Source organism: Muntiacus reevesi, chromosome 18 (assembly GCF_963930625.1).
Source record: "Muntiacus reevesi chromosome 18, mMunRee1.1, whole genome shotgun sequence".
Classification (NCBI taxonomy): Eukaryota; Metazoa; Chordata; class Mammalia; order Artiodactyla; family Cervidae; genus Muntiacus; species Muntiacus reevesi.
Window position 1 is genome coordinate 15508472 of NC_089266.1, and position 229668 is coordinate 15738139.

General features: G+C 44.0%; 3 protein-coding genes and 2 pseudogenes across 8 annotated transcripts; 2 read left to right on the top strand and 3 right to left on the bottom strand.

The window, feature by feature from the left end:
- Nucleotides 1-3283: 3283 nt before the first annotated feature.
- MRC2 (mannose receptor C-type 2) lies at nucleotides 3284-62318 on the bottom strand. 2 transcript variants are annotated; one of them, XM_065909703.1, is made up of 30 exons: nucleotides 61622-62318; nucleotides 29002-29403; nucleotides 28157-28330; nucleotides 27840-28004; nucleotides 27544-27657; nucleotides 26879-27025; nucleotides 22546-22734; nucleotides 22268-22422; nucleotides 20754-20861; nucleotides 17964-18079; nucleotides 17240-17388; nucleotides 16216-16433; nucleotides 14746-14888; nucleotides 13308-13410; nucleotides 12893-13031; nucleotides 12746-12781; nucleotides 12348-12508; nucleotides 12194-12261; nucleotides 11164-11264; nucleotides 10749-10885; nucleotides 8130-8244; nucleotides 7846-8009; nucleotides 7558-7666; nucleotides 6839-7077; nucleotides 6533-6701; nucleotides 6284-6433; nucleotides 5859-5978; nucleotides 5441-5620; nucleotides 4725-4751; nucleotides 3284-4623 (listed from the first exon to the last, which is right to left on the bottom strand). In XM_065909703.1, the coding sequence occupies exons 1-30, from the start codon at nucleotides 61731-61733 to the stop codon at nucleotides 4403-4405; spliced, it is 4431 nt and encodes a 1476-aa protein (XP_065765775.1). In that variant the 5' UTR covers nucleotides 61734-62318; the 3' UTR covers nucleotides 3284-4402. The 2 variants fall into 2 exon arrangements, with proteins under 2 accessions (XP_065765775.1, XP_065765774.1); XM_065909702.1 differs by having other exon boundaries at nucleotides 3284-4626; nucleotides 61622-62317.
- LOC136149391 (D-aminoacyl-tRNA deacylase 1 pseudogene) lies at nucleotides 25309-26460 on the bottom strand (annotated as a pseudogene).
- Nucleotides 62319-71825: 9507 nt separating the features above from the next.
- Nucleotides 71826-199205, bottom strand: TLK2 (tousled like kinase 2). Of its 5 annotated transcripts, none has more exons than XM_065909577.1 (22): nucleotides 199065-199205; nucleotides 197162-197247; nucleotides 157168-157239; nucleotides 156155-156224; nucleotides 155101-155144; nucleotides 154281-154376; nucleotides 143443-143610; nucleotides 131504-131599; nucleotides 130081-130173; nucleotides 124079-124189; nucleotides 122669-122805; nucleotides 101459-101611; nucleotides 97973-98039; nucleotides 96853-96950; nucleotides 95181-95262; nucleotides 90827-90918; nucleotides 86124-86213; nucleotides 82385-82554; nucleotides 80840-80978; nucleotides 77185-77296; nucleotides 75339-75446; nucleotides 71826-72924 (listed from the first exon to the last, which is right to left on the bottom strand). In XM_065909577.1, exons 2-22 carry the CDS (start codon nucleotides 197240-197242, stop codon nucleotides 72751-72753), a joined length of 2253 nt encoding a protein of 750 aa, XP_065765649.1. In that variant the 5' UTR covers nucleotides 197243-197247; nucleotides 199065-199205; the 3' UTR covers nucleotides 71826-72750. The 5 variants fall into 5 exon arrangements, with proteins under 5 accessions (XP_065765649.1, XP_065765650.1, XP_065765651.1 ...); XM_065909578.1 differs by having other exon boundaries at nucleotides 197162-197244; nucleotides 199065-199198; XM_065909579.1 differs by lacking the exon at nucleotides 154281-154376.
- LOC136150341 (U4 spliceosomal RNA) lies at nucleotides 94180-94261 on the top strand (annotated as a pseudogene).
- Nucleotides 199206-203449: 4244 nt separating the features above from the next.
- On the top strand, nucleotides 203450-204054 carry LOC136149363 (large ribosomal subunit protein uL5-like). Its single transcript, XM_065909576.1, has one exon. It carries the CDS (start codon nucleotides 203450-203452, stop codon nucleotides 203984-203986), a length of 537 nt encoding a protein of 178 aa, XP_065765648.1. The 3' UTR covers nucleotides 203987-204054.
- The last annotated feature ends 25614 nt before the right edge of the window (nucleotides 204055-229668 follow it).

The window sequence follows — 229668 nt, forward strand, 5'->3', positions numbered from 1 at the left end:
TTGAGAGGATAAAATGAGTTTATTCATGGTAAGCAGTTAGAACAGGGCCATACCTAGTAAATAATCAATAAATATCTTGATTATTACCATCATCATGGAGGGATGGCCTGTCTGAGGCAATATCCTTGAGTTCCCTGCAGCCCCAGAGTAGGAAAAGACACCATCCAGAAGTTTCTCAGGCCCCAGAGAGAGATACAGACGGGCCTTCCTGCGTAAACCAGCAGGGCTGTGCAATGACCAAGGAGGGCCAGATCCCCGGACACGCCACAGGACCTCAGAACTTAAGAGATGCCCGGCAGGAAAGAAAAAAACAAAGCCGACTAGAAAACCTGAACCGACCAGGGTTTCCCTGCAATGGCTACAGTCCTGCCATCAGCCACTATCAGAAGCTAGTCCATTTTCTGCACTGACTGCAAGCAACAAATCCATTTCAAGGGGAAACGCCTGCATGCTGCCTTGTCCCTTTCCCCTCTCCAGGGCTGGCCTCCCTGGCTGCTTTGCTGGACAAGGATTGCCATCTGCAGATCCAACGGGGCCGATTCTGCGGGAAGTCCAGACTGAAGTCAGCCTTCACTGGGCCTCCTGGCTGCCCTGACCCCTGAGATAGAGGCCTGACTATCCGAGCACTTTCATCTCACGCCAGTCTCGCTCAGGGCCCCTCCATGTTCCCTCCAGCTCCTTTCCCTTTTCCCCCCCTTCCTGCCCGCCTTTCTCGGGACTGCCTCTCCCTCCAGATGCAGCTCTTGACCTTGTCCCTGCCACAGACGCCCGCCCTCGTGCTCCAGGCAGCTTGGCAGGGCCCGGCCAGCTCTGTTCCAGGAGAACCATGTGGTGCGGCTGGCCGGCTCCTCACCCCTGCGGCCTCTCAGGGCTGCCTGCTGGGCCAGGCCAGCTCCGCCAGGACACCTGGGAGCGAGCCATCTCTGATTTGACAAGAGGAGGTTGTGAAACGGCCTGACACCACTCTCTGGAGAGCGGCCCGTTCGCCCGTTCATTCATGGATTCAGTGAGCCGTCCTGGAGGCCAGGTGGCCAGAGCTGAGCCGGTTTTCGCCCCACCAGTGCCGGCTGGGGTTGGAGCCTGGATTCAGTGCCCTTTGTCCAGGCACCAGGGGCTGGGTCTCAGGGCATCATAGATGGAATGTAGAGAGGCTGAAGGCCTATTGCATGGAAATGAGCAGAAAGAAAGGAGTTTCTGCCATGCACCCTACCAGAACCAGCACTGGCCGGGAGCCAGAGGCAGATGACCCCAGTCCCAAGCCTTCCTCCTGCTCGCAGAGAGCCATCCGGAGCCCCCTGGCCAGGCAAGAGCCCCCAAGCAGAACAAGGTCTATGGGGAGCCCCCAGGTGCACGTGAAGCTATCTGAAATGCTTCTGGGTGGGGATTCAGGGCTCTGGCAAGGACTAAAGCCCCCTGAGGAAAGGAGAGAAGAGTGGGGAACAAGTATTTCTGGAGTGATTTAAACCAGGGGTCCCCAACCTCCCAGCCATGGACTGGCATCTACTGTCAGATCAGCGACAGCATTAGATTAGAAATAAAGTGCACAATAAATGTAAGGCGCTCGAATTATCCAAAAACCATCCCTCCCCTCCCGGTCCTTGAAAAAACTGTCTTCCTCGAAATCTGTCCCTGGTGTCAAAAAGGTTGGGGACTGCTGACTTAAACCTCTGGACACACAGCCACTGGCCCCAGGTAGCCCTGGGGCATTTGAGTCCTCACTCCTTCAGCTACTCCTCCCACCCCCAAACCTCACCCGGGAGCCTGTGACCCCGCCTTCGCCCCTAGGCTCTGCCTATCTATCAGGGCAAGGGTCAGCAGCCAACTCCCCAAGGGGCTTGGGCTCAGCCTGGTCTAGCCATCTGTGAGTTGTGGCTAATGGCCGGGCACTCAACTCACAAAGGGAGCTGTTCCCCGCTGTGGAGGGCTAATCACTTCAGACTGAAGTGGATTAATCATTAAGGACCACCCCCCCCCCCACCTACCCACCCACAGGATTGGGGCTCCCTCCCTGAAGTGACCCGGCCCCTCTGTGTTTCCTGCTGCTGCTGCAGAGAGAGGAGAGTAAAAAGAGGGCCTTGGGTTTCCAAGGCTCCGAAGAGGAGCTCCCAGACTCAGATACGGCACCTCGTCTACCCCACTGTGCAGGCCCGATGCTTTGGACTTCTGAGGTATCTTTTCCTATCATGTGGGCTTAGGCTTTGAACCACGTGACAGGATTACTGATTTAGAAAACAAGAAACTTGCGTTGAAAAATCACTAAGGCCAAACATGCATGCGCACACCACCTCACCAGGTGCTGCACACACAACAATCCAAAGCACCGGCTGAAAAGGTCAGACTAGCCGTCCCCACTGACTTCCTGCTGGACCTGACATCCACATTCAGGCTTTCTAGGCCTGCCTTCAAGGCCTTGGGGAACCAGGCCCTGCCACGCTGCAGCCAGCCTGGTCTCCCCACTGGTCATCTGAAGCACCAGGGACCCCGCGGCAGGACCCACCCCCTCCCCTTGGCGTTCCCCAGCCCAGGACCTGGCCCGGATGCGTGCACCACCTCCCACCCACCTCCTTCAGGTTGCAGCCTCCCAGCCTCTGGAGAGACCCGCCCCAACCACCCGGCCCAAACCAGCTCCCCGCCCCTCGGCCTGCTTCAGGCCTTCACTGCACCCAGGGCGACCTGGCAGTTGACCATCTTTGGCTGACAAGGCTTCTCTGTTTGTGGCTCTAATTCCAGTTCAAACATCCTGAATGGAGGTGATGGTGGCGGGGGAGGTCCTGTGATCCACTCCCCTACCTCAGGGCGGTTTCAGAGCCCACAGTTCCCAGGGAGAAATGTGTACTCACTTTCTTGCAGCTCAAATGCAGATCTGTCTTGGAAGCATGGTGGTGTGGGGCCCCTATCCCGGTCTGAGAGGGGCACCTCACACGCTGGCCTGGGAGCCACAGCCCAGAGACAAGCAGTACCAGCTGATGTTTATGGGCAATTACAGCTCCAGCGCCAAGGCCCTGTGCAGATTGTTTTGCCCAGGTGATCTCACTTAATCCTCAACCTCCTTAAAGGAGCCCAGGAGGTGCGTCCTGTTCTCCCGTTTTACACTTTGAAAGGGGAGCCAAGTTGCCCAAGCTCATGCCACTGTCCTTTGGCTCCTGAATGCTTACTCTCACATGTATCCCCAGGAGCAGAAAGAAGGCTGGGGCTCCGAGGCAGAAGCAAAACAGATGCAAGCTCCCCAAAATAACATGTATCTTTGAAGCGGTATGAAGGACAAGACTCCCAACAAGGACCCTTCTCTCTCAAGCCTCTTAAAGGTGTTTTATTTGTTTGCTTTTCTTTCATCTTTTTCTTTTAAGACAATAATGGCACATTAAAAAAAGTTAAGAACTACAAAAAAGGACCATGTCTTGGAGTCTGTTCACACTGCCCTGGGCCGTGGCACCAGGAGCGGTGATTCTAACTGGGGTTCCGGCCTCTTGGAAAGGTTCTGGGTGGGTCGTCTCCCCCACACAGGGGCCACTCCAGGGGGTTCAGGCGCCGCTCCTCTGGGCGCCCCTTAAAGGGTGCACCCCAGCTCCAGACTCTGGCCAACCACCTTCTCTCTCTCCAAACCACAGCCAGGACCTGGAAACCTTAGGGAATTGACTTTGGTCCCCACAGGGGACTTTATAGGGACAGAGCCCTCCCCTGACCAGCAGGAGAAGACACCCCAGCCCAGCCCGGTTTTCCCCGGGAGGTCAGGGTGTCTCTCCCCGGTCCTGTCTCCAGCCCAGCTGATACCACAGTGATGCTCCGGTCCTCAGTCCCGGCCCAGAACCCTCCCGCCATGCCCTACGGCCACCCCAGCAGGCACACGAGTGACAAATGCTCAACCCCCCTGTGACCCCCACCAACAGCAAGAGAGGGCTCCCCAGACCCCAGGGCCCTGGCTCAGAAGGAAGGGCTGGGAGAGCAGGCGGGATGCAGGGCGGGGGGACGGGGACGGGGGGCAGGGAGGATGTGGGGTGAGGAGCTGAGCTGCTAGGGTAGGGGAGAAGCGACAGAGGCCGGCAGAGGGCTCCGGGAAGCTCCTCAGACTCTGCAGCGAGAAGTGGGTGGGGGGGGGGTCCCAGGGTTGCGGCACAGGCCTGGGGGGCGGGGGCAGGGAGAAAGAGGCAGAAAGAGGCTCCCGTCCTGCCTCCAGTGACCATGGGGGTACAGGCCTGGGTGACAAGACCTTAGGGCCCCCCAAAAGGAAACGCCATGCTGCACTCAGCCAGGCCTCAGCCCAGCCCTCATGGGAGGGAGGGACCCCACCAGCCCAGGCCCTGCCAGCCCCAGCGGCTTCCCAGGGCGCCACCCACCCCCATAGGCCAACTGGACCACAGCTGGTGGGGGGCCCAGCCCCCCGGCCCCACCCACGCCCTCCGCTCTACTCCTGTTGCTCGTTCATTTCCATGTCGGACACCAGGATGTTCTTCTCAGTGGCCTCGCTGGGGCCGGAGGAGCTGCGGCTGTAGCGGGCGCCCTCAAAGGCCCCGCGCTCGACGCTCTGTCGCCGCCGGTACAGAATCAGGGCGGCGGTCAGCAGGGCCAGGAGCAGGAGCACCGCCATCAGCACCACCACCAGGGCCGCGGGGTTCTCCGGGAGGGCTGCTGCGGCCGGAAGGACCCTTGGTCAGAAGCCCCGCCACGCCCGCCCGCTGCCCGGAATGACCGGGCCGGGGAGAGGGCTAGTCCTGCCTGCCACTCACCTGATGGGGAGAAGTTGCTCGCTTCAGCTGTAGGGGAGGAGGGACCAGTTAACAACAGTGGTAGTAATAATATAGTAATAACAAGCAAACATGTAAGAACATATTCTGCAGTGCCAGACACTTCACTGGCTCATTTACTTCTCTCATAGGTACTCTTATTATTTTTGTTGTTGTTTAGACGCAGAGTCGTGTCTGACTCTTCTGCAACCCCTTGGACTGTAGCCTGCCAGGCTCCTCCGGCCATGGGATTTCCCAGGCAAGAATACTGGAGGGCGTTGCCATTTCCTCCTGCAGGGGATCTTCCCAACCCAGGGACTGAACCCCCATCTCCTGCGTTGGCAGGCAGATTCTTTACCACTGAGCCGCCTTCGAAAGCCCATAGGTAATTTTATTACCCCCATTTTACATATGAGTAGACTAAGGTCAGAGAGCTTGAGCAATTTACCCAAGGTCACAGAGTTGGCAAAGGGTTTGGCCTGGGCTCGAACCCCATATCCCTGCCTTTAACCACGACAAAATGACAGGTTTGCTGTCCACTGTGGCAATTTGCAGGAAGGGCCAGTCCTTGGTACAGACCAATTGATCCCAAAGGAGGGTCCTGGCAGCCCCAGACCTACTGACTCCCTCCCATTCACTCTGTGGCTGCAGAATGAGCAGCGGCCCGGGGACCCCCCCCCCGGGGACCCCCCCCCTCCAGCACTAGATGTCTCCCGCACCTCGAGGGAGTTTGCAGACGACGCCCATGGTGATATTGGTGCAGGCGCCTGGGCGCCACAGCCCGCTGCTGCTCTGGATCCAGTAGCAACTGTTGTGGCTCAGCATGCTGGGGCCCAGGCCCGGGGGCCCCCAGTTGGAGTAATTCACAGCTGTGTTGTCCTGCCAGACCAGGGTGCCCCCTGTGGGAAAGGCAGCATTGGGGGGGCGTTGCTGGGGATGGGGGGGCAGCGACAAGGAGAAGCCGATGGGAGAGAAGTGGCCTGTTCTAGAACCCACCCCCCTCCCACAGATCCTCACCCCCCTCCCACAGGTCCTCAACCCCCTCCTCCACCCTTCACCACCGGCCAAGCCCCAGTGGAGGGCCTCCCCCTGCAGCCTGAGGCCTGCCCCTCCTAACCTTATACCCAGGGGACCCACCTTTGGGGTTGAAATTCATGCCCAGCCAGGCGCCCCGACTCTGGCCCTCAGAGCTCTGCAGATGCTCCCAGACAAACACGTTCTCCATCTCATCCAGGATGGACAGGACCGCGCCGCCCGCTGGACACAAAGGAGGCCGACGTCAGGGCAGGCGAGTCTCCCGGGGGGTAGCAGAGCCCCCGCCCTCTTCTCTGGCAGCCTGAGTAGAGGCTGGCGTGGAGGCGTGCGTGTAACGGGGGCGCTACATTTACATCCATGTCCCTTCCCAGGTGGTCTGTGTGGACTGGACTGTGAGGGGCACTGAGAGGTGGGTGCAGCCGACAAGCAGAGTGGAGCACGGGGACCACATTCGGGGGTCTCTGAGCGCCCTCGAGAGGGGTCGCCACCTGGAACGCCCATGTGGGGGCGCTCGCCCCCCAGCCCACCTCTCTGGCAGCGCTGCAGCGCCTCCTTGTGGCCCAGCAGCAGCTCCATGTGGAAGGAATAGCAGTGCTCTCGGAAGGGAATCCATGCCGAGTCCGCCAGCCCCTGGGGACAGCTCCCGTGGTAGCTTATTCGTCGCGGAGGAGGAGGCCCTGTCGAGGGGAAATGCAGGATTGAAGAAGTGACCCAGGGTCCTCCCGGGGTCGGCTTTCCCCCGGCCCAGCCCTCGGCCCCGGTGGGCGGGCACTCACCCCCGTGAACGCCACACACAGCCCCCTGCAACTTGGTGTTACAGCTGGTGGTGCGCCAGGCGCCATCCGTGTCCACGTAGGCGCAGCCCCCCGGGAGCTGGGGCTCCCCGTCCTGCCAGCTCACGTAGCTCAGCGGCTCCTCCGAGACCCAAGAGTACCGCCGGGAGCCCTGGGCACAGGGGGCCATCAGGGCGGGAGCAAGGGGACCAGCCAGGACGGGGTCGGGGTGGGGGGGCCACGGAAGGCAGGGCGCCAGGAGGAGACAGGGAGGGAGCGGGGGGAAGGCGGGCCCAGCCCGGTGCCCACCTCCTCACTGGCCAGCCCAATCCAGAGCGGCGTGCGCAGCCCTCGGGCGGCCTGAGTGAGGAAGGCCTGCGTGTAGGGGTCGAGCACGTGGGCCAGGCTGGCATTTCGGCTCTCACATAGCAGCAGGGCGTCGTGCCAGCGCAGCGGCTTCTGCAGCAGCCGGAAGGTGCCGTTGAGGTAGGAGAGCTCAGCGCCCGGGGCAGGGGGCGACGCTGCTGGGGATGGGCTCAGGGAGGGGTCTACAGGGAAGGGGGCAGGACTCAGGCCGGGCTCTGCTCCCCTCACCCCATCCCCAGGCATGAGGCCGAGGGGGAACAGCAGGCAGAGACCAACTCTCCTCTGGGCACAGTAACCGTCAGTCACTGTTCTTATTAATATGCTCTTACTAGTAAAGGGATGAGCAACCTTGAGCCTGACCAGGAGCCCAGAGCCGAGGGACCCCTGCTCAGAGCTGCAGGAGCCTCAGATGCAGAACCACGGGGTCCCTGCCACGACGCATGCCCAGTGTCTTAGTTCTCCCTGGTCAGCCCTCCAAACCTTCCTCCTGCAACCCCTGGGTGCTCACTGCCTGTCCCTCTGATTGGTGCCTGGCCTTTCTGCCCATCTGCTTCCCAAGCAGAGTGGTCCCCTGAGGTCAGGGACCACGCCTCATTCCTCCTGGCTCAGCCCACAGCGTCCAGCCCTGCGCTGAGGTTTCCAGGCTCCTGGGTGATACCTACCCGTGGCCTTCTGGCAGATGAAGCCATGGGTCTCCTCTGCACAGCTCCGGTCATCCCAGCGGCCGGTGAAGTGGGTTGAGGGGCTACGCAGGACCACCGCACAGCTGGTCTGGGGGGAAGGAGCCGCTCAGGGGAGCCCCAGGAGCTGCCTGCCTTGTGCCACCACCCCCGAAAGTCTGTACTATGAGCTAAGAGGTTGCAAGGGGGTCCCCAGGTGTGAAGACAAGAGCTGCGGGCCAGGGCGGGTCAGCGGGTGCAGAGGAAAGCATGGGGCAGGGGCTTCCTCACCGGTATGTTGCCGCTGGGAGCAGGGCTAGGGCCAGAGGGCTCCCCGGGGGCCCAGTTGGTGTACTGCAGAGGCTCCTGCTCCACCCACTGGAAGTCCCTCTGTGAGGCATGGAGGCCAATCCAAAGGTCAAAGGTCACATCGGGCAGGCTGGCTGTGATGAACGCTGGTCCCCCAGAAGAGAGCGTGATGAGCCACAGGGCGGCAGCCCCGTCCTCACTCTGTTCTAGCCTTCTAGGGGGATGGTGTCAGAGGACTCTGGGGCCTCCCCCTGGGCTGGCCCTACCTTGCTCTAAGGGGTTTGCAATGGTGACCAGTTGGGCCTCTTGCTGTTCACAGGAGAACTGTGCCTCTGACCACTTCACCCGGTCCTGGGGGTCCTGGCCTTGGATTCGGAAACACTGTGGGGCGGAGGGGGAGGCATGACATCCAGCTCCCCCTCCTTGGCCCCCACACCCAGAAGCTCCAACCCCTCAGCGCCAGGCCCTGGGGAGGCTGTGGGGGCTGGGAGAGAGAAACAGGAGAACCAGGACATCTGGGTCTCCTTGACCAAGGCTCCAATACCCTCCCGACCTGGCATAGCAGATTCACATACAATGGCCCACACCTGGGGAGTTTTAAAGTGGGAAGATTTCTCTGGGCCACCAAATGCTCCACCACCTATGACGGCAATCCCTGGGCCAGGCCTGGGGACAAGGTCTGTTTGGTTCTTGGCTTCATATACTTCAAAGGCTTTCAAAAGAATTATTGGTATCATTACAAAGATGCTGACAAATTAAGAAAGGGACCGGTTACATATATGAAATATAATGTTTTAGATTAGGTAGAAGAAGCCATAAGAATAAGTTTTTGGAACAATTCAATGACATGGAGAAAGACTCAAAATACAATACTGAGGGAAAAAAAGTTGGCTACAAAATTGTGCTATTTAGTATGATCTCAGTTACATGGAAAAAGTCAAGAAGTGGAATAACAAATATTGATAGTGGTTATCTCTGGAGAGTATAGATGAGTTTTAGTTTGTTTTTTTTTTTCAAAATATGAATAATACATCTTACTCTTTTTTTTTTAAGGCAGAAAAGGTGTATTATTTGCTTGAATAACCTGAAGACAGTGAGAGCTCCATGACACTATGAGCTGGCTGCACTCCAGTGCATGACAAAGATTTATGGATTGTGTTATCTAGTGTTAACTAATCTAATCCTCACAATTCGGTTAAGCAGTCTTTCAGTGTCCAGCAAAGAAGGCATGATTCAGAGCTCATACTAAGGATGCCAGGGAAAACCACAAGGAAATAGCACACTTTCCTTCCTGGGATAAGCTCTTTCAGCCACTAGATAAAAACAATGAAGGTCTAATCAGGTTGGATGAATCAGCCCATGGGTCATTAACCATTCTTGGAAAGAAACTCACACTCTAGAAGGAACATTTTGAAAACATGTTTAGATGCACATCCATCCTGATTCTTTTGATTGCCTCAAACTCTCCTAGCTGTACACTCAAAATAGTTGGAAAGAGAATCTTCTAAATGTTGTTTTTAAAAAAATCTTCCAGAGACTTTTTTTAAACCCTCTCAATCAGTTCTTCTGAGTAGTTTATAAGGCAGATTCATTTAAATGCAAAAATTGATGAGCCAGTTTTTAAACAAAAATCGGCAGAAGGACTGAAAAATTTAATTGGCATTTAACTGGCAGAAGGACTGAAAAATGGAAAGAAGGACTTAGAAAGCCCAGCCAATGATGGATGAACTTCCTTCATCTTCATCTATTTGTCTTCGTAAAGCAGTCTTTTCATCTACAACCATTCAGTCCATGTTCTAAAATAATTTGAACTCCAAACAAGACCTGTGAGGTCTGAATCAGTGTCAGACCTAGATTTTTTAAAATAATAAAGTATAGGGACTTTCCTGGTGGTCAAGTGGTTAAGAATCTGCCTGCCAAAGCAGGGGACACAGGTTCTATCCCTGGTCGGGGAAAATCCCACATGCCACAGAGCAACTAAGCCCACGTACCACAGCGAAGAATAGCCCCGACTTGCCACAAATAGAGAAAGCCTGCAAAGGTCCTGCAAAGGAGGACCCAGGGCAGCCAAAAATAAATAAAGAAATTAAAAATTAATAAATAAAAATAATGAAGTATATGTTATCACTTTGCTCTTATCAAAATTATTTAAAATAGTAATAATTATTATAATTGATAAATTGAAGAGTGAGCACAAAATGTTTTTCATACCACTAAAAGGAAAAATTTTGAAAACTTGAAAATCCTGTTTTAAAATCTTTAGCTCAGGCTTTAGATTGTTTTGTTCTTGTGCATATTTTATTATATATGACAGCAATCACATTAATATGGAAAGTGAAAGTGAAGTCACTCAGTTGTGTCTGACTCTTTCTGACCCCATGGACTCTAGCCTGCCAGGCTTCTCTGTCCATGGGATTTTCCAGGCAAGAATACTGGAGTGGGTTGCCATTTCCTCCTCCAGGAGATCTTCCCATCCCAGGGACTGAACCCCAGTCTCCCGCATTGTAGGCAGACGCTTTAACCGTCTGAGCCACCAGGGAAGTCCCAATATGGAAGTAAACACATATATTTACTTTTCCACACATATATAAGGCACACATATATATTTTGTATGTTCAACATTTTGTTTTAATAGTTCATTATCAAGATGTTTGGTGACCAAGGATCTAGAAAACTCACCAAACTATATGGGCAACCTTGTTACTTGATGAACTGGAAGGTGTTACTACACTGAGTTAGTGTCCAAGGGGTCTAGCCCTGGTCCTGGGGCTGACAAGGGGAGAGAGTGGTGGGTTCAGGCCAGAGGCCATGACTCTGATGCTGCCAGAGGGCCAGGACTCCTGAGGCTCAGCCTTCCCCTCAGGCGCCCCCTCCCTGCCCCCTACCTTGTTGAGGAACTGGCTCCAACCAGAGGGGCAGCCCCCTGTGGGTGGCGGGTCTGGGGGCTGCTGCTCTCTGGTGCTGTTGCGGCGCTTGCAGATGTAAGGCAAGGCTGTCATGCACCTCTGGTCCCCCCAGTCCTCTGTGAAAAGTGAACAGCAGTCACTCCGAGTGCGGGGCCAGGCTGCCAGCACCTGGCCTCACGCCCTGAGGGGAGGCGGGGCTGGGGCTCAGGTCCTATGTCCAGCTCTGAACTCAAACAGGCACCGGCCCTCCTCTCTCTGGACCCAGTCCTTCTTGAGTTGGGCGAACAGAGAGGATGAGGAGAGGCCGAGGGCCCCTGCCCAGGCTCACCTCGCTGCCCTGAACACCAACCCTCCCCTCGGCTTCTGCACCCTCTCCGCCCTACCCTGCCCTCACCTCGGCTGGCCATCATGTACACGCACTTCTTGTCCTTGCCGATGGGCCGAGGTTTGCCGGGGGCCCAGGAGATGAAGTTTATAACAGAACCATCTGTCCACCTGCAATGGCACAAGCAGGAGTGATCCAGTAGGGGGCACCAGGTTAGACCTCCCCTGAATGCAGAAGCGAGGGGGCAGAGACCAGGGCCCAAATCCAGGGGCTCAGGGCCACAGACTGAGGAGCGAGGCTACTGAGCTCAATGCAGCAGGAACCCAAGGACCCAGTGCCTTCAGGGAAGGCCCAGCCCTCCTGGGCATCCATTTCTCTAACTATTAAAGAAAGTCTAAGGGTCCCAGAGCAGGAGTCCAGTGGCAACACTCTGCTCAGACACGCATGTGCTCTCCTGGTCTTTCTGTGCCTCATGCCTGGTAGGTGAGCCCTGAACATGAAGAGGCCCCTCTGGACCATCACGTGTTCTTGCCCACGTCTTCAGTGGACCTTTTTCATGAGTGACCCAGCATAATATGACCTGCTGTTATCTAGTGCCTAATAATGTGCTTCCCAGGTGGCTCTGTGGTCAAGAGTCCATCTGCCAATGCAGGAGACACGGCTTCAATCCCTGGGTTGGGAAGATCCCCTGCAGAGTGGCAACCCACTCTGGTATTCTTGCCTGGGAAATCGCATGGACAGAGGAGCCTGGCGGGCTACGGTCCACCGGGTCCCAAAGAGTCAGACACGACTGAGTGAGTAAACAACAATGTGCTGGATGCAGCACGAAGGATTCAGACACCTTATTTTTAGTCCTAAGGACAAACCCTACCAGGCAGGCCTCATTGTTTCATTTTCTGGTGAGAAAACCGAGATGGGCCCAGAGAGGTTAAGTCATTTGCTCAAGGCCACACAGCCCGCAAGGGGCAGAACTGGATTCAAAACCAAATCTGTCTCTTGTGTGCGATGCTGCCTCTTATTTCCAGTCTGGGTCCCTGCTAGCCATCCACGCATGCGCCCTGCTGCCCAGCCACACCCACCGCCCGGCCAGGGCTCCCACCTGAAACGCCCGTCGCTCTCTGAGGTGTGCAGGCCGATCCACCAGTGCTGCTCCTGGCCCCGAGAGAACTGGGGAAGCCGGGCAGGCAGGTGAGGATTGGCAGGGCCTTTTCCCTGGCTCCCGGGCTGCCCTCCCAGCTTGCTGGCATGCCCACCTTCTGCAGGTTGTGCCCCAGGAAGTCCAGCTCCGCCTGGCTATGCACTGAGACCAGTTCGGCCTGGAACCACGTGCAGATGCGCTGCGCCTGCGCCCACGTGGAGTGGTGCTCGAAGAACTTATACTCAGCCTCCTGGAAACGCAGCCATTCCCGCCGGCCTGCGGGGGCAGCGTGGGGGTGGAGTCCAGGCTGCGGCTGCCCGCCCGCCTCGCTCACGGAGGACAAGGCGGGCTCAGGGCAGCCAGGGCAGGCGGGCCTGCGAGCCCATCTGACCTGGGTAATGTGCCCCGATCCCCTTTTCCCTCGGCTCAAACCCCTAACCCCCTTCCTTCTGTCCTGGTTAAGCCCTGCCCCAGCCGGCCTCCACAGGGAGCAGGATGGACAGGAAGTCTCACCTTGCGGGCTGACGTCAGGCTCCCGCACATCCGTGCCTATGGGGACAACAGGGACAGACACGCTGCAGCGAAGGGAGACCCTTCCTTGGACCCCGGGCCCTGCCGCCCGTCATCCCTTGCCGGGTCCCGCAGCGCCGCCCCACCAACCTCGAGGGATCTTGCAGATCCAGTCCAGCTGCGTCTCGCACTGCATGGCCACCCACTGCAGGGAGGCCAGGTCGAGCACCGTGCAGCCGCGGATGTTGTCATCGTCGTGCCGGCTCCGGTCGAAATTGTGGTAAGAGAACTGGTGACGTCAGAAGGGGAGAGGGGCCTCAGGCACCAGGCACAGGCTGCCCCCACCCCCAGAACAGACCAACGAGAGGCCTGGCATAAGCTGGGACCCCCCCACCCCCAAACCTCGGCTAGGCACCCTTCACAAGCCGTCCCTTGCCATAGGCCCTGCCCCTACTGAACCTTGCACACCTTCGAAAGGCCACGCCCACTCCGAAAGGCCACGCCCACTCCGAAAGGCCACGCCCACACCCGGTCCACCCGCCCCGCCTCCTCCAGGCCCCCTCACCCCAAGTCCATCACTCCAGCGCCAGCTCTGCCCGGCTCCCGGGTCTCGACGGTTCAGGCCGATCCAGAACCAGTGCTGCTCGTGGATCTCGGGCTCTGATTCACTTCAGCACAACCCGGGGGTGGAGACAGAAGGCATGGGGAGGGTGAGAGTTGTAGGGGAATCCTTGCAGCTGTGACTCGGGCAGTCCTGAGGGCCTTGAGGTTCTCTGGGGTTCACACTGAAAACACTGTTGAGGCCACCCTAAAATGTCTTCGAGAGAACTGGGCCAGCTGGGCCGGGCACCCTGCTCACTGACTGAGGGCAGGGGGCCTGGCCCCTTCCACTGCTGCCCTTTGGGGAGGTTGTGCCCCACCAGCAAGCCTGCAGACTTTCACTTTAGGAAGTAGACAGGGGCAGTGTACAGACCTGGGGCCGTGGACTCAAATACACCTTGATTCCAGTCCTAGGTCATCCCTGGACCAGCTAGCTCTGTGACCTTGGGCACATAAGCCAACCTCTTGATCAGCCCACAAGGGATAATGTCTACTTCGTAGGATCGAGCAGAGCATTGAATGTGGGTTCAATGTTTAGCGCAGTCTCTGGCACACAGCGAGAAGCGATCAACATGGGCTATAATAATCACTAGTCAAATAATATCATTGTGCTATTTGCTGGGAGGAGACGTCCCTGGAATTAAGATCTCAGGAAGCCTGGGTCCATTTGGATGTTTCCCAAGGCTAAAGGATGATGGGGTTGTGTGTCATAGGAACCCACGGGACAGAGACTGGGTTCTGGGGGAACCCCCATGGGTAAATGCTCACTTTTGCAGCCTTTCTCGTCCTGTCTCTCAGGAGAAGCTGTTTGAGAAGTATGGTTTATTATGGGATGGTGTAGGGTTACAGGAGGGGGGCACTCACTTGGATAAGCTTCTAGGAGATTTTGCCATGGAGAAGGAAAGATGGTAAGGATTAGGGTTGTATGTGTGCTCAGTCACGTCTGATTCTCTGTGACCCCATGGACTACAGTCCACCAGGCTCCTCTGTCCTCGGGATTTCCCAGGCAAGAATACTGGAGTGAGTTGCCGTTCCCTTCTCCAGTAGAATCTTCCCCATCCAGGGATTGAACCTGCATTTCCTGTGTCTACTGCACTGCACAGGGATTCTTTACTGCTGAGCCACCAGAGAAGCCCCTAAGGGTTAGGGTTAGGTTTGTGTGATCTGTGAGTCCGAGAGGGTGCTGTTGGCTCAAATGAGCAACACAGGGTGTCTGACTCCAGTGAGACTAGGGTTACTTAAGTGGGGACAGGACAGGCCTGGCACTAGCAGTGGACACACAGGTCATTCCAAGCCCTGGACAGACCTCTCTGGGGTCACCTTCACCCTGCCCACTGCCCCGTGTCCAGCAAAACCAAGAGCCCCACACACATGCACGTGGGTCACCGCCTTAAGCTCAGTACCCGAAGATCTTGTTGAGCATATTGGCCACAAAGTGCTCCTCTTCATAGCTGGCCAGGCTCAGCAGCTGGGCCCCCAGCTCCTGGCAGGCCCCCTGGGCCTGGACCCAGGTCTTCTTGTCCTGCAGCCGCTCCGAGCTGAACACCTGCAGGGGTGGAGTCCAAGCTGTCCCTCTGGCCCGCCTCCCCACCGGACGCCTGCCCTCCCAGGACCTGAGTGGGGAGGGGGCTGGGGCTGCACTGGGCAGGGAGTCGAGGCTAGTCAAGACAGCCCTGCTCATCAGAGAGGGGGCCCTGGTGGAGGAAGACTGGCGCAGGCGCCTCCCAGAGACGGTCCCGATGACCAGTGGGGCAATCAGGGCTCTTAACCCAGCAAAGCCACAGTTGCTGTGGGCAAGGCCCTCTGCTCCCTGGACCTCAGCATCCTTCTGTAATAAAAGACCCTGGACTACCTCAGTGGCTCCCAAACCCAGCCAGGTTTAAAAACACAGATTACCAGGTCCCACCACAGCCCACTGAATCCCCATCTCTATAGTGACAGCCTGGAAGATTTTTCAATTTTTTTAAACTGAAGTACTCCTATACTTTGGTTTAAAACATTGATTTACAATGTTATGTTAATTACTGCTGTATAGCAATGTGATTCAGTTATAAATATATATATGTGTGTGCGTGCTAAGTCACTGCAGTCATGTCCTATTCTTTACAACCCTATGGACTGTAGCCCACCAGGCTCCTCCGTCCATGGGATTCTCCAGGCAACAGTACTGGAGTGGGTTGCTATGCCCTCCTCCAGGGGATCTTCCTGACCCAGGGATTGAACTCGAGTCACACTATGCTTCCTGCAGTGGCAGGCAGGTTCTTTACCACTAGTGTTACCTGGGAAACCCATAAATATATATAGATTCTTCTTTAATATCCTTTTCCATTATGATTTATCATAGAACATTGAATATAGTTCTCTGTGCTATACAGTAGGATCTTGTTATTTACCTAATAACAACATCTTATATCTGCTAACCCCAACCTCCTCCTCCATTTCTCCCCAACCCCCTTCCCTTGGCAAACACCAGTCTCTTCTCTACGTCTGTGATTTTGTTTCTGTGTCATAGATGGGTTCATCTGTGTCACATTTTAGATTCCACATATAAGGGATCATATAAATCAGGCTCCCTGGGCAATTCTAAAGAGCTGCCAGCCTGGCCCCAACATTTGAGCGTCTCTACAACTGATGGTCTCTGGGGGTTTTTCAATTCCTCAATTGTTTATTGAGCACCTGCTATGCACCAGGCCTCAGAGGACACTGACAAGAGTTTCAACAGAAAGGACCTAAGGGGAGAAGTTTCTCGAGGGCCCACCTGCTTGGATCATGGCTGGGTCCCACCAGGACCACGCCCCTCCGCCCCCCACCCAGGGATGCTGTCTCTGTGCTCTCGTTTCTCTTCCCCACCCCGAGGCCCACAGGCTGCCTACCTTATAGCAGTGCCGGAGTTTGGGATCTGAGCCCCAGCCCTGGGGACAGGCGCCGGTGAGGCTGGGCGTGGGGTCTGGCCCGGGCAGCTCAGGCGTCACGGGCGTGCCCAGGCTCTGGCGGCAGATGTAGCGAGCCCGGAACGATGTGCAGTTCTTCACCTCCCACAGCCCCATGGCACTGCCCGTGGCCAGGGCCACACAGCCCCCACGGCTATACCCTGCAGGAGGGAGGGGGAACCCACACACTGAGCCCTCCTTCACGTCCCCGAGGGGCACCTCCATGGCCCCCACACGGGGAGCCAGCTGGGCCATCTCTGCAGGGACACGCGCTGCGGGGTTGGGGGCGGCGGGGCTGGAGAGCAGGAAGGAAATGAAGGCAGAAGCCTCACTCTGTGTTGACTTCTATGAGATCTTAGGCAAGCTGCTTAACCTCTCTGAGCCTGTTTCATCATCTACTCCAACTTTGAAAGGGCTTAAAAAAGATAACAGTGGACTCGCGGTTAAGAATCTGCCTTCCAAGGGATGTGGGTTCCATCCCTGGTTGGGGACTAAGATCCCACATGCCGTCGGGCAACTAGAGAAGCCACTGCAACCACTGAGCCCGTGATGAAGACCCAGCACAGCCAAAACAATAAATTAAAAAAATAAAAGGTTTATAAAAAATGCTTTAAGATAATAAATGTGAAATGGAATAATAGCAAGCACTTGTCTTATGCCCACTATTCCAAGGGCTTTACATATATTAACCCATTCAAGCCTCACATCAACCCTGTGAGAAAAGTACCATTATCCCCATTGGACAGATGAGAAAACTGAGGCTCAAAGATGGGCAACTAATAAACTGCAGTCAGGACTTGAGCCAGGCATTTCAGCTCTGGAGCCCATCCTTCTAACCATATCACCACACTCTATGAATGCTGTCTCCTATGAAGCCCTGGGTCTCGGTCATGGCAGGGGTGGTCCACCACGGCCCTCCCAGCTTCACCAAGGCACCGCCAAGAAGGGGGCTGAGTGAGGGGCTCACCGGGCTGGTCCCGGTTCCAGTGGGTGTACATGACCTCGTCCCCGCTGAGCCAGCGGAAGGAGCCGGTGAAGTTGAGGTCCTGCAGGGCCGTCCAGAAGTACTCGCCATCCCAGTTGTAGATGAGGCTGCTGACAAAGGCCTGCTCGAACCTGTGGGAGAGAGGCTGGTCAAGGCAGGCAGCTCAACCCCCACCGCTCCCAGGGCTCCAGGCCAGACGTCCTGCTCCGGGAGCCTGGGTGCTGCACCCCATCAGAAACTTGCTCAGGGAAGTGGGGACCCCTGGGGAAGCTGCATCTGACACAGCTGACCCCTGCTGCTGTCTGCATCTCCACACCTTGCTAAGAGAAAAATCTGACACAGCCAACTCTTACCTGGAGAATTCCAAGGACAGAGGAGTCTGGTGAGCTACAGTCCATGGGATCGCAAAGAATCGGACAAGACTGTGCAACTCACTTTTCAAGGCCTCTTTGGGGCATCCAGCCCACACGTAGGCCTGTTCCTGCCCCCCACCCCCACCCCCTGCCCAGGAACTGCCCCATGCTGGGGTCGCTTAATAAACAAGAGTCATTCTTATGATAATGTTAGAAAAAGGCCCTGGAGACAGCTGACGCTCAAAGGGACTCAAAGCTCAAGTCCCTCTGCACTTGGAGCAGGATGCTGGCCTTTCTGGTGGAGGGACCGCATTCGACCAGGACATCGGGGCGGGTTGGTCCCCCTCTCATACCTGTTGGTAATGGTGACCAGCTGAGAGCCGTGGTCGGTGCAGAGGCGCCGGGCCTCGCTGTAGGTCACCGGGTCCTCTCCCAGCCAGTAGCAGGAGGGGCTGTGCCACGTCCAACCCTGGCTCAAGAGAGTGGGCAGAAAAGGGGGTGTCTGGGAGAGGGCTGCTTCTCTCTCACCCCTAAATCCCGGGGTGGGGATGCCAACAGCGGCACCGCTGAGCTTTCTGCAGGCTTGGGCACAGGACCGAGGGGGCTGGTTTGGCACTAGAGCCGACTCTTCCTATGCTGTGTCTGCACTGTGCCACGCCACACTGCCCTGCCCACCATCACCCAGAGCTGCCAGGTTCGGAGTGGATGCGTGGCCCAAGGGAGGCAGCCAGTCACCCGGCCTATGGCCTGGCCAAGAAAGAGGAGTGGCCCACTGGACTCCTCTCTTGGGTATTTGAACCAGGAGACGTATTGGGAAAATTGCCAGCTGGCTGGGAAATGAGAGCTGAAAAGCTGGGAGAGCGGCCAGCAAGTGGAGGGGGTTGGTTGATCCTCAGGGGCCTGGAGAAGCTGGAGTAATGGAATGGAGGCGGCGCCCGCCTGAGGGCGGTGGGGGCGGAGAACAAACCCGCAGTGAGGGGCAGCAAAGTTGCAGCAGATCGCCCTTCCTTCATGGCCGGCTTGCAACCCGCCCCTCCACCTGCCCCAGAAGACCAGGGAGGCTTTACCCCACCAACCATGGCCTCTTGGGTCGCCCTGAGGGCCTCAGCCCCTGCCTTGCAGACGAGGACCTGAGGCTCTGAGACATGGCTTGATTTTGTACAGACAGTACAGGTGGAGCCCAGGCCTGAACCCACGCCACAGACACTGTGTCCCTCCCTGCCACAGCCCTGCTCCTCCTAAAATGACCCCGGGTGCCTACCAGGGTCTTAGCCTCCAGCAGGCCTTCAGGTGGGATACCTGGGGGTGGGGGCTGGAGCCCGGGAGAGAGGCGAGCAGCCCCCCTGGGCAGGAGCCAGTTCAGAACAAGCTGGTGTGTGTATATGTGTGTTTATGTATGTGTAGATGTATGTGTTTAGTCATATTTATGTGTGTGTGTATGTGTATGTGTGTTTATGTCTGTAGGTGTCCATGATGTTTAGTCTCTGAGTCATGTCCAACTTTTTGCGACTCCATGGACTGTAGCCCGCCAGGCTCCCCTCTCCATGGGATTTTCCAGGCAAGAATACTGGAGAAGGTTGCTATTTCCTAGTCCAGGGGATCTTCCCAACCCAGGGATCGAACCCACATCTCTTGCATTGGCAGGTGGATTCTTTACCATGGAAGCCCGTGTGTGTGTGTGTATGTGTGTGTTTATGTGTGTGTATGTGCCTACTGTGTATGTGTGTATGGATATGTGTCTATGTGTGGATATGTGTGTTTATGTGTGTATGTATATGTGCATATTTGGGGGGCTTCCCTGGTGGATCAGACAATAAAGAATCTGTCTGCAATGCAGGAGACCTGGGATCAATTCCTAGGTTGGGAAGATCCCCTAGAGAAGGGAATGGCAACCCACTAGCATTCTTGCCTGGAGAAATCCATGGACAGAGGAGCCTGGCAGGCTATAGTCCATGGGTCACAAAGAGTTGGGCACGACTGAGCGACTAACACTTTCTCTTCATTTTCGTATGTGTGTTTACACGTGTATGTATATGTGTGTATGGGGGGGCGGGGCACAGATCCCCATATTCCAGCAGGACTGTGCTAAGACCCCTGGCTCTCCTGGGGTGTTAACCATGGCGGCTCAACAACCCCCCACCCATTCCAGGCTGGCCCTGGTGCGGGGCAGTTAGTAATAGCCCCTCTGCCTCACCCAGCCTGGTCAGAGCCCCCCGCCAGCCCCTGACCACGCTGGCCCCCACACTCTTCAGCCCGGCCCCATGTGCTCTCCCTTCCTCCCCACTGGAGCTCATGCCTGCAGGCATTTCCTGCTCTCCCCCTGGGGGAGAGTTTGGGGTGCAGGTGGGTGGGTGTGATAAGGGGCTTAATCCAAAGGAAAACAGAGTGAGGAACCAGACTGGCAGTGAGGGGCTGGCAGAAGGAACGTGGCTTCGGCAGAGGGAGCTGCCAGGGGCCCAAGCACCACAAAGTGGCCTTTATGAGCAGCCTGCCCACATAGTCCTCACTGCTCACGTCCCTGCTTGTCGGGGCGGCAGTGGTTGGAGGCGGAGGGGAGGGGGCGGGAGGCACAGGGCTGAAGGAGGGAAACAGGTCAATCACTCGCCCTCACCCTCACTCACACCCTCTCTCCCCGACTCATTCATTCCCACATTCAGTCCTAATCCCTCCTCTCCTTAGGGCTGGAGCACAGGGAGGGAGACCCAGGATGGCCTGGTCCCCGCCCCCCGCCCAGGAGAAAGACAGACACACGCTGTGTCCACAGCTGGTGTGCGTGCCAGCAGATGGGTGGGAAAGCAGGGGGTGGGGTGGAGGGAGGATACACAGAGGAGACCTAGGTGGTCCCCAGCAGCCTCCACGCAGGTGATGACTGGACCAGTCTTGAGGGTGGGGGGCCCGCCCACCCCCACCTCCAAATTCTGTAGCTTTCCATGGAGAGGGGGCTCAGGGTTGGGGTGGGGTGAGGAGCTCTGCTTCCTCCCTTTAGCCTTCCACCCCCACCCACCTCATCCTGTATCACTCCTGGATGGAGCAGTTTGGAGGGCGGGAGAAAGGGAGGGTGCCAGAGGAGGCTGAGGATCCCTCCTGCCCCCGGGAGTCCCTCTGGCTGGCCCCACCCGGGGCAGCTCCAGAAGCACCCTCACCTTCCGGCAGCCGTGGTCCTCCTCGGCGGCCCCCTGGCTCAGCTGGCCCGCCTTCTTGCAAATGGATGGCAGGGATTGGTTACAGGGACTATCGTTCCAGCGACCTTCCTAGGGACACAGGGTGAGAGGCAGTGTCAGTCTACCTGCCCCAAGTCTCCCAAACCTGGCCCTGCCTCTGACTTGCTATGTGTTTCTGAGCAAGAAGCTTGACCTGTCTGTGCTCCATAGTGGAAACAGGGGATGTGCAGGATTAGTGCTATAAGCCTCACTAGGCTGATGCGAGCACACACAGGAGCTGTGCCAATGCCTCCAAACTTTGACAAGCACTGTCAAAATGGAAAAGGTGCTCTTTTAAATTAGCTCACTTCATAAAGACCAAGGACACCACGCTGGCTAAGACCACTGGCAAGACAGATGAGATTCCCAGTTTGGCAAGATGTCCAGTCAGTACTTGCAGATCCAGGGTAAGCAGAGGCTGTGTGCCCAGACCCTCCCCTCGCTGATGGAGCCGAAGAGGAACTCAGTCCTCATCTCCTCCTCAAGGCCTTAGCGCTTCTGTGTTCAGTGCCCCCAGCCAACAGTTTCTGTCTGCCTTGAGCACCATCCAGAGGGCAGAGGTGCCCGCAGGAAAATGCACAGTATTTAGCAGATGCTCAATAAAAGCAGGCATTTTCAGTCGTGTCCGACTCTGCAACCGCACCGACCATAGCCCACCAGGCTCCTCTGTCCGTGGAATTTCCCAGGCAAGGATACTGGAGTGGGTAGCCATTTCCTAACTGTTCATAAACTTTTAAAGAGCGTCCTCTAAGCCAGATGCCTCTAGAGTCCCCGGCACTGCTGGCTGTATCTCAAGGTAGAATGTCCTCTCTGTCTCTGAGGAAGGCAGTCTGTCCTACAGTTTTGTCTTTTAAGGAACAGACTTAACTCTGTTTGAAACCCTGTATCAATTCCCTCATCCCCCCCCACTGTCTGAGCCACAGCCATGGCCAACAGTCACAAGGCCACCATTTCTTGGGAGGACAGGACCCCGGGCTGGGGCAGGGCTGGCAGGGAGCAGGCCTGCCTGGGGAGCTTGGCACATAATGTGGGTTCTGACGCCACCTGCTGGCGGGGAAGTGCAGCCCGCAAGGGACCAAGATCACTGCCAGGCGATAAATGTCCAAAGGCTTCATTTAACTCCTTTAATCCTCATGAAGACCCTCTGAGGTTGGCACCTTTAGAGTTCCACTGACAGCTAGGAAACCTGAGGGTAAGGAAACTCAGCTAAGGAAACCGAGGCACAGAGAGGTTAAGTAGCTTGCCCAAGATGACCCAGCTAGTTGGAGGTGGAGAGGAGATTCAAACCCTGGCAATCTCTCCTAGCGGAAGGGAAGGAGACACGATGGAGAGAGGGGACTTCCAAGAGGCAAGGGGGTGGTGTCACAAGCAGGAGCCAATAACGGGACATCCTTCAGCTGCGGTGGCACGGGGAGGCTGGGCTTGGGGGCCCTGTGATAAGGAGAGAGGGTTCTTACCGGCCCCCAGATGGTGACACAGTCCTCCAGGCTGTCCCGGAAGTTGTTGGGCTCAAAGGGGTGCCAGTGGGTGAAGCTCACGAGGCTCCCGTCGGACCACTCAAAATTCATCTGAAGTTTCAGGTCGTTGAGACCAATCCACAGCTCCTCCACCTCTGGGGGGGGGGGGGGGCGCGGCAAGGGAGAGGGGACGTCAGGAGGTCGGCCTTCTCCACCGGCAGGGGAGGCAAGGACAGTGCCTGAGCCCCCGGGACGGGCTTGGGGAGGCAGCTCCTCACCCTGTTTGATCTGCTTGGTGATGAACTCCAGCTCCGCCATGCTGTGGATGCTGAGCAAGTCGCCCCCGCCCCGCAGACACATCTTCTTGGACTCCTGCCAGCTGCGCTTCTCAGCCTGCAGGCGGTAGCAGTGGCCCTGGAAGGCCTGCCAGCTGGGCTCACACTCCACCTTCACGTTGGCCCACACATCTGCGGAGACCAGAGAGGCCGCTGCTCGGGGGCCGAGACGCCCAGCATGGGCTCGGACCCCCTGGGTGTTAACACAGACAGGGCCCTGAAGTCCACCTCCTCCCCAAACGTGTCTTAGATCCAACTCTTCCCACCAAGACAGGTCTGAGTACCGAAGGATGTTGAAAAGACAAAACCCTCAGGGCAGCTAGAGTCCCGGGAGGTGGTGGCAGATTCCACTCAAGACAAGATGACCCCTCCCGCCGGGGCTCTCAGAGGAAAAGATGGATGGGGACTCAGGACAGAACTGCCCCAGGAGCCTCAGTTTCCTCCTCTGTAAAATGGGGCTTCCTGCTGTAAGATTCCAGCTTAGCTCATGTCCACCTCACTTAATAAATGACACCGCCGACATGGTCTTAAAGGACATCTATGGGGACTTCCCTAGTGGTCTGGTGGCTGAGACTCCAAGCTCCCAATGCAGGGGGGCCTGGGTTCATTCCCAGGTCAGGGAACTAGATCCCACATGCTGCAGCTAAGAGTCTGCATGCCACAACTAAAGATCCTGTGTGCTGCAACTAAAAAAAAAAAAAAAAAAAACCCACATGCCACAACAAAGATTGAAGGTCCCACCTGTCACAACTAAGATCCGGTGCAGCCAAATAAATAAATATTAAAAAGAAAGAAAGAAAGAAAAGAGCACTATGGAACAGGGACCCATCAGTCCAGGATGAAGCAGGTGGGGAAACACACCCCCCTCCCAAGTCAGCAGCTCATGAAGTCACTGTCGCGCGGCAGGCATCTGCTGGTTGAAATTTGTGCTCTCATTCCCTCCCCCACCCCTTTTCCTCTCCCTGAACCCCAGGGCTGAGAAACCGACCGGTCTTAGGCCCCTCCTCACCCCCATCTCCGTGCATTTCAAGTTCACCCTCTAGGGATTGGGGTCCCAGGGCAACTGATGCAAACAAGCTCTCACTTGGGCCTTGGCAAGAGAAAACAGGACTTCATCAAACCACCCACAACATCGGGCTCGGGCAGGATTCTGCCTGGCTGGGCAAGAAAGCATGTACCCACTTGAAGCAGCGCCCCACTGGGATCCACTCCATCCTGGGAGATGCTCCAAGGACCGGCCATACTGTCTCTGGCAGACCCGGCAAAATGGGGAGGGCTGAGCGCCTGAGCGGGCTCCCTCAGTGGCTCAAGACCTGTCAATCATCTCTTGTCAGCAGCTGAGCTAAGACCTGAGGCTGCCACCTGAACAGAAGAGTTTAGTGGGAGGGAGGAAGCTCAGGAAACGTGGACGCTGCAGGGGCCCGATGGCGCCTGCCTCTGAAATGACATGCTTCGAGTGATGAGTGCTGGAAGGCCCACCCAAGAAACTGCTTAGAAAATAACACCTTGGGACTCCCCTGACGGTCCAGGGGTTAAGATCCTGTGCCTCCACTGCAGGGGGCGCGGGTTCCATCCCAGACTGGAAAACTAAGATCCCACATGCCATGCAGTGCAGTCAAAAGGCAAAAAGAAAATACGCCTCACGCAGACAGATGTGGGATGAAAGAGGAAATCCAAGGTTACAGACATATTTGCAGATCCGTGAGGCCCCAGGGGAGGGCTCCCCACAGCAGCCACGCTGGGCAGATCCAGGGTACAGAGGACTTCGTGAGGAGCCAGGCCTGAAGGGGGCCACAGGGGCAAGGCCTGCCCACACCGGTCCCGTGACCCTCCTTTCTTCGCCTGCCCCAGGCTCCCCCGTGTCCACCCCCAGGGGGAGGTGAGGTGCCCTCGATGTGGGCACCAATGTTTTAAACCTTTGCTCCTGATCCCCTAGGGGATGAGGGGAGAGAACAGTGGCCAATGGCCCTGAATCCACCTTTGGCAAGACTTGAATGGTCAGAAGCAAACGTCCGCTCTGTAAGCTCGACACTTTCTGTGTTTCGTGAATTTCTGTTTTGTCCTGCTGTATGTTCTTTACACAAGTCCCCTGCTCACCCCATGGTGACCGGACTCCTGCAGGAGCCCGCCCCTCCAGCCCATGGAGATGCTCCTCTGAGCCAGGCCGGGTCTCCAGCCTTTCAACAACCCTGCAGGGGATATGAGTTTACCCTCAATCAGCACCTCTGAGATTAAGCCGCCGGACGAAGGCCACACCCCAACGCGGCACCCTGCCCCTAGAGCTGCCTCGGTGAATCACAAATGTGAGCAAGACACTCCCTGCCTTAAAAGCCTGCAAAGACGCCCACAGCCTACCTGGCCCCACCTGAATTTCACCCGGAAGCCAAAATCCTTTAGGGGCTGGCTGCAACCTGCCTTTCTGAACTGTTCATGTCCTTGTGCCCGCTAAGCCAGTACTTCTCAAACTCCACACCAATCACCTAAGATCTTGTGAAATGCAGGTTCTGGTTCAACTAATTGGGGGGGCGGAGGGGAGAGGCACCCGAGAGTCTGCATTTCTAATAAGCACTTATAACATCACTTGGGAAGGTGCTGTTGGTCCAGGGACCACACTCTTTTTTAAGTTCTCACATAATGTATTATTACGGGCGACTGTTCTGGAAAAACATGGACAGCCTGAATGCATCTGGGACCCTTCACAGACACTTAGACATACACCATAGTGTGAAAGGAGGATTCGATGACATGTGATGTTGGGCCAGCCTGTTCCAAAAGCAAGCTGAGAAACAGGAGAACCAACATGGCTCCCTGAGGGGACCCTTGGGTGTGTTCCTTGCTGCCCTGTGGGTGGGGTGCCTCGTCCACGCTGGCAGCACCCATCTCCTCTGTTAAACCACAGCGGCAGCAGAAAATGGAAGCACTCCTTTGGCGGTTTTTTGTTCTGTTTTTGTTGGTTCCCAGTTTTTTAATTTCCATCTTCCTTTTCAGAATTCAGTTCCAAATTCTTAAAGTAGTGTAGGCGTCTAACATCTTTCATGAATTTTTCAGGAGCCAGTTCTGCTCAATAATGCCCTGAGCCCAGCCTACCTACGGGCTCCTGCTCGGAGGACATGTCCCCCTCAGCCCTGCTGCTGGCTTTGTGGTCTTCCTTGCGGGCACACTTCTCTTCTTGCTTGATTCGGAAGGCCCTTTGGCTCTGGCTTTTTCTGTCCTCTATTGTTGCTTTTCAAGCTTCGACAGGTGTTCTGGATCAGAGGCAACAGCACCAGGGGCCGGAGATCCCGGTTCTCTGGTCACAGGCCCGTCGTTCTGAATGTGGACTTGCAGGGAGGCAGTGAACTTGCCATCTTTGATGAGCTCTGGCCTCTCCACCCTGCACAGTGGCTCCAGGAAGCCCCTGTAAAAGGCCTCAGCCTCCCCTGTGGGCATGGCCAGGTGGAAGTCGGGCTCGTTGCCCTTGAGGACGCGCTGCAGGGAGGACTCACTGACAGCACATCATACTGCTTGTCCATCACGCTCTTCGGCCAGTGTTTCCCACTTTCAGCCTCAAACACAAGCAGGTTTAAGATCTTCCGGGCCACGTGCTCCAGTTCTTTCTGTGTATCTTCCAGGGAAATGCCCAGCAACACGCCGATGACCCATCTGATGGCGCCTACCTGCTCTCCTCCAACTGCGATGCCGGCCTGGGTGACGCGCGGCACCACGGCCTTCGTGGTGGCAGCTGGGACAGGGACCACGCTTTTAAGTAGCGTCCATCTGTACTCTAATCCTCAGGGGGCAATCCTCACCGACCTTAGAGCTGCTGTGACCCTCCAGGTCTCCGAGCCTCTGCACCTGCCCTTTCCCTCTGCCAGTCATGCCCTCCGCCCACACTGTTTTATGCCATTTTTAAACTTGCACTTCACTTGAAAGGCCCAAATCCAATGTCACTTCCTAGAAACCCTCCGTAGCTCTCAGGAGCTTAATCAATTTCCTCTCGAAGCCCTCTAATATATATTCTATTTTTTATAATAACTCTGGATATTCCGTTTGTGTGTTGACATGTCCATCACCTGCAGCAGACTGTGACCACCGGGAGGACACGATGGGTTGTGAAGCACTTACCACAGTTCCCAACAAACATCCCCGAATGAATTAATAGCACGTCTCAATTTGTTCAGACGTCAGCAGAACCATTTAAGAAGAGGGAGGATCAGAGCCCCCTGTGCTGTGAGGGTGGGTGGGCAGTGGCGGCGGCCTGAGGAGCCCCCCCACCACCCATGCCCACCCCACTCACCGGGAGGCGGGGGCTCGGCGGCCGTGGCGTTGGGCTTCTTCTTGCAGACATAGGGCAGCGCGATGCTGCAGTCGCGGTTCTGCCAGCCGCCCGACGACTCCGTGCGGATCACCCCGCAGTTCTCCTCGCTCGGGTTGTCCGGCTGATCTGTGGGGAGCGCAGGGCGCCAGCGCCCCAGGGGAGGGGAACTCACCCCCTGGCCTGGGAGCCCTCCCCTAAGCCTCACGCTTCCCTGGAGGGCGCCAGCGCCCCAGGGGAGAGGAACTCACCCCCTGGCCCGGGAGCCCTCCCCCAAGCCTCACGCTTCCCTGGAAGCCTGAGCCTGCTCAGATGCCCAGCACTGCGCTTTGGCTCTCCTGCCTCCTCGCCGGGGCTCACGTGGTCCTCGACCCTCTGCCCTGGCCAGGCTGCTGGCGTGCTGAGGGCCCCATGCCCGTGGCTGAAGGGGTGCGTGGGGATGAAATCCAGTCCACCTCCCAGGCCCAATGCCCCCAGGAAAGGGCATCATTTGTAATTCAGACAACGCGCTGCCGGACCATTGGCACCCAATCCGAAGTGGGTGCAACTCTGCTGGTCTGGAGTAGGGTATCAGGGAAGGAGTCCCTAGGAGACCAAGTGCTTGTGGGATCCCCAGGCCGCCCTGCACCCCAAACCCGGCGCCTCACCACTCTCCCAGTTGAGGTACTTGAGAGGCGAGTTGTCTGACCACTGCCACCCTCCACTGGTGTCCAGGTCGTTAAGGCCGATCCACAGCGTGGAGCTGTAGCCAGTGAGGAGCCCTGACCACAAGAGGGCGACAGTGAGAAGTGGGGGGGGGGGGTTCGCCCCGGCCCCAGCCCTCCACTCGCTGCCCCACCAGCTGCATCCCGCCCTCCAGCAGCAGGAGAAAGGGCTCAGGGCCCGCTCCAAAGGTGGGGGCTGGTCTCGGGGTCCTGCCCGCTGCCCCCTCCCCCTGCCTCACCATTGATGTAGGTCTGCTCGTGGATCTCCGTGATGCTCAGCAGGTCCGCCCCCTGCTGCTCGCAGCTGGCCCAGGCCTCCCTCCAGGACAGCGTGGACTGGAAGTTGAACTGATAGCAGCTGTCCGTCAGCTGGTCCTTGTCCCAGAAGGTCTCACAGTCATTACCTGCCACCACGACAAGCAGGTGTGGGTCCCGCCCCGGCCCACTCTGCGGGGCCCAAGGGGAGGTCCCTCAAGGAACATGCAGAGACCCTGCGGAGGTGGGGGGTGCCACCCACACCCGCTGCACTCCCCACCCCAGGGCCGACCTCCCTCACCCTTGATGGGGCAGAAGCCCCAGCGCTCGTCCTTGCCGTAGTCCTGGGTGGTGGCACACCAGAGGTGCCCATCCTCGCGGCCCGTGCTGGTGCAGCCGTGGAACCACTGGTTGTCATACTTGAAGGGGATGGTGCACGGCTTCCCGTGGGAGTTGCCCTGGATGGTGTAGACCTCTGCAGGAGAGGGGAGCCGGGGCCCTTGGCATCTGGGCCCCAGAGGCTGCCCAGCCCGCTCATCCCTCAGGGAAAATCCCCTACAGCCCCGGGAGCTGGGGTGGGCAGGGGTCAGCAGAGAGAGGGAGGGGGCAGCGATGCCAGACAGTGGCCGGAAGGCTGCCTCTGCCCCTGGGTCAGCCCAGGAGCCTGCAAGAGGTCCCGCTGCTCATCCCATTGGGCTGGGAAGGGGGGTCCCCTAGGGCCCCTAACACCTGTCCAAAATTCAGCTGCCTCACATGCCAAGTTCCATCTTGGCACTCTAGGAGGTATCCCGGGAAAGGGCCCCCAGGATGGAGCGGCCCACCAGGAAAGGCCTCTCGCTGGGTGACTCCGGTGCCCATTCACCCCTGCAGAAGGGGGATGGAGACACCTGTGGACGGTGACCCTGGGGTCTCCCTTGAAGAGTGGGCCTGGGAGAGAACTGACCAAGATCTTTAGAAGAGTGTATCAGGTTTTGTTGCTTTTTTAAGGCAAATTAAATGCTCTGAAGTTCATTTTCTCCATGATCCCCAAATGGTTCCCATGACGATGAAAGAGCTGGCTGCCAGAGGCCTGTGGAGGCCAAGGTTTTGCCTCCCCCGCGTCTGTCCCTCGTGGCTCCAGGCCCGACACCAGGGGTAGCCTCTCACCATAGTAGGGCCGCGCGCACAGGTCCTCGTCGCTGCCATAGAGGCGCCACTGGCCGCTGCGGGTCTGGTCACCGCGCTCGGGGGTGCCAGCCTTGGACGTGTTGCCAGAACGGCCCCCCAGGAGCAGGGACAGCTGGTCGCCCAGGGTGCGACAGTTCCAGCGAAGGTTCAGAGCCTCGCGGTCACACTCGTACATGCCCAGGGAGGCGGTGGTGTTGGTGCCCGGCCAGCCTGTGCCCAGGCACTGCATGGCGCCCAGGCTGAAGAGCCGGTTTCGGGAGACCCACTTCCAGCGCTGGGCAGGAAGGCTGGCGTTGCAGGCTGGGGAGACCCGGACCTGCCCTCCCTGGGCCTCCAGGCAGCCCTGCAGTCCATGGCTGAAGATGACAAAGACGTTGGGCTCTGGAAGGGAAAGCAGGACACAAGGCCATCACGGGGGTCTCCTGGCTGCTGCTGACGGCCAGGCTGCCTGCAGACACTGACCCTGGTACTGGGTTGTGAGCCTTCTCTCCTGTGATAAATCACTCCATCCTCACGACCAGCCCTTTGTGTGGGGTGGTGAGAGGCACGGCTGACCCCCTGTGCCCAGTCAAGGCAGAGCCCACATGGCCAGCCTCTGCCCTGGCCCCACAGCACCTGGAGGAGGACTCAGCCTTCCATCCTGCCTCCCCCAAAGTAAACCCAATTCTACATGGCAAGTTGGGGACTGTTTATGAAGGTCTTAGGAGGAGGGGGAAGGTGTTTACATCACACACCACACTGCAGCCTTTATCCCAACCTCTGTCACATGGCGTTGTTTTTCCAGCAAAGTTCTCCAGCTTGAAACTGCTTTGTCTCACTCTTCCCCCCTGCTCCTCACATTCACTGGCTCCATCTTTCCCTCTCGTTTAGAATCTTCCCAAACCACTCGCCATGCCCGCCCCCAGCATTCACTTCCAACCATTCACTTCCCATAACCATCTCACTCCTGAGATTTTAGACAGCACTTGGCTCTCTTGGCTTCTCCAGTCTCGCATCGTCTCACCCATCATCTCGCTGAGCAGACACTCTATGAAAGACAGTGAAGTCCAACCTGCCCTCTGCCAAACACTGATGAAGAAATCAAGATTTAAATTTATAGGAGGTAGATCAGTGGTTTCCTGGGGCTGGGTTGGGTAATGGGAATGGGGAGTGGCTAAGAAAAAGCACAGGGTTTCTTTAGGGGGTAATGAAAATGTTCTAAAATCAAATTGCCACAGGACTTCCCTGGTGGTCCAGTGGCTAAGACTCTGCGCTCCCAGTGCAGAGGGCCCAGGTTCGATCCCTGGTCAAGGGAACTAGATCCTACATGCTGCAACTAAGAGTTCGCATGCCACAGCAAAGACTGAAGATCCCTCTTGCTCAACTAAGACCCAGAGCAGACAAAGAAATAAATAAACCCAATCGTTTAAAAAATAAAATTAGATTGTCATGATAGTTGCACAATTCTGTGAACATACTAAAACCCAATTAAAGGCATATTTTATTTTTTATTTTTTTTAAAGGCATATTTTAAATGGGTGAGTTTTACGAGATGTGAATTGTATCTCAAGGCTTTTATTATATCTTTAAGGTTTTGAGAGAGAGAAAGGGAGAGAAAGGAAGAAACTGACATGCGTTTGAGCCACAAAGTGACACAGTCATGGTATCACACAGCCAGGAAGCAAACCCAGGTCTCTGTGACATCACGTTTTGTGCCCTAGCTGCCACTGAGTACAACAACACACACACACACAGCACATCCCAGGCTCCAAAGCACTTCTGCATCCACTGGCCATTGGCTCTTCAGGATAATTTTCATGCCTGAAAAGCATGAGTCTGACTGGCAGGGTTCAGACCCCAGCTATGCCATTTAATGTGTGAGTTGGGTGCATTGTTTAGCTCCCTCATCATGAAACTATTGTAAAGGTTAAATGAGATAATACATGTAAAGTGTTTGGAACAGGGTCCAGTACATAATAAGAGCACCATAAACGTTATTGATGATGATGATTCCATACAACAGGCAAAGAATTTGACTATGGGTAGTATAAGAGTTGGACCAGAGTCTTGAGGCTGAAATCTGGCCTCCCATCATCTGAGTCCAAACCCCAAGACCTTTCTGTTCCATCATGCTGGCCTTGTCCTCCCTCTGCAAGCCATCATCATAGAAAGCAGCATGATCTTTTAAAGATAAAAAATTTTTTTTAAAAATAATATTGGAGTGTTCTGTGCTTCCAATGCAGGGGGCCCAGGTTCAATCTCTGGTCAGGGAACTAGATCCCACATGGTGAAACTATGCCCTGGAGCAGTCAAATAAATATTTTAAAAAATAATAATAATACCGGCGCGTTGAAAGTCGTAAAGAAAACAGTGGTAAGTTCAGTAACATAATTTTTTCATGGCACGAAAAATGCTATAAAAACAATTAGAATTCAAGTGACAAAAATACATGTAACTTACTAGAGGCAAATAGTTTATTCCCTAAAATGAAAACAGCTTCTACAAAAAACTATAATAAATTAGGAGTAAAATGACACCAATATAGTAGAAAATGAGTAAAAGACATGTATACACAGCTAAAACAAATGAAATGTAATTGGCTGTTAAATATTTGAAATGACAGCTTCTCTCAAAGCAAAAGAAAAAGCACTATGTCATGTTAGTCTCTCTCCTGCCTTCAAAGGCAATTCATCATTCTATAAATGAAATTCAAACTCCTTGCTATGAGCCATCATACCCCACATGTTCTGGTCCTGCTAACCAGTCTAATCTCAGATCACACTACTCCCCCTTGCTTAAGTTGCACGGACCTCCTTGCCCTTCCTTGAACAGGCCTGACTCTTTCCTGCCTCAGGGCCTTTGCACTGCTTCCTCTGTCTGTCATTTCACATTTCAGAAAAAAAAGTCACATCTTGGGGACTTGCCCGGTGGTCCACTGGTTAAGACTCTGCATTCCCAATGCAGGGGGCATGGGTTCAATCCCTGGTCGGGGAACTAGGATCCCACATGCTCCTGCATGCCACACAGTGCAGTAAAAAATAAGCAACGCAGGTGCCCAGGTACCACGCCAGAGACTGACTTAACCGGCCTGAGATTGGTATTAAAAATGTCACATCTTTAGAGAGGCCTTCTCCGACTTCCATATCTAGAGTAGTCACAGTTACTCTCTAGCAAATTCTCTCCCCAGCATTTATGGTTATCTGACATTTTTCCAACATCTGGGCTATCTGTGAGTCTGGGTCTGCTGATTATTTTTTCTGTTTATTATTCCTGCTGTTTGCATGTATAGTAAATTTTATTACATACTGGACATAGTGGATAATGCTACCAGGAGCCTGTTTCTTTTGTATTATTATTATTGCACATTGGACTTGTGGATGACATGTTACAGGGACTCTGGCGCATTATCTTCCTTAAAAGAATGTGGAGGTTTGTTGTGGCAGGCAGTTAAACTGCTGGTAGATCATCCTGATTCTGCAGGGGCTTGGTTTTGCTAGGGTGGGGCTGTTCGGGTTTTTAGTTCAGTCTTAAGGTGTGGCCCTTAACCTTGGGTTTAATCATAAGGTGAGGCCCTTCTAGCATTTCAAAAGAAAACCTTAGGCAATTGCCAAGCTCCTCTAACTCAGTGGAACTTGAATTCCAAACTCTTGTCTTCTCAGCAGCAACTGAAATCTCTTCTTCCCCACTGCTGTTTCTTGCTGGGTTCCCTAAAGCGTCCCTCTGCCCATGCACAGTTTCCAAATATTTTAGGAGAATTTGTACAAGGACATCTCTTGCCTTTCTAGGATTTTCCCTCTCGATTTTTAGCTTTTCTGGTAGCCCCACACTCTGACCAGTAAAGCTGCCCCGTTCTTTTGGAGCTCCTCAAATTGGGCAGTGTTCTCAGGAGGAAAGTGAAAAGCTGAAAAGAGTTAGTCACTTAGTCATATCCAACTCCTTGCGACTCCATAAACTGTAGAGCGCCAGGCTCCTCTGTCCATGGAATTCTCCAGGCAGGAATACTGGAGCGGACAGCCATTCTCCCCTCCAGGGGATCTTACCCACCCAGGGACTAAACACTGGTCTCCTGCATTGCAGGCAGATTCCCTACCGTCTGAGCCATCAGGGAAGCCAGAAAGCTGCTTAAATGAACCACTCACCTCATCTTCATCTTTTCTTTCAAGGGCTGTTTCCTCCTTGGCCTCTGCCAGGTTTTGACTGCTTCTGAACCACTGTATTTTATGTTTTATCATTAACTGATAAGGGCTTTTGGCCACAGAACCAGACTAATACAAGCTAACCTTCTATTTCCAGAACCAGAGCTCATGAACTAACATGGTTTTGTTTATTTTCTGTCTCCCGTCTTGTTCAGAAGTTTCCAAGACTTCATCTTCACACTGTATCCTCAGTACCTGTAACTCCACCTGACAGACGGTACTGCTTAATAAAATAACAAATGAACAAATGAAGAATGAATGAATGAATTCCATGCCTGGATAACAATCACAACCAACCTAACTTTCTGCTCCTTGTCCCAGCTGCCAAATCAATTTCACTACAACAGAGCACCCACAGCTCCTGTCACTGCATGTTGAAACTCCACAGTGGGCAGCTTTGGAGGTCCAGTGGCTAAAACTCCACGTTCCCATTGCAAGGGGCCCAGGTTTGATCCCTGGTCAGGGAACTAGACCCCACATGCCATAACTAAGAGTTCTCACGCTGTAACGAAGATCAAAGATCCTGTGAGATGCAACTAAGACCTGTGCAGCCAAATAAATAAATAATAAAACTTTTTTAAAAAAAAGATATGTTAGAATTTAAAAAAGAAATAAATAAACTCCAGAGTGGGAAGGCTGGTGGGGAGCGACACTGGTCACTCTATTCTTTGATGACACCAGGACGGGGGTCCTCTTTGGGCAAGACACAGGTGACTTTCTGAAGGACCAACAAACGTGACCACCACAGCAAAGCCGTCCCCGTCGCCCCCTAACCTGCTCCTTCCCTTCCAGCTCCTCTCCAGGAACCGCAGACTGGCCCAGGACTCCATCCAGGCCTGCCCGAGCGTTTGACTGAATTGGGCATTTGTTTCTCAGAAACTCCACTCCAGCGAGGACAGTCGGCAACAGAAAGTAACCCTTGGCAGGGGGAGGGACAGGGTCCGGGACTGGGAAAGGGAGAAAGCAGTACTTGCTTTTATAGGTGATCTTAGAGACGGGACTGGACTCGCAGCCCAAAACATCACAGGAGCCGAAAGCAGCCCAGGGGCCAGTGTCTTCCCCTCCTCCCCAGCCAGAAAACCCAGGCAGGGTACTTCCACTTCAGCAGGCATGCAGTTGTAACCAGGGGCAAGTGAAGGGTCCAAAAGAGGCCACGTGGTCGGGAGACGCCACCTTCCCACCACTGGACAGATGAGGAAACCGAGGCCCAGAGGGGAAGAGAGCAGGACGCCCAGCACAGCACCGTCAAGGCCTCAGCTTCCTCCTTTGTCACCCGGGTCACCGCTGCAAGCCCCTCCTCCCTCTGCCGTCCGAGGGCCTGGGTTCAATGACCCATCTCCCCCTGCATACGTCCCAGGCAACGCCAGGAACCCGAGGAGACACACAGCTTCGTCCCAGGTAGAGACTGTGGGTCTGGACACAGCAGGAGACAAGGGCAGACAAGCCCTTCAAGCCCAGGTGTCTGGGGGCAGCGGAGGGAGCTGGGCCTTCGGACTCTAAAGTCACTGAGGATCTGGAGGAGGCAGAAGGTGAGGGATGCGGGTCACAGAACTGCCTTGGCAGCAAATGAGAAAAGGAAAAGGAATTCGGGAGCAGCGGGGAGGTGGGGGGGAATTCTTAGCAGTGGAACCCTGGGGCTTTGCCAAGGAGGGGGCTGGGGGCCTCTGGGGAAGAGTATTTTCCACCCAGAGTTGAGGGGTGGGTCTGGGTCCTCCCAGAAAGAAAGCTGTTTCTCCAGGGGCCAATGGAAGCAGAGATGAGGCCCAGGCTTGGCCGAGCTAAAGATGCTCAACGGATGGGAAGGAAACCAGGCATTTTGGGAACTGACTCTGTACTGTTATCCGAGCTCTGCTCTCCGCAGGCACACGGGAGGTGGCAGGAGGAACTCAAAATGAAGACCTGATGCGCCCCCGTCACGGGAAGGCTCCCCCATCCCAAGAAGGCCCCCTCCACCCTTACCCAGCCCTCTCGCCTGAGAGCCTCGGTGGCTGTGGAGAGAGTGGAAGCAGCCCTCACTGGACCTTGTAGGGTCCTCAGAGAGGACAAGGACGGCCCCCCGTATCTGGATGGTCACCCCAACACCACCACACCAGGCACCCAGGTGTGGGTCACAGTGCACTTGTTCAGGCAGTGAACAAAGGAATGAAACCAGGCAGGTAACCATGCATGGAGCGCCAACTGCACATCATGCATTTATTTGTTCAACAAATATTCCCTGAGAACCTCACGGGTGCCGGGCAGGGTGCCAGGCCTGAGGGTGCAGGGCTGAGCCACACAGATACAACCCAGCCTGTCACCATACGGGCTGGCAGGGGCCGGGCTCTGCGTGGAAGATGCGGAGAGGGTATCAGAATCCCTGACCTCGTGGAGCCGCCCACAGTCTCTGATCTTTGTTTTGTCTGCCCAGCAAACTTCCCGTCCTCTTCCCCTTCTTATTTATCAAGAATTTTCCTGTGTCTCTGGCTGAGTGGGCACCAGGCTCATTGTGCTGTGCTGTGCTAAGTCGCTTCAGTCGTGTCCGACTCTTTGCGACCCCTGTCCATGGGGGTTTTCCAAGGCAAGAATACTGGAGTGGGTTGCCATGACCTCCTCCAGGGGATCTTCCTGACCCAGGGATTAAACCCAAGTCTCTTGCATAGCAGGAGGATTCTTTTTTTTTTTTAAACATTTATTTGGCTCTGCCAGGTCTTAACTGCGGCATGTGGGAACTAGTTCCCTGACCAGGGATCAAACCCAGGACTCCTGAACTGAGAGCATGGAGTCTTTGCCACTGGGCCACCAGGGAAATCCCAGCAGGAGGATTCTTTACTGTCTGAACCACCAGGAAAGCCCAAGAATACTGGAGTGGGCAGCCTATCCCTTCTCCAGGGGATCTTCCTGACCCAGGAGTCAAACCGGGGTCTCCTGCATTGCATGCAGATTCTTTACCAGCTGAGTTACTAGGGAAGCCGGCGAGGCTTATTACTGGCCAATAATCATGCTCACTCCCAGGCCACAGTGACTCGTACTTAAACAGGGTTGACCAGAGCACCTCCTGGAACACTGAGGTCCCCTCTCTAATCTGGGGCTGCCAATAGCCACGTTTCCTACCAAGAGGAAAAGACCTTTCTGCTGTAGGCAAGGAAGGGATATTATGGGAAGAGACACGGAGCTGAGAGATGGAAGGAAGGGGAGTGAGTGCCCAGGGTGCAGAATGTCCAGCCCGTCCCTGAATTCTTGCAGCTCTTCCTCTGCTCCATGCATCATTCAGGATCGTTAGCAGCCACATTTCGCTCTCTCTTTTCTTTTTTTGTGCTGAGTTGGTTTGCATCGGGATTTTGTCCTTGTAACCAAAGAATCCTGATAAACACACAGCCCTAGGTCCTGGAGTCAGAGCCTTTCTCCCAGTCCGGAACACTGGTCCATGCTCTTGACTCCCCTGGAGGCATGGTGCCCGGATGCACTCTGACCGTCAGACCAGTGATGGGCTGCTTGAGCTGGTGGCTGCATCTGGGCCACGTCACAGGAGGTGCTTGGAGGCTGGACTCACCCCATCCTCCTGACCACTTTTCTGGCTTTTCCCCCAGGGGTTTTCTCATTCGTGACAATAAGTTTTTGTGAAGCACTGAACGAGGTACTACAAGGATATCAAGGATATGGTTTCTGCCCTCAAGATGTTTTACACGAACCTGGAAAGGCAGAACTCACAAACCAAGTCATGAAAAAGTTACAGGCAATATAACAACGCGTGCAAAACCATCAGGTCTAATTCATACTGCGTGGTTTGGGTTGTTCTTGTTGTTCGGTTGCCAAGTTGTGTTTGACTCTCTGCAACCCCATAAACTACAGCAGGCCAGTCTTCCCCGTCCTTCACCATCTCCTGGAGTTTGTTCAAACTCTTGTCCATCGAGTTGGTGATGGCCATCCAACCATCTCATCCTCTGTCATCCCCTTCTCTTCCTGCCTTCAATCTTTCCCAGTATCAGGGTCTTTTCCAGTGAGTCAGCATCAGATGGCCAAAGTATTGGAGCTTCAGGATCAGTCCGTCCAATGAATATTCACGATTGATTTCCTTTAGGATTGACTGGTTTGATCTCCATGCTGTCCAAGGGACACTCAAGAGTCTTCTCCAGCACCACAGTTCAAAAGCATCAATTAAAGTGGATAGGAATGATTTTCCAGGTAACTGATGGAATCTTTCTGGTGTGGAGTCTCTGCTTCTCAGACATCCAGGGCATCACCCTGGAAGTTTACTTCTGTGCTCAGAGGCAACTGAGTTTCAAAGCTACTTGCCCTACATTGAGTAACTCCATCTCCTCCCTCCTGGCTGAGGGTCACCGTGGCCTCCTTTCCTTTCCGTCTGCTGCAAAGTATACACAATGGGCTGGTCCTGAGGCCAAGCGCAGAGGCTCACACTGTCTCTCTCTCAGGAGCAAGCCTCCCAGCTGTCCCGACAGCCTCCGGGACTCAGCCCAGCAGTGGAGGCAGCCAGAGGTCTGACCTCGGATAAGACGGCTGCTCCCCATTGCAAGCTGAAGACATCATGCTAAAGGAAGCGGAGGGGAAGTTCATTCTAGCACAAGGCCTGGCACGCAGCAGGCTCTCCAGAAACATCTACTGAATGAGAGGCATGTCAAACAAAACCCTGAAAGGCACAAGCAGAGTCAAGGACACGGAGAAGGTTCTAAATTGGGGCATGGAGGAGCAAAGAAAGACTGGGGACCCAGCGACCAGTCTGGCTCAGCTCCTAGAGAGCTGGGGACCAGGGACCAGGTAGCGGGCCGGGGGAAGATGACCAGATTTGGTCCCAGAGGGCATGGCAGGGGGTGCTTCCGGCCACTGGGCCTCACCCCTCTCCCCCCCATCGGCACCCCTCTCTCCTCCATCGGTACCCCTCCCCAGGCCACGCAAAGGCCAGGGGTCATCCCAGGGAGAGCCAGGGGCCGCCCGCCCGTGGGGCCGCCCGCCAAAAGGAGCAGCTGTTTTCAATGAGCCGCTGGGCCCTGAGGCCAGGCTTGGAAATGTCTGAGTCAGCACAAGCTGCCTGCCCCGCCCTGCTGAGGGGCCAGCCCTGGGGACCCGGGCACCCCACCCTGCGTCACTCTCTACTAGAGGCTGTGTCCACGTCCCAGCTCGCACACTGGACCTGAGGGTGGCGGGAGGCAGCGCATTCCTTCCATGGAGGGCAGGAGAGTCCCACCAAAATCCTGGGATTAGTGTGGACTTCTCCCGACGGACCGTCCACCCTCCAGGCTTTTCACACTCTCCATCCTCCCGCCCAGCTCCTCCACTCCAGCCAGGCCAGAGGGCTGGCCTTCCACTGCTTACAGAGCCTGTGACAAAACTAAACACATTCAGCAGCACTCCCACCCCACCCCAGGCTCTGCTGACATGCGCCCGTGTGTGTGTGTGTGCTGACACGCGCCCGTGTGTGTGTGTGTGTGTGTGTGCATGGGCGCAGTGTCATGCAACATCTCTCTCTCAGCTCCTCCACCCAAGGGGAGCCTCCTCCATCATTCATTTCCAGACACGCTCTTCTCTTCCCTTAAAATGTCTGTGTTCCACAACCTGATACACTGCTTTGCATGTGCGCTCGGTCGCTTCAGTCGTGTCCAACTCTATGCGACCCCATGGACTGCAGCCCACCAAGCTCCTCTGCCCATGGGATTCTCCAGGCGAGAATACTGCAGTGGGTTGCCATTCCCTCCTCCGGGGAATCCTCCCCACCCAGGGACTGAACCCGCAGCACGCACGGTTCCTGCACTGCAGGCAGATTCTTTACCGATGAGCCACACGGTGTTCTACTGGGATGTTAAAGCAGACTCTAGCAGACGATGGGTTAATAGATGGGTTTGTCACCTAATAAATTCACAAAAACAGTGCACAGTGAAGAGGGGAAGGGAATTCAGGTAAATTTTGTAATTTGCCACGGCTCTGCCTGGGTGCCCCCCACCCCCGCCCGCGGAGCCAGCTGAGTGGGGCTGCCCCCAGGGTTCTCTGGGAGGCAAATCCTCATCCGCCCCAACCTCCCCACCACCACCCCACCCCACCCCACCTCCACCCTCGGGCGATTTAGAGATGTTTGATCTCATCCCCTGCTGGCTTGTGTCTTCTCCGAGTGAAGGTAAGGATCTCTTTGGCTTATCCTTTCCCAGGCCGAGTCCTGTAGGAAGGCTAGGAGGGGCGGGGGTTGCCGAGCCTAATTGCGCCCATAACCTCTGGGGAGGCCCGGGCAACCTCTGCTCATGGGCACCTCCCGGGGCCTGGCTCCCTTGCCCGGTCCCCACGTCCCTTCCTCACCAGAGCATCCCCGGGGTGGGCCACCTGGACCCCGTCTTCCCTCACACTCGCCGCCAGGACCTGAGATGCTGGGACCTGCCCGTCCTCGGAGTTCCGGATCTCCGGCCGCTGTACCCCTCCTTCCTAAACCCGGGCTCTTCGAGGCGCCCTCCCGCCTCCGCAGTGCCCCCCCCACCTAGGCCGTGCGCCTTCCCTCCGTGATGCGCCCCCCACCCACGCCCGCGCCCCCATCCCCGCCGCGCGTCCCGGGCATTTGGGCGCTTACCTCCCCCACACGCACCCTCACCCCGCCCCGCCACGGCCCCGAGGTCCGCCCGGCTCCCCAGCCCAGCTCTGCGAACCCCGGGTCCGCGGCCCCCGGCGGCGCCGTCTGCTTGACTGCAGCCAAAATAAACAGCCCAAAGCCACTTCCTCCCCCGGGGGGCAACTTTCACAACAACGACCGGCTCCGGTCGCGGCAGGAAGTGGCTTTCTGGGCCAGCACAATCCAGCCCCACAGACCGGCCAGCGAAGGGCAGGAGTCAGGACCCCGGGTTGGAGCCGGGCCCAGCTGCGCATCTGCGCCTGGACGGAGGGCGCGCGGGCGAGGGCGTCTCCAGCCGAGGCCCAGCAATCTCCGGCCCCTCTCCGCGATCACAGCCCAGACAGCAGTGCCCACCTACTCGTGGACGCAGGCCCGATGGCCCCTGAGGGGCCACACTTGTCTTATTTATCTGTGGGAGTCATCAGCAGATTATTTTACAAAACCACGGACAGGAGCGTGAGCCCCAGCCAGGACCAGATCAGAGGCTTCCTACCTGGTTGGCTGAGGAGGAATAAGCTAGTAAGGAGAGGAGTTATGAACAGACATCCTGACAGATTGAGAGAGAGCAACTTTTTAAAAACTTAGTTTTGGGAATTCCCTGGCAGTCCAGTGGTCAGGACTCCGTGCTAATATAGCTGGGGTAGGTCAGGTGTTAGGGTAGAATCAATCCCTGGTCTGCAAACTAAGATCCCTCAAGTCACAGCTGGCCAGAAAAAAAAAAAGAAAAATTGTTTTAATTTTCGACAAAGTGGCTGCAGAAGTGTGGGGGTGCAGACAGTAACTTAAGGGTAAAATATTAGAACCGCCCCACCCTCCACAGGGCAGTGCAGTGGTAAAGAATCCACCTGCCCCCTGCCAATGAATGCAGAAGATACAGGCACATACCGGGGGAGGGGGGTAGGGGGCCGGAGAAGAGTCCCTGGAGAAGGAAGGGGCAGCCCACTCCAGTCTTCTTGTCTGGAAAGTTCCATGAACAGAGGAGCCTGCTGGGCTAGTCCATGGGGTCCCAAAGAGTTGGACAGGACTGCCCATGCAGACACAGTAACTGCTTACTGCAGAGTCCACAAAAAGAAAGAATCTCTTTTAGCCTTTCTGCATTTTCCATAGTGAAATTTTTTTCAAACAACAATAAAAGAAACGTGTGGAGAAGTAAACTGAAATGTAATTATTTGTTTGCAAGAAACTGAGATTTCAAATATAAACTTTGGATTCACAAGAAATATTTTATGAACAATTTCTAGCTAAGTTTTTCAAAGATAGAAAAAAGGGGTAGGATCCCCACCCCCATTCACAGAACACAATAACTTTGTCATTGGCTAAGTGCCCCTTGGGGGCCCAGCTTGTATCCCGGCCTCTCCATGTCCTGGGCATTTGCCTGGCATAGTCTGGCCTCATGGTAAATGTCTGCCAAATGACAGAATGAATATGAACCAGAAAGTCTTAGTAGTCATCATGTCAATCCCTTAGAATGTGGAAACAGAAACACAGAAAGGTTAAGTGATTTGTCCAAGAACATTCAAACAATTGGAACCATGACATTTCCATTGAGACGAAACCTTATGCAAGCCTTGAACAGGATCAGCCAGTATTTGCTTATATAAGTTGACCATATAGTTTACTGTCTCATATTGAGAATGAAAAGGGGAGGCGGTAATCATTACAGCACAACAACAAGCTTGAGTCACGGCTGTCCCAGGCAAATGACAACACATGGTCACCCAGCACGTATGGAAAGTGAAAGTGAAGTCGCTCAGTCGTGTCCGTCTCTTTGCGACCCCATGGGCTGTAGCCTACCACGCCCCTTCGTCCATGGGATTTGCCAGGCAAGAGTACTGGAGTGGGGTGCCATTTATGGAAAGAGACCACAAATGATGATACAAGTGACTGTGTACCATGTACTTGCTAGGTACCAGACACTGGCTTCCCAGGCTTTCTCCTTAATCCTCACAGCACTGCTCAGAAGTAGGTAAAATTCTTATCTCCATCTGACAGATAAGAAAACTGGGGTATTAAATACCTCAGAGATCAATCTTCTTGATAACACAGCTAGTAGGGGGCAGACCAGAGATGGGAGATCAGGGAGACTGGTCAGTTCCAGAGCTGAGCGCCAAACGACTGCCCCAGGTACTTTAAACTGATAACCCGCAGGCAAATCACACACAGCCTTCCCCGTACGTGAAAGCCAAGTGAGCCAACATTGAAAATGGGAGACTTCACATAAAAATCTGAATCTTCAGCATCTCCCAGAAGCACTGGGAGGCCCGTCCATGTTGAGCCAGTTGCCTGCGGGGAGCCAGCTGCAGTTCCTGGGGTTCCTGCCCATCGGAGAGGGGGCTCACTGGTTTCCCACAGCCCTCCCCCTTGTGCGCCCCCACCCCAACACTGAAGTGGAATGGGAATGGCCATATGTCATCACTTTTGAACTACTGTTTTAAGGAGAGTGGATAAACATTCTTCAATATTCTGGTCTCTATTAAAAATGACCAGAGGGCTGTGCCTATTTCAAAACTGGAAAAAAAAAGAAAAAAAAGAAATGTGTTGGGAGGGGTTCCCTCTAAATTAGGCCCCACTGCCCCACAAACACAATGTCCCTATGCCAGGCAGCGGTCCTTTAGCGAGATGTGTCTGAAACACACCACGATGATTCTGAGAAATCGTGACACGTTTCACGACAAGCTTCTGCTCTACTCACTGGCAGTCCAGTGACTTTCTGACATGGCAGTATTCAAGGGCTTGTTTGGTTCTCAAAGCAAGCTATGGCAGTCTGTTTTTAAAAAGCTGTGATGAGGAAAAACAACCCTTTTGAGAAACTGCCTTTTACAGTGTGACAAGCCTGCTCACACCCAGAGTCTGGACATTTAGATAAGGACCTGTGTTTGGGATTTCCACCGTAAGTCCCTGCTTTGCTTTTGAGGGGCACCTTTTATTTTTTATTTTTTTATCTTGTGGCTGTGCCACACCATGAAGCACGTGGGATCTAGTTCCCTGACCAGGGATCGAACCTGTTCCCCTTGCATTGGCAGTGTGAAGTCTTAACCACTGGAACACCAGGGAAGTTCCAGGGGGCGCTTTTTAAAATAACCACTTAAAGTTGAGCCTTTGAAAAAACAGCGACCTCCGCCCAAACCACCTTGTAAGTATCAGGTGCCTCCTACCTGCTGTCTTGCCCCCTGTGTCTGAGGGCTGCCCTTCCCTTGGCCCCCTGGACCACCAACCCCCTCCTCCTCACCCTGTTTCTGGAATCAAAAAGCAACAAGTTGTTGATTTTTTCTTCCTCTGTGTTGGTTTACTGAAATTGTCCCTTCCACCCAGCAGCCCCAGGCTTTTCACTTCCCCACAGCAGGAGTTCAGTGGATAAATACCTACCAACCGACCCCAATCCACGTGGGTGGCCTGTGCCTCCTCCAAATTGCATATCCTTAACAAACACACCAGCTCCAGCTTCTCAACACAGAAGTTACATGAACTCAGAATCCTTTTTGCTAGGGAACCTTCAGGATCTCCCTAAAACTGTATGCCAAAGAGTAAACACTCGCTGACTTCTGCAGTGACAGACCCATGGAAACTTCCTTACCCACACCGCCTCCAGAAGCCTGGAGAAGGGCTTAGAAAGGTGACTCTGGAATCTGGACCCACCCAGGTCCCAATCTCTTCTACAAGTCCCAATCTTTCTCAGCTGCAAGCCTCACTGTGGGGAAGACACCAACATCACCCATCACATGAGTTTCTGGGAAGATTAAGCAAGAGGATGCATAAAAATGTTCGGTACCTTTAGCCCTTGGTAATGGAAAGCCATTACTGTTTTTTGACATTGAGTAGCCTCTGCCCCGGTGGGGGCTATGAGTTCCAAAATCTGTTTCACAGCAGAGAGCCTGGGAACCAGGCCTCAACAGACACTGCAATCTGGATAAGAGGAAATGATAAGAATAAATAAAGCCAAGGACTCGAGTGCTTAAGCTGCTCTTCAGAAGAATTAAAAGAAAAATAAATCCACTGTCCAGATGCGACGTCCTCCCCAAGTTCCCATGGGTGGGTCCCTGGCAGCTATTGTTTGTTTCTGACCTCTGAGTTTTGGGGACCCTCCTCAGGTGTGCCTGCAAGGGAGATGCCAGGAGAAGAGACTGTGAACAATGTGATGGGGGAAGAGGGGGGATTTCTGGGGAGGTCGGGGCAGCATGGGGCGGGCTGCTCTCCCCACTAATTCTGGTGCTGCAGAAACCAAATCCAAGTGCAGCCGTAAAGGGAAAATGAGGTCAGAGCATGCAGCTGGAAGGGAGTGTGGAAGGAGGAGGCGCAGGGCCCCCACTACTTGGCGTGGCAGCGGACAGAGTCTGCATGGGACCCTTGCTGGGACTCAGGCTGTCCCAAGGTGGCGGGGTTCTAAGGATGGAGGAAGAGGGACCTCCCTGGTGGTCCAGTGGCTAAGACTGAGCTCCCAATGCAGGGGGCCCAGGTTCCATCCCTGGTCAGGGAACTAGATCCCACATGCCTCAACTGAAGATCAACTAAAGATCTCCCATGCGGTAACTAAGACCCCGCACAGCCAAATGAATGAATAAATAAATAAATATTTTAAAAAGAATGAGAGGAAAGGGTTGGGGCAGCACAGGCTGAGAATCTAAGAGTTCTGGCTCTGATTCTGCTATTACAATGTAAATGACCTGAGGGGACTTGGTTTTCTTACCTGTGGACTGAATTCAAAAACACCTTCCCTGCCTCTCCATAGGCTCCTGGGGAGACCTCCAGGGAGACAGATATGCAGATATTGACATGATTCTTTCAGGGTCTCTATTCCCCATTAAATGGCTCCTGCAGAGCAGGAGCTGTGTCTTATCCATCCATCCCCTTGGTTTGGGGCATACAACAGGTGCTCAGTACATGTGTGATGAATGAGCTGGACTAGGGGAAGTGGAAAGGCAAGCTGCACTGTGTCCCACAGGCAAAGTTTTAACATCCTCTGAATTTACATCCTCCTTTAAAAGAAGATCTTGGACTTCCTTAGTGGTCCAGTGGTTAAGAATCTGCCTGCCAATGCGGGGGACACGGGTTTGATCCCTGGTCCGGGAAGATCCCACACGCTGCAGGGCAACTAAGCCCTTGTGCCACAGCTACTGATGCCCACGTGCCCTAGAGCCTGTGCATGAGAAGCCACTGCCGTGAGAAGCCCGTGCACCGCAACTAGGGAGTAGCCCCCTCTCACCGCAACGAGAGACCCAGGGCAGCCAAAAACAAGTAAATAAAATAATTTTAAAAGATCACGTGTGGACAATGAATAGAAGACAATACAGGAAACATGAAATTATCTGTTGTGTGACAGCACCGTTTCACCTCCTCAAGGTAACATGTATGGCAGTCAACACTCACAGAACACGTTCCCCTGACCTCTCTTCTCATGGAACGGTACAATGTGTCCTGGGAATGTCTTTATACAGCCCTAAAAGTGCAAGGAAACATGTTATTGTGAACCTTGGAATTGGGGCCTGATGGCAAAAGTATTTTTCTACATTGCCAGGAGGTTGGAATTATGCATAACTTTCTATTACATTATTATAATGTTTCTAAAGTAAATAAAACAGGGAAGAGAGACGCAGTGGACATCTTAAGATCTCTGAAGGAACCAAACCTCTCTGCATTTCCCACAGAACCCGCCTCGGTGCTCAGTGTTTGGGGAGTTTGACTTGCTTTGCCCTGGAAGCTACAAAGGGTCACATACATACACAAGACCACCATATACACACACGTGACTGCCACCGTGATACTGCCCTGACCTCCAATGACACAACAGACTTGACCGACAGCAATGTCTGTGAGGGCCCTCCAAATCCATCTCCCTCCCCACCCTTCCACTCCCTGTTTCTGATTCTGTCAGTATATTTTTAGGACCATATTTTTAAGAGTACTCCTCCCACAACCATCACATTTCCTCCCTCGCTGACATTAATTAAAACTCAACAGCATGGTGAAGAGAGCTCAGCCTCTGGGGTCATCACTGGGCTTGGATTCCTGCTCCTGAACCAGTCATCCGACCTCTTCGTCCTTCAGTGTCCAGACTCCTGTTTACTGCACAGAACAAGTACTGAGCACCCGGAATGTGCCAGGAGCTACGCTGCTGCTGCCCACTGGGCAGCTGGCAGGACTCGCTGAGACGAGGGACAGAAGGACTGATGCACCACGCTGTCCACACAAGTGAGCTCACGGTGGCAGCAGCCCTGGAGGCAAACACTTCTGTCTTCAAAAATACAGACACTTGACCCAGAGTTCACTTCTCAGGAATTTAACTTAAAGAAATAATTAAGACTCTATGCAAATATGGATGGCTAATAAACACATGAAAAACTGTTCAACAGCATTTGTTATTAGAAAAATGCAAATCAAAACTACAATGAGGTATCACCCCATATTAGTCAGAATTATTGTTGTTCAGTCACTCAGTCATGTCCGACTCTGCAACTTCATGGACTGCAGCATGCCAGGCATCCCTGCCCTTCACCATCTTGCAGATTTTGCTCAAACTCATGTCCATTGAGTCAGTGATGCCATCCAACCATCTCATCCTGTTGGCCCCTTCTCCTCCTGCTCTCAATCTTTCCCGGCATCAGAGGGTTTTTTTTCCAATGAGTCAGCTCTTCGAATCAAGTGGCCAACGTATTCGAGCTTCAGATTCAGCATCAGTCCTTCCAATGGATATTCAGAATTGATTTCCTTTAGGACTGACTGGTTTAATCTCCTTGCAGTCCAAGGGATTCTCAAGAGTCTTCTCAAACACCACAGTTTGAAAGCATCAGTTCTTCAGTGCTCAGCCTTCTTTATGGTCCAACACTCACATCCATACATGACCACTGGAAAAACCATAGCTTTGACTAAAACAGACCTTTGCTGGCAAAGTAATGTCTCTGCTTTTCAATATGCTGTCTAGGTTTACCATAGCTTTTCTTCCAAGGAGCAAGCGTCTTTTAATTTCATGGCTGCAGTCACCATCTGCAGTGATTCTGGAGCCCAAGAAAATAAAGTCTGTCACTGTTTCCATTGTTTCCCCATCTATTTGCCATGAAGTGATGGAACTGGATGCCACGATCTTAACTTTTTGAATGCTGAGTTTTAAGCCAGCTTTTCACTTTCATCAAGAAGCTTTTTAGTTCCTCTTTGTTTTCTGCCATAAGGGTGGTGTCATCTGCACCTGTGAGAATGGCCATCATCAAGAAATCTACAAACTATAAATGCTGGGGGGGCTGTGAAGAAAAGTGAACCCTCAGGCGCTATTGGTGGGAATGTAAACTGATACAACCACATGGAGAACAGTATGGAAATTTCTTTAAAAACTAGGAAAAGAAAAAAAAGAAAAGAAAAAAAGGAAGAAAAAAGAAAAGGAAAAAAAAAAAAACTAGGAAAAAAAACTACCATATAACCCAACAGTGCCACTACTGGGTATATATCCCAAGAAAATCACAATTCTAAAAGACAACACATACCCCCATGTTCACAGAAGCACTATTTACAACAGCGAGGACATGAAAGTCACCTAGATGTCCATCAACAGACGAATGGATAAAGAAATTGTGGTGCATATACACAGTGGAATATTACTCAGCCGTAAAAAGTGAATTTGAGTCAGTTCTAGTGAGGTGGATGAAACTAGAGCCTATTACACAAAGTGAAATAAGTCAGAAAGAGGAAAACAAATAGTGTATACCAATGCATATATATGTAATCTAGAAAACTGTACTGATGAATCTATCTGCAGGACAGGAGTCAAGATGCAGGCACAGAACAGACTGTGGACACAGCAGGGGCAGAAGAGGGTGGGATGAACTGAGGGGTAGTAGCACTGAAACATATACATTAGCATTTGTAAATTAGATGGTCAGTGGGAATCTGCTGTATGATGCAGGGGCTCAACCCAGTGCTCCGTGAGAACCCACAGGGCGGGATGGGGCGGGAACACAGAGGGAGGGGACATATATATACCTACAGCTGATTCATGGCGATGTATGGCAGAAACCAACACAAGCCTGGAAAGTCATTATCCTCCAATTAAAAATAAATAAATTTAAAAAAAAGAATCTATGCAAAGATTTTGCTACACAGCATTACTGATAACAATGACTGGGTGAAAATTAATGTCCAACAATACGGCATTGACAGAGTCAAATGAAATACATTCATGCGATGGGAAACGATGCAGACAACACTAATCAACTTGTAGGAATATTCTGACGTGAATAGACGCTCACAGTGGAACTGATTTTTAAAAACTGGATATACAATATGACCTTGTTTCTATTTACTTTCAAATCAAGTGAAGTCTGAAAAGACCTTTGTGCCTGCTTTTTATGAAACTTGGGAGTCCAAATCTCCAGGCGTGCTTGTTTACAGAGCAAGCGCCCAGCACTACACCGTGCTAGAGTAAGTCACTTCACTCCTGACTCTGCGATCCTATGGACTGTAGACCGCCGGGCTCCTCTGCTCATTGGATTCTCCAGGCGAGAATACTGAAGCGGATTGGTGTGCCGTCCTCCTGGACCCAGGGATTGAACCCAAGTCTCTTCTGCTTTGGCAGGCAGGTTCTTTACCACTAGCGCCACCTGGAAAGCCCCAGCCCTACAGCCGACCTACTGAATTAGCTCAGAAAGAAGGAATATCTATAATGTAAATAAGACTCCCAGGTGATTCTGAGGCTCACCAGAATCTCAGAACCACTGTACATGCCTAAGTGTTAACAGTGGTTATTGCTGACATGTGGGATAGCTGGTGATTTTTATTTTCTTCTCTTTGTATTTTCTACAACTTACATGTTTGGAAATTAAAAGAGATATGACCTGAATGTCTAACATGGCTAGTTATGGTACATCTGTACAATGGAATCTTACACAGTCAATGGAAGTACTGGGTGGAAATACACTGATGACATATTGGCATATGAAAGATGTTACAAGTCAACACTAAAACCTTTATGTCAAGTTTTATAGAGAGGGAGGGAAGGAGAGGAGAGGAGAGTTTGGCTGCATAGTTTCTAAACTGTTAATAGTGGCTGTTTCTTATCTGTGAAATTTTAGGTAACCTGTGTTTTTTTGTAACTTTTTCAACTTTTGAATTGTGTACTATTTGTTTACAATCACCAAAATGTATTCTGATCATGAAAAAATATATATGTAACCCTGTCCTTCTGCAGCCTTATTCAAGTTTGCTAACTGAGGCTGCCCACAAGTTCAGATGAGCTGCTGAGGGTGTTGAGGGAGTGAGAGTTTGGGCAACAGAAAGGTGTGGGTGCATAAGAGGATGAAGCCTTCCAGTGAAGAAGAGAATCCAGTCTGACCCCCAAGGGTTTTGTAAACTTTACTAGGAAAAAAAAAACACAAGTGTGTGTGTGGGGGGGGAGGTTTAAAAAAGATACACACACACACACACACACACACACACACTTACTGTATGTACTACATGGCTTGTGGGACTCTTTACCGGATCAGGGATTGAACTCAGGCCCTCGGCAGTGAAAGCCTGGAGCCCTAACCACTGGACCACCAGAGAATTCCCCCCAAAATAAAAATTTTAAATGAACAACCAAGAGGGGAAAGATATTTCTAACAAACACGGCAAGGAGTTCATATAAGCCAATGAGAAAAATATAGAGATCCAGTAATTTTAGGCCCCTAAGACCTGAAGAGATGAGATGATGAATATGTCTGAACAGGCAGTTCATGAAGAAGAAATATACACATCTAATGAAGTTACAGAAAAATGTGTAAAAGCATTTGAAAGCACTGGTAATACTGGTAATGTTATTATTTGCTGGATCCAATCCTTGGCTACATGGGTGTGTTCAGTCTGTGAAAATTCATTGAGCTGAACGTTTATGGTGTTCACTTTCCTGTATCTATACAGTACAGCAAGAATGAAAAACTTTAAGAGCAAAAAATGAAAAACACAAGATAAGAAATGGGGTGGGAGGAACAGCGTGAGAGAGAGAAGTACATGGGTAAACGTTAAGTATTGCAAAGTTCTCTCTCTGTCTTGCCTAATGTCCATTGTATTATAACGCATACTTGACAAAAATAAAACAAGACCATGCAGGAAGCCAAACAGACATAGACTGCGTCCCCTGCTCTGCCACTCACGAGATGCGTGATCCTGGCTCACAGCCTTGCTGGCTCAATTCCCTTATCCATGAAATGGAGGAATGTGAGGATTAAAAATATGGTGCATGTGCAATTGCCTAATACTGACCCTGGCAGATTAGACGTGCTCAGTAAGTATTAACCTGGTTTCCATTTCTCTCATTTGTTACACAGTGTTGTATAGAAACATCATAAAGATTTCAAAAAGGAGGAAGCCTTCCAAAAGCCTGTCCCCTGGCCGGCACTTATCTGATATGCACCCCAATCTCGTCCGTAAGGACCACCACTTAGAACATGTATTACTGAGTTTGCTTTCTCTCTGGTTGTCCCTTGCGTAAACACTCGGTTGATGAGCGCCAAGAACAAGGGGTTTGAGTTTGAGGGTCTGTTAATGGCAACAGCTCGAGGCCGGTGCCAAACCTATCATCCAGCTCTTCCTCCTGAGCGTCCTGAGCGCCCCTTCAGGAACCCAGCTCAGAGGGTGACCCGCCTACACCGGCCTTCTTGCCGGCCAGTAGGTGAAGCCCAGATCAAACTCATCATTTAGAAAAAAAAAACAAAACAAACAAAACCAAGAGGGGCAGGCGGGGAGTGGCTTGGGAAAACTAACCGAGGTCCCAGCCAGCTGGGTCTCAGTCCCGGGGGCCACCCACCCCGCACCAAGTGTCCGCTCTTCCCTTCTGCAGCCAGGTGGTCCCCTCTGTGCTGGACCCACCCGACAAGGTTCCCTTCAGTTCAGTTGCTCAATCGCCTCCGACTCTTTGCGACCCCATGGACTGCAGCACGCCAGGCCTCCCTGTCCATCACCAACTCCTGGAGCTTGCTCAAACTCATGTCCATTCAGTCAGTGATGCCATCCAACCATCTCATCCTCTGTCGTCCCCTTCTCCTTCTGCCCTCAATCTTTCCTAGCATCAGGGTCTTTTCAAATGAGTCAGTTCTTCGAATCAGGTGGCCTTAAAGTACTGGAGCGTCAGCTTCAACATCAGTCCTTCCAATGAATATTCAGGACTGATTTCCTTTAGGATGGACTGGTTGGATCTCCTTGCAGTCCAAAGGACTCTCAAGGCTTCCTTAGCACTGGGAGATCGCCCCCTCCAAGGAGACTCTGATTGGCCCCATGGAGTCACATGCTATGGGTGTGGCCCTGTTAGGAGTTGGGAATGAGCATGGGTGAGATGGGAATCTCCCAGTAGGACAGGGAGAAAGCTGTCCTTTGCCACCCCATTGCTGCCAATTATAGACATGCTAAAAAAAAAAATAAATAAAATCACCTCTGTCAAATAATCACTACACAAGAGAGGACTTCCCAAGTGGATAATTATCTGCCCATCAACACAGGGGACACAAGTTTGATCCCTGGTTTGGGAGGATTCCACCTGCCCCAGAGCAACTAAGCCTATGCAGCACAACGACTGAGCCCCAGCTCCAGGGTCCACAAGCCACAACTACTGAGGCCAGCATTTCTAGAGCCTGTGCTCTGCAACAAGAGAAGCCACCACAATGAAAAGTCCAGGAACTACAACTAGAGAAAGCCAGTGCACAGAAATCAAGAGCCAGTGCAACCAAAAATAAATAAATAAATTACAAATATAAAAACCTAATAGAGCAGAATGTGACAAATATAACTTCTGCTGAATTTTGGTGTGATCTTTACCAATTTTATCTTGCCTACTTACTTCAAATACAAGTTATGTTCATTTATTGATATATACTGCACACACACTCCCAAACAAATGCTTCTGAGTCTTGTTTTGCACTGAACATTTTAGAAAAAGGACTGTAATATGTCTTTTAATTTTGTAAAAACCATTTTAACGGCTGTATGCTATTCCACGACAGCATACATTTCACTTGCTCATTCTCTAGCTATTACTGGTCTTCAATTTGTAAGCAGATTCTCCTCAATTATAAATATTATATTGAACATATTGTGTTACATCACTCTTTCTTGGTACTCTGATGGTACTCTGAGAAGGGTATCTTTTTTTTTTTAATGCTAGTGACATTTTCCAAAGCATCCTGGACATCAGTATTTCTTCTTTGTGAACTCTGTTCCCAGCCTTTACTGGCTCAACTTAAATGCCTTAAAACTAGTGGAGGAACTTCCCTGGTGGTCCAGTAGCTAAGAATCCACTTGCCAATGCAGGGGACATGGGTTTAATCCCTGGTCCAGGAACGAAAATCCCACATACTAAGGGGCAACTAAGCCCTTGCATCACTCTAGAGCCCATGCTCCACCATGAAGACCCAGTAGAGCCAAAATAAATAAATTCAATAATAATGAGAAAAAAAACTAGTGGAGGTTCCTCTGTTTTTCTCATTGGCTTATATGAGCTTCTTGCCATAAATTTTCCAGATACCTTCCGTTTTTCTTCTAAATGCTATCTGGGACACCCTCTGGTTACAACTTCTTCCACTAGGGGTAACCGCCGTCTGACTGCAGCATAGGTCAGTGCTACTCTCTTTTCTGTACTGCACATAAATGGGATCACACGGTACGAATGCCTTGCATTTGGTTCAACAGTTTTGTGAGCTTCATCCACACCGTCACATGTGCTGGAGGTTGTTCCTTCTCATTGCTGAATACCACTGAACTGTGTGGAGCCGCCGCAACCTAACCATCCCATTGTTGACGGGCATTTGGGTAGTTTTCAGTTTGGGGCTATTACGAATAGTGCTATTAGGAGCTACTTTGTCTTTGAAAGAATATCATTTAGTTTCTTAAATTACCTACCAAATAAAAGGAGAAAAGGTACCTTTTTAGTGAAGAAATCTGGTAGACATCACCTGAACCAAGTGATCAAAGTCAGCATCACCCATAAGAGAACAAACTAACTGAACGTGACACAATGCAAAGAACACATCTGTGTCCCACACCTGTGGTTTTCCTCCCAAAAATGTTTAACATGAATTTAATGATTAAACAATCAGATAAAATGACTGCTAACATTCTGTCACACGACTGGCCTAAAGTCATCCAAAGTGGAATCTCATAGGGACTTCCCTAGTGGTCCAGTGGCTAAGACTCCAAGCTCCCAATGAAGGGGGCCTTGATTTGATCCCTGGTCAAGGGACTAGATCCCACATGCCACAATGAAGATCGAAGGTCCCACGTGCCACAAAATAGGCCTGGCACAGCCAAATAAATAAATATGCAATGCCATAAAATAAAAAAAGACCAACTATTTTAGATTAAGAGAGACTGAGAGACACAACATCAAAATTGAGTTCTGGACTTAAATAACAGCTGGTATCATGGGGACAACCGGAGAAATTCAAACATAAACTGCATATTAGAAAAAAAAGAACTGTTGCATCTGTTATCTTTCTTGAATGTGATTATGGTTTTATAGAATGTCTTTGTTTTCAGTTGATACATGGTGAAATACTGATGTGAAATGTCATGTCTACAACTAATACAAAGCTTCAGCACACACACGCACACACACCCAGTGAGGGGAAGCAAATGTGGCCAAACTTCCGGGTGGAGAGTAAACGTAGGCTAACTGCATTTTCCCCCCAACTCTTCTAGTCGTTTGAGACCGAGTGTAATACCAATGCGGTCCTCTGAGTATTTTTTTTCCCACTCAACATTTTGTCTCTAAGAGTCACTCACATTGATGCATGTATTGAGATCTAACAATTCACTACTGCATTATATTTCATTGTTTGTTTATACTCTATAATTATCCATATTTCTTTCAAGGTGCGTTTTTGTTTTGGCTACTGTAAAACAGTGTTTCTAAACCACTCTTATCTCCTCAGATCCTCAGAAATGAGGTTAAGCATCTGTGAAGTTAGGAAATCCTTTCCTTGGGGACCAAGACTGACTGCAGGGCCATTTCCTGTTGAATTCCTACTTGACCAGGCTGGTCTGACTCAGGGCTATTCTCTTTGTGGTCAGACAGGTTCCTGACCCTGTGTCTGATATTTCTGAGCAGTCTATTGCTTCCATCTTTCTTCTAACAAACTTAAAATTGCACCTAAAATGAAATCTGTGCACATTTGCTTCTGGAGCGTTGCCCTACACTGGGGGTGGGGTGTTGCTCTTAAAATGTAAGCTTCAGGAAGGCAGGAGGAGCCTTGCCTGGTTTGTTCACCATGGTGTCCTCAGCATCATATTCTACACGTAGCAGTGTCAGTGCTCAGGAAAACAAAAACAGAACAGTTAGTTAACCGAATGAATGAGAAATTGCTTGTCAGGGATCAGGCATGTATCTTCACTTAATTACTACCAGTGTAATTACAAATTATTTTGTAACCTTGTTTTGTGGTCACGAGGTTTCCTTCTTAGATATATTTCCACATACTGGCATTAGTTCTGTATTTGTTGTTTAGAACTACATAAGTTGTCCATTGTGTTAAGATATCTTGGTTTGATTAGCTATGTTCTTGCTGTTGGGCCTCTAGATGGTTTCCAATTTGTTTTGCTACTACAAATAGTACTTCTATGAACATTTTTTTTCCTCTTTGAGGTTAATGACTTACAAATTCCCCAAGTGGAATTATGAGGTCAAAGGATATGAACTCTTACTTATCTAGTTCCTTACATCTTGTCTGAAAGACTGAATCCAGAAAAACTGAACTAATTTACATGCCCCAGTCAAACAGATGAGTTTCCTCACAGATCTGCCATGATTAGGTTTTCTGTTTTCACTAGCTTAATTACATATTTTTGAAAGTTACTGTCTAGTGATCTTTGCACTTTCTACATGACAAACTTGCCAGCTGAATTTTCTGTTGCAATCAGCTAGAAATTGAAACTAAAATTTTAGAATTATAATCCAGTTGTCCCATACCATTTGCAAGTACAGATTCCTTTTCATATCAGCGTGCTGTTTCAGGCATGTCTCACGTTAAGTTCTTATAACAGTCTAGGTCTATGTTTGAAATTTACTCCAGTCCACTGGACTTTTTTTTCTGTTTAATTCAATGCCATATGTTTCTCACGATTGTGACATCACTTAAAACTCTGGAAGGGCAAGTCTCTTCACTGCCTTTCTCCTACTACAAACAAAATTCTCATCACAGGAATAAATTTATAATCGTGTGAGGTGATGGGCAGTATGATAACTAAACTTAGGTGGAGATAATTTTCCAACATGTGTGCACTTCGTTGCTCAGTGTGTCCGACTCTGCAATCCCAGGGACTGGAGCCCAGCCAGGCTCCTCCGTCCACGGAATTTTCCAGGCAAGAATACCGGAGGTGGTTGCCATCTCCTACTCCAGGAGATCTTCTCCACCCAGGAGTGGAACCCACACCTCTGAGTCTCTTGTATAAGCAGGCGGATTCTTTATCACTGCCCTGGGAAGCCCCATTTTGCAATATACAAAACATCAAATCATGTGTACACCTTAAATTTAATACAAGGCTATATGTAAATTACACTCAATAAAACATGTGCGGGGAGCTCTTTGGAACACCTGTCTGCTTTGTTTGATTCAATTAACATTTACTAAAGGATACCGTGTCCAAGGTTGGAAGCTGTGCCGAGTTGACAAAGCCCTGCCCCGGAGGCGCTTCCAGTCGGCGAAGAGGGGGGTAAGAGTCCACCTGGCGGGCGGCAGCGATGAACTGCGAAAGCAGACTGGGGAGAAACGCCCCTTCCAGAAGGCTAAAGCTGCGGTGAGAGCGGGGACTCGGAGCCACACCTGCGGGCCACGCCCTCCTGGGGGCGGAGAGAGAAGCAGGGGCTTCGCACGCAGGACTCGGGGCATCCGAACGCGACTTGCTCAAGGGTTTGAAGAGAAAGGCTAGAACCTGACCGTGGAAGGCCTCGAATTCTCCGTTCAGAAAGTTGAGACTGGCGATTAAAGCGGCCCTTTTGAATCATAAGTCTGGCAACGATGTGGACTCTGGACTGAGGTTGGAAGCCAGGAGGCGGAGACCGCGGGTGCAAACCGCATCGCAGAGGCCAGAGGGAGAGAGAACTTCCAAACAGTGCCCATCAACAGGGAAGCAGCAAAAAAACCCCCCAAAAGACCTACATCCTTCCAATGGACTACTGAGCAGCGTTAAGAATGACACAGCTCTGAAGCCTGTCATGGAAACGCCAGGAACATTACAAAATAAAATTTATTGTACAGCATAAAACGTAGTCCCGTTTGTGTAAAAGGAGTGTTTGTACGTGTGTATATGCATGAAAAGCGGAAGATCACCGCAACTTCTGACAGTGTAAGGCTGCGGGTGAAGCGAAGTGAGGACCTCAAATCTTTTAAGCTTTACCCCTGTATGGCTGACCATTTCCCACACGGCATGTATTATAAAACACGGTATCAGCAGCAGGCATGCTACAAGATGAGGCCAGCGCAGGGGCACGGGATTTAGTAATTAGGAAGCCTAATTATCAGAGCCCCCGGGAGGCAACTTCTTAGAGGAAGGCTAGATGAGGTGGAATGACTGTTGGCTGAAAGGGCAGAGTCCCAGGAATTCGGCTCCAAGGGAAGTTTAGCTGAAGAAGCTTCATTATAAAGAGAAGCAGGAGGGGAGTAAATTGAGGGGCTTAAGGGGTAAAGACAACTGAGGATGGGTTTTTTGCTTTTTTTAGTACTTAAACTTACTTTCAGAAAAAGCATGGTTACTTTTAGGCACTTAACGGTAGCTAGCAAAGTGTCACCAAGGAGTAATGGATAATCAAAGACCTACTTTGATTAAATAAAAAAAAAGTGGCTACAGTTATTTAGAACTTTGTTGAAGACTGTGTTTTTTCATGTTTTCTCTCCTCATAATAAAAAATAGCACTAATTTAATATTAGTTGCTAAGAAGTGACTGTCCAGCATTGTTCCATGTATTTCATACATCTATTATGTCATTTCTTTTTTTTAATGTCATTTCTTACGACACCCCTACGAGGGACTATTACTTTATTTTTACAGGTGAAGAAACGGGAGCCTCCGCCCGAGTTCACACACCTCTGCTGCTTTATGGCTGATAAGCCAAAGCGGGGGCGGGGCCCCAGCCGCGCCCCTCGGCCTCAGTGTACCTGGGGGCGCGCTGTGTCCGCCCCTCATTCCACACTTTGAGGATGTCGGGAGAGACTGGGCAACGGGCTTCCTGGTTTTCCCTGTAGGAGCTTCAAGCCCACCACAGCAGCTTCTCACCGTGTCCTTCTGGAGGTGACCCCCAAGAAAAAGAGAAAAAAGCGCCCCCCCCCCATGCTGGCGGTCATCCCTGTGTTCGCCCTCTGAGCTTCTCTCCTTAGCCCAGGGGAGCCCAAGACGCAGTGACCAGGACCCGTCGGGGTCCTTCTGAGAATCCTGGGTCTTGAAGGAAGGGCGGTGGCAGTCAGGCCAGAAGAGGGGAGGGCGTGCCAGGCAGACGGAAGGGTGTGCGCAAAGGCCTGAAGGTGGCAGGGGGTGAGGCGGGCGCGAAGGTTCCGGGAGGAAGGAGGGGAGCAGGCGGAATGTGTGGGGGGCTGAGAAGAACCTGAGGGTTCCTAGCCATCATCTAGCAACACAACCAGGGCTTTTTTCGGGGTGGGGACCAGGATGCCCAGTCAAAGGAACTCAAGTTGCGGGAGGGCAGAGCCGAGGAGAGGCAGACAGCACGGGCCCAGCCAGGCAGGATGGGAGGGGCATACATGGTCAGGGGGCTCAGAAGGGACAGAGGACCCGAAGAGGGGGGAGGGCGGGAAGGAACCTCATAACCACTGGAGCTCCACGCGCAGCCGCGGGTGGGGCCCAGCCCAGCCTGTCCTCTGAGGAGCGGGAGCTGGCTGGTGCCACTGCGCAGCCTTCATCCCGCCTGCCTGTTGACGACACAGCTCCCGCCGAGGAGTGACTGGGACCTGCAGGGCCCAGGGCGAGGCCCAAGAGCTGCGTCACCGCTCCATGGCCCACCCCACCCAGGTTTATATGATCCAGTTATGGGAAACTGGCCGCCCCCCACCCCCATCTCATAACGGGCTAAACAGGAAGGACACTTCCTGTCGCAATGCCCCGGCCCTCCAAGCCCAGGGACCCCCACTGGGGGTGCAGGGGAGGTGGGCTCACAAGGACAGGCGGAGGTCATTCCTGCTTGCAGCACCACCCAGGCTCAGTAAACATCCTCTGGCAGACTGGCTGAATGACCATGAACCCCTGACCTCGGGGTAGTGGGGCTCTTGCTCCATCAGACCCCTTCAGTCCCTCGGGAGCAGGCACCTCAGACCCCCCTGAGGACACCAAGGGGGCTTGGTCCTGCATCTGGGGTCCCCGGGACGGGGGTGGGGGGAGAGACCAGCGCCCAGGCAGCTGGGGGGTAACAGAGGATGCCCACCACCCCTTCCCGGGACTCCCCTCTGGAGGACATGTGGAGAGGACGTTCTAGAGGACTTGGAGCCCTGGAGGGTGCCCTCTACGACAGAATTTTCCAGCCTTTCCTAACATACTTGTTTCAGACTCTCAGCGAGGTCCGGTACTGAAATGCTCTGGCTCAGTAGCCACACCTGGGTTCGAATCTCACTTTCACCATGTTCTAGCGGCATGGAGGTAGGATCTTACGCAAACCACCTAACATCTTTCAGCTGCTGACAGCCAACGTGTGAGAGTTGATGAGACCTGGAGAAACTCTTGCCTGAACACCACGCATGCAGCACAGCGCCCAACGCTTGAAGAATGCAGTCACTGCGATACCACTTCACCCTGCTGAAGGGCGCAATGGGGCTCCTAGTCAATGCTGAAATTAGTAGTGAATCCAAGTGGATGCCCTTCTGAGAACTTCATGGGGCTTCTGAAATCCTCTCATCGGCCCAAATCAACCGCACCCTGCAGGCTTCAGAAAGCTGAGATTTCTCTACTGTGCGCAATGGGGACCAAGACCCTGGCCGCCACCTCCCCCTCTGCCTACGCCCTCACCTTGTTCACATCACCCCAGGGGAGGGCCAGATCTCAGCGCTAACCACAGCTCAGCCAGGCACTGCCTCAGCCCTGGCAGCTCACAAAAGGCAAGTGGTCGGGGGAGCAAGGAAGACCGACTTTTGTGGGTGGATGGGGGCAGTTAAGAACTGCCCCCTCTGAACTGCATGACTCACCAGGACCTGGGCCGGAAGTGCAGGCGATCTGTCTGTCTGGCAGTAGCAGCAAGTACCTGATGCCTTTCCAAAGGAGTGCCTCCCTCCCTGTCCTCTAGACAGCAGAGTCTGTCCCCCTAGAAAGATTTCCCAATCTTTCACTTCTGCACATGGACACCTGATCCCAGGGCTCCCAGCAGCCCTCTTTCTAATCCGCACCTCATTCCTCTGCTCAGAAACTCCCAGGGGTTCTCCAGGGCTCCCCACCGCCAGCCAGCAAGTCACTCCCCCACTCTGGCCTCTTGGAAACCTGGCCAGTTTCCTCTTCAGTCGAGCTTCTCCCCCACCCTACTCAGGATCTCTCCACCCCAGCCCGGCCAGCTTCCACAGCCTCTCCAGCACAGCCCAGCCGGCCTTCCCGGTCTCCCTGCTCTGCTCCCCTCCCTGCCTCCCTCCTGGGGGCCTTGGTGACCCCTTGCCTCACACAGTTTTTTCTGCCACCCACATTTTCTTTCTCTGAGGATGCAACTTTAACTCCTCTGTACCTTCCTTCCTCCCCAAGTATTTGGCTCAGCGCTGCGCAGTAAAAGCTACAAAAATGCATCAGTACTGCAATTAAGAGAGTCTTCCAACCACAAGCTGTGTGGGTGCTCCTCTGGGTACTCCACAGGGGATGGTGGAGAAAAGATGGATTCTCCCATCCCACACCAAGGGGCTCTGCGGTCTCCCATCCTCTCCCCTCCTGGTGGTCAGGAAGCACCCCGCCCCCAGGGTAAGTTTCACCCCAGCAGCGCTGGCCTGCCAAGCCAAATCCTATCTCCCACAAGCATTTCCTGGGGCCATTCGGATCCTGGTGCTGGTAAGTTCTTCCCAGGGACCACCTAATTTGTCAGGTAGAGGGGGATGAAGAAGGAATTTGCTGGAAGAGGAGTATTCTGGGCAGAGGGAACACACCAGGGAAGGGCCTGCAACATCTTGCTCAACTGCTGCTCTGGGGACCAGGCTATACCCACCCAGGGTCCCCTCCATGCACCCCTGCTCGCACCTAAGCTTCTTCGAGAGTAACCAATGCAGTGCCGCTGGGACAGGCCCCTCCAAGGCTATGGGGGCTACAAACCCAGGGACACAGCCCGAGGATGGGCAAAGGGGGGCCAGGAGAAGACCCAGAGGCAGAGGGCCACTCCAGGCGGTCCCCCTGACCCAGCCTCTCCCCAGGCATTTCCAGCTCACTCTGTCAAAGGCGCCACAGGGGAAAAGGCTGAGTCAGCACTCTGGCCACAACCCTCCCTGGGCCTGCCTGGCTTTACAACTGAGCTCTGGGGCTCTGGAAATGGCTCCTCCACCCCTCCCACTGGGCCTGCCTTCACAGGGGGCGAAATTGCAGGCAGGAGAGCAGCAAGGCAGGGGGCAGGCTGGGTGCCTTGACCTGCAGTGGATGGGGAGTTACTGCCTGGATTCTGTTTGTCTGACATTCAGTTCCAGGTGGGTCGGGAATTCAGCAGGCGAGGTCTGCTTGGCATGAATATGCGTCACCCGGGTCCCCGCCTCACACAGTGGCTGGGCACAATCTGGGCAGATACGTGTCTCGGTCCTCTATGGGCAGGCAGGCAAACTCAGCAAGCACTGGCCACAGCTAGAGGTCCCAGATCCTCCAGGGGACTGTCTGGGCTTCGCACAAAACTACACACGCTGCACTGTCCCCTTTCACTCAGCCTCATCCCCAAATTAAACATGAAACAAGACCAAGTCTTTTTCATAGGCCCAGCACCTGGGCTGTAATAACTACACTCGCTGGCAGTTCCAGCTCTGACTCCTGCGTACCCCCCCACCCACCCAAGCAGAGCTTCCCCTTTCCCCCTCGGATTACCGCTGAGCGGTCTGTCTGTCCCCACACTTCAGTGTCACCCTTTGAAGGAGCAGCAGGAAGAGAAGACCCAGCTCTGGGTTTCTGTTTTTGCTGCTCGGGTCCGTGCATCGTTAGCAGCTCTCTGGCCGTCCAAGATCTGTCCACTCTGGAGGGCTGCCAGCTGGGTCAGAGCCGCCCACACAACACTCTCTTCACTACACACACACACACACAAACACACACACCCTTGCCGAAGCCTGCTACATCCTTCTGATGACAAAACTGCACCACAGAGCTCCGTTCAATTGATGCGGATGCCGCCTGCCACGGGCTGTCCTTTGAAGACCAAGTGTGGAAAAGAAAATACCAACACCCCCGAGGTGCCGGGAAGGGCAACCAAGCCCTCACGAATAATTCAAAAACAACAATAACGCTTTGGTCCCGAAGTAAAGCACGAAGTCCGGCCTGGAGTCTCCGCTGGTTTTTCCCGGACGCGCCCTGCAAGTCCCCGGGCCCAGCGCAGGGCAGGCGCCGGGTGGTCTTAGAAGGCGGGCGCGGGGGTCCTCCCGGGGCCCGCCCTCTTCCTCCGAGGCGGCTTGAGACCCCCGGGCTCCCCTCCCCCGCCGCCCGCCACATCTGGTTCCACTCAGGTCCTCCCCCACCTCCAGGCGCGCTCCTCCTCCCTCACCCCTGTCCGCCCCCCCGCCCGCCCCGCTTTCAGAAAAGCGGAGACGATTTTTTAAAACCCAGTCACACACATACACACACACGCACACACGTCCTGCAAAGGGGGGGGGGGGGGGGAAAGGAGGGAAAAGTCGAGAGAGGCCCGCTTCTCGATGCTCCCCCCGCCCGGCCCCCGAAGTTGACCAAGTTGGAAGCGCCTTACCCGAGAGGGAGTTGGCGGCGGCGGGGCGGCCGAGGTGCAGACCTCCGAAGAGCAGGGCGCAGCGCAGCAGGTGATGAGGCCAGGGCGCGAGGGCCGGCCGGCCGGGCCCCATGCCCGCGGCGTGGCGCTCGGGGGATGCGGGGACCGAGGGAGCGCGGGCGCGGCGCGCGATGGCTGCAGGGGCGCTGGGCTGTGATGACCACCCGCGAGGGGCTCGCGTCTTCCTCCGGGTCGGGACGAAGTGATGCCTCCCGGGGAGAGGAGGGGAGGAGGAGGAGGGAAGGAGGCAGGCCGGGCGGAGGGAGGGCGGAGGGAGGAGCGCAGACCCGGGGAGGAGGGTTGGAGGGGCAGCGGGGAAGGGAAGCGGGCAGCGTGGGAGGGGAAGGGGGGGAAGAGCGGGCGGGCGCGGGGCCCGAGAGGGAGAAGGGGAAGCGGGAGAGGAGGATCCGCGGGGTCGAGGAGGACCCCGGCGTGCACTCTTTTTCTCTCGCTATCCGCTTCTCTCTCTCCCCGCCTCGCCTTCCCTCTCCTCTAGGTCCGGGCTTGGAGCCCCAGACGCTGCGTCACAACTCCCCGGCTGGCTGTGCAAAACTTTCCGCAAACTTCACCGCGTGGCGGGGCGGGGGCGCACGGCTGACCCAGGCGGCCAGACCCGGGCCACTGGCGCCCCCTGCGTCCCGCCTCTTTCTGCCAACGTCTCCAGCGGCCGCTACCTCCACGCGGAGCAGGACCCCTCCCCCGGCCGGGTGGGGAAGGGGCGGAGCCCAGGGCTCAGCCACCCGGGCAAAGATGGGGGAGGGGGAGGCAGGGCCCCTGTGCCTGGTGCGGAGAGCCAACGTTTGCAAGTCTTGTTTTAGCATTTGCGTGAACCCCGTGTCAGCGTCCCTGTCGCAGAGGGGTGTCGTGATTTTGCTAGATGGGGGCTGTATCCAGAAAGCCAGGGAAAATCTGTCCCTGGACGTTCCAGAAGACAGCATCGCTCTCACTAGCAACCGAACTGTTGGCGGATCTGAGAGGATCAAATGGAAATTTCATAAAAGAGAAGACAAGCCACAGTTATTCCGTATTATGCAACAGGTCACTGCAGCGCAGAGCCCTGGACTGAGGGGGTGTCAGAGAGTCCAGGCCCACGTTCCTCTCTCCTTTCCTGAGCGACCTTAGAAAAGTCACTTGGGACGTCTGGGCTCAGAGCTGGACGGAGATATTTAGACCCTAATGCAAAGAAGATTCACGTTCTGCCACCACGAGTAATCAAATAAAAACACTATGAAACGGTAATATAAATTTTATTGTTTCCTGTGCTGTCCACCTCAGTGCTGTTTTTGGAAATAACAAATTCAATGTTGTTTTCTCCTTTTTTACTACCCTTGCCTTGAGTAAATCTTTCCCCATCGCTGCAAGGAGGGTATGGGGCCACAGATGCTCACTTGGCGCTTTCTGTCTTGCTGGGCTGAGATTCTTACCAGGTATCAATCCAGAAGCTGCAGGACCCCAAAGTGAGCCCCCATAAAATCCCCTAGAATGAGTCCCACTATCCACCCTTTGGCCCTAAAAAATGGTTAGCAGTCAGGCCAGCAAAGTCCCCGGCACCCCACAGCTAGCTGCTTGACAGAGCTAAGTCCCTGCTGGTGACTTCCTTCACTGGGATCCCAGAGTTCTGACCACACTGAGCTGCCTCAGAGATCATTTGCTTGGCCTCCCCTTTCTCACATCATTTTCAAGGAGGTTCAGGATCCGCCAGCTTCGGCCAAGCTGCCCTCTCTCTGTTCCTATCTGAGCAGCCAAAACACAGGATGCTTCTTCTCAAAGTCCTCTCACAGGCTTCTATCTGCTTGCCTATCCCTGGATGTGCCAACCACAGTTCTCACCAAGGAGCCCCTTGGCCTCTGGAAGGGAACTCAGGCAGGGCTCCCAAGGTGCCCTCCAGGTTCTGAAACAGGGTTGGATATCCCTTCCCCACCAGCCCAAGTGGTTTGGGCATTCCTCCCATAAGCAGGGCAGAGACTGACAAGCTGACAGTGAATCATGTGAGTCCAGAAAGCCCACCACTCGCCAGCACAGTGCCCTGGGCACCCAGTCCATAGGAGATGTTCTCCTTTCTTCGTTCAGGCTTTCAAAAGCCCTGGTGGCTAGTGCTGGGCTAACTTCTGGGGGAACAAAGAGGAGCAGAGTCAGGATCCTAGAGGAGGTTTTGTTCAGTGGGGAAGATGACACAATTTTTGCCACATTCCAGGCAGAGAAGCTGCCACGAAAGAGCTAAGGAGCACGGAAGTGAGTTCCGCTAGCAGGGACAGCTGTTTGTTTCAGTGTCTAAAGCCCTGTTCTAGTCTCTGCCAAGGGTGAGGCCTCCCGCTCTATCCAGTGGGCCGGGGGTTATGTGTTGCATTCTGCGGAATGTCCAGGTCACATCCACAGCCACCATCTGTCTTAGATCTTGAGCTCGCAGGGCAGGGAGCCGGTGACATCTGGGCGATTCTCCCTGTGGAGAGTCCAGCCCAGTCCCCTGCTGCTTAAAGACCCTGTGCAGGGTCAGTTGTCTGCGGAAAGTGGTCACAGTCTGCAGGAGTGCTGCGTGTTGCGAGGAGGTTGGGGCTTTCCTGAGGAGCCCCTCATCAGAACCTCATCTACTTCCAAAGAAGAGTCAGTGTCCTCTGTGCCTACTGCCTCCTCCATTCCTTTTAAAGCTCAAACAGCCATTTATTGAGGGCCTACTATGTGTCAGACATCAGGCTATGTGCTGGGGACTTAGCCAGTCCAGGGGATTTTTGCCAAGATATTCACTGCAATGGAGTCTATACTGAGAAGTGGCTCTCCTTCTGACATTGTGAGCCAGCAAAGGTGCTGTGGGTCTGCTGATTTCATCAGAACCAGTTTAGAGGAAGATGTGCAGACTCCAGAGAGACCAGAGTTAGAATCTCAAATTCCCACTCACTTGTTTGTGACATGCAGTGAGTTACTGAAGCTCTCACTGAGGTTACAATTCCTACTGGTAAACAGGGCAACAATTTCTATCTTGTCGCGAGAATGCAATATTGTGTGCAAATGGAGGCATGGCCCCTGGATAAAGATGTTCAGGGAACCCTCCCTGCTTCCCATCATCCTTTGTTGTGTGAACATCAGGTGTCTCCCACACGTCCTACCCTGCGCTCTGCCGGCCTCTCCACCCCACCCTACCGACCGTAAGATCTGCACAGGTCAGTTTTATGAGGACTGCAGCACCGGGTGTTTTCCTTTGCCTGAGCGAACAATACAGCCTCCCCTCCTGCTCTCAACATCTCCATGTTTAGCTGTACACAAAAATGGTGTTCTGAAGTGTAAAGTAAGCCAGGTAGAAGCAGCCCTCTGCTTGCTTCTGCTGGCTAATGAACGCATGTCCATAAGTAGTGAAAGATGGGATGGGGACAGAGTTGAACTGGAATTCCAGCTCAGCCATCCACTATCCATGTGCCCTCCAGCAGGTCACTTCCCTTCTGCGTATTGGGGTCTCCTTGATGTACAAGTTTCCGTATCATTACTCACCGTGCTTAGGGCTCCTCTCGCATCAGTCTCCTCCTCCCTGGCTCTGGAACTCAGGAGCCTCTCCAGCCAGAGGGTGCCCAGGGGGGCAGAGCCCGTGAACACTCTGGCAGCCGGGTCTACATCAAAAGCTTAGGGAAGAGGAACACAAGGCGGGGAAGAGTGCAACTGGATGGCCAGGTGGGACAGGAGAACGTAAGTAAGGGAAAGACGAGGTCAGTCCTTACCTGTGGCGACTAGACAAGAGGCTAGGAATCCCAAGGGGCACCCGCACATTTCTCAGCCAGGGGAAAAGTCTGGCCAAGCATGGGGCTGGTCTGGGTGGATCCCATCCCCTCCGCCCTCTCTGGACTCCTACCCTTGACTCTCCACTCAGGCAGTCTGCCCTTGCAGTCCCCCACTTGTCTGTAGCACTGAGGACCTAAGACGGAAAAAAGAGGCAGGCTTGGGGTTCAGACGGACCCAAGTTTCAAGGGTTGGCTCCACCTCTTCCAGGCTGTGTGATCTTGCGACAGTTAACCTGAGATGACTATTTCTCCCACATCCGCATTACTGGGGAATTTGATGGCTGGCTGTCTTCTCCAGACTGGTCTACCCATCATGGCCAAAAATATAACCCAAAACAAGTCTGCCCACCTTCCCCAGGTTCTCTCCCTTACTCTCTGCTTGTTGGAGGACACCCAGCAGGGCTCTCCATTCCCAGAAGGACCCCTGGGTTTGTATCCACTCACTTTCAGCCCGAGGAGGGGATAAGAAGACTTCCTTTGAAGGGAACCTTTGTCGTCCCCAGGGAACAGGAGATGGTTACTTCAGGATTCTTCCTTCCAGGAAGTAGGACGCACAGACCTTCTCCCTGTGTGTCCAGCGTGTGTCCAGAGTTTGGAGGTGGCCTCCTAGTTGGAGGAGTCAGCAGAGCAATGCCCATGGCTATCAGCAAGGCCCCAGAGCAAGCTCAGAACAGGGGGATCTTCACTGGTTCCTATTTCTACTTGGGCTTTAGCAGGTCAGAAACAAGCTAGCCAGTGGTGGTTGAGAGAGGGCCAGAGGCTGACCCGAGGCAAAGAGGGCAACAGAGCTGAGGGGCAGAACCAGCTGCAACTGGGTGGGATGCAGTTCCCAGAACCTTCCTTCTCCTGCTCCACCCAGCTGGGGCCATGGCAGGCAGGGAGTGATGTCACCTCACCCTGTCTGCTCTACAGGGTCCTCTTAGCCTGTCCTTGCACTGAGGGCTGGGCAAGCCAGGAATCACGGCCTGCTCTGGTACATAGCTCTGGCTGGGCTGGCAGCTTCTGCATCCCTCTGTTCAAGAGGTCACTTGAAGTTTCAAGTGGGAGGTCCTGACTCCCAATTCCTAACTCACGAAGGACAGGCAGCATTAGGTTTTCTCTAGTCCCAGAACTTGACCCTCTGAGTGCAGGGCTGGGCCCAGTTCCTGCCCACAGTCGTGTGTGACCTTCAAGGACCCTGTCCAGAGACAGAGCCTCCCCTGGTGGAATCAAGAGCCGGATGCAGGCGGCTGCATCCAGCTGGCTCACTGTCTGCATTCCAGCTTCAAGAGGCTCACCAGACCTTCCACAGCCCCCAGTGATGCAGCAAGAAGCGGACAGGGGCACCAGTGGCCGATGACCAACACTTTTTTTTTAACTGCACCATGGGGGGATGTGGGATTTTAGTTCCCCAGCTAGGGATTGAACCCATGCCCCCGGCATTGGAAGCATGGAGTCTTGACCACTGGACCACCAGGGAAGTCCCAGTGACCAACATTTGTTGTTTTTTTTTCCCCCAACATTTTTAAGATGAAGTAAAAGAGTAAATATCAGTGCACAGCACATGAGCTAAAAATTCTAGTCTCTGAAACGTGCATTGGGTTGAGATGCTGCCATGAAAAAATTTTGGAAAACACTGCTGTTGAAGACCTGGAACCAGCTACAGAGGCTCTCTGGCTGTCCCTGCCCAGTCCTGCTCACTCCCTGACAAAAGACCTGCATCTCTCTCTCTCTCTCTCTCTCTCACACACACACACACACACGTGCACACAAGCAAGCAAAGAAGTAAGGGAGAGGTGGCGTGAGACAGGAGTTTTCACTCCTTCATCTATAAAGAGAGATGACATGATGAGAGCCTTTGGGAACCTGAGGCAGGAATCTTCTGTGAAACCATGGCCCCATCTTCCCACCTAACTTCAGTTCTAGCTCAAGGCAGCAGAGGGCAGGGCTGCTGCCCAGGCCAGCTGAGTCTCCATTCTAAGTGGGGGGCCCTGAGGGAGCAGGAGGACCCAGTAAAGGAGGCAGCGGGCGGGGTGGGGGAGCCCCAAATTAGAGCAACATATGCCTCTGGCTGGGAGCCCGGGTGCAGCCTTCACCTCTGGTGCACTCTGCCCAAGGATGGCACTCAGAGAAACCGCCTTTTAAAATTTTCAAGCCGGCAGTCCCTCCCCTTCAATCCTCTACTTACTGCTCAGTGCTCAATCGTGCCCAGCTCTTTGCGATGCCATGCACTGTAGCTCGCCAGGTGTGCCCTCCTCTAGGGGATCTTCCTGACTCAGGGATCAAACCCATGTCTCCTGCATCTCTAGCACTGGCAGGCCGGTTCTTCACCACTGAGCGACCTGGGAGGCCCCCTCTACTTCCTAGCAGTCACCAAATCTATCTGGGCTTTGGTTTCCTCGTACATAGAATTAGCAAGATGCTTCTACCTTGCCCACCCTAGGCTGGGAAGCCACACAGCTGAGGAACTTCTCTGCCAAGCAGAAGCAAGAGAGCCCTTCCCTCTGTGGATCCTGCCCTCAGTACCCCCACCCCAAGCTGCCTTCAGGGTGAAGAGGCTGGGACAGCACTGGATGCCACTGCAGCTGCAGGCTGTGTCTGGAGGCCGAGGAGGTGAGGTCCCCACAGCTTTCTGCTGGGCACTCCCACCACACCCAGGAGGTCTGCTTGGTGGCCAGGGATGGGTGAGGCTGAGCCAGCCAGCCTGTAGCTCTTTGACCCCTTCACACCATGGGGTCTCCTGCCCAATACCACACACACACCCTCTGCTGACTCCAGCCTGCCTCTGGCCCTGAGAGCTTCCCCAGCACAATAGGTCTCTTTATTCCTTGCCCCCACCACATCCCAGACCTGCTCCCAGGCCTGCCGGCTTTGCCAGCCTCTGGCAGGTTCCCCCAAACCACCCAGAGCCCCCTCCTCTCCCCATGACCTCTCTGCAGCTCACCCCTTCCCAAGCCCCTTCCAAGGAGCTGGAGCTCAGCCCTGCTCGCCTCGGCCCAGACCCCGACTGCCAGGCTAGACTCACAAGCAGATCCAGACCTCAATCCTCCAGCAGCCCTGGGACCTCAGGTAAAGAGAAAAATGTGACAAACTAATTCACAAGAAGGATGAGTACACACACACACACACTTTTTTAAAGAGAAGACCACACACACACACACTCTCTCTCTCTCTCTCTCTCTCTCTCTCTCTTTTTTAAAGAGAAGACCAAAGGTAAGAAGCTTTGCCAGAATGAATGAATAACTCTTGAGAATGCTGTTAGGTAGCAAGGCACCTGTAAAAGGTTATAGAAGTATGATTAGCAGTATGATGTTTGGTCCTGGGAGAGCCTGGAGCTTAAAGCAGATTTTTATCCCCAACACAAAAAGTAAAACAAAGCTATCTCTGTCTTCCAGCTGGGTGAGTTTAGACAAGCCATGAAAGCCACCCTCCAACTGCCCCCTGGCTGGGGTGGATTAAAAGGTCAGCAGGGCTTGTGACCTTCAGTGCTCATGCCATCTGGGAGACAGATAAAGGGAGAATGTATATTCCTAACAGGTTCCCAGGTGATACTGCTGCTGCTGGCCTAGGGGCCACACTGGCCTGTAAGATGCCTCCTCCCAGAGCAGTCTTGAATGCAGGGTAAGAGAAGACTGCTGACCTTGCAGGACAGAGGTTGACAGTGAATCTCAAGACTGAGAGGAAGGCTCCCCAAGGTCTGCATCCTAACCCCAGGCAAAACCTCCTGACAACCTGGAGAGTAGAAAGGCTCTGAGCCTCAACCAGCAGTCTTGGTCTCACTAAATCTTGTGATCTTTTTAAAATCACACTTTTTGATTCCCTCCTTGTGTTCCAGGTACTTGAAATACCTCACTTCTACTCCTTATTCTAACCATGCAAGGAGAAATTTTTGAAGCCAGTGGAGGCGGGCCTTGAACCAGACCTAATTCTAAAACCCAGGCTCTTAATCTCTAGGTGAAGCTCTTAACTTCTGCCTTCAGAAACTAAAACAGAATAGCTAGTTTATGCATCCTGTCTCTCCCCCACTTACCCCAGGTGGATTTTAATTACAGGCAAAGAGGGCTCGAGTGACGAGAATGATGTGTGCTAGAGAGAAGGAAAGATTCTCAGAAAGCAAAAGACGGCCAAAGGTGAGTCAAGTTAGTTGCAAACTTCACCTTCTTAGGGGCAAGGAGCTAGGCCAAAGCTTGCTTCTAGCTCTAGGATTCTAGGAGATAACTATGTTTAAAGGGAGTTATTTTCTAAATTAAGAAACTCAAGAGCTCCTTGACTGCTAGTCTTCGCAGCTGGAGGAAAACCTGTCCTTCCTGGACTAGAAGGCAAGAAAAAAACAAGCCCTCTAAAAAAAGACAGCAGACCCATCCAGGACAGCCACACAAGTGGGGCTCGTACGTGTCTGACTGGTGAGACTCCATGTAAAGCTGCTGTGCCGTGATGGAAGAGGGAGAGCCCAGGTCCTTCTCTTTGACCTCTGTATTTCATGTCTTCCTCAAGCCAGTGCCTCCCAGTCCTGAATTATGAGTTCACGGTCACGGCCGGGCCTTGCCCGTTCTGTTCACTGTAGCTATTCCCAGTCACAACTCTAGCTGTTGGCACATAAGGGTGACAGATGCCACATGAACCCACACATTCCCATCATGACTGTGACATCCACTGGGACTCTGCCAGCTGCCAGGAGTCCTCGAGCTATACCCTAGGTGGTGAGGGCCCTGATTGAAGCTGGAGAACTACAGTAAAATCAAGAGGCTAGGAAAGTCACTTCTTAAAACTTATTTTAATATCCTCCCCACCCCCCCAAATTGGGAAAGGCCAAAACAGTCTGACTGGGTTTAATTACAAATTAATACACATTTTTTTTTGGGGGGGGTCATTGTTTAAAGGAAATCAACATTGTGGCAATAAGGGATTATCCTTGGAAAAAGTGAAACCCATATTAACAAAATATGTCATGGAAGAACTCCACTTAGTGATTTCACTGGCTACTTACAAGTCTAGAAAAGGTCACCATTCTGCCTGTTCCCTGGGGCTTATCCATGCAGTGGAAAGAGGCTGTGCCCAGACTCAACCAAGCCCAGACAGTTCCAGCCAAGCCCTAGGCCCAGGAAGAGCAGGAAGAGAGGGCATCCCTTCTTCAGGAGAAGGGCAGAAAAGATAAATCACCAAATACCATCCTACACCTGGGCTCGTAAGAACCTGGGGGAAAGAAGGCAGGAAATTAGAGGGAAGGATTAAAGATGCAGCATTCCTTCAACATGAAGAAAGTTAGAAATTAAACAAAACACAATTCTTCAAGATCACTGAATGGGAGAGAAGAAAAGAGGAACAGAACTTCATTGCCTTGAGTAAGTTTAAACATGGTCTCAACTTCATCCATCTCTTCACCAATGTAGGCACCATCCTTACAGTGTTGTACTCAACCTTTGAGACCCCATGGGTACTCTGCTTAGCAGCTTGAAAGTAATGGTTAAAGAAGAAAAAGATACTATACACACATGTGTGTAAATATACATATTGTAGTAAGATTGCTGTGGAAAGCTGGGGGGAGCAAGCACTCAGGGGCTGACTTCCTTCCCTTCTGAGTTCTACAGGACACCACCTGCCCACGAGCCTCTCTAATCTGGAACACTCCATCCTCCCTTAAGATCGCCTGACACTGGGAATGGGGCAGATCCATAAAGGTCCTGGAGAATGTGTCACTACTGGCATGTCTCACATGTAAAAGAAATACTAGTTGTGAGTCATGAGTGCTCTCTACCCTTCCTGACTGCTGCCACCCCGCCCCCCCAGCCTGCCCCTTGCCCAGGCAACTCACATGCCTGAGTACTGCATCTTTAAATATTTCTGGCTGAGCCCTCTTGCCACATATGTCAGTAACATTCCAAGCTGGCTACCACATGTTCAGACTCTGGCCTCCTTCCCCCCTCTACTGTCGAGTGTTCTGCTGTTTCAAGGGCATGGGGGGGACACGCAGCTCCCATTTCAACTCCATCTTCAGCTGATCATCCATCTCAGAAACAACCACATTAAAAAACAAAAAGTTCCAAAAGAATGTTCATATTTGAAATACCTATTTCCTTTGAGATTATTTTTTAACTTCACTCAATGAATCTATTAAAGTCAGTTAGACAAAGTGTGTGTGTGTCTGTGTGTGCAAGTGTGCACACAGAGACACACACACCAGCACACACCCACAAAATTCAGGTGGGTGGAGGTTGTTTCCTGTCAAAAGATCTAACAGAGGAAAGCTTATGCGCTGATCAAGTTTTAATGTCATCGCTAACAAGAAATGTACACCATTCAGCAAGTGCATGGGGTCTGTGGGTGGGAACTCCTGCCCCTTGGAGCACTGGCTCCCCAGCCTGTGTTCTGTCTACCCTTGGAATAGTTTCAACGGTTACTACATTCAGAGAATCCAAGAGGACTGCATGGACAGATGAACCTTTATTTAAAAAAATAGCACTTCAAATAAATTAAAAGGGACAACCGTCAAGTGTTCAAATTGTGAAGAAATAGTTGAAAACCTAGAGAGACTCCAAGCTGCAGAGTTCTAACCTCATTCTTTGTCCAATGGCAAAACCCCACACATCTCAGTACTCCCACTCAATTTTTTCCCTACTGAGATGAGGGAAGCAATTGCAAACAGGAGACCAGACGGAGGAGAAAGCTGCATCTGATTGGAATGAACATTGCCACGTACTTGTTAATACGGGTTTCACTTTATGACCAAATGTATTCTTTCAAAAATAAAAAAGGGGGGAGGGAAGCTGCATGTTTTTAAAAATTGAAATTATTTAGGGATAAAACACTAACTCTAGTGCCTTTAACGGGCAATAGCAACTTTTTTCCTCCGAAGTCAAACACCATCCCCAGCCGAGCCTTTGTGCTACAAGCTTTTCAGGAGATGTTACCTAAACTTTATTAAAAGAAAAGAACAAGTTTAAATATAGACACTGGACTAGCCCAGTCTGTATTTTCAAGTCCACATTCTTCATCTGAAGCACTGCATCAGGGACCCCCCCTGAGTCTGCATGTTTTCAAGTTCACAGTACATGGAACCAGTTTTTCTTTTTAATTTTTTCCTCACTCAGAGCAGCCACACGCAGTGGCCGTTGACGCCGGAACCTTGGGCGGGGCCTTTTCCTACGAGGCCTGGCCAGAGCTGCCCGAGGTTTCTCCTCAATGAGAATCGATGCTGTCATGCTCTATGGATGGGAAAAAAGCAAGAAAATAAAAGCACCTGGTACAGGTTTCATGAGATCCATTTGGATTCGCTATGTTCCAAACCCGCTGCTGAACGGCATTTGTCCACTCTGTGTGTGTCGAACAGTCTGTGGCTGGGAGTGGGTCTCAATTCGAAGAACTGTTATTGGACGCCCCCGAGGTTGATGCGATAGCAGCTCCAGCAGGGCTACTCGTGGAGACCGACTTTCGGATGTGAGGAAGCAAGTAGGGGTCACAGGCCAGCTGCTGGACGTCGATGCGGTCCTCCTTTCGGTAAGCCAAGCATCGTCGAATAAACGCCTGAAAGGAAAGTTTCTTGAAGAAGCCTGAAGCAGGTAATCTTGGCACCCTAAGAGGGAACCCAGGAGGTTCTGTAGCAGCTGGCAGGGCCCAGAGCAAAAGTCTCCTAAAGAGAAGGGGCTTAGGGCCTTGCCCGGAAACCACCAGGCAGACCCAGAAGAGACGTGCCAGATGCAGCGCTGCTCTGTGGCCACTGACTCCTTCTCCAGCACAGATGCCTGAGTCATTCCCGAGGGGGAGCGGGGCATGACCTCTACAGATCTCTGTCCCCAGAGCACAAAGAGCAGAAGAAAAACCTCTCTCTGCCTTGGTTGGCATGCATGGGCACAGCCTCACTTCACAGCTCTGCACCTGGTCTCACGTGAACTTCCTGAGGAAGTGAACACTGCAGGGACAAACGATCACTGCAGGAAAGGTGAGACGACACTAACCCTGCCACGCGCCATGCGCTGCCAAGTGCTTTCTCGGTGTATCTTATTCTCCCTTGAAAAGTCGTTAAGCAAATGAGCAGGCACACATCTAAGTAAAGGAAAATCTGACCAGGACTTGTCTCCCCCAAGAGCTCTGCAAACATACAAGCTTACTGTGAGTGGGGTTTGGCTTGGATTCCTAATTTACTACCAACATGGACGTTTCCTTTCTGCTGGGTATGAAGAGCTACAAAGCCTCAGTTTCTACAATTACTTTTTATTTTATTTGTTTATTTATGGTTATACTTGGTCTTCACTGCTGTGCAAGGGCTTTCCTTAGTTGCGGCGAGCAGGGATCACTCTCCAGTTGCGGTGCACAGGCTTCTTCGCGGCAGAGGCTTCTCTCGTTGCGGAGCACAGGCTCTAGGTGCGTGAGCTCAGTGGCTCTGACACACAGGCTCAGCTGCCCCACAGCAGGTAGGATCTTCCTGGACCAGGGACTGAACCTGTGTCCCATGCATTGGCAGAGGCCCTTACATACATTATCTGTCTTTTCCTATTTTTTAACCTGACAGCTCTATTTAATAAAACCTTAAATAAAATTATTTAAACAGCTGAATCCATTTTTTTTATTTCTCAAATAGTATCATCCAAAGTCTATACTTTGCATTAGGGTGACAATGATGCCTGGATGTAGGTCCATTGATTGTAACGGATATACCATTCTGGGGCAGGTTGCTGACATTCTGGTGGAGGCGGCTGTGCACTGGGGGAGTGTCAGGGCAAGGGGAGGGGGGCTGCAGCAGCAAGGAGTATATGGAAATGTTTACTTTCCACTCAGTTTTGCTGTGAGTCTAAAACTGCTCTAAAAAGTAAAGTCTACTTTAATATATCTAAAAACATAAAATGAACTACTGATTTTCTAATTTTCCGTGTTTAATTGATAAAATTCCTGGTTTTTCAAAAGCAAAGACATCTATAGGCAGTTGCTTTATTAAAACATCTAGAAGATAACAAATTCATAGAAATGAACATAGTGGTCCTTGACCTTTAAAAATGAAGATTCCTTAGTGAGATATCTGGAGCTGGAAGGTTTTCTTGGCTTGGATACCAACTCAAATATACTCCTTTTGCCTTGAATCTTCCCTCTACACAGCTGCCAGGGTAGGCTTTTGAAAGAGCAATCAGATTACACGGCTGACCAGATGAAAACCTTCAACTGCCTCCCATAAGCTTAAGTCCATCCTGCTGCCTCTCTCTGCTCTCCTCTGCTCTGCCTGCTCTGGGGACTAGCTAAGCTCACACTCATATCTGAGCTTCATTCTCTTCTCTCTGTTCAGAATATTCTCCCAAATCTACACATGGCTCCCACCTTCACATCAGTCAAGATTGTTGAAAAAAGTCACTTCATCATGGAGACCTTGTCTCTACCAGGACATTAGAAAAGGAGGTTCCCACCTCTCCCTTCCCATTAGTCTGAGTTCTTTTCTTTATAATATTTATCGCCACCTGAAAGGTATTCATTTTTAGCTACTGTTTATCTCACCTAGTAAAACACACACTTTATAAGCGCAGAGACCTTGTCTACAGAGTTCACTGCTGCACAGTCACAGCCCTCTTCACTACCCAGGACGGTGTCTAGTACTTCCGCTTGTGGTTAATCGCTCAGTCATGTCCAACTCTTCGTGACCCCGGGGACTGTGGCCTGCCAGGCTCCTCTGTCCATGGAATTTTCCAGGCAAGAATACTGGAATGGGTTACCATTTCCTACTCCAGGGAATCTTCCCCACTCAGGGACTGAACCCACATCTCCCTCTTCTCCTGCACTGGCAGGCAGATTCTTTACCACTGTGCCACCTGGGAAGTTGTCTAATACTAGGTACCTAATAAATATTTGCTGTGGGAAGAGACAGGGGGAAGAAGATAGAGGTTGGAGAAATTACCCAGAGAAATAATAGAGAAAGCAAAGCAGACATTTCTGCTGGCCAATGGATCAAAACTTACCTTTGCTTCAGGTGTTACTACTGGCTTTGGCGGGAACTGCACTTCAGTAGCTTTGAGGATAGTATTTTCTTGTAGAATGTCTTGCTGGGACTGATTATGGCCAAAAGGCTATCATATAAAAAAAAAAAAAACAAAGGTAGGCCTCTGGTTAAAATTAAAGAGAACACAATTCAAAAGCAAAGAGAAGGGAAAGGTAAACATATATTTCCACAAGAATTGCTGGAAGGAACTTTAGAGATGATCTCCTCTAATTCTCTCATTTTATAGATAAAGGATGGAAAGGCGTGGATTTGAAGTAACTTGCTTTTGAAGTAATTTGCTCAAGTTCCAACATCTAGGTTAATGCAGAGCTGGGACCAGAAGTAGCATTTGCTATAGCACAGTGCCTCTGCTAAGCTTTGCTTACAGCAAAGGTAAGGAAGATTCAGAACGGGAACCAGCAACCTCTTTGGCCCGAAGTGATAATATATATGTGTGCCAAGACGCAGATAAAAAGATGGGAAGGAAGTGAAAGAGGAGAGGGGTCAGGACATAGAAGAGCTGGGGCTACTCACTGAGTATTTTCTAATAAACTCCTAAGAAAGAAGTTCACACCTAGTGTCATCTCTGTAGTGTTTCTACTGAGATCACAATTCTTGCTAGATAACCTCTGCCACCATTATCAGCAGCACTTCCACAATATCAGAGTATAAATAATAATTAACCCCATTAGCTCTGAATAGTTTCTGAACGTTCGATAGGTACGAGAAAGAAACAAAGACCAAAGCAAAGTTAAAGACTAAGCTGAGGTCTGAATTAAGAGTTTGGTCTGAGGATTGTAATCAAAGTATTAGGAATCTGAGTTGCCGAACTCCCAAATGGTTTATACCCACAGCCCAATGGGGAATGTTGAAACATACAAATGCACTGGTAGCAGAAACAGGAATATAAATATACAAATGGATCCCAGTATATACAAGATATTATGCTCACAAGGAAAACATAAATGTGGAAATTCATTATGTGTAGTTTACTACCTAGCTTTTCACTTATTCAAATAATATATTACCTTTATTAGAAGTAACAGAAAATAAGTACTTTCTGGCACCAGTTCCCCAGTATAGAAATCCAATCATACTTTATGCTAATGGTGTGGCTGGGAATAAGGAGCCTTGCAGGTATTTCAAGTTTCAGTTCTTGCGACCCTTAAGAATGGCTCTCGGGAACAGCATCGAAACATGTATATTATCTAGGGTGAAACAGATCACCAGCCCAGGCTGGATGCATGAGACAAGTGCTCGGGCCTGGTGCACTGGGAAGACCCAGAGGAATCGGGTGGAGAGGGAAGTGGGAGCGGGGATCGGGATGGGGAATACATGTAAATCCATGGCTGATTCATGTCAATGTATGACAAAAACCACTACAATATTGTAAAGTCATTAGCCTCCAACTAATAAAAATAAATGAAAAAAAAAAAAAAAAAAGAATGGCTCTCGGGAAGATTGTGTGTATGTGTGTGTATGTATATATACATATAAAATACTTATTTATTTGGCTGCATTGGGATTCTCAACTTGCGGCACATGGGCTCTCTTGTTGTAGGGCATGGGCTCTTTAGATCTAATTGAGAACGACAAAAAAGGATGTCTTCAATAGCCCAGCAGAATTCATTACATGCCCTGGAACTGAAAATTTCTGCTTATATGCATAAAGCTTCTATAATTAAGTCTGTATTTTCTTCAAACCACAACTTTCAGGATTCCATTCTATATAACCCAGTGATTAATTCCAAGGGAATAATCTACACAGTGCCACTGTGTACAGCATCACCAAGACAGCAGCCGCCACGTCCAGCCGTCTTCATTACCTTCCTTCCATAAAGACACTGGTAGAAGATCACACCCACTGACCAGACGTCAACTTTATTTGAGATCTTTGGTGGTTCCTTCCCAACCACAAAACACTCTGGTGGTAAATACCTGGACAAAAGGGAAATAAAAATTCTTAGAAAAACAACTGTATAAATCTAAGACATGTACAAAAAGTCAAACTAAAGACTTTGATGAAAATAAAAATATCTGAATCTTAACATCTGAAAGCCAACTTACACCCAGTTGATAAAGACACTCTAAGTTAAGCAGGTGGTCATGTCCCATTTCTTATTTACTGAGAGAGGTAAAGATTCTCCCTAGTTCCTACTTTACCCACCCCAGCATCCTTTTCCAGGGCTGTGCCTAGTGTAAATGTCATTCAGTAAATGTTTAAAAGGAGGGGGGGGAACACAGAAGTGCATTTCCTTTTATGATAGCTGTAGCAACAAACATTAAAATACAAGTGGTGTGATTTCCTTTCATGTTGACAGAAGAACAGTCTCTAAAATAAATAACTGTTAAAAATCCAAATGAATTCAGGATCCAGTATAAATCTCTGAGGGGAGTGGCTATTAAGTGTCTTCTTAAGGTAGCCTCTTCTGGAAATGTAGACTGACTACAATGAAAATCAATGGTGACATTAAAGTTCAAATTATGAAGGGACATTTTATATTTCCTACTTTAAGGATGATCAGGGGCTTATGGAAGACTTAACAAATAGTGCCTAAAAGCCAAATAAACTTCTAGCTGTTGGCCCAACTCAATCCTCATCTTAATTCCTTCCCTCCCCACCCACTCCTGACCTTTAAAAAGACTAGCTGGACAGCCAACCACACCAAATTGTATGGTGTGGAAGGTAAGTGCCTCTTAGCATTTAGGAAACCAAATAACATGCCTCTCTTCACTGCCTGGAGTCTTAGCCATGGCACAGCTGGAAGGCAGAATTCTGAAGATAACAGATCGACCTCTGCAGATTTCATGCTGGCAAAATCAATTTTGTGAAAAACTATTTTAAACCCTGCTGTGCTTCTGGTGTAAAAACCTAAATGTATAGCTGAAAGGAGATCAGAAAAGTTGAGAGGCAGAAAATGTTCAGATGATGGGTTTTTTTTTTTTTCCCAAGAAGTTTAGTTTTACGTTATTTCTTTTATTTTTAATAGTTATTTTAAAATTAAGACCACTGACCTAGACTATTATTTCACAATGAAAGCGTCTAGCCAAAACACACAGTGAAAAATGAAAATATAGACAGAAAACTCACAAGGGGAGTATGGGGAGAGAAAGGTAAAGAAATAAAAATATAGATGAAAGAATCTATAAAAAGAACAGCTCATCCAAATGCCACTAAAACCTCCTTGAATCCCAGGTTTTCATGGCTCTTGATTCTTTAATATACATAATTTAAATATGAGCTTGGATAAGTAACAAGATCTTGATTCTAAAATGATCTTTTAATGTACTTATAACTTTTTTGTGGAAGTGGTGGGGAAGAAGTAAGTTCTTGTTTGTGGTGAGGAAAAATGGAGGTTGTTGGACTTATCCAAATGCAAAGTAATAATTTGGTCAAACAATGAGAATACAGAAGACACTGTCCCTTAATAGTGTAAGTTTAGCATATCACTTTCTAGGTCTCAGTTTCCCCATCTGTAAATGAAGAAACAGACTAGTTCTTCACCCACATAATAAGCATTCTAAGTCCCTATTAAGGACTTTGGGAGGGAGAATAGAAAAGAGTTCTAAGATATTGCACTAAATTGTGTTTAAAAAACAAACATAATTGCATATGCCATCATGATAAAATCCTCGTGGAGAAAAATGATCCTCAAGGCCTAGTCTAACGGGTTACTTGTTTAAAAGCAGTATTCCATGTAGAAGAATTCTGAAGCAAACGAATGCTGCAAACGATCACTTAAAATTTGTTATGTCCTCACATTCTATCTGTATCTTTCTGGGACATAATATGAGGATGACACTGAGGATGGTGATTATAAACACCAATATGGAGAATTACTTTTTAAACACAGAAACTCAAACAATTTAATTTTCTCAGTAGCTTCCTTTTCACCTTATTCTTACCATTAAAAAAAAAGTCTTCAAATATAAAGTAGAAAAACACCATAAAATGAACCCCCAAGTAAACATCATCCAGCTTCAGTAACTGTCAACATGGCAAATCTTTGTTCATGTACAGCCCTCTTAATCTCCCCCAAACAGATTCCTTTGAAGCAAGTCCCAAACATTACATACTTTTATGTAAATGCCAAACTACTGAATTTTATAGCTTAGCAAATACAGTAACATGCAATGAAATAACTAATTTAAATGTGAAAAGTCTTCACCTTTAAAAAAGAACAAGCTATCAAATGAAAAGCTCAAATCCAAGTTCTGGTGAATTTATAAAGCAGAGATATAGACCTGCTTCCAGAATTTCCAACAGCAGATATTTTTGTATCATTTACTGACAGGAACCCACAAAAACCACCAAGTGAATAAACACTGTAAGTGTAGCTTCTATTTTAAACCTAGAATCTCAAAGTTTTAATTTAGGGACTGATTTTCACTATAGGTACCATCTCCACAAACAATAAGGAACAAGGGAAAGTTGAAATTGTATGTACATGGTGCTTTTAGCAGGATATGATCAATTCTTCAATGTGGTGGGGGTGATGAGAACAGGGCTGATGTCCCCCTCTTCTCTGTCTGCTTCCCATCAACACCCTCATTCCCAGACAGTCACTAACTGGCTAAGGGCTAGGGTCCTCCAGTCTCAAACATCAGTGATCTGGCCAACTGACCTTGGGATTTTAACTGCATGCAATTCCCCTCCCTTAATGCTACAAGAGGCTTCTCCACATTCAAAATCAAACACTCCAATGTGTGGCTTTGTGTTACGACCTCAGAAGTGAAAAGCAAGCTCTGTTAACACCTTCACAATCACAAAGTCAAATGCCTGAGCTGCAGGTCTCTTGTATGGTGCTCACCGTCAGAAGGAGTACGAGACCGAGTCAGACAGGGCACAGAACAAGCAGGCAGAGCCAGCTGGGTAGAGTGGCTGGGGGTGGACGAGTGGCGACAGATGGGGAGAAACGTGGCTCATAACCTTTTGGAACATGGCTGCCAGAAATGGATACAATTCTTGGCAAACCATGCTCACTTTTTCCTGTTTAGATTTCAAGGGATGCTGTGCTTATTTTACATCCTAATCTTCATAACTCCTGGGTTCTTCAGTCCACCATCTTCAGGCAACTATAGAAAAAACTTCCTCATCCCATCAACTCAGGAAGAGAGAGGCCTGCATTTGAAATTCTGAAAGGAAGTGAGGGCCATTCTTTACACACACATGAGTAACCTCATTCTCTATGTACTCGGTAGGGCCTACCTACAGAGCAAACACACAACTCAAAACGCCTGGTCATGCATAATCCCTCTCTCAATGGTTTTTAAGAATAAAAAGAAAAATTAAGACAAATTCATGTAAATACAAAGAGTCAAACCGCTGACAAGACAGCAAATATTTGGAGAGGAAAGTCTACTATGGTATACAGCATTTCTGCCTAAGCAGACAGAATGTAGTCTAATGAACAATCACCAACACTTCAGCATAATACAGTCACATCTCCAGCCAACTGCACAGATCTCTCAGATACCTACCAGTAAGTACCAGCACCTTGTGATGTTAGCTCCATGCCATCCACTGAATTGTAGCTATCATCATCCATTATCTTGGAAAGACCAAAATCTGTGATTTTTATCTCTCCACATGCTGTACCATTTACTAAAAGAATATTACCTAAAAAGATAAAAATCTTCATGAATAAAAAAGAGACTTACTAGGAAAAGCCAAGGTAATAATAACAGACAAGAAGAGGACAACTGGACTCCAACTCTTACGCATAATAGCAAACATTTAAATCTCTGGAATAAAACAATCTGGGCTCTGGATGCTAGAGGAGAGTCATAAGTGTCTGGCTGCAAATTTCTCTTTTCCAAGAATCACCTGCTTAATGTGCCAAAACCAGCACTATGAGCAGTGGAAAAAAATAATTAACTAGCCAAAGTAAAATATCATTTGTATGGTTGGTCAAAAATAGTGGGAAACTTTCATCTGAACTTTCAGTAAGGATCTCTAAACCACCCTGTTTGGAATAGTAGTTTGGGGAGGGTGGTGTGGAATCAAAGAAAACATACAGGGGAATCTAAATTAGTACCACAGTGCCACCTACAGCTCCTGGGGCAGGAAAATGTAATAGATTCAGTAATAGAAAACCCAATCACACAGTAGCTATCTTTTAAAAAATCACTTCCTTGTAATGAATTTTTAGTCATTTATTTAGTCATTAAAGGGGCTTCCCTTGTGACCTAGCTGGTAAAGAATCTACCAGCAATAAGAGAGACCTGCGTTCGATTCCTGAGTTGGGAAGATCCCCTAGAGAAGGGAAAGGCTACCCGCTCCAGTATTCTGGCCTGAAGAATTCCATGGACTGTATAGTCCATGGGGTCGCAAAAGAGTCAGACACGACTGACTTTCACTTTCACTTTCGTCATTAAAGAATAGTGAGATTTAATATGTAGCTATCAGAAGAGGATGGCAAAGTTAACTGTCCCCACCAGGAGGTAAAGGGGACTCTTCCCAACACCTAAGCTCAGCAGGATAGAGCTGTCTAAAGAGCACACAGGCAGACTTCTCAGCAACAGCTGAGGATGACAACAGACAGAAGTCAAACCGTTCTCTCCCCTGCCAACAACGATCAAAGCTAGATAATAACCATACAAAAAGATGGAAAACTCTGCTCAGAATTTAATGAAATGGGGGGCATACGTGGAAAATAATTTGCTAATGTGAGGGCACTTATCAAAGAGACTTGGGGTAGAAGGATTACTGTCTAGTGTGAGTAATGGGAAAAACAAAACCAAGCTTGCCAGAGCAGTTCTTTCTCAACTGGACTGACATCATGAACTGCCCTGGCTCTAAAGACAAGGGCATTGTTTCTCCAGAGCACTGAATACAACCCAACCTCCTAAATCCCGTGCTGTGTGGCCAGGACTCTCTTATTCCCACACCTACCCAGGCAATTTAGAGTCAGATTTTATTAGGCCTTTTTGGCCCCCGCCAAATCCCCTAACTTTATAAAATTGAAAGTTACTTATAAGACCAAAGAAATACCACCAATACTGTCTCCTAAAAATTAGACATACCTGGTTTGAGGTCATAGTGTATGATAGGAGGTTTTATTTCATTTAAGTACTTTAAAGCATTCACAATCTGCATGATAATGGATCGGGCTTCTTTCTCCGACATTAATTTGTGCTGTTTCAGGTAGAAGTCCAGATCATTTCCCTCACAGTATTCTAGTACTGTACAAAACCTAAAGACAAATAAACCAACACTTGATCGTGGGATAAAAGCAAGCAGATTAGGTCTAACTAAACAAGCCCCAGTGAAACCATCAGGTAATTCAGGGGTCCCCAACCTCTGGGATCTAATGCCGATGATCTGAGGTAGAGCTGCTGTGATAAAAATAGAAATAAAGTGCATAATAAATGTAATGTGCTTGAATCATCCCAAAGTCATTTGAGATGTAATGACTGCCCCCATCCCCTGCCCTGTCTGTGGAAAAATTGTCTTCCACATACACGATCGGTCCCTGGATCCAAAAAGGTTGTGGACCACTGAGGTAGATAGCTTCTCACTTCCTCCTTCTTTGCTCTTTAAAATACTCTTCTATTCTTTATTCCGGACAAGGCAATGGCAACCCACTCCAGTACTCTTGCCTGGAAAATCCCATGGACGGAGGAGCCTGGTAGGCTGCAGCCCATGGGGTCACAGAAGAGTCGGACACAACTGAGCGACTTCACTTTCACTTTCCACTTTCATGCATTGGAGAAGGAAATGGCAACCCACTCCAGTATTCTTGCCTGGAGAATCCCAGGGACGGCAGAGCCTGGTGGGCTGCCGTCTATGCGGTCACACAGAGTTGGACACAAGTGAAGCGACTTAGCAGCAGCAGCATTCTTTATTCAGTATTAGCAGTTTACAGGAAGTAAACTGCCAACTCTCTTAGTGAAGAATGTCTGCACCCTTCACGTTGGAACCTGCTCTGCTAAAGTTCACCCAGGGCACACCGCTTCTTGAATCAGACTTTAGGAATATTGACAGGAACTGTCATATATTTAAACTAGACACTTACTCTACAATCCACAGGATGCTCCATTTCTAAACAAGTACGTTATGATCAAATACACAATCCTCACTGCATTTTATATCACCCTGGGTGCTGACAGTAAAGAAGAATTGAGGGTTTGCCCAGGTCCCCAAGGCTGACTGAATACTACTGCTCCTAGCAGACTGCACATACTATGATTTTTGTTTGCTAAATACACAAGGTGTAAAAGAGTTTTTTAAAGGACAGTATCTGTAGTTCTAACAAATGTATCATTATATAGTATGAGTTTTTTCTTTCACTTATGCCAGTATGTCACACAGATCCAAATCTAAAACTACATAGCATTCATGGTATGAACGGTCATGTGTCTGTCTTCCAAGGCAGTCATAAACTGAAGTAAGGCTTCCTGAGAGAGGAATACCTTTTAAACTATTCTAAGCTGTGACAATGTGGCTAAATCACTCAGGGTCTTGCTGGGAAATGAAAATTACTGGAGTATTTAAAACGGAGAGGCTTTAATTCAGAGAACTGATCACACAGATGACAGAAGAGTTGAGAAGACAAAGTGGCCAGTGAGCACCCTAGAAATCATCTAGAGCAGAAAGTCATTAGCACCCTAAGGCCAGAGGGTGGAGATGGTGCAATCAGAACCAGGGTCACCAAGGGAACCTGGGACCATCAGGGGAGGAGTCTCCACCCACCACCACTTCTGTCTCTCCACTGAATGAATCCCACTGAACAACTGACAAAGGAGGCCAGTGAACACAGCCTACAAGGGCCAACTCATCTACAATCAAACAGACGCAGGACTCACACTCATGGCCTGTGGGCCACTGAAGACCTTCAGGCAGCAAAGCAATAAAATGTGGACACATACACAGTCCCAAGGGACCCCCAAACTGACCAACAGCTCATGCTTCTTACAAAACATAGCATGTCTCAACATGCTAGCATCCTATTTGAGAAAACAGGCCTAAAATGTATAGATTTCTCTGATCTGATATGCTGAAATCTGAGGCATAGATTCTCAGGCTTAGTGAATTTATTTTGGACCCAATGCAAGCTGAAAATAAAATCTCACTTTAAATACTCAACTCTCGGAAAACTTTGTAAAACAATGATTTGACTTATTTTGGGGGAAAATTCACCATACACACAACAGGAAGGACAAAGTAAACAGCGAGAGTAGCGCAAAGTCAACTCAGCATCTCAGGTCAGTTAAGTGTACACAGCTCAGAACAGCAGGGAATCCAAGTCACTGCGTTTACTTTTGAAATGGCTTTTGTGCTTATATTTGGGGGGTATGCGTGCCCTTCCTAGTATTCAAGGAACTTGTTGAAAGCAAAACAATAAAGCCACCCTGTGGAAACCTGCTTTTTAACTCACTGTTTTTCTGAATCCCACTCAACAGCACACACAGCACTGTGCTGACTGCACTTGACTGGAAAGGGGAAATCCCTGAGTGGATGCTTCCAAAGGGGATTATGGTCTCCCTCTGGGGCCATTTCTAAATGTGGATGGGCTCTCGCACAGCAAGCTCTGAGACAGCTGCCATTTGGAAGAGGCCGAACACTCTGGGAGGTGGAAGGAAACCCCTGCGGGCCAGGCCTAAGCATGCTTTCCTGATTCAGTTCAGACTCCAACAGAGATGTTTCCAAATGCTTAACTATTTCTAAACTCCTGGATAAACCAAGAGATCGAGAGCTTACCTATACCAAGTAATGAAATACAATAATGCCTACGATTATTAAAGATCTCAGACAAGTCATGTAACTTCTCTGGTCCTCAACTCGCCACCTACAAAGTGAGAAGGCTGGACTGAAATCCCTATAAGCCTCTGAACCAGCCTATATTTTCAGATGTAGCATTAGGCTCTGCCACATTTCATTCTAATTCTATGATGAAGTCATACTGCTAGAGCTTCGGAAGGCCCGTCAGTGTTCATCAGGCTCACTCGACTGCCGCTTGTCTGTGGTATGCCAGCACCAATTTGTACCAGTTTCTGACAGCTGAGAGTTAAATTCTCAGAAATTTTGTGAGCTAGTTTTTAAGCCCCTGGTAGGATAAATGGATAAACAAAAGGTAGTATTTCCAGACAGTAGAATATATTTAGTCATAAAACAGAAAGAAGTACTGATAAATGACACAAGAAGAACCTTAAAAGAACACCATGCTAAGTGAAAGAAGCCAGCCACAAAAGTTTACACACTACATGATCCGTCCTATGAAAGTCCCAGAATAGCTGATCTATAGACACAAAAAGCAGATAGGCGGTTGCTTACAGCAGGAGTGGAGTGGAGGAAAAGGGGGATGAAAGAATAAGGTACAGGATTTCTTTCTGAGGCGGAGAAAATGTTCAAAAACTGACTAGTCATGGCCGCAACATACCTATGAATACTGTGTACTTTTAAATGAGTGAACCGTATGGTATATAAACTCATCTCAATAAAGTTGCCCCCGCCTTTAAAAAAATTGGACATGTTCAGAGTATTGTTCCACAGAAACTGGCAAACAGTACACATCACCCCTATGCCTCTCTCCTCCAGGCTGGTTGTTAAACACTGACCAGCACAAAACTGCACCCATCCTGGGGCCAAGAAATGTATGTCCTGCTGGCCCCAATCTGAATTCAAATACAATCATTTGCCCAAAAATACATTTGGCCCTTTCAGACAGTATTTTCTGGACCCAGATTTAAATTCCATTCCATGAGTCATCACGCTGCAAGAAAATAATATTCTCTGCTAAGCTAGAAACAGTATAGTACTTACGAGTCAGTGTCCAGTGAAAAGTAATCATACAGCTTAACTATTCTGGGATGATCCAGTTCTTTGTGAATCCGGTATTCCCTACATGCATGCCTGTGAACAAGAAGGAAATTAACATTTTGTATTTTGGCCTGTCTTTCAGAACTTTTCCAGGATCCTCCTAATTTACTCTCACACTTCTCCACTGTTCCTGCACATTCACTCCATTCAAGTCCATTTAGTCCTCTAGTCTTTCTTCACCCTGTTTTCTCCACAGGTCTCTGCCAAGCTGTTGGAAAAACAGCAGGCACTAACTTTTATCCTTTGCAAGTTCATTCTGTGATAACCTTACCTCTTTTATATTGATACCCAAACAGCAGAGGTTTAAAAATGATAAAGACAGCACTTTTTTTCTTTTCTCTGAAGCTGATACTTTCTGTCTACAAATGTTTATACCCTGGGGTTCCATCACAGGGATCAATTTTGGCATGTAAACTCACTGAGTAAAAGGACTGCTGGTAAAATAAGGCAATTACAAATGCACTGGATTTGTTTTTCAATCCTCTTTACAAAAAAGAATTTAAAGGACTATTAGCATTACTTTCTAAGAAAATGCTAATTTGATAAAAAGTTTGAAACTATGGGAACCTTAGTTTTCTTAGAATAAGAGATTTTTTTCATACATATGTTTTTTTTCTTTAGTAAGATAGGAAGAAAAATGTACTATATAATCTGATGTATTCATATACTGAATTTTAAAGAATAAAATGTGGTTCTTAATAAGAGTAATAGGATATTTTTATATATATATATATATATATATATATATAGTTTAGGATATTATATTTTAAGTAATCTAGCACCATTTAGTTTGGGGCATTTTGTTCTAAGAGTCAAAAAACGAAAACATTCCATAGTATGATAAAATAAAACCCCCAAAAAGTAATGTTTTCTGAAATGTATTCTAGCATGTCAAAAATATATAGAAAGTACTCAATCAAAGAAAAACTGAGGAACAACTAGGGGAAGAGGGAGGGGAAGAATAGGAATCTAAAAGTGATTAAATGTTTTTCCCCAAAGAAAATGTTGTTTGATTAGGTTTATTTTTCAAGTGGCCATTTTGGGCAGTTTTGCTTCTTCTGATGCTTTATTTCATCAGCATTTTTTTTTTTAAATTTTTAAAGAATTTTTGGCTGCACTGAGTCTTTGTTGCTGTGCACAGGCTCTCTCTAGCTGTGGTGAGTGGGGGCTACTCTCTAGTTGCGGTGGCTTCTCTTGTTGCAGAACATGGACTCTAGAACGTGGGTTTAGTAGTTTTGATGCACAGGCTTATTAGCTGCCCTGCGGCATGTGGAATCTTCCAGGACCAGGGATCAAACCCATGTCCCCTGCATTGGCAGGCAGATTCTTAACCACTGGACCACCAGGGAAGTCCTCATCAGTATCTTTATGTCTTTCTGGAAAAAAAAACACAAACTTGTCAGCACTGAGTTGAAGCACCACGCTTCCAATGCAGGGTAAGCAGGTTTGATCCCTGGTGGGGAACTAAGATCCCACATGCCTCACAGCATGTACCAAAAACAAAAACAAAAACAAATCATGTAATACTTCATTTCATTTGGTAAAATAAAGGTGGTACTGTTTCTAAAAAAACAAGTTCAGAAACCTATGATCTAAACAGATTACTGTTAAGTCATTTCTTATTCTCACACACTAGAAATCTATCGTTCTCTGCCCTCTTAACTTTATGATTTTGTGCATTTCAGAGTAGAGACCAATTTCTCCATGGAGGTTATAAAAAACTGAGGAAACTAAAGGAAGGAAAAATTATAAATTAAAGCGTGTCACAAGTCCTGGCCAACTAAGGAAACTTTCTGTGTGTCACGAAAAGACCCCCCTCAATATCACGTCGGGCTCTAAGGCCATTTGCTACAGTTCACCAGGCAAGGCAGAGGTTCTCCTTACATTCTTACATCCTTCATATGTTCAAATTTCAACTAAAGATCCAAGGGACTAATGCCCTATAAATAAGGAAACAAGTAAGAAACTGATCCACTTAGTCTTCTACTGTCTTATAAGTAGTTATATATTTAGACTTTCAGTAATTATATCCTAGAAAATTAGAAAACAGTATCATACAAGAGTACAGATACAGTTATTTCTGTGGATAGCTTTATATGAAATTTTTCCTACCATAAATTTCTTAATATCTATTTTGAGAGGTTAAAGAAATAAAGTAATGCCTATTAATGCTTAATAATGCAAAAGTAAAACAATCAGCTTACTTCTATCACTTTGCAGAGAAAGGAGAGGAAAGGGGGTGCAAAATAGAACTCAAAAATAAACAATACAACAGCCTTTTATTTTCTTTGAATTTTTCTTTCTTTTTCACCCAAATACATGTTCTGATTCCAGATGGGGCTGGGAAGTCATCCCCATGAAGGAAAAAGCAAGCAGAAGATCTTACTATATGCAGGTAACAGTAGTATTTTCATATTTTATAATGTGACCACAACACTGAAATGTACTCCTTTTCAGTTTCACACTGAATTTTTGAAGCACTCTCTAAAATCTGTTCAGTGCCTGATATGTCTCCTTAATTTCAGTTCAAGGGGGTTAGTGCCATATTGCTAATTCACTATTATTTATAGCCTACAATTCCTCTGTATGATTTATTATCACTTAGCAAGCAAAATCTTTCCAAGAAAGGTGGAAGTGCTGTTAAGAGTTTTCCCACAAGGATGAATGGAGGTCACAAAATATTTGCACCACCCGCCCCTCCACCAGCGTGTCTATCAACTGAGAAATGGCTCCTGCCCAGATGGCTCCACAGAAGGTGCTCAGGAGTCGTGACTCCTGCCGTGGTGAGGAAGCAAAGAATGGGAAGGCAGCACTGTGAGCTGGAGCTGAACCTCTAAGAACTCAGACACGAGACTACCCCCTTCACTTGCTCTGTGACTCCATCTGGCAGACAAATGGGAAAGGAGACCCCATCCACACCCACCAGGACTCAAACAGCTTGCCAAGTGTGTCAAGGAGGTCCTGGTGTCTATCCCTCACTGCTTCAAAAGGCTACGGTGAGCACAACCCCCATGGGCAGTCACCACAGTCTTCGGCCCCTGAGTCCTCTTTAAACTCAGCCTGAAAGCTGGAGACGGAGACGAGGCAAAGTCTGTATAAATCTCTGCAGAGGAACTATCTCCTCAAGGTTCACCAAGGCCCATCCCTTGTAGAGTCAGCTGGTTTAGAGTCGGCAGCGCACACAGCTGCAGAACAGGCCCCGAGGATAGCCGAGGGACACTGTGGAAGGGATGCAGGTACTGTTCCTATACCCTCAGGTCCTCCTGGAGTTTCAATATGATGCGGACATTTCTCACCGTTTTCCTAACTGGTCAGAACATGCGGCTGTCTTCTTTTAAGTGCTCCTGGCAATTGCAGCCGCAGGTCATCTGTCCCTGCCTGTCGAGTGCCTAGAATGTATTTGTAATAATGTAACTGCTCCTCAGAAGCATCTGGACTGCAGCCGCCTGACACACACGGACAGAGGCAGAGTGCCACGCACAGAGCACACGGCCTCCTTTTTCCCACCTCTGCTAAGCGCTCTCGCTCCTTACGCCACAGGACCTCCTCTCCTCCAGCGCTGAGCACCACTGCCAGCCTGTACAGAGCAGCGAGAGTTCCTGGGTCCCTAATGAACAGTAGCCATAAGGCAGGAGTCGCCTTGCTCTAAGCCTCAAGAATGGGTTAATGATGTAGAAATGTTTTATTTTTCCACTGATATTTAGAAGTCACCTAAAAGGCTCTTCGAAGTCCACTGCCTTTTTTCCTCCAGAGTACTATTTATAAGAGAAAACAAAAGTGCTTTTATAGAAGGGAGGTAGACTGCTTTATGTCAAAAGGGGCTGTCTCTCCTTTTAGGGGTAAGCTATGTCTAACACAGTACTTGTTCCTACAAAAAGGAAACAATATTATGGCCAGGGGAGATCCTAACAGCAAAGTCTGAGTGGCATCCAAAGCAAGTGAACTGTAACTTCAATGTTCTGAAGTTCAGGGCAGAAACAGGCAAGGCCTGACGTTAGTGAAAGAAAGACATTCACACCTGCACAGGTAAAAACTGTTCATTCTAAAGAGTCACCCTCCCATCCTGCACCCCAAGTACAGATGAGGGCTGCCACAAGGGCATCTAGAAGGGGGCGAGCACAGCAAGTGGGAAACTGAAGACAAGAACTCTGAGACGGGAAGCTTGTGATGGGGGAGGAGGGTCCAGCCCTGAGGACCAAATACTGAGGGGCAGCAGGTGCCGTATGGTCTCCTCCGTGATGAGATGACTATAAAGCAGAAAAAAGCCCCACCTCATGCTCCCTAGGATCTCTAGACCACTACAGAACACTCTCACATTTTCTACAGACAAGCAACAGTAATTTATGAGGCTTGACTTGTTTATTATAGCTACTTTTAGACACACAATGGAAGGGGAGGGTTAAACACATGGGCCTGGATTAAGGGAAGTCTGGATTTAAATACAGGCTCAGCCATTTCTTAGCTGTTACTCAATTCTGTAAGTATCAATTTCCTTATCAGTAAGATGGAAGATTTATTTACCCTCCAAGGGCAGTTATGAGGATTAAATGAAACAACAGCAATGCATGTAAAGCTCTTAACACAGTGCTCAAACTACAGCTATTATTACTAAATTTTGAAAAATCAGATACTCTAGTATCACTTACTTGTGGTAATTCTCCTTTTTCTCATCTCTCCAGTTTTTATTTAACTGGTGAATTTTCACAGCTACGTATCTTTGTTCTGTTAGATCAAATGCCTATAAAGAAAAGGAATAAATTATATTGTGGATAATGCTAACAAGAATTACAGGTAACTGACCAGAAACTTCTGCTTAACAGACCAACATACTCAAAAGTCCAAAATGCATTATTAAATAACAAGAGCAGTGGACAGCACACTTCCTTCAGAGTTGTAACCATCTTTCTTGAAACTTGTTATGAGACAATCAAGAAGTCTCCAGACACAGTGGCACCGAGGGGTTTAGAAAATAAAACCCAGCACACGCCACAAACAGAAAGACAGTCCCCGCCTCAACAGTCACTTCTAAACAACTCTCTCTCTGGATGTCATCTACCGTATTTGGGACCTTTCTCCCCTCTTGGCTCTTGTCCCTCAGCTGGTTCTGGGACTTGACATTCTTCAACAGTAAGTCCTGCCACTTTTTTTTTCCTTTTTGTAAATATTTTTTAATAGGTTTTATTTTTAGAGCAGTTTTAGGTTCAGAGGTCCTGCCACTTTTGAAACGCTAGGGACATAGACTATCTGCTTCCTTAAGAAACAGGGCACACCTCTTTGCTAAGTTTGTTTAGTCCCACCTCTACATACTGGATAACTAAGTAATTTTGGATCTCAACAATGTCGGAAGTCAGTCACTTATCCAGCACCGTCTAAAAAAAGGGACATGCTTTCCCCAAAGGCTACCACTGCTGGCCCAAGTTCCAGATCAGCTCAGTGGTGCTAGATTGTGGGGTAAAAAAAGGTAACAGATTCTCAAGGTTGCCTGGTGTACATCACAATTTGAAAAAGTAAGTAGCATTTTACAACAGATTTCCCCAATACAATTCTTTGAGGAGCTTTTTTAGAATGAATTTGGCTTTAAAGTCCACATTAAAAACTTACTGTTTCAGTTCCAGTGTTATTACCACCTATCTGCCAGTTTCCACAAACGTATGAACAGATGAAGACAATAGGCAGAGGTTATACAGGCCATGAAGAGTGGTGATTACTGTTCTACAGATCTTTTAAAAGACAAGCTACCTCTAGGAAAGCACAGGATATAAGAGAGCCCTGCTTATAAAAGAAACTTCTAATATATACCAAATTTAAACCAGTATTTTCAAAATACAAAAACCATTCAATTCAAACAGATTATCTTATTTCACAGAAATGCAAACTTTTCAACTCTATTTTTCTTACAGAATCTAAAGTCCACCTGTATGCATGTATCCATCATGGCTTTATAGGAGAGAACCATTATCAAGCCATTAAAAGCCAGAGTAAATATCATCCAATTTGTAAGAGCACTAATGAACTACAAGTGTCATTTTTTTCCTATTATCAAAACCTATTTCTGAGTTGAAAACACTGTGATTCACCAATGATCTAAGAAGGGCTATATGGAAAACAGCAAAAGAATACATTAATGTACATATTGTTGTAAGAAGCATTTAGATTTCAGAAGTGTTAAAATGTTTGAAGAATAGGAAAAAATATGAAGAAATCACTAACAAGTGAAGCACCAAGAACCAATTTTGATGATTTTAAAAAAGAAATAGTCCCACTTCTGGGTATACAGCCAGAAGAACTGAAAGCAAGATCGCAAAGAGATATCTGCACATGTGCACTCAAAGCAGCGCTATTCACAACAGATAAGAGAAGGAGCAATGCCAATGTCGACTGACATGAATGGGTAAAGAAAATGAAGTATATATACACAATCTCGGGATTATCCAAGTTTAAAAAGAAGAAAATCTTGTCACATGCTTCAACATGGATAAACTTTGAGAACATTATGGTAAATGAAATAAACCAGTCACAAAAAAACAAACACTGTGATTCCTCACATGAGTTATGGAAAAATAATCAAATTAATAAAAATATAAAGTAGAATTGTGGTTACAGGCAGCTGGAGAGAGAAGGAAAAGGACAGCTGCTGATTAGTGCATACAGCTCCTGTTCTGCAAGATGAAAAAGTTCTGAAGATCTGTTTCAGAACAACATGAATATATCTAACACTATTGAACTGAGAAGACTCTTGAGGGCCCCATGGACAGCAAGGAATCAAAACTAGTCAATCCTAAAGGAAATCAACCCTGAATATTCACTGTAAGGACTGATACTGAAGCTCCAATACTTTGGCCACCTGATGCAAAGAGCTGACTCATTGGAAAAGACCCTGATGCGGGAAAAGACTGACGGCGGAAGAGGACAACGAAAGATGAGATGGTTGGATGGCATCATCAACTCAATGGATATGAGTTTGAGCAAACTCCTACAGATAGTGAAGGAAAAGGAAGCCTGGCGTGCTGTAATCCATGGGGTCACAAAGAGTTGGACATGACTGAGTGACTGAACAGCAACAACTGAACACTTAAAAAAGGTTAAATTAGTAATATTTATGCTATGTGTTTTTTATCACAATTTTTAAATTATCCCAATAATAAACTAAGTATATGACTCAAGAATGAAAACTAAACAGAAGGAAGATTTGAAAGCAAAAGTCAATGAAAACAAAACAAATCAAATAGTAGATCTGATTAACAAAAATAAAAAGCTAATCTCCAGAGGGGAAAAAAAAGAAAACACTAACCTACCTCTGGCCTATTAATCACGAGGTACAAAAATAAACATTTTAAAAGAGAAATAACTTATAAAGTATGGAAATCAAGATGAAATAGGATGATTCTCCAGGAAAAATGAATTATCAAAACTGACTTAAGAATGGAAAGAAAGCTCGCTTCGGCAGCACATATATTAAAAAAAAAAAAGAATGGGAAGAAAGTCTGAATAGGTCAATATTTGTAGAAGAAACTGAAAAGGCTATTTTCCTCTAAAATGACAACTACACAGCTGATTTTATGATTTAGCACTAACAACTTCCACATAGCCAACATGTAATGCAAAGCATTTCAGAACATGGGAAAAAAGAAATTTCACAACTCCTTCTGGAATAACTATGACATCAAAGCTAGACAATGCTGCCTGCACATAAAAAACAGCTGTAAGCCAATACCACTTATGATCACAGATTAAAAATATGAGCAAAATACTAAAAAATTAAACCCAGCAGTACACTAGAAATATTATCATAATTCTGGAAATGGGAAGTGATGATACTTTCACAACACTGTATACGTAATGCCACTGAATTGTATACTTAAAAATGGTTAAAATGGTAGGTGTCATGTATACATCACCACAATAAAAAATTAACATTAAAAAAGAGAAAAAAAGAAAAACTAATGTTTTTATCTGAAATAAGAAGTATTTTACTCAAAAGATTTTCTATATAAAAATTCATATGGAGCAGTGGCGTATCATAGCCAATGAGGTTTATCTGAGGCGCGATTATTGCTAATTGAAAACTTTGCCCTAAAAATTCATATGGGCATAACATAAATCATTAACAGTATAGGCTACAACTTAGAAAAGACAGAATTACTGGGTCATGCAGTAAAGACCAATTAATAAACTAGTTGGGCATTTAAATGCCAGGTGCCAGAAATAGAGAAATTTAAGGAGGCTGTGGCTGGTGAGCGTATTATATATCTACAGCTGTATTTAAAACAGGTAGAATTTCTCATTCACGGAAAACCAATTGGGGGGCACAGTAGCCTGGACTTCACTGGGCCAACTGAAGCACTCTAAGCCAGGACAATCCTTCAGCAAAACCAGTGTTACTAAACATTCTGACGTGGAAGATGCCAACACTTTAAAAGCAAAAACCAAGTTTTCAAAGAATTAACTTTTTAGTACATCTATTTTAAAACATTTATATATATATATATATATATATATAAATCTTATTAGAATAAAAATAGCACTCATCTCTAACAAATACAGATGAGGCAGAAAGCACAAAACTAGAATAAAAATCACCACTATTCCATTATCCAGAAATGATGCTGTTTTCTCTATTTGTTTTTTTTTAATCTGTAATTACTCTTCAAACTTGATAAACAGGGTAAAATATTGACTCCTGTTTAGTCACAAGTTTACTAGAAGCAGTTCTCCCAAAGATTGTTGTTGTTTAGACTCTAAGTTGTGTCTGACTCTTTTGTGACCGCGTGGACCATAGCCCACCAGGCTCCTCTGTCCTTGGGATTTCCCAGGCAAGATTATTGGAGTGGGTTGCCATCTCCTTCTCCAAGGGATCATTTCGATACACAGGTTCTTAACAGTTTGGAATTTTGGTCAGTAAAGATCAGTCACAATTCTATCACTATTTTAAATGTTTTCTAAGTTTGTAATAACCAATAACTTAACTCTCAGCCTCTATACCCAGTTCCTCATACTTACCTTGTAAACTTCACTGAAACCTCCTCTACCCAAAAGATGTAACAACAAATATCTGTCATTTAGCGTTGGATGATCTTTAAATCTGTGGAAACACAATATAAAACAACATCATCCTGAGGTCAAGGACTACACAATTTTCCATGTTTGTGAAATTTCCAGAATGTCTGACGTGTTATACATACAATTACAGATGCTGCCAACAGTTTGGCAATCATCATAATGTAGCTAATTCTGAGCATAGGAAAAACTCTGGTTCAAAGAGACGGCGTAGCTATGATGAACATTAGCTGTGGAGTCATGAGAGCCAGGTCCAGCTGCAGCACAGTCACAATTAGACTAGTGACCCTTGTTGACTTCCCTCTCTTTCTGCCCTGCCATAAAGCAAAGGGTGCAGGGCTGTACACTGGACCAGGGATTTCCAAACTGTGCTACCGGGGGCCTACAAACCACTCAAGAACCACACATCCCCTCCATTCAGAAACATACAACAAAATCCCAAGATAGTTTACGTGGCTTTAAAAACAGATCTCATTATAAAGTGAGTCAAATGTTCTACTTGCATTCATTTTCTCTCTTTACGTCTTCATGATATAACTGTTTTCCCCATATAGGATTCCATCTTGTATCATTTTCTAGCAATAAGATGAAGAAATGAGAGATTCTGGCAAAAATAACTTTTAGGTGTTTCTACCTAGTTCCTCATCAGCCCTACTAATAATCCTGAAAGTACTTTGATTTTGAGACAGTGGCACGCCTGTGGAGAGAGGTGACATCACTGCATGGGGTCTCACTGTGGAGTCAGAGCCACATCTCAACTCTTTGTTTGGTCACACTAGTCCCTAGACAAGTTAACTTAACTTCTCTAAGCCACTTTCCAGATCTATGTATGGAAGATGACCTACTGCAATGGGCTACTGTGACAATTAACTGACAGACACAGGGGCACTCAGAACTCTGCCTAACACAGAAAGTGCAGAGTAATGGTGGTAGCTACTGTTGCTGCCACTTACAGAAAGCCAAGTCCATGGCTCACTCTGGCCAGACAAAAATATACTAGCTGTAGCTACGCCAAAACCTCCATGTTTCAGAATTAGAAGAATGTGGGGGGGAATAAAAGGATTATGGTTAGAAGCCACTTGCCACTTACAATCTACTTTTCACAGTTTTAATTCCTTAAATGGCTTACAAAGATGAGCATTTATCTACAATTAATGTATTGAACTTGAGTCTTTCTTAAAAATCTCAACACTTTAATGACCTATAAAGGTCATTCAGAAACTGAGTGTCATTTTCAACCCAACAGACTTTCCACACCACCTCACTGTCACCCTAATGCTTCCCTCTTCAGTAAGGCTAGGAGGGTAAATCTGAGTACACAATGTACCTAAACCATTTGCGACTGCAAAGTTACATTGCTTTAATGACCTCTCTGTGCATAAGACTGCTGTATGTATAAATATATACTTAATATATAAACCTAATATGTTTATATGTATTTAAACCAGTGCAAATCATAATTTTGTTCATAAAATGTATTATTACACCTACAACAGACTTAAATACACCATGGAATGGTTTACCAAATTTACAATAAGCAAAAATATCATTCTGGACAATTCATGTCAGAAAGTATTCAGCAATCTCCAACCCAACATACCCCCAAGTTGCTTACTGTGAATTATCTTCATTATGTATCCTTTTTAGTTCCCTGATATGTAGATTTCTAACCCTTTCTAGCCTTTCCAGCTCTGCCTGGATCTCTGCTTCCTCCTAAAGTGAAAAGGAAAGAAATAGTTTAGAACACAGGAAACTCTACCTTTTTAGACTCTCATTTCAAAAACAAAAGCAGACATCCTTCTTATGAAAAGCTGAGATGTTTTGCATTGAAGAAGATTTTTCTAAGAACTGGAATTTTAATCATAAAAATGATCCTACAGCAAAATAATAAATAAAACTCAAACCATACAGAGAAGAACAGCAGGAAAAGTGAAAAGCTTCCGCCCTCTCCATGGCCACTCCCCAGATACAATCACTGTTAAGTTCCTTGTGTAAGTTTTCCAGAAACGTTTTGTATGTATACATACAGGCATGCAATCTTTTTTTCTTTTTTTAAAAAACACAAATCAGGTTCTCTAACTGGTTCTGTTCTATAACTGCAATTCTACTTAGTGCTTTTAAATTCCACTGATTTAACAAGATCTGAGAAGGGCAGGGAGAGATGACAAGCACATCTTAAGAGGAATCTATTAAATACTTATTGATCATCTTCCTGATAAGCAGCACCCACCAAAAAGCACATGCTGCTGAATTTAAAAGATGAGTGATCTACATCAAAGATAACTCTGTGAACCCTGTCAACAACAAATTCTATGTGGGTGCCTTTGTGTTACAATATGGTTGGTGCACCACCTTCTTTTCTTAGCCAGTTAGGTAAGAGATAAGAGCTGCTATGTGATTTACAACATCACAATAACTTCAATTTCAGAACCATCTGCTCTTACTTTATATTATTTTTTACTAAAAAGATAATCACTTGTGGGGCCCTATGAGGTATACAGAATGAAGTATCGGTATATCATTGGTGGAAAAGGCACTCTTATTGGGGGCATGCAGCTGACTTGCAAGTTGAAAAGACATGACCTCCACCACTAGAACACAGGTGCGCCACAAAGTAACTACTGATGATTTCCACAGGTATGTGAAGCTATCATCTGCCCAAATGCCCAAACAACTTCAACACCAAATGTAAACTAAAACTTGCATTTCTTCACACATTTTCTCATTATACTTACCTTTTTAAGATGACCTAATCTGAGTTTGAAGATTTCTTCTTGTTCATGGTATTCTGCTAATGTTAACCTGGAAAATAATGACAGAAATTTCAGTTAATTATTTGAAATCATAATGTGCCTATTTAAAGAGAAATGCCAAAGAATACTATACAGTATATTCATTTTAACTTAGTTAAAATGACCAAAAGGTAGATTATCTCGCAGTTCTTTGACAAGAGAAAACGTCTGTGATTTATCAGATGTGATGTGAACAAAGGACTTCAAAGCTGGAAGTCTACTTTATCAAAAAAAAAAAAAGAGAGAGAAAAATAAATGACCTCTATTTTTACATTACTCATGAAATTAGTTTGGTCATATACCTTATTCAGATAAAATCCATTGGAAGAGGTAGCCAAATTATATGTCTACAAGTTTCTTAAGGGGGATATTAATAAAGCAACATATTTGGTTATTTTTGATAATTCTTAGACTTTGATACAAGGAGAAGATCCTAGAGGACAGAGTCCAGGATCTGGAGTCTGAGGACTAGGGTTCACAATTCTGACCATGTGACCTTGGGCAAGCAACTTTAACCTCAATTTCCTAAAAACACAGCAAGCAATGACACCCATCTAAAAAAGCTGTTGTTACTGTTACAATGAGAATATGAAAGGAATCTATACTTTGTGAAATACTACTCAACACAGTTCTCAAAGGGCTGACTTCATGAGCAATCATTTCATGTTCTACCTACCCTGATCGCATCCTCATATCTCAAGAATGAGCATGTAAGAAGTGATAGCTTACTCCTCCATCTTCACCCTCTTCACATTCTAGAAGCACACACATATACTTCAAAGTTTTAGATGTCACTGTTTAGATATATTCTAAATAGCAGGAGAAAGAAGAAACAGCTATCCTATCAACCAGGAAGAGCTACAAAATAAAGTTGCTGAGGTCTGACTAAAAGAAGATAAAAATAGCAAGAAATACTCCCATTAGGGTTCACACACCTCTCTTTTCATAGTTGCAGAAATACATCTATTATCCCATATCATACCAGTAAAAAAGGGAGAAATGAAAAAAATCATAGCTTACAATTCTTTCTACCTGAAACACATTAAGTACCAGGAAAGGATAATAAAATCCATTCCAACACAAGAGGAATATTTTTGGCTTCTGGCCAAGGGAATGAGCCACGGATGCTTTAATTATTAAAGACTAGACCAAAGGCCTTCCAGCTTGGATTTTACTCAGGACTCCAGATGGCAACTGCTTACTTAACACTCTACCAGCTTAGACCGAATTCTAATTATTATTCTATGGCAAAAAAAAAAAAAACCTGTGCCCACTTTACTACTTCTAAGCCAATGGTTTTATTCATCGGCATGAAATAATTTTCAAGTAATACTGGAAAGAGAGTTCCTTCACTAAATAAATGTAGGAATTATGAAAGAAGACAATAATCAGAGTAATGTGTACAACTTTTGCCTAAAGAATTCTTCAAAACTGGGTCCCTACTTGGACTTCTTTTTTTTTTTTTGGCTGCTCCAGGTCTTAGTTGCAGCATTTGGGATCTTTAGTTCTTGCATGAGAAGTCTTAGTTGTAGCATGTAGGATCTAGTTCCCTGATCAGGGATCAAACCTGGGTCCCCTGCATTGGGAGCATGGAGTCTTAGTCACTGGTTCAGCAGGAAAGTCTCCCACTTGGACTTTTTGAAAGGGGTATTGCTTAGAATCTAGTTTTAAAATATGTGAAGTGAAGACGTTTTCCAAACTTAATCACTGTGCATACCTTTATCACGACACTTAAAGTAACTATTAGTTTATTCATCTGTCCATTTTCCCTAAATAAACTGTGAGTCCTAAGGCTGGGCTGTCTCCTTCAGCTCTGCACCCTGGTGTCCAGAACAGGGCCGAACCTATAATAAGCATTTAACACAGACTTACTAAATGAATGTCAAGGAAAAGCCTCCCCAAGGTATCAGGTATGTATCGGGTGAGGGCTGGTGTTAAACCAGCTTTCTCACTGGAATGAAGAAAGATACATTTCTGGGATGTCATGCACTTTTAACTATGGTACCAAGTATTTTTACACTTGAAGTGGATTATGGGTTAATATGTTTTTGTGAACTAACAAGAAAACACTAAAGGCAAAAGACATATTAGTCAATAAATTACATGCTATCATTAGCTCTCATTTGTAGCTACCATTAACTCCACAATGACAGCTTTAAAAAATTTCTCTTTCCCTTGAAAAACCAATGTTGCCACTAGGGAAATACTGATTATAATACCAATGAATGTTTCTACGAAAAATATGTTTTATATTTCAAATATTCAAACATCTAATTCAGAAACTGACTTTATGGCTACCATCAATTCTGTAGAGATTTTCTACACATTTATAGATCTCTTCTTCCCTTTTAATTGGAAAGTCTCTTCAAGACAGTGGTGATGAGCATGAATAAGAAATTTTTTAAATAGGTAAGTAATTTGCTGGTTTTATTTCCCATGCCAATTCTAACTGTTCAGCAGTCCTGCCTACTTGGCAAACTACAACCTATGAGCCAGTCAGCTCGTAATCTGTTGTGGAGATAGCCACACCCATTCACTTACGTGCTGCCTATGAATGCTTTCAAGCTATAACAGTAGAGTTGAGGAGTGGCAACAGAGACTCTCTAGTGTGCAAAGCCTGAAGTGTTTATTATCTGGCCCAATGGAGAAAAAGTGTGCTGCTGCCTGTCCTAGCGGAAGATTCTCTTAGTGGTCAAGAATTCAAAAGTCAACTAGGGAAATTTGATATGGGGCGAGAGTGAAGAAAGAAGGCATCTGTACTCTGAATATTCTACTGCTCCTATTCATGGTAACTATGGAATACTTGTTGACTAGCAGTGAAAAAGATGACTACACTGCAACTGAAGACACTGGTGTTTTCCTTAGGTTCCCAGAACAGAAAAAATAAATAAATAAATAAACAACAACTGGGAAAGTCAAGCTTTGGCTTACTGGAAAAATGTTCTTTTCCTAAAATAATACCCATTTTTTCTTAGGTTACATCTAAATTTGTGAGTGGTAACTAGTGTTCTTCAGACTACTAAAGAGCATTCTTCACTTGTGCCTTCTTCAGTCTGAAATAGAGCCAGATAATTCCCTTAAGGTGATACCAACATACCACAACCTGGAAGCGCACATAAGCAATTATATCATTTGAATACCTAATGACATCACATTTGTTTTAAAAGTGGCCAAAAATCATGACATCAAGTTAAATGACATTTTTTTCTCCCTCTCATTTGAAACTTCTCATATAAAATTAGGACTAAGAAAATGAGTTAATTGTGTACAACTTTTATACGAGTTGAGCAATTCTATTAATGTAACTAAAAAGAAAGATTAAGCTCTAGAAATCTCCACAATTTATCACTTCTTCCAGTGCCACTCAACAGGAGGTTTGTATCTCAGGGGAGAATACGGTATCTCAGTTTGCATTAATAAAGAACATACGTTTCATTCTCAGCTCCGTTGGTCTTGCTTTTCCGCTGTTTCTGCTCATTGGTTGCTGGAGGGGCCTGTCCCATGGCAGGAGGTTTCCGCTTTGCTAACATTTTTCGTTGTCTTTCTATCTCTTCCCTCTGTGAATTTATCCTTTCCTGTTGCCTAGAGATACAAAAGGTGTTGCACAGAAGGTCAAAACTGTTTGAACGTGGCTAAGAAATAAACATAAATATTCTTGTCACCTGCATATTCAACAGACTTCAGAAAAATAAACCTAAGTAGAGATTTGATTTTAACTTCAGGTTTGAAAAACCAAGTGTCTGATGATAGAGCTGTTTTTGGTAATGAATCTGTACTTTTAATATACTAGTTACAATAATTCTCAGAGCAGAAAAGTGGGCAGGAAGAAACTATCAAATTTCTATTGTGACCTAATTTTCCAACTCAAAAGGAAAAACTTATTGCTTTTTTTCTTGACTGCTTTTTTTTTCTTATTCCTTTTTAACAGTTAAGAAAACAAATCCTGGTAATGAACCCACTAAATAATTATTTATGTCAAAAAAAAAAAAAAGGATTCCAAGTGCCTTTTTTTTTTAAATTGGATTATAGTTTCTTCAAAATCTATCTAAAAAGATACCAAATTTGAGGAATGTTAAACAAAGTAAGAAATGTTTTCCTACTGAATCTATCCTTTATTCTAATCAAGAGAGCCATTACCACTCCCAAGTCATTCCCAAACACTAATATGGTAGAAACCCAGACTAAGTTTTTTAAGAACAAGGATGAACATTTAGAGAAAGCAAAAAGTAGCCTTTCAACAAGTAAAAACTCCTCAGGAAAAGTACACAAAATCAATTAATAAAAGACATACAAAAGACTCAGGATATTTAACACCATTTCCTAAAAATGTCTAATTTTTAAAATAAACTAGCTTATAAACTTGGAGAAGGAAATGGCAGCTCACTCCAGTGTTCTTGCCTGGAGAATCCCAGGGACGGGGGAGCCTGGTGGGCTGCCGTCTATGGGGTCGCACAGAGTCGGACACAACTGAAGTGACTTAGCAGCTCATAAACTAAAAGTCAATACAAATATCAATGTAAGTACTCCACTTTCTCTCATGAATCCTGCTGCCTGACAGATACTAAGGTTTACAGACCAGATATAAAAAAGCATACCAAGATTTGAGATTAACCACTTAACAGACTAAAATCTTTAAATCACTCATCATAGTTGACAGTCAGATGCTGGCTCCTGTCCTCTTCTCTTGCTGCCACGCTTTTATCGCCCCATTTCCTTTTCTTGATTCAAATTTCACTTTTGCAGAACGACAGAATCTAATTTCTTAAACCTGTATTCTCTGATGAAGTCTACTTGACCCTCTTCTCTCAACGCTATCTGTCAGTTTCTACACTATTTCCAGATTCAGGATACCTTTCTTAAAAGAATGGCAACCAGAAAAACAAGACTATACCCCAGAGCAGACCCCCATAATACAACTTGTGCTGCCACATCTAAAAGGGCAACACTGTAAGTAAGCAAGGTTAATTTAATCAGAGTACTGCAAAGAAATATCCATTCTTCTGATAATACCATTTTCTTGGCTTCAAGATAAGCTGACTTAAAGATTAGATGTCAATTTATTTATTTATTTTAAAATTTATGTATTTTTGTTGGAGGCTAATTACTTTACAATATTGTAGTGAGTGGTCTTTGCCATACATTGATATGAATCAGCCATGGGTTCACATGTGTTTCCCATCCTGAACCCTCCTCTCACCTCCCTCCCCAACCCATCCCTCTGGGTCATCCCAGTGCTCCAGCCCTGAGCACTTGTCTCAAGCATCCAATGTGGACTGGTGATCTGTTTCACACTTGATAATATACATGTTTCAAGGCTATTCTCTCAGATCATCCCACCTTCGCCTTCTCCCACAGAGTCCAAAAGACTGTTCTATACATCTGTGTCTCTTTTGCTTTCTTGCATATAGGGTTATCGTTAACATCTTTCTAAATTCCATATATGTGTGTTAGTATACTGTATTGGTGTTTTTCTTTCTGGCTTACTTCACTCTGTATGATAGGCTCCAGTTTCATCCACCTCATTAGAACTGATTCAAATGCATTCTTTTTAATGGCTGAGTAATACTCCATTACCAGTCCATCCTAAAGGAGATCAGTCCTGGGTGTTCATTGAAAGGACTGATGCTGAAGCTGAAACTCTGATACTTTGGCCACCTCATACGAAGAGTTGACTCATTGGAAAAGACCCTGATGCTGGGAGGGATTGGGGACAGGAGGAAAAGGGGATGACAGAGGATGAGATGGCTGGATGGCATCACCGACTCGATGGGCATGAGTTTGAGTAAACTCCGGGAGGTGGTGATGGACAGGGAGGCCTGGCGTGCTGCGATTCATGGGGTTGCAGAGTCACTGAGTGACTGAACTGAACTGAACTGAACCGAATATTCCATTGTGTATACATACCACAGCTTTCTTATCCATTCATCTGCTGATGGACATCTAATGGGACAGTAGAAATTTTAATTCAAGCATTGTCTGCTTGTGTAAAAAAATCTTTTAACTATTAGAGATATGACTTTCCCTCCAAAAATATATGTTTATGAATAATTCATGGTTTGAAAGAATTCTGAATTAGACACAGAATCCTTAGGTAAAATCACAATCTTCCTTCTCACTCAATGAATGTCCTTGAGGAAAACATGTATCTTCTCTGAATATGAGTTTCCCAGTCAAAAAAATTGGTAAAATATCTTTAAGCTCATTTCCAACCCTACAGGGGCCATGAGTTCAAGGCACTCTGAACTCTCTGAAGGTAACCATACAATATAGAGTTTAATTATAATCCATAGTGTACCAGAGGAGTACCACAACATTTTCTCTACTGCAGACTAACTGCTTTGGAAAGTTATTTTAACAATTACCCTTATTAAATATAAGTAAAACTTATTTCCTATTGTTTTCGGGGAGAATGTACACATTTGATTTCCAAATTCACAAAGAAAGGAGCCTCACAGCCACTATATACAAATCATAAACAAAGGGTACTCTGGTGCCAAAACACCATGGGACCATCTTCAACTGTACATTCTGAGAATAAGAGAGCTTGATTGGACATGAAAATTGATATACCAAAGATCAACTGTTGTATGTAATATGGATTGCTACATTAATTCTTGATGTTGTTGAAACTGTTTAGTCATTTATACTTATAAAAAGTCATCTAAAGTAGTCTATTAGTGACATTTCACTTAGATTTATTTTGAGAATATAAAGTCTGATTATGTCAAACTGTAACTTCTCTTAGAGCAAGAACTGTGTCTTATTAACCCTTATATCTCCAACACATATGACAGTTATTTTTTTTTTATTGAAGGATAATTGCTTCACAGAATTTTGTTGTTTTCTATCTAACCTCAACATAAAATCAGCCATAAGTACATACATTTTGAACTTCTTGCCCATCTCCTGCCCCATCCCACCACTCTGGATTGATACAGAGCCCCTGTTTGAGTTTCCTGAGCCATACAGCAAATTCCCATTGGCTATCTATTTTACACATGGCCATGTAAGTTTCCACATTACTCTCTCCATTCATCTCACCCTCTCCTCCCCTCTCCCCATGTCTATAAGTCTATTCTCTGCTTCTCCACTGCTGCTCTGTACATAAACTCTTCAGTACCATTTTTCTACATTCCGTATATATGTGTTAGCATATGGTATTTCTCTTTCTCTTTCTGACTTCCTTCACTCTGTATAATAGGTTCGAGGTTCATCCACCTCATCAGAACTGACTCAAAGGTATTCCTTTTTATGGCTGAGCAATATTCTATTGTGAATATGTACCACAACTTCTTTACCCATTCATCTATTGATGGACATCTAGGTTGCTTCCGTATTCTAGCTATTGTAAACAGTGCTGCAATGAACAATGGGATACATGTGTCTTTTTCAATTTCGGTTTCCTCAGGGTATATGCCTAGGAGTGGGATTGCTGGATCATGTGGTGGTTTTATTCCTAGTTTATTAAGGAATCTTCATACCGTCTTCCATAGTGGCTGTATCAATTTATATTCCCACTAACAGTGCAAGAATGTTCCCTTTTCTCCATACCCTCTCCAGCATTTATTGTTTGTAGATTTTTGGATTATTTTTTGTTTGTAGCCTTTCTGACTGGTGTGAGGTGATATCTCATTGTAGTTTTGATTTGCATTTCTCAAATGAGTGATGTTGAGAATCTTTTCATGTGTTTGTTAGCCATCTGTATGTATTCTTTGGAGAAAAGTCTGTTTAGGTGTCTCTTCTGCTTTTTGATTGGGTTGTTTGTTTTTCTGGCTTTGAGTGGTATGAGCTATTTGTATATTTTGGAAATTAATCCTTTGTCAGTTGTTTCATTTGCTAAATTATTTTCTCCCATTCTGAGGGTTGTCTTTTTACCCGGCTTATAGTTTTCTTTGCTGTGCAAAAGCTTTTAAGTTTAATGAGGTCCCACTTGTTTACTTTTGTTTTTATTTCCATTACTCTAGGAGGTGGGTCATAGAGGATCTTGCTTTGATTTATGTTATCGTGTGTTCTGCCTGTTTTCCTTTAAGAGTTTTATAGTTTCTGGTCTTACATTTAGGTTTTTGATCCGTTTTGAGTTTATCTTTGGGCATGGTTTTAGGAAGTGTGTTCTAATTTCATTCTTTTACATGTAGCTGTCGAGTTTTCCCAGCACCATTTATTGAAGACACTGTCTTTATCCCATTGTATATTCTTGCCTCCTTTGTCAAAAATAAGGTACCCATAAGTGCATGGGTTTATTTCTGGGCTATCTTGCTCCATTGGTCTATATTTCTGTTTTTGTGCCAGTACCATACTGTCTTGATGACTGTAACTTTGTAGTATACTCTGAAGTCAGGAAGGTTGATTCCTACAGCTCCATGCTTCTTTCTCAAGACTGCGTTGGCTATTTGGGGTCTTTTGTGCTTCCATATGAATTGCGAAATTTTTTGTTCCAGTTCTGTGAAAAATTCCATTGGTAATTTGATAGGGATCACATTGAATCTGTAGACTGCATTTGGTAGTATAGTAATTTTTACAATGTTGATAATTACTACCCTGGAACATGGAATATCTCTCCATCTGTTTATGTCATCTTTGATTTCTTTCATTAGTGTCGTATAACTTTCTGTGTAGAGTTCTTTTGTCTCCTTAGGTAAGTTTATTGCTAGATATTTAATTCTTTTTGTTGCAATGGTGAATGGGATGGACTCCTTAATTTCTCTTTCTGATTTTTCATTGTTAGTATATAGAAAGGCAAGTGATTTCTGTGTATCGATTTTGTACCCTGCAACTTGGCTAAATTCACTGATTAGCTCTAGTAATTTTCTGATACTATCTTTAGGGTTTTCTACATACAGTATCATGTCATCTATAAATGATGAGAGCTTTACTTCTTTTCTGATCTGGATTCCTTTTATTTCTTTTTCTTCTGACTGTTGTATCTAGGACTTCCAGAATTATGTTGAATAACAGTGGTGAAAGTGAGCATCCCTGTCTTGTTCCTGATCTGAGGGGGAATGCTTACAGTTTTTAACCATTGAGAATAATGCTTGCTCTAGGTTTATCATATACGGCCTTTACTATGTTGAGGTAGGTTCCTTCTATGCCCATTCTTTGAAGAGCTTTGGTCATTAATGGATGCTGAATTTTGTCAAAGGCTTTTTCTGCATCTATTGAGATGATCATATGGTTTTTGTTTTTGTTTTTAATTTTATTTTATTAGTTGGAGGCCAATTACTTCACAATATTTCAGTGCGTTTTGTCATACATTGTCACGAATCAGTCATAGAGTTACACGTATTCCCCATCCCGATCCCCCCTCCCACCTCCCTCTCCACCCGACTCCTCTGGGTCCTCCCAGTGCACCAGGCCCGAGCACTTGTCTCATGCATCTCACTTGGGCTAGTGATCTGTTTCACCATAGATAATATACATGCTGTTCTTTTGAAACATCCCACCCTCCCCTTCTCCCACAGAGTTCAAAAGTCTGTTCTGTACTTCTGTGTCTCTTTTTCTGTTTTGCATATAGGGTTATCATTACCATCTTTCTAAATTCCATATATATGTGTTAGTATGCTGTAATGTTCTTTATCTTTCCGGCTTACTTCACTCTGCATAATGGGCTCCAGTTTCGTCCATCTCATTAGAACTGATTCAAATGAATTCTTTTTAACGGCTGAGTAATATTCCATGGTGTATATGTACCACAGTTTCCTTATCCATTCGTCTGCTGATGGGCATCTAGGTTGCTTCCATGTCCTGGCAATTATAAACTGTGCTGTGAGGAACATTGGGGTGCACGTGTCTCTTTCAGATCTGGTTTCCTTGGTGTGTATGCCCAGGAGTGGGATTGCTGGGTCATATGGCAGTTCTATTTCCAGTTTTTTAAGAAATCTCCACACTGTTTTCCATAGTGGCTGTACTAGTTTGCATTCCCACCAACAGTGTAAGAGGGTTCCCTTTTCTCCACACCCTCTCCAGCATTTATTGCTTGTAGACTTTTGGATAGCAGCCATCCTGACTGGCGTGTAATGGTATCTCATTGTGGTTTTGATTTGCATTTCTCTAATAATGAGTGATGTTGAGCATCTTTTCATGTGTTTGTTAGCCATCTGTATGTCTTCTTTGGAGAAATGTCTGTTCAGTTCTTTGGCCCATTTTTTGATTGGGTCATTTATTTTTCTGGAATTGAGCTTCAGGAGTTGCTTGTATATTTTATAGATTAATCCTTTGTCTGTTTCTTCATTTGCTATTATTTTCTCCCAATCTGAGGACTGTCTTTTCACCTTACTTATAGTTTCCTTTGTAGTGCAGAAGCTTTTAAGTTTCATTAGGTCCCATTTGTTTAGTTTTGCTTTTATTTCCAATATTCTGGGAGGTGGGTCATAGAGGACCCTGCTGAGATTTATGTCGGAGAGTGTTTTGCCTATGTTCTCCTCTAGGAGTTTTATAGTTTCTGGTCTTACATTTAGATCTTTAATCCATTTTGAGTTTATTTTTGTGTATGGTGTTAGAAAGTGTTCTAGTTTCATTCTTTTACAAGTGGTTGACCAGTTTTCCCAGCACCACTTGTTAAAAAGGTTGTCTTTTTTCCATTGTATATCCTTGCCTCCTTTGTCAAAGATAGGGTGTCCATAGGTTCGTGGATTTATCTCTGGGCTTTCTATTCTGTTCCATTGATCTATATTTCTGTCTTTGTGCCAGTACCATACTGTCTTGATGACTGTGGCTTTGTAGTAGAGTCTGAAGTCAGGCAAGTTGATTCCTCCAGTTCCATTCTTCTTTCTCAAGATTACTTTGGCTATTCGTGGTTTTCTGTATTTCCATACAAATTGTGAAATTATTTGTTCTAGTTCTTTGAAAAATAATGTTGGTAGCTTGATAGGGATTGCATTGAATCTATAGATTGTTTTGGGTAGAATAGCCATTTTGACAATATTGATTCTTCCAATCCATGAACACGGTATGTTTCTCCATCTGTTTGTGTCCTCTTTGATTTCTTTCATCAGTGTTTTATAGTTTTCTATGTACAGGTCTTTTGTTTCTTTAGGTAGATATACTCCTAAGTATTTTATTCTTTTTGTTGCAATGGTGAATGGTATTGTTTCCTTAATTCCTCTTTCTGTTTTCTCATTGTTAGTGTATAGAAATGCAAGGGATTTCTGTGTGTTAATTTTATATCCTGCAACTTTACTATATTCGTTGATTAGCTCTAGTAATTTTCTGGTAGAGTCTTTAGGGTTTTCTATGTAGAGGATCATGTCATCTGCAAACAGCGAGAGTTTCACTTCTTTTCCTATCTGGATTCCTTTTACTTCTTTTTCTGCTCTGATTGCTGTGGCCAAAACTTCCAAGACTATGTTGAACAGTAGTGGTGAGAGTGGGCACCCTTGTCTTGTTCCTGATTTCAGGGGAAATGCTTTCAATTTTTCACCATTGAGGGTGATGCTTGCTGTGGGTTTGTCATATATAGCTTTTATTATGTTGAGGTATGTTCCCTCTATTCCTGCTTTCTAGAGAGTTTTAATCATAAATGAGTGTTGAATTTTGTCAAAGGCTTTCTCTGCATCTATTGAGATAATCATATGGTTTTTATCTTTCAATTTGTTAATGTGGTGTATTACATTGATTGACTTGCGGATATTAAAGAATCCTTGCATTCCTGGGATAAAGCCCACTTGGTCATGGTGTATGATTTTTTTAATATGTTGTTGGATTCTGTTTGCTAGAATTTTGTTAAGGATTTTTGCATCTATGTTCATCAGTGATATTGGCCTGTAGTTTTCTTTTTTTGTGGCATCTTTGTCTGGTTTTGGAATTAGGGTGATGGTGGCCTCATAGAATGAGTTTGGGAGTTTACCTTCTTCTGCAATTTTCTGGAAGAGTTTGAGTAAGATAGGTGTTAGCTCTTCTCTAAATTTTTGGTAGAATTCAGCTGTGAAGCCATCTGGTCCTGGGCTTTTGTTTCCTGGAAGATTTTTGATTACAGTTTCGATTTCCTTGCTTGTGATGGTTCTGTTAAGATCTTCTATTTCTTCCTGGTTCAGTTTTGGAAAGTTATACTTTTCTAAGAATTTGTCCATTTCGTCCAAGTTGTCCATTTTATTGGCATAGAGCTGCTGGTAGTAGTCTCTTATGATCCTTTGTATTTCAGTGTTGTCTGTTGTGATCTCACCCTTTTCATTTCTTATTTGGTTAATTTGGTTCTTCTCTCTTTGTTTCTTAATGAGTCTTGCTAATGGTTTGTCAATTTTGTTTATTTTTTCAAAAAACCAGCTTTTAGCTTTGTTGATTTTTTCTATGGTCTCTTTAGTTACTTTTGCATTTATTTCTGCCCTGACTTTTAAGATTTCTTTTCTTCTGCTAACCCTGGGGTTCTTCATTTCTTCCTTCTCTAATTGCTTTAGGTGTAGAGTTAGGTTATTTATTTGGCTTTTTTCTTGTTTCTTGATGTAAGCCTGTAATGCTATGAACCTTCCCCTTAGCACTGCTTTTACAGTGTCCCATAGGTTTTGGGTTGTTGTGTTTTCATTTTCATTCATTTCTATACATATTTTGATTTCTTTTTTGATTTCTTCTATGATTTGTTGGTTATTCAGAAGCGTGTTATTTAGCCTCCATATGTTTGAATTTTTAACAATTTTTTTCCTGTAATTGAGATCTAATCTTACTGCACTGTGGTCAGAAAAGATGACTGGAATGATTTCAATTTTTCTGAATTTTCCAAGACCAGATTTATGGCCCAGGATGTGATCTATTCTGGAGAAGGTTCCGTGTGCACTTGAGAAAAAGGTGAAATTGATTGTTTTGGGGTGAAATGTCCTATAGATATCAATTAGGTCTAGCTGGTCCATTGTATCATTTAAGGTTTGTGTTTCCTTGTTGATTTTCTGTTTAGTTGATCTATCCATAGTTGTGAGTGGGGTATTAAAGTCTCCCACTATTATTGTGTTACTATTAATTTCCTCTTTCATACTCATTAGCGTTTGTCGTACATGTTGCGGTGCTCCTATGTTGGGTGCATATATATTTATAATTGTTATATTTTCTTCTTGGATTGATCCTTTGATCATTATGTAGTGTCCTTCTTTGTCTCTTTTCACATCCTTTATTTGAAAGTCTATTTTATCTGATATGAGTATTGCGACTCCTGCTTTCTTTTGGTCTCCATTTGCGTGAAATATTTTTTTCCATCCCTTCGCTTTTAGTCTGTATGTGTCTCTGGTTTTGAGGTGGGTCTCTTGTAGACAGCATATATAGGGGTCTTGTTTTTGTATCCATTCAGCCAATCTTTGTCTTTTGGTTGGGGCATTCAACCCATTTACATTTAAGGTAATTATGGATAGGTGTGGTCCCGTTGCCATTTACTTTGTTGTTTTGGGTTCACGTTTATACAACCTTTCTGCATTTCCTGTCTAGAGAAGATCCTTTAGCATTTGTTGAAGAGCTGGTTTGGTGGTGCTGAATTCTCTCAGCTTTTGCTTGTCTGTAAAGCTTTTGAATTCTCCTTCATATCTGAATGAGATCCTTGCTGGGTACAGTAATCTAGGTTGTAGATTATTCTCTTTCATTACTTTCATTATGTCCTGCCATTCCCTTCTGGCCTGGAGGGTTTCTATTGATAGATCAGCTGTTATCCTTATGGGAATCCTTTTGTGTGTTATTTGTTGTTTCTCCCTTGCTGCTTTTAGTATTTGTTCTTTGTGTTTGATCTTTGTTAATTTGATTAATATGTGTCTTGGAGTGTTTCGCCTTGGGTTTATCCTGTTTGGGACTCTCTGGGTTTCTTGGACTTGGGTGGCTATTTCCTTCCCCATTTTAGGGAAGTTTTCAGCTATTATCTCCTCGAGTATTTTCTCATGGCCTTTCTTTTTGTCTTCTTCTTCTGGGACTCCTATGATTCGAATGTTGGGGCGTTTCACATTGTCCCAGAGGTCCCTGAGGTTGTCCTCATTTCTTTTGATCCTTTTTTCTTTTTTCCTCTCTGCTTCATTTATTTCCACCATTCTATCTTCTACCTCACTTATCCTATCTTCTGTCTCCGTTATTCTACTCTTGGTTCCCTCCAAAGTGTTTTTGATCTCATTCATTGCATTATTCATTTTTAATTGACTCTCTTTTATTTCTTCTAGGTCTTTATTAAACATTTCTTGCATCTTTTCAATCTTTGTCTCCAGGCTATTTATCTGTAACTCCATTTTGTTTTCAAGATTTTGGATCATTTTTATTATCATTATTCTAAATTCTTTTTCAGAGAGATTCCCTATCTCCTCCTCTTTTGTTTGACTTGGTGGGCATTTGTCATGTTCCTTTACCTGTTGGGTATTTCTCTGCCTTTTCATTTTGTTTAGATTGCTGTGTCTGGAATGGGCTTTCTGTATTCTGGAGGCCTGTGGTTCCTTTTTATTGTGGAGTTTTTACCCGGTGGGTGGGGTTGGACGGTTGGCTTGTCAAGGTTTCCTGGTTAGGGAAGCTTGTGTCAGTGTTCTGGAGCGTGGAACTTGATTTCTTCTCTTTGAAGAGCAATGGAGTGCCCAGTAATGAGTTTTGAGATGGGTCTATGTGTTAGGTGTGACTTTGGGCAGTCTGTATGTTGACTTTCAGGGCTATGTTCCTGCGTTGCTGGGGAATTTGCGTGGTATGTCTTGCTCTAAAACTTGTTGGCAATCATATGGTTTTTATCTTTCAATTTGTTAATATGGTGTATCACATTGATTGATTTGCATATATTGAAGAATCCCTGTATCCCTGGAATAAACCCAACTTGGTCATGGTGTATTAGCTGTGTGATGTGCTGAATTCTGTTTGCTTAGAATTTTGTTGAGGACTTTTGCATCTATGTTCATTAATGATAGTGGCCTACAGTTTTCTTTTTTTGTGTTGTCTTTGTCTGGTTTTGGTATCAGGGTGATGATGGCCATGTAGAATGACTTTGGAAGTGTTCCTTCCTCTGCAATTTTTTGAAAGAGTTTTAGAAGGATAGGCATTAGCTCTTTTCTAAATGTTTGATAGAATTCTCCTGTGGAGCCATCTGGTCCTGGGCTTTTGTGTTTTGGGAAATTTTTGATCACAGCTTCAATTTCAGTGCTTGTAATTGTGTTGTTCTTAATTTCTATTTCTTCCTGGTTCAGTCTTGGAAGATTGAACTTTTCTAAGAATCTATCCATTTCTTCCAGGTTACTCACTTTATTTCCATATAGTTGTTCAAATAGTCTCTTATAATCCTTTGTGTTTCTGCATTGTCTGTTTTAACTTCTCCTTTTTCATTTCTAATTTTGTTGATTTGATCCTTCTTTTTTTTTTTCTTGATGAGTCTGGCTAAAGGCTTGTCAATTTTATCTCCTCAAAGAACCAGCTATTAGTTTTATTAATCTTTACTATTGTTTCTTTCATTTCTTTTTCATTTATTTCTGCTTGGATCTTTATGATTTCCTTCCTTCTATTAATTTTGGTGGGTTTTTTGTTGTTGTTGTTGTTCTTTTTCCAGTTGATTTAGGTGTAAACTTAGGTTGTCTATTTGATGTTTTCCTTGTTTCTTAAGGTAGGACTGTATTGCTATAAACTTCCCTCTTGGAACTGCTTTTCCTGCATCCCGTACGTTTTGAGTTGTAGTATTTTCATTGTCATTTGTTTCTAGATATTTTTTGATTTCCCTTTTGATTTCTTCAGTAACCTGTTGGCCATTTAGAAATGTGTTGTTTAATCTCCATGTACTTCTGTTTCTTAAAGTGTTTTTCTTGTAATTTATATCTAATCTCATAGCGCTGTGTTCGGAGAAGATACTTGATACGATTTCAATTTTCTTAAATTTACTGAGATTTGATTTGTGACCCAAGATGTGGTCTATCCTGGAGAATGTTTCATGTGCACTTGAGAAGAAGGTGTATTCTGCATTTGGATGGAACATCCTAAAGACATCAGTGAGATCCATCTCATCTAATGTATCATTTAAGACTTGTTTCTTTATTAATTTTCTGTTTTAATGAGCTGTCCATTGGTGTGAGTGCGGTGTTAAAGTCTCCTACAATTATTGTTACTGTCAATCTCTCCTTTTATGTCTGTTAGTGTTTGTCTTATGTATTGAGGTGCTCCTATGTTGGGTGCGTAGATATTTACAATTGTTATGTCTTCCTCTTGGATTGATCCCTTGATCTTTATGTAGTGTCCTTCCTTATCTCTTATAATCTTCTTTATTTTAAGGTCTGTTTTGTCTGATAGGAGGATTGCTACTCCAGCTTTCTTTTGCTTCCCATTTGCATGGAGTATATTTTTCCACCTGTCACTTTCAGTCTCTGTGTCTTTAGACACATATAGGGGGGTTCTTGTAGACAGCATAGATATGGGTCTTGTTTTTGTGTCCAGAGAGCCAACCTGTGTCTTTTGGTTGGAGCATTTAATTCATTTACACTTAAAATAATTATTGATATATATGTTCCTATTGCCATTTTCTTAATTATTTGGCATTGATTTTCTCAATCTTTTTTCTTTTCTTGTATTTCTTGACTATATAAGTCCCTTTAACATTTGTTGAAAAGCTGGTTTGGTGGTACTGAATTCTCTTAACTTTTGCTTGTCTGAAATGTCTTTTATTTCTCCATCAATTTTGAATGAGATCCTTGCCAGGTGCAGTAATCTTGGTGATAGATTTTTCCCTTTTGGTACTTTAAATATATCCTGCCATCCCCTTCCGGCCTGCAGTTTCTGCTGAAAGATCAGCTGTTAAGCATATGGGGTCTCCCTTGTGTTTTACTTGTTGCTTCTCTGTTGCTGCTTTTAATATTGTGTTTACTCTTGTTACTTTGATTAGTATGTGTCTTTGCATGTTTCTCCTTGAGTTTATCCTGTGTGGTACTCTTTGCGTTTCTTGGACTTGAGTGATTATTTCCTTTTCCATGTTGGGGAAATTTTCAACTATAATCTCTTCAAAAATTTTCTCATATCCTTTCTTTTTTCCTTCTTCTGGGACCCCTATAACTCAAATGTTGGTGGTTTGATATTGTCCCAGTTGGCTCTGAGACTATCCTCAGTTCCTTTCATTCTTTTTCCTTTATTCTGCTCTTCAAAAGCTATTTCCACCATTTTATCTTCCAACTCACTGATTTGTTCTTCTGCTTCAGATAGTCTGCTATTGGTTCCATCTAGAGTATTTTTAATTTCAGTAATAGTGTTGTTTGTCTCTGTATGTTTATTCTTTAATTTTTCTAGGTCTCTTTAAATTGATTCTTACATTTTCTCCATTTTGTTTTCAAGGTTTTTGAACATCTTTACTATCAGTATTCTGAATTCTTTTTCACGTAGTTTGCCTATTTCCTCTTCATTTATTTGGACTTCTGTGTTTTTAGTTTGTTTCTTCATTTGTGTAGTATTTCTCTGCCTTTTCATTTTTTTTTTTTTTTAACTTATTGTGTTTGAGGTCTCCTTTTCCCCAGGTTTCAATGCTGAATTCTTTCCTTGTTTTGGGTTCTGCCCTCCTAAGGTTGTTCCAGTGGTTTGCGTATGCTTCTTACAGGGTGAGATTTGTGCTGAGTTTTTGTTTGTTTTTCTTCTGACTGGCAAGGCTTAGGGAAGTGGTAATCCTGTCTGCTGATGATCTGGTTTGTACTCAGGTCCTGTATTCAGGTGGTTTCCTTTGTGTGAGTTCTCACTACCTAATACTCCCTAGGGTTAGTTCTTAGGTAGTCCAGGGTTTTGGAGTCAGTGCTCCCACTCCAAAGGCTCAGGGCTTGATCTCTGGTAGGGAATGAAGATTCCACAAGTAGTTTGTTATGGCATTAAGTGAGAATAAAACGAGAAACTAAAGATGAACCCCAGACAGATGGCAGTTACAAAATCAGGCAAATAATAATTAAAATATTGGAATATACATATACACCCACGAGCCAAGTCAAAACAGTCCAACAAAAATAAAGTACAATAGATTGACTCAGCAAACAAAGGAAATAAAAAATCATATTTATCAGTTAATAACAAAAATAACTAAAGCACAAACTGAAAAACAAAATTAAAGCAAGGTGCCAAGTGGGGAATAAAGCAATGAAAACAAAACGAACAAATATGTTGAGAGGAAAGGGAAGAAAGAAAAGAAAGAATAGATATGCAAAGTTAAATAGAGGTAGATAAAGAAGATTTATATATAGTAAAGATTAACTGCAAGGGGAAAAGAACAGTTGAAAAGGCAAACAAAGGAATAAATGTAGAAAATATATAACAGTTTTTAAAAAATTAAAAATTAAAACTACAAAAAATAGAAAAGAAAAAGGAAAAAAAAAAAAACAGGAAGAAGAAATTTAAAAAAAGGAAAACTCCACAGAACTGCAAAAGCCCAATGTAGAGGCAGAGGTTTATAATAACAATAAAAATGTGACCGAGGAACCTCAAAAGCTTAATTAGATTTCCTAGTGCCAATAAAATCAACAACTATAAAGGAGGGGGGTAAAAAAGGAAACAAAAAGAAAAAAAAATCTAAAAGAATCTACAGAACAAATCAAAAGATAAGAATAATAAATATTTTTCTTGAGTCACTGCTGTCAGGGTCCTTTCCCTCACTGGGAGTCACAGTCCACCTCACCTCCAAAGCTGTGCTGATCTCTGGACCTGCTGTGGGGCCAGCTCAGATTCTAATCTGGTGGTACTCTTGGGTGTTTTTGTTTCCAATGTCCACAGCTATCAGAGCTAGTGTATTTTCTTTTGTGGGAGCTCTCAGTGGCCTTTTATATGTTCCATAGACAGAGTCTGATCAGTTGATCATGTGGATTTAATCTGTAGCTTATACAGCTGGTAGGAAGGTTTTGGGTCTTCTTCCTTAGCCACACTGCCCCTGGGTTTCATTGTGGTTTTATTTCCACTTCTGCATGTGGGTCATCCACTGGGGTTTGCCCCAAGGTTGCCCTGGAGGACTTGGGTTTGCCCTGTGAGGGCCAGGTGTGGAGGTGGGGCAGCGGCTTGGGTCTCAGGGGTTCTGGGAGCACCAGGTGCTCAGGGGAGCTGGAGGCCAGGGCAGCAGGAAACAGTACTCTAGAAGGGCATGGCAGCCAGCACTGGCCAATATGCTCTAGTATTCTTGCCTGGAGACCCCCACCATCCTGACAGAGAAGCCTGGCAGGCCACAGTCTAGAGGGTCGCAAAGCGTCGGACATGACCAAAGCGACCCTGAGCGCATAGACACAAGATTTTTTTTGCTTGTGGTAGCTCTGCTACCACAGTGAAAGTTGAGCGTGAAGGTGGTGCAGCTGCTTGGCTTGCACCTAGTGGTGCAAAGTGTGCAGAGACATGGACTACCCCCACCCCAGGAGTTATGGCCCTATCAAAGTCTGCTTTTGAGCCTCTTGTAGCTGGCGGTCAGAAGGTCTCTTTGGCCAGTCTTTCTCCGTAGCTCCGCTGGTTTAGGCACTAAGAGGGCTCCCTTGCCTGGGGTCCTTCTCTGCTGTTCAGTGCATCAGGCACAGGGAGGGACTGCCTGGTTGGGGTCCTACTCTGTAGATCAGCACGTCAGCCCCACTTTAGTGGCACCCTGGGTGGGGTCCAGGTCTGTAGTTCAGTGTCAGGGTTTGACGGGCCAGCCTATTGTTCAGCTACTGATGCTGGCATGTGGGAGAGAGGCTATGGTGATGGCTCCATTCACTACTCATGACTCAAGAGCACCACCTTGCTTCCATGGCTGCATGGCTTCCCCCCATAGGCATTTCCCACCACAATCTCCTCCCCCACATCACTTCAAATCTGTCTCTCCACAGTCAACCGCAGCCCCCGTCCTGGAATTGCTCCACAACCCCTAAACTCTAGCTCCCGGCTGCTGTGCCTTCCAGGGGACCCACGTCCCTGTCCGGGATATGTATGACTGTGGCAAGGACTGTCTGATTCTCATTCCATATATGCTGCTACAGATCAGCTGTTTCACTCTCAGTCATAAATGTTTCTCCTCTGACTCAGACAATTGTCCCAATGTGGGGATCAGACTCCTGCTTCAGTTCCCCCACCAGCTGAGGGCAGGTCCAGTCCCACTAACACTTGTTTTTCCCCCTAGCTCCTTCGTCCTACTGAGTTTTGCGTGGTTCTATATATTCTTTTCCTCTGGTCAGGCCCTCCTGTCTGCTCCCAGCTGGTGTTCTGCATGCACTTCTGTGTCTGAAGGTGTATTCCTGATTTATCCTTGGAGACAGATGTACTCCATGTCCACCTACTCCTCTGCCTTTTATAGACCTGACTGTTAAATGTTTCTTCCATTTCATCAATTTTAGGGAATGCTCACCCTTTACCACCCACAGAAAGAATATTTCTACTATCTTTTACAAAAGTAATGATGACCCGATAAATTTATCTCACTCAAATCTAAGTAACTCTAAAAAGTCATTATTGAGACTTTCCTGGTAACCTAGTGGCTAAGACTCCGAGCTCCCAATGCAGGGGCCTGGGTTCAATCCCTGGTCAAGGAACTATAATAGATTCCACATGTCACAATGAAGAACCAGTGCAGCCAAATAAATAAACAGCAAGCCATTATTTGTCAGTTATAATAACAAGACAATCAGTCTTAGGTACCATTATCAGTTGAACTGTGCCATCCAAAAAGACATGTTAAAGTGCTAATCCCCAGTACCTCAGATTATAACCTTTGGAAATAGGGTCACTGAAGATTTAATTAGTTAAAATAAGGTCATACTGGAGTAGGGTAGGCCCTAAACCCAATTTGACTGGTGTCCTCCTGAGAAAAGAAGACACGCAGGTGAACATCATGTGAAACCGGAGGCAGAGTGAGCTATGCTGCTGCAAGCCACTGAACAGTAAACAATGATCCTCCCTAGAGGCCACAGAAGGAGCGGCCCTGCCAACACCTTGATTTAAGGTTTCTGACTTCCTAAACTGTGAGAGAATTAAATTTATGTTGTTTTAAACCATCCAGTTTATGGTATTTAGTGATGGTAGCCCTAGGAAATGATTATGAAAGTGAAAGTGTTAGTTGCTCAGTCCTGTTCAACTCTTTGCCACCCCATGGACTGCAGTCCACCAGGGTCCTCTGTCCATGGAATTCTCCATGGAAGAACACTGGAGTGGGAAGCCATTACCTTCTCCAGAGAATCGAACCCAAGTCTCCTGCATTGCAGGCAGATTCTTTACCTTCTGAGCCACCAGGGAAGCCCAGGAAATGATTGCATGTACCCTCCATAGCAAAACTGTATCATAACTAGAACAGGCGTTAAAAAAACAAATAAATGCACATTATTTGCAGATATTATTTTGACCAAAGTAATTTTAGTGGTGATCTACAGATAGTTCCTCAATATTCCAGGTAAGAATTTTTAAAGAGTCCCAGGATTGATCCAGAGGAATCAGGTGGAGAGGGAGGTGGGATGGGAGGCCGGGATGGGGAATTCGTGTAACTCTATGGCTGATTCACATCAATGTATGACAAAACCCACTGAAAAAAAAAAAAAAAAGAAGAGTCCCAGGATTTCACGTCCTGTATCTACTGGAAACTGGTATATACCACCCAAGGCAGAACTGATACTTATAGAATCAACAGAGTTGTCTCTCTAAATATCATGATATCAATTATATGTGGAATTTTTAAAAAAATGATACAAATGAACTTATTTACAAAACAGAACTAGACTCACAGACATAGAAAACAAACTTATGGCTAGCAAAGGGGAAGGACAGGGGGGCTAAATTTGGAATTTGAGGTTAACAGATACACACTACTATATATAAAATAGATAAACAACAAGAACCTACAGTATAGCACCGGGAATTATAGTAAATATCTTGCAATAATCCACAATGGAAAAGAATCTAAAAACAAATGCATATATATAACTATAACTGAATCACTTTGCTGTACATCTATAATACTGTAAATCAACTATACTTCAGTAGAAAAATTAAAACAAAAAAGGCTTTATCACTTATTATGGGTCATATGCCAAGAATCAGATGGTTCACATGAAATCACTTTAAAATGGAATTCTGTAATTCCTTATACACGAGAATATACTCATGGACTAGGACAATGATGCTGTAAAATTTCATTTACTCCCTCTGATGATCCACATCTTAAACAGCCACAGTTTTGTATACAGGTCAAATCCCCATATTTGCTTTAATGTTGTTTATGTCAATATAAAGAAAATCTTAATAATAATTTTTTTACTGCCTTGCCATTGACTATTTGAGACTTTAAGACTTGTTTAAATAAAAAAGTTACATACTGAATAACAACAGTAATTATTTTAACTAACTTCTCAGAACTATAAAATATGTTACTTTTTCAACAGGTTCAAAAATATCTTTTAGAAAAACTTACTAACCTGGTCAAAAATCATTACAAATCTGTTATGATCTTTTTATTAGACAACAAATCTGTTTTAGGATCTTAATAAAGATCACTCAAAATAGAGCCGAGGTACAAACTGAGAACAAAAGAACTGTTTTGAGGCTCCTGTTCAGACTATATTTGATCGCTTGATTAAATTTTTAATGTCAAGAGGTTTGCTCTTTCTATAAAAACTAGTACTGCAACCTGGTGTTCAGGTACCTTACCCACCAAATTATGTGTCATGGAGCTTCTTATACACAGATAATTATCATTTGTAAGGATATCAGCTACAGCCTTCTACAACTAAAGAACTTCAATTCTACATTAAAATTAAGAAAGGAAATTGGTTTATTAAAGCACAACTTTAGAAGATATTATTAAAATACCTAAAATTAATAGATACCAGCCAGGGGACTTTCCTGGTGGTCCAGTGCTTAAGACTCAGCACTTTCACTGCCGAGGTTCAGTTCTTAGTCAGGGAACTAAGATCCCACAAGCTGTCCAGTGTGGCCAAAGAACAAACAAGCAAATAAAAAAAGGTATCTGCCAGAAACAGCTTCCCAAGAGGAGAGATGGATAGTCTGCAATTTATATTACTTAAAATCATTAAAAAAATACTATCTACTTTGGAGAAACTGCTCTGGTTAGGGATCTCATGTAGATAATACCAAATTCACTGGTCTGATGGTTCTACGGCAAAGTCATCCTTTTGTACTCTAACTATATACGATTTCCAGAACCTTCTGGGCAATAGACTGTTTATAGAGTAAAAAGATAAATATTTGCTACTATCAGCAAAAACTACAATCACGTCTTAAAAGTAATTACATTTTATATCTCTAAACAAATCCACTAACCACTCAGGTTTAAGTCTTTAGACGTTTTAAAAACTGCCATCTGAGGAGTAACCACTGTCACAGACTAGTAGGAGTCATTATCGCATCTGGGACTCAGGGCGAGCATTAAGTGACTTTGGCCAATCGTGAGGGATATGTCTATCTTCCGTCCCATTCTGACAAAACTGGATGGAGAGCCACTTCCAGGGCAATTTGCTCATCAGAGTCAGGGTGCTGAGGAATAGACACCATGCCTCCATGCAGCAGCTGTTTGTCCTGCCCGAGTGAAACTCTGTTAACCTCAGCACAGAGAGCTCAGCGTGGATACCATATGTACCACACATAAAGCACAGCCTGTAGTCCAGAAGTAGGTCTCCACAAAGTTTGTCTGTTTGTTTTAGTTTGGCCATGCCACGTGGGGCAGCTTGCAGGAACTTCGTTCCCCAACCAGGGATCAAACCTGGGCTCTGGCAGTGAAAGCACTGAGTCCTCACCACAAGACTGCCAAGGAATTCCCATTAACAAAATATTATTAATAATATCAGTGTCTGTACTTTTCTTTCAGACAAATTTGTTACTTATGTTTCATTGGTATTCAAAAGTAGTTCTATCCTCTCCAATCAACGCCCAATATGTTATTTAACCAAGAAAAAAAAGGTAGGATAGGCAGTCTATGGAACCCCTGAACCTACAGTAAACTACAGATCAGAAGTGTGAGAGCCCAAGATTAAAAATACAATGTGCCACCCACCGCAACCCAGTCTCAAACGGAAATGATATACAAAATCAAAAGAATTAAGACACATCAAAAGGTATCGCAACTTTTAAGATTTCTTTTTTAAAGTCCTGAGCTGATATTAGCTATTTATGCAGTTGGAATTTTAGGATTTTAAATGTTAATTCTCTCCTTTGAGTAAATGAATGCTTTAAACCAGTTATAATAAAGTGAAGGAGGGCTCAAGATTCCAAGTTGCTGACAGGCACAGGCAGAGGGGCTGCTCACCAGCCTGACTGCTGACTCAGCGCTCCCCTTCAAGAAGGTGACTATCTCTGCTGACTGAATACTCTCCCCTTAAAGAGTCCCAGGAACATGTCCTGTACATTCTTCCAAGGCTTTGTTTTATACCAAACTCAGGAAATCCTGCCTTGGGTCTTTGCCTATTTCAATCTTCTGGGGACCCAGAATAAATGCTGGGAGTGGGCAGACACCTCATGAAAATTTATTACATAATTAAAATAATATCAAGTCAAGTCTTAGCTTTTTCTTCCTTAGTTTTGGCAATTCTGATTTTTTTAAGCTTTAATATAGAATTTGTTTTTTATTCCTCTGATTATTTGCCATTTTTTCAGGACTTTATCTCATTCCCTATAATTCTTTACACATGTGGAGACAAAACTGAATGAAAAGACGACTACCACTACTAACATATTAATGATTACAATTACAAAAAAATTTAAAAATCCAAACAAACTTTTCAATTCTCAACTTTATCATCACAATTCACTTACTTGATAAGGTTCTGGAAAGCATAACCATCTGTCCACTGTTCAGTAAACGAAGCCCCATGTCGGACAGTGGTAAAGTGGCCCAGTCTCAAGCGATCTTGCATGCTTTTATCTCTACATGCCATCTTCTCTTGTTTTGACTTAGGGGAAAAGGACAAATAGAAAATAATTATATTTTCCTATGAGAACTCAGATGAAGCACTATGTTTATTTTATTTATTTATTTATTTATTTTTAAATGTTTATTTTTTGTACTATACTGCTCAAAGTTTAGGACAACTGGCTAAATCTACACTGATTTCAGGAAGTACCTTAAAGCTATAAACATTTTATATAACCCATAAACCTTCTACATTAACATATACTAACATAGACATTTCTGTTATAAATGTGGAATTTCCCTTCTATAAAATTAATGAATTAAGAGATGAAGCAAAGTTCTCCTCAGTATCTTTGACATTACTAAAATAATTCATTTCACTTTTTATCAGTGTTCCCTGTCCCTTTAATAGCATTCCAAAGATTTCAGCAAAAAAACAAACCACTAATCTGTCTCAAACCTCTAGCTTATAATCATTTCATTAGGAAGTACTGTTATCTTAAAACTTTCACTGTAAGATAAATAAGTACTGGAGGTATGTTTTACAAATTTTAAGACATCAATTATTTATATTATATAATAATTATTTATTTATTATAATAATTATAAGAAATATAATTATTAAAGGCAAATTGCAACTAATTAGTTACTATTAATATAATAAAGGAGGCATCAGCCAATTAAATAATCATATATAAGCAATTGCAAACTAGTTTTTAAAACACAAAACACTTAATTATCACATTATTATATACATAAGTTACTCTAAATACCATATCTGAAATGGACATAAAACTATTGCTAAATGTCTGTATTAGTAATAGGATGTGCTGTGTGCTCAGTCACTCAATTGTGTCTGCCTCTTTGCAGCCCCATAGACTGTTGCCCGCCAGGCTCCTGGAATGGAATTCCTGCCCATGGAATTTTCCAGGCAAGAATACTGAGGTAGGCTGCCATTTCCTACTCCAGGGGATCTTCCCAATCCAGGGATCAAATCTCTCGAGTCTTCTGCACTGGCATTTGGCAGTTGGGGTCTTTAACACTACGGCAACCCCGGCAGCCCTTTCCTAACCCCAAAAGCCCTTTGTTGGTTTCTCATTCTTCTTTCCAAAGAGACATGGATTTACATAAATCTTTCTTACCAGAGAAGCCAGGCACACCCATGCCCACATAAGACAGAGAACTAAGCTGCGGTCAGTCCTTTCCTACTGTGAAATACTTTCATTTCAGGTAAAAAGTTGACAAGTCACAACAATGGCGCACCCTAAGCACACCCTAAGGATACAGAGTTGAGGCCACTACTAATCACTTACCTTTTCTATAAGGAGTTTCTTGCTCATTGTCACACATCGATTTAATCGTTCTTTGTATTTCTCTAACATCTTTTGCTGTTCATCAATCTGCCGTCTCAAATCACAGTTGGCCTTCAATGGAAAAAAAATTTTTTAATTAGCTCCAAGGAAGACAGATTAATTCAAAAGCAGTTTCTAGGGAGTCTGAAAAGCATTTCATTTGTTAAATTATACGCAAAATTGAGATTTAAAGAGGTAAGAGTAATTATGTCTTTAAAAAAAGAAGGTAAATACTTTATTCCTTGATTTTCTTTTAATAAACTTATCACTATTAAAGATGGATTCTCTTACTAGAAGTAGGACATTTTTCTACTGGTCATACTTTGCTGCTGCTACTGCTAAATCACTTCAGTCGTGTCCGACTCTGGCGACCCCATAGACGGCAGCCCACCAGGCTCCCCTGTACCTGGGATTCTCCAGGCAAGAATACTGGAGTGGGTTGCCATTTCCTTCTCCAATGCATGAAATTGAAAACTGAAAGTGAAGTCGCTCAGCTGTGTCCGACTCTTAGCGGCCCCATGGACTGCAGCCTACCAGGCTCCTCCATCCATGGGATTTTCCAGGCAAGAGTCATACTTTACTCCTCCCCAAAGTCAGTTACAGATAAATCCAGTACCCCACACATGCTAATACTGTCACAAAATAAAAGAAAAAATCTATCACGAACGAGATGTTTAGAATTCATATAAATAACTTTTAAGCATTTATAGATTACTTACAAAGGGTGAATAAGCACTACCAAAAAAACAACACATAATGTTCTTTATGTTCAATTGTTGCTCTTCTGTTCTTCCTTCCAAAAAAGAGACATGGATTTACATAAAAGTTTCTTACCAGAGAAGCCAGGCACACCCATGCCCACATAAGACAGAACTAACAAACAAGCTGAATACAAGGTCTTGGTTCAAGAAAACCAGAATGTAAACACACAGTTGATTTAGCTGTGGTCAGAAGAGTGGGCTAAACACTTTGAAAAACTCAAGACTCCTACAATAACAGAGAAGCGAAGAACCACTAACCCAAGGTCAACTTTGACTTGCAACTCCTGAGTTTACTCTTGTGTTAAACAAAAGCTATCTACTCTTTTGGCAAATAAATGATACTATAGCACACTCAATTTTTGAGACTTTGAAGCATCATTTTAAAGTGACCATTGTGCAACAGTTTCCATCTCCAAGTATCTACTTTCCTCATAATTTCTTCCTATTAGTTCTTCTAAGAGAGCTCATGAGTTCTATGGACCACATTATCAAAGGCCAAGTACAAGGACATTTGGTTAAATATGACTAATTCATACTTAAAAAATCTGCAAGCCAAAGATCATGTAATGTGTATATATGAAGTTCAATCTACTTTTGGAAGGTGAACATCTCTTAAAATCTGTAATCAAATTTATGGAATCAATCAATCTCTGGCAGTTTATTTTAAATTATAAGAACTCTAAATTTTTGTGGTTTCCAACACTAATGATTTTGTGTTCAGATCATGCCTGTCTGAAGAGACATAAGGACTCAGTCATTCCCCTGTCCCTCCGAATCAGAAACACAAGCTCTCATCAATTTGAAAAAATGGCATCTCTCCTTTGTGTCTTCTTTTTTGACATAACCATTCCATTGGCACTGTTCTAGATCCAAAGAAAGACTACAATCTTTAGAAAACAAGGGATTAGAAAGATGGGAATTGGTAAAGAGACATACCGCTTCTTGGGAAATAAAACCATTTTTTTAAAACCCCCCAAAAGAATCCTAAGTTAGGGTCAGTTTTTCATATACTCCATCTTCTCAATCTTAAGAAAATCAGATGATGAAGGAAGAAGACAAGCCCATGATCCTTTTTTAGCTCAGCAGAACTACCCTGGACAAAATTTTTTCATTTAGATTAGACAACTAGACTAGGATTTCTATGAACACACGATATCTAATTATAAACCTTGGCAATTCAACAAGCACCCAAGTGAAAAGAAGAGACGTTAAGAGCAACACCAAGCAAGTATACATGCTAACAATGAAAGATGGAAAATAGGTATTGAGTCTAAACATGGCTCTTCTCACTGAAGGATGGAGAAAAGCAAACTAAGAAACAAAACCAACAGGCCTAAGAAAAATGTTTCTGAATAGGAAAGGGGACATCAGCTTGAGAACAATAAAAACATTGGAGATTAAAATGTGAAGCCAATTTTATTTACAAATTGGCAGTATTTACGTATAGATGCATTTATGTACATGCTACAAGGACTTCGCTGGCAGTACAACAGTTAAGACTTCGTGCCTCAACTACATGGGAATCCCTGACTGGGGAACTGTGATCCTGTATGCTGCGTGATGTGGCCAAAAAATAAAAATAAATCAACAATTTCTTAAAAAAATTTTATATATGCTATAAATAGGTCAAAGATTACTATGGTAAATATACCAAATGCAACAAAAAGAATAAAATACTTAGGAGTATATCTACCTAAAGAAACAAAAGACCTATACACAGAAAACTATAAAACACTGATGAAAGAAATCAAAGAGGACACAAACAGATGGAGAAACATACCGTGTTCATGGATTGGAAGAATCAATATTGTCAAAATGGCTATTCTACCCAAAGCAATCTATAGATTCAATGCAATCCCTATCAAGCTACCAACGGTATTTTTCACAGAACTAGAACAAATAATTTCACAATTGGTATGGAAATACAAAAAACCTCGAATAGCCAAAGTAATCTTGAGAAAGAAGAATGGAACTGGAGGAATCAACCTGCCTGACTTCAGACTCTACTACAAAGCCACAGTCATCAAGAGAGTATGGTACTGGCACAAAGACAGAAATATAGATCAATGGAACAGAATAGAAAGCCCAGAGATGAATCCACGAACCTATGGACACCTTATCTTTGACAAAGGAGGCAAGGATATACAATGGAAAAAAGACAACCTTTTTAACAAGTGGTGCTGGGAAAACTGGTCAACCACTTGTAAAAGAATGAAACTAGAACACTTTCTAACACCATACACAAATATAAACTCAAAATGAATTAAAGATCTAAATGTAAGACCAGAAACTATAAAACTCCTAGAGGAGAACATAGGCAAAACACTCTCCGACATAAATCTCAGCGGGGTCCTCTATGACCCACCTCCCAGAATATTGGAAATAAAAGCAAAACTAAACAAATGGGACCTAATGAAACTTAAAAGCTTCTGCACAACAAAGGAAACTATAAGTAAGGTGAAAAGACAGCCCTCAGATTGGGAGAAAATAATAGCAAATGAAGAAACAGACAAAGGATTAATCTAAAAAATATACAAGCAACTCCTGAAGCTCAATTCCAGAAAAATAAATGACCCAATCAAAAAATGGGCCAAAGAACTGAACAGACATTTCTCCAAAGAAGACATACAGATGGCTAACAAACACATGAAAAGATGCTCAGCATCACTCATTATCAGAGAAATGCAAATCAAAACCACAATGAGGTACCATTACACGCCAGTCAGGATGGCTGCTATCCAAAAGTCTACAAGCAATAAATGCTGGAGAGGGTGTGGAGAAAAGGGAACCCTCTTACACTGTTGGTGGGAATGCAAACTAGTACAGCCATTATGGAAAACAGTGTGGAGATTTCTTAAAAAACTGGAAATAGAACTGCCATATGACCCAGCAATACCACTTCTGGGCATACACACTGAGGAATCCAGATCTGAAAGAGACACGTGCACCCCAATGTTCATCGCAGCACTGTTTATAATAGCCAGGACATGGAAGCAACCCAGATGCCCATCAACAGATGAATGGATAAGGAAGCTGTGGTACATATACACCATGGAATATTACTCAGCCGTTAAAAAGAATTCATTTGAATCAGTTCTAATGAGATGGATGAAACTGGAGCCCATTATACAGAGTGAAGTAAGCCAGAAAGATAAAGAACATTACAGTATACTAACACATATATACGGAATTTAGATAGATGGTGGCGATAACCCTATATGCAAAACAGAAAAAGAGACACAGAAGTACAGAACAGACTTTTGAACTCTGGGGGAGAACGTGAGGGTGGGATGTTTTGAAAGAACAGCATGTATACTATCTATGGTGAAACGGACCACCAGCCCAGGTGGGATGCATGAGTCAGGTGCTCTTGCCTGGTGCACTGGGAGGACCCTGAGGAGTCGGGTGGGGAGGGAGGTGGGAGGGAGGATCGGGATGGGGAATACGTGTAACTATATGGCTGATTCATGTCAATGTATGACAAAACCCACTGAAATGTTATAAAGTGATTGGCCTCCAACTAATAAAATAATATTTAAAAAAAAAAAAAAAAAAAAGAACATTACAGTATACTAACACATATATACGGAATTTAGAAAGATGGTAACGATGGCCCTATATGCAGGGCAGAAGAAGAGACGCAGAAGTACAGAACAGACTTTTGAACTCTGTGGGAGAAGGGGAGGGTGGGATGTTTCGAAAGAACAGCATGTATATTATCTGTGGTGAAACAGACCACCAGCCCAGGTGGGAGGCATGAGTCAAGTGCTCGGGCCTGTTGGGCTGGGAAGATCCAGAGGAATCGGGTGGAGAGGGAGGTGGGATGGGAGACCGGGATGGGGAATTCGTGTAACTCTATGGCTGATTCATATCAATGTATGACAAAACCCACTGAAAAATAAAAATTAAAAAAAAAAAAAATTTTATATATGCTATAAATAGGTCAAAGATTACTATGGTAAATATACCAAATGTTTTAATCACAGTTAATGGAATTATGGGTGTGATTTTATTTTATTTTTTATTATTCTCTAAATTTATTATAAAGAATGTATTGATTTTTACAATAAGAAAACAATAAACCTTAAAAAATTTTTTAAAAGGGTCAGTCAATATGTCAAACTGTATATTAAAAAATTATTTCAGAAAATATCATGGTGTTACTGTATAGCACAAGGAACTCTACTCAATATTCTGCGATAATCTATATGAGAAAAGAATCTAAAAAAGAATGAATATATGTATAACTGAATTATTTTGCTATACATCTGAAACATAACAATGTAAATCAACTATACTCCAATAAAATTAAAAATTTTTAAAAATCATTGTATATTCTTTAGAGGTATATTTTTAACTCCATATAGCTACTTTTAAAGTTTCTCTTGTAAGCACAAAACACTTCAGATGAATAGGTTATAAAAGATATAAAATGCAAAACCAGGACTGAAAAGTACTTGTGAAATAGTTTTTAAAATTCAAATACACATATATGTGGACTCTAGAAAAATGGTAGCGATGAACCCATTTCCAGCAGGAACAGAGACGCAGACACGGAGAACAGATTGTGGATGGGGGGTGGGGCGTGGGGGCTGAGGAGGAGAACGGGAGGGTGAGACAAACGGGAGACTGGGACCGACACGCACGCAGCACCACGTATAAGACAGACTGCGAATGGGAAGCTGCTACGCAGCACAGGAAGCTCGGCTGGGAGTTCTGTGATGACCAAGGGGGTGCGGGGAGGTCCAGGAGGGAAGGGATATGTGCGTGCATACAGCTGATTCACTTCACGGACAGCAGAAACTGACACAACATAGCAATTATATTCCAATTTAAAAAAAATCAATAAAATTTTAAAAAATTCAGACATTAAAAAAAATTTCCCTGAGATGGGAAAACAACACTCTATACATATTCTCACACCTTCAACTCTCCACAGATATATTCCTCTAGTATATATTTAAAAACTAAAATTCTACAATTAAGATGTCCAGTGTAAAGATACTGTTTGGAATACAGTTTGATCCTCGTTACCTACTCAGATTCCCACAGATTAAAGGAAAATATCCAAATGTCCACATTTTAATTTTACTATTTGGTTACAGTAATTACCTCTATGATATACACGCAATTCACACATATAAATATAGATAAATCAATCAGAGCTTGTTATAAAATCTCTTATGACATTTTAATACTTACTCTTAATAAATCATCTATTCTTCCTTCCTTCTTCTCTAAGTCAGAATTCTTACTGTTTTCTAGTGCAGATATTTTTTCTATTGTGAGGTCAGACTACAGAGATAAGCAGAAAACAAACTTAGGATTAGTCTCAAAATATTAAATGTCATTACATTTTTCTCATTACTTTTCTGAAAAAAAAAAGCACGTGATGATACAACTAGCCTGGAATCCCATGGCTCAAGAAATTAAATCTGCCTTTCTCATCTCATTCTTTAAGCATGACGTTCTGCTATACTTGCCTTTCAAAAATATATTAACTCTGGGATAAAATATGTGAATTCTCAAAATACTGTGCACTGAACAGTACAGAAACATACTCTCTAGAAATGAAACTAACTTTGAATAGAAAAGGTCATCAGAGGAGAAAGGACACGAATCTCTAAAGAACAAACATGCCACCTAGTGGAAACAGAGCGACCAGAAGAGAGATGAATGCTCAACAACCTAAGTCTGTTCAACTATTCAAAAGTTTAATTCAAATAACATTAAAATCTGCTCCTGAGGGCTGTTTAGCTCTTGTGACTTAAGAAATTCTCCTAGACTGCCAGGCATCCTGTCTTGAAGGCAACAAGGTACCAACAGCTTCAAGAAAACAAGGTATAACATTTGGTGAGCTCAACACAACAAAATGGAGGATATATCCACTATCCTTTTCGCAGATATTATCTTTGAATATTCACAACATTCCCTAAATTAAGGAGTTTCTGAAGACTGTTTAAGGAAGAATTATGTTGGCGTGCCACATGTTAAAGAAGTTTAAAACAACAAGGGTTTACTGTGTATCGCACGGAACTATATTCAATAGTTTGTAATAAACCATAATGGAAAAAGAATCAGAAAAAAAAAGAATATAGACACATACATATATATATGTATAACCAATCACTTTGCTATCCATGTGAAATTAACACAATATTCTAAATCAACTATATTTCAATAAAAAAGATTCACTGATGCCTACGTAAGTACTGTGCCAACGAGTGTTTTGTAGACACTAAGATGATGATAATCAACCACATTTTATAGATAATTTGAACTGAAGAAAACTGAGGCCCCAAAAGATAAAGCATAAGTTGCCGAGCTAGAACCTGAATCGGGGTCTTGAGTTCTCCAAAACAAGTGCTTTTTCCTTAACACCATGCTGCAATATAATCATTTCTGTCTATAATCTTTCTGAATATATCAGAAAGGCAAAGAAACACCTCAAAAAGTTCCAAAAGACTTGAAATATTCATAATGCAAGTTCTGAATACAACACACACAAATAAATGAGATGAAGTCAGAGAAATAAAGGGAGAGAGAAGACCCAGATTTTACATGTAGTGTTACCATTTACTCCGAAGCAGTTCTTTCCCTCCCTGTTTATCAATCACTGACCTACCTGGGTCTGTCTGTGTTGGATGGAGATCTGTTTTTGGGAGCTGCAGGAATGCTCTGTGTTGCCAGATCCCGTAGATGAGGGACTGTTTTGCTGAGCCTGGAATAAAGGTGTACCACCAATCACAAGAAGTTTTTCATCTTTCTCCACAAGCATTTATATGCATACAGACAATTACATAAAACAAATACTTCCTGATGAAAGCCAAGACTCAGGGGCATGGAGCCAAGATGACATGGTGGCTTAGACCATTTTACTGTAAATAGTTTAAAACACCAAATGCTTGCAAATGAATTTTTAAAATATGGAAATTAAGTATGTAAATGTCCTTTTCACTGTACAACTGATGCTTGAACAACACATGGGTTAAAGGCGCTGACCACCCACCACCCTCCTCCAACCATGCAGTCAAAAATCCACAGGTAACTTTACAGGTGGCCCTCTGGATCCACAGTTCTGAATCTGCTGATTAAACCAGTCTCGAATGGTGTAACACACAGTATGGATGTATTAAAAAAATTTCACATCCAAGTGGACCTGAGCAGTCAGTCCAAACCCACATGTCTTAAGAGTCAACTGTAAATGTGCTTTCGCAGGACAGGTTGGTGAAGCACTCAAGCACAGGGGACGCTCATGGCTCCAGGCAGAAAGGACTGGGAACTTCTACTCACAAGAGCATCCAAGACTCTCAAACTTCACCCAGGAACACACAGTGGGCCAAAAATTCTGGCTGATTTACAATATTGTCACTTGTTTACTGTGACATTTTATACATAAATGATGGGGCATTCTAAGGCACTTTCAAATTTAGAAGGTTTAGGACTTAATATAATTCAACTGTTCAAGAATATGCAATCACTATACAGATGGTCACCAACTTAACAACAGTTCCACTTAACAAGTTTTCAACTCTATGATGGTGCGAAAGCAACACGTTCGGTAGAAATGGTACTTCAAATTTTGAATTTTCACCTTTTCCTGGGTTAGTAACATGTGACACAGTACTCTCTCAAGATGCCAGGCAGCAGCAGCAGGCCACAGCGCCCAGTCAGCCAGATTCATGAAGGTAAACAACCAGATACACTGACAGCCATACACCCAGACAACCATGTTGATTTTTACTTTCAGTATTCAATAAATTACATGAGATTCACCACTGTATTATAAAATAGATTTTTTGTTAGGTGATTGCAGGCTAATGTAAATGTTTTGAGCACATTTAAGGTAAGCAAGGTTGAGCTATGATATATTCGATAGGTGAGGTATATTAAATATATTTTGATTTACGAATGATATTTTCAACTCATGACGTGTTATATCAGGACCTAATCCCATCATAAGTCAAGGAAGACCTTTACTCCAAAGAGTACTTTTAAAAACAATATTGCACTCAACACAGTAGAACCTATCATAGACATAATTACAAAATACTGGATATTCTGGGGATTATGGGCTAATGGAAATGTCATCTCATCAAAGAATACAGTATTTCCACATAATGTTAAGTTTCATCTGGTACTTCCTAATTATTCCATTAATTATTTCTTTATTCATTAACATTAAAACAATGTATAACCACCACCTATTGAGCAATTACTGCCATGATCACAAGTAGTCCTTCAGTTCAGTTCAATTTAGTCACACACTCATGTCCAACTCTTTGTGACCTCATGAACCGCAGCACGTCAGGCCTCCCTGTCCTTCACCAACTCCTGGAGTCCACCCAGACTCAGGTCCATTGAGTCGGTGATGCCATCCAACCATCTCATCCTTTGTTGTCCCCTTCTCCTCCTGCCCTCAGTCTTTCCCAGCATCAGGGTCTTTTCAAATGAGTCAACTCTTTGCATCTGGTGGCCAAAGTATTTGAGTTGCAGCTTCAACATCAGTCCTTCCAATGAACACCCAGGACTGATCTCCTTTAAGATAGACTGGATGGATCTCCTTGCAGTCCAAGGGACTCTCAAGAGTCTTCTCCAACACCACAGTTCAAAAGCATCAATTCTTCAGCACTCAGCTTTCTTCACAGTCCAACTCTCACAACTATACAGACTACTGGAAAAACCATAGCCTTGACTACATGGACCTTTGTTGGCAGAGTAATACCTCTGTTTTTTAATATGCTGTCTAGGGTGGTCATAACTTTCCTTCCAAGGAGTAAGCATCTTTTAATTTCATGGCTTCAGTCACCATCTGCAGTGATTTTGGAGGCCAAAAAAATAAAGTCAGCCACTGTTTCCCCATCTGTTTGCCATGAAGTTATGGGACCAGATGCCATGATCTTAGTTTTCTGAATGTTGAGCTTTAAGCCAGCTTTCTCGCTCTCCTCTTTCACTTTCATCAAGAGGCTCTTTAGTTCTTCACTTTCTGCCATAAGAGTGATATCATCTGCATATCTGAGGTTATTGATATTTCTCCTGGCAATCTTGATTCCAGCTTGTGTTTTATCCAGCCCAGCATTTCTCATGATGTACTCTGCATATAAGTTAAATAAGCAGGGTGACAATATATAGCCTTGACGTACTCCTTTTCCTATTTGGAACCAGTCTGTTGTTCCATGTCCAGTTCTAACTGTTGCTTCCTGACCTGCATACAGATTTCTCAAGAGGCATGTCAGGTGGTGTGGTATTCCCATCTCTTTAAAAATTGTCACAGTTTGCAGTGGTCCATACAGTCAAAGGCTTTGGCATAGTCAATAAAACAAAAATAGATGTTGTTCTGGAACTCTCTTGCTTTTTTGATGATCCATCAGATGTTGGCAATTTGATACTTGGTTCCTCTGCCTTTTCTAAAACCACCTTGAACATCTGGAAGTTCACAGTTCATGTATTGCTGAAGCCTGGCTTGGAGAATTTTGAGCATTACTTTACTAGCGTGAGATGAGTGCAATTATGCGGTAGTTTAAACATTCTTTGGCATTGTCTTTCTTTGGGATTGGAATGAAAACTGACTTTTTCCAGTTCTGTGGCCACCGCTGAGTTTTCCAAATTTGCCGACATATTGAGTACAGCACTTTCACAGCATCATCTTTTAGGATTTGAAATAGCTCAATTGGAATTCCCTCACCTCCACTAGCTTTGTTCATAGTGATACTTCCTAAGGCCCACTTGACTTCACATTCCAGGATGTCTGGCTCTAGGTGAGTGATCACACCATCGTGATTATCTGGGTCATGAAGATCTTTTTTGCACAGTTTTTCTGTGTATTCTTGCCACCTCTTCTGAATATCTTCTGTTTCTGTTAGGTCCCTAACATTTCTGTCCTTTATTGGGACATTTGTATGAAATGTTCCCTTGGTATCTCTAATTTTCTTGAAGAGATCTCTAGTCTTTCCCATTCTATTGTTTTCCTCTATTTCTTTGCACTGATCGCTGAGGAAGGCTTTCTTGTCTCTCCTTGCTATTCTTTGGAACTCTGCATTCAAATGGGTATATCTTTCCTTTTCTCCTTTGCTTTTTGTGTCTCTTCTTTTCACAGCTATTTGTAAGACCTCCTCATACAGCCATTTTGCTTTTTGCATTTCTTTTTCTTGGGGATGGTCTTGATCCCTGCCTCCTGTACAAGGTCATGAACATTGTCCATATGAACAACATCCATAGTTCTTCAGGCACTCTGTCTAGCCCCTTCAATCTATTTCTCACTTCCACTGTATAATCGTGAGGGATTTGATTTAGGTCATACCTGAATGGTCTAGTGCTTTTCCCTATTTTCTTCAATTTAAGTCTGAATTTGGAAAAAAGGAGTTCATGATCTGAGCCACATTCAGCTCCCGGTCTTGTTTTTGCTGATTGTATAGAGCTTCTCCATCTTCGGCTACAAAGAATATAATCAATCTGATTTCGGTATTGACCATCTGGTGATGTCCATGTGTAGAGTCTTCTGTTGTGTTGTTGGAAAAGGGTGTTTGCTATGACCAGTGTGTTCCCTTGGCAAAACTCTATTAGCCTTTGCCCTGCTTCATTCTGTACTCCAAGGTGAAATTTGCCTGTTACTCCAGGTGTTTCTTAACTTCCTACTTTTGCATTCCAATCCCCTATAATGAAAAGGACATCTTTTTTGGGTGTTAGTTCTAAAAGGTCTTGTAGGTCTTCATAGAACCGTTCAACTTCAGCTTCTTCAGCATTACTGGTCAGGGTATAGACTTGGATTACCTTACAAAACCCTATAAGGAGGTGCTGCTATTCTCATTTATAAAGAAAATGCAAATCTGAGATATTAAGCACCTACATGGAGTCACAGAGCTGGTCAGTGGGGGAATAAGAATTGTGGGCTATCTGCATCCACGGTAACCGATCTCTGTGAGCACAGTACACCGACTGCCTCGCATCAGCCATTATGGGGACTGCTGCGAACAGGCCACAAGCAAGCTAAGCACTTCACACACACAACTAAACTGAAGGCTCACAACAGTCTTGTAAGGTAGGCGATAATATCATCTCCATTTTTATTTATTCATTCATCAAATACTCACTGAGAACATCCTCATCTAAGTATCATGTTAGGTGCTCGGGACACAATGGCAAGAAAAATAGAAACAAAACCTAAAGGCCCAGTTATCACCCTGCCTTATTAAACTCATAAACCAAGAAAAGATGTATTAAGCACTGGATATATACTTGTTGACAGAAACTGTTAAACAATCATATAATAAATACAAAATTGCAATTAAGGATATGTGCTATAAGCATATACAACAAGGTACCTAACCTAACATAATGAATTGAGGGTTAATTCCTTGATAAAATAATGTCAGAGTTAAAATTTGAAGGAAATAAGCAGTCAAAGAGAAGAGACGATAGGGTCATTCCAGGTTCTCACATTCCATACAAGAACCCAAAGGGAAGAGAGAGAACAGTTGTGGGGATCAAAAAGTAAAAACTGAGGAGTCAGTCTCAAACAGATAAAACAATGTACACAGCCTCTAAGTCAGAGCAGTGATTAGAGCCAGGTTTAGGAGAGTCTAAATAATGAGTAGGTAATGTTCCCTACTCTTCCTACAATGTGGCAAACCTAACCTCATCTTACTGATGAAGGGTTATGATTGTAAAACTCACGTACTATACTGCACTGTGTTACAACCATTATCTCCTTCAGTTATCATTAGATTGCTTTTAAAATCCTAACCTTTTAAAACCTATCTCTAAATAAACATGACTGAGCTGCTTTTATAATAAACACCAACAACAATCACATGACAGGCTAAAAGGCTCTTTCTATGAACTTCTAGATTTTGGTGTATGGGTTTTTTACTTTTTTTAATGTCTTTTCCTTTTTTAATATGTGCTCATTTCTAAGTTTTCTTTCAGCAAACAAAGGGTGCTAGAATGTCATTCAAGGAGTTGTTTCCAAATTAAAGCTCTCTGTAAAAATGTACATATAAATAGCCCCATGATAAGAAGTAAAACTGCAGAAAGTTAACTGAGTCAGTAGGACAGAAGTAAGAAGGTAGCAAATCCTCATGAAAATGAAATTAATACTTGCAAAAGATAAGAGAACTACAAAAATATAAGGACCTACTGTGACAAGTAAATCCGTGAAAATGCTCTAATTCTTATCATTCATTCGGTATTAATTATGAACCTCTGTGCCTGGTCCTGTGTTAAACACTAGAAATGCAACACTGGAAAACAAAGAGAGCTTAGTCTCCTGAGTCCACAATTACAGGATCATGTTCTCAAGAAATGAGAAGCTGATGGCCTTGCCAAGCAGACCATTGTAGTTGTAAATTTAGTCCAACCCTTACTCAGCAAAACATCCTTCCCAGACTTCCGTGTTCTTCGTTCCAATTAGAGAAGTAGTATTGGCTTCTAATTCATAATTACAGGCTAGATTTCCCAAAGTCCTACTGATACTTGGAAGATTTTCTTTCTAAATGAAATCCTAACAGCATTAAGAAACAAACGAGAATCAAGAATCAGAAATTTTTAAAAACTTTAAGTTTTAAGAAACACTCAAAAGCATTTGGGATCAGACTGATAGAAAAAGTAAAATAAATTCACAGCTGAAAACACGAGCAGTAAAACAGGCTGGTTCTCTTGAAAGGGAACTCCTCCAAAGCCCCACACTGAGATTTACCTTTACCAGGAGTGACCCTTGGAACAATTATCAGACATTTAAAACCTATATAGTCCAACAGGGTCCCCTCTTGATCTCTCCCTTGCATAGTGAGGGCCATGGATACTACTGCTTCTGAACCAAGGGTAAAGCACACGAACTTGTCTCTCAAGTAAAAAAAACAAACATGTAAATATTTAAAATGGAAAATGAGTGAGTCCAGGGGGAGGGGCTTCTGCTGTTAATATTGTGTCCTAAGGAAAAAAGTAAAGAAAGTACAGTATCCCCGCCCCCTACAGCTGACAGAATCGAGGAAGACGTGGAATACGCCACTAAGAGTTAGAGTTACCTAGCAAAACAACGCCCTCCTTATTTCCATGTGTGTAAAGGAGCTGGTTTTTCTGCTGAGAGCTGACCAGATGCTTACACAGGAGTAACACTCGCACACACACACACACCAATGGAGAGCTATTTGGGAAGCGGTACAATGCCACTGCAGGGAAAAATCCATGTCAGTAACCTATGCTAAATCACCTTAATAGTACTGCATTCAACTAAAGCAAAATACATTTTTCAAGAAAACCAACAGCACAAAGTGAAGATCCAACATGAAAAAACAAAACCTGATCCAAGAGAAAATAGAGTACTCAATAAAAACAACTTTAAAAATAAAATATGTCCAGAGAGGGTTAAAAGGATACTACATCTATAAAAATGGAAAATTAGTAAAGAACATGAAAAATAAATGTGACAAGATAAGAGTATCAATATTCTTAAAAGCGAGTACATGAGCTAAGTAACAAAATGCACAGAGCTGAACACAGAAAATCTGAAAGACAATGTCAAGAAAATCTCCCAGAGGAAGAAACAAAGTCAAGTAGCATGAAAGAAAAGTTAAGAAACATGAACAGGAAGAGGCTTCAAAACTATCTAACAGGCTTTTAAGGAGGAAAAGAGCAGAAGGAAAGAAAAATCTAAGAACAGTAAAATAAAGCTTCTCTGAGGTAAAAGGTTTTTAGGACTAAAAAAGGCTATGACATGACAAGGACAAGACAAATAGTGGACAGACCTCAAGAACAAAAAGATACCATACGATCATCTCAACAGATGTAGAGAAAGCATCGAACACCCTTTCATGATGAACTCAATGAACTCAGAATAGAAGGGAACTTTTTCAACACCAAAAAAGGCCATCTCTGAAAACATTTGCAATAACATGAAAAAGAATAAACTCTTAGAAATAATTTGAACAAAACAAGGGCAAAATCTACACACCAAAAATTTCAAATTTTATTACTAATAAAAAGAAATTAAAGATACCTAAATAAATGGAAAGATATCTCATATTCATGGACTGGAAAACAATATTTTTATGAAGTCAATACTCCCCCAAATTAGTCTGCAGAGTCAACACAACTGCTATAAATTTCATCTGGTCTGTTTACAGAAACTGAAAAGCTGATCCTAAAATTCATATGGAAATACAAGGGATCCCCCAGCCAAAAAAAATCTGCAAACCACATTTTTTAAAATTAAAGCATTTAAGAACATCTTATGTTTATTAAAAGATGTAGCTTTTGAGGAAATAACAGACCTCATATATATATTAAAAAAAATCTTTTAGACCTTGACAACTATAACTGTCTCATTCAATCAAAACTAATTCAGTGACTAGGACTGTTTTCTTCTCAGTGAATCCAATAAAATCACCCGGTTTTACAGTGCACAATAATGAAACAACCATAATATTGTAAAGGCTCCTTAAATGTTTTCAATTTTTAGAATAATTTATAAAGCAGAAACAAATCAATTATAGTTAAAATAACAAACTAAATATCACAAACAATGTAACAATAACTAAAAGGATGAAAGATGAAAAAGGAAGCTGGGTATGTTAAACATCTCTCACAGTGGGGAATGTTGATTGCATAAAAGATAATTTGAAGTTAAAATGGCATTCAGTACAAAATCTAAAACAAACTCTTTAACAGTGATTATCTCATGAATACAAAGGAAAGAATTTTACTCTTCTCTATCACTTCAATTATTCGTAGGTCATGCACATATAACTACTTTTACAATTTAGAAAAGTATATGTTTATAATGTTAAAAATCAAATTTCCTATGTTGAAACACATAAAATTATGTAGCAATATGATTTTAAACAGGCTTCCCTTGTGGCTCAGCTGGTAAAGAATATGCCTGCAATGCGGGAGACCTGGATTCAATCCCTAGGTTGGGAAGAACCCCTGGAGAAGGGAAAGGCTACCCACTCCAGTATTCTGGCCTAGAGAATGCCATGGATGTCCATGGGATCAAACATTCAAAGGATCAGACTCATAATATTCTGCCACCTATTTTTACTTATCAGTATTGAACTACAGGTCTTTCATTGCTAGCACATATACCTCACTTTTTTTTAATGAGGGCAATACTCTCCCAAATTAATCTGCAGAGTCAGCACAGTTGCTATAAATTCCATCTGGTCTGGTTTACAGAAATTGAAAAGCTGACCCTAAAATTCAGACGGAAATGCAAGGGATCCCATGGCCAAAAAAAGTCTACAAACTACATAAAAGTCTATCTCACTTCATTGGTCAACTGTAGAGCATCCCATCGTATATACATATTATATTTTATTTAACTAGTCTTTATTTGAAAAATGCCTTCATTAATTCATACAACATATAATTAAACTGTGTGTTTATGAGAGCAGATCTGGTTCCAGCATTGGCGGTGCACAAGTGAACAAAGTGAAGTCCTTGACCCGATGCAGGTTACATTTCAGTGGAGGGGAGTTAGGAAGGGGGTGGGGAGTGAGACAAAGAAGTAAATTATAGCAGGTAAGGCAAAGAAGATGATGATAAGGCAAAGAAGAAAAATTAGGGCACAGCAGCTATATGATGTTTGGGGGGAGCAGGAAGGAGTGCTGCCTTATACACTACAGTCTTTCTAATAGGCTGTCGATTTAAAACAAGACTAGAGAGAACCAAGGGGACAAGGCAAGGTGATATTTAGAGGAAGAATGTTAAGGTAAAGGCCCTGAGGTGAGAGACACCAGGTAATATTTGAAGAAGAAAGGCAGTCAGTGAGGATGGAACTTGGTGAGGGATGGAGACAGTAGTAACAGATGTTAAAGTGGTGGGAAACAGGCCATGCAAGGCGTTATGTGCCATTATAAACACTTGTGAGCAGGGGAGTGGCATGCTTGGACTTAAGTTCCAATGGGATCACTCTGATCTGCTGAGAACAAAGGCAGAAACTAACAGTTCAGTTAGGAGGCTGCCACCATGATCTCAGTGAGAGACAAGATTTGAGTGGTCATCTAAGGGCAGGGGAAGTGGCAGGATTCTGAACATATTTTGAAGGTACAATCAGTAGACTTGCTGATGGATTCAGAATTAGGATATAAAATAAAGAGATAAGACTAGAATGACTCCAGGATTTTTGAACAATTGTAAGCAGAGAGCTGAAAATTACTGAGATGTGGAAGAAATGGGGTTTGGAATGGGGGAACAAAGTGAAGAATTCAGCTTCGGTCGTGTTAAATTTGATGTGCCTATTAGACACAGACAACTGACTACATAGGTCCGGAATTGAGGGAAGGGCTCTGGGCTGGAGATGTAAATTTGGAAGTCTTCTGAGTATAGGTGATGACTGAAAGTAAGAAACTAAACGAGATTCTCCTCACTGAAAGATGGTATACAAGAGGACTGGAGACTGAGCCCTGGGGCACTCCAATATTTGGAGATCCAGGAAATGAAGAAGAATCAAAAAGGCAGAAGCAAAGAAAAGACCATGTGTTTCAAGAAGGGACTGATTAACTGCAGCTAATAAATTATTATTATTATTTTTTTTTTTTTTTTAATATTATTTTATTAGTTGGAGGCCAATCACTTTACAACATTTCAGTGGGTTTTGTCATACATTGACATGAATCAGCCATATAGTTACATGTATTCCCCATCCCGATCCCCCCTCCCACCTCCCTCCCCACCCGACTCCTCAGGGTCCTCCCAGTGCACCAGGTGAATTATTATTGAGAAAGTTCTGAGAACTGACTGCCCAGACTTAGCAACGTGGAGATAACAGGTATTCTTGTTAGAAGTTCCTCTGAAACACTGTAGAGGGACACTGCTTCCAGATTTTTGCAATTTATAAACAATACAATAAACATCTTTGTGTAGTTCATGGGAATGGAATTTCAGGACCCAAGGATATGTAACCTTAGCACTGAGATACACTACCAACCTGCCCAAATGACTGTACCAATCTATACATACACACAGCACTATATGTGTATCTAAACGAATACCTGTACCAAGAATCACCAAATTTACTAGTCCTTATCAATTTGATAAGTTATTTTATTTTGCATTTCTCTATGGCTGAAGTTAACCAATTTCTCACATTGTTAGACATTTGTCCTTTTTTCCCGTTAAAACTGCCTGTTCATAGGCTTTGCCTTTTATTTTTTTTAAAGGAAACTGCTTGTCTCTATTAACCAACATTTGTTATATATTAATGCTAACTTTTTTGCTTTTCTCCTTTTTTATCTCACTAAGTTTATATCCCGGTTGGAACTGCAGAGAAGCAAAGAGAAATAAAACTATACCAAAGCTTCTAGGCCTTTGGTTTTTATACTGTTTCCATGTTCCTTCTTCAGATGTGATTACCATGTTACTCCTCTATAAGAAAGCATTCCAAAGCAGAGAGATGCTGGGCCATCACGGTGGCAGTGGAAACGGTGAGAGATGGTCAGATTCTAGATGTAAGTATGTCTTCTGACAGATTAGACGTAGAACATGAGGAAAAAAGGAGGCATTAAAGATAAAGCCATGTGTATTAGTTCTCTATTGCTCAGCAACAAATTACCCCCAAACTTAAAGAACTGTGAGGTAATACATGGGCACTGTTTTAAGCTGAGGAAGGAAAGAATGAGAAAAGGAAGGAAGGGCAGAAGGGATTCAAATAATATACAATGATCCCGATCTAATTATTTTATTATTTTTATCTCCCTTCCTTAAGACACCCACCATTTCATGGCCTTTTTTAATACAATCACACGTGGGTTAATCCCAGAGATTATAGAGATTTATTTGCTCAGAAACCATGGAGCAAGTTAAGGAGGAAACAGATTACTGGAGAAAATGAACCAGTAAGAGAGAAAGAAACGTTGATCAATGGTAATGTTAGCTCTGAAGGAGGCCCCTAAAAATGGAGGGATAGGGCGATGGGACTTTCTGTTGCTTTATTGCGTCACTGAAAACAAACAGGTACTTGGCAGGGTAAAAAAAACCAAGAAAAGCAACAACTTTTAAGTCAAACTGCATTATAATTTGACAAATAAAAAATGGGGTCAAACATTTATAATAATCAAATTCCTGTTCTTTTTTTTTTTTTTCAAATTCCTGTCCTTCAAGGAAGAAAGTAAGCTGAAAGGAACAAACAGGTAACCAAACAGTCTTGGAAAAGCAACTGTGCTAATACTCTGAAGAAATGAAGAAAGCAAGCATGCAGGCTGTCCAGATACCATAGAGGGGAAAATGACTAGTAAGCATGCCTGTCCCCACACTAATATTTTATTAACTTGAATATTACTTGAAATAAGCGATGGTTGGAGTCTGGAGATTTTATTTTTAATTGTAATGGAATTTAATCTGTATTTTCTGTTCTTTGTGAACCTAGCTTGTGTTTTCCATCCCACAGGACACTCAGACTTTGTGAAAGCAGTCTCTCTCAGCGCCTTGAGCCAAGCTGGGCTGAGCACAAGCACACACCTTTAGAGGTAACACAGAGTTAAGAGATCATCATCTCTCTACCAAAGTCCTTACTCCACCTTGGAGCCCCAGGAAAACAAGGATGTGTATAAACGCAGCCTCAGTACTCACTGAGACAAAGGTGAAGCAGAGGCCAGCTCCCCTCTGCGCCAGCTGCTCCGTGTCGAGCCGAGGCTTCGCCAGCATCACTGACATGAGCGTTGGCAGGGCAGACTGCTCCTCTGACACCTCCTTTGCAGCGCTGCCATCTAAACCATAGAGAGGCTGTTCTACTCGCCGCTGGAAAACACGAAAGGAAACACGCAAATTACATGACAAAGAAAACAGCTGATACTGCCAAAACATGCAACAGATTAAACACAGTTATCAGATATAAGAAAGGCTTAAAAAAAAAACCCTCTGAAAACAAATACGGAGAGTACAGTCACATTATCACTGGATTATGACCTATCTATAAACCTGAGTTAGTACATTTTAATGGTTCTATATTTACAGAACTCTGAATTTGCAGGTTACTTTGTAGAGTTCAACAAACAACTTCATTATACCCTCAATTCTACAAGGAAATGCTATTTCTAAGCTCTAGGTTAAAAAGATTAAGGCATTTGACCCCTACTTACTTCACTCTCTATTCTATTCTATTACCATATTATACCTATATGCAAAATATAAAATAAATACAAACAAAAGAGTAATACACCACAATTATGTATGGCCTATTCCAGAAATATAAAGATAGTTCATTATTCTATCTACTAATGTAATTCACTACATTAATGTTGGTGGGAGGGCAGAGAATCAAGATTCTTTCCTTTAGATGCAAAATAATCTGCACATTGTTGGGCAATACTTCAAAAAAAAAAAAAACTATAAGTATCCATTTATAATTCAACAGAGTATTTTTTCAGAAATAAACATAACTATAATTAATGGTGCTATACTTGAGACACCTTCATTAAAATTAGGAGCTAGACAGGGAATAACACATGAAAATCACAGTCATTCAACATTATCATAGAATTTTTAGCCAAAGTGATAAGGACAACAATATGAGGTATAAACACTGGAAAATATCAAACATTAGAAAGTGTCAATTTTGGATGATATAACTATTCACAAAGGAAACCAAACAAATCAACTGAAAAACAACAAATAAGAGTTCAGTAAGATGGCCAAGTATAAAATAAATACACAAAAGTCAACAACTTCCCCACATATCAACAACTGATTATAATCAGAACAAGTAGCATCAGGAGAAAAAGCAGATTCAAAATTATCTGTAAAATACTTAGAAGAAACCAATATGCGGATTACACATAAAACAAAAACTATAGTTCACTGACAAATATAAAAGACAACCTACATTAAATGTCAAAATACTATGCTCCTGAGTTCAAATTTTATATATGTCAAATTTCTCTAAAAGCCAGTGCTTAGGGCTTTTTGCGTATTTTTGTTTCTATTTTTGCAAGAAAGGGTGTTGGGGTAGTATAGCGATTTCCCTCTGTGCTCTGGGGAGACTGTTTCTATGGATTTTCACATTTTAGTTCTGAGGTCCACTTGGAAAAATAATCAAAATTAGCCATGTAATTTTTGATAGAGGGTACCAGGGAAACCTGACTGGCTATTAAAATTTACTACAAAGCAACACTGGCCTCTCTGGTGGCTCAAGAGTGTTTTAAGAATCCACCTGCCAGTTCAGGAGACAACCCTGGTTTGGGATGATCCCCTGGAGAAGGAAATGACAACCCAGTCCCATATTCTTGCTTGGGAAACCCCATGAACACAGGAGAGACCAGTGGGCTCCAATCCAATGGGGTTGCAAAGAGTCGGACACGACTTAGTGACTAAACAACAACAAAGCAACATTAACCAAATAAGCATAATACTGGTAAAAGAACAAGCAGACTCATCAGTCGCACCGAAAAATCAGAAAAATACCCATATAAAATGGATGTATAATTTGTGATTATACTGCATTTCTAATTAGTGGGAATTTTATTACAAAGATGATAGGATATGTACATAGATATTAAAAAAAGGAAAAGTACATTACTTCCTTATGGTATACATAAAAATTATAAGAAAATATAAACAAATGCTATTATGACTTTCCAGTGGTGAAGGGCTTTTTAAACATGACATTAAAAACATTGTTCCTATATGACAAACCATATAGGAACATCTAAGAATAAGACAAAACTAGTAATAAGTTGTGAAGAGAAAAACATTGATAAACTTGATCACTTTTCATTGATAAACTTGATCACTTTTAATTTTTTGACTTCTGAATGGTGAAGTGGACATAAATTAAAAAACAAATTATAAAGAGGTAGAAAATATTTACACTATAAGTGACAATGAGCTAACAATCTTAATAAATAATGTACTCCTACCCATCAATAAGACAAAGCAAATGCTCGAATAAATAAATATTTATTTATAATAAATTGAATAAGCATTAAAAGAGAAATCCAAAAGGCCACTAAACATATGAAAAGATATTTAATATCACTGGTGAAGAAATGCAACTTAAAACAAGGTATTTTTCTCACTGGCGAAGACTATAATGTAAAATTCAGTTTAGAAGGATAGGAAGAAATTGGGACTCTCAAACTGCTGATGACCTGCTAGCAATTATGTGATGATGTTTCATTTTATTTAATTTTATTTTAAATTGATGCATAGTTGATTTATAATGCTATGTTAGTTTCAGGTATACAGAAAAGTGACTCAGTTATATATACGTAACTGAACACATACTTTCTTTCTCAGATTCTTTTCCCTTATAAGTTATTACAAAATATGAATACAGACGGATGAAACTGGAGCCCATTATACAGAGTGAAGTAAGCCAGAAAGATAAACACCAATACAGTATACTAACGCATATATAGGGAATTTAGAAAGATGGCAACAATAACCCTATATGCAAGACAGAAAAAGAGACACAGATGTATAGAACAGACTTTTGGACTCTAAGGGACAAGGCGAGGGTGGGATGATCTGAGAGAATAGCATCGAAACACGTATATTATCAAGGGTGAAACAGATCACCAGTCCAGGTTGGATGCATGAGAAAAGTGCTCAGGGCTGGTGCGCTGGGATGACCCAGAGGGATGGGATAGGGAAGGAGGTGGGAGGAGGGGTCAGGATGGGGAACACATGTAAATCCACGGCTGATTCATGTCAATGTATGGCAAAAACCACTAAATATTGTAAAGTAATTAGCCTCCAACTAATAAAAATAAATGAAAAAAAAAATGAATACAGTTTCCTGTTCTATACAGTAAGTCCCTGTTGGTTATTATTTTATATGTAGCAGTGTGTATATTAACATGTAAATTCCAAATTCCTAATTTATACATCCACTCTTTCCCCTTTACAACCATAAGTCTGTTTTCTATGTCTGTGGGTCTATTTCTATTTTATAAATAAGTTTATTTATATCATTTTTTAAGATTCCAATATAAGTGATATCATATGATATTTGTCTTTCTCTGTCTGGCTTGCTTCATTTAGTATGATAATCTCTAGGTCCATTCATGTTGCTGCAAATGGCACTGTTTCATTCTTTTTAATGGCTGAGTAATATTCCAGTGTGTGTGTGTATATGTGTGTACACACACCACATCTTTATCCATTCATGTAATGACATTTTAAAGTGTGCATATTCTTTGACTTGGAAACTAAGCTTTGGAAATTTATCCAAAGTAAACAAATGCAAAAGCACAGATATATACACAAGGATATTCATTACAGCATAACTTAGAGAATACAAAATATTTAAGTCTACTGTCTAAATAAATGTATACAATGGAAATGAGGGAACCTGCTATATGAACATACATGTATACGTATACGCCCACTAAACTCTTTAATAATAGCTCTTGCGGAAAGGACTTTATATTTTACCACTTCTGAATTATTGGACTTTCATAATCAGCATGTATCCCTTTATCAGGGAAAACTAACATTTTCACTTTAGAAAATACAAGTAAAACAGACTAATCAAAGTGATCTGGAAAAAAGAACTTACAGGTTTTTAAAAAAAATCTATGAGTAGAAGCCACACCTCCTTAAAAACAACACTCTTACCCCACCCAATAAATCTAAATGCAGGTTCCGCAATACCTGTAATACTTCACAACAGTCACCTCACTACCTGGCACACTGTATTATTGAAGCTACAATACTAAAACAAATCATTCTGTCATACATTCAATAATTATTTGCCAAGGGCTTAAAAGACCTTTAAATATCTCTGGAAATATAGCAGATTGGGATGTTTGTACCAACATTCCCTCAGAAAACAACTACAAAGACAAGACAAAAATTTTTTTTAGAAGATATTAAAAGTATTGAAAAGTTGACAAAATAGTAGGGATTTGTCATGGCAAAACCTAACGGAAATGAGGAACACAAAAGAGGTAGTAAAAGAAGCATCAGAGTCACATTTGCCCTAAGAACACCCTAAGATCTTGATTTTCCAATCCCTGGGCACCATGTGGCCAAGTGGATAATCATAGGCCAAAGCCCATCCAGCACAGGACGCTAAATGTGAAACCCTTCCCACTTTAAGCTGTACTTTCAAAGGGTTAAATAAAACCTCAGGGAAAAGGTAAGCCCGAAGAAACAGTTCTCTGCCCTCAGGGAGCTGCAACAGTTGCCTTGGCCATGCAGGGGGTGCAGGCTCCCCTGAGAAATATTAATGCAATCCAAATCAATATTGCTTGGCTGGTTGAAAGAAACAAACTAGCAAATCAAACAAAGCAAGCAAGCCATGAATTCAGTAGTTTGTAGGGACTGGTAGAATCTCTAGACACTTGAGAGAAGCAAATAAAAATTCTCCCTGGAGAAACATATCTTCATCTTAGACCTCAAAGAAATTTCACAAATAATTTTTCAAGTACAATGAACAGCACACAGACAAAAAAAACCAAAGCATAAAATAAATAAAGGCCTGAGCAACAACTAGGAAAAATAAGATATAGCAGAAACAGATTTTTTAAAACTTCAAATACAAAAATTAACAGACTATTAAACAACTATGTCTACTAGATTAAAGAAATAAAATAAAGGACAGTTTGACTATATCTGCAGGGAACATAAAATAACAAAAATTAAGAATCCAATGCAGCAAATTAGATACACCAAAACAGAGAAATTGCTACTAGATTAAAGAAATAAAATAAAGGACAGTTTGACTATATCTGCAGGGAACATAAAATAACAAAAATTAAGAATCCAATGCAGCAAATTAGATACACCAAAACAGAGAAATTGAGAACTGAAACTATCCAGAAGGAGCATACAGAGACCAAAAGAAAACAGAAAAAAGAAATGAAGGGGCATGGTGATAAAGTGAGACAGTCTAACATATGGTTCACTGAAATTTTATAGGAGAACAAAAAAGAGAACAGGACTGAGATAGAGACAAGGACAAATAACTATTCAGAAATGGCACAAGACAGCAACCCACAAATACCAGAAGCCCAACAAATTACACGGAAGAGAAACAGAAGGATATTTCACAGCAGAACTGAACACCACAACGTAAAAGCAGCCTGGGGGTTGGGGGAGAGGGTAGGTGTGGGTAGGGGAAGCAGAGCAGTTTCTTCAAAAGAAATAACCAGTAAATGAAAATTATATTCTCGACTGTAACAAAGAGAACCAAAAAAATGGTAACGATATACTCAACTGTGTGGGGGAAAGAAAACAAAAAACAATCTAGATATATACACAGCATAAATATCTTTCAAGAATAAGGGCAAAATAAAGTTATTTCAGCAAACAAAAACCTAGAGAGTTAACCCCCAGCAGATAAATACTGTACTAAAGGACTACGGAAGGCAGAAGTAGTCCACTCTTCCACTTCCACTTCTTCCCTAAAGTGGAAGGTGTAATATGTAAAAAGGGAAGAAGTACAAAGAAAGAGGTAAGTAAGTACATGGATAAATCTAAATGAACACTGACAGCATAACAGAACATTATTATGCTGTCAGTGTTCATTTAGAGAGAGATATATATTTAAAGGCAAAATATAACCTTAAACCACCACCACCAAGGCAGTAGCACAGAAATGGAATCAAAGTTATCATGTAACTAGGCTACTGTTAACATCAAACTTTGGCATATTAAAGATACCTGTGGTAACTTCTCAGAGAAACACCACACAGGACCTACTTATTAGTGGAGGAGAAAAGTATGAAATCATTTTTTAATCCAAATGAAAACAAGAATTGAAGGAAACAGTAACATAGAACAGGCAAGAAATAGGCAACAACAGAGACCATTAAGCCGGAATATTTAAAACCAATATAATGATGTTTATTAGTGTAAACAGAATAAATACTGAAGTTTAAAAAAGATGTTTTTTTTTTTTTTAACCATGCCACACAGCTTGCAGGATCTTAATTCCCCAACCAGGGACTGAACCTAGGCCCCAGCAGTGAAAGTGCTAACTCCTAACCACCGGACCACTAGGTAATTCCCTTAAAAAAGATTTCAGACTGAATAAAGAAAAAAATTTCAACTATGTATTTGTCAGATATACTGAAAACATAATAATGAAAAGCTGACAATATAAAAACAGACATATTTACACTATGCGGTGGTTTGAATATACTAGTATCAGATAAAACTGCTATAAGAGCAAAAATTATCAGGAGAAATAGAATCACTTAGTAACACATAAAGCAAAAATATAAATACAGGAAGAAACCAAGTACACCCACAATCACGACAGTCATGAATATACCTCTCTTAGTAACTGACAGAATAAAGAGCCAAAAGTCAGAATACAGAAGATTTAAACACGGTGATCAAATGCTATGATTAACAAAACTGTCATAATGACACTATAAAGAAAAGCAAAGGATAATCACAAAAATTAGAACAGTGGTTGTTTCTAGAGTATTGGGAGGGAGTTATGATCAGGGAAGGTTTCCAGGGTGCTGGAAATATTTTACTTTCTGACCTAAGTAATGATTAATGGAGTCAACTTCATAATGAAACATTTTTTGTGAAGGACCAGACAGAAGTATTTTAGGCCTTCCAGGCAACATAACTCTGTGACATATTCTTCTTTGTCTCTACAACTCAAAAAATCCAAAAATCACTCTCGGCCTGCCAGCTGTAGGCTGTAGTTTACCAACTCCTGAACTCAAAGGCTCAGGGTTTGTGTCCTTTTTGTGTTTCACAAAAAATATAGAAGAATCACTTAGGAGGGAAAAAGCTAAAATAATTCTTTATCTGTTTTTCTATTCTTCTCTTTCAACAAATAGTTGTGAGTTCCCACTGTGTACCCAACACTGTTTTGGGTGTTAGAGACTAAAAACTGAACAAGATCTCTCTTCTATGTCAAGGAGTGAGGGAAATAGTTAAAATGATCACACCTTTATGTAACGAACAGTGTTAAGAGATGGAAACAGTAGTAAATAAAACAAAGGTACAGTTCTCTTGGGATTAACATTCTGGTGGAAGATGATGGGCAACAAACTAACTGTATAGTTAAAAATTAAGATATGTAAATTAAATAAAAATATTAAAATTATGCCACACAATGACAACAGTGAGTGATGTGCAACACACAACATGGATGACTTTCACCAAAGTAATGCTGAATGAAATAAACTAGACACCAGAGTATATTATATACTGTATGATTCCTTTTATACACTGTATAAAAAGAAGAAATAAAAAAACTCATCTACGCTACTACTAGAAGTCAGGACAGCAGCTATCCCCAGTGGCAAGGAGGGGGCTAATAACTGAAAGGGAACATAAGGGACCTTCTGGAAGGGCTGGTATTTTGTTTCTTGTGCTAGTATAGTTGGTGAAAATTCATTAAGCTGTAGATGTACATGTATACTCTTCTATATGTATAAATATGAATCAACAAAAATTTAAATATATATATCAAATTTTAAATACATATGCCAGATAGTAATAGCTAAGAATTAAAGCAGGATTAGGGACAGAGTTACAAGGTGAGAGGGACTGTTATTCAAAGAAGTTGGCCAGGAGAGATCTCTCTTGACAAGGTCATTTTTGAGCAACAGTCTGATGAAGGACTTGCTCATCATGCTATTCTTGGAAGAGGAAATAGCAGGTACAAAGGCGCTGAAGTAAAGAGTGCTTCAGAGTGTTCACAGAACTTCCAGGAGGCCAGTGTGGCTTGAGTGGCATGAGGGAGAAGGGGAGCAGATGGAGTCAGGTGGACGTGGGCAGCAAAGATTACGTAGGAGCTTCTAGACCATGTAAGCCTAGAACAGTCTGGACAAGCCCCTGGCCAGTTCTGAACAGGATCTGACTTAAATTTTTCACAGAATCATTCTGGCTACTTACTATATTGAAAATAGGTGAGACACAGGTAGAAACAAGGAGACTACTTTGGAGACTGATGCAGAGAACCAAATGAATAGAAAAGAGGGTGGATTCGGGAATTTTTTTTAAAGAAAATAAGATTTTGATGGATTAGATATGGGGCATGAAGTTATGATCTGAAAAACTGGACACAGTAAACTGTTATCTACAGGGACAGGGTAGACTGCAAAGAGAGCAATTTGTTGTTGTGCTAGTGAGCAAGAGTTCCTCTGTGGATTTTTTTAAAAATTATGTATTTATCTATTTATTTTTGGCTGCCCTAGGTCTTCATTGCTGTGTACAGGTTTCTCATTGAGGTGGCTTCTCTTGTTGCAGAGCACAGGCTCTAGGATGCATGGGCTCAGTAGGTGTGGCGCACGACCTTAGTTGCTCTGTGGCATGTGGAATCTTCCCAGACCAGGAATCGAACCCATGTTCCCTGCACTGGCAGGCAGATTCCCAACCACTGAACCACCAGGGAAGTCCTACAGATGTTTTTTTAAGCTGCTCATTTAGTTATATAAGCAGAAATGTCAAGGAGAGGTGCATATGTAATTTGCAGGGAAATCAATGCCCAAGTAAATGGCTGGCCAGTTCATGCATCCTAAAAGGCAGATATGGATAAGGACACAAGTAACCTGGTAGATCTGGCAGAGGCACATGGGAAAGTTCTCTTTTGATTGCTTCTATTTTCCTAGTAAAATAAAAAAGTCATCAGTTGAGAGAGTAGAGGGGAAGGAATTGCTGCTGGAAGATTGCAGGAAATGACGAAAATATGAAATATTCATCTAGGAGAGTGAATTAACTATGGAAATATAACAGGACTGGCAGCAACTCAGAGGCTCATGAGGTTGGGGGTCACAAACTTAAAGTGAGATCAGTCAACATAGACATATGCACTTTCCTCTAACCAGGCTGAACCGCTTAGATACAGGCAAGGAAAAGATGGAAAATCAGATTTAATCAGGACTGAGTTTTTTTTCAGGCAAGTATGATGGAGAGAGTGGGGAAAGGGAATTGAAGAGTATACACAAATCAGTGATTATAACAGTGAAGCACAGAATCTAAGATAGGAGGATAAAATGCAATGGAAAAAGGAAATTAAGGTTGGTTTCTATTTTAACACCCAAGACATACTTAGATTTGCACGATAATGAGGCCTAGCCACCATTCACAGAGGTGGCAGGACTGTCTGTGGATCACTTGAGTACCTCTCTCTCATCTTCATTTAAGACCTGACTAAGATGGACACATGATAGATAGGTGGTCACATTACTGAAAACCAAATGAAAAAAAAATCTTTTTCAGGAAGAAAAGAGTAGTAAGACAACAAAATTCTACAAATCATATTTGTCCCAAACAGATAATTCTGCAATCCCATTTAACATTTTAAAACTTGTAACTGGTTTAAAACAATAAAAATACAGATCTAGGTCTCCTCAAAAGTTAGCTAACAAACCTCAACCTAACCAAACAGATTTATACATCAAACATTTATAATATTTTTAAATATGGCAATGATGACAAAGTAATAGAAAAAATTTCAAGTTGAATACATTTTCCTAAGTGCTTTACTAATTATAATCACCCTAATAAACGCATGTATTCATGAGACAGAGAGGGAAAGAAGGACATTTTTAAATAGTTTAACAATATAGAGACTAAATCACTTAAGAAAAAAAGCAATATTAATCAAGTCTGCTGAGGCAGAGAAAAGCAAGTTTCTGAAACAGAGACCTAGGATGAAAACTCCTGGTCTCCCTTTTCCCTAAGATCCCACAGCAATACCTGAGGCATCAAGGAACATAATACACTCTTATGTACAGGGTTCTCATATGGTATCAACAAATCAGCCAGAGGCACTTGAGTGAACTAACACAAAATCCTACATGAGCTGATTCAGGGACTCTCAACTTTGGCACTAGTATCATTCTGGACTGGATCATTCTTTGCTGTGGGCGCCTGTCCTGTGCATGGCAGATGTACACCAGCATCCCTGGCCTCTGCCAGCAGCTGCCTATGGCATCATTCCACCCACCCTCTAATTCTGACTAAAAATTGCTTCAACATTGCCAAATGTCCCCTGAGGGGATAAACTACCCCGGCCTGAGAACCACTAACTTGGCTGTGATGTTTTTATAGAGTTTTATCTCACTCACAGGCAGAAAACAAACCTATCCCAAATCTGTGCAGCATTAGCTTCTCTACATCACTGGGCAAGCCATAAAATTAATTCAAATACCAGGAGCTGACCAAAATTTTTTGAAAGGAATTAACTACAGGAATATGTAAGTCTGGCCAGGATAAAACCTAATGTTTGGATGGGAAACCCCTTTCTTGATAGAACAATGAGCTGCAGGCCTAGAGGTAATCGATTTATACTGAGATCAGCTCTTATAAAATGTAAACTGACTGATACAGATTTGAACCTAAGTTAAGTGATTCACAGGTAATGCTATGAACGTTTCTCCTTAAGACTTCACCCCCCTTGGGTAATTAATGGAAGAGAAACTTTGCTTGAGTGTTCCTGGGCTTCTTGGTCTCCTACAACAGGTGTCACATTTCTCCAGGTGAATGCTTACCGGTAAGGGATTGGATAAGGAATGTTGCGGTGAGGATCGTGCAACTGGTGGAACACTTCTGCCAGGGCTGGTTCCTGGCCCGCTTCCCCCAGCAAACTGGCCAACAGGGAAAAATGGATATGAATAATTCACAACAGTACTATGCTTCAGATAAGGAGAGTAAAAGATTAATACACAAACAGGTCTTAATTATACACGGTCCCTTTAAGTCTACACATTTAATTCTAGAGAGAAAATGCCATATAAGTCAAATTCTACTATCTTTCCAATGAGATTTTAACAAGAAGCTCCAGCAGAAATGTACCAAGATATAAGGAAAACATGGCTAGAAACCTGAAGGTACACATGATTTTGAAAAGACATAAGAGAAGAATGTTTTCCCTTCTTGTCTCAAAATACATGAAGCAGGAATACAGTGTATGTTAGTGTCCCCTTCAGTAACCACTAAGGATGGGTCAGTGAGTTTACTACAGGTTCCACTGGACTACAGGTAGAGGACAAAAGAAGAGTCCAAATCATTCCACTTCAACCTTTGTAAGACACAAAACCTAGTCTGGCCAAGAGAACAATCACCTCATTTGTGAATTTTTATATCATCACAGACAAGACACATAATGAACAAATTTAAATTTAGGAAGTCAGCAGCTGTTTCCTCTTATAGAGATGGGGCAACATGAGGCTGATGAAGGTGGGGAGGAAGGGGAGGAGAGCACAGCAAAGGCAATATATTCCTTTCTAAAGCCTTAAATGAACGAAAGGATTTAGGTTCTTTTTTTTTTTTAAGTCACTATAGATTTCTTTTTCCAAAAATTTAACTTACCTCAAAGTAATCACTAATTTTATGTCCCCTAGGAGTGCCTTTCCCTGAAAATAAAACCAAAGTAAGTATAGTTTTTCCAGTAACACAAGTAAACCATCATTTGCTAAAGTATATTATGTATTCAATGACTGCCTATGCTGTTACCAAATCAAATGTCAACTTTACTTTTAACAAATAAGCCAAAATACCTGTTTTCTAAGAACAGAAGACAGTTTCCACCACAAAATAAAACACTGAAATAAGCAGTGAAAGAAAGACCTTTTCACAGCTTGCTTTCCTTTAAGATTCACTACTCTTTCTTTTACAAGTACACTAACAAAGCTTACGCCACAACTGTGAATCAAAATAAAACTAAAGTATAAACTACACCCCCAACTAAGAGGATAAAAAAATTCAAAACAAATTCATCAGAACTAAATGGTTTATTCTATTTCACAAGTAACTTTATGTGACCTCGTTACTTCGGGAAAATTTTCTCCCACAAAAGTAAAGAATGATTTGCAGATTGAAAGATACAAAATGGGGAGAGGGGGGCCTTTCATTTCTTGGAAGCTCTTCCATTTCATTTATTCTTTCTTTAATTATTTAAAGAAACCTGGCATTATGACCACCATACTTACAGATTTATTCCACTGGGTGCCAATTATTCAATTGAGTAACTGACATGGAAGAAGGGTAGGTAAAAGGACAGCCATGTAAATGAAACCATTTCTGCTTGCCTATTATTAACAAACCACTGCTCTGGTGCAAGACATAGTTAACACTGCTATGTAATCTCTTTTCTGTACAATAAATGCTTAGTCTGAAGACAAATCCATGGTGAGAAGACTGTTAATTTACAACAGGGAAAACTAGAAAATCCCCACAGAACTGACACTGTTTTGTCAAGTGTGTATCAAATGTCAAGTCTATCATAAACAGACTGATATTCCCTTAAGGAATGCAAATCTCCATTGTTAGGAATCCCTGTACACAAACTAATTCGTGTGAGCTGGAAGTTTTATACCTAAGAACATAAGAATTGATATTTTTACTGGTGTGAAATTATTACTACCTTGGCTAGTTTCATATGGTTCAGCTTTTCTTTTCCGGTTTCGCTGGTCATTCTGTTTTTTCTCAGGAGTCTGTTAAATACCATATACATCACAATTAGCATTTTGTTAAATTTTTCACGTTATGAAAATTAGAGTGTATGTAAAAAATATCAGATTTATGAGGAGAATTAACTGGCTCAGAAGTCCTAAATGAGTGTCCTACTCTTAGAGCAGGGTCATGGAAAGAATATAAGATCTGGAATCAAACCATTTATACAATTTTTGGCCAACTGCTTAAAATATCAGAACTTTAATTTACTTATCTGTAAATCAGGGTTGCTGCAAAAGCTTAAATGAGCTATTTTATAAAGCACAAATGTAGTACAAGCATCTAGCATATAGTAGGCTCTCAAATAACAGCTGTTACAATATTTTTTTCTTTTTGAGGCCACGCCATGCAACTTGTGGGATAGTAGTTCCCTTAGCAGGGACTGAAAATCCAGACCCCAGCAGTGAAAGCACTGAGTCCTAACCATTGGACCACCAGGGAATCCCAATATTTCTACTTTAAAAGAGCTTAAATCTAAATTTTTTTTTCCCAAAAAAAGAAGTATCTGCATGATCAGTCAACTGACTAGTCTATTCAAAGTCTTATCTAAGTGCAAAGTAAGCAGTTATATATTCAGCTAGGTTATTTGCCTTTAAAAAACAAAAAACTTCAAATTTTGTTACTGAAGTCTTTCAGGCCAAACTGACTCACTCTGCTGAAGTACTAAGAAGTGCTAAAATTCAAGGAAACCTAGACTAATTCAAGCTACAACTGCAAATTTCTACCTTTCATTGATTATTATGATTCTAGTAATAAAAACCCATCAGGGCCACATGACAACTGTGCAGACACAAAGAGCACACAACTCTAAGGGGAATCATTCACACTGACCCTAACGGGACCCCACAGTCTGCAGTGCTATGGTTTAACCCAGATCTAAAGTGTGGGAATATGAGAAGTCTTGCAATGGATGTGGCTTCTTACCTCTACTTCTTTATCACTCAAGGACCCCACGCTGCACAAGCTCTGGTTGGAAGACTCACTATTGAGTGGCCCCTGAAAAGAAAAAAACAAAAAGGAATCAAAAGAAACTAAGATGACAGCAAAAAGGAGGAAGAAGCCATGTGATTGTGATATCTACGTCAAGTCAAAGAAACCAAGAATTAACTGCAACACCTCTGGGCCAACTTGAAAAGAACTCCATCCATCATATAGTAGAGGGCACTCATGTTAAAATTCTCTACCTAATGTTATTTTCATTTCCTTTATAAACTCTGAACTCCTGTGCAAACTTTCCCCTTCTAGAGTACTTCCACACGGACCAAGTTCATTCTTTAAGGAAAATAAGCAAGGGAAAAACGATTCTCGTGATTCTTGTATCTTACAGTCGATATCTGAAAGTTGAGATGTTAAGGATATGTCAAAGGTTCCTCATGAGGGGGTGGTCAGAGACCATAATGAAGGAAACACTTTTTCGAATCATGCTTTAAAGATACTGCCAGTTCAAAGCACAGTTACAGAAGACTGACCTCTAAGCCTAACAGCTTGAGGATCTCTGCTAGCCTGCTGCTCAGAGAAACTGATGAACATTATTTTTTAAAACCACCATTCAAAGCCTCTGACAATGGTCCCTAAGGGCAAAGAGCTAATAAAGAAACAACCATTCAATAAAATCTAGGAAGAATTTAGCCTGCAAGGTGAAGTCTGTGGTACCTGAACTAAGATCCCGCTTTTCTTCCCATATCCCACCCTCCCATCTCAGCAGGGTTTCAGACTGCTGCAGCCAAGAGCACAAGACCCCTCCTTCCCCAGCTCTCAGTCAAGGGCTTTCTTTCTGAGAGGAGCAGGACTTCAGGATTCTCGTTTCGTCCCCAGCACTCTTGTCACTGAAGCCAAGTCCCAGCCAAGTACATCAAAGACAGGAGGCTTCCATCTGCCTAACACTGATTGTGGAAGGGAGGCTCTGCCTTAGCTTGGCACACTGAGAGTACTGGGACTCCAACAGGCCTCTCGCTCAGCTCATAGGTAGTGGTTCCACATTACGAGAGACAAGCTGCTGTGTGCACCCCATCTATACCTCCGCTCCTGGTATTCAGTTCCTAGAGGCTAAACGTCACTCACAGAAAAGTGTTACTCATTGTCCCCACCCCCAACACCAGAACCCTGGCTTAGATATTTTGCCAGGGGTAAAACGTTGCAACATATAGTACCAAAGCTCTTCCCAAAGGACCTGACTTCATTCTCAACAGAGTGTGGACAAGTTTAAATCTACAGATATTCAATGGAGACGGTGGCAAAAGGCAAGTGGGAAAATATTTGTGTAATGAGGATACAGCCTAGACTGTAGGTCAGTTAGTTAGCAAGAGAGAACCAAGGAATAATGCCCCACCAGGGAGGAGTCATCCTGCGGTCAGAACAAATAGCAAACATTCGTCAAACAGGTATGACCTAAATCAAATCCCTTATAATTATACAGTGGAAGTGAGAAATAGATTCAAGGGATTAGATCTGACAGAGTACCTGATGAACTGTGGATGGAGGTTTGTGACATTGTACAGGAGACAGGGATCAAGACCATCCCCAAGAAAAAAAATGCAAAAAGGCAAAATGGCTGTCTGAGGAGGCCTTACAAATAGTTGTGAAAAGAAAAGAAGCGAAAAACAAAGAAGAAAAGGAAAGCTATACCCATTTGAATGCAGAGTTCCAAAGAATAGCAAGGAGAGACAAGAAAGCCTCCCTCAGCGATCAGTGCAAAGAATTAGAGGAAAACAACAGAATGGGAAAGACAAGATTTCTTCAAGAAAATTAGAGATACCAAGGGAACATTTCATGCAAAGATGGGTTCAATAAAGGACAGAAAATGGTATGGGCCTAACAGAAGCAGAAGATATTCAGAAGAGGTGGCAAGAATACATAGAAGAATTATACAAAAAAGATCTTCACGACCCAGATAATCATGATGGTAGGATCACTAACCTAGAGTCAGACATCCTGGAATGTGAAGTCAAGTGGGCCTTTGGAAGCATTACTACAAACAAAGCTAGTGGAGGTGAGGGAATTCCAGTTGAGCTATTTCAAATCCTAGAAGATGATGCTGTGAAAGTGCTGCACTCAATATGCCAGTAAATTTGGAAAACTCAGCAGTGGCCACAGGACTGGAAAAGGTCAGTTTTCATTCCAATCCCAAAGAAAGGCAATGCGGAAGAATACTCAAACTACTACACAATTGTACTCATCACACACGCTAGTAAAGTAATGCTCAAAATTCTCCAAGCCAGGCTTCAGCAATACGTGAACCGTGAACCTCCAGAGGTTCAAGCTGGTTTTAGAAAAGGTAGAGGAACCAGAGATCAAATTGCCAATATCCGTTGGATTATCGAAAAAGCAAGAGAGTTCCTGAAAGACATCTATTTCTGCTTTATTGACTATGCCAAAGCCTTTGACTGTGTGGATTATCACAAACTGTGGAAAATTCTTAAGGAGAAGGGAATACTAGACTACCTGACCTGCCTATTGAGAAATCTGTATGTAGGTCAGGAAGTAACAGAACTGGACATGGAACAACAGACTGGTTTCAAATAGGAAAAAGAGGACGTCAAAACTGTATATTGTCACCCTGATCATTTAACTTATATGCAGAGTACATCACGAGAAATGCTGAGCTGGTTGAAGCACAAGCTGGAATCAAGATTGCCGGAAGAAATATCAATAACCTCAGATATGCAGATGACACCACCCTTATGGCAGAAAGCAAAGAACTAAAGAGCCTCTTGATGAAAGTGAAAGAGGAGAGTGAAAAGTTGGCTTAAAGCTCAACATTCAAAAAGCTAAAATCATGTCATCTGGTCCCATCACTTCATGGCAAATAGATGGGGAAACAGTGGAAACAGTGACAGACTTTATTTTTTTTGGCTCCAAAATCACTGCAGATGGTGACTGCAGCCATGAAGTTAAAAGATGCTTACTCCTTGGGAGGAAAGTTATGACCAACCTAGACAGCATATTAAAAAGCACAGACATTACTTTATCAACAAAGGTCCGTCTAGTCAAGGCTATGGTTTTTCCAGTAGTCATGTATGGGATGTGAGAGCTGGACTATAAAGAAAGCTGAGCACCGAAGAATTGATGGTTTTGAACTGTGGTGTTGGAGAAGACTCTTGAGAGTCCCTTGGACTGCAAGGAGATCCAACCAGTCAATCCTAATGGGAATTAGTCCTGAATATTCATTGGAAGGACTGATGTTGAAACTGAAACTCCAATACTTTGGCCACCTGATGCAAAGAGCTGACTCATTTGAAAAGACCCTGATGCTGGGAAAGATTAAAGGCTAGAGGAGACAGAGGATGAGATGGTTGCATGGCATCACCGACTTAATGGACATGAGTTTGAGTAAACTCCGGGAGTTGGTGATGGACAGGGAGGCCTGGCGTGCTGCAGTCCACGGGGTCACAAAGAGTCGGACACAACTGAGCGACTGAACTGAACTGAACTGAGAGGGGCTCAAGAGAAGAAGTGAACTGACAGAAGAAATAATTAGCAAATCGGAAGACAGATCAATAGAGATTATGCAAGCTGAAAAATAAACAAACAATAAAAAAAAAAAGAAAAATGAACAGAGCTTCAAAGAAATGTGGAAAACTGTTAAGTATATCACCATGTACATAATTAGGATACCCAGAAAGAGAGGAGAGCAAGAAAGGAGCAGAAAAAAATTTTTGAAGAAATTGCCTGAAATTTCCTTAAATCATTAAAAGATAATAACTTACTGATACAAGAAGCTTGATGAACTCAAAACAGGATAAACATAAAAAGCCTCATAAACATTCTGTAGGAAAAATACTGAAGGAAGGTAAAGAAACAGAGAAAATCTTGAAAGCAGAAACGCAACACGTCACTTACAAGGGAATCCAAGTAAGATTAACAGTTGATTTCTAAGCAAAAACAATCGTGTCCAAAAGGCAGGAGGATAATATATTCAAGGTGTGAGGTACGGAGGCAGGGAGTGTTGAGTCAACCAACACTCAAACATTGAGCAAAGTGTTCTTTCAAAATGAAAGCAAAGGAAAGAGTTCTCAGATAAATAAAAAAGAAACTTCCTCAACCTAACAAAAGGGCAACTACAGAAAAAAAAAAAACAAACCCTACAGTTCACATCATAATTAACAGTTAAAGACTGGAAGCTTTCTCCTAAGACCCAAAACAAGACAAGGATGTTTGCTCTCACCCACATATTCAACATTATACTAGAAGTTCTAGGCAGGAATTATACCAAAAAAAAAAAAAAAAAAAAGTAATAATAATAATAAAAATAAATAAGGCATTCAGATTGAAAAGGAAGAATTAAAACTATGCCATTCCCAGAAAATATACTATTGTACATATAAAACCAAAAAGGATCCACTAAAATACTACTTAAACTAACAAGTTCATAAAGACTGTAGGATACAAGATCAATATACAAAAATCTGTTTTATTTCTATAATCCTGCAATGAATAATCTGAAATGAAGTTAAGAAAACAATTCCATTCACATTAGCATCAAAGAGAATGAACTACCTAGATATAAACAAAAGAAATACAAAATATATACTCTAAAAACTACCTTAAAAACTACTGCAAGAAATTAAAGGTCTAAATAAATGGAAAAACATCCCATGTTCATGAACAGGAATACTTAACACTGTCAGGATAGCAGTTCTCTCTCAGCTGATCTCTAGATTCAATGGAATCCCCAGTAGAAATCCAGGTGACTTCTTTGTAGAAACTGACAAGCTGATTCTAAAATTCATAGAGAATGGGGACTTTCTGGGAAGTCCAGTAGTTAAGACTCCACACTTCTACTACAAGGGACACAGATTCCACCCCTGATCAGGGAACTAAGATTCTACATGCTGTATTGCATGCCCCTGCCCTCAAAAAAAAAAGGAAAAAAAGGAATTATAAAGGACCAAAATAACTCTGAAAAAGAAGGTGAACTCACATTTTCTGACTTCAAGACTTAACTACAAACAAAATTAATCAAGATAGTGTAGTACTACATAAAGATGGACCAATGGAAAAGAACTGAGAGTCCAGAGATAAATCCATAATCTATGGTCAAATGATTATTGACAAAGTAGCCAACACCATTCAATAGGGGAAAGAATAGCCTTTTTAACAAAGGGTGCTGAGACAACTGGATAGTCACAGGCAAAACAATGAAGATAAACTCCTACTTCACACCATATAAAAATTAACTCAAAATGGTTCAAGAACTTAAACCAATAGCTAAAAACATACAGTTCTTAGATGAATGGGGTAAATCTTCACAACCTCAAACTGGGCAAAGAATTCTTAGATATGACACTTAAAGTGCCAACAACAAAAGAAAAAAAAAAAAGATAAATTAGACTTTTTCAAAATTAAAAATGTTTGTGGGGCTTCCCAGGTGGCACTAGTGGTAAAGAACCTGCCTGCCAATGCAGAGAACATAAGGAGATGTGGGTTTGGTCCCTGGGTCAGGAAGATCCCCCGGAGGAGGGCATGGCAGCTCACTCCAGTATTCTTGCCTGGAGAATTTCATGGACAGGGGAGGCTGGTGGGTTATAGTCCACAGGGTTACAAAGAGTCGGACATGACTGAAGGGACTGAGCACACATGTGGTTGAAAGGACACTATCAACAAAGACAACCTACAAAACGGAAGATATCTGCAAATCATATATTTGAAAAGATACTGGTATGCTATATAAAGAACTCTTACAGTTCAGAATCCAATATAAAATGGGCATAAGGTCTAGACAGACATTTCTCCAAAGATGAGATACAAATGACCCCACTTAATCTGAATAGAAAATATCTTACCAAAATAAGCACATGAAGAGAAGCTCAACATCATTAGCCAATGGGGAAACAAAAATCAAAACCAAAATGTGGTACCACTTCACACCTACCAGGATGGATAGATTCATAAAGACAATAAGAAGTGTTCGCAAGAATGTGGAGAAACTGGAACCCACAAACACTGCTGGTAGGAACATAAAATGGTGCAGCTGCTTTCAAAAGCAGTTGGGCAGTTACTCAATTAAACACAGAGTTACATATGACCCAGAATGCTACGCCTAGAAACATATTGAAGAGAAATAAAAAACATGTACACCCACAAACTTGGACACAAATTTTCACAGCAGCATTACTCACAAAAGTCAAAAGGTGAAAACAATCCAGATATCCATCAACTAATAAATGGATACATGAAATATGATATACCCATACAATGGAATATTATTTGACCATAAAATGGAATCAAGAACTGATATATGCTACAGTATAAATGAACCTTGAAAATATTTTGCTGAGTTAAAGAAGCCAGTTACAACAGACCACATATCAAATGATTCTACTCATGTGAAAACTCAGAACAGGGAAATCTAAGACAGAAAGTAAAACATAGTTGCTTTGGGGAAGGGTTGAGGGATACAGGGTGCTAGCTAAAGGGTATGGGATTTCTTTTCGAGGTGATAAAAATATTCTAAAGCTGACTGTGTTGATGGTTGTACATATCTCTAAATATACTAAAAACCAATGAACTGTGCAATTTAAATGGGTGAACTGTATGGAATATGAATAACATCTCAACAAGGCTATTTAAAAAAATAACAGTTACTAGGCTTAGAGTCAATTTACATTCATTTCAGGGTATTCTTTTCACTGTATCCTTAAAGTACTATTTTTAAATTGTAATCAACACAATATATCAGAGAGCTTCATAGTGAGATGCTTATAAAACTGCAAAGAAAAAAAATAAAGGGAAACTAGGAAGAAGAAATCAAATCATGTATTCCCAGCGACATAAATCAATCAAGGACTTATTCCTTTAATGATATAATAGAGTTCTATCATGTTTAAAAAAAGCTTTACTTAAATAAGAATTCTATAAGAATTTAAACTGAATCTTTCTATGCCTAAATGTTAAAAATATCCTGTTTATGAATTATCTTTATTGTAACTGTCAAGAACTATTTTACCTCCCCTGGATAGTAATAAAATCATATACTATTAACATATTTTAACCATGCATTTTACCCACCAACTCTCACTTTCAAAAGGCAATGGCAAATGGGTTGAATACTAGCAAAAGAGAACTGAAGATCCAGAACCTATTTTTTTTTTTTTAGCAATTATGATATGAACTGTAAAGTGTACATAATAGTGTACACTGTAGTGTTTGAAATATCAAAGCAATAGGCAGAAAGATCCTTGTGGTTCCTGGAGTATGTGTGGCTAACCAAAAGAAAAATAGGATTAAGAATCATTTAATCCTCCCTTTCCCTGTCCTTTTCTGAAGCACAGCATCCTAAATTATTATAAAATCATTAGATTAAATTTAATTAACAGGGATAAATGACATACATTCCCTGTTCTAAAACAGCTTACAGTCTAGTAAGAGAGCTAACCAAAGTCTTTTAGGCAAACAATGTTATCTTTAAAAAATGTAGCTATCATTAAAAACCCCAAAAAAAAGGCAGAAACAAACTGAACTAAACTACAGAAGGATAAAAAGGCATGACAAAATTCAATGTATGATCCTTGATTTGACCATGGATCATAAAACAAAGCAAAAGCAAAACCAAATAAAGGACATTATTGGGACAAAGGCAGAAACTGGATATGGACTATATATTGGATAATTAAGTTCCAGTCTATTATTATCTGCCCCTCAATTGTAAACTCTCTCATTTGTTGGATCTTTTTACTAAGGTGCTTTATGAGTTTTGTATGAGTACATAAATAGCTTTGGGGGCATCCTCCACGTTTCAGGGGTTAAGGAGCAATCAATCCCAAGGGTATTTTAATGGTCACCTCTGCTAATGCCCTACAACATTCACCAGTTCCAAACATATTAACACATTAGTTTTCTGGCCCAGGATTTTCACACAAAGCTGGAGTTTCCATTTCTTGTGGCTTTTAACAGCCACAAGCCAAAGTTAAGCAGTTATCTTCCATCCTATGTCCTGGATTGGTGGACAGTTTTATTAGCCCTAATTCATAAACAAGTGTGCCCCTTCCCAATTCCCAGTTTTTGACAGTTCCAGTTCAAGCCTCTGGCCTCAATTATTATCCCTAGGGGAAAATTAAGCCCAAAGATATAAAAGTTTATGGGTTACTAAAGTTTAACTCTCATTCACCACTGTGACATCTTCACCTTCATCTCTCAAGTTAGAATAACTAGGATTCAATTTTTCCTATTTTCCTTACACTGCTGACATTCAGGAATTATATAATTATATAAATCATATATAATTATATAAATTATATAAATCATAGTAGTTATAAATAATAAGTTTATGTATTCCTGGTGGTTCAGAGAGTAAAGTGTCTGCGTGCAATGCAGGAGACCTGGGTTTGATCCCGGGGTCGGGAAGATCCCTTGGAGAAGGGAACAGCTACCCGCTCCAGTATTCTTGCCTGGAAAATCCCATGGATGGAGAATCCTGGTAGCCACAGTCCATGGGGTTGCAAAGAGTCGGACATGACTGAGCGACTTCACTTTCACTTTTCTACAATTTATACCTCTTGTTTCTCATTTTACTGCTTTGAATAAAACAACATAAATAATCACCATAAAGAACACTGTTGGGCTTCCCTGGTGGCACAGTGGTAAAGAATCCACCCACCAAAGCAGGAGACACAGGTTTGATTCCTGATCCAGGAAGATCTCACATACCGAAGAGCAACTAAGCCTGTGCACCACAACTATTGAGCCTATACTCTAGAGCCTGGGAGCCACAACTACTGACCCCACGTGCTGCAACTATTGAAGACTGCATGCCTTAGAGCCTGCGTTCCACAAGAGAAGACAATGCAACAAGAAGCCCACGCACCACAACTAGAAAGTAGCCCCTGCACACCACAACTAGAGAAAAGCCCTCACAGCAATGAAGACCCAGCACAGTCAAAAATAAATACATAATAAAATGAAATTATATTTTTAAAAAATCACTGTTGTGTTCTTCTTTTTCAAAGTAACTCCTCTAGTGCTTTACCATTAAAAACTGTAATAAGACTGCAAAGAACCAGCCTTGTAAAAGATAAAGTTGGAGGTGTCCCAAATCCACTTATTACAAAGCTACAGTAATCAAACATAGTATGGCACTGGCGTAAAGACAGACATAGACAAGAGATATACCATGCTCTTGGACTGGAGAATCAATATTGTCGAAATGAACACATGACCCAAGGCAATCTACAAATTCAAAAAAAGCCCTATCAAATTCAGTTCAGTTCAGTCGCTCAGTCGTGTCTGACTCTTTGCGACCCTATGAATCGCAGCACGCCAGGCCTCCCTGTCCATCACCAATTCCCAGAGTTTACTCAAACTCATGTCCATTGAGTTGGTGATGCCATCCAGCCATCTCATCCTCTGTCATCCCCTTCTCCTCCTGCCCCCAATCCCTCCCAGCATCAGGGCCTTTTCCAATGAGTCAACTCTTCACATGAGATGGCCAAAGTACTGGAGTTTCAGCTTCAGCGTCAGTCCTTCCAATGAACACCCAGGACTGATCTCCCTTACCAATAGCATTTTTCACAGAACTAGAACAAAAGAAATCTAAAATTTATATTGAAACACAAAACACTCCAAAAGCCAAAGCAATCCTGAGAAAGAAAAATGGAGCTTGAAGAATCAGACTACTTGAGTTCAGACTATACCACAAAGCTACAATAATCAAATCAGTATGGTACTGAACTTCCCTGGTTAGGTGGTTAAGACTCTGCAGGGGCTACAGACTCTACAGAGCAGGGGCTACAGGTTTGATCCCTGGTCAGGGAACAGAAATCTCCCATGCCATGTTGTGTGGCTAAAAAACAGCACAGCATTGGCACAAAGACAGAAAAACAGGTCAGCACAACAGGATAGAAAGCCCAGAAATAAACTCATGCACCTATGGTCAACTAATCTACAACAAAGGAGGCAAGAAAAATATACAATGGAGAAAGACAGTCTCTTCAATAAATGGTACTGGGAAAACTGGACAGCTACAAGTGAAAAATGAAATCAGAACATCGCTAACACCATAAACAAAAATAAACTCGAAATGGATCAAAGACTTAAATGCAAGGCTGGACATCATAAAACTCTTAGAGGAAAACACAGGCAGAATACTCTTTGACATAAATTGCAGCAATATCTTTCTTGATTCACCTCCTAGAATAATGAAAATAAAAATAAAAACAAACAAATAGGACCTAATTAAACTTGAAAGCTTCTGCACAGCAAAAGAAACCATAAAGAAAATGAAGACAACTCACAGGATGGAAGAAAATATTTGCAAACAGAGCAACCGACCAACACGCAGCTGTATGTCAAAAAAAAAAAAAAAAAAAAAACAATGCAATTAAAAAATAGGCAGAAGATCTAAACAGATATTTCTCCAAAGAAGACATATAAGACTTCCCTGATAGTCCAGTGGTTAAAAATCTGCCTGCCAATACAATGAACCCAAGTTTGATCCCTGATCCAGGAAGATTCCATGTGCCATGGGGCAACTATGCACCATAACTACTGAAGTCAGCATGCCCTGGAGTCCATGCTCTATAACAAGAGAAGCCACTGCAATGAGAAACCTGTGCACTGCAACTGGAGAGTAGCCCCCTGCTTGTTTCAACTAGAGAAAACCTGAGGCCAGCAACAAAGACCGAGCGCAGTCAAAAATAAATTAAAAAAAAAAAAAAAAGACATACAGATGGCCAAAATTATAGAAATGCAAATCAAAACTATAATGAGGTATCATTTCACGACAGTTAGAATGTCTATCATCAAAAATCAACAAAAAATAAAATGCTGGACAGGGTGTGGAAAAAAGTGAACTCTCCTACACTGTTGATGGGAATCTAAAATGATACAACACTATAGAGAACAGTATAGAGATGCCTTGAAAAACTAAAAATAGACCTATTATGTAATCAAGAAATCCCATTCCTCGGCACATACCAGGAGAAAATCATAATCTGAAAAGATACATGCACCCCAATGTTCACTGCAGCACTATTTACAATAACCAAGATGTGGAAGCAACCTAAATGTCCACTGATAGTTTAGTGGATAAAGATGATGCGTTATTTATATACAATGGAATACTACCCAGCCACAAAAAGATGAAATAATGCCACTTGCAGGACATGGATGACCTAGAGATTATCAAGTGAAGTCAGTGAGACAGAGAAAGATAAGTATCTTATGATCTCTCTCATTATATGGAATCTTAAAAAATGATATAATTCTTATTTACAAAAAAATGTTTATTTGCTAGTGCAATAACTAACACATGTGTACTTCTATGGGCTGAGTATTCTATATTAGCACATTTGATTCTCACAACAAGTGAAAAACAGACCCACAGAAAACATGTAGGGGAAGAGAAAAGGGAGAAAGTCATCAGAACCCAGGACTAGGTGAAGGGGTCTTACACCAAAAGCTTGATCCATAAAAGGAAACATTAACAAATGGAACCTTACCAAAATTAAAAACTTTTACTCAGCAAAAGATCCCACCAAAAAGATGAAGAGGCAAATCATAGACACATTGCTCCAGAAAATGTTCATGCAAAAACCTGTACACTCATGTTCACAGTGGCTTTATTGGTAATAACCAAAAAACTAGAAACAAACCAAACAGTCTTTATATTGTGATATATCCACACCATGGAGTACTACTCAACAATAAAGAGGGATGAACTATTTATATATGCAACAACTTTGATGGGCTCTAAGAAAATTATGCCAAGTGAAAAAGGCTAATCTCAAAAAGTTATATACTACATTATATATATATATATGCATATATATATATAACACATATAATTCTTGAAATGATAGTGTTTATAGAGATGAAAAGCAGATGAATGGACGTTTCGAGGGAAGGAACGGGGGTGGCTACAAAGGAGTAGTGGGAGAGAGTTCTGAGATGGGGCAGTTCTGCATCTTGACTGGGATGGTGAATACAGTAAGCTACACAAGCAATAAAATGTCACAGAAGTACCTGTACACACACAGACACAAATGATGGGTGTACAGCATGAAATCTGAATAAGCTCTGTGGATTTCACCAATGTCAACTTCTTGGTTTTAATACTGTACTATAATTACATAAGTTGTTCACAGTACGGGAGAAAAGGGGTACATGGAAACTCCTTGTACATTCTTTTTCACAACTTTCTTTGAATCTGTAAGTACTTTTAAGATTTTTAATGTATGATCATTTTTATTATTTATATGTATTATATAACTGCTTGCTGTGGTTAAGCAATAATGGTAAACAATACTTGGGCAGAGCTTGCTACATGGTCAAATACTCTATATTAGTGCATTTAATCCTCCTAGAAACCTGTTATGGGCTCAACTCTGTCCTCCTTAAATTTATATACTCAAGTCCTAACCCCAAAACCTCAGAATGTATTTGGAGACATGACCTTTGAAGAGGTAATTAAGCTAAAATGTGTCAGTAGGGTGGATACTAATCCAAAATGACTGATGTCCTTAGACAAAGTGGAAATCAGGACACAGAAACACCAGACATGCACGCACAAAAGAAAGACCATGTACAGACACAATGAGAAGGCGGCCATCTGCAAGCCAAGGAGAGAAAGCCTCAAAGGAATCAATCCTACTGACACCTTGATCTTGAAGTTCTAGCCTCCAGCATTTGTGAGAAAATAAATTTCTGTTGTTTAAGCCACTCAGTCTATGTTACAGCAGCCCTAGGAAACTGATGACAAACTTCTAAGATAGCTATTAGCAGTCTTATTATTAGATGAGAAAACTATAAGAGAAGTTTAGTAAACTTGCCAAGGTCACCCAGCTGCCAAGAAGCAGTGCCAGGATCCAGACCTAGGCAACCTGGCTTCAAAATACGTACTACTGTCTTCAGCTACACTCTAGACACGTTCGTATACTGTGCTACTGTCAATCAGCTGTACTCCAGATATATTGGTGAAGAGTCATCTCCACATTCAGTGACATATTTTAAAAACACTGAACTTGTCAGACATTCCCCCTGAAACAAAATAATTGGCCATTTGCAAATATTTTTACTTGAACTTAAACATATATACATGTATTCACAAATGAGATTAGGTTATACTTTGACTTTCTCATGTGTGTCAGGTTTTGTTATCAGAGTTTATTTATATCTATGTTATTATTTAACATGAGAATTTATTTCTTAAAAGGTTAGGACAGACCACCACTAACTAGGGAGTGTTTCTTTTTTTGCACTGCTTCAAAGTAGTAGGAGGAAGAGGAGGAGGAGGAAATAATTTTGTAATCACCTTTATTTTTTTTCTTGGTTACAGAAGTCTATTATTCTGATTTTTACATCTTATTTTTGTCAATATTAATATCTACTATCTTGGATGGAAATTAACTATTTTCACTTAGATTTTCATATTAATATCATGTAACTTGTAACTTCATAAGCAATGAGAGAGTCCAAAATGCAGTACTTGGGTGCAATCTCAAAAACAACAAAATGATCTCTGTTCATTTCCAAGGCAAACCATTCAATATCACAGTAATTCAAGTCTATGCTCCAATCACTAATGCTGAAGAAGCAGAAGTTAAATGGTTCTATGAAGACCTACAAGACCTTATAGAATTGACACCAAATCAAAAAGATGCCCTTTTCCCCATAGGGGACTGGAAGGCAAAAGCAGGAAGTCAAGAGATACCTGGAATAACAGGCAAGTTTGGTTTTGGAGTACAAAATGAAGCATGGCAAAGGCTAAAAAAGTTTTGCCAAGAGAACACACTGGTGATAGCAAACACCCTCTTTCAACAACACAAAGACGACTACACATGGACATCACCAGATGGTCAATATCCAAATCAGACTGATTATATTCTTTGCAGCTGAAGATGGAGAAGTTCTATATAGTCAGAAAAAACAAGACTTGGAGCTGACTGTGACTCAGATCATGAGCTCCTCCTTATTGCAAAATTCAGGCTTAAACTGAAGAAAGGAGGGAAAACCACTAGGCCATTCACATATGACCTAAATCAAATCCCTTATGATTATATAGTGGAGGTGACAAATAGATTCAAGAGATTAGATCTGATAGAGCACCTGAAGAACTATGGATGGAGATTGATAACATCAAACAGGAGGCAGTGACCAAAACCATCTCCAAGGAAAAGAAATTCAAGAAGGAAAAAATGGTTGTCGGAGAAGTCCTTACCAACAGCTGAGAAAAGAAGCGAAAGGTAAAGGAGAAAGGAAAAGATAATACCAATCCGAATGCAGAGCCCCAGAGTACAGCAAGGAGACATAAAAAAGCCTTCTTAAGTGAACAATGCAAAGAAATAAAAAAAACAGCAGAATGGGAAAGACTGGAGATCTCTTCAAGAAAACTGGAGATACCAAGGGACCATTTCATGCAAAGATGGGCATGATAAAGAATGGAAGTGGCAAAGACCTAACAGAAGTAGAAGAGATGGCAAGAATACCCACAACAATTATACAAAAAAGGTCTCAATGACTAGATAAGGGCTCCCCTCGTGGCTCGGCTGGTAAAGAATCTGTCTGCAATGTGGGAGACCTGGGTTCAATCCCTAGGTTGGGAGGATCCCCTAGAGAAGTGGATCAAATATCCACCCCAGTCTTCTGGCCTGGAAAATTCCATGGACTGTATAGTCCATGGGGTCTCAAAGAGTTGGACACGGCTGAGCAGATAACCACAGTGGTGTAGTCACTCAACTAGAGCAAACATCCTGGAGTGTAAAGTCAAGTGGGCCTTAGGAAGCATTACTACAAACAAAGCTAGTAGAGGTGACAGAATTCCAGCTGAGCTATTTCAAATCCTAAAAGATGATGCTGTTAAAATGCTGCAATTGCCAGCAGTGGCCACAGGAATGGAAAAGGTCAGTCTTCATTTCAATTTCAAAGAAAGGCAATGCCAAAGAATGTTCAAACTACTGTACAATTATGCTCATTTCACATGCTAAGGTAATGCTCAAAATCCTTCAAGCTAGGCTTCAACAGTATGTAAACCAAGAATTTCCAGATGTACAAGCTAGATCTAGAAAAGGCAGAGGAACCAGAGATAAATTGCCCACATTTGTTGGGTCACAGAGAAAGCAAAGAAATTCCAGAAAAGCATCTACTTCTACTTTACTGACTACAGGAAAGACTTTGACTGTGTGGATCACAAGAAACTGGAAAATTCTTAGAGATGAGAATACCAGACCACCTTATCTGTCTTCTTAGAAACCTCTATGCTGGTCAAGAAATGACAGTTAGAACCAGACATGGAATAATGGACTGATTCAAAACTGGAAAAGAAGTATGTCAGTTTGTATACTATCACCCTGTTTATTTAACTTATACACAGAGTACATCATGACAAATGCCAGGCTGGATGAATCACAAGGTGGAATCAGGATTGCCGGAAGAAATATTAACAACCTCAGATATGTAGATGATACCACTCTAATGGTAGAAAGGGAAGAGGAACTTTATAAAGAGCTTCTTGATGTGGGTGAAAGAGGAGGGTGAAAGAGTTGACTTAAAACTCAACATTCAAATAAACGAAGATCATGGTATTTGGTCCCATTGCTTCATGGCAAATGGAGGAAAAAAATGGAAACAGTGACAGACTTTATTTTCTTAGGCTTCAAAATCACTGTGGACAGTGACTGCAGTCAAGAAATTAAAAGTGTTTGCTCCTTAGAAGGAAAGCTATGACAAACCTAGACACCATATTAAAAAGCAGAGATATAACTTTGACAACAAAGGTCTGTATAGTCAAAGCTATGGTTTTTCCAGTATTCATGTACAGATATGAGTGTTGGACCATAAAGAAGGCTGAGCACCAAAGAAATTGAAGCTTTTGCAATGTGGTGCTGGAGAAGACTCTTGAGAGTCCCTTGGACAACAAGATCAAACCAGTCAATCCTAAAGGAAATCAACCCTGAATACACATTGGAAGGACTGACACGGAGGCTGAAGCTCCAATACTTTGGCCACCTAATGTAAAGAGCCAATTCATTGGTAAAGATCCTGATGCTGGAAAAGATTGAGGGCAGGAGAAGGGGGGGACAGAGGATGAGAGGGTTGGTTGAATGGCATCAGGGACTCAATGGACACGAGTGTGAGCAAACTCTGGGAGAGAGCGAAAGACAGGGAAGCCTGACATGCTGCAGTCCATGGAGTCACAAAGAGTCGGACAGGATTCAGCGACTGAACAACACATAAAACTAGCAGCATCCACTTCCAGTTTTCTCCTTCTGGGTAAGTCCTCACTTTGTCACACCCCAGTTACTCTCTCCATTTCCCCCTTTGTTTCCAACTCTGGATTTATTGCTTCCTAATCTTCAATCTACTGAAAGTCAGTCTCTGACACAACAGTTTGTTTTTTTGCATAAGGATAAAGGGAAAAAAAGAATTTTTAAAACAATGTATGATAATAAGTTAACATCCCTCAGTGAAAGCCCTATTTTCTATGCTAACATGTTGATTATCCTGTTGTTCAATAGCTAAATTGTGTCCGACTCTTTGCGACCCTTTGATTACCTTTGATTATCCTGTATGTTAGTATACAGGATACTGTATACAGGATTAGTATACAGGATACTAATCATTAGTATACTGCTAATGATTTTTTTAAGCAAAACATCAAATGGACAGTTTAAAAAATAGACAAGAGTCAAGTTTTTCGTTTATAAGAAGCAAGGCTCCCAAAAAAACAAAGTAAAACACACTTCTAATATACCTAAATGAACTTTTGGGGGGAAGGGGCTGTGGTTAAAAATACTTCAGTTTCAAGCCTAAAGAAAGCCTTGTGGATAAGTTGTAAACTTATGAAAACTGAGGTTAAAATACAAATGCTGACAACCAGTCTTTAGCAGATGAATGAAGCCTATATGAACCTTGTAGAAACAGGGGCCAAAGGTTAATCTTTCACTCTTGTAAAAGTTTAAATGTCAACATTTGTTGAGTTTCTAAAGTCTTCATTTCCTCCTTGAACTAAATTGGCATCTTAAAAGAGATTGAGAACAGCAGACAAAAGTTCAAGTATAAAAGAGCACAGCTGACTACAGGGTCAAACTATCTGAGGTAACTAAAGGACACTCCATTAAAGAGTAGACCTAATAAAGACTTAAAACCATACCTTTCTTAGCTATTAGTAGAACCACACCTCAGCACAGTCAAATCAGTGGGGTGATTTTAAATGAATAACTGTGTTTTGACAAGCAAATAAAAGATTACAGTACACTGTCAGGAAAATTCTTAACTAATATTAATGATTTTTAGGAGCATTTCAGTCTTAAATAAATGGCAAAATCTTAACCATGTAATTTATTAACACCCATTTTCAGACAAGCAAATCCAACCATAAAAACAATAAAAAAACCTTTAACTATCTTTTCTCCTGGACAACCTTCCTATGGAAGTCTGGTACATATAACCAACAAGACAGACAAGGATATGGAGAAAGTTTAACCCTCACACACTGCAAGTGGAGAGGTAAAAAGGCACAGCCACTTTGGAAAACAGTCTGGCAGTTCCTCTAATGGTAATGACTTAAAAAAAAAAAAAAAAAGATTCTTAAGTCTTATATTAATCCCTTAATGGACTATCTCTTAACCATAAGATCCAGCAATTTCACTCCAAGGAATATACCCAAGAGAAATGAAAACATATGCACACACAAAAACATGTACATGAATGTTCATGGCACACTATTCATAATAGCCCAAATACGGAAATAACCCAAACATCCATCAACTTAAAGAAAGGACAAAATGAAGTATATCCATACAATGGAATATTATTTGGCAATAAAAAGAAATGAAGTTCAGATACAGGAATGAACCTTATAAACATGATGCCAAGTGAAAGAAGCCAATCACAAAGGACCACACACTGTATGATTCCATTTATACTAAATGTTCAGAACTGGTGAAATATAATCGAGGCAAAAAGTAGATTAATGGCTGCCTGGCACTGAGAGGGGGCTTCCCAGGTGGCTCAGTGATAAAGAACCCACCTGCAATGCAGGAGACATGGGTTCAAACTCTGGGTAGGGAAGATCCTCTGAAGAAGGAAATGGCAATCCACTCCAGTATTCTTGTCTGGGAAATCCCATGGACAGAGAAGCCTGGCAGGCCACAGTCCATGGGGTTGCAAAGAGTCAGACCGACTTAGCAACTAAACAATAAGCACCGAGAAAAGGGGGTGAATTTTGAGGGTGAAAGCTAAAGGGTAAAGATTTTTTGAGGTAATGAAAATGTTTGAAAATTGACAATGGTAATGGTTTCACATATATTTCTATAAGTCACTGAATTGCATATCTTAATTGAGTAAATTGTCTGTTGTGAGAATTATATCTCAATAAAGCTGTTAAAAAAAATCCAGCAGACTCTTGCTCAATACAGGAAATACTGACAAACATGGGACTGCACTGCTATTGCATACACTGTTATTGGATACAGAAGAGCAACAAACATAATCCTGCCCTCCAGAGCTTCCCGATCATCTATGGAAAGGATCAGGGTACTGTTTTCTTCCTCTAAGTTCCAAATCTCTTATCTCATAATATTTCTCTAGGAAAGTGACAAAAGACCATTCTACAAATGTGTTTACAGGATGATTATTTAAATAGTGATCTAAACTAGGTCTATATATAACAACATCTTTATGGCAGATCTCAAAATTATCTACTGTGTGAAAAATAAGTTCAGAACAATAATGATAGTATGATTCAACTTTTGTAAAAGTCATAAAAATCAATACGGTATGCTTTCTACAGGTAAATATGCATGCAAGTGGATAAGTATAGTATTTTTAAAATCTAAGTGGATGCATACCCAAGTTTCTCCTAACAATTATAGTCCTATTATAAAAGCATGCTGGTGTTCTGAAAATTAATCATTAAAAAAACATGATCCTAAGGGAAATAAATATAATTTCCATGCACATAGAAGCAACAGTATATGAACTATATAGCTTATTATAAAGCTTACAATTTAGCTTTTAACCTTACTCCTTATGTTAAAAAAAAAAAACAACTCTCCTTTTTTGACTAAAAACTACAAAGTCAATACTTACAGATATTTAGATAGAAAAAGGAAACTCTGAACAAAATCATAGGGCACGTTTATAATAGAGATAACACAGAAGAAATCATCATAAGAACAAAAATAAAAATATCAGTATAATCCAGAATTAAAATGTCCAAGAGGTACATAACTCTAAAGAAAGTTTGATGAGCAATAAATATAAGGTTCCTGACTTTTACTGTTTTGAAGAGATCATTAATTAATTGGTAAGAAACAAATCCTTGCCTACAGGAAACAGTATAACAAAACTCTTACTGCAGAGTCCAATATATTGGTATAATGATAGGAGGCAGAAGTCTAAATTCCAGTTCTGTCATTTACTGACTGTGGCACAATCATTAGCAAGTCAGTGCTCTATCTGACCTTCAGTTTATTTATTTTTGGCCGTGCTACACACGGCTTGTGGGATTTTAGTTCCCCAACCAGGGACTGAAACTGTACCCCTGCAGTGGAAGCTCAGAGTCCTAACCACTGGACCACCAGGGAATTCCCTGATCTTCAGTTTACTTATCTGTAGAAAGCCAGTGGTTAGGATTCTGAGCTTCCACTGCAGGGGGCACAGGTTCAATCCCTGGCCAGGGAACTAAAATCCTGCATGGTATGGCCAAAAAAAAAAAGAGGCCAGGCAGACATCACTAATGCCCTTTATGCCCCGTCAAGGGCTAGGATTTAAGAGAGTAATTTTAAGTTTATATAATCAATCGCCCTACCTCCTACACACACAGATCCTAGCTGCTTCAAATTTCTACCTATCTGATTGGGGAAAGACAGTTGGAGGTTTCCCACCAAGGCCTGGCAATCTCATCTGCTCATCTTTCAATTCCAAAAATTACAATACTAACCTTTGGTAAAACCCATGTAAAAAACTTAGCTAGGTTACTGTTATTTACATCCCTAAAACACATTATTTTCCAAGGCACACACAGCCCACGGCTCAGAATTAAACATCAAAATTTAAACGGACTGTGCCTTCCATTAAAGTGCATTAAAGTCAATATAAAACTGGTATCTTTATATCATCTGTGAAGAGTACCAAAAACTGTATCGCTTAACAGTCTTTTTCTTCTGATTTACTTTTGAAGTAAAACATAGAACAGACTCAAACTCAGCACTATAAAAATTGTTCTCACTTACTTGCATTTCCGGAATGGGAAGAATGGGACAGCCCAGTGGTGTGACCAACAGAAAAATGACTGAGGACAGCGATACCGACAGTTTAAAACAAGACCGGTAAAAAAAATAAAACAAAATAAGACCAGTATGGGACTGAATCACTGAATCCCTGTAAGGAACTAGGCAAATCACTTAAGCTCTATGAGCTCTGGTCTTCTCATCTGTGATAAAACAGGAAAAACCACCCACCTTAGAGATACTGTAAGGACTAAATAAAATAATAGTATATATCGGAAAGGTGGGTAAAATAGTGCCTGAAATAAAGCTGGTGCTTAATGAGAGTATGGGAAGATACGAATGGACCATCCTTAACACTGAACTTTAACCAACCAAACCAACAAGTTTTAACTACCCTATTACAACAAAATAGTTTGCCCCCATAGAGGCCCGATTATTCAGCAAGTCACAATATTGAAGTTCTAACTAAAAGGCAAAAGGTTTTGAACATGATCTAAATAAAAAATGCTAAACCAATGCTAGTAACTCAGCACCCTAAATCTATTTCTCCCTTCAGTCTCCACTAGATTATAATCCCCATGAGTGAAGAGTTATCTTTTATTCACTACTGTACTATGTCCCTGGACTTTCTAGGTGGCGCTAGTGGTAAAGAACCTGTCTGCCAATGCAGGAGACACAAGATATGTGGTTCAATCCCTGGGTCTGGAAGATCCCCTGGAATAGGAAATGGCAGCCCACTCCAGTATTCTTGCCTGGAAAACTCCATAGACAAGAGGAGCCTGGCAGGCTACAGTTCACAGGCCTGAGTCAGACACAACTGAGCTAATGAACACGAGCATGCACACACGCACACACACACACACAATGTCCCTAGCACAGTATCTACTATATTTGTTGTTGTCATTCAGTCACTAAATCGAATCCAACTCTTTGCAACCCCATGGACTGCAGCACACCAGGCTCCCCTGTTCTTTACTATTACATAATAGGTATTTATCTATTTATTCTGTTATGCTTTTATACAAAGTTTTTTATTTTAATAATAAAATGTGTTTTAAAAAACACTAGGTGTGAAAAAAGAACTATAAAACGCAATTTGCTGCTGCTGTTTAGCTGCTAAGCCGTATCCAACTCTTTGAAACCACATGGACTATAGTCCACCAAGCTCCTCTGCCCACGGGATTTCCCAGGCAAGAATACAGGAGTGGGCAGCCATTTCCTTCTCCGCATAAAGGTATTTAATGAAGATGTGCTTATAAACAAATGAATGTTCTTTAGTCCTTTGTACCTTAATGAAATGGCAATACAAAACAACTTCTATTACAAGGATCTCTAAGAAATATTCTCAACTCTTCTGTTCTCAGGGAACATTTCTGTATTTATCCTATTTGATGCTACTGCAAACTGTATTGCTTTTCAAATTTCAATTGCCAATTATACATTGCAAGTGATGTGTTGCATAAATTCAACTTGTAGTCTAGCTAAACTTAAACTCTAGCCATTTTTTTTAATCACTCAGAACATTCTACATGCATAATCATGTCATCCGTAAGACATCTAAAAATAAACATAATTTTACTTTTCTTTTCCAATCTATAAGCTTATTCCTTTTATTTGCCTTACTGCACCTGGCTAGGACCTTCGGAACATGCTGTAAAGAAGTTGTGAATTGACTTGTTCTGGACATTGGGTTGAAAGCACTCAATCTTCCACCATTCAAGTGTGAGGTTCAATGTAGGGTTTTAATAGACACCTTTTATCAGATTGACAAAGTTCCCTTCTATCCATAGCCAGCTGAGAGCTTTTATCACAAATTAGTGCTAAACTTTTTTCAAGTGCTTTCTATGCACCTATTATAAGATTATTTAGCTTTTTGTCTTTATTTCATTAATATAGTAGATAACACTGACTTTTAATGTTCAATCTACCTTGCAACTGGGGTTAAGCCCAACTGGTCATGATGTATCATATAGGATAAAACATATAAAGAGCTAGATTCAATTTGCTAATATTTTGTTAATGAGTTTTACATATGTATTCATGAGGGATACTGAGCTATAGTTTTCTTTTTTCGTAACATTTTTGCCTGGTTTGGTATCAAGGTAATGCTGGTGGTGTGTTCTCTAAAATTTGTGAAAATCCTATTATTATTTCTGCCTTAAATGTTTGATAGAACTCACTAATAAAGTCACATGGGCCTGGACTTCTCTTTGTGGAAATGCTTTTAATTACAAACCCAATTTTTTTTTTAATGAATATAGGGTTATTCAGAGTTGCTTCCTATTTCATTTATTTCAACTCTATTTCTCTCCTACTTAGTTTGTTCTTTTTCTGATTTTTTAAGGAGGAGGCTTGGGTCACTGATTTTAGACATTTATTTAGCAGTTATATGTTTTCCTCCTAAATCACTGCTTTAGCTGCATACCACAAATTTTGACAGACTGGGTTTCATTTTCAGTCAGGTCAAAGATTTCCTAATTTCCCTTGTAAATTCTTCTTTAAAGTTTATTTCGAAGTATGTTACTTAACTTGCAAATACTTGGGAGATTTTCCACGTATCTTTTTAATTTCATTGTAGTCAGAGTACTCTCTATATAATTTTAATCCTTTGAAATGTGTTGAAATATATTTTATATCCCAGGACACAGTCTGTTTTGATAAATCTTCCATGTGTGCTTGAAAAGTATGTGGGCAGTGTTCTGTAAATGTCAATTAGGTACAGTTCACTCATAGTGTTGTCTAAACCTTTTATATCCTTCTTGATTTTTTTCTTGCCTGCTTGTCTATCAATTATTGAGAATACTGCAATTTCCAACTAAAACTGTGGATTTGCCCATTGCTCCTTTCAACTGTCAGTTTTTGCTTCACTCTGTTATTGGATGCATAACATTTACAACTGCTGAGTTTTCTCAATGAATTGATCCTTTTTTCACTATGAAATGCCCTCTATCCCTTGTAATATTTTCCTTGTTCTGAAGTCTCCTTTGTCTAATACAATATATGCATTCCAATGTTTTTATATTTACTGTTTATACAGTATCTTTTTCCATCCTTTTAAATATAAAGATACAGGTTACAAATAAGGTGGGTTTCTTGTAGATAGCACATAGTTGGATAACATAGATCTAACTGGTTAGATCACAGTGATCTAACCTGGCACTCTTAATTGAAGTACTAGACCATTTATAATATATTTAATTATCATGTATTTGAGTTAAAATGTACTATGTTACTTTCTTAGCTTTTGTTTCTTTTCCTCTTCCCCATCTTTCTTCAGAACTGTGAAACATATTTGTTTCAAGTATTTCATTTAATCTATTTTATCATTAGTTATTATCTGTTTCGCTATTTTCTTAATGGTATACATATTTAACTTATCATCGTCAACTTCCCAATAGTCTATGGGAAAAGAATCTAAAACACAGAGGATATATGTATATGTATTAATATAACTGATTCACTTTGCTATACTTCTGAAACTAACACAACATTGAAAATCAACCATACTCCAATAAAAAAAATTAAAAAAAACAAATTCACTGTCAAATATTTGTTAGTAAAAGCAAATTCCCATTTATAGCAAATATCACTATAAAAAGTTCTGTAAGGACAGCCCATAATAAAAGTTTTGTTCTAAATTTCTATTTCAGAAATAAAGAAAACTTTGAAGAACTAGATAAAATAAGGTATCTACAAAAAGTAATTCTACACAACAAACAGCTCCTCAGGTTTTATTCCAGAATATGTAACAGTTAAAAAAAAAAAAGTTTCCTAATTGAGTGCTACTAACAGGCAAGACCTTTTAACTCTTGCTCTAGAGTCTAGCATGATATATAGGCTCACCATACTTTTCCCTATGTGAAATATTTTAAATCATCCCTAGAAAAATCCTCTTTCAAAACAAGCCACCAAACAACAATACAGGATCAAAAAAAGAATTTTACATAACATCACCAACTATCCCTAAATTAAATCTTTTAAACTTTCTAATTCATATGGAGACCTCCTTTTTTTTTCTCCAGGACATACAGAAGTGTGACTTCCAATAATATGTATACTATAATTGCAAATTAACTCCATTATCCCATACTATGAAAGCTCTAAGGAATCTGTTATGGTGAGCGTTTACTTGTAACAAAACTTGCGGCAGAACTTAATATTGGTCCTCAACAAAAATCTCTGAATATGTACTGTTGACACACAGAACTCCAAAGACCCTTGGAAGCTACCTGATATAGAGTAGAGATATGTTTCTTAGTTAAGTCCCAAAGATAATAATGGGGGTCCTGAGCTATTGTTCACCTATACGGCCTATTTAAAATATCAAATTGACTGGACTTTAGTTAAAATTTCATCACCTCAATATAGATGAAAAGATTAATTCTATGTAGTAAAACTGACCTCATACTGTTCTAAAGCTCTAATTAACAAAATTGGGGAAATAAGGTATTGCTTAATAAATGCAGTTTAACAGAAAACAGGCTTTTTAAAACATGGCCTCCCAGGGAGTGAAATGAAGAATAATAAAAGATTGGGAACTGGATTTAAATTAGACCATTCTCTTACACAGTAACTTTCCATCCAACATCTCTAATGATTACTTACATGCTTCTACTCAAGTATTTCCATAAAAGAGAAATAGCATACAAAACAACATGTTCTAATTTGAAACAACTAACTGCCAGATAACGCTTTTTAACCCTATTTTGAATCACTGAACTTTTTAAGAATGCAGCAAAAAATGTGGACCTGTCTTCTGGGAAAAAGACACAGCCATAAACACATATTAACAAATTTTTACCTATTATTTTACAGGTTCAAGAACCCTAGCATCTGTCCACATATTCCTTTAAATAACTCCCTTAACATACTTAACTACAGGGATGTTTTTATTAATTGATGGAGGAATATAGTTATATTCCTATTCTCTATGGAGAGGACTATGGCTATAACTACAAAAATTTCACATGTTCATTGACCCAGTTCCTTTGACCCAGTAATTCTACTTCTAGGGACTTATCCAGTAAACATATGTGAAGTGACATTCTGTACAAGGCTATTCACTGAAGCACTGCTTATGTCAGTAAAACACTGTTTTTCATCTAAGAGCCCATAGACAAGAAAAGGGTTAAATTATGGTTCAGCTGTACAATGGAGTATTAAACAGCCTTGAAAAAAAAGGAAGTTCTATATGTACTAAAACAATTTCTAAAATATTTTAAACACAAAAAGGAAAATACACGATAATATATATCACATATTCGTCTTCGTATTTAAAAAAAAAGGGAGGAGGTGAATATACATACATATTTGCACATGCACACACATGGATAATATATCATCATGTATGATATATACACACACATAAATAAAATACAAGAAACTGCTAACAGTTGTCTCCAGGGAAGAACACCAAATGGACATAGGCAAAGCATAGCAGGGACTTCCTTGGTGGTCCAGTGGTTAAGACTCCAGGCTTCCACTGCAGGGGGCACAGGTCCATCCCTGGCTGGGGTACTAAGATCACCCATGCTGCAGGGTGTGACCAGAAAAAAAAAGGAAAAGGGTAGCAGAGATGTTTCGCTGTGTACTTTTAAAATATTTTAAATATTGTACTATGTAAATATATCACCTAATCAAAATTAACTCTTAAAAAAAAACAACTCTGCCTTAGATCCTAAGCAGTTTTGCTAAGCTTTAAAACCAAGCTATTCTATACTATCATTCTGCAACTTATTCATAATATTTTATCCGAATTTTTCTTAGGTTGTTTAGCTACTGTGATCTTACTGCAAAGCAAAAACTTTCATCCTTCCACACACAATCTGACCCCTGAGCAAATTATTTACTAAGCTCTCTTCTTTTAGGCTCATAATGCTTTCATATCACCATATTGTTTTTAATGGAGGGAGTGAATATACATATGTACTTGTGCCCCTTCTTTTAGGCTCAAAACACCTTCACATCTCTATATCCACCATCAGCTGTGTGCCATAGACATAAGGGTCCATTCCTGCCTTATTATATAAGTGCCCCAAGTGTATGCAGTACATCTGGTTGATTTTCTTTTTTTAATCCTCTGTAACATCTACACACAGTAACAGACTTACTAAGAGTCAGCTGAGCTCAAAACAAACAGTAAATAAATAGTTAGCAAAACTCAACTGCTGAAAAATGGGGGCACTAAAATTCAATATAGTTATTATGTCCCTTTCCCTTAGCCTCATCCAGATTATCACACAGCAGGTCCAACAGCTTTTCAGAAGAAGTTGATGGACTCCTTTGTGCCTTTATTCTATAATGGAAACTGGACAAGTGAGTTTTGGTTTAATGCTAGTGGTTTCTGCCAAATTTGGACATTAAATCTACCTGCTAATGTTAATTAATATAACAAAACATATCCTGAACTAGAGGCATCATCTCCTGAGATTAGCTGGGCTTTCAGATTATAATTTAATTTCACAATTAATCCTTAGTATTCCTCTGGAGACAGACAAAACAGGAATTAAATCAACACCAACTCTAGCAAAGATCTATGCGATGAAAGCCACATGTTTACTTTTTTCTCTTAACAGAATTTAAATCAATTTATTTAATTTACTTATATATCTTATTTTTAATTAATTTAATTTAAATTTAAAATAAATAAAAATTTCTTATAAATGAACATTATATGTCACAGTAATATTTGCACTGTTTTGATCACTAAACCAAAAAGGGTACCATTTCCTGGAATTAATGCTTATTTCAAACACATCAGGTGATGTATCAGGCTCCATTTTCCCCTCTCTGGAGACATAAATCTTCTCAGGTGTTCTGTCCCTCTACAACACTCTGGGCTGTTGGCTCCCTAGTCCTTGTCCTGAAAATTTTCTTGACTTTTCTCCTTTGTTGGATCATCCTTAATATGCTGCCTTTCTCTTTTATGATTTTCTGTCTGGTGTTTATGGAATGTATCTTCTAGAAGCTTCTTAAGAAAAGACACATGAAAGGAAATAAAGTTGATACTATGTATCAGACTGGGTCTAGTCAGGAGACCGAAACCACATCTGGGCTACTCCCTTCCCAAAGGTTGAGATTCAGACATTCTGGAGAGACCATGGCTCGGTTGCTGGTGGCAGAGTTTACTGGGTGCCCCAGGCTGCAGTTGGTGTCCACTGGCATGCCGAGAAAGCCTGCTGAAGGGCAAATGATGGCGGGCCTTCTGTGTGCTCCTGGAAGCTCTGTCATCAACTGAACACATACAAACTGGGACCAAGAGAAGCCCCTTCACTTGCTACCTTGCAACATCTCTCGAAGTCATGTCTGACTCTTTATGACCCCATGGACTGTAGCCTGCCAGACTCCTCTGTCCATGGGATTTTTCAGGCAAGAATACTGGAGTGGGTTCCCATTTCCTTCTCCAGGAAAGTCACATATTTACTCTTTATAAAAGCAAAGTTATCAGTCACACAGGTCACAACTATAAGAACAGATACCATCACCTTGTTATCTTTATATAAGCAACATTAACAGTCTTCATAGGACAAAACTGGTTAAAATGGGCTTCCCAAGTGGCTCAGTGGTAAAGAATCCATCTGCCAATGCAGTAGTCGCACAAGACATAGGTTCGATCCCTGCTTTGGGAAGATTCCCTGGAAGAGGAAATGGCAACCCAGTCCAGCATTTTTGCTGGGATAACCCCACGGACAGAGGAGTCTGATGGACTGTGTCTGTGGTGTCACAAAGAATCAGACATGAGCATGCACACGCCGCTAAGTGACTGAGCGGGCACACGCTGTTAAACTCTAATACAGCAGGTGGTCCGGTGGATAAGACTCCGTGCTCCCCACGCAGAGGGCCTGACTGCGACCCCTGGTCAGGGAACGAGATCCCACATGCCACATCTAAAAGTTCACATGCCTCAACTAAGACCCGTTGCAGCCTTATAAATATTTAAATAAATAAAGTTATCTATTTCTAAAAAATTTGAGTACAGCAAATCTGGATAGCCACTTGCTGTTATCATTTTAAAATTAAACTATGGTTTGGTTAAAATAAAAAGCTATCCTATGTAACTCACCAAGTTACTTAGTTCTTCAAACTCCTGGGCCAATAATACTATTTGCAAAAAATAACTACAATTTGAGTATTATTACCAGTCCCTCTGGAGAAGCTAACAAAATTTTAAAGACTTCTAAGGTTTTTACTAAGGGTAGACTAAAAGAAAAACAATCACACTTTTCAGACTGTACTTTGTCAACAATATAGGATGAGAAGAGGTCAAGCTTCAACAAAGAGTTTAATCAAGATCCAATAATACCTCCTCTATACATACACTCAAAATAACTGAGAGCAGGAACTCAGCCAGTATTTGTACACCCATGTTCACAGCAGCATTATTCACAGTAGCTAAAAGGCAGAAGCAACCAAAGTGACTAATGACAGATACATGGATGAATAAAATATGGTACATGTAATATTACTCAGCCTTAAAAATGAAGGAAATTCTGATGCTACAACATGGATGAATCTTGAGGAATATTATGCTAAATGAACTAAGCCTATGAGTTCACTTATATGAGATTTCTAGAGCACTTACATTCATGTACACAAAAAGCAGAATGATTGTTGCCAGGGACTAAGGGGAGGCATAAATGTGGAGTTATTGTTTAGTGAGTATAGTTTCATTTTTGCAAGATGAAGTTCTTGAGAGGGATCACAGTTATGGTTTCAAAACAAAGTGAATGCACTATACATTCAAAAATGGCTAGAATAGTAAATTTTTTATGTATATATTTACTACTCCCTTCAGGATCACAGTCTTGTCATGGCAAAGGGGCTTGCATAACTCAGTGAAGCTATGAGCCATGTCATATGGGGCCACCCAAGACAGATGGGTCATAGTGAAGCGTTCTGACAAAATGTGGTCCACTGGAGAAGGAAATATCAACCCACTCCAGTATTCTTGCCTGGAGAACTCCCATGAACAGTATGAAAAGACAAAAAGATATGACACTGGAAGATGAGCCCTCCAGGTCAGAAGGTGTCCAGTAGGCTACTGGGGAAGAATGGAGGGCAATTACCAACAGCTCCAGAAAGAATGAAGCGGCTGGGACATAGTGGACATGAGGGTCACTTGCAGATGTGTCTGGTGGTGAAAGTCTGATGCTGTAAAGAACAATACTGCACAGGAACCTGGAATGTTAGGTCCATGAATCAAGGTAAATTAGAAGTGGTCAAGCAGGAGATGGCAAGAGTGAATGTCGACAGCTTAGGAATCAGGGAACTAAAATGGACAGGAATGAGTAAATTTAATTCAGATGACCATTATACCTATTATGTAGGCAAGAATCCCTTAGATGAAATGGAGTAGCCCTCATAGTCAAGAAAAGAGTCTGAAATACAGCACCAAGTGGGTGCAACCTCAAAAACAAGAGAATGATCTCAGTTCATTACCAAGGCAAATCATTCAACATCACAGCAATCCGAGTCTATGCCCCAACTACTGATGCCAAATAAGTTGAAGCTGACCGGTTCTAGTACGACCTACCACAGCTTTTAGAACCACTCTGATGGCAGAAAGAGAAGAGGAACTAAAGAGTCTCTTGATGAGGGTGACAGAGGAGAGTGAAAAAGCTGGCTTGAAACTCAACATGTAAAAACTAAGATCATGGCATCCGGTCCCATCACTTCATGGCAAATATTAACAGAAAGGGAAAAAGTGGAAGCAGTGACAGATTTTATTTTGGGGGGCTCCAAAATCTCTGCAGATGGCGATTGCAGCCATGAAATTAAGACACTTGCTTCTTGGAAGGAAAGCTATGACAAACCTAGACAGCACATTAAAAAGCAGAAATATCACTTTGCTGATAAAGATTCATATAGTCAAGGCTATGGTTTTTCCAGTAGTTGTGTACAAATGTTAGAGTTGGACCATGAAGAAGGCCGAGCACCAAAGAACTGATGCTTTCAAACTGGTACTGCAGAAAACTTGAGAGTCCCTTGGATTAAAAGGAGATCAAACCAGTCAATCCTAAAGGAAATCAACCCTGAATATCCATTGGAAGGACTGATGCTGAGGCTCCAATAATTTGGTCATCTGATACTAAGAGCCAATTCACTGGAAAAGACCCTAATGCTAGGAATAACTGAAGGCAAAAGGAGAAGGGGGCAGCAGAGGATGAGATGGTTAGACAGCACCAGCAACTCAATGGACATGAATCTGAGCAAATTCCAGGAAACACCGGAGGAAAGAGGAGCCTGGTGTGCTGCAGCAGTCCACGGGGTTGCAAAGAGGTGGACATGACTTGGCAACTCAACAAAAAGAACTCATTTACTACAATTTTAAAGAGAGTGAAGTTCAGTAAAGGAAACCACAAAGCCCAGGACCTGCCCAATGAGGTGATTCTGGGAAATTTACCTTCTACTTTAAACAAGGAGCACGGTGCTATCCTTTGAGGATAAGAGCCACCTAAAAATAAGCCAGCCCTCAACAAAACTCAATGGATAGAAGCATGAAGATTAGACAAATTTAAAGAGAAAATAAATAAGGGGAAGGTATAAGAAGAAATAAAAAAGTAGATGGAAATGTCAGAATGAACCTACTCACTATTTAGCCCTAGGAAATAAAAGACCAGCAATACAGAAGACAGGGTAAAAGACAGAGAAAATGAAGTAAGAAAGTCTAACATATGTTTAAACAGAGTGCAAGAAGAAGACAGAGTAAGGCAGAGGCAATATATGCAAAGACAATGGCTGAGAATTCTAAAACTGATGAAAACCAGCAACCCACAGACTTAAGACATCCAATAAATTCCAAGCAGAATAAATCAAAATAATTCAACCACTCACAGAAATATGCATACAGATGTTTATAGCAGCTTTATTTGTAACGCTAAAACTTGGAAGCAACCAAGACCCCCTTTAGTAGGTGAATTGACAAATAAGATGTGGCAGAGGGACTTCCCTGCTGGTCCAGTGGTTAAGAATCTATCCTGCAACACAGGCATGCAGATCCGATCCCTGCTTAGGGATCCCTGGTTAGTGCCTCAAAGCAACGAGCCTGAGTGCCACATCTACCGAGTCTGTGCGCTGCAATGAAACATCCACATGACACAAGGACAATCCTGAATGCCAAAATTAAGACTTGACACAGACATACAAGTAAATAAGTCTTTAAACTAGGGGTATGCTGCAGTCTACGGGGTTGCAAAAAGTTGGATACAACTTAGCGACTGAAAAACAACAGCCAGACAGTGAAATACTATTCGGGGCTTTAAAAAAAAAAGAGAGAGAGAGAGGTTACACACCATGAAAAGACACAGAGAAAACTCAAATGAATACTACTCAATATGCCAGCAAATTTAGAAAACACAGCAGAGGCCACAGGACTAGAAAAGGTCAGTTTTCATTCCAATCCCAAAGAAAGGCAATCCTAAAGAATGCTCAAACTACCACACAATTGCACTCATCTCACATGCTAGTAAAGTAATGCTCAAAATTCTCCAAGCCAGGCTTCAGCAATACATGAACCGTGAACTTCCAGATGTTCAAGCTGGTTTTAGAAAAGGCAGAGAAACCAGAGATCAAATTGCCAACATGCGCTGGATCATTGAAAAAGCAGGAGAGTTCCAGAAAAATATCTATTTCTCTTTATTGAATATGCCAAAGCCTTTGACTGTATGGACCACTGTACACTGTGGAAAATTCTTAAAGAGATGGGAATACCACACCACCTGACATGCCTCTTGAGAAACCTATATGCAGGTCAGGAAGCAACAGTTAGAACTGGACATGGAACAACAGACTGGTTCCAAATAAGAAAAGGAGTACGTCAAGGCTGTATATTGTCACCCTGATTATTTAACTTATATGCAGAGTACATCATGAGAAACACTGGGCTGGAAGAAGCACAAGCTGGAATCGAGATTGCTGGGAAAAATATCAATAGCCTCAGATATGCAGATGACACCACCCTTATGGCAGAAAGTGAAGAAGAACTAAAGAGCCTCTTGATGAAAGTGAAAGAAGAGAGTGAAAAAGTTGGCATAAAGCTCAACATTCAGAAAACTAAGATCATGGCATCCGGTCCCATCACTTCATGGCAAATAGATGGGGAAACAGTGGAAACAGTGCCAGACTTTATTTTTGGGGGCTCCAAAATCACTGCAGATAGTGATTGAAGCCATGGAATTAAAAGACACTTACTTCTTGGAAGGAAAGTTATGAGCAACCTAGACAGCATATTAAAAAGCAGAGACATTACTTTGCCAACAAAGGTCCATCTAGTCAAGGCTATGGTTTTTCCAGTGGTCATGTATGGATGTGAGAGTTGGACTGTGAAGAAAGCTGAGTGCTGAAGAATTGATGCTTTTGAACTGTGGTGTTGGAGAAGACTCTTGAGAGTCCCTTGGATTGCAAGGAGATCCAACCAGTCCATCCTAAAGGAGATCAGTCCTGGGTGTTCATTGGAAGGACTGATGTTGAAGCTGAAACTCCAATACTTTGGCCATCTCATGTGAAGAGTTGATTCATTGGAAAAGACCCTGATGCTGGGAAAGATTGAGGAGGAGAAGGGGACGACAGAGGATGAGATGGCTGGATGGCATCACCGACCCAATGGACTTGAGTTTGAGTAAACTCCAGGCGTTGGTGAAGGACAGGGAGGCCTGGCGTGCTGCAATTCATGGGGTCACAAACAGTCGGACACGACTGAGCGACTGAACTGAAATGAAAGAAGCCAATCTGAAAAGGCTATATATTGTATGATTCCAACTATTTCCAACTATATGACATTCCAGGAAAGAGAAAACTATGGGGACAGTAAAAAGATCAGTAGTGGGCTAGGGGAGGAGGCAGGGATGAACAGTTGGAGCACAGAGGATTTTACGCCAGCAGAACTTTGTATGATGCTATAATAAATACATATCATTATATACTTGACCAAATCCATAGAATATACACCACCAAGAGTGAACCCTAAAGTATGCTATGGGCTTTGGATGGTAACGTGTCAATGCAGGTTCATCACCTGTCAAAATGTGAAGAGGCAGGAGTATCTGGGAAGTCTCTATACCTTCCACTCCATTTTGTTGTGAGCCTACAACTGCTCTAAAAACTAAAATCTACTTATTTTATGTATATGTTCAGGTTCCTCCAAAATATTCAGGTGTAAATAATCCAATCTAGACATATGTCTCATCTCTACATTGTAGTGCAGAAAATCAAAGACAGAGAAAATCTCAAAAACAGGCAAAGAAAAGATAGACTAAGTGCAACAGAATGGCAATGATAATAAAAGCAAAATGAGACCAAGGAAATCAGTGGACAACAGTAAACAATGTACTAAAAGAACATAGTAAGCCAACCTAGAATCCTAAACCTAGCAAAATACCACCATTCAAGAATAAAACCCAAAACAGACATTTTAAAGCAGACACAATGGGAAGACAATTACTGCTAGACCTACACCAGAGAAATTCCAAAGGATGTATTTCAGCAAAAGAAAAAGTATTCCAGATGGAAGGTCAAAGTTGTGAAAAGGAACAAACAACAAAGAAAGTGGTAAATACAGCATAGGTAAACATGTAGGTTAGGCTAAATGAACATAACTATAAAACAGATTCAATAAAAATCTGTGTGTTCTTAAAAACATATATATACAAATGATTAACACATGACTCTTTCATTTATCAAAACCCATAGAACTATACAACACAAAGAGTAAATCCTAATGTTAAACTAAGGACTTTCCTTAATAACAAAGGTATCAATACTCATTGATCAACTGTAACAAGTCTACCACATTAATGTAACATGTTAATAATGGGGAAAGTGGAGAGATGGGATAGTAGTATATGACAACTCTGTACTAACTGCTCAATTTTCGGTAAAATAAAGTCTACTAATTAAATATATATACACATACAATTAAATATAAAACAGCAGCATGTGAAGTGGGAGAGGAATAATGAAGTTAAAGTTTCAAGGCCCTTATATTGACAAAAAGGAGGGCAGAGGTATTGATTAACATCAATCCTTGATATAAAGGATCCATACTGTGATTTCTGTGGTAACTAATAAAAGAGTACATAACTTTCAAACTAGAAGAAAGGAAAAATGGAATGTTAAAAAACAAATAGCTGGCAAAACTTTGAAGGTGGGGGAAGTAGAATGAGACTTTTATCTTTCACTGTAGATAATAAATGAAAAAAATTTCAACAGAAAGTAGAAGAATCATAAGAGAGATTTTGAAAGAAACCTAAGAAAAATTTAAGCCCAAATACTTCCCAGTGGCTCAGCAGTAAAGAATCCACCTGCAATGTAGAACACTTGCAGGAGATATGAGTTCAATCCCTGAGTCAAGAAGATACCCTGCAGTAGGAAATGGCAACTCACTCTAGTATTCTTGCATGGAAAATCCCACAGACACAGGAGTCTTGTGGGTTACATATAGCCCATGAGGTTGCAAAAAATTGGACATGACTGAGTGACTAAACAATACAACTATGTCATTACATTAAATGCAATTTCAGCCAAGAGTTTGGAAACTACATTAAAACAAGAAACACGCCTATTTGGATGACAACTATTTTTAATTCAACTCCTTCCCAATTCAACAAAGATTTATTCAGTATATACAATGTGCTGAGCATTTGAACAGTCAGAAATAAAGGCAACATCCATGTTCTCAAGGAGGATAACAGGGAGAACAAATGTGCTATAATAAAAACAGGTCATCAGGTGCTAATAAGATAATACAACTAGATTGGTGAGGCTATCCAGAAAAGCAATACAGAAGGGATATCTGAATTATGCTTTGAAGAGTAAACTGGAGGTTCATGTGACAAATGAAAAGGAGCAGCAGAGGAGACAGCACTACAGGTCAGGAGACCAGTCATGGTTTGAGCCAGCAGCACACAGCAGTGGGGGAGGAGACAGCAATCCTGAAAAGTCAGGAGTTTTAACTCCATCCAGCAGACAATGTGAAGCCTTTAAAGTAAGGGAGTAAAACAATACTACTGGCATTTTTAGAAATATAACTGGTAGCAGTTTACAAAAAGATGAATGAGGTGGGAGATACTAACTGTTACAGTTATGAATGAGGAAGGTCTGGATTAAGGCAGTAGCAGCGGGGCAGACAAATGCTAGAGAAAGAAGAGAAATGAGCTGATACTTGACTACGCGTAAAAATAAGGGCAGAATTAAAAAAATTTTAAAGTACAGAAGGTCCCTGCCTTATAATCGTTCCATTTAACGATTTTTCAACTTTATGATGGTGCAAAAATGATACACATGCAGTGGGAACTACACTTCAAATCTTGAATGTTGATCTTTTCCTGGGCTAGTCATATGTGACACAATCCTCTCTCACGCTGCCCAGTGGTGAGCGCAGCAGAGCTACCGGTCAGCCATGCCATCATGAGGGTAAGAGAACCAACACACTTTCAACCGTTCTGTATCCAATCATTCTGCTTTTCACTTTTGGAACAAAATTCAATAAATGAGATATTCAACACTTTATTATAAAACAGGCTCTGTGTTAGATGAGTTTGCCCAACCATAGGTTAACGTAAGTGTTCTGAGCATGTTTAAGGTAGGCTAGGCTAAGCTATGATAGGTTAGGTATGTTAAATGTATTTTCAACTTCTGATATTTTCAACTTACAATGGGTTTATCAGGACATAAGTCGAGGAAGATTTGTAAATGAAAAGAAGAGAACATAAAGGCAAACATAATAATAAATTTAAGAATAGTTACTCTTAAAACTGGTAAAAATGTAGACTATTTTTCAGCATTTATGCTTACTGACCATCTAACTATGTACTAAATGTAAACACCTAAACATATTTTTAACAATTTCCTGCACTGGCATGTGAAATAGCTAACACTAGGTATCTATAACTGATACCTTCTAATTGATACAATTTACTACATGACAGGAGAAAGGTTCAAGATCTTTTCAGAAGTCACATGTGATCATTTAAAATGATCATGTATCACTCACAAATTTATAAAAGATAGGAAATGAGTTTCTTATTGTGCCAAAAGAGGGAGTCCCACTTTTCATGGTTCTCATTTCGCTCTTCAACACCATCAACACACTTTTTATTCAATACATCTGAAACCAAGAACACTAATTTAAAAAGTAAGTTATAGTGAGGAATCTTTAAAAAAAAAAATGTTTCCTTTGAACTTAAAGTATAGAAACTCTTATTCTATTGCCAATATTTTGATACAGGCCTACTGAGTTGCAGACCTACTGACTGTAGTTTCACACTGTCTTACACAAACCACACCCATAATGCATCATCTACTATTTCCAGTTTCGATTTCTTTAAAAGTGAAGCAAGCACTTTTAAGATACTTGCCAAGTATCTAAATGAAGAATTCTTCTAGGTTAAAAAAAAATATTTTAATAAATTTTTATAGTTATCTCCTTATTGCCTCATTTTATATTCAGTCTTTCCAAGGTAGATAATTTAGTTTTCACAGAATTAACAATTGTTTCATTTTATGTCAATGGTTATCACAATTTTGTATTGAGCCATATAATTATAACACAAGGGCAAGTTGTCATAAAGTGGTCCTTGTTAAGTCTATAAATCAACTGGTGAGAGCAATGCAGTAGGCATCAGTTAGCATGTCTTATAAAAAGAGAAGGAATGTTTATTAAGACTAGTATCCTTGTTATGAAAGATCTAAATTCACTTATTGCTTTTTTTCATACTTGGGACAGTATCTGGCACACAGAAAATACTATGGAAGTATTTGTTACTACATTAGCATTAAAATTCAACTAGGTACAGATAAATAGTACATGTAAGGGTAGAATTCCACCTACTTTACAGTCTCCAGAATCACAGAGATGAGACTACCTGTATCTAAGTAGTCAAAAGGGGAGAGAGTAGGGAATATAAACTGCGCTAAGTTCTCTTTGAAAACATAACAAATAAAAGGTACAGTCAGTTTCACATTACTGGAAGTGGATTATCTAGTACTTAAAGGAAAAGATCTTAAAAAAAAAAGAAGCAGCACTCACATGCCAAGTCAATAAGACATGAAGTAGGTTCATAACCCAATTAACTTATCATCTCAAAAATGCTAAGAGAACGGTTACAGGTCGTCCTAAAAAGTGGCAGCTAGAGTAGGGGAGGAAAGTCATTACAGCTTCACAGTGCACGTCGGGTTCCTTCCCTCTATTACCCACTCACTGATGACAGAAAACATCAGTCTCTTAAACAAAACCACATGGCACATCCCAAAGTGCATAACAAATGTTCTGGTTTACCAGTTATTATAAATTAAATACTAAATATAAAATTAATGTGCATAAATGCAATGTGAAAGAAAAATTTTAATTTGCAAATAACCTAAATATAAGCAAAGAGCAACTTAAATACTGCAAGCAATAAATGTGGCAGCATGGCCATTTTCTTCTAGCCTAAGTTTTGTATATCTAATTTGCAGGTGCAAAACACTCAAGGCAACATGACAGAAGATCTACAATCACCAGGAAGTTCAAAGACTGCAGCTACTTAAAACATCCTGTCCACTAGGAAAGAATCCACAGTGGCACCAACTTTCTTCCTTCTATGGACATCAAAAAGTACTGAAAATGTTATGAATAGTTAGGAGAAACTCAAGAGACAGCCACGCGGCTGCACCAGCCCCGCTAGGTGGCACTATCACAGGAGAGCCACTCTGCTCTCCCACTTCCAAGGGCTGAAAGCACTCATGATCTCTGCAAAACTGAAAGCTGTCATCAACACAGCGACATCCTCACTGAGAAATGATGACCCATAATGAGGAGTTCCAGGCTAAAAGGAAGCGTCTATCCAAAAGCACCTTTTTTCCCAGTACCATGGCCCCCTCCCCGCTCCTATTTCAAATAAGCGGTCTGAGAGAAACAATGGCTTGCAGGCATAAGAAGTCCTACAAAATGGAGATTTTCTTTTTTCTCTTCCTAACTACAGAAAACTACAGGATAATTACTTGCTTCCCACCCCCCGCCCCCCAAGTTTCTTTGCTATGGGTAAAAACTCTCCTAGTGGTACAAGAATAACAGATTTATTATCATCAATATACTTATCATACTGGAAACTTCAAAATAACATACAATTAATGACACAAAAACATTTGGATAAAAATGAACTTCTTTCTATGTATTAAAGCAGAACTTCTATTGAACAGATTAAGTTTTTTTTGACACCTCAATTACATGATTTTAGCTGGGCCTGGGCAGCAGAATTCACAATGTTACTCATTCCCATAACTTATGCTCTACCCCATGTGAAGTATACTTGGATACAGCTACCAGGAACCTAAAATCAGAAGGAAAGAAAAGTATTCTAACAAAGCCCAATTAGTTGAAACCATATACAATTTGAATACAAACTTACTCTTACAAAGTGGGTGAGCATTTGAACAGACAGATTTGGATACAAGACTTTTACTGAATTACCAGCAAAAGTCATTATTAGGCAATCAACTGAATCGGAGATCAATTTAACACTCAAATATACTATTCAAGTACAGCTGAAGCTACTTCACCTAGATCAGAGAATTTAGAAATGCAACTAACATGTAACAACAGTCAGGAGCACAAGTGCACTAAAGTACCACAAAAGTCAGTTACTTAAATTAAAGAGGCCAAGAAACCAAGAATTACAAAATGTGTAACAAATCCTGTGTTCCTATAGTACCTCACCACAGGTCTAATACAGCTCCCATCCCAGTTATCCTCTATCTATACCACGTCTCCTCTATACAGAAAGGGCTTGGAAGCAATGTACTGAGGTGTCATCCCTAACATCCTGCACAGTACCTAGTATGCAGCAGGTATTCAATATCTGTTGAACAAACAAAGACTATCAAGTTATTCCAGCCCACCAAAATTATGACACTCATCAAAGCAGATTTTCTAACTAAACTTTGACAAACACCTTCTCCTTTAAGAAGTTACTGACCAAAGCATGAGACTAAGACCCAAGTTGTCATGAGAAGTAATATTTCTTGGAAAGTACAGGAAGAAGTCAAAGACCAAAAATTCTCTAGTCTCAGGTCCAAGTAAACAACATCTTGGATTGGTGAAGATTTTAAATAAAACATCACAAATATATCTTACATATTGTACTAAAATCATAAGTAGGTTTTATACTTTGTTCTAAAGCCCTCCGATCAGAGTAGAGGGGTGAGGCAGCAGTTTCATAAAGGTGCACAGGAAGCCATAACACTGCCCATGAATAGGGCCTGATCTTATGCTACTGGAACAAAAACAGTGAACAAGAAGGGAAAATAGGAGGAAAGGAAAAGGAGTCTGGGGTACAGTCATGAGGAATCTGCTGACCTGCAGACCTGGAGAGGTGACACAGCAGGGGCATGTTTTTCAAAACTCTACACGTAACCATACAAAAAGTCCAGCGTAATGAAGTTATGCCAATACCTTTTCATTAGCAGTTTTTGTCAGAGTGACTGAGGAGTTTTGACAAAATGTGGCATAGAATCGAGACTCATCCTGTTAGTAGCCTTGCAATAGACCCATGGGAAATCTCTCCCACATTAGAGGGTAAAAAGAAGTATATATTTCCACACAGAGTACCTTCAAGCATATTGTAAAATGAGTGCAACAACTGATGGGATTTAAAGGTTCACTGGAACTGTGAGCCAGATCTTCTTTCTTCAATGTATCTGTATGATCCATCCAGTTTGCTCTTTGCTTTTAAATGTGTTTAAAGTTGGCTATGAGCAGTGTTCATTATCATTTTACTCACCTTACTAACACCAACTCCAGTAAACCTGGCCTCTAATAATTCCTGCCGTCGGGGGTCCAGGCTATGCAATTCTTCCATCATTTCTACTGAAAAAGAAAAAGTAGGTTGTGAGACCGTAAAAGCTAAAACATGAAGAACCAATTCTTGGATACAACAAAATGCATAGTAACTATTTCACAGAATATTCACATACAGATAAACCTCAAATAAATATAGCATATAAGTAATAAACCACAAGGCGCTATATCAAATAGTAATACATTTAAAGTTACAAAGTGGCTCAAAAGTCTTCTTCTGAGGGTCACTTATTCTTAACTAGTTCTGATTTGACTTTAACAGCCAACAAAACCCTCAAACCTTTCATATAATCTCTGTAAAAGCTGAGCAAAGCCTAGCTTACAAAAAAAGAAAATTTCTTCTATCAACCTTTGGATTTAGGTAAATACTGAAGGGTATTTCCCTTCCCAAACACACAGAAACTAGTTCTTAAACTAAAAATATGAATCATTAATAATAACTTCAAAATAATACAGCATGAATCAGAAGCTACTAATAACTTAACGCTATTATATTATGCCTCCTTTCTCTGAGGAGCATGAAAAAAGGAATTAATTACTTCATTTTAATAGAAAACCCATGGTAAAACCATCAACCTGCATCCACTCAGGAAATTAGTATGGCTCCATAACCACCCCTTTATAAAATCTTTCTCTGCCACTCCCTGGAGCAGTAGGTTGCTCTAGACATCTGCTTTTAGCACTCCTTCCAAGCAGGGAGGGGCAAGAGGACACCATTTTTAAACTCCTTCCACGACCAATTAATGCACAGGCTACTCTCAGCAAATACCTCCATCGTTTGCAAGAAATCAACTCTTGCAGAACGCATTGGAAACCGCCCAAATATTAAAAGTAGAAAAGGTACATACACCATTACCTACAACCCCTTTGAATATATTACTAAATAGCTATTGGAATGATTGGCATGATTTAAAAGTTCACTGAAAACATGAATTAAACATGCCCCTCTGCAATCTAACAACTCCACAATTTTCAGTAACAACCCCTACAAAGCCTCCAGTTTCATTTCCCTTCCTGGATTGAGAGCCTGGGGCAAAGAGGAATGAAAGGGTGGCAAATTAAAGTTTCACCCACACAGACAAGTGCAGGTTAGAGAGGGAATTAGGAAATTCTCAGGAGGGTAGAAAGGCATCTTAGAAAAGAAAAGAGAAAAAGAAAAAAAGAGAGATTGAGAGAGTGTTTCCCTAAGTGGCCTTCCTCCAGTCTCGCCCTGCCCTAATCGAGGCCGGAATGGCAGAGGTTGCAGCCTCCCTTCAAGCCCCAGGGTCTCTCGGCACGTTTCCTAAACCTCCATCCCCAGGCCTGGCCCGGAAAATGACGCCCCAGCGGTTATTCCATTTAATGTCAACTCATGTTAAGGAAAGATCCACTCAGTCTCATTCCAGCGGGGCCTTGGACTGGGATCCTCCCTGTAGCCCACAGCCGGAAAGCAGGACCGATGGGGCCTGGTCCCGACGCCCCTCGTCTCCCGCCGGCTCCAAACTTTCCCCAACTCCAGGCCCACCTGTCACGGAGGGAGGGCGGGCCAGCTCTCGGGGGCGCCCAGGAGGCTGCCGGGGCCTCCAGCTGCCCGGGTGCCCCCTTCTCCCCGCCGGCCCCAAGCCCCACTCCCAGGCCGGGGCCGCCTGGGCCTCTCCCATCTTCGACCCGGCCCCTCGGCGACCCGCAACCCTCGGGAAGCCCCTCCCGCCTCAGCGCCGGGGAGCTGCGGCCCGGCGCCGGCCCCCGGGTGGGCCCGGGCCGCAGCCTCCTCAGCCTAGGGGGTCGCCCGGACGGTTAATACCCAAGGCCCGGCGCCCTCCCCCGCCCGGGGCTCAGCCTCTCACCTGCCGCCGCCGCTGCCGCTGCCGCCGCCGCTGCCGCCGCCGCCGCTCCACGCTCCTCCCGGGAGGGGCCCCGACCCGACCCGGCTGCGGACCGCTCTGCTCTCCCCCTGGGCAGGCCCGGGGCGGAGCCGGGGCCTCTCCTGAGCGCCGCAACCCCCCGCCCCGGCAGCCGCCGCCGGCGCCGGGCACCACGAGAGGGCGGGCGGGGGAGGGGGGCCTCGGAGGCCGCAGATCCCCGGGCTCGCGTACAGAGCCAGGCGCCTGACGCGGGCCCGGGCCCGGGCGGCCGCGGGGGGCGCGGGACCGGTCTCCTGGCGCCGGACAAAGGCCAAGGGAGGCGCAGAAGGGCCCAGGCCCGGCCGGGAGGTGGGGGCCCGCTCGGCTAGGGGCCACTCGGGTGCGGCGCGGAAGGCGGGGGGGTCGGAACCGCTGGAGCCCAGGACCCGCCTCCGGCCCCTTAATCCGGATCGGTTCGGTCCGGATTAGTAGTGATCGGTGTAAACACACTAGTGAAACCGCGTGTTTCCTCGCGAGATTTGCACGGTTGGGAGGCAGGGGGGGTTCCTGGGGGGGTGGGGGAAGTGCCGACAGTGGGGGAGGAGGGGGAGGGGACGAGGAAGGTGGGGGGGGTCCCCACTGCCCCGGCGCCCCGCCTCCTCCAATCAGCAGCCGGCCTGCCGGGCAGGGGTTAACCAGGGGACCCCGCGCCGGCGAAGGAGGCCGCCGCCTCGCCTGGCGGCTGAGGGCGGGCTGACGGGCGGCGCCGACGGACGCACCGCGACGCGAGGGGAGGTCTGACCCGGCTGGGTTGGAGTCCCGGAGCCCCCGCAGCCGTCTTCATAAAAATCGGCCCCCGCCCCGCGGGACCGGCCCCAGCCGAGCGGTTGGGCCGGCGCCCTGGGTCGCGGACCAGCGCTGGAGGGGCCTCGCTGCCTGGGCCGGGCGCTTCCCGGATCCGCCTCGCCGGACCCCGCGCCCGCCTAATCCCTGATTTCCACGAGTTTGGGTGAGAAGTGGGGTTGCTCTGCCCAGGATGGATTTTAGAGGAAGAAAGCCGAGAGCCGACGAACCCCGCCCGAACTTCCCCGGAGACGCCCAGTTAGTGAGTTGGCTGTGTCCCCTCGTGTTGGCTAGCTCCCACGCCTCGCCACGCTCCGAACCCACCGTCCCGCTCCCCAAATCCACGTTTGCGCCGTGGAAGGCGGACAGAGCTTCACCTCCACGTACCTGGTTGGCAGGGCGTCTTTAGGGTCAAGAGGTGCTCTGGGATCAAGGCTGAGCCCCCACCCCCATCACAGTGCTGCCCTTCGGAAGGGGCGGGGGGCGCTGCCCCAAAGGGACTGTCTCAGTGCGCCCTGGGGGAGGTTCCATTTCAACCTTTGATTAAAAACAAGGCTCTCCTGGGTACTTAGGGGGCTCTAAGAATAAGTGCTAGAATGGGGAAAACAGGCCTGCCCCTCAGTGTCTACCGAGGAATGGGAAATAGGCAAGGGTGCAGTAGCTCTTTCAGCTAGGCGGCTTCCTACACAGAAGGCTCCCATTCTGATCGCCCAGCACCAGAGAAAAAAAATCACATTCTCCGACATCTGAGCCAGGACACTGACTTCTACACAGATACCCAACTTTTTATTTTCCTCTGATGCTTCCTTGATCAGATGTCTGAAGATGTGTGACAACGAGTGGCCTGGGGAAAATGAGCAAGAGACTTGAACTTTTCCAGGGGGTAGGCAAGTACTTCAGGTGATGGTTCTGCCTTTCTTTCTTCCTTACTCTTAGTTCTTCCTGTATTTACGGAACATAGACCTGCTGAAAAGGCAAAGGATGGCTGTTTACTTATTGTTTGTTGTCCAGCCTTCCAAACTCTTGGGCACATTCAAGCACTGTAGAAAAAAATCCATTCAGCCAAGAGTCACCTTGCTTCAAATCCCAGACAGGTTGGGCCTTGCACATACATATTTCGATAGATAACAGTGTTTGAAGGGGAGGGGGAAAGCAAGTTCCAGGTAGAGGGTAGGAAAAAGGGCAAGGTAAAGGACTATCAAGGGAGCAGGAGAACCAAGAGTATGTTCCTCTACAACTCAAAAAAGAAAAGCACATGAGACAAGTTCTGTCCTTACAGTGAATGATCAAAAACGTAACTCCTTAAAATGACACTGGAACATCTCAAAAGAGAAGCGTTTAAGAGAAAGAACACTGGACAGAGTTGGAGCTGAGCTCCGGCCAGCTCCTCCACAGAAAAACTGCTTGGGCCTGTCACCTAATCTTCCAAGTTTCGCCAACCTCATCTGTGAAGGAGTTTGAACCAGAGGATTCCCAGAGTCCTTTCCAGGTCTAAAGGGTTATGATTCCATTTTTTGAGGTAACTATGAAAAAATAAAAATAAAACTAGTCATTGAAATTCAGGAAAAGATGAGATTTTGTTTCACTTTGCCTAGTGTGTTTTTCCCTGCATGTCAGAAAACTGACACTATCATAGGTCTGTTCACAGCCCACTCCACATTTAACACTCATCCCAAGAGGAATTGCTCATAGGAATTTCTTGAATTTGCTTACCACAAAAATGGTGTGCTTCTGTTTGTTGTTCAGTTGCCCATTCCTGTCCAACTCTTTGCGACCCCATGGACTATAGCATGCTGTCTGTCACTCACCATCTCCATTAGGTTTGCCCACATTCATGTCCATTGCATCAGTGATGCCATCCAGCCATCTCATCCTCTGATACCCTCTTATATGCTTCTGTTTATAAGCAGATAAACTACTAGGCTTCCCTAGTAGCTCAGATGGTAAAACATCTGCCTGCAACGTGGGAGACCTGGGTTCAATCCCTGGGTCGGGAAGATCCCCTGGAGAAGGAAATGACAACCCACTCCAGTATCCTTGCCTGGAAAATTCCATGGACAGAGGAACCTGGCGGGCTACAGTCCCTGGGGTCACAAAGAGCTGGACAAGACTGAACAAGTAACACACATAAGCATATAAGTGAAGATATCAAATACTAACGATCAGAGAAAAGAAGCAACAGATGGATGATTTTGTTTTTGTCCAATGGGTCTCACGATATAATTTAACCTTGGGTTCATGAACCCACTTGTTTAAAGTGTGTTGGCTCACAGAGCAACTTTGTGAAACTCAGTTTGTCAAAGGCTGGCAAATGGTGACACTCCCCATGCAAAAGCCCAATTGCTATCAGAAGGCTCAAACATGGGTTCATCTAGATGTTCCCACTGATCCTGCCTTCAGGGTAGCATATGACAAGTCCTCCGGGTCCATGTTCGTAGTCACAGAAGGGACAAGGGAGTTGGCGTTCCCCAAGCTGCGCTCTGCAGGTCTCAACAGGTTAAATGCTTTAAAGGGAGTGGATGTACATTGGTCCTCAGGACTCTAGGTTAAAGTTAAGTGGAATCCTTTATTTCAGTACTTCTTAGAACCTAAACTGTATAATATACACAAGACAATCTCCAGGAGGGGGATTGGGGTATCCACTGGTTTCTAATATAATTTTTTGAACCACCACTCTGGTATTTTTTTGGTTGGTGGTTTCTGATACTCATGGGAGATACTTTGAAAAAGACACTGGAGAAAACTAGTTTTAGCCCTTCCTTGCCCTTTCACTGTTACCATACTAATGAATGTCCACAATCTTCTTAAATGCTTCATAATACCCACCATCTTCAGCGAAAAGATCATGGTATGTTTTACCAAGTGGGGGACCTTCACGTGCACCTTTTCTAAAAAGAGCCTGCAATATGATGGCTAAGAGGACAAACTCTTGGTCCAGGGCCCTGGTTTTCTTTCATCTCTGCCCTGCCTCTTACCAGCTGTGTTGCCTTAGGCAAGATATTTAACTTCACTAAGCCTCAGTTTCTTTACCCATCAAATGGTGTTAAAACTTCACAAGCCCTGGAGGAGGAAATGGCAACTGACTCCAGTATTCTTGCCTGGAAAATTCCATGGCCAGGGGAGCCTGACCGATCAATCATAGTCCATGTGGTCTTTACAAAGAGTTGGACACAGCTGAGCATGCACACAATTATTGAAAAATACAACTATTTGGTTCTAACTGAATCGGCTCCATAAAAGAGGGGAGAGAAAATTGGAAGAAAAAAAAAAAAAAACACCTCACAGGGCTGTTGGAGGACAAAATTAGATGATGTGTATGCCTGACAGAATAATCCCTCAATAAACGGTCCTCAAACCTCATGTTTCTCTCAAGGATACCTACCTTTGTCATTAGATTGTTTTGGCAGCACACAGTGTAACTTCAGAAATCAGGCTGACAATGTACTGAGTCGTTCATGGAGCTATTTTCTTCATAACAGAAAAAGGACTTGATAACAGGAAAAATGTCTCTTTAAAGAAAGAAATAGCTCTTCCTGTTTCCCATCATGGCGCAGGATCAAGGTGAGAAGGAGAACCCCATGCGGGAACTTCGCATCCGCAAGCTCTGCCTCAACATCTGTGTCGGGGAGAGTGGAGACAGGCTGACCCAGGCGGCCAAGGTGCTGGAGCAGCTCACGGGCCAGACCCCAGTGTTCTCCAAAGCTAGATACACTGTCAGATCCTTCGGCATCAGGAGAAATGAAAAGATTGCCGTCCACTGCACTGTCCATGGGGCCAAGGCAGAAGAAATCCTGGAGAAAGGTCTAAAGGTGCAAGAGTACGAGTTGAGAAAAAATAACTTCTCAGATACTGGAAACTTTGGCTTTGGGATCCAAGAACACATCGACCTGGGGATCAAGTATGACCCAAGCATCGGTATCTATGGCCTGGACTTCTACGTGGTGCTGGGTAGGCCAGGTTTCAGCATCGCAGACAAGAAGCGCAGGACAGGCTGCATTGGGGCCAAACACAGAATCAGCAAAGAGGAGGCCATGCGCTGGTTCCAGCAGAAGTATGATGGGATCATCCTTCCTGGCAAATAAAGTCCCGTTTCTATTCAAAAGGCCAATAAAACATTTTCAATGAAATGTAAAAAAAAAAAAGAAAGAAATACATTTGTTGGGGGGAGGGGAGGGCCCAGTAGACAAAATATAAAAGTCACCTGGTCTGTTTATATTCTTCTTCCCCTACCCTTGAGGGTTTCTAATGGTGTGAAGAAATAAGGGATTTTGTGAAGGTAGTATTTCCACCAGAAATTCTGGTGGGCAGGGCCATGTAGAACGTTAGGGTAGTGGTGGTCGCACAGAACTAGGTTCAAACCCCATCTCTTCACCTCTCCGCTTCATCTGAGAACTGTGGCCTGCACATCTAATCCCATAGTGGCTTTAATGAAAACTGAAATAGTGGGACTAGCCTGGTGGTCCCGTGACTGAGACTCTGTACTACCAATGCATACCAATGCAGGGGGCCCAGGTTTGGTCCCTGGTCAGGGAACTAGATCCCACATGCCACAACTGAGACCCAGCACAGCCAAATAAATAAGAAAAAGATTTTTAAAAAATAAAGTTGAAATAGTGATGGGAAATGCCTTCTAGCTGCACCTGACATGCAGTAGACATTTGGTCAGTGCTATTTCCTCCAGACTCCCCATATCTAACAAAATGGAAAAGCATCTGGCGGCCAGGCAAGTGCTCCATGGATGAAAGAAATTCATGTCTCATGTCTCAGCCTTCACAGGACTCTCTGCCAGTCTCTCCCCTATCTCTGGTTTCCATACCCTCCTCCTGCCCAACTTGCTTCAGAAGCTCTTCCTGGGCAAGTCTCCTTGACACAGTTTATTTATCAAGTCATGCTGTCTTCCCCACAGCCCAGTGATGCTGGAACAATGTTCTTATTCTCCTAGAGAGCAACTCCCTTCTCTAATTTCCTCCTTCAACTCCCTCAGCAAATGTTACTTTTTAATACTTGTCTTCCCTGCATTGTGTGTTCCTCCTTCTCAGCAACTGCAACAAGAATGAGTGCCCACTTAAGTGTAACAAGCCCCTTAAATGTAACAAGCCCCCTCCACTGAGCTACTGAATCCTCCATTTTAGTTTTTCTCAGAAAACCTCAAGATAGAAAATAGCAAACACCCTGCATCTGTGGACACTAGCAAAGTATATTTTATCAATCTTCCTTCCATTGACCTTTCTATTAGGCTTAAGTAAGCAAACTCCAGACACCCTGACACAGGTTGGGAGGGAAAGGGGACCTCAGCCCTGAGCCCACAGAGAAGAAAGAAGGAGATCACTCAGTTAGTGGCAGGAGACTTGGGCATAGTCGGCCCAGAAAGGTGAATCAGAAGATGTGTGTGGTTTTTGTATGGCCTCTGAATGACAAGAATGAAGTGGGTGGTTTGGTTTGGTTTTTTCTTTTGGTAGGGGGGTGGGTTTTTAATTGTTGTTCAGTGGCTAAGCCTGCAGCATGCCAGGCTTCCTTGTCCTTCACTGTCTCACAGAGTGTGCTCAAACTCATGTCCATTGAGTTGCTGATGGTGATGCCATCCAACCATTTCATCCTCTGTCACCCTCTTCTCAATCTTTCCTGCATCAGGGTCTTTTCCAACGAATTGGTTCTTTGCATCAGGTGGCCAAAGTATTGGAGCTTCAGCTTCAGCATCAGTCCTTCCAATGAATATTCAGGGATGATTTCCTTTAGGATTGACTGGTTTGATTTCCTTTCAGTCCAAGAGACTTTCAGTCTTCTCCAGGACCACAGTTTGAAAGCATCAATTCTTCAACACTTAGCCTTCTTTATGGTCCAACTCTCACATTTGTACATGACTACTGGAAACATCATCACTTTGATTATGTGGACCTTTGTCCATTTCTTTTTAATGGTTGAAAGAAAATCAAAAGAAGAATAGTATTTCATGACTTGGAAATGATATAAAATCTAATTTGGTGTCCATAAATAAAAGTTTCATTTAGAACACAGTCACACTGGGACTTCCCTGGCGGTCCAGTAGTTAGGACTTCGCTTTCCAATGCAGGGGGTACAGGTTCAATAGCTGGTCGGGGAAGTAAGATCCCACCAAAAAACTAAAACATAAAGCAGAAGCAATATTGTAACAAATTCAATAAAGACCTTAAAAATGGTCCACATCAAGAAGTAAAATAAATAAAACCCACAGCCACACTAATTTCCTTACATACTATCTGTGGCTGAATTTGCGCTACAAATGGCAGAACTAAGTAGTAGTGACAGGCAGGCAAAGCCTAAAACATTTACTATCTGGTCCTCTGCAGAAAAAGTTTGTCAACTGCTGCTCTAGGCCAGGGCTTCTCAGATTAGACGGAGCAGATGTATCCCTCTGGGCTTCCCTGATGGCACAGATGGTAAATAATCTGCCTGCAATGCAGGAGACCCGGGTTTAATCCCTGGGTTGGGAAGAGTCCCTGGAGAAGGGAATGGCTATTCACTCCAGTATTCTAGCCTGGAGACTTCCATGGACAGAGAAGCCTGATGGGCTATAGTCCACTGGGTCACAAAGAGTTGGACACGACTGAGTGATGAACACGTTCACATCACGAATCCCTCGGGCATCTTCCTAAAGTGCGTCTGGGGCGGGACCTAAGGGTCTACTTTCCTCTCAGCCCTCAGGTGCTGCCACGGGTCTGCAGGCCACGCTGGGCAGGTCAAGACCCTCAAAGGCACATCAGTTACATTAGTAATAAATGCCTTATGTGAAGACTTTGTATGTACACTGAGCAAATCTTTTAAAATATGAAGAAAACTGGAGTGTAACCCATGATAATAAACCCAATCGAAACTTCCACATTTCATTCCATTGTTTTGGCATCATGTGACAGCCTAACAGACATGGAAATAGATTTGCTCTCCGCCTGGCTGAGGCCAAAGGGATTGCAGCCGAACGCTCTTGTGATGTGGTGCTTCCTCTTATTGGCCCTAAGCTTACCAGTCCAGCTACAGAAGGAACCTCCGTGTCCTGGTGTTCCAGTGTTTGGAAAGGGGGTCTGAGCTCACCTTATCCACAACAGTATTGACTTTTCCACCTTCAGGCAAATCCTTTCTCAGCTCCTTCTTCAGTGACAAACCCTTGGAAAAGTAGCTTGGATTCAAATCTCAACATGTCTACATATGTGAGAAGTATGTAAAAGGTCTTCTGAGACCCAAGGACACCTGACTTCTGGAGCCTCAATCTCCTTATCTGCGCTGTGGAGATAATATATATAAAGCACCTGGGTTACTGCTGGATCCATGCCAGGTGCTTCCAACCTGAAATCATCATAAAACTTACAGGCAGAACCTGACTCTCTCCCTACCTAACTCATACTATTGTTTAGTCGACAAGTCATGTCCAGCTCTTTGTGATGCCAGGGAATATGTAACCTGACAGTCTCTTCTGTCCATGGGATTTCCCAGGCAAGAATGCTGGAGTGGGTTGCTATTTCCTTCTCCAGGGGATCTTCCTGACTCAGAGATCAGATTCATGTCTCCTACACTGCAGCTGGGTTCTTTACCACTGAGATACCAGAGAAGCCCATTTAACTCATATTATCAAATGTCAATTCCATTCTTTCATTACTTCAAAAACCCTGGAATCATCCTCTCTTACACCCTTATCCCCAGCACTTCCACTCCAGCCTCACCAGCCTGCTCCCACCTCAAGGCCTTTGCCCTTTCCCTCTATCCACCTGGAACACCTTCCACCAGACACCTAGCAGGTGTGGCCACATTACATTGCATGGACTGTGCATTATCTTCTGCGTCTGTGTGATAGTGATACGGAGCTGGCCAGTAACTGTCTTTCCATGATAGAGAGAGAAAAACCTCCAGGCTAGGTTTTTCAGTAGAAAGAAGTGAGAAGGACAGTTTTAAAAGAAAGACTATCTCATCACAAGGAAAGGAACTTTTTTTTCCTATTTCTTTAATTTTCTGTCTATATGAGATGATGGCTGTTCATTAAACTGACCATGACGGTCACTTCAGTGATGTACCTAAGTCATCATGCTGTATGTCTTAAGTGTATAGTGCTGTATGTCAGCTGTATCTCAATAAAACACAAATTTTAAGAAGAAAAAAAAAAACACAAATTTTTAAAAGCCCAAAACTAAATCCTCACCCTTAGGTGCATGCCACTGAGAGAAATGGACAATAATGCAAAATTGTACATCAGAGGCACGGAGTGCCAGGAGAAATAGGGATCAGGGACGAGGACCAAGGGCTGGACCCCAGGGGCGGCGGAGATGCTACGTCACAGAGAGAGGTAGGTCAGGGACGGCTGTTCTCTGATCACCAGACGTCTAAGCAGGGGCCTAAATGAAATGAAAGTGTAAACCTTGTCACCGTCTGGGGGAAGAGCCTTTCAGGCAGAGAGAACAGTGAGTGAAAATGGCCCCGGGCCAGAACTGGCGTGTTGGCAGCAGGACCACTTGTCAGGCAGAGCTGCAGCATCACTCTGGGCCTTATGAGCCTTTTGTGACAGGATGAGAAGATGCCTGCTGCTGAGCTGGCATGCGCATAGGCCACAATCTCACCAAGGTTTCGGTAAAACAGGCGCTTTTATGTTGCAGTGTTTCAGTGTCTTGAGCCTGTGTTTAATGCTTGATCCCAAAGGGCAGGGATTATAGCAAAAAGCACTTATTGAGCATTTATGGGGCAGGCACTGGAATGAGAGCATGTTCATGATCACTTTTAATCCTTTCCACCTTGAGGGAGCCCCACCATACAGAGGAGGAGGAGGAAGTGGAGAGGAGGTGAGAGAATTCTCTGAAAGCTGGTCTGCCTCCAGGGTCTGTGCCCTCTGCCCCCTGCTCTGCAGGGTATGGCTGAGCCAGGGCACTCGGTTCTGTCCCTCTTGTCCAACTCCAGGTTCCACCTGCTCCTTGAGTTTGCTTCAGCTAACACTTAAGTTCCTGTCACCTTGTTCTGGTTTCTTGCTTTTTACCCATATTTATTGTGTTCTACAACTTTTCTACCTGGCTGTTAGTTTCCGCCTGCTCTGGAAGTGTAGACTTGGGCAGTTGGTTAGTCACTTAGGCAAGACTCTTACCAAACTCATCATCACCCAGAATCTGGTTCTCAGGTCTTCAGGTCCCCCAGCCCCAGAATTAATCCAGTTCCCAAAGAAAGTCATCAAAATGCTGAGAACAGTACATAACCCCGGATGCCAGCTGAAGACAACTGCTGTTTTCAATTCCTTGAAATAGTGTGTCTTCTAAAAGGACAGGATGCTAGGTCTGTCCCCTCTCATGAAATTACATCAAAACCCTGCTTTCTTGACTTCTTTCTCTTGGACTTACCTCTCCTGAAACCACAGTTTATATATAGGCTTGCAATTTATATTTAGGCTTACATTTCCTTAGAAATTTGGATCACCCATTTTTAGCCAACCCTGCAGCTTCTGGTACGTTGGTAGTTGATTTCGTCCGTCATTATGGAGCCTCCCAAGTGGTATTCTCTGGTTTTGCAAGTATCCTAGTGAGGCCTCACATTTAAAAACTCTACTTTAGTGTTCATTAGCGTAAGACTTTTGGAAAATTACTTCAACTTCCTCCTCTATCAAACTGGGAACTAACACCTGTTCTCCTCCCAGGCTTGCTCTAAGGATTAAATCAGTTAACTCTCTAAAGTCTTCTGAAATTTGAAGGAGAAAAAAAGTGCCATTTGTAAATGCAAAATGAAATTATTCTTTCAAGGCAATTTTCCCCTGAAACAATAGTTTAGGCAACAAAGAAACAGGGTTTTGGTACAGCTGGCCCGGCACATGGCCTGTTGTGACAATGCCTATTTACACAGTGGCCCAGTAGCCCTTATCAATGGATCAGTGGGAGTGTGGTTCCATCAGCTCCAAGAACCAGCGCCTTTAGAATAAATACTATCTCAGTGTGAGGCCATCCACAGTCTCTGGGTCCTGTCTTTTCCCAGTCTCCTGTGCTCTGTCCAGATTTAGTTTTTACTTGCAGAGTAAATGTGATGCTGTCAAAGGAATACAAGATGCAGAGTCACAAGCCCTGGGTTCAGAACTCGGCTCTACCATGCGTGCTATTGAGGGTCAGCCAAGTGTCCTGCCTGAACCCCTCCCTCACCCCATAAAATGGGGCTGCTCACATGACCTGCCCCTCAGAGTTGATGTGAGGATGGGATGAGGTAACCAAGGTTCAGAAAGATTAGTGTGGGGAATTCCCTGGTGGTACAGTGGGTAGGACTCCACACTTTCACTGCTGCGGGCCCAGGTTCGATCCCTGATCAGGTAAATAAGATCCAACAAGTGGCTCATTGAGGCCCCCCCCAAAAGAAAAAGAACTAAATAAGTAAATACCTCTGATCTTAATGCAATGCATAATAGAGAAAAGATATGAAAAAATGCTACTTTAAAAGAAACAGAAAGATTAGTGTAGTGCCTGGCATGTGAAGACACTCTGATGATGCTTGTTTAAAATAACTGAACCATACTGATTTGATTAGAGAAAGCAGTTGGTCACTAGTCTTCTCAAAATGCTTGCCTTCATCACCTTTGCCTGACATACCAAGCTCTTTTGTTTGTCAAGAATGTTTTTTGCTTTCCTATTCTAACAAAATGTTTGGAAACCAAAATAGACAGTGTGTGTGTGGGCGGGGGACAGGCTTGCTTGGTCACTGTTTGAACCTCCCAGATGGTGGTGTTTTAGCTCCCGCATTTCTTCTGTGGTAGGAAGGCAAGATTTTACTTTTGCTTTTTCAGTCACCAGTGAGGACATCACATCGTAACAGGTTCCCCAATCTGATTAGGGACTTGGCGTCTCACTGACCAGCTGATCCACTCCACTCCTGTATCAGAGCAGGAAATACCCTGATAGGTTCTCTTCTCTTCTCACAGATACAAGACTTACCTCAGTTACCAGGTTCTCCCCTGGGGCGCCCTCTATACACACCCCCACCCTGATGATGCAGCAGCTGGACAGAAGGACCTGCGGACTGGTCTGTGGGGCAGGGGCAGCGCAGGAAGGCCTTCGGTGGCCACACTGCCCAGAGGCTGCCTTCCACCTGGCACTCATTCAGTGCTTGAATGGTCTCACCTGCCCTGCTCGGCTGGGACAGGTGAGACTTGTGGTCTCTACAGTTCCTGGCCTCCCCTCGCTGTGCTCCCCACAGGACTGGAACCCCCTGGAAGTAGCCCTGGGTCTAGTTCTCCAGCCCCTGGCGGCTCATCTCCTCCACTGGAGAAACTATGAAAGTTGTGCCTGTTACGTTAACATGTTCCTGTGAGGGGCCCCCACTGCCCACTGAGGGAGTTTCCATCTTATAACTGGGAAGAGAGGTGGTAGGTGTGAGGCAGAGAGCCTGACCTGAGAGCTAAGCTGATCCAGGGACCAGTCCAAGCTCTCCTCCCCTGGGCTCCATGAGTTTGAGCTGTTTACTTCACCGTCCCAGCTCCCCTTTCTCATCTATTAAAGGGGATATGATGGGACGTCCCAGGTGGCTCAGTGGAAAAGAACCCACTGCCGATGCCTTAGACATGGGTTTGACCTCCGATCAGGGAAGATTCCACATGCCGCGGAGCAACTGAGCCTGTGTACCACAGCTACTGAGCCTTTGCTCTAGAGCCCAGGCAACACAGCTGCTGAGCCCACGTACTGCAACAATCGAAGCCTGCGTGCCCTGGAGCCTGTGCTCTGCGACAAGAGAAGCCACTGCAATGAGAAGTCCATGCACCGCAGCTAGAGGAAAGTCCACACTGCAATAAAGACTCAGCATAGCGAAAAATAAATAAATCAAAATGCTTTAAAGGGAGGGCGAAATGATGCCCATCTTAGAGGGGTAGTTAGGCTTCCTAAAGCATCCAGCACAGCACTGAGTGGGACAGGGAGTCTAACCGGGGGCTTCCCTAGAATTATGATTTCTTCTCTTCCTCATTTGATTTTTTAAAAACCTACCTTTCTAACTGTGGTGACTAATATATATTCCTCACACTTAAAATAGACTGTTTAGTGTTTTCAGGAAGTCCTCAAACTAGAGCTGGGTCCCAGCACTGAGCTGACTGAAGCGTGGCTGCCAGAGGCCCTTAGGCTTCGCAGTCCTTGTTGTCTCTGTCACGAGTCTCACCCTGCCAGCACGGCAGGAAGGTGGTCACTGATGACCCAGAATGGACGACTGTGGCCATGTTCCAGTTAAACTGTATTTGCAAAAATAGGCAGTTTGCCAGCCCCTGCATGACTCTCCAATTGCAGCTCACACCAGGATCACCTAGGGGGTATCCTGCAACACACCTTGCTGGACCCTACCTCTAGCATTTCTGACTCTGTGGGTCTGGGCTGGGGCTTATATTTGCTTTTCTAACAACTTCTGGGTGACACTGAGGTTGCTGGTCTGGGAACCACTTTGAGAAACACCGAAGTTTCTCCCTCTCCCTTCTTCCTCTGTGCACCTGAGACATTTTATTCCTACTACAAAGAGAGCATTTATTGGTTTTTACTATGGTTAGTGGTTTGTGTGTGGGTCTCTGGGATCCTGTGTTAATCATCTTCCTATCCCAGTGCCCAATGGTAGCAATTGCTCATCATTCACTGAGAGGTCATGGCCACTGGAGCCCTGGCCCAGCCCTGCTCCTCGGTGGGCACTTCTCTCTGGAGCTTTGTACAACCCAGGCCTGGCCCTGTCATGGAGAAGAGGAAGAGGGACTTTGCCCCCTTGCCTGTCCAGAAACAGACCAGGAGAGGAGGCATTCGCTGCTCAGACTAGACCTTGAACCTAGCCTGGAAATAAAACGAGGCCTGGGGATTTGGTTTGTTTAATTTTGTTATTTTTTTGCTTTGTGATGTGTAAGTGTTGGGGGGTTAAATCCAGACAGCTGACTGCTGTGGAAAACCACTATTACTGAATTGTAGAGTTTAAAAAATATTTTAAAATGACCTGTGGTCAGGGCTTTTTCTCAGATGAGGCAAAATTCAGTTTGGTCCTGATAAAAACGAGTAATATTTGAGGGACTCCTTCCATGATCCAACTTCCCTGGTAGCTCAGACAGTAAAGTCTGCCTGCAATGCGGGAGACTTGGGTTCGATCCCTGAGTTGAGAAGATACCCTGGAGAAGGAAATGGCAAACCACTCCAGTCTTCTTGCCTGGAAAATCTCACTGGAGTCTGGTGGGCTACAGTCCACGGGGTTGCAAAGGGTTGGACACAGCTGAGCAACTTTACTTTCACTTTCACTCCATGACCCAGTGGTTAAGAATGCAGGAGATGAAGGTTTGGTCTCTGGTCAGTGAACTAACATGCCTCGGGGCAACTAAGCCCTCACTGCAACTACTGAACCAGAGCGCATCAACTAAAGAGAAGTTGACACAACGCAATGAAAGATTCCATGTGCCACAGCTAAGACTCCACACAGCTAAATAAATAAGCAAATAAATATATTTTTAAAAGAACAAATGATATTTGAGACCGCTCCCCATCTTGAGTGGCATGAGCACCAATCCCTGGGTCCAGTACCCTCTTCTGGAACTTAGGGCCTTCCTCCTGGTCTTTATCCTGAGGACACTGCAGGTAGAGAGTCAGGCATGGACTCCTGTGTGCTCCCCCACCTCCCCTTGCTGATGGGCACAGAGGAGGCCCCATCAGGAACTTGCCAGAGACAGGGAGCCACTTAGTCCAGGGCTGGCCAAAAGCTTCAGGTGTAACAGTGCCTCCCTCTTCCCAATTCCCAGGCCTCTCCAGTGGAGGCTGACACAGGAATTCCTTGGATCTGTGTGGTTTCAAGACCATACTTCACTATCTCCTTTCCAAACTAACAGACAGGCAGAAAGGACTCCTTCCCTCCCCATCTTGCCTGGCTCTGTGAACTCTGCCCACGGTCCAGATGTGTGCTGCTCATCTAGACTGTGGTGTGGAAAGCTCTGAGCTACGGCCAGTCATCTGGAGCCTGTGGAGTTAGCACCACTGGGGAGCAGGACTGACCTGAGTGGCTTAGGACTCCTTCGGATATTCCCTGTCCTGGCCACCTCCTTACCCCTGCCTGCCAATCAGATTTGCATCAATAAACTTTATGTTCCAGGCTTTGCCAGATGAATGAAAGGCAAGCAGCTGAAGTCTGATCTCTGACCTTGGCACGTAAACAGCTTACAGATTGGACTTGACAGTTAATAAAGGAAAGGCTTTGCGATTCTCTGATGCCTTTTTCCCTTGATTAGATTAAGCATTCATAAGCTTTGGGGAAATCATCAATTGGAAGAGGAAGACCCCACAAGATATCTCTACCCATACAACTGTTCAGACTGTCAGCCCCTCAGTCAATAGCCACTGACATTGGTGCTATCCTATTACCTGAGCTCAGCTCTGTGCTGACCACTCTCCAGCACAGGGGCCTTGAGAATTCCTGAAGTCCACACTGTGCCCTCCTGGAAGGCAGCTTGGCAGTTTAGAAGTCCAGTTTGGCAGTCCAGAGCACTAACTTCAGTTCAGACAAATCTGAACTTGAACCCTAATTCTGCCGGGTGACCTTTGGCAAGTTATTTAACCTGTCTGCCCTCAGTTTCCTCTTGGGGTTAATAATACCCACTGCCAAGGGTTGTCATCAGGACTAAGTGAGACCATCTGCGCAAGGCTTGCAGCCCACGGCCTGATGCTCAGCCGCCAGCCAGACGTGCAGGTCCTAGCACAGAACTCACAGTTTGCTGGGCCGGCTCTCAGGGGCTGGAGGCTCCTTCCCTTCCCAATGATCTGCCAGCCACGGGGGAGTTGATGATGATCTCCATGGTCTCTGCTTTCCACGGTCTGAGAGACCTACTGCTGACAATGTGTTTAGTTTCTTCATCTATAAAATGGGTAGTGGTGATAACCCCCTGGGAGGATCAGGGAAGAGCCTGGCACAGAAGCTTGCAAATGCACTTTGCCGAAGGAAAGGACTATGGGAACGTTAGATGCTGGTAGCAGCCTCTGGATTGTCATCGGATGCCACTGCAGCCCTGCAGGCTGTCTTTAATAATAGGTATTTTAAAATTCCTAAACCCACTTCATGCTATATTTGCTCACACACGGAGGTTTATTCAGTGTTAATCACATTAATGTGCTGTTTCATTTCACGCTGTGCGATGCCAGCTTCCGTGAGAGCCCGGAGACAGCAGAATTTACTCTCCAAGGGACCTCGTACTGCGTTTACCCACACGTTGTCAAGGCATCTCAGAGCCCCAGCGACCTCTGGGCCACCCCCTTGTTCCCCCGGGGTGCCCTCAAGCCTTAAGTAGTCTTCAAGTGTCTCTCTTACCTCTTGGCTTTTACCCTCAATTAGAAACCTCTTAGGCAAGTGTCCAATTTTTACTAGCCATCCTGAATCCTTAAACCAGCCAAACACACGCTACTCAGTAAAAGCAGCCCATCAGGGGTCATAAGGGACCTTGTATGAACAGGAGTTTGCAGCATCCTTTGAGAGCCCCTGGTTCAGTTCCCCTCATGTGACAGATAGAAAAACTGAGTAGCAGAGGTGTATGGACTTTACCGCTCTCCTCTGTTGGCCCTTTCGCTAAGCTGATGAATAATCTCCCTTCAGATCTTAGACACAAAACAACAAACGTGTCCATTTTTTTCTTGGCTCTGTGCCCCAATCATCTTGAAACAACTACTTGCCCCTCCTAATTCTTGTCAGCTGAGAGCCTCAGACCTTATTTCCTGCAGAAAAGGATGCCCCCCGCCACTGACCCCAGGGCCTGGCACAGCACCTCAGCACAGTGTCCCCTCCAAGCTTGGGGCCACCCACCTGCCTTCCCAAGGACTTTACCCACAACCTTCCACCCCCTTCTTATACAGTCAATTTCTCCCTTTCCACTGGGGTATTCCTGTCAATAACTATGCTGGCTCTCATTTCAAACGTTTTGGTATAAAACCCTCTCTTGACCTCACTTGTCCTCTACAGGTACTATTACCTGGACAAATCTCCTTGACAACTTCGCTGTTTCCACTTCCTCTTCACCTGCTGTTCACTCTTTTTTTTTTTTTTTTGGATAGTAAATGGGTATTTATATTTAGTTGAAATTTTTAGTTGAAATTTTCCAATTGCTTAATTCAAAAAAACACATATTTTTTTCTCTTTAAACAGTATGATCTCATTTTTATCTCTGCAGACACCTAGAAACAAAACACTGGATCCATCAGAGAAAATGGGCAATAAAAGCATCAGAAATTCAAGTCAGCTATGGAATAATTACTGTTAGCTGACAGTTCTCAATTCTAAACAGAAATGTCCCAGAACCTGTTGGGTTTGACAAAGTTTCTTAGAGCTGGGGATTTGGAAAAGTTGAACTCCACGGAATTCTCTCCCAATTGTTTCCAGCAGAGGGAAGATAAGGCTGATCCATCAAATGAACATCCAAAGAAACATTTAAGAACATGTTTAACTAGTACTCAGTATATGAGATTATTAAGTAATAACTGGAATACATATAGGTTATTTGTCACTGCTACAATATTTTTTGAAGGATGCTGAACTGTAAGCAAGATCTTTTAGTAAAAAGTCCAGGAACTTTTTACTAAAGTTGACACTGATGTCTTTTCCCTGCTTGCCTCCCAGGCTTGTTTTTGAGGATAGCTTGGGGTTTACTGTTTTCCCTTGAGGCCTTAAGCGTAATATTTCAGTTGGTGTTTCAGTCAAATATTCTCAAGTTGTTGTTGTAGTAGCTGTCGTGATAAGACTGTCTGACCCATTGCACACACATTCAACTAAAAAATGCAGTCATTTTCCAAGCCAGAGCACAGCTTACTGTTGTGAACCAGGTTAAGTCTCAAAGGGGCGGTTTTCCTTGTTGAGATCCCAAATTCTGATGGTCAGATAGTGTCTAGTCATGTGACTCCCACTGTGGCTGAACTTCATATCCAAAATCAAAGAGATTATTTGAGGGAAAATGACCTGCTACTTGGATCATCCAGCTCTTCAGAAACTTTGGGTCATAGAGGGTCTCCTGGTGGTGGGGAGCGCAGGGGTTGTGGGTGTGTGTGTGTGGGGGGCAATCGGGGCTCATTGTGGGGACAAGGAGACTGATGACAAATGTACTGGGAACACGGACCTGCATGAGCTCTCCTGGAAGTACCAAAACCTGGCCCCACCCCACAGCCTGCAGGCACCAGTGCTGGATGCCTCAGGTCAAACAACCAACAGGGTTGGAACACAGCCCTGCCAGCTCATTAATTTAAGTAAAAATTTAAACCTACAGAAAAGTTGAAAACCTACTGAACTACCCCTCACCTAGATTTTCCAATTATCATTCTGCCACATATGCTATCTCTTTCTAATAAATAATATACCTATACACATACCTATATATAACATGCAGGTGTGTGTGCTAAGTCATTTCAGTCATGTCTGACTCTTTGTGACCCTGTGGACATTAGCCTGCCAGGCTCCTCTGTGCATGGGATTCTCTAGCCAAGAATAATGAGTGGGTTGCCATGCCCTCCTCCATGGGAATCTTCCCAACCCAGGGATTGAACCTGAGTCTCCTATGTCTCCTGCATTGGCAGGTGAGTTCTCTACCACTAGAGCTACCTGGGAAGCCCATATATAACATACAAATGATTTATATATATTATACATAATACATACAGATACATATATGTGTTAGTCACTCAGTCATGTCTGACTCTCTGTGACCCCATGGACTGTATGTAGCCTGCCAGGCTTCTCTGTCCCTGGAATTCTTTAGGCAAGAACACTGGAGTGGATTTCCATCTCCTTCTCCAATATACATGTATAATTTGTTGCTATTGTTGAACCACTTGAAAGTTTCAGGCATTTTGCTCCTTCAACCCTAAATATTCCAACACTAAAACGTGTATCTCCTAAGAGTCAGACCTCTCTTACATAACTGAAACTGCACAACTCAGATCGAACTCCAACCCAGCCAAAACTCAGACTGGGACTTGAACCCACTGTCTTTTAACTGAGATTGCACATCTGGCCTCAGGATTTAATGAAGCTTAGGTTCTTAATGTCTTAGTGCAGAAGTAATTCAGCAAGAGGCAAAGTCATAGGTAAGAAGAGGATATTTAGAGATACACTTTCCACAGACAGAATGCCATCTACCTCAAAAGGTGAGAGTGACCCAAAATATGGGGTAGGTTTTTTTTTTTTTTTTTTTTTTGGTCATGCTGCTTGGCTTGCGAGATCTTAGTTCCCTGACCAGTGATTCAACCCTGTCCATGGCACTGAAAGTGAAGAGTCTTAACCACTGAACCACCCAGGAAGTCTGAGTGTGCCATGTGGATGCTAACATATGGAGACAACAGAGGATGAGATGATTGAACGGCATCACTGACTCAACAGACACGAGTTTGGGCAAGCTCCGGGAGATGGTGAAGAACAGGGAAGCCTGGCGTGCTGCAGTTCATGGGGTCGCAAAGAGCTGGACATGACAGAGACTGAACAACAACATACCACAGGGAGGGTGTAAGGAGGCTCAAGGTCCTCTGGAAGTCGAATCTCCCACCATCTTGGGCCTAATCAGCTCTAATTAGTTTTTGTTGTATCCTCAATGGTTACATCATTCTTCTAAAGGTTGTGCCCTGCCCTCTTCCCTCCTGTATCATAACTGCAGACCATTATCACATCCAAGACATTGAATGCTGACACAATAATCTAATACAAAGTCCATTTCATATTTCCTCATTTGACACCCAAAGGTCCTCCATAGCTACTTTTTAATCCAGATCAGGTAAGGAACAGGCCTACCCAAATTTAACTTCCATTTCTACCACTCCACTCAGACTGCCTACAGTCAGGGTGACTTCTTCACCAAACCTAAAAGACCTTCTCTGGCATTGGCCGGGGGTCACTCACAGCAGTCTCTGCTGGGCTTCTGCCTCACCACACATTCAGTTTGCCCCCTTCTTCCTTGATCCTTCCCTTCCACCAGTCCTATGAATGTTGGGGGAACCCAGGTCATTGTTCTGGGCCCTTCCTCTTCAGTTCCCAGGTGGTCTCATCTAGGCTGGTGGCTTTAATACCAGCTGCATGCTGATGCCACCCATACTTCCAGAATCGAAGCTTGATATCCCCCGAATCCAGCCCCATGTATGTATGTTAGTAGCTCAGTTGGGTCTGACTCTTTGCGACCCCATGGACTGTAGCCCACCAAGTTTCTCTACCCATGGGATTTCCCAGGCAAGAACAATGGAGTGGGTTGTCATTTTCTTCTTCAGGAAATCATCCCAACCCAGGGATCAAAACCAGGTCTCCTGCATTGCAGGAAGATTCTTTGCCACCTGAGCCACCAGGTCCAGGTACTCCTCTACTTTCTTTTCAGCATCTCCCCTGTGACATGGCATCAACACACCAACTTAACACATACAAATAGAGGTCTTAAAGAGGTCTTCTTTCTCATTCAATAACAGCAACCCCCTCACCTCTGCTCAAGGTGTTTATTTAACTTATATGCAGAGTATACCACGAGAAATGCCACGCTGGATGAAGCTGGAATCAAGATTGCCAGGAGAAATATCAGATATGCAGATGATACCACCTCTATGGTAAAAAGCGAAGAGGAACTAAAGCACCTCTTGATGAAAGTGAAAGGGGAGAGTGAAAAAGCTGGTTTAAAACTAGACATTCAAAAAAGTAAGATCATGGCATCCAGTCCCATCACTTCATGACAAATAGATGAAGAAACAATGGAAACAGTGACAGATTTTATTTTCTTGAGTCCCAAAATCACTGCAGATGGTGACTGCAGCCATGAAATTAAAAGACTCTTACTGCTCCTTGGAAGAAAAGCTATGACAAACCTAGATAGCTTATTAAAAAGCAGAGACATTACTCTGCCAACAAAGGGCTTTATAGTCAAAGCCATGGTTTTTCCAGTAGTCATGTATGGACATGAGAGTTGGACCATAAAAAAAGCTGAGTGCCTCTATCCTGCCTAAGAATTGATGCTTTTGAACTGTGGTGTTGGAGAAGGCTCTTGAGAGTCCCTTGGACTGCAAGGAGATCAAACTAGTCAATCCTAAAGGAAATCAATCCTGAATATTCATTAGAAGGACTGATGCTGAAGCTCCAATACTTTGGTCACCTGATGCGAAGAGCTGATTCATTAGAAAAGACCCTGATGCTGGGAAAGATTGAAAGAAGGAGAAGGGGGTGACAGATGAGACTGTTGGATGGCATCACTGACTCAAAGGACATGGGTTTAAGCAAGCTCCGGGAGATGGAGAAGGCCAGGGAGGCCTGGCATACTGCAGTCTATGGGGTCTCAAAGAATGGGACACGACTGAGCGACCAACAACAACCCTCACCTCATCTATCATCTGTCCTGATTCCACTCCTCCCTCAGCAGCCCCCCAACCACTAGGTCCCCTCTGAACCCCCATCCCTCCATCTTTCTAGCCGCCTCTGACGTTTAGTACCCCCTTAGCTGCCTCCATCACCCGGGAGCCTCCAGACTGCTCCTTCTGATTGCCCCACCCCCCCACAGCATATTTTTCAGCAGAGCTAAACGTTAATCTTTTAAAATTGTAATTCAGGTCAGATCACTCCCTCTCCTAAAACTCTCCCACACCTTTCTCCATGTAATAAGAAAACATCCTAACTCAGCAGGGTTTACAAGGCCCTAGGTGGTCTAGTCCTCTTTCCAACTTCCTCCACCATTCTTTCTGGTGACCCTATCCCCACCTCCCTTTAGCTCTTTAAATGCCTAAAATTCCCCACCTCAGGGCTTTTGTTTCTCCAGGTTCTTGCCTCTGGCTGCTACACCCTTACTCTGGGTCTCATCATTGCCCATGGCAGAGCTGAAGAATTGATGCTTTTGAATTGTGGTGCTGGAGAAGACTCTTGAGAGTCCCTTGGACAGCATGGAGGTCAAACCAGTCAGTCCTAAGAAAAGTTATGACCAACCTAGACAGCACATTAAAAAGCAGAGACAAAAATAAATAAATAAAAAGCAGAGACATTATTTTGTCAACAAAGGTCCGTCTAGTCAAAGGTATGGTTTTTGCAATGGTCATGTATGGATGTGAGAGTTGGACTATAAAGAAAGCTGAGCGTCGAAGAATTGATGGTTTGAACTGTGGTGTTGGAGAAGACTCTTGAGAGTCCCTTGGTCAGCAAGGAGATCCAACCAGTCCATCCTAAAGGAGATCAGACCTGACTCATTTGAAAAGACCCTGTTGCTGGGAAAGATTGAAGGCAGGAGGAGAAGGGGACGACAGAGGATGAGATGGTTTGATGGCATCATTCACTCAATGGACATGAGTCCATTGAGTGAACTCCTGGAGTTGGTGATGAACAGGGAGGCCTGGCATCCTGCAGTCCATGGGGTCGTAAACAGTCGGATATGACTGAGCGACTGAACTGAACTGAACTGATTGGTATAAAAACAAACGTAATCGAGGCTGCCTTCATTATCATATGTTCATTTTATACTATTCATTTTTTCTTTCTGGTTTTGTTTTTTTTTATTTTTTTAAAAAACATAATCTTTGGCTGTATGGTGCAGCTTGTGGGCTTGTGGGATCTTAGTCCCCTGATCAGGGATCAAACCTTGGCCCTTAGCAGTAAAAGCTCAGAGTCCTGACCACTGGGCCACCAGGGAATTCCCCTCTTCTGGTTTTAAAATAAACCAAAATTAAAAATGCTTTCAAAAGCCCCTAAAAGTTGATGGGCCCAAGTCACTGCACTGCAAAGGAGACTGTGCCCCGTGCCTCATGAAGAAGCTGACCCTGGCTGAAGGCAACAACCTGAAACTCATCAAAAGGTTGAAGGTTTTATCTCCTCTTCACTGCTCTCTGGGACTTTAGAGAAGAAATGTAGATCAGTGCTTCCTGCTACAGACTCACTTACTAACACATGGTTATTCTCTCCAGGCAAAAGTTACCTGGGGACATACCACCTATATAACTGCTAAATATACAATATATGGTAAAGTGTGTCTTACACAAAGTAGTCTTGTAAATACAGAAGAGTCTACAGAGGTTGACTTTCAATGCTGTTCTCTGCAAGTTATAGTGGGGGCTGCTACAGGGGGCTGCTAAGTTATAGGGGGCTGCTCGGGCTGCTGGATTATTTTTTATACCTGACTGACAGTTAAGGAAACTGAGAACCCAGTAATGGGGCCAAGATGATGCAGAGAACAAATGAAACAGTGATCCCAGGATTTCAACCCTGGTATGTGCTTTGGACAGACCGAGTTTATGGTGCCTGAGGGTTTTCTAGGGGAAAGAGATGTCAGGAGGCATTTAGATAAACCAGTTCAAGGCTCAAGTGACATCCTTAGCTTGTGGCATAGATTTGGGAATTATCTGAGTGCTGGTGGCATTTAAAGATTTAGAGTGGAACAGCTTCCTCACTCTGTAGAAGCCTCTGTTATCATGAACCCACCCTGAGTGGGCCTCCTCCTTAGGGAGCTGGCAGCTTTGCTGTCTTGCGGGTTCTCGCCCCTGCTCTTTCCAGGTGTGCCTGGCTCCTGAGAAACATTTATGGGAATCTCTGTCCACAGTCCCTGGGCTACCCGCATGCACTCCACCTCCAGTCCCACTACTTTCTTTTTGGGGGTACTGCACAGCAGGTGGAGTTCCCTGACCAGGGATCGAACCCATGCCCCCTGCCTGCAGTGGAAGCCCAGGGTCCCAACCACTGGACTGTCAGAGGTGCCCTCCACTATTTCTTGCTGGATTAGATGCTAGAACTTGACTTTCTTTGCCTTGATGCCTGATCTCTACAGGGACCCGGCACCTGAGTGACATTCTGTGTACTCATCCAACCAGTAAACATTGAGCACCAACTATGTGCAGGATACCACTGTGAACAAAGCAGACAAAATCTCTTGAACCCAAGGAGCTTAGAGTCTAGAGGCAGACAATCAATAAATAATGGTTCCAGGTGTCATGAATACGATAAAGCCTCATAATGTGGTGGAAGTGAGAGCAGCGGAGGGCCCTGAGGAGTGGCAGTGACAAAGGATAAGTTTGCTGGTGGGAAAGGAACCTCAGAGGGGAAGGTTGGAGCTGAGCCCTGAATGAGAAGAAGGCAGCAGTCATGAGAAGATGGAGCGTGTGCAGATTCCTTCCAGGAGCAGTGAGTGTGAGCCCAGGTGTCCAGGCTGGGCGTGTCTGGAAAGCCCAACTGAGAGGGAAGAGAGGGGCTTGGAAAGGCAGAAAAAGCCACGGTGGGCAGAGGTCCTCCCTGGTGAGAAGACCCAACCCCAGGCTACCAAGGACACCTAACAACATAGGAAGGGAAAAAATAAGTCAAGAGAAGACCCCTCTTGGACTTCCCTGGTGGTCCAGTGGTTAAGACTCCATGCTTCCACTGCAGGGGGCCTGGGTTGGGATAGTTTTGCGTGCCTCTCAGTGTGGCCAAAAGAGAAAAGAGAAGACCCCTTTTTACTGAGGAAGGAGGAAGAGGGAGGAAGAAGCAGCAAGACAGAAGCAGCGGCAGGACTGGGGCCCTTGTTAAAAAATTATTAAGAATTTTAAGATGATGACAGCAGAGCATCGAACTTGGTGTGGGCCCTTCTGAGCAGCCAGCACAGTGCCACTCCACAGGACACAGCCCATGACACTGGCCCCAGCCCAGCAGACAGCCTTGGGAAGATGAAGGGCTCCTCCCTTCACCCCAGGCCGAGTCTTGCCGGCAGGGCTCTAACACACAGAGTAAATGCGGTAGATTAAAATTTTTCTATTTTGATGAAAAAGTTGCAAATTGTACAGTGTTGCACAACCAACATAATGTAGCTGATTTCATGGACTTTTCAGAGCTGTATTGATATCACACTTCTGACAGTTGCAGTGTTCTCCTTTCCCCTGGAAGGCGTGGCGGAGGGTGGGGGGTGGGGTGGGGGGTTTGGGCGGTGCCCCTCTCCTCCTCATGCTCCCCACATGGCAGGGGACAGGATTAACCTCTGAGCAGGTATGGCATGTTCCCAGGCAGCACAGCTGGTTGGAACCAAGAATGTTTAAACCCCTATGTCAAATATCATTTATATCAAGCCTCCCCTCCTTAATCTTAGGCTAATTACTTTAACGATTAACACTAGTTGTCTGTCCTTGGTACACTGTTTATTCTCCTTGAACTTCAGATTTCCTCATCTGTAAAAAGGCGATGATTATACTGATACTTCACAGGGGTGCTGTGAGGATTAAACATATGAAAAGCCTTTTTAAAGAGTATCAAGGTTTAAACAGATGCTAGGTAGTGTTACTACAGATCTGCTCCGTTGTTGCCTCACTGGTGTGGACAGCGCCATGGCTGAACGGGAGCTTCTCTTCGTAGCATGGACTCCTAGACTCTGGTGTATTCTTCTTTTTATCCCCCCCATTTTATAGTGTATTTTTAACAATCAACTTCTGATCTTCAGTTTCTCAAGCAGCAGCTTCCTTTCCTGGGGAGATCCCCTTGGCTTGTCAGTCATGCCTCAGATCACAGATCAATCAATAATCCTCATTTATGTACCAGACTCTTGTGAGTTGGGCTGCCTGCATAATTTTAATAGTCCCTAAATGAACAGAGAAGAAAGAATCCAGATCCTGGACCTGAGGGTTCTGAAGGAGACAAGTAATTATTCTTACTCGTTGCTTAGTCAGTTTGGGTAATACTCTTATTAAAATGTGCTGAAGGCAGATACACTTATTACAAGAGTAAGCAATAGTCCCGGAAGTTTCTCTCTGTGATGCAGTGGCTGTTCCTTTGGTCTTGAAGGCTCTGCCCTCACACATCCCATGAAGGATGTCACCCCACCTCAGAGGGCCCTTTCCCCTGCTCCCTGCCACCTCTGTATCCTTCCTACTCTGTTTGAATCTTCCTGGTACATGCCCACCTGATTCATGTTGTATGGGTTTATACTGTTGGAATCACCCCATCCAAACATGAGCTCCGAGAGAGAGCTGTGACTCTGCTCTGTTCACTGTGAGGTTTCCAGGACTGGGGCTCGGGGCCTTTCACCAGCAATCGGATCCAGACAGAACTTATATTATTCTTGTTTTTGTTGTATTTACTTTTTAAAAAGACTTTTGCTCATGATGAATGATACTCATGTTACATTTATCATAGTGATATAAAGTTTCCTTTAAAAATAAGTTTAAAACTGTAAGTAATTTAAAAAGATCGAGTGAATAATGTTGGTGCCCAATTGTCACAAAAACAGGGTTCTGTGGAAGAGACTCGCTTGGTCTGTAATCCCATTCTGGCACCTGTATACACACACGTAGACACACTCAGTACACAAGGACATCGGCATGAGGAGCTGGGCTATAGCCACTTCCTACAAGTGGACTAAACAGCAGGGAAGGTCTTTCGCCAGACTGGAGGATTCTGGGGAGTACACACTTCCTAGGGCTCCCAGGCCCCTCTACCTTTCTACCTAGGGGTCCATGAGACACCCCATGTCCTTCTACCTTCTGTCTTCTCCCTAAGCCAGCTTGAGTTGCTGATGCTTGCAATCAAACCCCTGTACACTACAGTCTCTTGAAGTTGAATACAAACTGGGTGTCGATGCATATCTATTGAGGGGGATGAGGGCATGGCAGGAAGAAGCTATTTAGTTATTCAGTCTTCACGTATCTCTGCACGACTGTGGGTCAGGTGTTTACCACTTGGCTAAGTGTTGAGAATACAAAGCTCCCCCAAGAAATTCATCATTTAGTGGACTCCACTGAGTGTCAGTCTTAATCAGCCAATAAAGGTTGAGTAGTGGGAAGCAAGGCTGAGGAGGGAGTAGGGGGTTCACTGGCAGCACAGTGCATCAGAGGGCTTTTCTTCCATCCTGCTCCTCCCTGTGGAGGCATTTCTCTAACAAGCTATTGCTGTCTTAAAGGTTTCAAGTATGGTTCCTTCTAAGGATATATATTTTTTTCTTTCATTTTTGGTGGAGAAGGGAGGTGATATTTAAGGTTTAATGAAGAAATCCAAAATCGGAGAAAGGAAGGTAGGGAATGAATGTATGTGCTTACTCAGTCGTGTCTGACTCTTGACAACCCCATTGGCTATAGCCTGCCAGGCTTTTTTGTCCATGGGGATTCTCTAGGTATGCAATCTGGGGCTTCCCTCAAGGTGAAGAGGCCAAGTTTGCACCCTTGGTCAAGGTTACTGGCTACTGTGTCTCAGGGGGCACCCCCAGAGGGTGGAATTTGACTGTGGCTGTTGGTCCCCTAACTTGGTCATGCAGTACATCCCACTGACTACAGGCAAGAGACAATCCATACCCAATCTTGAACCTTAGAAATTCACTGGAATAAAGAGAGGTAGCCGTGACACACCATTTCGGCTTTTTCACTGGCAAAATTTATCACCAGCGCTCCTCCCACCCCTCAACCCAGGTTCCCAAATCAACCTGCACACCGAATTAAGCAGCATATAAAAATGTGCAACGCATCAATGCAACTCAGCTCTGAAAATAGCAGCTGCAGCCACAAACCAAAGAACAGGCCTTTGCGAACGGAGTCAAAGCAGCTGTTAGTCCTGAGTACATCTTTTAAGTCACAGATAAAAGTGCCCCCCACTACTAAAGTAACACCTTTAGTCAAAGATAGGAATCAATTCGAGGAAAGTAGTATGTCCTAGCACATTAGATTTTCCTTTTCCTGCTAAGTTTCCAAGGTCCTAATTTCCCAGCCAGAGCCCAGGAGAGTATGAACTCACATGAAGACAGGCAGTAGACCCATTGCAAAGCAATAGGTTTGACAGCATCAGCAAAGGCCAGGTTCAAGATGAAGCACGCACAATCAGGAGATGAATCACTTCTGAGCCATAAGAACCCAAGGTCTCCAGGGAATAGTGTCACAACCTGACCCTGGGCCATGCCGTCAGGAACACAGCTCCTCTCTGATAGCTCTGGCGCACCCATCTCAAATCAAACTGTCCCTCTTTTTTTAAACAATGTTGAATCTGTCTCCTCAGCCAAATTAACATTACTTAGAAAGATCAGTGAGTTTCAGAAACACTACTCTGCTAGACTCGAATGTAAACCACACAACTTCCTGAGCAGTTTCATATGTGGAGCTACCTTCCCAGCCAACACAGCACTTTTCTTGCCTGAAGAGGGTCAAGAGAGTCAGACTGAAAGCCCAGGAAGCCTGTGTTTTTCTGAGTGGCACTGAGGTCATACTTTAATCTACCCTGATCATGTTTAATTGTCTTCTGCCCCTCATTAGTGATTCCAAGGCTGAAAAATTATGCAAAGTCCCTTACAGAGTTCAAGTTAGCTTGACAGATAGAAAGAGAGCTTGACACATGGCCAAGTGGTAAAGGGATGCGGGGGTGGGTAGGAAGGAAAGATAAAGGCTCAACTTTTATATACCTAAACTCAAAGCATAGGCAGGTACTAGGATAAGGGAATAAAAACTGTTTCTGGGCTTCCCTGGTGGCTCAGTGGTAAAAAATCCGCCTGCCAACGCGAGACACACGTTTGATCACTGATCTGGGAAGACTCCACATGCCATGGAGTAACTAAGCCTCTGCACCACCACTATTGAGCCTGTGCTCTAGAGCTCAGGTGCCACAACTACTGAAGCCCCCGCACCCTAGAGCCTGTGCGCCACAAGAGAAGCCATCACAATAAGCCTGTGCACCACTAGAGAATAGCCCCTGCCTGCCGGTGCTAGAGAAAAAGCCCGCACAGGAATGAAGACCCAGCACAGCCAAAAATAAAAGGAAAGGAAACAGTCGCTCAGTCGTGTCTGACTCTTTGCAACCCCACAGACTAGCCTGCCAGGCTCCTTCTCTCCACGGAATTTTCTAGGCAAATACTGGAGTGAGTAGCCATTTCCTTCTGCAGGGGATCTTCCTAACCCAGGGATCAAACCTGGGTCTCCTGCATTGTAGGTGGATTCTTTAACATCTGAGCCAGAAAAATTTAAAAAGCCAACAATCAGGTGTACCAAATAGTCGCCAAACTATAATTTTTCTCTTGTGAGAAAAGTTGCCTTAACTGAAGTGTCAGACCACAATAAATAAAAGCCTTTTTATAACTAGTTGAAACTTCTTAAACTCCACCAAATTTTTTCACTTCTTGGCACATAGATATGCTAATTCTTTGGTTTTCTCCAACACACCTTAAAAAACCATCCCTAAGTGGTCCTTGTTCATCTTGTTTCCCTCTTCATTGGAGCAAATTTCTCAATCACAGCATCTGTCACCACCAGCTTGTCATGGTGGTGTTGATGCCAGCCAGCACTATGGCAGAAAATCTCCTCTATGGAGGGTCCTATCACTGCCATGTGGATGACAACCTTTTTGGAGGCACCCCCTTGGCTGGCTGGGTGTAGGTGACATATAAAAATTGATTATATGTGAGGGGATTCAGTTCAGTCGCTCAGTTGTGTACGACTCTTTGCGACCCCATGAATCGCATCACGCCAGGCCTCCCCGTCCATCATCAACTCCCGGAGTTTACTCAAACTCAAGTCCATTGAGTCGGTGATGCCATCCAACCATCTCATCCTCTGTCATCCCCTTCTCCTCCTGCCCCCAATCCCTCCCAGCATCAGGGTCTTTCCCAACGGGTCAACTCTTCACATGAGATGACCAAAGTATTGGAGTTTCAGCTTCCATCAGTCCCTCCAATGAACACCCAGGACTGATCTCCTTTAGGTTGGATCTCCTTGTAGTCCAAGGGACTCAAGAGTCTTCTCCAACACCACAGTTCAAAAGCATCAATTGTTTGGCACTCAGCTTTCTTCACAGTCTAACTCTCACATCCATACATGACCACTGGAAAAACCATAGCCTTGACTAAACGGACCTTTGTTGGGAAAGTAATGTCTCTGCTTTTTAATATGCTGTCTAGGTTGGTCATAACTTTCCTGAGGGGATTAGCCCATTATGTTTAGGATTATGGGCATTGGTGACTGTTGAAAAGTGAACAAGTACAGAGACAAAATAGAAACTAGAATAAATCCTGTGGTGTTGGACTGGAATCAAAAGTATTCATCTGAACTGATGGTTTTCAATACATATTTAAGTAGAGGAATACAGATTCAAGTATGTATATATCATATATCCCTATGCTTCATCCACTGAGGGGGCCAGGGAACAGGCACCCAATAGTGATGAGCACCCTTAGCTTGGTTTCTAAACACCCTGCTCTTCTAATGAAACTAGAACTCCTTGGGGAGACATGGCTGGTTCAGACTGAGACAGAGAAGCTACATGATGAGCCTGGAACAACTTGCGCTTGAAGTGCTGGAATGGTAGTTCATTCGTCCTTTGAAATGAAGAATAGATATACCAAATGATTCCCTTCGGCATCTCTGAAGCATTTACAACAGAAACAGTTTTTATTCCATCTTCTCAGCTCCTGTCTTGTGCTCCGCACCTTAAAAAGTGGAGTCTTTGCCGCATTTTTGCACATGACAAAGGGTCATAGAAGCACATGAAGGGGCTCCCAAAGGCCAAATCTGGGACAATGCGCATAAAAATCACAAAGTATCAAAATGATAGCAATGTATAGTAAGCACTGAGTAAAACAGAAACCCATGAATCCGTAAGTAAATGAAAAGAGAAAGGGAAGTCTTCCTTAAGCAGAATGCCAACCAGAAAGTGTAGGAAGGATGTGGGATTCAAACACACTACCTGGCTACCATCATGATAGAAATTTAGCTAAGAAATAGCAACAGATGCTTAAACAATGGGGTAAAGTTTAAAGAGGAATGGGATATTTAGTCTCAAAGCAATACCTTACAAAATACTCCTTAGGAACTTTTCAGTGGAGAAACCCAGCAGACACCACTTCAGTTAAATGATCGAAGTTAACATCAACAATTTAAGATACTTCAAA

Bases quoted from the DNA above. Each gene is read 5' to 3' on its own strand.
- LOC136149363 (XM_065909576.1), top strand. From the start codon at position 203,450: ATGGCGCAGGATCAAGGTGAGAAGGAGAACCCCATGCGGGAACTTCGC.
- MRC2 (XM_065909702.1), bottom strand. From the start codon at position 61,733: ATGGGGCCCGGCCGGCCGGCCCTCGCGCCCTGGCCTCATCACCTGCTG. The intron at 17,389-17,963 runs GTATGAGAGGGG...TCTCTCCCACAG, and splicing joins CTGGTCACCATTACCAACAG to GTTCGAGCAGGCCTTTGTCA. The intron at 7,667-7,845 runs GTGAGGAAGCCC...CCTTCCCCCCAG, and splicing joins CTCCCAGCGGCAACATACCG to ACCAGCTGTGCGGTGGTCCT.
- TLK2 (XM_065909577.1), bottom strand. From the start codon at position 197,242: ATGATGGAAGAATTGCATAGCCTGGACCCCCGACGGCAGGAATTATTA. The intron at 95,263-96,852 runs GTAAGCAACTTG...GTGTTTCCACAG, and splicing joins CATAATGAAGATAATTCACA to ATTTAAAGATCATCCAACGC. The intron at 82,555-86,123 runs GTAAGTACTATA...ATTTGTCTTTAG, and splicing joins TTTTCACTGGACACTGACTC to GTTTTGTACAGTACTAGAAT.